Genomic DNA, 245,198 nt, shown 5'->3' with positions numbered 1-245,198 from the left:
GGGAAACATGGCGAAACCCTAGTCTCTATAAAAAATACAAAAATTAGCTGGGCATGGTGGCTCATGGCTATAGTCCCAGCTACTTGGGATGCTGAGGTGAGAGAATGGCTTGACCCTAGAAGGTGGAGGCTGCAGTGAGCTGTGATCATGTCACTGCACTCCAGCCTGGGTGACAGAGTGAGATCCTATCTCAAAAATAAATAGGCCGGGCGCGGTGGCTCAAGCCTGTAATCCCAGCACTTTGGGAGGCCGAGACGGGCGGATCACAAGGTCAGGAGATCGAGACCATCCTGGCTAACACGGTGAAACCCCGTCTCTACTAAAAAATACAAAAAACTAGCCGGGCGACGTGGCGGGCACCTGTAGTCCCAGCTACTCGGGAGGCTGAGGCAGGAGAATGGTGTAAACCCAGGAGGCGGAGCTTGCAGTGAGCTGACATCCGGCCACTGCACTCCAGCCTGGGCGGCAGAGCGAGACTCTGTCTCAAAAAATAAATAAATAAATAAATAAATAAATAAATAAATAAATAAATAAATAAAAAATAAATAAAATAAAATAAATAGAAGGCCGGACGGGTGGCTCACCCCTGTAATCCCAGCACTTTGGGAGGCCGAGGCGGGCAGATCACCTGAGGTCGGTAGTTTGAAACCAGCCTGACCAACATGGAGAAACCCCGTCTCTACTAAAAGTACAAAATTAGCCAGGCATGGTGGCACATGCCTGTAATCCCAGCTACTTGGGAGGCTGAGGCAGGAGAATCACTTGAACCCAGGAGGCGGAGGTTGCAGTGAGCAGAGATCGCAGCATTGTACTCCAGCCTGGGCAACAAGAGCGAAACTCCATCTCAAGAAGAAGAAGAAGGAGGAGGAGGAGGAGGAGGAGGAGGAGGAGGAGGAGGAGGAGGAGAAGAAGAAATAAAAAAGAAAGAAATTCAGAATCTCCAACCCCACCTCAGACCTACTGAGTCAAATTCGTATGTTAACAACATCCCGCCGTGAGTATATGCACTTTTCAGTTGAAGAGGGACTGGAAGGTCACCTTGGCTAACCTCATACCATTGATGGGGAGACCGAGGCAGAGGAAGTTGGAGGTCCCTCTGGGTCACAGAGCCACTAAGGATCCACTCAGGGCTTGGAATTAGGTCTCTGCAGAGGAGATGAGGAGGGAACGGGTTTCTTGTGGGTGGAGCCGAATGTATAGTCTTCAAGACCGGCCCCTTTCTCCACAGCTACACAAATGGTTAGATTTGCAGTCTGTGGAACGGGGGTGGGAGCGTGGGGGGAAATTGTAGGCAGCTCCAGCTCCATTCATTCAGCAGAATTTGTTGGACATCTGCCATGGGGCTGGGCACTGCTGTAGGCCCTGGGGACACATGAAGTGGGCAGTCTAGTGTGAAAACAGACAGAAATAAGTCAATATGTAAATGATCAAGGTCCACTCACCCGTTATCCAAGTTAGAATGAGAATAAAATGAGGTGATGGCTTAGGGCTGGTGCAGGGGAGGGAGGAGGCAGCCGGGGCTGTCTGAGAAATCGTGGTCTGGGAAGGTCTCTGGGGAGGAGACACTGGAGCTGAGGCCTAGGGAGGAGGACCCAGCCCTGGGAAGGGCTGAGGGGAAGTGCCCGGGGTAGGGAACAAGACAGGGGCAAAGGCCCTGAGGCAGAAAGAGGGGAGCCTGGAGGTGGAGGGAAAGCCAGGAGGCCAGAGAGGCTGGGGGTGAGGGAGGCAGAGGAGAGTGGCGGAGGTTCGGGCAGGAGTTATCTCAGTGGCTGCCTGGAGTATGGCTTAGTGGCAGTGTGGTGGGGCCATGGGGTGGTTCAAAGGAGGAAGGAAGCCTGAGTGGGTCTGGAAGTCTGGGGGTTTTCCTTGGGATTTTTACTGAGGTCTACACTTCCTACAGTGAAATGTGACAGCACATACTGGTGTGGCCTGCCCCAGGTAAGGGTGGAGCCCCTTCCTATCCCTCAGGTTCTCTCATACACCACCCACCCCACACCAGCCCACATCACCTCAACCCCCTCACCCCACTGCACCCCACCCCTCACCCCATGCCACCCCCTCACCCCACGCCACCACACCCCACCCCACCTCACCTCACACTCCACCCCACCCCACCCCACCTCACGCCCCACCCCACCTCACCTTACCCCACCTCACCTCACACCCCACCCCACTCCATCCCACTCCACCTCATGCCTCCCCCAACCCATCCCCCACCCCACCCCCTCCACCTCACCCCACCCCCACCCCACTCCACCTCACCCCACCCCCACTCCACCTCCTAACCCATCTCCCACCCCACCCCACTCCACCTCACCCCTCTCCCACCCCACTCCACCTCACCCCACCCCTCACCCCACCCCACTCCACCTCACCCCACCCCACTCCACCTCACCCCATCCCTCCTCACCTCTGGAGGCAACCACTGCTCCTATTCCCATGACCCTCAATTCACTCTGCCTGACTTTGAAGTCCATGTAAACGGACCCACTGCAGGGCATCTGGTCTGTGGCTCTGGCTTCTCTCAATAGGCTCCGTGTTTTGGAGACACAACCCTCTGCCCCCTTGGTTTGGAGCCTCTCATAGCCTGTTCCTTTTCACCTGTGCGTTGCAGTCCTTCCATCTGTTTTTCCATTCTCCTATTGACAGATACAACCAGGGCTGTTTCCATTTTGGACTGTATGAATACCACTGCCATTCACAAATCTTTGGGTGAACAAACATTTTCATTTCTCTCTGGTCAATTACCTGGGTGTGCAATTGCTGGCTCACAGTGTTGTGTTTAATCTTATAAGAAATTTATAACCTTATCAGAAACCGCCAGAGTAGCTGGGCGTGGTGGTGTGCCTATAACCCCTGTTACTTAGGAGGCTGAGGTGGGAGGATCACTGGAGCCCAGCAGTTCAAGGCCAGCTTGGGCAACACAGCATTTTTTAGAGATTTTGTCTCAGGAAAAAAAAGATAAAAGTAAAAGAAAAGAAATTACTAAATTGGTTGCTGCAATGGCTATACGCCATAGAGAGTCCCAGGAGTGGAGATGGGCTGTTGGGGAGGAGAGGAAGCCAGGGAGGAAGGTGTCCCCTGCAGTCAGCCAGAAGGGAGAGAACATGGCCTGGCCTGGGGTGGCTGTGAAGCTGGAGAGCATCTGTCTGCAGCGCTAGTGAATGACTAAATGTGCTGTGGGTCCCCAGTCCCCTGCAGGGCTGTCTCCAGCATTGACAACTTCCCTGTCTGTCCACCTCTGGGGCAGTTTTGCTGTGCCCACTGAGGGAGAAGAGGAAGTGAGCCCAGGCACTTGCCACCCACAGACCACATCCTGCAAGGGTTTCCTGGGGTCCACTGTGCTCCAGGCCCCATGCTGGGACTGCTTGGCATCCCCGCCTCCTGGGTGTTCTCTTTCTGAGGCTCCAAGTTTGGCAGAGACCCAGGATGCAAGAGGGCAATGGGCAAAGTGCTTGGCAGGAGGGAGCAGCAAGGGTGAAGTCCTGGAGGCAAGAAAGCCTGGAGCACACAGGTGGCAGGGGTAGGTGTGAGTCCTGCTTTCCAGAGTGCTAGACTGTGTGCCAGGGACCTGGCTAGATGCTTCACATCAATCATGTCCACTCACTCCACACAACAATCTGCAGCAGAGGGGTTATGATTAACAGGCTGTACAAATCAAGAAACCGAAGCACAGAGAGGTCACATTATTCACTCTAGGTCACACAGCCCATGAGGGATGGAACTGAGATTTGCATGCAGGCAAGAGGAGGGTGGTGGACAGGAAGCAGATCCCTGAAGGCCCAGATGCTCTGACAAGGTTCTGCAGCCACCTACACACCCAGGGACATGGACACACTGCAGTGTGCCCAGGAGATGCTGGCCAGGTCAGGGAGGCAGCCACTCAGCAGCCCTGCCACTGACCCTTGGTCTCTTCAGGGTTGCTTCCAGGGATGATGTTCTGAGAGGTGTAAGACGCCGACCAGACAATCCTCAATCTCCAGCAGGATCCCTGAGCTGGCCCTGTGGCCCAGGATGGGCTGCAGCTCCCACAGCATCGCAACAACTCTTGTTGGTGGCCTGATAGACGAGACAAACTCTTCCCTAACAAGGGACGAGAAGTTTTGTTCAAAGTCCTGGATCAATTTTATTTTACTATTGAGAGCTGCTAAAGAAAGTAATCATAAAGTAGCCTTTGAAAAAACTCATTCACTGCCTCTAAGTGGATAGCTGTAGACTACAGCACGAAAATTGGCCCTCCAGGAGCTCTGTCCAGCAATCGATTTTCATTCTTGAAATGAGAAGAATTAGTCCCAGTGGAATTTCAGCCTAGTCTATGGTTCTGAGGGGAACCTCTGCCTGCCTTTCCCTGACGCTCCCTCCTTGTTGCCAAAGCTTTTCATTTCCCTTGGTACTCACAGTTATCTTCGACAGGGGCAGGGTGCACAAAGTGCATCATGGATCTCAAATTCAGCTCCCTGCAAGGGCCGGTAGGTGACAGAAAGGAGCAAACTAGCTAGGAGGGAGCTGTGGCACCCTGGGGAGCTCATGTCCCCATGTGAGAGGGTGGCTAATGCCCCTCAGCTCTAGGACATTGTAGACAGGTGGGTAATGGGCCTGGGTGGCCCCATTCTGCCATATTTCAAGATAAACCAGGCATTCAGGTTTTGTTGTTGTTGTTATTGTTGTTTGGAGACAGGGTCTTACTCTCTCGCCTAGGCTGGAGTGCAGTGGTGTAATCATAGCTTACTGCAGCCTTGACCTCCTAGACTCAAGTGATCCTCCTGCCTCAGCCTCCTGAGTAGCTGGGACCACAGTCATTCACCACCATACCTGGCTAATGTCTTAAAAATTTTTCATAGGGATGGAATTTTACTTTGTTGCCCAGACTGGCTAGATTTTTTAAATGTGAAATCTTCCAAGTTTTTATTCATAAAAATTAACTCCAAACACATTAAAGCTCAGTGATGGCCAAAGAAGCGCATCTGGGAACTGGATTCGGTTTAAGGCCCCCAGTTTGAGACCTCTAATCTCCTCAGAATGGCTCGATGAGGCAGGGTGTATTTTATCTCATATTACAATGAGGAAACTGAGGCTCAGAGAGCAGGCCTGCAGGCCCAAGCCACACAGCTGGGAAGCCGCAGAGCCGAGGTGGAGCTAGGGTCTGTGGTCTCCCACACTGAGCTCTCTCCACCCTGTGCATGCCTCTAGCTTTGGCACTGGCTCCTCCTGGTCCCCGCTCTGGTCTGACCATCTCTTTTCCACCTCATCTGTCACCTCTCCCTGGGGCTGAGGTTGGGGATCTTCTTGCCTCCTCCTCCTCCTTTCTCTCTTTGGGGCTGGGTTTTTTGTCTGGCAATTGCCCACCCAGAATCCCCTCATTCAAGATTGTATGAGGCTCCACCTCTGGAGCCAGGTGGCCTAGGTTTGAATTCCAGCTCTATCTGCCAGCTGAGTGACCTTGGGGAAGTTACTTAACTTCTCTGTGGCTCAGTTTTACCTTCTATAAAACGGAAGAAATAATTGTACCAATCTCATAGGGGTGTTGTCAGGATGAAAAGGGTTAACTTATTAAAATGCACTTAACTGTGCAGGGTACATAATTAGGTGCCAAAGAAAAGCAAGTTAAAGCCGGGCATGGTGGCCTGTAATCTCAGCACTTTGGGAGGCTGAGGCGGGCGGATCACCTGAGGTTGGGAGTTTGAGACCAGCCTGACCAACATGGAGAAACCCCATCTCTACTAAAAATACAAAATTAGCCAGGCGTGGTGGCGCATGACTGTAATGCCAGCTACTTGGGAGGCTGAGGTAGGAGAATCGCTTGAACCCAGGAAGCGGAGGTTACAGTGAGCTGAGATTGCGCCATTGGACTCCAGCCTGAGCAACAAGAACGAAACTCCGTCTCAAAAGAAAAAGAAAAAGTACGTTAAAATAAATGCAGCAAACACTTATTGAGCACGTACTGCATGCCAGGCCTATGATAGACTCCAGGAGTCGATGGAGGCAAAAGGAACAGATCCCATCCCTCATGGAGCTGGTAACTGGATACATGGTTCACTCATGTGTCCTGTGCTGGCACTACCTGTACGAGGCTCTGCTGGCCTACCTGGAGGTCAAAGGATCCCATGGGCCTTTCCAAATTGCAGCTCTGAACACAACTCTTCCCTCCTCCCACAGCCACTGCCCTTGCTCACTCTCTCAGACCCTCAAGCTCAGCCCTGCCACCAACAACCTTGCTGTCAGGCCTTTGCACAGCAGGCACCTCTGCTAGAACTTGCTTCCTCTCCTGCCGGCTTCACTGCTTGTGGCTTAGTCAAAGCCTCCTCTTGGTTCAAACCTCAACCCCAGAGTCCCCTCCCCATGCCAGGACCTGCCCCTTTGCTTCAGCCTTTGTGCCCTGTGCGGCCACACATGCACAGGGCGTCTGAGGAGTTTTTGCTTGATGTCTGTTCCTGCAGCTCATGAGGGAACCTCACATCTGAAGCAGAGGGATATGGGAGACCCAGTCACTTATCTTCCTCAGCTTTCGTTTTCTCACCTATAAAAGGGTATGGTGATCCTGAACTCAAAGGAGAGTGCTCAGGTGGCCAGAAGCAGATGTCACGTGGGCCACTGGGACCCTAGAGGCACTGCTGGTCCCCAGGTGCTTCCTGGAGGAAGGGGCCACCTGGAGCCAGCAGAGAAGGGTGGGGAGGGCGCCAGAGGAAGACAAGGAAGGGCATATGCCCAGTGGTCCTCGTCTGGCTTGGCTGGAACTAGTATGAGGAGCACCCACCAGAAGGTCAGGTTGGAGTCCAACGGCAGGGGCCTCTAGGGAGACACAGTGTCACTTCAGGATGCTCCTTAGCATCCTAGGGCTGTACAGGGGGAGCGGCTGCAGAGCCCTTCCAGGCAGGGATCTTGGCTCAAGTGGGATGGCTCTTGGTCGGACCTGTGTGGTATTTCTTCTTCTTCTTTTTTTTTGAGACTCACTCTTGTCACCCAGGCTGTCTCGGCTCACTGCAACCTCCGCCTCCCGGGTTCAAGCGATTCTCCTGCCTCAGCCTCCTGAGTAGCTGGGATTATAGGGGCCCGGCACCACGCCCGGCTAATTTTTGTACTTTTAGTAGAAACGGAGTTTCGCCATGTTGGCCAGGCTGGTCTCGAACTCCTGACCTCAGGTGATCTGACCCCTCGACCTCCCAAAGTGCTGGGATTACAGGCGTGAGCCACCGCGCCTAGCCGGTATTTCTTCTTTTATTCTCAGTGTAAATGGTGGAAGGATAGGCTCTCTCCTCCCTGCCTCCCAGGTGCAGAGGGAGAGAGGGGGAACAGGGGAAAGCTGGGGTTGGGGGTTCTCACAGCGTTTCCCTCTCATGCTGCCAGGGCAGGACCGTGAAAAATGGTCCCTGAGGGCCCGTTCATTCAAATAAGGACAAGAATAATGGCACACTCCCCATCTCCATTTAAAAATAGTCACATTAGCTGACACTGGCTTGGCACTTCCTAGATGCCGGGTGTGTTCCGAGGTCTCTATGCTGTTAACCTTGGATCTTCATAACAGCCAGAGGAGACAAGCGCTACTATTTTTCCTTTCCGTTTTATAGATGAGGACACTGAGGCACAGAAATTGTGAGTCACTTGCCCAGGGTCACACAGCCATGGCAAGGCCAGGATTCTGGAGCTCTGTATCTGGCTTCACACCACAAGCTCAGGCCACCCTCCCGCCCCTGGCGAGAGCTCGGTGACCGTACCGACTATTGGGAGGGGTATACCGAGTCTCCCAGAACGTGGACGATCGCCCAGGGGAACGCAGTGGAGTGCAAGCCCAGTCTGGTTTGCACCTGGCTGCTCCAGGAGCCCTGAGCCTCATCCTAGGAGCCTGGAGGTGAGGCGAGCGGTGGAGTTTGGAGGCTGCTGTGAAGGAGGGGACTAGGTGGGTCGGGTCGGGTCTGTCCTACTCTTCTTTCGCAGGCAGGAGGCGCCCAGGGCGGACTGCCGCACCTGGCCACGAACGTTCGCCGCGCAGCCTGAGGGTGTGCGCGCGCGCTCGGCGAGCCCGGGTTCTTTGTGTGTCCGAGCCCATGCGCGCGTGCGTGTATGCGTGTGTGTGTGCATGTGTGTGTGTGTGTGAGCGCGTGTGTCCGCACTTGGGGAGGGGCTAGACGCCCAGGCCCCGCCCCGGCCCCGCCCCCGGCCCGGCCGAGCTGGTATTTTTCCACCCAGCAGGATGGGTGATGCTGAGAGCTGCCTGCTCAGACAACAGACACGCGAGGTCAGGAAGAAGCCGCTTATAAATTACCGCTTCCTTCGCGCCGCCGCCAACGCCGAGCCCGGAGGACCGCAAGCCCAGAGGCCGAGCTGCGCCGAGAGGGAGTGCGGAGCGTTCACCCCTCGGGTCAGAGAGCGAGCGGGCAGGCAGCCCCCGGCCGGCGGAACCCGGCGCAGCCGAGCAGAGCGCGGACGGCGCCGCAGCCACCCCAGGTACCTGAGGGACGGGGAGCCGGGCGCGCAGCCGGCGCTGCCCGCCGTCTACAGCCCCTCCCCATCCCCGCGTCGCCGCAGTCCCGGCCTCCTCCCCTCCGCGTGCGCCCATCCGGCGCCCCTTTCACCACCGCGGAAGGGACCGAGGGTCGCCTGCTCAGTCCCGCTGGCGGGCTGTTATTGTTTCCCAGGCGAAAGGGCTCTGGCTCCTGGTGCGGGCGGCAGGGGTGTGTGTGTGTGTTTGTGTGGTATGTCTGTGTGTCTTTCTCGGTCAGAATGCCTACATGTGCCTCCGTATCCCCGTGTCTATGTTTCTGAGGGTGGCTGTTTCACCGTGTCCCCAGCAGCGTGCACATGTGTGTGCCGGGGCATGTCTGCTATTCTCTGTGTGCTGGGCTGTGTGTGCGTGCGATAACTGAGTGTGCTGTCTTTGGATGTGTGCTCTTGTGTGTCCCCGTTTGTGTCTGCATGAATGTGTGTGGGGGGGCTGCGTCTTCCAGGCCCTGGCCGGGTGCACGTGCGTGTCCCTGAATGTGGTTGTGTCTCCAGGTCCCTGGTTGTGGGCCCTTATGTGTCCTCGGCTGTACCCAAGAGGGCGTCCCCGGTGCCTAGAGGGTCAAATGGCCAGAGCTGGTTCTCCAGGGCCGGCGCCGAGTAGGGAGAGGTGATAGAGCAGCATGGCTCCCTAGGTGCATGCACTCCATAGGTGGTGTGCAGGTGGCAGCGCCGGCGTCCAGCAGTCCAAGTGGTGGGACCACGGCCCGGAGGGGCAACCAAGGGGTAGTGGACAGCCGGCAGGGCCAGCAGGACACTTCCTCCTCCAGACTATTTCTCTTCCTTCTGTGGGTTCCTCTTTTGAGTAGGAGATTCTCGTCCCCCTCCCACTAGGGAAGCCACATAGAGAGAATTCCAGGGACCTCCTCCTACAGCCCCAAAGCTTCAGCCTGGACTTCATCCTAGACTGGAGAGGAGACCTGTGGGCAGCTCTCCCAGGCAGGGAGGTGTGTGCCGGGCAGGGCCACCGGCCTGGCTATTTTGGTTACTGTCGGGCCTCTGCCAGATCCCGGCATCCCCAGGACCAGCCCCAAAAGCTTGGGAGGCAGCCTGGGCCCCTGTTCCCTGCCTGGGGAAATAAATCAGCTCAGTAATTGCCCAGACACTTGAATGGAGGGTCTTCGGGCTGAGGTTTACTGGCGCATGGCTCCATTTGGACTTCAATAAATTGGCCCCCGCTTTGGCACAGCTGACGTTCAAGTAAATGTCACTGAGGAGATCTTTTTAAAATTTCTTTTTAATTTTTTGTTGGCTAGAAGGGAGGGGATCTTGTCCAGAGTCTCCTAGCCAGAAGGAGTTTATTTTTATGAGAGAGAGAGCGGGTGAGTGCTTAGCAACCACCTGCCTCCCTCTCGACCAGGGAGTCACCCAGGGAGTGTGGGGTGGGCATGAGGAGGTGGGGTGGGGGAGGAATTTCATCAAGATGGTGTTGAAGAGGATCTGAAGGGGGCCTAGCACAGCTAAGAACCCCCAACAGGGTGGGAGTGGTGGAATGGTGGGAGGTGTTAGGCCTGGCTCAGCCCCCAGTTGACCTTGGGCAATCCTTTTTCAGCCTCAGTTTCCTTACCTGTAAAATGGGTGGGGCAGACTGGTTATAGAGTAAACCAGGGTCCAGAGGTAGGAGCTTGTCCCCAGGGAACTGATTTAAGTCCTGTGCTTTGTTTTAATGGGCGGGTGACCTTGGTTGATTCCCTTCATTTCTTTGAGCCTCGGCTTGGCTGCCTGGGCAGCAAGGACGCCAGTGCTGGCCTCACTACGTCCTTGAGGGGATTGAGGGAGATGAGGTTGAATAAGCTTGTGGTAAGCTGTAAAGCCGGGCTCGGCTGTAGAGCTGCTGATTAGAGGGTGTCACGAGGTCCTGGGTCACTGTGGTGTATGGCAAGGGCCAAGGTGCATTCTGGAGGCTTTGTCCTTCGGGGACACCCTTGTACTAACCCATGGCTTAGCTCAATCATCCTCTCCTACCTCATTCCCGTCACCTCAACCTGTGGTGATTGGGCCACATCTGCTTTTCGGAGTCTGGAGGCCTGGTGAGCAGTACCCATTTTACAGATGGACAAACTGAGAGGCACCTAAGGGACTTTGCCTTGATTGGACAAAATTAAGTTTCAAAATGCTTTCCCTAGCTCAGCTGTGAGTTTCGGCCCCATGGGGCTTTGGTCATTGATATCCTGGGGAGTTGAAATTGAACCGGGGCCTGGGGAAAATGAGGGACAAAGGTGCCCCAGTCCTCAGGGCAGGAGAGTGAGCCTATGGGACCCATTTGCACCTTGCCTCTGTCCCTAGTTACTCGTTCTTCCTTCTGTGTGCCTTCCCCCGAGCCCTGCTACCCATCCTGCTGCAGGGGTCAGCCCTCCACAAGGCAATCCAGGCTCTGGGGACTGTGTTTTCTAACCTGAACTTGTCCGCCTGTCAGTTTGTCAAAGGATTTGGGAGCTGTACTTCTCTGAAAATCTTTCCAAAGGTCCTGAATGATAAGACACTTGTGAGTCATTGAACACATTCCCGTATATAGAAAAGAGCTGAGAAGTAAATTATAAGGGCTCCCCAGAATGCAGCTCAGCTGCAGCCAGAGGGGATCTGCCTGGAATTGGGGTTGGCCTGGAATCCCAGGGCCACCCTGGCAGGTACATGCTGATCCCCCACTTCTGCAGGAGGTCATGAGCAAGAGTCAGATTCTTTGGGGCTGCATCTCACTTTCCTGTGTTTGCCAACTTGGCCAGAGTGTTCGTTTGAATTTATGGGTTCTGGGCAGGAACTGTGGATCGGGAAATGCCTAAGGAAGCCTTCCAGTGAGAATGAGAGCACTTTTTTAATGTGCTTCATTTAGTTGGTTAATAGACCTTGGTTAAGGTCAGCTCTGGGCCGGCACTGGGTTCAGGGTAGAGTGTTGGCTTTCTAGGAGCTCCTGTCCCAGAGGTAGAAGCATGTGGTAGCTGCAATGGCCATTACCATCCATGGGGTACAGTGAAGAAGACCCAAGGAGCAGCTGAGTGTGCCAGTGAGGGTAGGGTAGTAGGCAGGAGGTACTTTTGCTTCCTAGAGGACACAGTATCGGAGTTACCATTATCTGTGGGTAGAGAAACAGGATGGGCTGGCATTCTCAACAGGGGGCAGAGCAGCTACAAGGGCACAGTGGCGTGAAATAGCCAAGCATGTGTGTAGAACAGGTTCCCCGGGTCCTAGCTGGAGAGAGGAATAGGAGCCAGATGGTAGGGGGGCGTTTTATTTTTTCACATGTAAAAATAGAGACAGGGTCTTACTATGTTGCCCAGGCTGGTCTCAAACTCCTGGGCTCAGGCAATCTTCTAGCCTCAGCCTCCCAAAGTGTTGATTATAGGTGTGAGCCACCATGCCCAGCCGGAGGGCCTCTAATGTTGTATAAGTGGACTTGGGCTTTCTCCTGAGGGCAGCAGGAGTCACACTGGGTTTAGGGATAGTCGGGGAGAAGCCAGTCAAGCCTGGAGCCCAGGAGACCCCTGATGGTGAGTAAGGAACAGAGCTGGGGTCCAGGAGACCGAGAGTCACTGAACCACTAAGCATTGTCTATACCAATGAGTCTTACCCTGAACTCCTTCTATAAACATGGGGGTGAAGGCCTGGACATGCTATTTAACTGGTACACAGGCCATTAACTTGCTGGCTTTGACCTCCCTGGAGCACACAGCCCTAGTGTCTCTAGGTGAGTTATGCCAGTCCTGGACGGGTCTGCGGAGTTTCCTTTCCTGTCTTACCTGGTCAGAGCCTTCATTTGGAAACCTGGGCAGAGGCTGATGCCAAGGGTGGGAGTTAGGGGTTACGACAGGGAAAGCAGAGAGAGTGAGGAATTGCTGTTCTGTTTCTAAAGCTCCAGCGTGGTGTGGCCAACCAACTTTCTCTTGGAAAAACCAACATACAAATAATAAACCACCTAAAACAAAAGAGTGGGCAGGGAATGATGGGGGAGGCAGGTGGGCTGCCCTAACTGTAGTCAGGTATCAGAATTGCCTGGGATACTTAAAAACAAACACACACATTCAGCCAGACTCCCAGGCCTAGCCTGGACATACTGAATCAGAACTTTCAGGAGGGTGGAGCCTGGGAATCTGTATTTTTAAAGTTTTTCGTGTGTGTGTGTGTATGTGTGTGTGTGTTTGACAGGGTCTCACTTTGTTGCCCAGGCTGGAGTGCAGTGATGCCATCAGGTTCACTGCAGCCTCAATCTCCTGGGCTCACGTGATCCTCCCACCTCAGCCTCCCAAGTAGCTGGGACTACAGGCATGCTCCACCACTCCGGGCTAATTTTTGTATTTTTTGTACAGATGAGGTTTCACCATGTTGCCTGGGCTGGTCTTGAACTCCTGGGCTCAAGTGATCCTCCCACCTCAAATGATTTTTTAAAAATATTTTTAAATTGAGTTATGATTTACATGCAGTAATATGCAAAGATTCTGTTACGGTTTGATGAGTTTTGACAAATGTATACACCTGTGTAACCACCACCCAAATCAAGATATAGAACATTTCCAGCACCTCAGAAAGTTGTCTTGTGCTCCTCACCTCACAAGACAGCCACTTTCTCCATTTTCTTTTTCTTTTTCTTTTTGAAACAGAGTCTTATTCTGTTTCTCAGGCTAGAGTGCAGTGGCATGATCTCTACTGCAGCCTCGACCTCCCCAGGCTCAGATGATCCTCCCACCTCACTTCCCGAGTAGTTGGGACTACAGGTGCACGCCACCACACCTGGCTAGTTTCTTTTATATTTCTTGTAGAGAGAGGGTTTTGCTGTGTTGCCAGGCTGCTGTCAAACTCCTAGGCTTAAACGATCCACCCATGCGGGCCTCCCAGAATCCCATGCTGGGATCACAAGCATGTACCACCATACCAGGCCCACTTTCTGATTTCTGTCACCATAAATTAGTTTTGCCAGTCTAAATCCTTATATAAATGGACTTATTTAGTGTGTACTCTTGTGTCCGCTTTTTTCTGCCTGACGTTGCTGGGATCCATCTGTGCTATTGAGTATATCAGGAGTTGATTTTTGTTTTTTTTATTGCTGAGTCATCTCCCATTGTATGGATGTTCCACAATGCGTTCATCCATGCTGTTGATGGACACTGTTTCCAGTTGGGGAGCGGCTATTTCTAATAAAGCTTCTATGTGCATATTTCTGTACGAGTCTTTATGGACATGTATTTTCCTTTCTGTAGGACTAGAGCTGCTGGGTTATAAGGTAGTAGATATGTGTTAACTTTTTGAGAAACTGGTAAACCATTCACTTTTAATTATAAAAGTAATACATCTCAAGCAATACAAAACTGCATAAACTAACAAGTGATCCTTTCAGATCATTAAAAGAAAGTACGATCTGATCTTCAGTCTGTCCACCTGCCTGATTAACAGTCTATCATATCTCTTTCTTTTTTTTTTTGAGATGGACTCTTGCTCTGTCACCCAGGCTGGAGTGCAGTGGCTTGACCTTGGCTGACTGCAACCTCTGCCTCCCAGGTTCAAGCGATTCTCCTGCCTCAGCCTCCTGAGTAGCTGGGACTACTGGCATGTGCCACTACACCTGGCTAATTTTTGTATTTTTAGTAGAGGCAGGGTTTCACCATGTTGGCCAGGCTGGTCTCTAACTCCCGACCTCAAGTGATCCGCCTACCTCAGCCTTCCAAAATGCTGGACAGTATATCATATCTCTTTCTTAATATAAGGCTATACATTTCCCTCTGCATACAGCTTAAACTATATCCAGGTGTCCATGTGGACATAGACTCCTTTTTGTTACTTACTGGATCAGCTTTCACTTGAGTTTTGATTTCCTATTTGATCCAGGCATTATTTGGGATCTGTTTAGAAGCTAGCTATAGGAATGTTTTTGTTTTTTTGTTTTCTTGGGTTTTTTTTGAGACGAAGTCTTTCTCTGTCACCCAGGCTGGAGTGCGGTGGTGCGATCTCGGCTCACTGCAAGCTCCGCCTCCCGGGTTCACGCCATTCTCCTGCCTCGGCCTCCTGAGTAGCCGGGACTTACAGGCACTCACCACCACGCCTGGCTAATTGTTTTTGTATTTTTAATAGAGACGGGGTTTCACCATGTTAGCCAGGATGGTCTCGATCTCCTGACCCCGTGATTTGCCCACCTCGGCTTCCCAAAGTACTGGGATTACAGGTGTAAGCCACTGCGCCCAGCCAGTTTTGTTGTTTTTTTTTTTGAGACGGAGTCTCGCTCTGCCGCCCAGGCTGGAGTGCTGTGGCCAGATCTCAGCTCACTGCAAGCTCCGCCTCCCGGGTTCACGCCATTCTCCTGCCTCAGCCTCCCGAGTAGCTGGGACTACAGGCGCCCACCACTTTAACAAACATGGCATGGTACTGTTCTGCCACTTGGTCTCTTCCAATAGCAGGCCATGTGGCCATGTCAGAACACACGGATCTGCCAGGCCATTCCAAACAGCCAGCCTGCATTTGGGAGCCACTGACTTCGCGTGTCCTGTCTGATCACCTCCAGTGCTGCCAAGTCAGTAAATGAAATACCCCCACCCAAGGACTTGCCCCAGAGGGTGCTGAGGTGCCAGCTGAGCCGATTCAGCATTCTGAGAAGGGAAGGAACCCATATTTATTGAGCATCCATGGTGCTTTGTCCCCCTTCCTATCTCAGAGATGAGTTCATCAGAAAAGTGGATGGCCCCAGCCCACACTCAGCTAGGAAAGGGTGGAAGGAGCGCTGGACCCAGAGTCCACCTGATGCCTCAGCCCATCCTCGTCCTGCTGGCCGCACAGCAAACTTTCATGAGTGCCTACTGTGTGCCAGGCACAGGACCAGGGCCAAGAGGGCAGGGAGGAATAAACAGCCCCTGTGCTCAAGGAGGGAGGGGAGATCTGTATCAGGAGGAGGTTAATGAACAATCTAAGATAGTTTATGCCAAGGCAGGCCAAGGATCCAGTGTGGGAATGCCACCTCAGGTCTCAGGGAGAGCAGCCCCAGAGTGTGGAGTGTGGGGGCTTTGGGGTTGTGTGATCATCCAGTTAACCTTCTCTGCCCACCCACTTTATGGATGAGGACACTGAGGTCCCAGGGAGGCACTTATCAACACAGGAAGATAAAGCCATCAAAAGAGCCATTGTTGGCCAGGCACACTGGCTCACACCTGTAATCCCAGCACTTTGGGAGGCCCAGGCAGGCGGATCACCAGGTCAGGAGTTCAAGACCAACCTGGACAACATGGTGAAACCCCATCTCTACTAAAAATACAAAAATCAGTCAGGTGCGGTGGTGGGCGCCTGTAATCCTAGCTGCTTGGGAGGCTGAGGCAGGAGAATCACTTGAACTTGGGAGGCAGAGGTTGCAGTGAGCCAAGACCTCCATCCTGGGTGACAGAGTGAGACTCCGTCTCAAAAAAAAAAAAAAAAAAAGAACTATTATTCACAGATGTGGCTCCCTGTGCGCCCCCCTCCCAGCTGCACCCATCATTCATTGCTTATGTGAAACTCCCCTTGACAGGGAGGGATTTAAGGAAAGGGTTAATGCCACTGACTCAAACCTTCGATGATATTTGTTCATGACTCTCAGATCCTGGGTTTGTCACAAGTAACGGGAAAGGGGGTGGGAGGGCAAAGCTGTATCAATTGCAAAGACTCCTTATGGTTTGGCTGCTCAGGAGACACCCCCAGAACCCAGGATGGAGTTCCTAGAAAGCTCAGGAAGGAGCATGGTGAGCAGCTCTGGCCACTGCATGGAATAGAACGTGGAAGGTAGGGAGATGGCTGGTGGTTGCCAGGAGAAGGGTTGGGCTGGCAATGGAAGGCTTCCTCCCTCAGTAGGTATCTGAGCAGGCCTGGGCTAGAAGGCAGAGGGCTGAGCCCTCCTGGTTCTGCTCACGTTGGGTCCTTCCCGACCCAGAAGCTCAGGACCACTCCTCTGCATGGTCCCTCCTCATGCTGGGAGGCCCTGAGAGGCCCTTCCTTTCCAGGACTTTTCTTTGCACATAAATGCCAAGTGACTCACTGCCATGTTCCAGTGGAAAGTCCTTAACCCAAGGCTGCCAGTTGCTTGGTTGGAGGTGGAGGAGTGTGGTTGGCCAGCGATTTCAGCAGAGTCATGCTTACTGGGTGAAGGGTGCCGGAAGGGGGAGGTCTTAAGGGACCTGCTGTCTTGCCCCAAGGCTAGTCAGCACCAAGAGGGAAGACTCAGGTCATGATTTCAAGGACATTCATTCCTTTGGAGATGACACCTGGTGTCTCCTCTGCAGGTGGACATCACACCAGCCCAAGACACCAGTCTCCTCACTAGCCTCTGTGCCTCCTGGATACCTCTCTGTACCATCCGGGGACCAGCTCTCTGCATGTCACTCTGTTGCTCAAAAGCCTTCAGTGGTGGCTCCCTAGTGCTTTGTGAAATCAAGTCCAACCTCCTTAGCCTGGCATTGGAGGCCCTTCACGATCTGGCTCTTGGCCAGTGTTCACGCTCACCTACCACAACTTCTTTCCTCGTTTGTAGTCTGGCTGGTTTCTGCTCCTAGCTAGACCAGGCGTCCAGCTCTCTCAGCCTTGCCCATGCTGGCCTCTCAGCTCACAAGGCCCTTCCTCCCATCACTCCTTATTCCTACTCTTAAGGGGCGAGCTTGGAGCTGCCTGCTGTAGGAAGCATTCCCTGAGCCTCTTAACAGTACCTGGCACATAGTAAGCACTCAAAAAAGATGACGTGAGTTAAAGTGGACTTCAGCTTACCCTGTTCTGAGCCCTGTGGTCCTTTCCTCTGACCTGAGCTCAGACCTTTATGGTCTTACCTTATACCTATGCACCTGACTGGGGACACATCAAGGGGAGGGATGGATGCTCCAGCATCCAGTCTAGGAGTGTGGCACACAGTGGTTGCTCAACATACAAATCAAGAGAGCTTGATTCCTTCTACTCTGAAATGGGAACATATGGTTTGAACATCTGGGTGGCTCCAGGCTTGGAAATTATATTCAACCATCACTATTCATCAATCCATCAATCCATCCATCCAACACATACTTAGTTGTTCCAGGTCCTGTCCTAGGCCCTGGGGATGTGACTGGTGAACAAGACAGACCAAACTGTACCCTTATGGAGCTGTCTGTCTGGCAAGGCTATGGATGTCAAACAAAAAATTACACATGCATGGCTAATGCCCTTTTAAAATAAAAGGCCCTACACCAGGCACTGCAACACCAGGCTTAGAATGCCCCTGTCCTCCGGCTTGCTATGTGACCTAAGTGGGTCCTTTCTCCTCTCTAGTCCTATAAGGGGTGGCCCAGATAGGTTTTGTGTTTAAGGGAAATACCTTCTGAATAAAGGGAGGAAAGACCATTCTATCCACTGTGGAAGCGCGTGTCACCACATGGGGTGCTCCTTTAAGGGACTCCTTTAAGGATGCAGTCGTCCTCTTGGCGGCTTTTCAAGATGTCCCAGCCCTGCCTCTGAAAGGAGGTGTCCCGATTTCGGGACAGGAGTTCCAGAGTTACTCTGAGCAGAGCTGTAGCAACAGGCTTTTAGTAAAGAACATTGCCTCGAGGAACAATAATGTGGATTCTTCTTCTACCACTGGTAGAAGAATATCGATTAGAACAGACTTTTAAAAAAAGAAAAGCAAAAGCTCGTCCAGGTGTGGTGGCTTACGCCTGTAATCCCAGTATTTTGGGAGACTGAGGCGGGTGGATTGCTTGAGTTCAGGAGTTTGAGACCAGCCTGGGCAACATGGCAAAACCCCATCTCTATAAAAAAGGCAAAAAGTTGCCGAGTGTGGTGGCACACACCTGTAGTCCCAGCTACTCGGGAGGATGAGCCTGGTAGACAGACGTTGCACTGAGCTGAGATTGTGCCACCGCATTCTAGCCTGGGTGACAACAGTGAGACAGCAGGCCTAAGTGAGGCATGGGGCCCTGAATTTCTAACCAACTCTCAGGCACTGTGGACGATGCTGGTCTGGGGACCACTCTGAGTCAAGGAGATAAACAATGCTGTTGTGTGCCTCCTGTGCATTAAAAGCCAGACCCTGTGCTTCGTGAACATCCTCTCCTTAATCCTCACCAAAGACACCATTATTCCCATTTTGCACATGAAGACCTGAGGCCCTGCTGAGGGCAGATAATTTGCCCAAGGTCATAGAGCTGGGAGCCTGCCGGCATTCACGCTGGGCCAGCGCCACCTTGGAAAGGATGCTGTTGGGGAAGCCTTTTACTACTGAACAGTGTCCTCGCTCCAAAAGCCACAGGAGGCTTTTCAAGGCAGCCAAGTCGGATGTAAATCAGGGGAGAACCCAGGGCTAGCCAGGCTGCTGACAGCAGGGCGGCCTGGGTCACTGTGTCCGGACAAGGCCCACAGCGGGATTTAGGGCTGGCATGCTGCCTGGGAGTGGGGGAGCCGTCAGGGATGCTCTGGGCGCCTGGAAGACCAGCCTGGAGCCTGCTAGAGCCCAAGGAGGCACTTTAGCCTCTGACAGCCTACCCCATTATTTAGATACATTCTAGGGAACATGGCTGGCTGGAAGGGGCAGCAGTGGGACCACAGGAGCTGGGACCTGCTGCTTCCGTTGTTTAAAGGCTGGCTCATCCCTGCAGCCATGCGGGCGTTCTCCGTAATCACGGTCTGCTTTGAGGACAGAGAGGTTGTGGTCTCCTGCTGGCTGGGGCTTTATTTTTGCACTAAGCACCTGTCCTCAGCAAACTGGGAAAGTAGAACACGTAGTGAGTCTGAGTCCTCAAAATGCTGTCCCTGGCCCAGCAGTATGGGCATCACGTGGGAGCCTGCAGAATGCAGAACCTCAGGCCCCACCCCAGACCTGCTCATTAAGACCTTGGGTGTGGGGCTCTGCAATCTGGGTTTTCAAGAGCCCTCCAGGCAATTCTGCTTTGTGTTTAACTTTGAGAAGGGCTGATGACCTCTCTGGCTGTGTGCCTGGGGCCAGGGGTGGGGCTGGGGGGAAGGGTCAGGCCTAACCCTTGCCTGTGATAACTAGAGTTCCAGGGCTGCGGGAACCTCAGGTGTTCTGTCATCCGCATTCTTCCTCTTTTTTATGATGGGAAGAGTGTGTCAGAGACGTGCATAAAATTACATAGCAAGTTCAAGGCAGTGTGTAGGTCTGGATTTTTATATTGCAAATGGCAGAAATCAGTTCAAACAGACTTTAGTTTTATTTTATTTATTTATTTATTTATTTATTTTGAGATGAGTCTTTCTCTGTCTCTCAGGCATGAGTCATCACACCCAGCCCAAACTGACATTAAAAATAAAAAAGAGCATTTACTGACTCTTTTAACTTAAAAGCCCGGGGCCATACTTCAGCCTGGGGCTGAATCCAGGTGCTGAAAGATGTCATCGGGACTCAGTTTCTTTCTCTTGGTTTCCTGGCTTTGTGTCTCTCTATACCTGCTTCATTCTCCATGGATGCCCTAGCTGCTCACCAGTGTAGTGCCGCCCCCTGCTCCAATGTAGACCTGTGCGGGTCTCCTGCTGGAACAGGTTTAGGCTGTCCCCCGAAGGGCATGGGTGCCAGCAGGCTAGATATATGGACTTTAGTGCTAGTCTTTTTTTTTTTTTTTTTTTTTTTTTTCAGGAGACAGGGTCTCACTCTGTCACCCCACCTGGACTACAGTGGTATGATCACTCCTCGCTGCAGCCTCAAACTTCTGGGCTCAAGCAGTCCCCACCTCAGCCTCCGAAGTAGGTGGGATTACAGGCATGTGCCACCATACCCAGCTAATTTTATATATTTTTTTTGTAGAGACAGGTCTCCCTGTGTTGTCCAGGCTGGTCTTGAACTCTTGGGCTTATGATGTTTCTGCCTCAGCCTCCAAGAGTGCTGGGATTGCAGGCATGAGCACACCTGGCCTTTAGTGCCATTTTTATCCTCCTCTCTGAGATGGGCTGGCCTCTTGTAATTGGTAAGGTTTTGCCTCAGGCAGAATTATACTCTCCTTCCTCTGATTCTCTTAACCTGTGTTTTAAACAGGCTGCCTTCATCTTTCACTTTATCCCACTTCCTTGTGTATAGTCTAGGATAGCAAGGTTTACGTTGCTCCTTCCACCACCCAAACCCACGGCAGACATCACTAATCCACCCCAGCCTTCACAGAACCCAGAATGAAGCCTTGGTGGGCTGTCATGTGCCCAACCTCTAGCCCGTGGTTCCAGGCTTCATGAGCTCAGGGACCTTGGCTCTGTCATCTACTGCTGAGCTTCATGTGCCCAGTGCAGTGTCTGGCACATGAAGTGCACCATAAGTTGTTGACTGACTGTTCCTACCCCATAGTGCCTCGGACCCAGTGGGTGCCAGTGTGAGCCTGTTGAATGTGGGGGCCCTAATGAAGCAATGAGGTCATCTAATTTGGGGGACAGGGAGCTCTGTAGGCTGCTGGGACTGGCATTTACTGACACTGGCAAGTGTGCCTCTGGGTCTGGGAAGGAGGCTGCCAGGGCAGGGCTGCAGCTACAGCAAGGAAAGGGGTCCTGGATTCCTCTGTCTGCCCTCCCAGACCCACCCTCTCACACCCTCTCCCCCACAGACACCCCCTGCTCATCTCTGCTAATCCTAGTTCAACAATTCATTGAAAATATCTCAGTTGAGAAGAAATCATTTCCTGACTTTGTACACTTAGATTCCAGGAATCCTAGAGAGCCTTCCAGCCTCAGGGCAAGGAGCTTTGCTGGTAGGAGGAGGTGATCTGCTCCCAATTGCCTATTTCCCAAACTGAGCTTCTACTGAAAAAACAACAGAACTAAAAAAAAAAAAGTCTTCCGGGTTAGTCATGTCTGGGACTGCTTGGCTCAGCAAAGCTCAGCAGATTTCCTGGGCACAGTAATTCTCGCCCCCAAACTGGTTGGTGAATGCCACATCCCCTAAGGATCTTCTCCGAGGCCCTTCACTCTGGCCCTGGTGTGTCCCTGCGCCCCTTGGGAATAGTCAGGCCATGTGACTGAGCTGGTGGGGCGCTCAGGAGTGTGGGCTTTCTGTGGCTAGGGCTGTGGAACAGCTTACCCATTTGCAGCTGAAATCTTGTCCCCCTCTGACCAAGGACAACATGCTGGTTCTTGCTGCTGACTGAGTTTCGGGTACCCTGCATCAAGAAGAGGGGCATGTGTGAGTGAGTGGGAGTGCCTGTGTGAGTGTGTGTCTCATGTGGGTCTGTGTGTGACTGTGAACGTGTGTGTGTCTGACACAGGCAAGTGTTGGGGCTGGGAGTCTGCATATGATTACACATGTGTCTGAGTGTGTGTCTGCATGTGAGCTTGTGCTGGCATGTGTGAGTCTGCGTGTGTGAGCCTCAGCATCCTGGCCTTTCATGGGGGTTGGTCAGCCCCTCCCCAGCACACACGTCTGGTGGTTACAAGTGGGTGAAAAATCGGGGGCCCTGTGCACCGTCTGCCTCTGACCAGATCTCTTTTTTCCGTCTTTGCTTCCTCTCGTTGCAGTAGATCCAGAGCCAGAACCACAGCCCTTCTGAGGAGCTCCCAAAGGTAAGTGACCTTGGACCTCCAGGTGGGATAGGTGTCTCACACATTGTGCGGTGACCCAAGGTGGGGGGCTCAGGAGCTCCGTGTCTCCCCCAGACTCTAGGAGGACAAGACAGGACCCCTGAGGCCCACAGACATTGTCCACACCTCACCTCCACGTGGCAGATCCCCTGGCCTGGGTTGGCCACTCTGTGCCTGCTTGGTCCCTAGCTAGTCTGTGCCAGAGAGGGCACAGGGAGGCCCTACAAATGGGCCAAGCACTGGTTTCGGAGACCCAGCCTGGGCCCTGTCCTGGCTCTGCTGCAGAGTAGCTTGGGCAAGTCTGCCATGGGGAGGAGGCCCTCACTGAGTTGATTCTGAAGATTGGGGGTCTGAGCTTGGCTCTGTCTCTGTTAAAGGTTTGTTGTTGAGACAGGGTCATACTCTGTCACCTAGGCTAGGGTGCAGTGGCGTCATCAGGGCTCACTGCAGCCTCGATCTCCCCAGGTTCAGGTGATCCTCCCACCTCAGCCTCCTTAGTAGCTGGCACTACAGGCGCGTGCCACCATGCCCAGCCTATTTTTGTATTTTTTTGTAGTAACGGGGTTTCACGGTGTTGCCCAGGGCACAGTGGCTCACGCCTGCAATCCCTGCACTTTGGGAGGCCAAAGCAGGAGGATCGCTTGAGGCCAGGAGCTTGAGACCAGCCTGGGCAACATAATGAGCCCCGTCTCAGCAAAAATTAAAAATAATATAAATAAAATTATAAGTAAACAAATAAGTAAAATGGAAAACCTTTGCTAAAGTTGCAAGAGTATTACAGTGGCCTCGCATTATGCCCTTCATTGAGATTTTCCCATGGGTAACATTTGCCACATTCGCTTCATCTCTTTCTCACTAATATGTGAAATAAAAATAGTCACGTGAACATTCTTCCATTTTTGCTGAATCATTGGGGAGTAAATTGCAGGCATGATGCCCCTTCACCTCAATCCTTCAGGTCTTTCATAAGAGCTAGGCCAGGCCGGGCGTGGTGGCTCATGCCTGTAATCCCAGCACTTTGGGAGGCCGAGGTGGGTGGATCACAAGGTCAGGAGATCGAGACCATCCTGGCTAACACGATGAAACCCCGTCTCTACTAAAAACAAAAAATTAGCCGGACGTGGTGGCGGGTGCCTCTAGTCCCATCTACTCGGGAGACTGAGGCAGGAGAATGGCGTGAACCCGGGAAGTGGAACTTGCAGTGAGCCGTGATCGTGCCATTGCACTCCAGCTCTGGGTGACAGAGCGAGACTCCATCTCAAAAAAAAAAAAAAAAAAAAAGAGCAAGGCCGTTCTCTTATATAACCCTAGCACAGTTATCTACCCCAGAACACTGATTTAACATGGATGTGATTCTGTTATCTGTGGATCTTAATGACACTGTGGATTTTAACGACATTGCAGTGTTTATAGCAGCTTTGTTTTTTAGTTCAGGATCATCATTATGTTTTTAAAAAGGGTTTAAGGGATGTCTTCTTCACTGATTTAAGACATTGCCTACTCTAGGGGCTTTCAAAGTCTTATTTAATCCTTGGCATTCATTAAATACATTTTACAGTGGGATGTGGCCTGTGTGCGCATGTACACACACACGCATGTGAAACTCAAGCCCTGAAACTGAAGTTTCTCAGACAATCCTCGTACTTGCCATCTGCTGTGCTCTGGTCTGCTCTGTCTCGTTTAGTAAAAAAGATGGCCTTGACCCCTTACATTGATGTCAAGACCCACTGTGGACTCTGCTTTGGAATTAGAAAACCCTGGCTTCTTGGGCAGAAATTTCTAAGGGGGAAGGTTAAGCTCCCACTGGTCCAGGGTTTAGATTGGTTGGAGTGGGGTCCCCTGTGAAGCCAGGACTAGACAAGCGTTTGTTTGTGGCCCAGAGCTCCTCAGCCTGCTGCTGCTAGCGGCTGGACCAAGTCCTTCCTTTTCATCAAGCCCCACTGGCGTAGAAGGCTTGGTCACAAGCAGCCCCACCCCATGGAGACGTATTCTTTGTGCTGTGACATTGGGCAGGAGTGTGTACCCAGCCAGCCGCTGGGCAGGCATGGAGGTGACCTACTCGACGTCAGCCTCCACACTCGTCATCATAATAATTATAGACGTCAATAATAATAATTGCTGCCACTTCCTGGACTCAGCAGGCTCATATGCTGCCAAGAGGTGTACTGTATTAACTCACGTATCCTCTGTCAACCCAAAGAAGTGGGTGTGCTCTTTACTCTTTTTGAAAAAATATGGCAAATTTATTGAGCACTTACTGCACATCAGGCACTGCTAAACACATCACAGACCCATTCACGGCCTCCTCAGAAGCCCTGTGAAGTGGGCGCTGATGTCATCTCTATTGTACAGATCAGAAAACTGAGGCTTGGAGGGATGAATTGATTGTTCCCAAGGCCACACAGCTAGGAAGGATTTGAACCTTATTGAGCTGACTCTAGCCCACTTCCCCAGGCTGGGAATGGCCTCTGGGTCCAGCCCCTTCCCCTTCCCCCAGGCCTTCCTCCTGGTTAATGAGTAGTCAAAGGCAGCTGGGAAATGAGGCTCCTGCTGCCGGGAGGCTGGAATGTGAGTTCTGCTTTCAGATAAAGAGTCTTGTGCAAGGGGTCCTGCCTGGGATGGGCTGTTATAGGCAATAAACAGAGGTTGCCAATGTTCCTCTTTTTGAGGCTTGCTGATGTATTTGCACTTGGGAGCTCATTTTATAGAAAAGCCTGAGAGGCAGGTTTGCCCTCAGACTTATCTGATGCCTCCTCCAAGCAGCCCTCTTGGCGTATGCTTTCTGAAAGGGCTCCTCGGCCCCCTGACATGGCAGGGGTGTCTAGAGGAACAGGGTGGAAGAACAGACCTTGTCACCTCTGAAGTCTGAGCACTGCTGGGTGTGCGCCCTCTTCACTGGGCACGTCACTTGAGGGCTCTGGCCTTCAGGTTCTCATCTGAGAAGGGGCATGATACGGACATGTGAATGTGTGTTGGTTGTTCAGCAGAGCCTGAACTATTAATGGACAAGCCCAAAAAAGTTTTGTTGACAGGGGGCAACCCGTGTGGTGGAGTCCATGGAGCTGGGGAGTCAGGCAGTCCCTAGTTCAAATCCTGGTTCCAGCCCCTGCCGGCTTCATGACCTGGAGGAGTCACTGAACTACCCGGAGCCTCAGCTACCCACCCCTGAAATGGAGCAATAGTGGCACCCAGGAAGGTTAGAAAGACAGTGATCCTGGGATTTTGAGGTGGGAGTAACCTCATCACTTTGTAAGCACAGTGAGGTTAAGTGCACAAAAGGCCTAGCACATCAGTGCCAAGCACCCCACATGCAATTTCTCATTTTATCCCCCAAGGTGAGCCCCCTAGAGCAATTCCCCACTCCCTCAGCTATGGGGCCAAGTCCAGAAATCAGATTCACCCTCCTGGTGCCTGGGCCAACTTAAGGAAGAGAAAAGATTCTTAACAGGGAGACCCTCTCTGGGCTTGTAGTGAGATCTCCCATGGGGTGTCTGCTGCCATGCCCCAAACCCATTGTAAACTGGTGCATGTAGGAGTGTTGGTATAACAGGCCCATGACTTCCGGTGTTGTCAGAAAAGGCCACCTCAGGCCTGTTCAACAAAAGTGTCAACCTCAACATTCGCTTCCTAGAAGGCCCAAGACCGTAATAAAATGATATTTATTGTTTACTCTGGTTATAAAAGTGATACATTTTTGAACGGGTGCAGTGGCTCATGCCTGTAATCCCAGCACTTTGGGAGGCTGAGGTGGGTGGATCACTTGAGGTCAGAAGTTCGAGACCAGCCTGGCCAACGTGGCAAAACCCCATCTCTGCCAAAAATACAAAAATTAGCCTTGCGTGGTGGTGCGTGCCTGTAGTTCCAGCTACTCTGGAGGATGAGATAAGAGAAAACAAGCTGCTGGATTTGGCCCAGTGACCAGTTTGCTGACCTTGTTGTAAGCCATGATTTGTTTGGATAAACCAGCGTTTATTTAATTAATCCCACAGTGATGGGAAATTGACTGATTACAGTTTCTCTTGTAAACCACTCTGCATTTTTTTTTTTTTTTGAGATAGAGTCTTGCTCTGTCACCCAGGCTGGAGAGCAGTGGTGTGATCATACCTCACTACAGCCTTGACCTTCCAAGCTGAAGCCTTCCTCCCACCTCAGCCTCCTGAATACCTGGGATTACATGCATGCCACCGTGCCTGGCTAATTATTTTTTGTAGAGACTGGGTCTCACTATGTTGCCCAGGCTGGTTTCAAACTTCTGGGCTTCAAGTGTTGCTCCTGACTTGGCCTTCCAAAGTTCTGGGATTACAGGCATGAGCCACCGCGCCCGGCCTCTATTTTCAATTGTTGTAAAAGACACATAACGTAAAACTGACCATCTTAACCCCTTGAAAGTGTACAATTCAGTTGTGGTAAGTAGATTTAAAGTGTTGTGCAGCCAATTTCCAGAACTTTTTTGTCTGGCAAAGCTGAAGCCAGTAAACGTCTTTTCAGTGGGCGTCTTTACACGTTGGTCTAAGCAAGAACTGGGCTTGCTGGTCGAATGGGGTGCACGTGTTTGAGATGCTGGGCACGTGTTGATGAATCATTGACCCCGAAGAGGTTGCCCTCATTTACACTCTGGCCTGATATCAGTGACAGCCCTGGGGCATCGAGATGGAGGGGTGGCACCTCCCTGGGGAGCTCCTGCCTTCAGGACTTTAGGAAACGGAATTTAAAACAATTCATCCCAGAGAAGCAGCTCCCAGTCTGCCAGCCTTTCTCATTTGGGGAAGATAAGAAAAACCTAGTAAAGCAAAAAATAGCTCTGAGTACTGGGCCAGACTCGCGGTTGAAAAACATACCCCATCCTCTAGAGAAGATGTGCTGTTAGGACCTGAGCTCAGGGTTCCCATGAGCCTGAGTGTGAATGTCATCCAGTTTCTACCCTGCTCTGTGACTCTGGGCACATCGTTCAACCTCTCCATGGGCTTCAGTGTCCTCTGTAAAATCGGTCTGATGTAGAAGCTCCCTTCTCTGGTTCTGAGGGTCAGGGAAGAAAAACTGTGAAAGTTAGCAGTTCTAACTGTGAACGTTAGCTCAGAATGGCACATAGCAGTTCTTCAATAAATGATAGTTATTGTTATTGCTAGTATTATTGTGATTATTTTTGGCACCTCTATCTCAGAGAAGTCTGAATATATGCATGGTAATCGCATCTGCAGCCCTCTGCAGTTTGCACACTTTTTCCAGCTTTGATACCTACATCATCTTGTAGGGATAGTTACTACTGCCCCCATTTACAGGTGAGAAAACTGGGGCTCAGGAAGGCAGTGAGAAACTGGAAGTCAGCCACGTGTCAGGACAGGAGCCTGGGTTTAGCCCGCGTCTTTGGCTTTGGTTTTGCACGCAGCTGCTGCTGGGAGATGGGACCAGGGCAGGCAGGTGCCTCCTCTCTGGCCTCAGCCTCTCGGGAAAGCTTGGGCCTCAGGTGGAGTGACGACACCTTGGGTGCATCTTCTTGTCTGGGCTCTTGGACCCAGCAGGGGTCCTGGGGGATTTCTTAAGGGAGGGGGCTTTTTCAGAAATGGACAGGGACTTTTGAGACCATGGCTGCCCACCTCAGTGAAGTCTGAGGGGAGTTTCTGGAAGGCATTTCCATCTGTCCATGTGTTCTAAGTCAGTGGACAATTAAGTCCAGAAACCTTCTGGACTTAAAAAGCAGACATGTCCAGGATCCCTGGGGCTGCAGACAGCCTCGGGGGTTTTGGGAGGCTGGCTCCTCAGGCACCCATGAAGGAAGGTGTCCTGGGGCCAGTATTCAGACCCAACTGCCCACAGGGACCCCCAGGGTGCCTTTATCTACTCATGTCTCCACCCACTTGCTAGCAGAGTGGCAGAATTGGGACAAGTCACTAACCCTCTGTGTGACCTCTGATTCGCCACGTGAAAATTAGTGAATAGAATAAATCATTTATTCCCAGGGTAGGTTCTTGGGGTGGCAGTGCCGAGCTTGGGTAACAGTCTCCACCCCTTCGATTTAGGAGCCGGTGCCTTGGTGCAGATCTCTCCCCCAAGCTGAGCGTACTCTAAGTCAGGCACAGAGCATGTGCAGCATAGGGCTGGTGTCCAGGCCCCACCCCAGCTTGGCTGCTTAGTGGCTCACCCTCTGGGGGCCTGCACGCAGGCCACCTTGGCTTCCTGTCGTTGCTTCTCACCCCCACCGTCCTCCCAGCCAGAGGTAGAGTTGCATCCCTGCTCTTCAGCCTCTCAATTCCTAGCCCCAGCTTAGCTCCCGCTTCCAAATCCCCATCCTCACTCCTCTTGCTCTGTGGGGTCCCACCTTGGCCATTGTGTTACATGCCTCCTACCTCCTTTGCTACCTCTGTCACAAGGAGGGGACTAGGTTCTCATTTGTATTTTCCAGGTTGAGTTTTCCTGAGAGCTTCTGCTAGTCTCACAGCCCCTCAAGTCTTTTCTGGGCATTCTGCCTGTCCCAGACAAGGGTCTGTCTCTTGTCCCTTAAGTTACTGGGGGCCCAGAGAGACCAGATTCTGATGAGGAATCCAAGACTGGGTCCACATCAATGAGAAGGAAACCAGGATTGATTGGCAATGTCTGTCAAGGGGGCAAGGTGGGAGGAGGTGGCATGTGTGTCATCCACGTGACACCCTTAGTAATGGGCATTTGCTTTGGAAAAACTGTAGAGGAGCCCAGAGGACTTCAAAAGGACTCTATAGCCAGCAAGCAAGATGTGTCTTCTGGATGGGAAGAAGGGGACAAAGTGCCTCCGGAAGGACAGACAGTGCCCAGGGGAGGGAGCCCTGCTGTGCCAGGCCTTCTCATGCCTCGGTGTGATCTCACACCTGGGATGAGTGTGAGACACTCACACATGAGTGTTGTGAGACAACATTCATTCACTTAGTAAATATTGAGCAACCACTATACACCAGGCACAGTGCAGTTGGTAAAGAGCCAGGAGGCTGGGCCTTATCTCAGGTGGGTAGAGGGAAGCTGTTTGTGACTGTGGGCTCATGAGCCTGTCTGCCTCCACCTTTTCATCCACTCTCCTCATAACAAGCCTCCTGAGGCTGAGGCTCAGAGAAGTGCAGTGACCTGCTCATGGTCACACAGCACCTTGAGACCTCAGGCCTCTGCTCCTCTCAGATCCACCCATCCTGTTGTGGTGCTGTCAAGAGAATAGTCTTTGATGCTCCTTCTTTGGGCAAGTCCATCTTCTGCCTGGGCCTCAGTTGCCCCATCTGTAAAATGGGCCCTATGATATCTACTGGGTTAGCAAGTGCATATAGGAGAAAGCAATTTGGTATTTTGAAAATACCAGATGTGCCTTATTAAGTAATATTGGTCACAATTCAGGGGTGGTTTATTCACATTTAACAATCCAGACATTCAGTGAAGTCTCTCACCCAAAAGAGACAAATCAGGGAGTGTGGCCTTCTGTGGGCCAAGCGATCCCTGGGCGGCCGAGTCTGGAAGCCTCATGGCTGCGTTCTGGACCTGCCAGATGATTCTGGGGAGAAAGGTTGTCCCAGCTTAAGATCATGGAGTCAAGACCTTTTGTTTCCCTTTGGCCTTTCTAGTCCATTTGAGAAAGTCACCTTTTCAAAGCGCTGCCAGCTCTGCTGAGTAGGGGAAAGGCCCCAGCAAGAGTGTTTGACGTCAGGGGAAGTTTGGGGAAAATCTCTAAGCATGTAAACATTGAGAATTGAAAGTCTGATCAGTCATCCAAACGTTATGTACTTTTGCTGTGGCTCAGGCCCCAGCTGGGGCTAGGGACCCAGAAATGAGCTGCCCTCTGTCCAGCCTTGGAACTTGTGTGGGAAGATGCTACAAATCAGGACCCTGTCAGGGGTGAGGAGGGTCTCAAAGGTGCTTTGGGCACGCAAAGTTACAAAAAAAAAGCTCCCAGAGGTCTTGAATATCAAAAATATGCCAGTTGGGCACCAGACAGTGAGGGCATTCCCAGTAGGGGAAACAGCCTGTGGAAAGGCCTGGTATAGAGTGGAAGCCTGGAGTGGCTTTCTAGAAGCTCTAAGGAGTGCAGCGTGGCTCGGGTGTCCTGCTCTGGGCAGTGGGGAGGGGAGACAAGCTGCCTGGGGTGGGGGTGGGGGTGGCTTGTGACCTCGGATCTGTTCAGAGTGGTTGGTCTTGATTCATTCTGGGGAACCAGCCAGAAACAGGAATCCTTATTTCATGGTTCCAGGTGCCCCTTAAAGGTAGTGCTTGTTGTTTTGAAAACTGGCTTCTGAACAGACAAATCCTGCCTTCACCCAAACACGGCTGCAGGAGAATCGCAGGCACAGCCACAAGTCCCCAGAGGAAACCCAGTCTAACGAGGTGTCTAACCCAGTTTGCTGACTCACGTGGTTTTGGGAGCCCATGAAGTGCATTGGGAGGGAGAGGACAGGGACGCAGCGCTGTCGAAGGAAGCTCCGTCGAAGCTGCCTGTTTGACACACAACACCGGCTGGAGATGCAGCTGGTATTTGCCCAGTGTGGCAGATCTGGAGCCCAGGGGTGTTTGTTTCTGCCTCTCTCTGCACTTAGCTGGATGCTAACAAGGGGTGGAGTCAAGGTCAAGTGTTGGTTGAACGAGGGCATGAAATGAAAGATGGCTAATCTTTCTTGGGCACAGAGTATCCTGTTTCTCCGGAGAGCAAATCCAATCGTGTATTCGAGGCACTTCCTTGCACCTTCCTTGTGTAATTCGCGATGACCCATTTTACAGATGATGCAACTGAGCCCCCCAGGGGGGTGACATTCCTGAGGTCACCAATTGCAGCTGGCAAGGGGTGCAGTATTAGGTTCCACCTAAAACCTTCTAGGTGATGCAGCACAGGCGAAGGGTGGAAGTAGGCAAAGCTTATTTGTTGAGTCCCGCAGGAGCTGCCTGCACTGGGAATACAGAGCCCAAGCAGCAGAGGCAGGGAGGGCCCCTCCTTTCCACCCACATTATCAGGAGGAATTATGTAGAACTCGGCCATCTGGGGGTCAGCAGGAACTGCTTGACCAAATAAATAGATGAGTCAATTAAAAAGGACAGATTTCTTGGCTATATATAGTTGTGGCCTAAATCTCAGGTATCCTTGCCCCCAAGGAGTAAAGGGAGCCGTTTTCAGATGGCCCAGGCTATGGACGAGAGAATAAGCTGATTACACCCTAGGCTGCAGTGGGTGAGACACTTTGCAGCAGTGAAAGGAAGCTCTAAGGAGGTGAGGGGTGGGTGGGGGACTCGGGGCAGGGAGGATGGAAGGCAACAATTGCATTTCCAAAAATGATGTGGGTTGGGAGACTACCCACGGTCCTTCCCCTCATCAATTTCGTTGAGATTAGTCACACCCCTGGATATCAGCCTCTTAATTTCTCTGGCCAGTCTGAATTTAAATGGCTAAACATTTCTTCCCTAGCCTGCAGGGTCAGTAGTTAGTAATCATGGCAGGTATGCAGGACTCTCACCAATTATGAGTGTAATTAAATGGGAAGATCCTTGCAAGCATTGAGCACTGGGCCTTGCGCAGCCAGGGCTGTTAGCCGCTGCTCTAGTGATTGAGGCCAGCTGCCACCTGGTCCGTGAAGATACTTTTGATCTGGGCTGATTCAAGAGACCTGGATTCTAATCCTTGAGTTAATTTGAAAACATAATTCCCTTGCCTCCTGCTGGTTTCAGTTTCCCCCTGTGTCAGGTTGAGGGGGAGAGACTTCTTGGTATCTAAGGTCACAACCAGGCGGTAGCCCAGAGCCCAGTGGTTACGGATCCAGACTCCAGTCCACCACTTCCTGGCTGTGCAACCTCGGTCAAGTCGCTTATTGATTCGGAGCTGTAGTTCCTCATCTCCATTTGGGGTAAGTCCCCCCAACCCATCTCAAAGGGTGGCTGGTTAAGGATTGGGTAAAATAATGTGTCCACCTGCTGATCCCTAAACCACACAGGCAAGCACGCAGCCCAGGGAGCTGGGACTGGCTATGAGGCTGGAGGATTTTGCATACATTTAAAGCATTTCCAGTGTGCTTTTAAGCCCCATTAGACTCTAAGATGCTACAAAGTCTCGCTACTTTCAGACTAATTAGGAGAAAAGTAAGCAGCTGTAATCAGTGAAAAATGATTTAAGGAAAGAAAAAAAATATTTAGCCTGATTAAAACGTTTCTATTAGCTAGAATTATGTAAAGTGCCCATCACAGTGCCAGATAGACAGTGTCAGCTGCAGTTATTATTTCAGCTATACAAGAACAGGTGGAATTAGGAGAACCAAGGGTTACTATGACAATAAGCTGAGACCCTCCTCATCCCTACCTGGGAGGAGGGCTGGCCCTGCCCTAGAGCTTCCTGTGGTCTTGGTGAGGAAGAAGAAACTTCTGGACCGGCTTCCCAGAGGAAGGTGCACCTGAGGATGAGCAGGAATGTGTCTTCCAGGGCCTGGGAATGGCAGGGCCTCCCAGAAACGGTGTGGCGATGGGGAGTTCTGAGATAAAGAAACCCCTCTCTGGCTTTCGTTCTGCTGTGGAGTGTTCTTATGTGGTGTACTTTCCTGGAAAACACAGCCGCCCAGCACCCTGCTCTGTGCTGGAAGGGGCATTGTGACCTCATGCTCAGATATTCCGAGGCACAGATAGCCTGGGTGCTGGGTGTCTTCCACACTCTCTCTGGCTGCTTCTGTGCCTCAGTCTCCCCTGCCACTAGTGAGTGAGTCATGCTTGCTTGTTCACCCCTGTCCCCATCTGCTCACAGAGCCTCTGCCCCTTTCCAGAACCACATTGGGTTCCCTTCTGTGACTCATGCCCTGTGAGGTCACCGGCAACTGCAGTCACCTGAGAAATGGGGTTCAGTGGACTGTGCCCACAGTAAGAGGGTTCAGGGAGCCAATATGGGAGCCCTTTGGTCACATTTAATTCCTGTCAACCTGGGTGGCCCTGCCAGAGCCCCCAGTAGGATAGAGGTCTTGCCCAGAGGCCTGCAGCTTGAAGGAGAGCATGGCTCCTCTCACTGAGGATACTTGCCCAGGTCGCCCCCCCACAGACCACACTGGGAGCCTCTGTTTTCTCACCTCAGCCCAAATCCTTGCTGCAGGCAGCCTCTCAGTACCTGAGCTGACACAAGGTGGGTTGCCAGGTGGACAGGGGTTGGCGGAACCCTCCCATGGGGCCAAGGACCTCCGTGGGATTTGGGGCTCTGTGTTTCCTAGGCCTGGGAGAGAGCCCCCAAACCAGCAGGGAGCCCTGCTGGTCCTAGGACATCCAGGCAGCAGGGGAGGGAACTGAACATCCAGACCAGACCTAGGACATGGGAGACCAAGGCTCTCGTCCAGGCTTAAGCAGCCCTTCTCCACTTGGGCCTCAGTTTCCCCACCTGTGAAGTGGAGACATTAGGCCAGATGATAGTGTTGAATTTCACAACCTACTCCAAATTCAAAAGCAAAATTTGGATTGAGAGATGGAGTAACCTGCCCTTAGACTGGCACACTTTTAATTTTACCACCGTATGGGGATTTTTTTTTTTTTGAGTGACCAACTGCTCTCACTATGATGTAAAAGGAGAAACCACATACCAAAAAGTAATAATACCCCAAAAAGTATAAGGCAGTAATGTTAGAAGGCAGGGATACCTCACACTGTGGGCTGGGGAAGGCTTCATTCCAGAGTGGCATAGCCCACAACCCGGCCTTGGATAGCCACAGAGTAGAAGCCCTTTGGCAAGACTTAAGAGCCAACCACAATAATTGCATCTGTCCTGAGTCCTGCTATAGGCAGGCAGCTCTTCCAGATTAGCTCCAGCATGAGTAGCTGTTCCCCTTCACACGTGGAGCTTTAATGTACACTTCTCCGGGCACCTGGCCCTGTCCTGAGCAATTACCCTGGTGTGGTTGCCATCCACTCTGTGAAGTCGATGCCATTATCAGCCATGTTTTACAGCTGAGGAAACTGAGGCACAGAGCATATGCTGCCCAGGGTTGCAGAGCTGGGGTTTGAGCCCCATCACCTTGGCTTCAGAGCTTCCTGGCTAGCCCTGCCTTCCTTCCCAGACCTCTGTCTGCTTACCGTATGTGAACTCTGGGCGTTAAGTTGTTGGGCTGACCTGTCATTCAATGATGCCTAAATGAGGGGTCCTCGGTGCTCAAGGACCTTCAGCCAGGAGCTGTGGGGTTTCAAAGCTGCCATGTCGAGGGGTCCCAGTATCTGATTTCTGCAGTTGCAGCCATCCTGGGGGCCACGCAAGGTGACATTCCTCTCCTGAAGGTTTTCTCTCCAACTGCCCAAGGTGTCCGCAGTGGCCAGCAGGTGACAAGAAGCTGCGTGGCCACCCTGCTCCAAGAAGCTGCCCTGCTGTTCCCTCCTGTGGGTTGTTGGGGCCACTCTGCAGATCCACAGCAAAGTCCTTTTCTACTCTCGAGTCTTGTTCCCAGCCCCTGTAACTTCCATTTCCCCAGCTTAGCAGGTGCCACCATCCCAAGGGCCAGAAGGGTACTCAGTACTTTGCATGGGGAACTGCAGGCCTTGATCTGGCCCCCCGCTCCTCCACTCTGCTTTCTGCCCTGAGATGCTCCCCTAACTGTATCCTAAGGGCCAGGGGAGGGAGGTGATGGCAGGTTTTCCCATCTGTGCTCAGATCCCCAGGGAGCCACCAACCCAGGGGACTCACATTGCTCAGTCAGCAAGAGTACGGATGGGGACCCCAGGATCCCCCAGTCACACCCATTGCAGAAGAGCAGGCTGGCCCCTGAAAGACCCAGGGAGAGACAGTTGGAATAGAAGGGAGGGGGCAGCTAGGAGGAGGCCCAGGTGTCAGGGTGACACCCTGAATCTCAGAACCGGGGTGTTATGGTGACACCTCGAATCTCAAAACCGGTCGGCTGGTGTTTGGGCCCTGGTCTTGGCTCTGTGAGATGATCTGTAAAGCACTCGGCGGGCATGGCCCCCAGAAGATGCTTAGCAGGGCCTCGGCTCAGAGTTCAGGCTGCCCATGGTTTTAGGAAGAATGCCGGTCAATTTTGTCATCATCCTGATAGCTTGAACTTTCTAAGTGCCTGCTGTATGCCAGGCACTTTTCTAAGCAGTCCATACATGTTTGGTTCTTTAATCTCTCAACAGCCTCACGACTTAGGTACTGTTATTGCCTCCATTCTATAGTTGAGGAACCTGAAGCACAGACAGGTTTATTTATGGTGTGCAACTTTCTCTCCTGGGGAGGGTGCCTTCACCGAGAGGGGGCTGTGTGTGCAGGTGTGTGGGAGGGACAGTTGGGACCCTGCGCCTCCAGGCTGATGAGTCTCCTGAGAGCAGGTCTCAACCACAGTCCAGAGTGGGGCAAGCCTCACCTTGCTCAAGCAGTGTCAGCAGAGCCTCCGGTGGCCTTTCCTGCCATTGGTCCCTATGCCTGGGGAGGTGGTGTTTAAGGGACAGGTGTTTCTGCTGTTGGGGAAGTCCCACCTGCTGCCTCCACTGGAGAAAGTGACCCGCCACTGCTGGGTGACAGCGAGGGGAGCCCCTAAGTCCCAGGCAATGTGCCTTGCAGCTCGTTCCTGTCCTTGGAGACACTGCCTGGGGCCTGCTCAGCTGAACTGTGCCCCTCGCCTGCTGCAGAGACAAGGCCAGGCTTCTTTTTCCCTCTCTACGCCGCACTCCCAGGAGTTGGGGTTGGTCTCCAAGGCTTCTCCCCTCAGTATCAAACATGCAGGCCCCACTCAGCTGCCCAGCTCCAGAAGCCCTTGGTACCCCCTGCCAGCCCTTGCCTTGATTTCTCAAACTCCCTTTCTCTTTAGCAAGTGGATAAAGGCATATTGGCTCTGTCCTGGGCCCACATCTGGGCTCTGCCACTCGCTACAGAGTAACCTTGGCCAGGTCATTCTCCTCTGAGCCTCGTTTTCCTTATTTGTATAATGAGGGCCAAGGTCTTCATCTGCCAGGGCCTGGTGAGGAGCAGCAGCAATAGGGAATAAGAGACCCTCTGGCAAACTCTCAAGTCCAGGACAAATGGCTCTTGGGATGATCCTGGACTTAGTGAGGCTGGCAGAAGTGAAACTCAGCCTAGCCCAGCCCCTAGATGCTCACGGTCTGGCAGATGAGACGTCTGTGCACACACGCATCACATGCACGCACTGTCACCGGCCAGCCTTAATCTCTTTCCTGAGCTGATTTTGTTTGATGTGTTGCCCAAGTGCCTCCCAGTTCATTAGCACCGCCATTCCCAACCTCACCTGATTTTAAGATTCACTTGGAAAGCTGGTTAAACAGGACAGATTCGTGCTCCCCCCCGCCTTGAAAATTCAGTCAGTAGGTCTGCATGGGCCCAGGGATCTGCATTTTTAGCCAGTGTCTCAGGCAGCTCTGATGTTCCCCGTGTGAGGATTCTGGTCATCCACTAGTCCCTCCTAAGATCCCAGAGGCTTCAGCAATGAATGACTTTACAGATTATGAGGCCCGTTTACAGGTCAAGAAACTGAGGTTTCCCAAGGAGAACGTCGAAGTTTATCCAAAGTTGCAAGTTCTGAATGAGAGTCCAGTGCCTGGTGAATGGTGGGGGTGATTTTTGCTGGAGGATGCTAAACGGAAGAGTCTTGGGCGGGGAGGAAGGGCTTTTGCGGGGAGGTGACACTTGGGCCAGGGTCTTCAAGGTGGGTGGGATGTACCTAAATGTGAGAGTACCCACAAACCAAGCAGACTTGAAAGGGGCAGTGCCGGAGAGACTCATGGTGGGCAAAAGGAGAAATAAGGTGGCAGAGATTGGGGGCAAGGCAGACCACTCTAGTGAGCCTGGGATTCTAAGAGGAGAAGTTTAGATTATTATCTAGGCAGCTGGGAGTCACTGAGAGTTCTTGAGCTGGGGGCTGACATGGCAGGCATTTGGGGTTTGCTAGAAACAAACCCAGCTAAGCAGGTGGGAGCAGAGGTCAGGGCATGCCTCCAAGGAGTTTCCAGTGGTTGGTGTGGCCTCTTGGGCCACACCACAAGTGACAGGCCATCAGAAGGTACACCATGTTCCCAGAACCCCCGAGCTTAAGCTAAATTGCAATGGAAGGTTGAGGGAGATGGCTACCACTGGGGGTTGCCCTGGGAGATGGCCTCTGCACATAGGAAGACCACAGTTGAGAAGTGTCAGTCCTCCCTGCAGCCTAGCCCCACCCGAGTGTGGATTTTAGTGCTGAGCTTTTCTTCTGGCTGAGCAATAACCGCTGTTAGGCACCATCTTGTAGTGCTGGAAGTTGCTGCCAGTGCTGCATCAACAGTTGCTAACCTGATAGAATTAGATATGAGCCTCATCCACCCAGGTTTGGAATAAGAGTTTACGTTCAGCCTCTGGCATCCACTGTGTCCCACCAGGTTGGGGTTGTCGGGAATGTCCCGCCCTCCACCACATCTTTCAGGCCTCAGTTTCCCCTCTGTGAAATGAGTTCCCTCCAGCTCTGATGGGGCTGTCTGTGGAGGAGGCTAGAGACTATAGCTTTGTTTTGTCATTGATCTCCTGTGTGGCCTGGGCCTCAGTTTCCTCATTTGTAAAATGGGCTTGGATGTGGACGTGCCAAGACCTCTGAAGCCCCACTGTGAGTCTTTAATTTTGTGTGGGATCCCAGGGTCCCCTGGCACTTGGCAAACCTTTAGGGGCAGGAAAAATTAACTTGAAAGTCATTATGGGAAGATGCTCAGGAATGCACGTATCATTTTAATGAAAAGTGATTTCCTAAAGATTTGGGGTTCATTTGTAGAGTTTTGACCATTTGATGGGAAACTGTGCTCAGATGTTGGGAGCACATCCTGGTCCACCCTTCCCCACTGTCCACAGCCCCCAGCATCTGTTATTGCAGTTTGCTCTGTCGCCCTCGTAGAGGAGCCCTCAGAATGCCTGACGTGGAAGGCTGTTTGTCCCTACACGGAGTGTCCCTGGAGCCCTGAGCCCTAAACATTCCGTCTGAAAAATCCTCATCGTGCTGGGCCTTGTATTAATACCGGATGTCAGGAAGCAGGCCCCGGGTGACTGGGGAGTAACAGACAGTGACAGTACGGGCTGGGAATGCAGGGACAGAGCTGTCCTGAAGGCTGTCCCATCAAGGCTGTGAAGGGTGTCCGCTCATTAGGCAGGGGAAGAGTGTAGCGGGCTGAGGGCACAGCACAAGCCAAGGTGTTGGGGCTTGAGAAGGCACAGCGTGTGCTTCAGCAACCCCTGGGGGTCTTGGGCTGGTTCTGGATGGTGGAGGGGGCCTAGGAATCGGCTTCCAGATAAGTAGAGCAGGCCCCTGTGCTCCAGAACACAGCGGGCACCAGTGACCGACAGTGCTAGTTCCCCACCCTGTCTTGCTAAATCCCAGGCTGTTTGGTTCCTCTAGCACCACACTCTGGTCGAGTTGAATTTCTGAGTCCGAGTGAGGTGGGGCGGAGGTAGGAAGGAAGAAGAAAGTCTACCCTCGTCGGGGAGAAAAACATGTTTAAAAGAGGAACAAGGAGGGGGAGGTTGTTTGCAAACATTTAATGACGTAGGAGTTTCACATACTGTAGGTGGGATATTGTGCCCATTTTAGAGAGGGTAACACTGAGACTGAAGAGAGAAGGTGACTTGCCCAAGGCTGTACAGCAGAGCGCCCTGGCTGGTTTCCATGGCACTGTGGCATCCGGCAGAGCCCTGGTGACAGAGTTGGGGGTGGTCCGGCTCCTGCACGCGCACCCTTAGCTGACTCTGTCAATGGGGCCTGTATCCTTCCAGTTTCTATAGAGCAAGGGAGAGGCTGCCCTCTGTCTGCTTTTCATAGCCAACAAGGAGCAGGGCTTTAAGGTTCTTACAGCTTAAAAGGAGAAGGTCAAGGAAATGCCAACCAACCTTTCTCTTTTCTTTAGTTTCTTTTTTGTGTCCTCCAGAAATAATCCTGGGCTCTGCAGAGCCTGTTTCAGGCTCATGGTCTACCCTACCCTGCCCCCATTTCCGGCAAAACCAGGCTGAGGGCTGGGCTGCTAGCGAAACTGACAGCAAGAGTGACAGCCCTGTAATGTCGCTGGTGAGTCAGTGCCAGGAGGTGGCTGCCTGCTGACTCACCCACTCCTTCCGCAGGCTCCAGGGGCCCCTGCAGCAGCCTGACTCTAGCCAGCCCTGAGCCATGGGGGAAGGAGATGGAAAAGGGGCTTGGCTCCCTCCGACCCTTCACCCAGCCCCTGCACCCTGGAGCAGGGCTGCAGGCAGTGTGGCAGCTGTGCTGTTATTGGCCTAAACACATAGCAACAGGAAAACAACCCCAAAACTCCAGCCTCAAGAGCAAGTCCAACAGTGCACAACTTGACAGGTCAGGAGCCAGGCTTTGCAGAAGCCCCATGTACGCAGAATCTACAGATGGGTCCACTCTTGGCTCTGCCTCTGGCCATGGAAACAGGCCTCCAGGTACCCAAGGTAGGCATTTCGTGGCCCTCCCTGAGCTCCTCTTCCTCCTCCAGCCCAGCTGTGGGTACCAAGTGCCCTGGAAGTCTACTGAGTGGTGTCCAGGGTCCCCTCAGACAGTATCTCAGGGACTTGACCTTCCTCTGTGCGTCCAGGCTGTTAGGCCCAGCTCTCGGGGGCTCTTTGACCAGAGACGTCTTTGAAGCCTACCCTTGACCAGACACGGAACCTCCTCCTTCCTCTGAACTTGTAGAATAGTTTTTGCTTCTTTAACAAAACGATCCCCCCGCTCCTTCTGTAGTCGTTAGTACTGTGAAGGTGGGAAGATAACCCAGTACCCCTGTGGTGGCCCTGGGCCAGGCATGTAACAGGTGCTCCATCAGCCAGAGCTCTTGTTCCCTTCCGCCACCTCCCCCAGGGAGAATTGCCTCAGGTAAGCGAGCGCCTGCTCAGAGTAGAGTGGGCAGATGACTTCCCAAGAGCACATCACAGCAAAGGGTGACCCTGTTCCTTTCAAAGCATGGCTTCACCCATGGAGCCGGCAGGGTTTGGGCTTCCTGCACGAGAATGTTGTGTTTGTGCCACCAGCCTCAGGTGTTAGGTCCTTGGCCAAGGGGAAGACATTCCGGCCACCCACCCAACAGGTTCTCAGCTTATGGTGAGGAACTCAGGCGGCCGAGATGTGGGGTTAAGGACTCCACAGGCCCCACCAGAAAGTGTTAGCTGGGCACAGTAGCTCACATCTGTAATCTCAGCACTTTGGGAGGCCGAGGCGTACGGATCACTTGAGGTCAGGAGTTTGAGACTGTCCTGGCCAACATGGTGAAACCCCGTCTCTACTAAAAATACTAAATAATTAGCCGGGTGTGGTGGCACACATCTGTAATCCCAACTATTCAGGAGGCTGAGAAACGAGAATCCCTTGAACCCAGGTGGTGGAGGTTGCAGTGAGCCGAGATTGCACCCTGCACTCCAGCCTGGGCAACAGAGCTAGACTCTGTCTCCAAAAAAAAAAAAAAAAAAAAAGTCACAAGTGCCTGCAGGGAAAATTCCAACGTGGCCCTTAAGTTTCCTTTCAGAGTAGAAGGGAAGAGTTGGCCAGGTGGTCAGGGACAAGCCAGGGCTTTTAGCCAAAAGCATTGAGCCCCCACTGGGGCAGCACAAAACTTGGGATAAATCCAAGTTCTAACTCTGGCCTTGGGGGCCCCGTCCCCTCTTCCTCTCTGCCTGCTGGCTGTCTGTGTCTTCACTATGTGTACCATGGCCCTCTTTACACCTGCTGTTCCCTGCTCTTAGAATACCGTTCCCCCAGTTCTTTGCCATGCAAGTCTCAGCTTCAGTGTGGTTAAAAGCTTGTTCCCTAAAGCTGAGCTTCTGGATTTGAATCCCAGCTGTATGACCTTGGGCAAGTGGCTTCACTTCCCTGGGCCTCTTTCCATCATCCCAGCTGCCGAGGAGTAAGTGAGTGAGTTGGTGCCTGGAAATGGCTTGGCACAGGACCTGCCTACAGTGAGTCCTCAGTGAGCTGCTGCTGTTATGAAATGTCACCTCCACAGAGGGGACTGCTTTGTTGCCTTCTGTGTGCTGGGCACTGTCGTAAATATTTGTTCATTTATGTGTTTAGTGTCTATCTCCCCTTCTTTAGGTCAGCTTGGTAAGGCTCAACCACTGTCTCCAGTTCCTAGGACAGTGCCTGGCACATAGTAGGGCAAGCCACTGCTTGCCAAAGCCACTCGAACCCTTGTTCTAACCCTGGACCTCTGAGCTGAAGAGGGGAAGTGACTTGGCCTGCATGACCCAGCTTTCTGACCTCGCCCACTGCCCTTTCCCCAACTTAGCTGCTTGGGCTGTGCTGTGGGGCACCTCTGTTTGGAGTATGGTGTGTGCCCCAAACACCTTCATCCGGGGCAGCGCCAGCCACCCTGCCTCATCCCGGCCCTTCCCAGGCCATTCTGCCACTGGGAGCCTGCCATGCCTCCACCCCTCCCCCTGCAGCTGGCACGGTGGCACTCTCATTGCTGCCTCTCCTCTGCTGCCAGACTGTGGTTCTCTGAGGCTTTGGGCCAGGTCCTGCCACTTCCAAGGAGATGATAAAACAGTTTGGACCCAGTCCCCAGACCTTGTGTTCACCTGCCAATGTTTTTATGAGGGGAAGGTGACAAGTTGGCTGTCGATTGAACTCATACCATACCTCACCACCCCCAGTGTTGTTCCAGAGGCTTGTTCTTTGCAAAACCTGCTCACTGTCATCCACTCTCCCCCAGCAAACCACAGACTAAGAAGAACTACCTGGTCTGGCTGGTCCCCATCAAGAGGTCACCTTGCCCCAGGGTGGCACCAAGGTCATGGAGTTGGGATGTGGGTGCAAATCCTGGCCCACTATCCTGTAGCTATGGGACCTGGGACAAGGCTTCCCCTTCTCTGAGCCTCAGCCTCCTGATCTGTGAAAGGCAAGGCTGATGAGGCTGGGGGTGAGGTAGAGGCTTCTCTGCAGGTTGAGGGCAGAGTGTGATCTAGGCAGGAGGCTTCTAGCGGAGGTCGGGAGTCTCTGAGGGTAGACCTGTACTTTGTTGGGGTGGAGGTTGCAGTTAAATCAGGAGAGGGGAGGACCTCACCCGAGGATGCTGAACCCCAGGTAGATAACAAGCCCCTGTCCCAGAGACGGCATGCCGAAACAATTTCCTCAACAGAATTCACTTTCACTACGACCAGAATATTTTTGCTCATTGTTTCGACTTTGTTCCGGGCAAAACAATGCCTGGCTTCCTGGATGACCTCACCGGGACAAGCCATTGGGGCTGTAGGCCAGCCTGGTCAGCATCTCCGCACGAGCCCATTCTTCCCTTTGCCACAGCCACCTTAGGTGACCTGGGGGCAATCGTGTGACCAAAGAGGACAAACTGGCCACAGGCTGAGTCTGGTCCCCCTCTGCATTTGTGTTTGACCCAGGTGGTGGTTTAGAAACTGAAAAATGTGTGCGTGCATACAACCCAGATTTCAACATCTCTCGAGAAGTTGGAGGATCCAGCCCTAGTGGGCCCCAGTCCCAAAGGCACCTGCAGTAGGGGGAGCTGAGGAGAGCTGCCTGTGAGAGTCCAGACTCCTCCTGTCCCCTGGTTCCCACTCTTCCCTGCAGCCTCCCCACCCCAGTGGACTCCTGTCCTTTGCCTGCCAGGCTTCTGGAGGCTTTGGAGCTTGCCACGCTTGAGTTAACCTTTCCTTGGGAGCAGATAACCAACAGATACAGACCACATGATACAATTAAATGATTCAGTCTCTTAAAGGTATACTTTTAAAATATATATAAAAGAGAAAAAAAAAGCCTTTGATTAATTTCCACTTAAAACAGCTACTCCACTTAGAGTGGTGGAAAGCACTTCTACTTTATTATTATTTTTTTCATGTCTTTAGAAACAGGGTCTTGCTCTGTCACCCAGCCTGGAGTGCAGTGGCACGATCACAACTCACTGCAGCCTCCAACTCCCAGGTGCAAGTGATCCTCCTACCGCAGCCTCCTGAGTAGCTGGGACTGCAGGTGCACATGACCACACCTGGCTAATTTTTTTTAACTTTTTGTACAGACAGGCTCCCACTGTGTTGCCCAGGCTTATCTGGAACTCCTGGCCTCAAGCCATCCTTTCACTTCAGCCTTCCAGAGTGTTGGGATTAAAGGTGTGAGCCACCACGCCCACCCAGGAATAGCACTCTTAATAACAACTCCCTTTTTTTTTTTTTTTTTGGTGCTTAATTGTTAAACACTAGGGCCAAGGAGGGTGCCCTTGGCAGGCATCACTGATGGATCCTGGCCATCCTGCTCGCTGAGCCTTTACCTAGCCCAGAATCTATGGAGACAGTGGTCCAGGGAGCCCCATCAGAGCTCCTTGTTTGCTAGAGGAGGGCTCCAGTCCAGCACGCCATCTGTCCTGCCTGAGTCTGTGCTGTTTCATCAGCTGGCCTGGCCCAGCCCTGTGGCCCTTGGCACTGACTGCTCCCCAGGCCCTGTCCAGCCTCCTGAGCCCCGTCTCCATCATGTGGCCCTTCACTTCCCTGTTTGCCCTTGCCTAGTTCCCCAATTTGTCAGCCGGCTTGCAGCTGGCTCTTTAAAGACACGAGAACCCGTTTCATTTTGTAAAGCAGGTGACCCATAGCAGCTGCAGTGGTTGAGAACATGGACTTCAGAGGCCAAGACAGACCTGGGGGGCATTTGGAGCTCAAGTGGCCTTTTCCTCACTGTGTGACTGTGGACAAGTGACTTCACATCTCTGTGCCTCATCAGCACAGGAAGGATGGTAGCAGCACCCACTGAGGGGATTAGCTAAGAAAATGAAAATGTGCTTGTAGTCAGTGCTCTTTTTAAAAAGATACATATTCTGCTTGTATATATGGTCAGTGCTTAATAAACACAAGCTCTCTTTTTCTTAAAAGTAACTTTTTTTTTTTTTTTTGAGACGGTCTCGCTCTGTCACCCAGGCTGGAGTGCAGTGGAGCAATCATGGCCCACTGCAGCCTTGACCTCCGAGGCTCAAGTGATCCTCCCACCTCAGCCTCCCGAGTAGCTGGGACTACAGGCACGTGCCACCACACCCAGCTAATTTTTTGTAGTTTTTGTAAAGATGGGGTTTTGCCATATTGCCCAGGCTGGAAGTTTTAAAATTGATAAGTAAAAATTGTATATATTTATGGTATATAACATGATGTTTCATATCTGCATATGTTGTAGAATGACTAGATCAAGCCAATTAACTTACGTATCACCTCACTTACTAAGCATTTTTTTGTGTGTAGTGAGAATACTTAAAATCTACTCTCAACAGTTTTCAAGTATACAATATGCTATTAATTTTAATCACCATGACACCTTGACATACATAATAGATCTATTGAACTTACTCCTCGTGCATAACTGAAATGTTGTGTTTTTTGACCAGCAATTCCCCAATGCCTCCAACCATCCACTTTTTCTTTTTTATTTATATTTTATTTTATTTTATTTTATTTATTTTATTTTATTTTATTTTATTTTATTTTATTTTATTTTATTTTATTTTAATTGAGATGGAGTCTTGCTCTGTCACCACCAGCCTTAAAAAGTGCAGTCATGCGATCTCGGCTCACTGCAGTGTCAGCCTCCCGGATTCCAGCAATTATTCTGCCTCAGCCTCTCGAGTAGCTGGGATTACAGGCATGCATCACCACACCTGGCTAATTTGTTTTGTTTTGTTTTGTTTTGTTTTGTTTTGTTTTGTATTTTTAGTAGAGATGGGTTTTACCATGTTGGCCAAGCTGGTCTTGAACTCCTGACCTCAAGTGATCCGCCCACGTTGACCTCCCAAAGTGCTGGAATTACAGGCGTGAGCCACCACACCTGGCCCACTTTTTCTTTTGTTAAAACAAACACAGGGTATAATGCTTGCCACAAAGTATAATAGAATTGCAATGTGACTGGCAGTTTTTTTGTTTTTTTTTTAAGCTACTATTTATTGATCAATTGGTATGTGCTAGACTCTGTGCTGAATAACATTAGGCATTATCCTACTTAGTCCCTGGTCTTGTTTTTACCCTCATTTTTTACTGGTGAGGCAGCTGAGGCACAGAGAGGTTGTTACTTGCTCTGGGTCACACAGCTTAGTCATGGCCTCAGCCCAGAATCTGGCTCTGGAATGGGCAGAAAAGTGAGGAAAGAAGAGAGACGCCTGCTGTGGAAAGGGCAGGGCAAGGGGTCCAGCCAGGCACTTGATTCCATAGCAAGCCTAATGCACGGGGAGTTGTTTAGGCCTCAGATTTTCCCACCTGTAGAATGGCTGTCATCCAGGTCTCCTCCTGCCCCTGTTCTGGGACTCTAGGAGCTGCTTGCCCAACCCACAGATTAGCTTGCTTAAGCCCCAGAGGTTTGTGAGAAACCTGAACCAGAGATCTTTCTTAAAGGCCAGCTATGTGCTTGGCAGTTTGGGGTGGGAGAAGCAGGCTAAATAGGAAAGAGACAAGGACCTGGCCTCTTGCTAAAAGCATGGCAGAAGCTCCTGAGTTATGCCATTGTTTAAATCATTATTCTCCACCAGAAAGAGACGTGTAGGACACTGGTTGTTAAATTGAGAAGTTCAGCGTCTGCAGGATGGCAGGGCAGGTGCAGAGAACTCTCAAGCCTCTGGGAAGGTTGCCTAGGAAAAAAGAGGCAAGGGCTTGGCTTCCCCCAGAGCCTTGGACTGAGGTGGTAGATGCTGGGGGAGGCAGCATCTGCAACTCAACCCAGAGCCCAGCTGGCTGGTGTTCAGGGCACTGGGAGGGAGACAGAGCAAGATGTAGGGATCCCCATTTGCAAGCAGTGCAGAGACCTCCTCTTTCTAAGTTTTGCTTTGCTCAGTGCCGGAGGCCCAGGTGGCCAGGTGGGAACTCTGGCCTTGAGGCTCTCTCTCCTTTCTACCCGTGTGTGTAGCCTCAGCCAGGCTGCTTACTTCCCTGCGTGAGCCTCAGCTTCCTTTATCTATAAACTACCAAAGTCTCTTCCACAATAAGAGTGTTGGAGAATAGGAAACTGTGTTTATAAACAGCTCAGCCCAGAATAAGTCCTCACAAATCTTAATATTAAACCGGGAGAGAGCAAAGGGAAATTTCATCAAGCTGTGGCATCGCTGGCACAGGGCTGCATCTGGCTGCGTGTATGCCAAATCTGACCAGGTGATCTGCAGTTGGTTTCAGGCATGGCTGGCTCTGGCTGTCACCTCTGGAACACAGAGACAAGGAGAATATTTAGTTGGGCACAGGGGGAGGCTTCATCCCAGAGCTACTGTATCAGTCAATTCTAATCACTTGTAGCTATAATAACCAAAGAGGAAGCTCTTAAAATGGGGAATTATGTATCTCGGCTGCTGCAAAATAGCCCTGGGCCTGGTGCCAAGGAAAACAGCCCTTGTCGGCGGGTGCAGGGATGCCTGTGGAGGAAGACTCGCTCCTGAGCACTCACCGCGCAGTGGGGAGGCCAGTTGTGTGTGTGTGGATGCTGGGGTGACTGGCCTAATTGCAAGTTTGCAGAGGTGCATGGAGATACTCCGGGGACTCCCTGGAGGGTGTCATCTGAGGTCAGACAGAGCCGCAGAGGGACAGTGGAGGCTGAGCTCCTAAGGGCTTGGATACATCATGGTCACTGTTACTCCCAGCTGAGTGACCTCAGGGCGTCTCTTGTCATCTTTGGGCCTTGCTGATCTCACCCTGGGGAGGATGAAGGCTTTATATGCCCCAAGGCCAGGGGTGGACTGGATAGTAGTGATAGCAGTAATAAGAGGAGATAGTCACAAGTCATAATAGTAGCTGCTGTGTGTGGAGTGTGTGCCATATCCTGTTTTAAGTACCTTCTGTGTACCCCTCATTTAACCCTCAAAACACTCCCACAGGGAGAGAGCAGTTACCCCATTTTACAGATGAGGACACTGAAGACTAGTGAGGTTGAGTGACTTGCCTGAGGTCACCTGTTTGGGAAGTGGCTTTCAGCTTCTGGGTTGAGGCTTATACTCCAGTCCCCATAGGGGCCAGGATGCCTGGAGCAGCTCCCTGCCAGCTCCAACATTTCCTGTGGCTCCAACAGCCAGTGGGAAGGTTCAGAGGGGACTGAGCCTGGGCAGTAGGAGGGACTAAAGCAGTTCTGTGTGGCCCATGTCCCAAAGAGAAGGGGAGAGGGAAGATGGGGCAGAGCGTCGGCAGGGGTGTGTGCTGGGACCTAGCGGGCCATGGTGAGGAGCCTGTTTTCTTCCAGGGGTGATCAAAGGGTTGGGGGGCATGAGGACCTGATTCTGCTTTTTAATCTGCCTTTAGCTGCTGCATTGAGAATAGATCGGGGCGGGCAGAGTAGCAGCAGGGAGACCTGTGAGAAGGCTGCCACAGATGCCAGTGCAAGGACTGAGGGGCCTGTAGCTCATGGTTGCCATGGCGACCAAGAGATGTGGGTGGATGCCAGGAATGTACAGGCGGGTCTTGCTGGAATGGGCTTCTTCAGGAGCAGGGCTGCTGGCTGTGTGTTCTTCAAGGCAGGTGGACCTGTGACTGCAGCCCCTATAGGTGGAGAGGTGGGTGCACCTTAGAAATGAGGAGTAGGGAGACCCCCACCATGCCAGGCACGTGACAGGTCCCCCACTCTGCCCTGTTCAAAACCCCCATCCCCATCCGGGCTCAGCCCCAGGTGGTGGGACAATGGGGTCCTGAGTGTGGAAGGGGGTGGAGGCTTCATTTTGTAGGAAACCAGAGCCTAGAGCAAAGGGACTTGGGAAACCCCAGTTGCTCCTGTTCCATGTTTCTAGAGGGTTCTCTGACTGTTAGTGTGGCAAGTGGGTCTGTGTGCCCAGAGGGCAGAGCCAGGACTCTCAGGGTAGCCACAGTGAAGCAGACCCCAGCTCCTAGCGGGGATGGGCTTGGCCCATCCCAGCTGCCAATGAAGTCATGAGCTTCTGGGTGAGGAGGCTCCAGGGTCATTTCCTGAGAAACACCTTCACTTGGAGGGAGTTGAGTCTCACATCCTCCAATTATGCGCCCACCGAGCCAGCCCACAATGGGCTGCCCTGATAACCATCGGGGGGCTGTGCGAGTCAATGCTGGAACAATGCTGGCCGGTAGGACTATTTTTACAGTAGCCATTGGCCTGTCGAACCCCGCGCCCGGCCCCGAGGGAGCAGGGCAGAGAAAGGCAGCACGGATGCTCTGGCAGACAGAGGAAGGGCTCCATGAGCTGCCCGGAGGCTTCAGGAAGCCTTTCTTGGTCTGTTGGCCGCCAGATAGTGAAACAATTGGGGTCCCCCACCCCAAGCCAGGGAGAGGAAGGAGGTGTGGGGGAAATGGGGGTTTTGTTGTGCTTTTGTGCCTCTGTTCCTCGAGCACAGCCCCCGTGGGCCCAGCATCTGGGGCCAAGCCAGCACATCCCCTCTCCACACCCCAAGTCCTTAGGCAGCTTCTGCCTCACCCTGCCTGCAAGGCTCTGAGGCCAAGTGACTCGCCTGGTCACAGGATTGGTAAAGACAGGGTTTGCAGTTGTCACCAGCTGTCTATGGATGCCACTCTGGGATCCACCTACCCAGCAGCTCTTGCCTGACACTCTACTGTGTGCCAGGCATGGTGCCTGGCTCTGGGACACAGTTGTGAGCAAGGCAGGTGCAGTCCTTTTCCCCAGAAGCCTCTATTCAAGTTGAGATAGACGACAGGGAAGCAAGGAATTGAACAGGATACTTTCAGGTAGTGTTTGGTTCTCTGATGAGAAGACAAACTCAGATGCCCACTTGAGCTAGCCAGGCAAGTGTGTCCTGAGCCAGGTGGTGAGCTGGCCAGGATGTGGCTGTGTAACAAGGTGGTCACATCTGCTCCAGTCAGCGATCACCATGAGGAGTATGAGCTCGCTGTGGTCCAACCTTCCAATTTTTCAAGAGAACTTAGAATTCTTGACTTTTCTCTGAAATCTGATTATTTCAGTGTTGGCCACCAGTTTGATCATGAAGACAAACAAGTTGTGTCCTGGACTGCTTGGCTCTGAGTCAGCCACTTCTGCTGTCATCCTTTTTATTCTGCAGATGGGGAAACTGAGGCTCAGAGAGGGGCACATAGGCCCAGTAGCTCTGGTTTTCACAGCTCATCCATTTCCTGTGTCCCTCTGTTAAGTTGTTGTTTTGTGGGTCAGCTCTTGAAGGCAGGGGACCCAGCCTTGAGCTGTTTCCTCACACTGTGGACTAGGACTCAGATGCTCTTGGTAACCCTTGTCCATTCTCAGAGAGCCAGGGGTGTCCACCTTCTGCACAGACGGCCGCCCTGGATGTGACTGTGGCCCTCGGGGCTGAGCTGCCAGGGTGAGTGAGCACTTGGGGACCTTAGGAAGTATAGAAAGAAGAGGCTCTGGCCTGGCTGGTGGCAGACGTCCCTCTAGACTGGGGGCCAAGCACAAGTGGGCTGAGGGTAACCATGAACAGCTCGGGGGGCTTAGAGATTTCGCCTTCTCTGGGGCCTCCCATTAGCCAAACCCAACAGGGAGCCGGAGAGCAAGGGAACCTGGCTTATAGGATGTACAGGGTCAGCCCCTGGAATCAGAGCAAGCCAGAGGACGGTTGGAGAAGGGTGGACAAGTGGGGATTAACAAGCACTCTTGCATAATCCTCACCAGTGCAAATCCCTTATTTTTTTCGGCTACAGATGTGACTGGTTAATAAATTGCAAATCTATTTCATAAACATCCATTCTCAATACTTGGGTGGCAACCCATTCTCAAATATTGTTTCCATTCCAGCCTGAAACCCCATTCCTCGTTCATTTCCGTCTATCCGTTTTTTTAACTTACAGTTATAAATGGTCATCTCTGTGGGCTGGACACTGTGTTAAGGCATTTGTGAAATAGGAACCTCCATTTTTTTAAATACAAATCCAAATTTAGAAAATAGTATCTGTTAATTTCTACAAACTGCTTGCAGGCTGTTATTTGGCAGATGACTGGAACCGCCTGGGTGTGTTGTGTTTTGTGAAACACAATGCTAGGGCCGGGGTGCAGGTTGAAGTATGACACTCAGATGACAAACATGGGGGCCCCTGGTGCTTCTCTTCAGCAGGTGCCCGGGGAATGGAACCTGCCGATTTTGTGGGTTGCAAGTGTCCATAGCCTGAATCTTGAGGTCCCTGGTCCATGAAGGGGTCTGAATGACTCCCGATGTTGCTGTCAGAGCATTGGACAGACAGGGATGCCAGGCCGCTTGTTACAGGCCTGGGCAGGTGGGAGCCGGCTGGTGGATGAGGAAGCAGAGATTGTGTCTGAGACACACAGGCGGTCCCTCATCAGCTGCAGGATGCTTCTCTTTTGTCCCCCATAGAAAGCAAGGAGATGGCCACCAAGGAGAAGCTGCAGTGTCTGAAAGATTTCCACAAGGACATCCTGAAGCCCTCACCGGGGAAGAGCCCAGGCACGCGGCCTGAGGACGAGGCTGAGGGAAAACCTCCGCAGAGGGAGAAGTGGTCTAGCAAGATCGACTTTGTGCTCTCTGTGGCTGGCGGCTTCGTGGGCTTGGGCAACGTCTGGCGCTTCCCGTACCTCTGCTACAAGAATGGTGGAGGTGAGCGTGGGCCGGGCCACAGGGAAGCCCCTCCAGAACAAAGCGGCCTTGGAGCTGGAGGCTGGGACCGGAGTGTGGGTGGCCTTTCTGTGCCCTGCTTTCCCTGGCCCCCCCTTGACCTCTATGAGGTCAGCCTGCCATGCCCCTGCCAACCCCATCCTTAGAGACAGGCGGTAAGCCCGACTGAGAATCAGGGTGCTGTTCTGCGTTACCTTGAGCAAGTGCCTCACCCTCTCTGATCCTCCAGTTTACCATCTCCAAAGAGGCAGGACAAGGCCAGGCTCGTGTCTCCCAAGCCCCAGACGTTCACGCACCTCCTTATCTGTCCCCCATGTCTACTTGCCTCTGACTGTTTCTTTCTCTTTCCTTTAACATTCATGTTTGCTTTTCTAACTTTACCAAATGTACTCCAGAAAGCAAACTCTGTTTCCTGCTGTAAATGGAAAACTGGTACCATTTGTCATGTTCCAAAGGTATCCAGGAATAAAAAGTACAGTGAAGATATTTTTTAAATGTGATGACTGCGCTTGGTTGGGTTGATGAGTTGGTTGGTTTGGGTTTTTGGATTTTGGTTTGCTTTTGTTGTTGTGTTTTTGCCTGCTGAAGGCTCTGAGCAGGAACCCTCTGACAGGTCTTCTGTGACGGGGTTGTGTTGAGGTCAGGTAGCACCTACTGATGCTTTCTTGCTGGTGCCATGACGAGCTTGAAGAGAACTGGATAGGGAGGAACTGCTCACTGCTGGTGACTGCTTGCTGTCAAAGGCTTGTGTGTCAGCGGAGATGGGCATGCCTTGTGCTGCCCACATTAGTAGAACCACCTTTTGGGGAATTCTCCCTTAGAGCCTGGTTTCTTAACCTTTTGTAGGTCTCAGGCCCCTTTGGGACTCTGATGAGTGTCCTAGACGCTCCCCAGAACAAAGCACATACACTAGACCCAAGTTGCCCACAGTTTCAAAGGGTTTATGGACCCGCTGAAGCCATTAGTGGACACCAGGTAGGATCCCCTGCCCCGATGCTTTGCCCCCCCGATTCTTCCCCTTGGTCCCACCCCCACCGGAGATGCCTACCCTCTGCCCCTTACCACCACACCCTTGCTAGCTGGTGCTTCTCTGCCTCCTGTCCTGGGCAGGCCTGGGGAGGGTAGGTGAAGGCCCCAACAAAGACGCGACATTTGAGTGGGTCTTAGAGGCCAAGCAGTCCTTGTTCAGAGGGACAGATGTGGAGGAGACAGGCAGGCAGTAGGCATAGCTGACATGAAGGTTCCGAGGCTTGAAGTCCCTGATAGATTTGATGGTGAGAGGGAGGGCACACTGGAAAGGTGAAACCAGCTGGCCAGGTGGGCAGGGCCTGGAGCATTTCCCACCAGGTCCAAGAGTTTGGCCTTGAGCCTCATGCCCCTCATGCATTCTCTCTGGTTCCATTCGCTGGGAGGGCTTGGGAGCCTTCTGCATCAGCACTGCCATGGCCACAGTCTCACCCTTGCCCATTCTGCTCTCTGTAGGTGCGTTTCTCATACCGTATTTTATTTTCCTGTTTGGGAGCGGCCTGCCTGTGTTTTTCTTGGAGATCATCATAGGCCAGTATACCTCTGAAGGGGGCATCACCTGCTGGGAAAAGATCTGCCCCTTGTTCTCTGGTGAGTATGGGACAGAGGCCACTTGGGGCCTGGTGCTCATCAGTTCCACACATTTTTATTGAGCACTTATTGTCTGCCAGGTCCATTGGATCCTCATGCACATCACTTAGCTCTGTGCCTGACAGAAGATAGCAGCCAGTACAGTACCAGTGTAATGCAGATGCTGCTGCCTGGGAGTACAGGGAAAGGAGATGTGGCAAGTGCCTAGCATGCAGTAGCTACTCAGTCAGGCCCAGCATGCCCACTTCCCTAGGTTGTTGCATAGAGAAGCCGGCAGCTGCTCTGTTCACAGTAGCAAAGACATGGAATCAGCCTAGGTGCCCATCAGTGGTGGACTGGATAAAGAAAATGTGGTGCATATATACCATGGAAGACTATGCAGCCATAAAGAATAGCAATATGGCCTTTGCAGCAACATGGATACAGCTGAAGGTTGTTATCCTAAGTGAACTGATGCAGAAACAGAAAATCAAATACCACGTATTCTTGCTTATAAGTGGAAACTCAACCTTGGGTATACAGGGACATAAAGATGGGAGCAGCCGGGCACGGTGGCTCAAGCCTGTAATCCCAGCACTTTGGGAGGCCGAGACGGGCGGATCACAAGGTCAGGAGATCGATACCATCCTGGCTAACACGGTGAAACCCCGTCTCTACTAAAAAATACAAAAAACTAGCTGGGCGAGGTGGCGGGTGCCTGTAGTCCCAGCTACTCGGGAGGTTGAGGCAGGAGAATGGCGTAAACCTGGGAGGCGGAGCTTGCAGTGAGCTGAGATCCGGCCACTGCACTCCAGCCTGGGCGACAGAGCGAGACTCCGTCTCAAAAAAAAAAAAAAAAAAAAAGATGGGAGCAATAGACACTGGGGACTCCAAAAGGGGTGGGGAACAAGGGCTGAGAAACTACCTATTGCATACTATGTTCACTATTTGGGTGACAGGAATAGATGGAAGTGCAAACCTCAGTTTCATGCAATATACTCCTGTCACAAACCTGCACCTGTACCCCCTGAATCTAAACAAGAAAAAAAGAGAAGCCTGTAGCTGCTTGGCAGTAGAGTGCAGCAGATAAGCATTGAGGTTCAATGCTTTCTGTCTGGGTTGAGGTCCCATTAACTCCCCTTGATGGTTTTGTGACTTTGAGAAGGTCACTTTGTACTTCAATTTTCTCATCTGTGAAATAGAAATATAGTTGTATGCTTACTTCACAGGGTTGCTATGAAGACAAAATGACATAGCCACATAGAAGTGCTTTGTACACAGTCAGCATCAAATGAATGGTGGCTTCATTAGTCCCATGTTTAGTACTTAGTATGCATACAAAATAATCCCTGTTATGATTTAATTGGCAGAGATGGGAACATATGTGAGTCTCTTTATTCAGTCATCCACATAAATCCATTTATCCTTAAGCCTTTCTTCCATTAAACCACTCAGTAATTAGACTATCCATCCATTTTCCATTCATCTACCCATCTATTCATCCTTCCATTAATCTACTCAACCTTCTAACCAACCACTATCCATACATCCATCTAACAAACTGATTACGCAACAAATGAGTATCTATCCATCAATCCAACACTCATCAATGTAGCTATTTATCTATTCATCTGGCCATTCATTCAATCATTCAACTGTTCATCTGTTCATTCATCCATCTATTTGTCTCATCCATTCAGCTATACATCCATCCATCCATCCAAACATCCAACCATCCAATCAACCATCCTCTTTATTATCTATCTTTTCATCCATCCGTTTGTCTATCCATCTAGCCATCCATTCATTGTTTTATCCCCCCACCCCCTGCCATCCATCCCATTTATCTAACCATCTGTTGTTTCACCTTTCCATTCCCCCAGCCATCCATTCACCCTATAAATATTTGGTGGTCACTGTTGAAGGGCCTCTTGTGGCCTGGGGCCTGGGGATACCATGGCCTTCCAGTTGAGTATGTGGCCATGGTGGGTCTGGCCTCCCTTGTGATGTTTACTCATCTCATTTGCCCAACCTGCAGGTATCGGCTATGCCTCCATTGTAATTGTGTCCCTCCTGAATGTCTACTACATCGTCATCCTGGCCTGGGCCACATACTACCTGTTCCAGTCCTTCCAGAAGGAGCTGCCATGGGCACACTGCAACCACAGCTGGAACACACCTCACTGCATGGAGGACACCATGCGCAAGAACAAGAGTGTCTGGATCACCATCAGCTCCACCAACTTCACCTCCCCTGTCATCGAGTTCTGGGAGTAAGGCCACCTCATTGAAGCAAGGGGGAGGACATGGGTGGGGCAGAGAGGATGGCCCACTTCCTTATCTCCTCCCCTGGGATGCAGGAGCCACTGTCTTTAGGGGATTGGAAGGAGGGTGCAGATCTGGAGAGAAATTTATGCTTTTGACCATAGACAGACCTGGAATCCCAGTTCTGCCACTTACTGGCTGTTTGACCTGAGGCAAGTCACTCCTCCTTTCTGAGCCTCAGTTTCTTTACCTGTCAGAGAAAAAGAATGACTCATAACTACCCTGATGGGATCCCTGTGAGGCAGGTATGCATACTTATATTGTCTAAAAATGACACAGTTTTCTTAATGTATTTTAGAAAAAATATATTCTCTGTTATTGCACAGAGAAAGATGCATATATGAAGCTGAAGTAGTTAAGTGAAAAGTGAGTAAGTAGGTAGAGTGAAAAAGATGCATCAGTTAGCTTTTGCTGCATAACAGCCATCCCCAAACTTGGCGGCTTTAAACAACAACCATTTATTTAGCTCTTGATTGTTCTGCTTGTTGTCAGTTTGAGCTGAGCTTGGCTGGGCAGTTCTTCCAGTCTTGGGCTCCTTCATGTGTCTGCAGGCAACTGTAGGTCCTCTGGGTAGCTTTTCTGGGGTTTGGCTGGCTGGTGGCTGAGGTGGGAGGGGCAACTGGTCCGTGTGGTTTCATCACCCAGCAGGCTAGTCTGGGCTTGTCACCAGCCACTAAGCAAGCACTCTAGGAACAAGAAACGGTCAGTCCCGAAACCCAAGTGCTTTTCAAACCTCTGTCTGTATCATTTTTGTTCACGTCCCCTTGGCCAAAGAAAGCCACAAGACAAACCCAGATTCAAGAGGTGGAGGAAATAAATTCTGTCTCTTCATGAGAGGAGTGAAGAACGGTAGTCAGTAACTACAGGGAGGATACAGAGGACAAACATTAGAAAGGCAGGATGTGGAGTCCTGATTTTGGGGAACTCTTGAGTGAGCTGATGTGTGGAGAAAGTCTTCTAACATAGTGCTTAGAGGCTGATCAAAAATAGGCTAGTGCATCATTTCCCTCTTCTTCATAAGCCAGCCTTGGAGCTTAGCACTCAAGTGCAGCCCCTTGACCCTGGAAATAAGTGAGATGAGGCCTTGCGTGAAGGTTGTGAGTCAGGGCAGGGGTGCTGTTAAGGAAGATGGTGGTTCTGAATCATCACGAGATGACAGTCCCTGTCTTTTATGTGTAGTTTTGCCATTTTCAAGGTGTCTACCCACCTCTTAGGAGCTGGCCCAGGAATGGGCCAGAGAAGAGGGAGCGGCCTGCCGACTGGCCCCAGCCATGCTTTGGGGTTGGGGCTGGGACATCCTTGGCAAAGAAGGGCTTGGTTGCCCTCACTGGTATGGAATCCTTACTTGGGCGGTCTATGTCACTGCTGCTGCTCCAGGCCTTCAGTGTGTGCTCAGGGCAGGTCCTTAGGCCCGCTGTCACTGGGGGTTCCTGTTGTTTGTATATTTTCCACCTACAAACAAAAGGGACACTGGAAGCACAATCATTGCCCCTCGGTTCCCCGCCCCCTGGGGAGCTGAGTTCACAGACAAAGAAAGGCTGGCACTTCCTGTTTCTCACTTGAATGGGGCCCAAGGCACAGCCTTGGCCTTTCTCTGCTGTTCTTGGCGTAGCCTGAAAACCGGGCCTGCCCTGCTCCTGGACACTGGCACTCAGCCAGTTACTAGGGCGTTTGCTGGGACCTCCTTGCCTCAGACATTGACTGGCCTGCCTGTGTTTGAACCCTCACTCTGCCACTTCTAGCTTGGGCAGGTGTGTCCCACTCTCTGGGCCATGGTATCCTCACCTGCGCCTGGGGAGATGGCAGTGCTGCCCTCCCAAGGTTGTAGGATGACCCTGACTGCATGAGATCCTGGGTGACCAACCCTGAGAATCCATTCTTATTATTATTACTATTATTTTGTTTTTGAGACAGAGTCTCGCTCTGTTGCCAGGCTGGAGTGCAGTGGCGTGACCTCGGCTCACTGCAAACTTTGACTCCCTGGTTCAAGTGATTCTCCTGCGTCAGCCTCCTGAGTAGCTGGGATTACAGGAATGCGCCACCATGTCTGGCTAATTTTTGTATTTTTAGTAGAGATGGGGTTTCACCATGTTGGCCAGGATGGTCTCAATCTCTTGACCTCATGATCTGCCTGCCTCAGCCTCCCAAAGTGCTGGGATTACAGGCGTGAGCCACCGTGCCTGGCCAGAATCCCTTATTACTTATCAGGTGCCCTCATAGTGCATAAAACTACCCTCAGGGCAGTTTCTTTAAGTGTTATGAACTTAAATAATCACCCCCTATTGTAAAGGGGCCATCCTCTTCTGGACTCTGCTTGTCTCACTGTTGTCTGGGACCCAGGGGCCTTAGAGAAGGAACACATGGGAGCAATGTGAGGTCCTCAGGATGGCCAGTTCTCACTCACACCTTCCAGAGGGACTGGGCCCTTGGGGGTATTCTGGGACCCTTGCCTTACAGAATCTCCGTTCTGAGCACCCCAGCTCCATTTTCTGGCCTGGAAGACACTGAGACAGTATTTATCTTTGGAGAGTATCTGGTTCTGCAGCCACCTTCCCAAGCTTCTGCATGATCCAGATAGATTTGCTCTGTCCAAAGAGCCCCGGCTGCCAGCTTGGTACTCGTCTCCTGCTCCGGCTCTCACACCTCTCCTACCCCTGCACCCCCAGCCCCAGATTCCAGCAGAGCTTTGTGAGACCACCTGAACATTCGCAAATAACTTGCCCTCTTTCTAGAACCCTGGGGAAGATTGAGGGCCATGGAGCAAGAGCCTGGAAAGCAGGCTTAGGCAAGATCAGCGCTGCCTCCTGTGACCTGCCTTCACAGCACAGGCCGAGGCCAGAGAGCTACACCAGGGAACAGCTGAGTTCCAGCCCTGAGCTGGGTCCCATGGGCAGGAAAGACCTGGCCTCCTGCCTTCAAGAGCCTTCTCTTTTCTTGGCATGTAATGGTGGAAAGGCAAGAGAACCAGTGGGGAATAGGTGACTCCCGTGAGCATAGTACTAGGAACTTGCCCCTGTCATTTCATGCAGTCTCTGCAGAGGCTTTCTAAGTGGGGGAAATATGTAGGCATCATCCAGAACTCTTCTTCCTACCTCAAATCCCACATCCAATTCACACATCCTCTTGGCTCCCCCTTCAGAGTATACCTAGAATCTGAGCACTGTCGCAACGCACTGTCACCCCCTTGGGACCCCCATCACTCTCCTGGACACCAGCACTGGCCTCTTGGATCTCTCTGTGCCTTATCCTTGCACCTCCGTAACCAATTCTGAATCCAACCTGTTATTTTGCAGCTCAGAACCCTCTCATGGCTTTTCCCATGCTATGATCTCACCCTGACAGAAAGGACTGAGACTATTTCAACACAGCAAGTGCCCACTGGGTGCTGAATCTCCTCGTTAGTTCCATGTCTGCATTCACCTGTGTGGAGCAGCAAATCACTACCTCTCTCTGGCTCACTTCCCCGTCCGCAGATGGAGGAGCATGTGAGCTGGGCTTTGATGGATGAGTAGAAGCTCACTAGGCAGAAAAGGAGAGTGACAAGACAGTTTAGGTAGGAGGAACAGCCCATGCAGAGTCAGCGTGCTGAAAGCACATAAGTATTTGGGATGGTTCGGCTAGAGCATAGGATGCACGGGTGAGGGACAGGTAGGGCCAGGGAGAAGGGTCAAAACCTTGGATGTTAGGCGGGTACATTTGAACTTCGTTCTCTTGGAGGAGAAACCATGGAAGGTATATGAGAAGGGAGGTGGTGTGACTGAATTGAATGTGATTTTTGTGATTCCTTAGGGAACACACTGGTGGGAAAGAGAGGCTGGATGTATATGGGGCCTCAGAGGCCTCAGCCTTCAGCAGGTCTGGGTTCCCTTTGGGGTGAAACTTATCTGAATCCCCCTGAAGATAGCCACCAACCCTGCAGCGTCTGGCTCTGAGGTTTCTCTCAAGTGAATCTTGTCGGAGATTTTTGCGCGTTGCTGTCTGGGAGCCAGTTGGGCGGCAGAGCAGCGAGGATACCCTCGAAGGTTGGTCTTGGTGGCCCTCAAGCTAAAGCCCAGCCCCAGCCATTGCTTCCTTTCACTTCTCTTACGTGCGTCAGATGCATAGGTCCCTGGCCCGTCCTTTCCTTCAGCAGGTGCTGCTGGCAGGTGCTCAGGAGTCTCTGGAAGTCAGGGGTACGAGGCACCGGGGGAGCGGAGCTATCTCCTGGCTTCTGGTCAGGGAAGGTCCCTATTGACCCTCCCTGCCACAGCCCCTCCTCCCTCTGTTTTCACAGAGGAGAAAGCAGAGCAGCAATGGGTGACATTCCCCTTTCCTTGTCAGGAGAGACACAACCCAACTCTGGCTCCCACACATCCCAGCTGCACGACCTTAAGGCAGTGACCTCACCTCTCCACGCCCTCTTCACTTCTCTGTAAACAGAAGTAGCGTGGTCCCAATGACTCACAGCCTGGCTTGAGCGTTATGGAGCTAAGACCAGGGATGCACTTTGCAGGGGGCCATGGGACACTGACGATGCAAGAATGGCAGTGCCCTGCCCGAGGTCACACACGCAGCTAGAAGGAGCAAAGCTTCCAGCCCTGGCATTCAGCACTGCATCCTGCCTCCAGCTAACCTTTTGTCCGTGTTCCTACCAGCCACCAGCCCAGAGCCCAGGCCAGGCCTGGGAGCCCAAGTCCATGGTCACAGGTCACATTGTGCCACGTGTGTGTCTCCCCACTCCCAGGTTACTTGTGGGGTCTTCTCTCAGCCTGAACCCCTATGCCCACCCTGTGTGCAGTGCTAAGCCATCATTCTCAGTAGGAGCCAATGAGCTGCACTTTCCCAGATCCTCATGAGAAGCCACCGGGGCCCCAGAGACAGTCATTTCACGCTGGCTTTATAATTGAGCGCCGAGTTGCTCTGGGATGGGGAAGCAGAGCTTTTGTCCCCCTGCTGCTCCTTGCTGTCTGGGGTCACCTCTGTCCCAAGGTTGCCCTGGAGGACAGGCAGAGCCAGACCTGGCCAGATGCCCTCCATCAGGCTGGAGCCGTGCCTTCCTCCTAGGCTCCTCCAGAGCCCCCTGGGAGCTCGGCACGTATCATTAGACTTTATTAGAATCAAAGAAATGAGTCATATTTGCAAACAAGGCCTGCTCAGCCAATCTTCCCCTGCAGCTGTCGGAAGGAGGAGGCGGTGGAGAAAGGCTACACGGCCCCATGCTCTGGGCGGACGGGCCTTTTTATAATTGTTGCCTCTGCCAGTCTCCAGGGGAGAACCATGGCCAATAAATGGCTGGCCTGCAGTCAAAAGGAAACGATTTGGCCTGCTAGGAGGACGTATTTACATCTCTGAGTGCCGGCTGGACGGCAGCAGGGCGGCCGACTCAAAACAGACGTCCAGGCAATTCTTTTTTGGATCCCACCCTGGAGTGAATCATTACTATTCTTGGACAAGAATGCAGCTTACCTCGGAGTCTCCTCCCTCTGCATGAGAGACATGAGGAAGCTGGGGATGCTGGGGCCCTTGCCAAGGCCAGCACCAGGCCCAGCACATGAGGTGCCTGGTCCCCAGGGTGGCATCAGGAAAAGGGAACCAGATCCAGGGTTGATTTCTATCTGAGTGATTTCGGGTGCATTCCTGAACCTGTCTGAGCCTTAGTTTCCCCATCAACCAAATGGGTATAATTAATTTATTCAACTAATGTCCGCTGAACACCTATTACATGCCAAGCACTGTTCAGTGATCAAGGCAGACATAGACCCTGCCTTCTTGGGACTGACATTTTAATGGGACAGACAGACATTAAATAGATAGCATATATAATATTATAGTATAAAAGCAATAAGTGATCAGAAACAGGCCCTGGGCAGGGGAAGAAGAGTGACCAGGGATACTTTTTACAGAGGGTGGCCAGGAGCAGCTGCCCTGGGGATATTGCCTTTGGACAGAGACCTAAAGGAAAGGGACGAGGGAGCTTTGGAACAAGTGACCGAGAGAAGCAGTTAGGTCCAAGGCCTTAAGGCAGGATCGCATTTGACCTGTTCAGGGAATGTCCCAGACAGCAGTTAGGGTCTGAGTCTGAATGGCAAGGTCAGGCGAGCTGTGTTGGCTGCGGAGTGGGAGCCTCAGGAGGATGTGGAGCAGAGGAGGGATGTGGCCTGCCATAGGTATTAATAGATTCCCTCTGACTTGTGGGGACAGGAGTGGAGGGAGGATGAAGAGGCTGCTGGAAATCATCCTGGGGGTGTCAGGGGCCTGGACAGGGGCAGAGACAGTGTGCTGGGAGAGCTGTGTTAACACTGTAGGGAGCCTGTGCAGCTTCCTCCTGGGGTACTTAGGAGGCACAGGTGAGTGGCAGTGCACCATGGCGTTCCCCCGGCATGGCACTCTACAGTTTACTGAGCACGCCCTCACCACTGGGTAGGGATTGGCTGGATCCTGATCGACTGCTTTCTGGCTGGGAAGACTCTGGAAGTCAGACACGGAAGGGACTGTGGAGGGGCCCGCCCGAGATTCAGCCGGCATGGCTGCCCAAGATATCTTTGGAAAGAATGTCAGTTGCTCTGGCCCTGAGCCTGTGTCAGGCTATGTTGTGACAAATCCTGATTGATGAGATACATTGGTTTCAGTCCTGGTACATTCACATGGCCCGTTATAAAGCTTTTCAAGAATTTAAAATAACTTTTATAAAGGTGATATGTGCACATTAAAAACATTGAAGTAGTGCAAAAATACATTGCAAAGTGCATCCCCCTCCCCCACACAGGCAGCAACTGCCACCAGCTTCTTGTGTGTCCTGCCAAAAATAGTATGTGTGTATTCAAGTACAAATGTGTCTCTGTCTCCCTCCCTCTTTACACAGTAGGGAGCATGTCTCATGCACTGTTCTTCACCTTGCTTCCCTTCCTGCATTTTGTCTCCAGGTCCTAGCTCCTTAGTAGGACGCAGAACTTTCCCATTGTTTTACACCGAGCATTGTGTTCCAGTGTGTGCCTGCTTCACAGTTTACAAGCTCCTCTTAATGGAATTTGAGTCGTTTCCAACCTTTCACTCTATAGACAGCACTGCTTGGGGTGGGTACGGTGTCTCTGGCCACCCATGCAGGTGTAACTATAGAAGATAATCCTGGGAATGGAATTGCCTGGTCAAAGCAAACATCCCTGGATGCCACCATGAGATCCTGCAAAGGGACTACCACCAGCAATGGAGAAGCAGGTGGAGGACTCATTTTCTTTGTTGTAGACTGCATAGCTGGTCAGCTGCCCCGAGCAAGCCAGTGTGGCAGCCTCCCATCAGTATTGGGCACCACTGGTTTGCCCAGCATGGTGGTGGGAGAAAGGCAGATGCTGTTGGGTCAGCTGGCCACAGGCTGGGTATGGTCACAATCGGGGCTCCAGGGTATTAAGCTTCTCAGCCAGCTCGTCCTGAAGAATCAAAGGAAAGGCTGTCTTGTGACTGGACATCTCATCAGCATATAAAGCCCTTGTCCTTGGGATGTTCAGGGTCTGGTGGGCAAGACAGACGTTTCCCCAGCGTGGGACAGGACAGCGGAAGACAGACAGGGGCTCTACAGTGAGTCTTCTAGAACCTCAGGGAGGCTTCATTGAGACCGAGGAGAGTGCACCTGGAGGGCCTGGGAGACGGTGGAAAGGTGCTCTTCCTCCTCTCCTGGTGCTGCCCATTCACAAGGAAGTCTTGGGCCACTGCCCAGCCTGCCCTGGCTTTCATTGAAGGTGCTGAGCCCTGCAGAATGAGGAAAGGCTTTTTGTTTTAAAGCCATAGCAGGCGCCAGATCCACATGCTTGGCAGGGCCCCAGCTGGGATGCGGTTGGCTGCCAGCCTGCCCTATAGAGATGCCCCCTGCCCCAAGGTGCCAGGTGATCCCAGCATATAGTAGGGGACTGAAGAGATTGTTTTTAAAATTTAGGCTCTGTTTTCTCTTAAAATCACATCAACAGTGTAGTGGAGTAGAGAGAGCACTGCTTTTGGAGTCACACAGGAGTGGGCTTGGGGTGGCAGCTCTGTGTCACCTGCTGGCTCTGTGACCATGGGCAAGTGGACCCTCCAAGCCTTGATTTTCCCCATCTGTAAAATGGGGTGAATGGCCTCTACTCCTTGGATCAGATGAGATAAACTGAAAAGGCCTTGGAAAGCAGTTGGTTGCTGGTGACTTTTATTTAGTCCGTCAGCATTATCAGAATGACATTATCAGGTGCCAGGGGGAGCCCACTGATGTCACTGTGACCAGCAAGAAAAGGGCAAAGAAAAGCTGTCCCTTTTTATGGCTGTTAGTGGGAGTATTTCACAGATTGGTCCTACAGTGACATGTGAACTTGCTGTCCTCCCAGTTGAGTCCGCTCATTCACTTATTCACTCAACATGTCTTTATTGAGCTTCTCCAATGGGCCAGGTGCTGTTCTAGGTGCTGGGAACACAGCAGTGAACTAAAGAAAGGCCTTACTTGAATGCCAGTTGAGAAGGGGAATATTGGATTTATTCAAAGTCCTTATGTTGAAGCTTCTCTAGAAAAAAAAAAAAAAATGATAAAGGTAGGCCCAGTGTGTGTTGTGAGAACCAGAGCCCTGACTGTGGGGGTAATCCCACGGACTGGCTGAAAGCTTGGGATGTTCCAGAATACTTTCCCAAGAGCATCCTGGGTGGGAGCTGTTATTCCCATTTTACAAAAGGGGAAACTGAGGCAAAGGGTCACACTTCACTCCCTGTCCCTCCTGCATGGGAGTGTGACCTTCAGGCAGGGAGCTGACTCCCATTAGAAGGAAACTCAGCTTCTTCCAGGGGTTCGCAAACACCCTGGAGTGTGGTGTGGCCAGCAGCCTGTGCTGGACAGGTAACCTGGGAGGCCCAGTGGGCGGGGCCGATGTCCCTATGCTCAGTGTAGCTGTCCTCGATCACTGTTGCAGCAGCCAGAGCTCTGGGACCATGGATGCCACTTCTGGCATCAAGTTTCATGGCCTGGGCTGTCAGTACCCTGCACCACCCTGGCCTGCTTTCAGGTGCTGTTGTCCACAAGAATGTCTGTGAGTAGGTGCTTGTGTGCCTGTTTAGCAGACAGCAGGAATCAGCTTGGATTGGCGGGAAGCTTAGGTCTGGACTCCAAAGACCCATGCTCTGCTGTGTCATCCTGGGCAGGGTCGGTGGCTGTCCGGTGCCAGTTATCCTTCAAACCGTTTACCTGCCTCTCTCTGAGATCCTCAAAACCCTGGCAGGCCAGGGGAGGAAACCAGCGCTGCTTAGGTGCTGGCTGTGTGCCTGAAGCTTCCCTGGGCATCTGAACACCACAGTTACATCTGCAAAGGTTTATCAAGTGCTAGCTGCATCCCGGACCGTGAATTTAGGATCTTGTGTGACTTATATTTTAGTGAGAGATCCAGGTTACACAGGGGTGAATAAAATAATAAGGGAGAATGTTGGGGGAGGGCAACATTTTATAGATGAGGAGCCGGAGGTCTGGTAAAGTTGGCTAACTTCCTTCTGTCAGTGACGGAACGAACAGTAGAGCTGAGAATTGAACCTAGTGTTTGGCGCACTGAAGAAGGTTCTGCTGAAGTCCCAGCAGAAAATCAGTGCCCATTTCACAGATAAGGAAACTGAGGCTCAGGGGTTCCTTAACTTGCCTGAGGCCAGACTGAGTTGAACCTGGTTTTGCCTGAATCTGGAGTCTGAGTCCATCCTTTTCTTTGCAACAACTCTGTCTCAAGACAAATGGGGATTCCTGGGTTTGGAAAGGTGAGGTGACATGTACATGCAGCACCTCAGATGGGATTTGACCCCCAGCCTGTTAATGTCTGGGCCTTGGCTCTCTCTACCCCGGGGCCAGTCCCCTTACTGACTTCTGGCTCTGTATTTGCTTCAAGGCGCAACGTGCTGAGCTTGTCCCCTGGAATCGACCACCCAGGCTCTCTGAAATGGGACCTCGCTCTCTGCCTTCTTTTAGTCTGGCTAGTGTGTTTCTTCTGCATCTGGAAGGGCGTCAGGTCCACTGGGAAGGTAAGTTGGACTTCTGTCCCTCCCCTGACTCCTGGAGAGCTGTGCCAGGCTGGCCCTCTCCCCCACTTCCTGCCTGCAATGAGCCACGCCCCAGGAGGGAGGTGGCCGGTGGTGGTGTGCCGATAAGCCAGCCCTCTGGAAAAAAGTGAAACCCAGGTGTGTAGTGTTTGTCCGTTTCATGGTGTCAGTGCTCCCACCATACCTGCTTTCAAGCTGCTGACGGTTTAAAGACCAGCTCACAGAATTCCTGAATACTGAAGAGTCAGGCTCTCTGGAGCCTACACAAGCTAGCCCCACCCACCACACCTTTCTCATCTCAAGGTATTGGCAGTCAATGCAGATGGTAGCAGATAACTAGTGTTGGACTTCTAATAAATAGGTTAGCTGGTAACAGGAGGTTAGCCAGCAACCGTAGTAAGAGCCATTAGCCACAGCATGGACCCTCACTTTGCAGAGGGGGCCACAAGCATTCCCATTAGCATTGCGGGGAGCTTCGTGGCCCTGCCCCAAACCTACAAACTCAGACTGTGTTGTAACATTACCCCCAGATAATCCAAATGCACTTTATGGATTGAGAGGCACTGGCTTAGATTTTAGCTGCTAAATCAGATTAACGGAGTTATCTTATAACTAACATTTCAGCCGGCACCTCCAATGTTAGTTGTTCAGGAAAGTGTTAGCTTATTATTAAATCATCCACTCATGGCCAAGATGTTAGCTGTTAACCAAAGTATTATTCATAACTGGAGTGTTTGCTGCTGATTAATATGTCACATAGTGACTAGGATGTTAGTGATTAACACATGTAAAATGTTAGCTTGTAATTTTAAGGTTTTAGGTATAACTGATAGATTAGCAATAGCTTGTAATTTTAAGGGTTTAGGTATAACTGATAGATTAGCAATAGTGAAAATGTTAACCAATAACTGAAACATTACCTGTTACTAACTAGAGCCGAACTGTTCCCTAATAACCTAGACACTGGCTGTTGTCATGGCTGTGCTGATGCCAAAGGCTGGTGCAGGGGTCTGTTGCGATCACAGGTGTAAGCCTGAACCCAGGGCCCTAAGCTATCAAGAACAAAGGCATTTGCTCATCTGCCTTTAGATGGTGCCCTCTCAACGCTTTCCCCAGTGACTCACATCCCAAAAAAGGGAACATCTCTTTAAGATCAAAAAAACCCCAAAAGTCAAAGGAGTGTCTTAAGGTGGCATTCCAGGCGGAGCTGTGGGCAGTGACCTTAGCTGCCCCAGCCACAAAGTGGCACTGAGGGTTGAGGAATGTGCTCTGCCTGGATAAAGAGCCCCCAAAGAGGCGAAATCCCAGATCTGTAGAGATCCAAGTAATTACTCCAGTCACTTACCCTTGCAAGACGTGGGACTCCAGGGTTGCAAGAGGTAGAATGATGGTGATCCTGTGCACCCCCCTCCAACACACACAGTGCCCTCTGCTTGTTTCTTGGGGCAGAACCACCCTGCCATCCTGAAGCCCGGGGTGGAAAGGAAGCAGTCCAGGCCTTGGACACCTGCCCCTGCACACCAGTGAGCACGGTCCTGCCCGGAACAGGCAGGAGCAGGGGACATGGGTATTTCCTGCACCTCCTTGGAGAGCACCCTCACTGTGCTACCCCGGTGCTCCATCTTACAAACACACCATTTTATTCCTTTCTTTAAACAATGAGAAAATTCAGGCTTAGGGAGGTCAAGTGACTTATCCAAGGTCACTTCCTCCTCTCTGAGCCTCAGTTTCCTCCTCTATAAAATAAGTGATAGTAAGGGTTAAAATGGGGTGTGTTAAACACCTGGCACAATGCTTGGCACAGACGGTTCTGTAAATGCTAATTTCCTTCTTTTTTTTTTTTTTTTTTTTTTTTTTTTTTAATTTGAGGCAGGGTCTGCCTCTGTTGCCCAGGCTGAAATGCAGCGGCTTGATCTCAGCTCACTTTCTGGGCTCAAGCCATCCTCAAACCATCCTCCCACCTCAGCCTCTTGAGTAGCTGAGACCACGGGCGCACGCCACCATGCCCTTCTTCACTCTTGCCTCACTTTCCTCACACAGAAGTGAGGAAGTTTCTGTGAGCACTGGTCCTCAGCAGTGCTGGAGACATCATCACTTACTTATGCACTAGTATTTTTTGAGCCTCTACCATGTGCCAGGTGCTTTGTAGAAACAGCACTGGGGGACATGCAGTGGTTCACAAAACAGACAAAAATTCCTGTGCTCCAGGAGCTGATGGCCTGGCAGGAAGAGTCAGGTTGTAACAAGATGAATGCGAAAAATGTATAGGAGTCAAATGGGGATGCGAGCTATGGGAAAAGGTCAAACAGAGGAGAATGGGGAGTGTTGGGAGCAATTTTAAATAGGGTGGCCAGGCAAGGCCTACCAAGAAAGTGACTCTAGGCAAGGATGTGAAGGAAGTGAAGGGCTGAGCCAGGTGAGTATATGGAGGGGAAAATCTCCAGGTAGAAGGGACAGCCTGTGCAAAGGCCCTGAGGTGTGTTTGACCCAGACCCTTGAGGAGCACCCAGTCTGATGGAGGAGGCTGATGTCTGCCAGGGACAGTGAGCAACTTTTGAGCCATAATGCAGAACACAGGAGAGTAGTGTCAAAGCCAGAAGAGAGGGTACCAGGCTGCAGCTGTGGCCGAGCAAAGACTTGACCTTCCCGGGGTCCTCCCATGTCATCCTTAGCAACAACCTCCTTCGTGGGGTAGCTCTAGGCCTCCCAGGGGTGGGCGTGATTCCCAGAACAATAGCAGAGCCTGGGCCAGGCCAGAGAAGCCAAGACAAACACAGTCAGCCTCTGTGGACTTCCTCAAGCCCCATGGCTGAGAGGCTGACTGCTCGCTGGCCATGGCTTCCAGCCCTGGCCACAGACCAGGTTTGTGGTTGACGTGGTGGGGGCTGGGCCCACAGGCAGCAGACGGACCTCATCCTGCCAAGGCCCTGCTCTCGTGTCTAGTCCAGCAAGGAGGAGTAGGAGGGTAATGGAGGGAGAGCCCCAGCCCGAAAGGCTCAGGATCTGAGTTCAAATCACTTTGCCTCTCTAGGTTGCAGTTTCCTTTTTTGTAATTTTCGCTATTCCAGAGGTTCAAAACTAGGCTGCCATTAGTCCATTCAACAAATGGTGATAATGGTGGCGAAAGCGCAGTAGCCCGTGAGTGCCGGGTAGCATTCTCAGTGCTGCTGGGTAGCTCATTGAATCCTCCTCATGTTTTGGAGTATGTGTGGTTATTAGTCCCATTTTACAGATGGGGAAACTCAGGTTCAGAGAGGCTTATTACCTTGCCCAGCATCACACAGCTTGTCAGTGGCTCTGTGGGGATTTGGACCCAGGCAGCCCCACTCCCGACATGGGTGCCCCACACTCTTCCACCTCCTGTGCCCACCCCCGTGCCAGCCTGAGGATGCAGTAAGTAGGGCATGTGCCAGGCATGTCCCTGCTGTCACAGAGTGGGGTCTGGGAAGGGGGCAGAGATCCAGACACGCACATAGGAAGTGCAAGCCCTGCAGATGCATGGAGAGGAAGCCCTGGAGTGAGCACGGATGTTCACTGAGGCTGGGGCTCTTCGCTGTTGGCCTCTGAAACAGCTCTTTTTTGCCTGGTTAAAAGCAAAGCAGGCGAAGTCAGAGCCACATCCTTTTAGCTCTGGGTCCCCCAAACTGCATGACTTTGGACAAGGCCCTTTCACTTTCTCAGCCTCACCTTCCCCTTATGTGAAATGAGTTAGTGAAGCCCCTCACCAACAGCCCGGGCGCTGAGGACCCTCGGGGCCTGCCTAGGATCTCTGGGATCAATAGCGAGCCCTGCTGCCCAGACCCTTACCTCCCAAAGGATGCCTAGCTCCCCCTGCTGCTGCTGCCCAGATCTTACCTCCCAAAGATGCCCGGCTCCCCCTGCTGCTCAGCCACCCTCTTTTCTACTGCCCAGAGGGGATGGAGAAAAGTTGTCCTTGCAAGTTTTCCCGGACAACTGGGCCACAGGGCTTTTGGGTCTAGGGCTCAGAGGAGCCACGAAGGTTCACCAGCAAGAGTGGAAAAATACCATGTCCCACGGCAAGGCCTGCTGGGCCACCACTAGAGGCCCCTGGCAGCGGCTGGCACCAGCCTCTCCCTTGGGGATCCCGGGGAAGCCACGGAAAAGTTGAAAGCATGGCTCTCAGGGGCTTGTCCTCGGAGCATCAGATTCTGCAAAGCAAGAGTGGCTTTCAAACCTGCTGCTGTAAACCAAAACCTATCTGAGTCAGGGGGCTCAATCAGCTTAGAGGTTTATTTTGCCAAGTTTGAAGATGCGCCCAGGAAAAAGAGACACGAGCCACAGTCGGGTCTGTGGCCTGCACTTTCTCCAAAGAGGGTTTTGAGAACCTCAGTATATAAAGGGGAGGCCCAGAGAAGTAGCTCACACCTGTAATCCCAGCACTTGGGGGGCAGAGGAGGGCAGATTGCTTAAGTTCAGGAGTTCAAGACCAACCTGGTCAACATGGCGAAACCCTGTCTCTACTAAAATGTAGCTGGGCATGGTGGCGCGTACCTGTAGTCCCAGCTACTCAGGAGGCTGAGGTAGGAGGATCTCTTAGGCCCGGGAAGTTGACACTGCAGTGAGCTTTGATTGCGCCATTGCACTCTAGCGTGGGCAACAGAGACCGTGTCTCAAATAAAAAAATGTAAGGGGAAACAGCAGGAGGGGACAGAGGAATAGGTAATTCAGGTAGTTATGCATGGTGTCTCTCAGCAAATCTGCATTTTCCATAGGGTAGAGAACACACACATTTTCCATAGGGTAGGGTGCACACACGGTGGAGGAAGGAGACACATGCCTGGACGTGTGGGCAGATGGCTAATTTCTTGTCGCTTTGTCCCGTACCTGTGAAGGTGAGCTGTGAGTTTACATTGTCAGGGTGAGGGAGGCTGCCTGGGGAGATATGTGGCCTGTATCTCACAGCTCTCTTCTGAAGAACAGAAGGCAGGCCGGTTTTGTGTGTGTGTGACTCAGTTCCCAAGCTTAACTTTTTCCTTCTGCATAGTGAGTTTGGGGTCCTGAGATTTTATTTTCCCTTCACATGGCTGAGGTGGTGTGACCAGGATTTGGGGAGGAACAATGACACACATCCCAAAGGTGTGGGGACCTGACACCAGCTGGCCTGGATCCATCCCGCATCCGCCACCACTAACTCTGTGATTCCAGGCAGGTGCCCCCACCTCTCTGGGCAGTCTCCTCATCTAGAAAATGCAGGTGAGGCTGGTGCCTGGCTCTTCTCAGTTGTCTGAGGATTAAATTAGTTGAAACTCATGAAGCTCTTAGCTGAGTGCCCGGTACAAAATCTGCACTGCGTAAGTGCTTGTTAAATAAACTAACTACGGGAAAACAAGAAAAGCCACCTCCACACCCGTCCCTGACACAAAGCCCTCTGGCCACAGAGGCTTTGGCCCAGTGGAGGCCTGGCTGGCTTTGAAGTGGCCGCCTCTGGAGACCCCTGCAGGGCTGCTGTCAGCAGCTATTGTTCGCCAGCCCGGGTGTGGCCCACAAAGGGCCCCAGAGGTGGGAACTGGTTGGGGCGCCTGGCCGCCTGGCCGCCTGTCCTCAGGAAGGGAGAGGCAGGCTGGTTTTCTTTTTTCACTTCTTCCCCCTTCTGTGGCTTCCTGATGTGCCCCAGCCCTCCACGTCTGCCTTCCCATCCTTGGGAAATCATGTGGGCTCCTGGCCTCAGGGAGAAGAGATGACGGTGGCTGGAGAAACTGAGGCCTGGAGGAACAAAGGACGCCTGGGGGCAGAGGCAGGAGTAGGGCCCACCCTCTCAGTGTTGGAGGGCTGTCCTGACAGTGCTGGCCAAGGAGGCTTCTTGAATGCTCACAGCAGGCCAGGGGCCAGCAAGCAAGGTCAGCGTTCCCGTATCCTCAGTGGACAGATGGGGAAGCTGAGGCCCACCCAGGTCACTAGCAAGGGGTGGCAGAGGCAGCATACAACCCCTGGTAGAGGTGGCTCCCCAGCTGACCCACAGCCTCTCTACCCCTCAACCTAGAGTGGCAGAGTAGGAGGCAACCTCAGAGCTCCTGCAGTCCCAACCCTTTACTTCCAGGTGGGGAAACAGAGTCTAGAGGGGACAGCGGCTTCCTGGAGGTCTCATGGCAAGCCAGCCTCTAAGCTTGGATTCAGATCTGCGGGCCTCCCTCCTGGCTGCCCTCTGCTCTTGGGGAGAGTCAGTAAACTGCCAGTTGTGGGAGGCTTTTTGCCAGTCTCCTATGTGTGGGCTGTGGGGCAGGTCCCCGTTCTGCTGCTTAAGGCCATGTGACCCTGGGCAAGTGATGGACTCTCTCTGGGCCTCAGTTTTCTTGTTGCAAAATGGAGATAGTAATAAAACTTACCTCAGAGGGTTAGGGCAGGAGCCAGTGAGAATAGACGTCACAGCATTTGGAACAGTGCTAGGTATACAGTAAGTGCTCAATAAACACTGCCTGGGGGTTATTGGGCTGAGGGCAGCTGAGCTAAGCAGGCCCTGAAAGCTTCCTTTTTGCCCTTTTCTGAAGTCCCTTTCTCATTGTTTCTACTCAAAGGGATCATGGCCACGAGAATGTGCTCTGTCGAGGGTCCTGGTGCCATCTAGGTGAGGTTTTGGGCTCTGTCACTATCTGTCAGTGTTTGTTACATACCTGGGCCCCAGCAGTGCCCTGGCACTGCACCCTCAACTCCATGGGCACATTCCTCCTTTTCTCGTCATCTCAATTTCCTCTCCTGTAAAATGGGCGCATTGACCGTGCGGTGTTTCCTCCCAGGTCCCCGATCCCCAGATGTGGCCCAGGGCTCTGCCAGCCAGTCTCAGTGTTTCTAGGTGGCCACCATGAGCTTTCTGCATGTCGAAGTAAAATACTTCATGCCTTTCTGCTCAGAGGTTAGCCCTCCACAGGCTCTGGGTTCAAATCCTGGACTCCGTTGATGCCCTGGGCAAGTCCTTAAAGCCCACCCAGCCTCAGTTTCTCCACTGTAAACCACTGTCCTGGGGGGCGTGGTGAGGATGAAGTGGGCTTGTGCCTGGGATGTTTCTACTCAGCCAGTGCCCGGCCTGAAACGCTAGGATCTCACCGTCCATTCAGCCAGGCACCTTTGAGCTCCTCCCAGGCATAAACCCTGTCTGGAAACTCCTTGTGTTGAATAAGATGGGAAAATCCATCCATGAGAACTGATGCCACAAACAGTGCTTGCAGGACAGGAAGAGAAGGTCCTTGGGAGGAGATGGCCATATCATTTCTAGTCCCTACCTCACACCTGATCTTGGCCTGTCTGGAACATGCAGTGTGACCCAGGGAAGGCCATGGGTCTCCCAGAGGCCCGGTGAAGTAGGGAGCCTTTCCCGTTCCCAGTTAAGGGCCATTGAGAGGCCTCATTTTCTTCCCTGAAGGTCCCGTCCTTCCAGCAAAATCAGTGCCAACAACAGGCCCCCTTTCTAGAGCACCTACTGAGTGGCAGTGTTACAAGCATCATCCCATTGAATCCTCACTTCACCCCTTGGTGAGGGGCTTCTATTACTCTTATCTGAATTCTACTCATGAGGAAACAGGTCCAGAGAGGTTAAGCAATGTGCCTAAGATCACACAGCAAATGAGGGGACAGAGCTGGGATTTGAATCCATGCTTATCTGATCCCTAACCATAGGAATCATACCAACATTGTGGTTAGTTGTTAACTAATATGACCTGCATGTCATCGGCACATGCCATGGTTGGCAACCAATGGGCTGAGCCTTCTACACGTGCACTTGATAGCTAACTCTCTGATTTTGCATTTTCCACCTCTACACCCTGGAATGTCAGTTCCACAAAGGCAGGGATTTGTTTTCTGTCTTATCCACCACTGTATTTTGTGCTTAGATGGTGCCTGGGACAAACTGTTTATAGGATGTTTTTCATTTAATCTCAGTAAATCTGTGAGGTGGGCCAGTGCAGTGGCTCACGCCTATAATCCCAGCACTTTGGGAGGTTGAGGCAAGTGGATCATTTGAGGCCAGGAGTTTGAGACCAGCCTGGCCAACCCAGTAAAATCCCATCTCTACTAAAAATACAAAATTAGCTGGGCATGGTGGCGGGCACCTGTAATCCCAACTACTCGAGAGGTTGAGCCAGGAGAATCACTTGAACCCGGGAGGCGGAGGTTGCAGTGAGCCAAGATCGTGCCATTGCACTGCAGCCTGGGTGACAGAGCGAGGCTCCGTCTCAAATTAAAAAAAAAAAAAAAGAAAAGAAAAGAAAAGAAAAGAAATCTGTGAGGTAGGTACCTGTATATACCCAGATTACAGATGAGGCAGCTGAGTCCCAGAGTGGTTAAGCAATGTGCCAAAGACCGCACAGCAAGTGAGACAGCAAACTTGGCTCCAGAACCCCTGATCCTGACCAGTGCTCCCCTCTGCCTCTCTGAGAGGACACTCAGACTTAGCAGCAGCAAGTGATGCCCATGGCCCCCTGAATCCCTCTCTCCCTCGCAGGTCGTCTACTTCACAGCCACTTTTCCATTCGCCATGCTCCTGGTGCTGCTGGTCCGAGGGCTGACGCTGCCGGGCGCGGGCGCAGGCATCAAGTTCTATCTGTATCCCGACATCACCCGCCTCGAGGACCCACAGGTACTGCGGAGCTGGGACACAATGTCCTCCTTCCCACCCAGGGCTGGGCCAGCACAGGACAGGGCAGGGGCAGAGGCCGCTGGCAGCACATCTTCCGTGGTTCTTCGGTGCACAGGTCTAACTGGGCCACCGCCCCCCGGTACTTTTCCACTGGGCCTGTGATGGGTGTGCCTGTCCCCAGTGCTGAGGGACCTTTGTAGCTGTGTGCATCTGTTTTCATGTCAAGGACGTCTGAGGCTGGCCACTTAGAGAGGCTGCTTTAGACCCTGCACCAGGTAAGGAGGATAAATCTTCTGATGAGCAAATCTCCCCTTGGACCCAGATTCTGCCCACTGCAGCCACAAGGGCTGCTGCATCCTGGGATGGGAGAGCCGGGGCCTGGAGCGCTGCAGGCGATGGCCTTGGAGGGTCAAGGGGCAGATACCAAAAGCCCACCTTCTGGCACTCAGCCTTGTGACCTCAGGGAGGTAGCAGAATCCCTGGGAGATTTTCTGGGTTTGTTTGAGGACCTGAATCCCCAGGGCCTTCCGGTTGCTTCCCAAGGGCCTGTGCTCTCCTTCCCCACCGCCCTTCCCCCTGGACAGGACACAGGTGGGAGAGGGGTTGGCCGGCCTCAGAGGACAGCTGGGAAGGTGGCTGCCTGACCCTCTGGAGCTGCCTGGTGAAGATTCTGGAGAGCAGCTTTGGCTGCGTAGTCCCTTGGGACCTCCTTCCGCATTCTAACTTGAGGGTCTGCAAACAGTAACAATAATGGTCGTGGCAGCAACCTTGACTTACGGGCTTGCCGTGTAACTGGCACTGGGCTGAATCGCCACTCTTTGAACCTGGGAAATAGCTCTATGGGGTAGGGCAATGGAGCCCATTTTATAGATGTGCAAACTGAGGCTGCAGGAGTGATACTTGTCCACTGTCATTCCAGGGTTGGCATCCAGATCCATCTGCTTCTGAAACCTCTTAACCCTGATGCTAGGTCGCTGGGAGGTGGGGTGTTTGATTTCTGGGCTCCTTGCAGCTCAGTATTGCCATGAAAGTCACCTTGGATTCGAGCATAAATGTTCCATTTGCATGTGCAAGGTCCCGTCACCAGCCCATCGCCGAGTGGACATAACTCTCGCTGCCTCCTCCAGGAAGCCAGCTCTAACAGCCCTCCTCTCTCTCCTTGCCACCTCCCTTCCCCTCATAGGTGTGGATTGACGCTGGGACTCAGATATTCTTCTCTTACGCCATCTGCCTGGGGGCTATGACCTCACTGGGGAGCTACAATAAGTACAAGTACAACTCGTACAGGCAAGTGTTGCGCCGGCGGGCCTGGTGGACTTTAGAAATGATGATGATGATGTTTAAAGAAAAAGAGAAGTAGGGAGCGTGGCTTCCTTGTGTTGTGAATTAACTTGCTCCCTGACATATGTGTAACTTAGGGACTGTATGCTGCTGGGATGCCTGAACAGTGGTACCAGTTTTGTGTCTGGCTTCGCAATTTTTTCCATCCTGGGCTTCATGGCACAAGAGCAAGGGGTGGACATTGCTGATGTGGCTGAGTCAGGTACGGTGGTATCGGTGGCAGTGGTGGTGGGCACTGCCACCTAGTGTGTAAGCCGAGTACTGCAGGCATGAAGCCAGACCCCAGGGGGCTTTGAGGGGGGACGAGCCTGGTTTCTAAAATGGACCCCCCCCACCAAGATGTCCCCCAAATATCAAAGAGTACAAAAGCCAAATTTTAAACATTTTTATTGCAATTTGGCCTGAGGGGTGGCAAAAGCATGGGGGGTGGTTAAGTTGGGGAATTTTTAGCTACCTTAGCGTGGTCTTCCCGCCTCCCGTCCTTCCCCAGCAAACTCCTGGTTTCCACAACAGAAACCACTTTCCTAACTCAGGCCCAAGTCAGCCACCAATCGGCATTCCATCACCACCTTCTCAGCCTTGGTTTCTGTATTTTGCACTTTGCTCCCAGCGCGCTCCCTCTAAGCAGATGCATTCATCCATTCCACCGATTTCTCGTGAACGAGTCCACACTCTGTGTCAGGCACCACCGTAGGCATTGGGTGCAGTGTGTGGGGGGAGGGGGTAGATGAGGGGACGACCTACTGGGACAGTGGCAGATCTAACTGGGGGTGGGTTGTAAGTACAATGTCACCCCTTGGGGTGTGGGCCCTGTTGACCAGGCGCTGTTCCTCGGGCTACCTGGAGTCATAGGCATGGAGGATGCCAGTGTCTTAGAATCACGGACCCTGCACAGACGGGGACCTTAGGAATCTGGGATCCCAGAGTTCCAGCAAGGTGCTTCTGGAACCTGAAAATCATGGGGCCTTCAGTTGCTAGAATCTGCAGTCTCTCAGGTACCTCAATTCTGGGCCTCGGCCATGGCTGCTTGAGGTCCTGGGCCTGTAGCTTTAATTGCAGTGGCTTGGGTTATGGGATTCCCTCAGGCTCCCAGGATCCTCAAAGTCCACCTTTCTGGCCTCTCCACCCTTCCCCGGCCCTGCACAGTTCACTTTGTGGATGGTCATCAGTTGGTTTTGTTATTTTACATGCTGAGCCCCTAGCCCCACCCCATCCATGTCCTAATTTCTTACAACCACCCTGGGGCTACCTGGAGGTGGCAAGGGTCCTGGGCTGAGGCTCCTTCCAAGCCAATGGGAGAGCGTAAGGGTTATTAACTTCAGGGACCACCATAGACTAGGGCCAGACACAGCCAGAGGCCCTGCCATTCCACTGCCCTTGACCTCCTGTGCCATCTGTATTTGGAACATGAGGCAATGTCCCAGTCCCTGAGTCCTAGAGCCCTAGCATTGGAGGGTCAGAAGGTGCCTCAGCATCATGTGTCCAGATGTTCCCTTCTCAGATGAGGAGACCAGCAGCCTGAGAGCAAGGGCTTTGCTTGGGATAGGTGGGGCTACAACAGGGCTTTCTGAACATCCTGTCCACTATTTCTCCACTTGTCACATGCTGGACAGGCCTTCTGACACAAGGATATCCCCCTCCTGGCACCCAGCCCACCCTGGACTCATGCAACAACCTCTGGCCCTTCCAGTGTGAGAATTTGTCTGGGCCTCTGTGACCTCCCAGAGCCCCTGGCCCCTCCTCACTGTCTTCTTTGCTTGGCAGAGACGCACACTGCCCAGCCCCATCCTTAGACCCCTGACAACACTGCAGGACCACCTTAGCAAATCCACATGTCACCCCCACACACCTCTCCACTGTCCCTGCTTCCAAAGTGGACCCTCAGATGTACTGTTCCCTCCACCCAGCCCAAAGAGCCCCCAAAAGCAGGCCAGAGACTGAGGACGCCGAATGTAACTCCAGAAGTCCCCACACCCCTTTGGGAGTTTGGCAGTTAAGAGTTGTGAGGGGGAGCCAGGGATGATTTATACCTCCTCTGCAGATGGCTTGCTTTCAGCTGAGGGCTCGCAAACCAATTGCAATTGAGTGGGAATCTCCAGGAGTATGGAGTGAATTTGGCAATGGGAGATACAGATAGATACATACAATATATCTTCCTCCATGGACAACGAAGTATTTTCATAGACACATATATTGTCAATCTCAGTTGTTTTTTCCCGTCCACTTCAAACACCTTGTCATTTATTCCCCACGGTGATGTCTGAACAGCCGGCACATCAAGGGTGATTATTTCTCTAATAAGCTTTTAACAAGCACCATATTGAGCGAAGTGCATTTGAACAAGATAATTATTTAGCCTAACGGAGTGCAAACAAGACGTGGCATGGCACATTGTCTGCTAGCAGAGAGGCATCCAGAGGTTCTCGGAGTGGCTAGATTATGTCTCCTGGACTTCTCTCTCTTGAGTTCACCATGCACTTTTAGAGAAAGACGCTCAGGCCCTCTCCCAGAGGCTGGCTTGAGAAAGGCAAAACTAAAATACAGAAACGAGCGAATTGAGAATCTTCACAACGTCCTTGGTGGGTTGGGGGTGGTGGGAACCCATTTTGCATCTGTCTCGCAGCTGGCTGGACTCGATTCCTCATTCGGTGTGGACCAGTCAGGGCCAGCGCTGACGTTCTGTGGGGACCAGCAGGGCCCCAGCCTTGGTGGAAACGCTGCGGCTTTTGACTCCAACTTCAACTTTGATTCAAAAGTCATCTCACCAGGTCCTGGGGGCCATATTTTTCTGAACCTGGCCCTGGTTCCTTTGGGCATGTTCTGAGCAACTTTGGGCTTGGTAAACCCCCACTCCTGGTGGGGGTGTCCAGCATCTCAGTGACCAACCACTCTGTTGCTGCCCAAGGATATATTTTGGTCAGGTTTTCTCCGGATTGTAGAAGGACGCACCCTTCCCTGCCACACTGGGGGTGTTAACACCGTATAATGTGGTTTCTGGTTCCAATTTATTATGAAGTTGGGTTTTGCTTTTTGTTTTTCATTCTTGAGCCATTCATCTGGTTTCTAATCCCTGCTGAACAGCTCCTGCTCTCTGGCCTTTTTCTTTCCTGCTTCTTGACTTTTTTTTTTTTTTTTTTTTTTTTTTTTGGAGATTTTACTTTCTTTTGCTGCCCTCGCTTCTCAGACCCACAGGTCTCAGTTAACAACTAAATTCTTTCTGCTGGCATCCGCTTTCAGGCAGGCTGGAGACAGGAGGAGACATTTCTGTCTGTCTCCCGAATGTCTTCCATCAGAGACGTCCCCTGAGCTGACAGCCCCCATCTCCCCAGCTCTCCCTCAGGTTCTATCCAAGTCCCCTCTTTTGAAACCCAGAGCCCTTTTGTAGTGACATGGTATCTACCTCTGAGACTCTAAACACAGGAAGGCTCCTTGTGAGTCATTTATGGCCACCTGCCCCTCACTTTTCAGGTGGGGAAACTGAGGCCCTGAGAGAGTATGGGGTGATTCCGAAAGGAAATTGGAGGAGGATGACTTGGATGCAGGCCTCAGGGCTTGCAGGCCTGGGACCTTGCCCCTGCACCCACGTTCCCTCAGCTTTGGGCCCTGGTTGGCCCAACCTTGACCTTGTGGGCTCGGCTCTGACCTTGCCAGGGGGAGCCCTGCAAATGCACCCCTGAAGAGACATGCCCCCTATTGGGCATGGTTTTGTTTTCTTTCCACTCCTATGGTGTTTTAGCCATGAACTCAAAAATAGAAACCTTCCCTTTGCAAAGGAGACTGTGGGCAGTCAGGTCACCAGCACTCTCCCCCGCCTCCTTCCAGCAAAGGCTGTCCACTCGATGGCTTTGCTTCGGGGTGGGGGATCCTCCCTTTCCTTTGTCTCTGCAGACTGAGCCCCGGGCTCAGTCTTCGTCCTACCCCAAATAACCACGCCCCAATGGATGCTGGTTTGTGAGGAGGCCACGTGTGCTGCATAGGAGACAGATGCTAAAACCGGGCCCCTCCTGAGCCCCAGCGTGTCCCACCCAAAAGTGAGACAGGCCTGGTCTCTTTCCCCAGGCCAGAGTTCAGACCTGGCTCCCTACTGTATTTGGGTCTGAGTGTCTTTGTGTGAGCCCAGGGTTCCCAGTGGCTTGGTGGCTGATGTCTCGTCCCCTGTGCCCCTCCCCATTTTCTTTCCTTTCTAGGTCCTGGCCTGGCCTTCATTGCCTACCCAAAAGCTGTGACAATGATGCCGCTGCCCACGTTTTGGTCCATTCTTTTTTTTATTATGCTTCTCTTGCTTGGACTGGATAGCCAGGTGCGTATAAGTCCCAGGATGGCCCTGGGGCGACTGCTCCTGTAGGGAGCCTAACTCTGGGAAAGCCTCCTTATTCCACCTGGGAGGTGGTCAACCCCCTTCCCCACTCCAGTCAGACTTCCAGTGCTTCAGCTGTGAGGGTTCCACCAGGACACCAGGAATAGAAAAGGCTCTGGGTCCCCAGAAAGTGCATTTGAACAAGATAATTATTTAGCCTAATGGAGTGCACACAAGACGTGGCATGGCACATTGTCTGCTGGCAGAGGGGCATCCAGAGGTTCTTGGAGTGGGTGGGTTATGACAGGGACAACCAGGGTTTGTGGTTACTGTCAAGCCACAAATGATGAATTGGAGGTCACAACTCAATAAGTCATGATGGCGCTCCAGTGGAGTGTCGGCGGGGCACGGGAGGGCGCGGCAGACGGGCGGTTCGGAGAAGGGACCCACATTTCTGTGTGAGCTGGTTATTGTCGGGGCCATCATAATCAGTTACAAGTGCCCAGGAGAAGCCTACTCCACACTCAGGATTCTGTGTTCCCTGGAGCGTGCGAGAGGCCAGGCATTGGCTCCCTCCCATGCTTCATACACCACACAGGCCGGGAGCCTCGCTCAAACCCGCCCTGACCTCTGACTGTCCTGGCTTCTGCCCTCCTGAGGCAGGACTCTTGTCTCCACTGAGGTTCTTTCTTGCACTTCTAAACCCCACATCCCACCCCTTCAGGGCCTCCACTAGAGGGTGACTCATGGCCAGGGAATGCCAGTGAGAGCCGCTGAGTGGCTGCGTCTGGCTGTAGAGTAGCCAGTGCCTGGTGCAGAGTAGTCAGCAGTGCTCGAAGGACAATTCACTTGAGCTCCTGGGCCCCTTTCCCTGGAAATAGGTGTATTTTTGACAGGGTCTTGTTGAAACAACAGTTCAGAGCACAGACATGACTCCAGGAGTAGGGACTGATGGCATGTGGGACAGGCTGGTTGTGTTCCCAGGCCAGGATGAGTCCCTCAGGCAGCACCACGCAGGTGGGCCGCTGAGAAGCAGATAGGATGTAGACTGTGTAGTCTGGGTCTGGAGGTCTGAATGCCTCTTGGGAAGCCTTTGAGCAACTGAGAACCCCTGAGAGGTTGGAGCCTGCACCCAGGGCGGGAGAGCCCTTTGTCGCCCTCCCCGCGGGCCGCAGTCTTCAAAGTCAGTGTCCCAAGTGGGTCCTCAGAACCTGGTAGGGGAAAAGTCTCTGAAGGTCAAGCAGAGGAGGGTGAGTCCAGAGAGAGGAGGCGGCCAGCCAGCAAGGTCAAGAACAGAGCGGGGGATTTGGCAGAGAAGGGGGCAGGATTAGCAGAGAAGACGGAATGAAAACATCAGGGAGACGGAAAACAAAATACTTCTGCAGTTGTTGATGGACTTGAGCTGAATAAACAAGCAGGAGGACTCCATTAATCATTCCTAGTTAATGAGTTTGGCCTTCAGAGGCCCCAAGCAAATGGCTTTTGTAACTTCTTCCAAAGCTCTAAGTGAAAGAAAAAAAACAAAAACAGAGGTTAATAAATGACACGGCATGACATCTTCATGGGCCCAAAATAGGCCACTTGGGCTTTGGAAATGGCTCCCTGAGCAGGTGGAGATGGTCACTCATTAGATTTTCTCCCCAGGAGGTGGGACCTGGTGGAGGACACGCATCTCTCAGGGAGGCCCCATGCCGGTGGCACACGGAGAGAATCTGGTGGGTTCTCACAGCCACTCCTCCTACTTTGCAGAGCAAGGAACTTAAGGCTCAGAGCAGTTAGATGACCTGCCAGGGACAAGAGTAGAAATTGAACCTGAGTCACTGGTCTCCCAGGCCCCATGTCCCAGGGAACCAGGATGGGAATTTGATGGCACAGATTGGGCTTCCTCCTTTGCATCTGTTTGCTTTGTGAACTTGGGGAAATGGGGAAGCTTTTGCAGATGCCAGCAGTGTGCCTCACCGTGACAGGATCACAGCCCTGCCATGAGAGGTGTTCACTGGGTGCCAGGCCTCGTGGCAGGCTTCTGTGTGCATGTGTGTTTGGGGTGATACACACATTTACCATCTGAACCAGGTTTAAGTGCACAGCTCAGTGGCATTCGTACCTTCAAACATTGTGCATCACCACCACCCATCTCCAGAACTTTTTCCTCTTCTCAAATGGAACCTCTGTCCCCATTCAACACTGCCTCCCCAGTTTGCCCTCCTGCCAGCCCTGCACCTGGCTTTTTATACATGAACTCTTTAAGCTGCAGTGTTGCGATGCTTGGGTACTATTTTTACCCTTCTTATAGCTGAGGAAACTGAGGCTTAGAGAGACCAAGAACTTAGCCAAGGCTCCACACAGCTAGTTAAGGGCTTGGTGCTGGGTCTCCCTGTCCCCAGAAACTGTCTCTTACCTGCTAGTTTGTCCCAATTGGCCTTCCCCTTGAATTTCCCCAAAATAACTTCCTCCTGTTGGAAGTATGGAGATCTACAGCCAACAGGCAGAGGCCTCCCATTGATGTTACTGCGTCCTGGGCAGGGGAGCAGGGAGTGTGACCCTGGCTCATCGGGGGTTCCTACCATTGGCGGGAGAGTCCGTCTGGCCTAAGAGCCATCATACTGCTGTGCATTTCTTAGTGAGACGGGTAGAGGAGTCAGCCGTGTGGAGACAGATGTCTGTTGCCATCCAGACTACCCAAGAGGGACATGGTTTTTTGTTTGTTTGTTTTGAGATGGAGCTTTGCTCTGTCGCCCAGGTTGGAGTGCAGTGGTGCAATCTTGGCTCACTGCAACCTCTGCCTCCTGGGTTCAAGTGATTCTCCTGCCTCAGCCTCCCAAGTAGCTGGGATTACAGGTGTGTGCCACCACACTTGGCTAATTTTTGTATTTTCAGTAGAGACAGGGTTTTGTCATGTTGGCCAGGCTGGACTCGAACTCCTGACCTCAGGTGATCTGCCTGCCTCGGCCTCCCAAAGTGCTGGGATTATAGGCATGAGCCACCCTACCCAGCCTGGACATGGTTTTTCAACAAATTGTGAGAGGAGATGAGAGTTGGAACCCACTCCTCCTGCACCCAAAGAGCTCACCCAGCCTGCTGACATGGGTGAACGGTTTTACTCTAATAATTGCAAGTCTTTCTCAACATCCCTGCTAAGTGGGCAAGATCCTCCCATTTCACAGAGAGGAAAGTGAGGCTCAGAGAAGCCCATCACACAGCTCTTAAGCGAGGGAGGGCCGAAGAGGCCGCTGGAGTATAGCAGTGTTCTCCGGAAGCACGAAGGAACTGAGAAATGGGGGTTTGTGCTGGTCTTGGCCCTGATTCACAGTGACACTGGACCTTCCTGTCTCTGATTTCCCCATCTCAAAAAAAAAGGAAAGAACCTTTATTTTTAACTCCTTTTGAAGCTTAGCGTTTGAGCTGCAGGTTTGCTCTAATTCAGTGGCAATTCAGGTTTAAAACCCCTTCGGCAGACACATGAGTCAGAGGTCAAAAAAGCAGCCCCTTCTCTCGGCCCCTCTCGAGAGCCTCCTGCTCCTCTTTTCCCTTATTCCTGGTGGCAGTCTGATCTCTCCAGCCCCTGTCAGCACATGGAAGGGATTTCTCCTCATTTGTGTTTCTTCCCTGGATTTTCCTGCAATGCGTCCCAAAGGAGGAAGGGGTTAGATTTGTCTGGTAGGAATGCTGGGGAAACGTCCTTCCCAAAAGCCTCGTTCACATGAAAGAACGTCTGGGTCCAGGTTGGATTAGCTCTTCGACTTTTGAAGGAATCAGATAGGCCTTGGAGGGTATGTTCGTTGGCAGGGAAGTTTGGGTGTAGCCATCCAAATTCAAAGTGCTGCTGTGTGCTCTTTAACCCCAAAGCTTCTCTTCTAAGACTGTGCTACGTGCACAATGCCTGCGCACAGGAGGAGGGGAAGAGTTGAGTCTGGAGACCATCAGCTAGGCATGAGATCGATGGTGATGCCTACCCAAGGGTGGAGTTTTATCCATTTAAAAATGAGGCAGCTTTCTGTGTAATGATATGGAGCAACCCCCAAGATAAATGGTTAGGCACAGAGATGGAAAGGTTTAGAAAGACTGAGAATCCCCCTGGAATGTTACCTACGGAGGGGCCTTTTCCAACCAGCTTCTTTTCCTTTGGGAGCCCAGGGATGGGTTCCTGGAGTCCCAGGCAGCAGGTGGTTCCACAGCATGTGTGCACACATGCAAAGTCCTCTCATGGGTCTGTGATCCCCAAAGGATTGAAAGCCACTGTGTGAATCTGACCTGAACTGCCTGCCATTCAACTGATGGGGAAACTGAGGCTCAGACTTCCCCTGAGCTGCCAGGCAAGTTGGTGCTAAGGTCCACCCATTCATCACATTTGCTGAGCAGCCAATGTGTCTGGCCAAGCTCAGCATTCGAGGCCCAAAAGTGAGTGTGATACCACCCTTATCTTCCAAGAGGATGGAGATCAATGAGGGAGGTTGTCATGGCAACACATTCATGCCCCTGAATGTGCCAGGAGAGAGGGTCAGCATTGGCTTCAGAGGCGCAGTTGTTCTCAAGCTGAGCTTTGGAGGATGGGGAAAGGCATTCTGGCAGCAGGAACAGCCTAAGCGAAGATGCAGAGGTGTGGAATATTTGGCCAGCTGGGTGTGGACCACCGCATGTTACATTGTCTGGCTCCGAGGAGTGGCAGGTGGGACTCCCCAGGCACAACCGGGGAAGTCAGGCTCCCACACTTGAACTTGATCTCACAGGCCAATTCTGGACACAAGGATGGTCTCATCTGCTCCTGCACTGTGTGTGCCTGGGCCCTTCCCTCTGAGCAGTAGGCAAGGGTGGCCTGAGCGTCGGCCGTTCACCAGCTCTCTCTCTTCCCCTCCTCAGTTTGTTGAAGTCGAAGGACAGATCACATCCTTGGTTGATCTTTACCCATCCTTCCTAAGGAAGGGTTATCGTCGGGAAATCTTCATCGCCTTCGTGTGTAGCATCAGCTACCTGCTGGGGCTGACGATGGTGACGGAGGTAGGTGGCTCTCTCACCTGCGTTTCGGGCTTGGTGCTCCAATGCCCTCCTCAAGGCCATAGTGGAGGCAGCAGCTGGGTGAGAGGGCCAGGCAGGGGCTTCATCTCCTAGCCCCACCCAATTCAGGGGTCCTGCTTGGGCCAATACTGGGGGCAGCATGAGGGGGCTCAGGAGCCCACAGCTGACCCAAACTACCCAATTATTTTGCCTGTTGCTGTGGCCACACTGTGACCACCCGCTGCCCTCTGTCCTGATAGGCCTGGGAAGAGGATCTTCAGGTGAAATCCATTTCACAACTCTGTTCACCCCTGACTGTGTGCCCTTCTCGGGCCTGGGGGTGGGGTGGAGACATTCTCAAGGGTAAATGCAGGCCTCCCAGGAAATACCGCAGCGCCATGTAGAGGTGCACGGCCTTGCAGGTCACCTGCCATAGGGCCAAGGCCAGGGGTGTGTGGGTGGGGGTGCATACACTATTCAGAGGGTAGGCAGGGGCTAGGAGGAGGGGCGATTTCAGATGCAGACAAGGGAAGCAAAGAGCAGAAGGGAACAGGAACATCTAAGACGTGTCTAGCAAGAGACAAGCCAGATGAGATAAAGATTGTACTAAGAATGGAAGCCCAGCATCCAGCCAGGGCACGCTGTCCCCTGCATGCCCCCCACCATCTCCCCTGTTCCCCAGGAATGGGTCCCACTTAACAATTCTCCGAAAACCCAATTCAGGGCTTCACTTCACCATTTTTCCTTACCAGAAGTAAAAGTGTTTTTCTGGAGGTGTTTGTAAGAACCCCCACCCCAGAAGTCAGATTGCAGGGCCACTCACTGAGCAGCGGAGTGACCCTGGAGTCTTCTCTGTCAGCTGCACTTGGTGTGAAGCACCTCCTTGGGAGGCAGGCTCCCGTGGACCCATCATTTTGCTTTCATTTATCTGTATGTGTGTTTTTAATTACCTTTGGCAAACATGAAGTTGAGCATCTTTTTGTATATTTATCTGGTCGTCAGAGTCTTTGCCCATTTTTCTCTTGGGTTTTCTTGTGTTATTGATATGCCAGAGCTCTTTGTATATGAAAGAAATGGGAGACCAGGTAGGAAATCGACCTTCTGTGGTTTTTTCTTCACAGGGTGGCATGTATGTGTTTCAGCTCTTTGACTACTATGCAGCTAGCGGTGTATGCCTTTTGTGGGTTGCATTCTTTGAATGTTTTGTTATTGCCTGGATATATGGTGAGTACAGATTTTTTCATGTCCTTTCTCAAGGTTCTCCTTTGGGCTTCTCTACTTAGAAGCTTCAGAAGCAGAGAATCCTAAGGGAATTCAATTTGAGTTGAACAGTAGGCCCTCCCTACCTAGACTACACAAATAATCTCCCTGTAGCCACACTGAAGATCCTCCTGGTGCTAAAGGTGCGAGGTGTGACTGGATGTTTTCACAAATTCAGAACTTGGTTGTGCAGGACCTGGAATGTTCCCTTTTTACCTCCTTGAGGCCTTGGGTTTGCGTTTGGGCTGTGCCTAAGATTGCACACCTAGGGTTTGGGGTGTGCCTCAGATTGCCAGAAGAATACAAGATGCAGAATTACATTTGAATTTTGTGTAAATGTCTGTTTCTGCCACACTTGGATATCCATGATGTGGAGATGCAGAGGCCTGGATCAGGTCCCAGAGACCCTCCCGTCATGGCCCCTGAGCCGCTGCTGGCCTTGAACACTGTGTCAGCAAATGTCCCCCTCTGTCTCTTGCAGGAGGTGATAACCTTTATGACGGTATTGAGGACATGATTGGCTATCGGCCCGGGCCCTGGATGAAGTACAGCTGGGCTGTGATCACTCCAGTTCTCTGTGTTGTGAGTTCCATTTCTGTGGCTCTAGCTGGTGGCCTCTTCTCTCCAGGGCTTGACATTTTCACCTGCTAAACCATCTTTCATGCAGCATCTGTTCAGCATGGGCTTGTAATAAACCCAGCTTCAGCGCTGCCTGCGAGAGGGGAGGAAGGCTGCTCCAGGGGGTTAGCTTGAGTTTTGAAGGATAAGTAGGAATTTGTCAGGAGGAGAAAACAGGAAGGATATTTCTGGCAGAGGAGCCAGCCTGTGCAGGGCCAAGGCATCCTAAAAGAGGACAGTGTATCTGGAGCATGTTGAGAAATTGAGAGGATCCAGAATTGAAAGCACATTCTTTCCCCAAACCTTCCAGAGCTCATGAGCTCAGTTTGGGTCACTGGGGAAGTAGAGGGGCCTTTGGGATATCTAGTAGAGAGGTCAGAGACATTGGAAACAGGGTGTTTCCATGGAGAGGTGGGGGTAGTAGCTTAGAGAGGGGAAGTCCTGGGTTCTCCCAAGGATAGGAAAGCTTTGGACTCACCCAGGCCCAAGGGCATCAGTGTGCCATGTTGTTCTTCCCACAAGGATGCTCTCGCCTGCCATGTTGGAGTTGGCCTTGGCACCTGCCCATGCAGTCTGCTTCATGGTCCCACTCCAAGGTGCCAGTGAATGGGAATTCCTCCATGGCAAAGCCATCAGGGTTTGCAATCAGTTGTGACCATTGGAGCTTATTGCCAGGGAGACAACATCCGTCGTGCCATTCACAACTCCACTATGGGGAGCACAAATGGCCCAATATTCCTTGGATTTAGGGGCCAGGTGCTGAGGACAAATAGGCCCTCCCCTCCGTGACCTGCTGTCAGGCCAGACTAAGTCAATGTTGCTGTTAACTCATGATATGACCTCAAGCAAGTCACTTCCCTCTGTGGGCCTCAGTTTCCCCACTTATAAAACCAGGAGACTGTGAAGGAGGACCCCGGTGGCAGCTGACGACCTTAGACTGTTACTGTTATTTAATATGCATGAAGCCTTTTCCTCTGAAGTGCGGACTTTCCTCCCACAAAAATAAGTAATGGTAAGAGCCAGTAACCACAACAGTTGGCGAGTTTATCATTGGAGATGAGTTTAGTTGACCCACCTGTGTTCTCATCCTGGTTTAATGTTTGCTTGTGTACAGCTCTTCTCACCACTCTGACCCTCGGTTTCCTTATCTCCCTCCCCGAGGAGCTGGATATGTCAGAGATAGGCTGCATTCCCAGGTGGTGAGATGAGGTCCCCCTCATGGAGAGGAATGGGAAACAGGCAGGCACTGGCTGCAAGCTCCTCCTGCTTAGGAGGGCCCAGGGCAGCATCTCTTGGGACTCACTCATCTGAGCCACAGCCCTACACATAAGGACGGGAACAACAGCAGGGCCAGACGAGCAGTAGGTGCCCAGTAAAAGATGCCTGCAGGCTGGTGCTTTCCCTTGGCCCATCACTGACTCTGCTTTAGAAAGATGCATCTTTCTGTCAAATCCCAGTTAGTAGGTGTTGAAGAGTTCGGCCATTTTCATATTGTGGACCAATCTGAGGCCACCCTGGGCTCTCCTTAGAGATGCTCTCATTCTGACTAGAAGCAGAAGCCCCGGGAGCCCCCAGCCAGCCTTAGGTGCTCTTCTCACAGGGAAAGGTGGGCTTTGCTCCCTTTGGAGGCACAGGGCTGACCCCACCCCACCATTCATGCATACTGATGGCCACTGGCCATTAGTATGGAGCTGGGGCTGGGCTGTGGACACCGAACAGGGCAAGGCCCAGGTGCCCAGGCCCCTGCTGCCTGTGGCTCAGAGATTGAGATGGAGGGTGGCAGTCAGGGAAAAAAGGCTTTCATCTACGCTGCTAGCACTTACGGTGCACCTGCTATATGTACCTGGAGCTGCACTGGGTGTTAAAGAAATAGGACAAGACACACACGTGCCTACTCTCAGACTCGCAGTCTGGCAGAACATGTGTGCCCAAGAGATGGTTACAGCCACTCGCTTTCTGGAAGGAGAGATCTGGGTGGTGCCTGGGCAAGTAAGGCAGGCCCAGTGGAGCCAAGTTAGGATGAGAAGAAGAGGGGGAAAGAGGGCCAGGCAGAGGAAACAGCCTGTGCCAAGACCCAGAGATCAGTGGCAGAGGAGCTAGAAGGAATTCTTCAGGGTGACTGGAGTGTGGACATGGAGGGAGAGCTGAGGCAGCTGAGGGAGGGAGGGGCGCAGCTTCTGCTGACACTCCCGGCCGCACTGAGTCTGGACTGCATCTGCTGGCACTGGGAGCCACAGAAGGGTTTTGAGCAGGCAAATGACTCTGTTTTCACTGGGGGGGATCCTTATGGCAGCAGAGAGGGGTAGGAGACCTAAGCCAGTCCTTTCCCAAGGAGAGAGACCCTTCCCTCGGGTTGAGACCAGTCCTGGTCCCAGAAGCCCCCGACCCCCCAATGCCCAGGACCCCTCTCCTGACTGCCCCCATCTCTCTGCAGGGATGTTTCATCTTCTCGCTCGTCAAGTATGTACCCTTGACCTACAACAAAACATACGTGTACCCCAACTGGGCCATTGGGCTGGGCTGGAGCCTGGCCCTTTCCTCCATGCTCTGTGTTCCCTTGGTCATCATCATCCGCCTCTGCCAGACCGAGGGGCCGTTCCTTGTGGTGAGTGCTTGGGCCCAGGGCCAGGGGAGGTGGGAGGCGCGAGGCCAAAGGTGATTGTTGCTGGTTTGCTGCGTGATCTCAGGCGAGTCACCTGCCCTCTCTGAGCCATAGTTCCCTCACCCATCCAGTGGTTCAGCTTGTGGGCAGGAGAGTGCATTGTGGGAAGACGGGAAGCAAGTACAGTTCACATGGGGGAAGGCTTTATGGAGGCATTGGAAGCCGGGCTATGGGGCGAGGAGGAACTTGCCAGGTGGAGAATGTGAGAGGGAAGGTGTTCCTGGTGTTGGCAGGGTGGGGGTGGGCAGTGAGGCTGGAGAGGTGACTGTAGCTTTGGATGCCAAGCTAAGAGCTAGGGCTTTATCCTGGGACTAGTGGGGCCATGTTCCTGAAGCGGTGGGACAAAGACAGGAACCTGGGGAGGAAGCCTGAGCCCCACCCAGATGCCTTCTCTTATTGAGGAGCCAAATTTAGGATCATCCCAGCCCATGCTGGGGTCTTCTCCGGATCTGTGGCGGCAGCCAGACCTCTGCCTTTGTGCCTGCTGGGGCCTCCCCTGGCCCCACCTACCTTCAGCGTCCTCTCAGAAATTCCTCCAACAGCCCTGGAGATCCCAGGCCCTGGCAAAGGCCCCACTCTTTCCAAGAAATTCTTTTCTCAGAATCTCCCTTAACCTTTTGAGCTTGGGCTGACTCCAAGAGTGCGCTGTTTTGTTCAGGGCTGTTTTTATTGTTATTCTCTTTTAAAAATCTGGAGCCAGGATGTCCTGGGGCCCTGGCTCCCTGCTGGGCTGGGTCCTGTTTCCTCCTGGGCAGGGGAATGGCCTGGAGGTGGTGCTGGTGGCAGGGGAGGGAGGGGAGACTGAGGAAGCTGGCAGGGCAGGAAGAAATCCTTGAAACTGGGGAGGCCCCTGGGGTTTTCCTGGAGCTTTTGACCCATTCTATTTTTTCAGAGGACAGAGGGCAGGACCCCAACCAGTCTTTAGCCAGAACACTGAATGGCTCTATGAGCTGTTAACAGACTGAAATACTGGGCCTGGGGACAGACAGGGAAGAGTGACTGTCCTGAGCCCTCCAGGTGACCCCTCAATACTCCAGGCCAACCCAACCAGAATTTCCAGAATGTCCTTACTATCCAGAAGCCAAAGGGTTCATTAGGGCACAGCAAGGGGTCTCTAAAGGTTCTGATTGGTCTAGGGGTCTCTGTTCTGATTGGTGAGTACCCACAGCAATTACGTACCATTGGTTCAGGGGGACATCCAACAGGTCACTAACTTAGTGTCCTTCAAAGCCTCATTTTAAAATATTGGTCCAGCCCACATTTAGAAGTTTGGGTGGAGTGGAGTTGGCATGGGGGAAAGAGGTTGGGGAGTTGGTGAGGGCAGGCTTCACCCCACACTGGTACCATCCTCCTGTGCCAATCTGAGTTCACCAAAGGCCCCTCTGAAGGCAGTTGAGCCACCATCAGTCTATCTTTCTTTATGTGCCCCTCAGGGGCTCCCACCTGCACAAGTTGAGGCATCCTGCCAGCCATGAGCTTCTCTCTGAGCCAGTTTCTGGCAAACCCAGATCTCTGTCCCAGGATGGTTCCAGCTCTGCCTGAGCCTCCTGTGTAGGCAAAGCCCCAAGTGGCTGCCTGGGGATTTGACTTTCCTCCACCCTCCCATGCACAGCCAATTGTATGGATGTGGAGAGGCAAAGTGATGGGGGGAGAGCTGGCAGGTGGCTCAGGTGAGGGAAGCCACGGGGGTAGGGCTGGAAGCAAACTAGAGAAGGTGCTGTATGGAGGGGACCTGGGCCTGGAGTTGCCAGATCTTGCAGCTTTTCAAGAAAAGATGGAAAACTGAATTTAAAAAATAATAATAATAATAGAGACAGGGTCTTACTGCTTTGCCCAGGCTGGAGTGCAGTGGCATAATCACAGCCTCAAACTCCTGGGCTCAAGTGATCCTCTTTCCTCAGCCTCCGGAGTAACTTGGACTACAGGCACGTACCACCATGCCTGGCTAATTTTTTTTTAAGAGTTAGGGTCTCACTGTATTGCCCAGGCTGCTTTTAAATCCTGACCTTGAGCGATCCTCCTGTTTCCCAAAGTGCTGGGATTACTGAAAACTGGGTTTTTAAATGAAATACCGTAGCTTTTAATAAGCAGCTTTTAAAAGTTTGTAACATACCTAGGTTGAATGTAAATGCCTAGAAAGAGGGCTGGTTTTGTTTGCTGGTTTGTTTGTTTCGTTTGTTTCAACTGCCGGCCTATTCAAGTCTCTGAGTGGACAGTTGACAAGAGGTGGACTCGGGGTGGGAGTCTGGTTGAGTCCCAGTTCTGACATGGATTTTCTGAGTATCCTTGGAGAGGGACACTCAGCCAACTGTAAGGACAAAACACCCTGCTCAGGAGTGATCTAGAATTCCCATTCAGCTCCTGTCTCTTTGAAGGGCAGCTCAAATGCAAGCGAGGTTCTCCAAGCCCTTAAGACGTAAACCCTGCTGGGAGGACTGGATGCCTTCACGGAACTAGGGAAGACCTGTCTCTGCAAGAAGGCAGGAAGTGTAGCTTATGGGAGGCTGAGGAGTTTGGAGTTTCTCCTTGGGGAAGGTGGGAGCCATGGAGGCTTAAGACAGTTGTCCAACTCAGGGCATACAAATGACAGGAACTCAACTGCTGCTTTGCAAGGCAGAGGAATCAGGGGGAGAGAATCACAGGGAGGCATATTTTAGTTCCATAGAAGAGAAAAGCATGTGAAGGTTGAGTCCCCCGTCCCTATAGGAATGTAAGCAGGGGTTTGGCCAAGGAAGGAAACTACCAACAGGAGTTCTGCCTTGAGTTAGGGCCTAGCAGGACCTTAGGAGCGCCTTAGTTCAATTCCATTATTTCCAAAAAGAACAAAAACAGGAGATCAGAGAGGGTGTGAGTTTGCCCAAGACAAACAGCATATCAGCCAATTCAGGAGGAGGCAGATGGCCCCGGCGAAGGGGAGACCAGGCCACCTCACCTTTCCCCCCTCACTCCTGTCATCCTTCTCCAGAGAGTCAAGTACCTGCTGACCCCAAGGGAACCCAACCGCTGGGCTGTGGAGCGTGAGGGAGCCACACCCTACAACTCTCGCACCGTCATGAACGGCGCTCTCGTGAAACCGACCCATATCATTGTGGAGACCATGATGTGAGCTCTCTCGGGTCGACGGGGCCGGCCGCTTTCCTGCTGTTTACTAACATTAGATTCTCATAGGACCAGGTTTACAGAGCTTTATATTTGCACTAGGATTTTTTTTTTTTTTTGTAATTGTCACAGAAAATGTAATTGTGGGTATGTGTGTGTGTGTGTGTGTATCGTGTGTGTGTGTTTTGTTTTGATTTGGGGGATATTTTGTACAAAAAGAAAACCCACGGGAAGATGTCCGTGGAGAGCCAGAGCTTTCATACTGAATTAGATGTATTTTATGGGAATTTGGTAAATTTTTCTTTGTATTTTTTTTTACATATAAGTATATATACACTTAAAGATTGTCATACACTTTTACCACTTGAATTGATCTTCTTGCCAGCAATAGATCTCATTTTCAAAAGCAATTCTTCGGTGCTGTGTAGCTGGCAGAAAATTCTGTCCAGTAAACGCAGGATGGAATTTTCCTGGGACTCTACACCCATCTTAAGGTGGTATACCTTCCAAATCCTGGTTCAGATGGAAGAAATAGCAGGAGAGAGGACCCACTAGCTGGCAGACCCAGAGGTAAGGAGAAAGGAGGACTGTGAGGAGATACCTCATTAAACGTAGCTTAGCAAAGAGAGATGCCAAAGGAATGAACCAATCCTTCACATAAAGGAGACTGGCCGAAGCTAAATGAGGAGGCCCTATAGCAGAAGTCTGATTCTAAGAGCAGTAGAAACTTATACCAGAAGCAAAAGCCCACTTTTAATTTTGAGATGGTGAGTGGATAGTCAGTAGACCATCAACGCCCATTGGCCAGAGAGGGAGCTGCTAGAGATCCAAGAAGGCTGACAGGAATGAGGCTCACAACTCAGCCTCACAAGAGGTGGTGAAGGCACAGGAGGCCACAGTCCTTCCTGGGGCATTCCAGGCAGAGAGGGACTAGAGGCTCTCCGGCAGGAGCTGGGGTCTCAGGGCTCAGATGAGTCTGTTGCATTTGAACGGGGTCATAACAGGTTCTGGTCATTCCCCAGGCAACATCTCAGCCTCTCTTAAAGTTGCCTGCAGGAATGAAGCATGACACACCTGTTGAGGGACTAGGGGAGTGGTGGGGAGGTGAGTGGATCAGAGGATATAGGCCCCAGGCATGCAGGTGGGCCCGGTGTCGGGGAGGGGTGCTTTCTTTCCTCATCTCCCCACTCCCCGCTCTCAGCCTGGGAGACTCCTGCCAAGTCCTCATTAAAGATGCTACCCCAGGCTGCCCTGGCACCTAACAAGGCACACCAAGAGCAGCTTTCGAGTCTGGATCCTCCACTGGGGGAAGTGCTCCCAGTTCAGAACAAGGGCAGCCCGTGGTGCTGACCTAGAATATAACAAAGCTCTTCACTTCAAAACCCCTGCAATAGCTGGTGTCAGACATTTACCACCTGGGGACCCAAAAGAGAAGGCCTAGGAGAGTTTTCTAGAAGGTTAGGATTGTCAGGGTCCTGGCCCCCAGAACTGGCTTGACCAAGGGCCTTATGTGGAGCAGAGGTTGTCTCTGAACCAGGAGAGAAGGTACTATACCTTTCAAATCCCGTGGGCAGACACACCCCACCCAGCCCCTATCTGGACCTAAACTGTGCCATTTGAACAGTCACTTCCAAGCTCAGTCTAAATGAAACCGAAACATGACCACGCACATAGGCAGTGACTGACTGCCTCGAGGGGTGCAGACCAGAGAGTTTTCACAGCAGGGGCTCTTGGAACCCTGGAAACCCCCTTCTTAAATTTGGGAGGAGGAGTAAGCCTTTGGTGCCCCCCTCCCAAGGGGCAATTCTGAACCCCATCTTTGGCAGGCATACATATTTCACTGTTTCCAAAGCTATCTACTCTGCCAAACAACACCCAGTCCTATTCCAAACTCTCAACGATTTTAACTTGTTCCTATTTTTCTATGTATTTATGGTTGCAGTTGTGTCTGATTTGATTTTACTGTTTTTCCCCTGATTTTATGGAGTAGCATTGTGATCTGTTTTCCTTTGTCTTATATAACTTTCGTAAACTAACCACTGTCAATGATTGAGGGCAGGTGGCACGTGAGGAAGAGGGGGCTTGGCACGCAGTGGCTACCCGGGCATTTGTGGTCATTTCAGTCTCCATCTCCCCAGCAGGGGCTCCCTGGGTGAAAGGCCACAGTATTTTGGGTTGGTAGGCAAATTGTAACATTCTGGACATGGCCTGAGGAAGGCCTCTTCTTATAAGATTCCCAGACCAAATTCTAGACCAAAGACACATGCAGACCAAGTCCCCAGGCCCCGCCTGGAAGGAAGGCCGGCCACCTTCCCCAAGCCGTTCCTCGACCCTCCCCAAGGCACCTGTCTCCAATCAGAGCCCTCTCGCCCAGCCCTGGCTCTGTGTGCAGAGCGTAGCTCTGTGAGTACCTGTGTAATAATGCTTAACCTTCATGTCTCCGTCTAAACGAAACTTTCTGTGAGAGCTCATGACTCTGGTCCACCTGTCTATAGAGAATGGGCAAAGTCCTTCACCTGCTTTCTGCTTGGGATGGATCAGAAATGCTGGTGCTCGCACATAGCCCAGCCAGCCAGATCTGGAAAGGAAACGAGAGGGTTGTTTAAAGCAACTTTTTAAGATGAAGTGGGAGATGCCGCGTTGAGATGGGCCATGCTAGGGCCACAGTGGAGATTTCCTGATGGTCAGGGAGAGAAGGGCCTCCAGGGTCCCCTAACCCAATGCCCTTGATGTAAATGAGGTAACTGAGGCCCAGGGAGGAACTGTGAGCCAGGAATGGATTTTCTTGAAACAGCTCTAGCTGCAGGTTCTCCGAGGTAGGTGCAGGGAATGGTGAATGTATGACCAGGGCCGCATCCAGCAACATCCTCAAGGTCTTCCTGACAACCAAAGATAAGCCTTTATGGAAAAGGAAATGCCCTCCCCTCCATGTTCAGGGATGAGGGGAGCAGCAGCACCCACAATCCCACATCCTCGCAGAACTGGACCCATACTGTGGCTTGGTGAGCTGGGTGACTCCGGCCTCGCCTGCACACCCCAGCCCTGCACGGGGCCCTCCTTCTTCCCAGCAGCCCTTGGTGAGCTAGGAATTGAGATCCCTGTTTGTGCAAGAGGGAACTGAGGTGCAGAGAAGCCAGAGGTGTGCCAGATCCTTAGGCAGGATTTAGATGAAGTCGCCCTGGCTCCAGACTGACCCCAAGGCTCTGCAGGGAGTTTCCAGGCAGCAGGAAGTGGCCTTGGATGCTCTCCTTCCAGGACAGCATAACCCCTGGGCCATGTGCAGCTCCTTCACTGCCCCCCGGATCCCCAGCACACCCCCAAAGACAGTGGGGAAACACAAGGGGAGAGCACAGCATGGCCCCCCAGCCCAGTTCAGGGCACTCTTACATATCGCCCAGGTACCACCACACAATGGTCCCCCACCCAGCCAGCATCTCCCAGCACAGCCCCTCTCCCTGGGGAAATGCTATGGGTAGCCAGTCTAAAGGCAGAGGCACCTAACTGCTCCCCCCACCCCACCCCACCCAAGACTCAGACACAAGGACCCTAGAGAAAATCCTTCAAGGTGGCCTGAGGTCCCATCCATCCCTCAGACCCATGTGGTCCCAGGCCAGGCTGTCTGTGTAGATGCAGTAAATACCACTGTGTGCAAAAATCAAAGTACAAAACCACAAGACTAAACAAAACAAACCCAGAGAGCAAAACTTGTAGAGGTGGGCAGTCCAGAAAGCAGGGGGAAGCGCTCCCCCTTTCCTTCTTTCCCTGACCCTCAGAATATATATCATTGTAATAGGAAGCATTTTTTCATTGTTCTCTTGTGGGTGTCACTACAGACATGTTCTGGCATGTTCTCCGAGGGATGGAGCATCCTGTTATATATTTGACTTCAAATTGAAATGTTGGCTTCATTTTTTTTTTTTTTTTACCCAATTAATCTCCCAATCCCTAGCAACTGTGACTCTGTATTTAGCACAAGAGAAAACTGAGAACGTGGGTCTTGCCTCCTTCCAGAAATATGTCTGGCTCATCAGGACATTTTTTTAAAACTTCAAAATATTTTTAAGGTATTTTAAACTTTTATATAAAAAAAAAAATCAACCAACAAGAGACTCTTCTGAGGAGGAACATTTGTATTTGAACAAGATCCTTGGTGTGTAGTTCAGTCTTGCAGTATACAAGCTTTTGTGTATAAATGTTTTATGATTCCCTGTATTTGCAGGGGTTTTCTTCTCTTTTGCTTTTTAGATAAATATGTATATCGATATTTTAAATTCATCTTTGCTTTTTTTAGAGGAGTTTGTAATCACCTTATAACACAAAAATAAACATTTCCTTTTTAACATCCAACATGTGTGGCTTGTGTTGTGTGTTAAAAAACACTTTACATTTTATGAAGGGCTTCCCGTCCAATCCGAGGACGCTCCTCAAAGGTAGGTATTATCCCAGGTTAGAGGTTCCGACATGGAAGCTCACAAAGGAAGCAGCTTTCTCACTCGGGGTACACAGCAAGTCCATGAAAGAACCTGATTTCGCACCCGGGCCCACGAGCTCTTGGCTCTACTGGTTCTACTGATTCTACCTGCTACATGCCCAGCCCTGTACAACTGGGAGATCTGGCAGCAGTCACCTGACCCTCAGTTTCCCCATCTGGACTAAACCATTGTTCCCATCAAGGCCACCGGGATGATTGGAGGTGATGCTGTTAGCCTTAGGTGCTCACCTGCTGCGGCTTTCAGTCCCTCCTTTTTAGCCTTGGGCTGCCCTGTCGGAAGTGCAGAAAGCAGGTGGTGGGTGGCGGGTGGGGGAAGCATAGAGGAGAAGCAAACCTGATTGCCCTTCTCCCACTTCCCCACCACCAGGTCCAGGCACTCATTAATACCCAGTTAAGGCTCTCTGGGGTCAGAACGGGTCCATGTTCGGGGCAGCCTTCCTGCCAACAGCACCCCCACCCTTTGGGATGGACAAACTCGGGAGTCAGTTGAGTCCTTTGCCCAACTAACCAGACAAAATTCTCAGTAACTCATTTATAGACAATGTTAGAATAAAAGACCACCCTACCCCCATTTTCTGGCTCTTTATGACAGCCTCTGCCTCCCTCCCTCCCTCTCTCTATGTGTCCTGGCCATGTGGCTTGTGTTCAAGCCCTGGTTCCATCCCTTACTACCTGTGTGGCCTTGGGCAAGTTACTCAACCTCTTTGTGCCTGTTTCCTCATCTGTAATGACGGGACAAGAATAGAGTCCACCTCCGAAGGCTGTTGGGAGGAACCAGCAAATTCTTGCAAAGGGCTTAGAGCAGTGCCTGCCGCCTGCCTTGGCCGTTCCCCTGCCCACACTGCTCCCAAGACAGGATACTCGCTTCCTGGAAAAAAGCTCTTCCTCTGCTCACAGAACTGTGGCCTCCCCAGTGGGGCCTGGCCCTGGCCTCTGGGTCCCAGACCCCACAGCTCACCTGCCCTAGACACTGGACACTCCAGGAGAGCAGCCAGACCCAGGTTGCCCTCCTGCCAATACCTTCCCAACCTGGGCTAAAGAGACTCCATACGCAGGCACCACTGTTTGCCTCTGGCTTTCCGCTGCACAGAGAATCAAATCTATTCCCCCTGATCCCTGCTACCTCCAACCTAGTCTCCAGCCTCATTCCCCTCCCAGGCCTTCTTTCTCTTCCTTGAAACCATCAAACTCGTTCCTATCTCAGGGCCTTCACATTGGCTGTGTCCGCTTCCTGAGACACTCTTCCTCCAGGTCTCCACGGAGGCTGGCGCCTGTCATCAGGTCTCATTGCAAATGTCGCCTCTTGAGAGAAACTCCTCCTAACATTGTGAGCTAAAGCCCCTCACCCTGGTGCCTCTATCCCATTACTCCTTTTTGTTTTCCTTGTTGCCCTTGATGCCTTTTGAAATAATTATTTATTTGCTTACTTGTTGATTGTCTTCCTGCCACCAGAATGTGCAGACATGACCTAAATCTGTCTGATTCATGTTGCCCAGGGGCTGGATGATGGAAGCAAATGGCAAACTTTTTGAATTAATGAATCATCAAAATCAGGTGAGATGTCACCAGACCCATACAGAAGCTGACTTGCCAACCCATGATTTTGTTAAAAAAGCAAACTTCTACTCTAGGTGGATTTAAATAATTTTATTAAAAAAAAATCATCCCCATAGCACTTACCCCAAGCCACTGCAACCCCTGGTGGGACAAAGACTTAGATGAGGGCCCCAAACAGACCATAAGCGGCCTTTGCAATACAGCCCCTTGGCGTTTGTGCTTCCCAAGAGCCCTAAGAAAACCCGATGTAGAAAAATACTTTACAAGGAATATGTTCTCATCTCAGCCAGAGAAAAATACAGCTTTGGGGAAGGGGGTGGTGGAAGGGGACATGTCACAGGGGCTGTTCCCAAAATGCATAGGCAGGCAGGGCGCTCACTGGGGAAAGGTGTCAGGAAATGTCAAGTCGGGGATGAACCATCCCCACGAGAAGCCAGAAGAAATATTGCATATGAGGAGGCCGGCGTGGCTGGAGGCCCAGCGCGGGCCTGATTGCATACGTTTGGGAGAATGGCAGAGGCCTCAGCCCGAGGAGGCAGAGGGGGTACTGGTTAGAGTCAGGTGCATCTTCCCTCGCCTGGAGTCCTGGAGTCAGTGCAGTTTTCCCAAGCCGAGAGGCCCTGAGAGTGTGTCCTGTCCAGCCCTACTGCTTAGCAGAGGTCCAGAGACACTGAGCCACCTGTCCAAGGTCACACAGCTATGGCTGCTTGCGTCCAGAAGCCACACCTCTGCTGTGCTGTCCCTCCCCCGCAAAGTGAGGGCTCTTGGCTTTTGCTTGGTGCCCTGTGACAGGTAGGCAGTGCCCTTTCCCCCTGGGCTAAGTACACAGGAATCCAAGATAGCAGAGGTGCTGAGCACCCCAGGCACAAGCATGCAGGGCCCTCAGGGAGGGCAACAAGGGGCAGGGCCTGGGGAAGTGGAGGGGAGGGGTAAGGGAGGCAGGCCCCAGGGAGACAGCGTGAGCAGTTCCCCAAGGGGGCCTTGGTGGGTCGGTAGACACGGCTCTGTCCCTGACCAGGAAGCCTGTGTCTGCTCAGACTGTCCACCTGTGATCATCCAGCTCAGACTGTCCACCTGTGATCATCCAGATGGGCTGGGGGTCCAACCCAGACAGGGTCGCACAGCAAACAGGTAACAGACCCAGGGTGAAAAGAATAGACCTCTTGACTCCCCATCTGTTCTCTGAAATGGAAGAGCACTTTTCTGGCCTCCAGGATCCCAGGTTGGAGACAGGTGGAGGTGGGAGTGGGTGCCCCATTTTCCAGAGACCCCTGTGAGAGCTGGGCCAGGCAAAGCACATCTCCAGCCCTGGCTACACCCGCCTGCCCACTCCACCCCAGGCACCACTTGCTAGACCAGCCAGGGAGGCCCACACCCTTCTCAAAATGAAGAGGGTCTCTGATTTGTGGACACTGAGGACAATTATTTTAAGGGATGCTGGTGCTTCCAGATTTCAAGTGGGAATAGACTTCTTTGAATAAGCACTTTGGACACCCTCCACTGGGCAAGTGTCCCATCTTTTCCTCTGGCCCATCTCTCTCCCATCTCCCTCCCTCTTTCTCCTCTTCCTCCACTGATCTGGCTGTAAAGACAGCGCTGCGCCTTACAGGTCCTGTGTCCATCACTTTTCAATCTTCATTGGATGACAGGCGAATGGAAGCTCCAGGGTCTTTTGTCCCAAAAATGACCCCTCCCACAAGGAGGGGCTTGGGCTGAGTGGGCGTGCAGATGGGTCAGTGGCCACACGGCCTACAGAAGCAGCAGGAGGACTGAGAGCCCAAGGCCTATAGAGTCTGCCCAATGGGCCCAGAACCACAGTCTCAAGTGCCAGAAGCTTCAGACTGAGATGCTGAAATGAAAGAATCACCCACTTTCGGAATCAAAGGGCCAACACTTCCTGGGATCCCAGATGCCCCAACTTAAGAGTCTCATAAGTGGGGACCAGATTCTGGGAATCTGAGAATCTCAGGACTAGCAAGCCCCAAACCCCCATTCTGGAGAAGCGAAGGAGCTGGGCTCCCATCTGAAGCAGTATCCTTCCTGGTGGCTGAGTCTCTAGAGGAAGTGGCTCCCCACCAGGAAGCCAACCCCCCGAGCGCGTGTGCACGCATCATGGGAATGCCTCATGCCCCAATGCATGACTGCGCTGGGGTATCCAGCTCCTGCCTGCTCACCTCCTGTGACCGAGAACTCACTCCTCCTTGCAGCTCATTCCAGCTCCATGGCTCTGCTGGGAGGAAGTGCTCCCTACGTCTTCGACCTCTCCAAGGAGGCCCCACAGGGACCTGGGATAGCCACCAGGCCTCTCTCCTCTCGGCTGAGCAGCCTGTGCCAACCCTTCTTAAGGGAGGCTCCTCTGGGCATCTTGGAGACCCAACTTGGTGAGAGACCCCAGCTGTCACTCCAACTTGGGCAGGCCTCCCTGCCTGGTACCCCAGTCACCACAGACCTGGGGAATAGAGACCAAGCATCACCCCAGGCTCAGGGTCTGCCAGACCAACAGATGAATGAGTGGGTGGCCGCTTCTCCAGCCCAGCTACGTGTCTGGGATCCAGGATCTGCCTGGGTGGCCCCTTAGGAGTTCGGCCCACATGCTGACTTCAGAGCATCCGGGGACTGCTGGGGCCTGGCGCTCGGGGGGCCCGGCTGCTGTGTGCCAGTGGGTTGCGGCTGATGACCAGCTCCAGGACATTGCCCGCCTCGGCCAGAAGCGGCACCGCCAGGCAGCAGTCGAAGTCCCGTGTACGGACGTGGTTGACCTGCATGGGGCACAACCAAGGGAACAGAGCCGAGGTGTCAGCCCTGTGGGGCTGAAGGGAGCAAGAGGCATGTGATGTCCTAAAGGTGGGCCCTGCCCCAGCCTTGACACAAGCCCTGACATCTCCAGCACCACACACACAGGAACATTCTTCCTCTCTCTCTCAGTCATTCTGTTAGGTTTCATCAAAGAGAAAGTCCTAGGAAGGGGCGGGTATACCCTTCATACCCCTCTAACTCCTGTTTTTCTCCCTTTCTCACATGAAAGAGCAGACCACACACTCAGAGAGCCTCCTGCCTAGAACTGTGTGATGTGACATTGTCTTCTTTCTATTTTATTTGCATTTTACACCCACTTTCTATTTCAAAGCAGGGGGTGCTAGATTTGCACTCCTAATGGAGACAAAAAGTTTCCTTTCAAAGTCAATGCAAATTGAAAAAGTGCCATCAATTTAGAGAAAACATGAATTAGTAAATTTCATATAAATATGGCAAAAACCACACTGAGGAAGCAAAAATAGCCAGGGCATGAGAAGGGGCAGCACGGGGTGCCCAGCACAGGATGCCCCACGCTTCCCAGGCTCCCTCGCGGTTAGGAAGGTCACATGAGGGGTTTGGTCCATCAGCTGTGAAGCAAGGTGACGAGTGTTGCTTCTGGGTGAAGGCAGAAAAATATCTGTGTGTGACTTTCCAGTCTGTTTCCTCTGCTGTGGAGTCTGAAGAGGCCACGTGTCTTAGAGAGTCAGTTCCAAGATGGGCAGATGCTCCATCAGCCCTGGGAGAGGAAGGTCCCCACTGGCCCACAGTGGGCATGGGGTGTAAGAAAAAAGGTCTGTGTGTGCTCAGCCTCTGAGCCTCAGGGTGCTGGGGCCCGCATCGCAACTTAGGCTAACCTGACTCAGACGACTTGCATTGTCCTGCCCTCTTCACAGGTGATAGATGCAGGCTCTTTCCCCACCCTCAGGCTAGGAAACAATGCCACCCCCACTATGCAGCCCCTGCCCCAGCGTTACCTGCAGGACCCTGTCGAAGGGCCGGAGGCCCCCGCGGTGGGCTGGCCCATCAGGGCGCACAGTGTGGACATAGACGCCTTTTTCCAGGAGGCCATCTGAGACGCTGAAACCAAAGTCATTCCGCATGGGGTCCTTGTGCAGGGTCACCTGGAAGCAGGAGGAGGAGGTTCCTGGAACTCTGACCTTTGACCCCAGCCTCTCACAGTAGCCCAGATCCCTTGGTCTGGCATTCAGCGCCTCTGGTCAACCACACCCCCCAGGCTGCAGTGCCCCAGCCTCCTGCCCCTTGGCCTTCACCCACCCCCAACCCCTCCTCCTCTCTCCCACAGCAGATGCTCCAAGCCACAACACTCAAGTACAAGGGAGCCCTTAGGAGTGACTTCCTTTCAGCCCTTTCTCAGTCCTTTGGCTCCATCAGGGAGGAGGCCTGCCCAGGGCACTGTTACCTTCCCTGACTCATTCCCATTTACCAAAGAGCTGCTCAGAGCTTCTGAGGGCCATTGGCTAGGGATTGTCCTCATCTTTTTGTTTTTCTCTTTTTTTGAGATGGAGTTTCACTCTGTCACCCAGGCTGGAGTGCAATGGCGTGATCTCAGTTCACTGCAACCTCCTTCTACGGGGTTCAAGCGATTCTCCTGCCTCAGCCTCCCGAATAGCTGGGACTACAGACGTGCGCCACCATGCCCAGCTAATTTTTGTATTTTTAGTAGAGATGGGGTTTCACCATGTTAGCCAGGATGGTTTTGATCTCCTGACCTTGTGATCCACCCACCTTGGCCTCCCAAAGTGCTGGGATTACAGGCATGGGCCACCAAGTCTGGCTTGTATCTTATTTTTACATAATGACCTATAGATGGCACAAGACACTGGCTTCTCATTGTGTGAGATACATAGAAGTCACACACACGTAGAAGGGTTTATATGTTATGTGTAAATATGTGTGTATGAGATACAAAACAACTTAAGGCCAGGCACAGTGGCTCACACATGTAATCTCAGCACTTTCAGAGGCTGAAGTGGGCAGGTTATTTGAACCCAGGAGTTTGAGACCAGCCTGGGCAACATGGTGAAACCCTGTCTCTAAAAAAATACAAAAATTAGCCAAGTGTAGTGGTGCATGCCTGTGGTCCCAGCTTCTTGGGGGCCTGAGGTGGGAAGATCACTTGAACCCAGGAGGTCAAGGCTGCAGTGAGCCTTGATCGAGCAACTGCACTCCAGCCTGGGCAACAGAGCCAGACCCTGTCTCAAAAAAATAAATACATACATAAAATAATTTAAGTGGGGGAAAAACAAGCACATCTACTTAAAGAAAAATAATAATAGCCAGTGTGAATCACAGGTGTGCATGTGTATGAGTGTGTGTGTCACCCAAATGATGAGCATTTTGGAAAACTCAACCCGGTTTTGTGGTGGAGGAGAATAAAGCCCCGAGAGGGGCAGAGCCACTCTGGAGTCCCATGACGGTGCTCATGGCATCAGGACACAGGTCCAGGTCTCCTGTGCTCACCCCCAGTGCCTACCTTGTGCATCTCCAAGGGTGTAGGCAGTAGCAGCTCCTCCATCTCTGCAGGAGAGGCTCGTACCTCCCGTCCCCTCTGCCAAGGCTGGTGGCCAGGCCTGCCCTCGAGGGCTGCCCTCTGCACGGTGCCTGTCATGATGGATGCCTGCAGGAACATGGCCCTTCTTTCAGATGCTTGTTGGCTTGTCCCATCAGGCAGTCAGTGTCCACTGACACCTACTATGTGCCAGTCACAAAGGTGACAATGGTGAACAGGACAGAAGTGGTCCCTGTCCACTGGGGCTGGGTCCAACAGTGGTGGAGTGGGAAGTCATGAACCAATCACACTAACAATGAGAATAATAATCACTGGCACTTAGTCATTCGTGCCTACCCACTGCTAGGTCAGTTCTCAGCACTTTACACCTATAACTCCTTTTATTCTCCACAGTACAATGATGCAAGTAAATACCATTTTTTTCCACTTTACAGATGAGGAAACTGCTTATTTCCTTAGCGATATAAAAAAGATTTGAAACCAGAGTCTAGTTCCAAAGTCAAGACTCTTTTTTTTTGTTTTGAGACAAAGTTTTGCTCTTATTGCCCAGGCTGGAGTGCAATGGCACGATCTTGGCTCACCTCAACCTCCGCCTCACAGGTTCAAGCGATTCTCCTGCTTCATCCTCCTGAATAGCTGGAATTGCAGGCATGTGCCACCATGCCCAGCTAATTTTGTATTTTCTTTTTTAGTAGAAACAGGGTTTCTCCATGTTGATCAGGCTGGTCTCGAACTCCCGACTTCAGGTTATCCGTCCGCCTCAACCTCCCAAAATGCTGGGATTACAGGCATGAGCCACCACACCCAGCCCCAAAGTCAGAACTCTTAACCACTCTGCTACATTGCTAATTGCCAACATAAATAAGATAAAATCATGCACTGCAGTAAGTGTTACAGAGGTGAGGCACTCGGGAAGTGAGAGCCTGGGACAGGTGGCCCTGGTCCTGTGAGGGGTGGGGAAGCATCCAGAGCTGAAATTGAAAGGACAAGGAAGAAGAGGCCCAGGGAAGAGTCCCTGGCAGAGGAAACAGTATGTGCAAAGCCCTGCGGTGGAGGGATCTGGAAGCAAACCTGGCGGCTGGTGACTGAGGGCCCAGTCCTGCGGCACCCTCTAGACCACAGTAAGAAATGTGAACTTCATTCCAGGAGCAGCAGGGAGCCCCTGAAGGACTGAAGCCAGGCAGAGAAGGTGACATAAACAATGTGTGGATCTAGAAGCATCTTCCGACTGCCACATGAAGACTGGGCTGCAGGAGCGGGAGTGGAGGCTGGGAGGGAGACCTGTTCGGGGCCATGTAGTTGTCCAAAGACAAGACAGTGGTGGTCTGGACAAGGATGGTGCCAGTGGGGAAGGAGAGAAGGTGTGGAGTTAGAACGGGCTCAGGGAGGGAGGGCTGAGCAATCGGGAATGCCAAGCTTTAAGTTGCCAGCTGGAGGCCTGAGTGTGAAGCCCGGAGGGAAACAGCTTCACACTCAGGCTGGGAAATCCAGAGATGGAGGTGGGGGTGCTGGAGCTGCTGGGAGGGGATGATGGACTTCTTACTGCGACATCGTACAGTCTTACAGGCAAACAATTGTCTCCCGAGCCTAGAAACGTCTCTCCTTCTGCCTATCACAGTATCCGAGTTCCTACTATTAGTGCACAGTTCTTTTTTTTTTTTTTTTTTTTTCACATATTATATGATTTTATTTATGTAAAAGTTCAGAATAAGGAAATCTGCAGACACAGAAACTAAATTAGTAGTTGCCTGGGGCTAAGGGTAGGGTGTGGAGATGAATGGAGAGTGACTACTAATGAATATAAGATTTCTTTTTTCTTTTTATTTTTTGAGACATAGTCTTGTTCTGTTGCCCAAGCTGAAGTGAGGTGGCGCAATAGTGCACAGTTCTATCTGACCATTTGGGGTGCGGGGGGTTGGTCTTTTAGGGATCCCCTAAGGGAAGGTAGATTATGATTAAAATGTTTTACGTTGGTCGTGGTGACTCATGCATGTAATCCCAGCACTTTGGGAGGCGGAGGCAGGAGGATTGTTTGAGCCTAGGAGTTCGAGACCAACCTGGGCAAACATAGCCAGACAACCTCTCTACAAAAACTACAATTATTAGCCAGGCATGGTGATGCATGTCTGTGGTCCCAGCTACTAGGGAGGCTGAGGTAGGAGGATCTGCTGAACCTGGGAGGTGAAGGTTGCAGTGAGCTGAGACCATGCCACCGCACTCCAGCCTGGGCAACAGAGCAAGATCCTATTGCTAAAAAATAAAAACTCTTTTAGGGCCAAACTGTTGGGTTGGAGTGGGGAGGAAGATAGGAAAACAGGGGTGGATATTGAATGAGGAGGCAGGAAAGCACCTTTTTCACATCTTAGAAATGATCTTCACCTGCCTGGGAGCCAGCATCCAAAAGGAAATATATGAGACTCCTCATTTCGGGATAATAGAGTTATTAAAACACAGAATCAGGGAGTCCAGGCATCGCAGGGTCTCGGACCCCTAAAATTGTAGAATTCAAGGACTTCCAGTTAAAATGCAGACTGAGCTGATACAGGAAGTTCACACCTCCCTTCAAACACGTAGAGATTATAGATTTCAATTTGTTAAATAAACACTTTCAAAGCAAGAAAGAAAAATTCAGAGACAGGCATTAGCAGGAGTGGAACCGTCTGGCTTATGGAAGTTAGTGGCCCATGGAAGGTAACAATGAAACATACAGGTCTGGAGCTGGGATACTGTTCAGGGAAAAGAGAGTGTTGTCTCAAAGCAGGAAACGATACCATTCTAGAAAGTGAGTGCTGTCTCATTGCTGGATAGTGACTGGAAAATGTCTGCCCACAGGGGCACAAGAAGGGAACCACCAAGACTTGAACAGGCAGGAGGGGGGGATCACTTGTGACAAACTAGAACCCTTAGTGTGACCTCTGCATGAGGGTGGGGCCAGAATCTGCCTTCCACAATAGTGCAGAAACACTGAGCAGAGGAATTACTGTCAAAACCAGTCTGGAGTTGGTGAAGTTCAAGGGCCACAGCCGAGACAAAGTGAGGAGTGATCTCACCGAAGCGTCAACAACGCGGAGCACACACAGCAAGGCAGGCGCCTGGGAAGGGACCGCGGCTGGAAGCCATGCAGTGACGAGATGGAAAAGCCCACCTGCCCACAGACAAAACAAGTAGGCGAATCCATACCCAGGAAACTAAAAATAATAGTGAAATAAAAAGAAACTTGAGAACTGGCACAGCGGCTCACACCTGTAATCCCAGAACTTTGGGAGGCCAAGGCCGGCCGATCACCTGAGATCAGGAGTTCAAGACTAACCTGGGCAACATGGCGAAACCCTGTCTCTACCAAAAAAAAAAAAAAAAAAAATTAGCCAAGCATGATGGCACATTCCTGTAGTCCCCAGCTACTTGGGTGGCTGAGGCAGGAGAATTGCTTGAACCCAAGAGGTGGAGGTTGTAGTGAGCTGATCCGAGATCATGCCACTGACTGTACTCCAGCCTGAGTGACAGAGTGAAACTCTATCTCAAAAAAAAAAAAAAAAGAAAAAAGAAACGAAGTAAGTCTGTTTACAGGGATGTCCAAACTATTGGTTTCCCTGGGCCACGTGGGATAATTGTCTTGGGCCACACATAAAATACACTGACATTAACAATAGCTGATGAGGAAAAAAAAAATCGCAAACAAAAATCTCATAATGTTTTAAGAAAGTTTATGAATTTGTGTAAAATTCAAAGCTATCCTGGGCTACATGCAGCCCATGGGCCATAGGTTAGATAAGCTTGGTTTAAGATGTGTAGAAAAATAAGAAAAAAAGCAAAAGCCATTAAAAAAAAAAAAGACTATGAAGATTAAAAAAAATTGTAGGAATAAAAGATGTAGAAGTTGAAACACAGTATCTAAGAAACGGGTTACACAGTAGAATAAATACAGCCAAGGAGAGAACTAGTGAACTGGAAGACAGATTAAGGAAAGCAGCTAGTACACAGTGCAGAGAAAATATGAAAGAAAAGTTAAGAGACATGGAGGGTAGAATGCATGGAGGACAAGTGTCCAACATACCTTAACAGAAGGAGACAATAAGAAGGAGGCAATATTGTAAATACTGTGACTAGGAATTTTCCAGCACAGAAGGCAAACATGAGTCCTCGGACTGAAAAAGCATACTGAGTCTATAGTAAGACAAATAAATTCTTACTGAGACACATCAGAGCGAGAGAACCAGCCATCACAGAGAAAGAAATCCTCAAATCTCCTGGAAAGAAAAGACACAGGACTTTCAAAGGAACAACAGTGAACCTAACAGCAGTAACAATCATTACCAGAAGACAGCAGGATAATATCTTCAAAGCCCTGAGTAAATGTTTAATTTCATAGTCAACTAAACTATCATTTAAGAGCAGGGGTGAAATAAAGACATTTATAAACTTCTAAATTGATTGGAAAAAATAAAAAAGAAATAAAGACATTTTCAGAACACAGAGCCTAAAGCAGTTTACCACCTAAAGTCCCTCAGTGAAAGACTATCTTAAAGGATGAGCTCAGAAAAAAAGGGGTATGCAAGAAGCAAAGGTGATAACAGAAATTGGTCAAATATTCTGACAAAACCCCACGTTCATGAATTTTGAGCAATTTATAAACAAGTTGGGATGTGAGAGGAGGTAGTTTGGAGAGAAGTGAAAGAATTCTATAGTGCCTGTCTTATTCAAGAGGAGGACAAAGGTATTGCTTAGACTTGTTAGAAAAACCAAATTAAGAAAATGTATTGAAAATGTAAGGTAAGGCCATGGCCTTCCCTTCAGTGGTCTATCCTCATAATTATTTAGCCATAAAAGGGGATGAATTACTGACACATGCCACAACATCAAGCTCAGTGAAAAAACCCAGACACAAATAGTCAAATACACACGCCACTTTTATGAAACATCCAGAATAGGCTAATCCATAGAGACAGAGGAGATAGCGATTGCCAGGGGATGGGAAGAGGGAGGGATTGGAAGGTAGAAGTTTTCATTTTGGGGTGTTACACGTGTTCTGGAATTAGATAGTGCTGATGATTACACAACATCGTGAATATAACAAGTCACTAAACTGTATACTTTAAACTGGTTAAAATTGCAAATTTTATATGTTAATTTTATCTTGATAAACAGAAAGTTTACATTAGTATCATTTAAAAGGCACTGGACTAAAATTAAGAGAGACTTAAGAGACATAATAACCAAGCTCCAAGCATGGATTAGACATGGGTTTGGACAAACCAGGTGTAAAGGGCAATTTGGGTCCAACTGAGGAAATCCGAATCTGGTCTTGGTATTAGGAAATATTAAAATATATTGAAATGGAAAAATGAAGTAGCTAGCTAAAAAAGCAGTCTACAAAACAGTACATATGTCATGATTTCATTATCTTAAAAATACATGTAAACTCATTAACACAGTAATAGTGGTGATCTGTGGGTGGTGGGAATGTTGTGTCCTTATGTTTTATTTTTACTTATTTTTTCATTACTTATTTTGATTCGACTTTGTGTATCCAATTTTGCACCACTCACACATATCACTTAGGTAATAATAAAAGGTTTCAATGTAAAAACTGAATGTTGAAAGTAGAACAAATGAATTAAAGATAATCACTACAAGAATACAAATAAAATTTAAAATCTCCAAATTGGAGATTGTGGAGAGAGCGAGCAGTAATGAAAAATGTATCAATAGAAAAAAGGAAAGATGGACGATCAGAAGAAGTATAAAGAAAAGAGGATAAATAGGAAGTATAAATTATATACTAGAATTAAGTTTAATTATATATTTTTTCAGGTGTACCTCTGATTGAAAGGTTTAATTATATTAGTAGTCACAACAAACATAAATAGACTAAATTCATCTTTAATAAAAAGAGAACCCGCTATGTATAGTATACAACAGAGACACATTTAAAACAATGATACAGTAAATTTAAAAACAAGCAAATTGGCCAGGCACAGTGGCTCACCCCTGTAATCCCAGCACTTTGGGAAGCTGAGGCAGGTGGACCACTTGAGGCCAGAAGTTCAAGACCAATCTGGCCAACACAGTGAAAACCCATCTTTATTAAAAATAGAAAAAATTGGCTGGGCATGGTGGCACATACCTTTAATCCCAGTTACTCGGGAGGCTGAGGCATGAGAATCACTTGAACCCAGGAGGTGGAGACTGCAGTGAGCCAAGATTGCACCACTGTACTCCAGCCTGGGCGACAGAGTGAGACTCTGTCTAAAAAAAAAAAAAAAAAAAAAGAGAGAGAGAGAGAGAAAATAAGCAAATTGGGCCCGGCGCAGTGGCTCAAGCCTGTAATCCCAGCACTTTGGGAGGCCGAGACGGGCGGATCACGAGGTCAGGAGATCGAGACCATCCTGGATAACATGGTGAAACCCCGTCTCTACTAAAAATACAAAAAACTAGCCGGGCGAGGTGGCCGGTGCCTGTAGTCCCAGCTACTCAGGAGGCTGAGGCAGGAGAATGGCGTGAACCCGGGAGGCGGAGCTTGCAGTGAGCCGAGATTGCGCCACTGCACTCAAGTCTGGGCGACAGAGCGAGACTCCGCCTCAAAAAAAAAAAAAAAAAGAAAAGAAAGTAAGCAAATTGGAAAAAAAGACAGGCAAATAATCACCAAAATTAATTTAATGAAACGATATTATTATGAGACAAAACAGAATTTAATTTAAGGTGGAAAGTGCATTAGCAAAATTTGGGATGCAGCCAAAGCAATGGTTACAGGTAAATTCATAACTTTAAAAAATACATTATTCAAAAACAAGAAAGACTGAAAATTAAGGCACTAAGAAACCATGAAAAGGATCATGACTTAAACATAAATAAAGTAGAAGGAAGAGAATATCAAAGCTAAACAAACAAATGAATAAAATAGAAAATAATAAAGCCAAAAACTTGTTCTTTGAGAAACCTGGTAATTGGCAAGACTAATGGAAAGAAAAAAAACGACCCCAGTCGACAATATTAGGAGTAAAAAGGGGCAAAAGCACAGATAAAATAGAGATTTAAATAAAATAAAATTGCTCTCAGAGTGGAAGCTTGGGATGTGACTTAGCAAGATCCTCTCTGGATCCTCCTGGACAGCTTGTTCTATTCATTGAACAATATTGACCTTACACAAAGCCACATTCACCTCTGGTTTCCCACAGCCCCTTATCTTCTGTGTCGTCACTGATGTCAACACTCACACACTTCCACAGGGCGTGCCCACAACCACATTCATGTATCACACGCACATACACAGATACTAAAACTGCCCCTGTGCAACTACATGTGCACACTCACACATGTTCTGAAATACACTCTGCAAGTGTGCATTCATGAGCATGTTCACATGCATGCATACACATACGCTCCCAATGTACACATGATGATGTCATACATATTTCATGTCCACACAGATAACATGTAGTACCACGGTGCTCTCAATCACACTTGCACATGAGTCCATGCACAGACTGTAAATACGTGAAGACACCTTTTCCCAGAGGGTGCCCAGGTGACTGCATACATACACGTTACACATGAGCATGATACCATCAACATGCCTGCCTCCCATTGCACACACACCAGAGTAAACAGCCCCGGGTGCCCCTTGAAGGCCTGCAGGGCAGGCGGCCATACCTCCAGTTCCCTCAGCAGCTCTGACTGACCACATGACTCCAGGTCTTCGAGAGCTTCTCCAAACGTACGCCAGAAGCCCTCCTCTCGGGCAGGGCCAGGGGCTGGGCTGTAACGTAGGAACCAGAGAGTGTCAACTCCTGGCAGGCGGGTGGGCGGGCTGGGGCCTGAGGAGTCTTCGGGGCCCCAGGGCCCAGCGTTGGGCTCGAGGGGCCATAGGGTGGGTAGGCGGGCAGGCAGGCGAGCGTCCTCGGTGGCAGTTCTGGGGCCCCGGGGCAGTGGTTGGTGACACAGAATAGGGGAAAGACGCAGTTAGGGGTGACCAGGACTGTCGGTGGCCAGTTAGAACAAGGGCAGATGAGACGGGGTGGAGAGCGGTGACACAGGATGCCTAGGAAGAGAGACAGAGGACAAACAGACGAACAGACAGAGAGGAGATCCATGGTGTAGACCCAGAGGACGGCCCCTGGCCCCACCCAGACACACGGCACCGTGGGACAGTGACAGGGACAGAGCTGGAGCCAGCAAGGACACAGATGGATGGAGGGGATGATATATCTGTGCTGAGGAAGGGTCGAGACCACCCATAACGTCCATCGCAGGTTGTATGAGTCTGTTATCAGTTCCAACAGACTCTCAGAAAATTCACAATTCACATTTTTCACGCTTCACAAAGTCACTTGCCAATTGCAAAGACTTTGATGGTTACGAGGCATGCTGCGATTTACAAAGCACTTGCACTTTTTTTTTTTTTTTTTTGAGACAGAGTTTTGCTCTGTTGCTGAGGCTGGAGTGCAGTGGCGCGATCTCAGCTCACTGCAAGCTCCGCCTCCCAGGTTCTCACCATTCTCCTGCCTCAGCCTCCCGAGTAGCTGGGACCGCAGGCACACACCACCATGCCTGGCCAACTTTTTGTATTTTTAGTAGAGGCGGGGTCCATCATGTTATCCAGGATGGTCTCGATCTCCCGACCTCGTGATTCGCCCGCCTCGGCCTCCCAAAGTGCTGGGATTACAGGCGTGAGCCACTGTGCCCGGCCAGCACTTACTCTTTTACAAAGGCTTTGCTCTCTTAGGGAGCTTAGGAATGAGGATGTGTTGCCTCCTTCCCTTTCCATGTTACAGATGAAAAGACAGAGGCTGAAGGACACTTATTCCATTCAAGTCAATTTCACAAACATTTCCTGAGCTAAGTCCTCTGCTGGGCACAGGGATATAGAGGAGAATAAAGGTGGCCCCTGTTCTTACACAGCTGGAGATTCATTTGCAAAATATGTCTGAGCACCTACTAGGGGCCACACATGGAGCTGGGGTGCCATGCAGTAGAGATGACAGCCAAGTAATTAGCCAGATAGACACAAGGTGGTTTGGCTACCAGGAGACTTGTAAGAGCAGCTGTGGGTACCAGGAGGGAGGGAGGAATCCCTTCTGCCTGAGAAAGACAGGGAAGCTTCCCAGAGGCAGGAGAATTTGAGCTGAGTTTTGAGGGATGAGTAGGGATTTTCCAGGAGAGACCAGGGAAAGGCATCAAGGCAGAAGGAACCGCCTGATCAAAAGCACCATGATGGGAAGGTGGCCTGGGCCAGATGAGGAACAGCATTTCTCCACAGCCTGCTCTCTGCAGGAGCCTTCTCCAGTGGCTGAGCCACTCAGAGCCACTCAGCACAGCCCAGGTCTGGTGCCGGCGGGCTGAGGGCCCTTGCAGGAGGCCATCAGGCCACCTGGGGTAAGTCAGGTGGGCCTGGGTTCAAGTTCTGAGTCTGCTGCTGCTCTTCTGAGAACAGGAGATGACCAAAGTTGGGAAGGGCAAACCAGGCTGCTCTCCACCTCCATACCTTCGTCCCTGCCATGCCCTCCACCAATCCACCCTTCCCTCTGTCTCAGCCTGGCTGAGGTGGCTCTGCTCATCACTTCTTTCTCAGGAGGCACCCCTCCTCAGGAGCCCACCAAGACTCTCCATTCCCCCACCACTTTGGCACGGGCACCCTCACCCACCCCAGCCAAGATATGACTCCCTCCTCCTTCACGGTGCTCCCACCACAGACCTCGTTGGCGGCTCCCAATCCTCCTCCTCCTCCTCCTCCTCTGGAAAGCTCTCATCAGCTGGGGTCAGGGTATAGCTCGTCCTCCGGGGCTCAGTGGTGGGGGGGCTGCTCCTCAGCCGGCCAGGCCTCCACTCCTGGGGGGTCACACCCCGGGCTGCTGCCTGTGGTGTACAGGACCCTGGTGGTGGAGAGAGGGCCTCTGTGTTCTTTGCGGCCTTACTTGTCCTCCTGCCTGCCCCATTTCCAGCTGTGCTGAGTTACCCTGGGGAGGTCTTTGCTCCTCTCTGGGCCTGCGTCTACGCAGGCCTCTGAGGGCCTCTGCCTCCCAGAATCTCCCTGGAGCTCCTGGTCATCCAGAAGTTAATGCCCGGGGCTCTGCGACTCTGTCTCAACTCCATCGGCCTGGGCTTGGCCATCACCCTGCCAGGGAAGGAGGCTGAACATGTGGCTCCCCCTCCACTTCCTGCCTTTGGGAGCTCTGAAGGTCCAGCCCCAGGGAGTGAACTGAGAGATGCTGACAGAGAGCTGGAGATGGGGAAGCTGAGGCCCAGGGAGGGCAGGTGTCCACAGGCAAGAATGGGCTGGCAGCCACCTACGGCCCATAGAGGCCTCACCCCCCACCCCCAGTCCTCTGAGTTGGACCATGGGGAGTTCCAGTGGCTCTGGGTCATTGAGGCCAGCTGGTCACCCACCAGACTCAGATGCCTCCCTGAGGCCACCTCCGGGTCTCAACATGCATTGGTTGGGGAGGGAGCCCCAGAGGTGTCTGCCCCACATCGTGTCTTGTAGGCTGGGGTGGGAGGGGGCTTTTGGCCTCCCTATTTTCAACTGGATGGAATGAACATTGTTGAGCACCTACTGTGTGCCAGACATTGGGCTAGGAAGGAAGGAAACAGTAGAAGAAATACCAACTTTGTCCATAACTTCACAACAGGGAAAGCTAAGCAGCCAGCATGGGACCCATGGTTCTAAATCAAGAGATACGGCTGCAGCCCATACTCCCAGGAGCAAGGGGCCCTGAGAGCAGCTTATGGAGCCAAATCAGGTCTTCCTTCAGGAGGGGCCCCTGAAGGATGCCAGGAGAGGAGAACAGGAGGGAGGAACAGGCAAAGGAATAGTCCTGCACAGGCCCAGCAGCTGGGGTGGCCTAGAGAGAGCGTGTCACTTGTCCAAGAGCCCCAAGGTGTTACCTGGGCCCCCAAAGCCACCCTCAGTGGCCGAGCTGTCCCAAGACTCCACAGCACTGTCCACACTGGGCACAGCCGGTGAGAAGCGGGCTGTTGGCAGTCCTCCTTTCAGGGCCTCTGCTGGGTCCTCATCAGCATCGCTGGTCTCACTGAGGCTGCCTGACTTGTGGGGTAGGAGGGGTCCTGGGAGGAGAAGGAGGTATCACTTCTGACTTCAGAGACATTCACAGTGAGCCTCAGTTTCTGCATTTCAGCCTGGTCTGCAAACTCACAGGCAGTAAGCCCTTTTGAGCTGACATATGGCTGTGGCACACTAATAAGCAAACCTGTTTCACAGATGGGAAAATTGAGGCTTGGGGAAGCTGAGCAGCATGTTGGAGATCACGCAGTGAGCACCAGTGGAGCCTGGATTAGCTCAGGCCCCTTCCACTGCCTATGGTGGCCTTTCTACCACGGCATGGGGACATATTTAGGGGCAACTGAGGAATGCATGAGTTATGGCCATGAAGCATACACACGTGAGCACCTTAAGGGGCAGGAAGTAATGAAGAACAGGGCTCGGACCCAGATTCTGCCCCACGTCAGCTGTGTGGCCTTGGGCTCATCACTCCCCTCTCTGAGTCTTATCTCCTTTGCCGTCGCAGGCCCGCCTCCACAGGGCTGCACTGAGGACTCTGTGAGGGTGTGCAGGCAAAGCCTGGCACAGAGGGATTGCCCTTCCTAAACCTGCTGGGTGGCTCCCAGGGCATGAAGCGAATCTCACGGTCTAGTTGCTTCTTGATCTTCAGTGTGACGGTCTCTCCAGCCACCTGCAGGAGGTGGATGGCCTCGCTCAGCGGCCGGCCCTTGAGGCTAACGCTGTTGATGGCCAGAATGCGGTCCCCCACGTGGATGGCACCAGTCCTGAGGAGTGGATGCAGGGCAGAGAAAGGGAGTTAGAGACGCAGGGCCTCAGAGTGGTGGTCTACCCTCAGGGAACCCAAGAGAGTCACAAAGCAGAAGTCTGGCTGACCCCAGTTAAACCCAGCTGCCAAAAACAAAACAAAAGCCGCAAGTATGATCTTGGATCACATTAATAGAGATATAAAGTCTAGAACCTGGGAGGGGATTGTCCCACCTGACTGTAAAATTAGGTTCTGGAACCAGTGTCCAGCACAGGTTTTGAGAATGGTTTGAATCCCACATACTAGCTGCCAAATACTTGCTATGTGATCTTGGGCCAATTTCTTAAACCCCCAAGTTTCAGTTTTTTCATCTGTAAAATGGGGGTGGTAATACTAATTTTATTATCAAATCATAACTGAGGAGTGAATGAATGGAATGGATTCCTACTTCCCTCCAGCAGACAACCTTGGTAGCCATTGCCCCTTCCTGGGCCTCAGTTTTCCCACCTGGAGAATGGGCATAATCACCAGCACCCAGCAGACCTCACAGTAGGGCATGAAGTGCTGGCGAGGCCAGGCAGCAGCACGGGCTGTGGCCCAGTGGTTTTCTACCTGGACACCCATTACAATGACCTGAGGAGCTTTTTGAAAATACAGGTGCCTGGGCCCCACATCTGACCAATTAAATAGTATCTGTGGGGGTGGGGCAGGAAGGTGATTCTGAGGAGCAGCCAGCGCTGAGCAGGGAAGAAGCTGTAGCAGGCGCTCAGAGTGACCTGAGCCAGGTAGAGGAAAAGGAGGCAGAGGACTAGGTCGGGGATCTTGAACCCCTGGGGCTGTAGATGTCACCCCAGACGGGAGTTCCTGGAGAGTCATGCTTGGGTGTTGCCTTGCACTTCCCTGGGGACGAGGGCAGTGAGCGAGGCAGGGAATGGTGGGTTCAGGGAGGGGACCAGAGCTGTGGTGTCCAGTATGGAAGCCACCAGCCACAGGTGGCTGCTGAGCCCCTCAAATATGACTGCCCTAATTGAGATGTGCTGAAAGCAGAAGATTAACACCAGATATGGAAGATGCAACATTAAAAAGAATATAAAACATGTTCTTAATGGTTTTTATGTTGATTATATGTTGAACTAAATATTTAAGATGAATTTCATTTCTTTTTGCTTTGCAAATGTGGCTACTAGACAGTGTCTGATTAAATTTGTGGTTCAAATTATATTGCAGTTGGACAGCACTGAGCTACATCAGCCCGGCAAAGGCAGGAGGGTTGTCTGTACAGCCCCAGCATCCAGGACAGAGGGGCCAGGCACACAGTAGGTGCCCAGCACATGCTGGAATTGATGAAGACATTGGGGTCAGAAGGGTCCCACACCGGCCTCTGCAGTCTGCCAGGTGTCCAGCAGGGGGTGCTCCAGGAGCAGGGTCCAAGCCCCAGAATCCCTCCCATCCTCTCCCCACCCAGCGAGCCACCGCCCCTCCTGCGCGGTGCCCTCCTCTGGGACGCCTCCTGCCCCTGCAGCCCGCACCAGGCTCTCCTTTCACAGCCCGCTCGTCGCTGTGCTGGGAGCTCATCGCTTCCTTGCCTGCCGGATTCATCCTTGCCCAGCTAGGGGGAGAAGGCTCGATCTCACCCACACTGGGGGTCAGGTTCCATCTCTGACCTCCACCTCACCCTGGGACAGGGCTCCATTCTTACAGCTCCCTCAGCTGCCACAGTTTCAGAGTCTAGGGGCAGCAGGGACAGTCCCCCAATGCCTCAGGAAAGCCCTAGGCAGTGCTGGGACCAGGGTACTGGGGCACTGCCCCATCCTATTCCGCACACAGCAGGCGCTCCAACTAGCCTTGCAGGGCTGACCTTCCAGACACAGGTAGGGAGGGAGCAGGAAGATGCACACACCTTGGCCCAGTGCTTACCTGGGGCCAGGAGGTCTGCTGGGGTGTAGGCCTCTGCCCTGGCAGGCAGGGGCTGACACTCATTTTACAAATGCAGACCTGAGTCTCAGAGAGGGCAAGTGACTGGCCCGATGTCACCCACAGTGTCAATGTTGGAACAGAGGTCAGAATCTTGCTTGGCTTTGCCGTAGCCCCAGCTCTTGCTTCCTGTGTTCCCTGAGCCCACCATGTGTCCCCACAGAGCCCCAGCTCACCTCTCAGCCAGGCCACGCTTGGTGAGGCCTGAGATGACAATGGGGTCAAAAGGTTCCTCCGTGCCGGAAATGGTGATGCCCAGGGGGCCCCCATAGCGCTTCAGCTCCACTGTGTAGCTGACAGCACCCGTGGTCTCCAGCTCATCTGTAAGCACAGGGACCCATGAGGAGGAGGCCCCCGAGGGGCAGGACCAGGAGCTGGGGGTACCCCCAGCTCCCTAAAGCCTTGGTCTCACTCACTCATACTTAGTTATTCATTCATTCACCCAGTCACTCACGCTCTGATCTCATGTAGCACAACCTGGGGACCCTGAGGCCATCTTCTGCCCAAATACCAGTAAAGAAAAGAAACATCACACCTCACCCACAATAATGACAACATTGATGACAAGAAACAATGGCCTCTTTTCCTCCAGCAGCCAGCAGGAAGCGAAGGGAACCCCGATCACCTTTTTTTTTTTTTTTTTCCTTTTGAGACAGAGTCTTGCTCTGCTGCCCAGGCTGGAGTGCAGTGGCGTGATCTCAGTTTACTGCTGTACCTCTGCTTCCAGGGTTCAAGTGATCCTCCCACCTCAGCCTCCCAAGTATCTGGGAGTACAAGCATGCATCACCCAGCTAATTTTTGTATTTTTTATAGAGATGGGGTTTTGCCATGTTGCCCAGGCTGGTCTCAAACTCCTGGGCTTAAGTGATCTACCCACCTTGGCCTCCCAAAGCGAGGGGTGTACAGGTATGAGCCATTGCACCTGGCCCAACTTTTCTTTACAAAAAGAAAAGAAATCTACCTCCTACAGTAAGCTTTCACAGAGTTAGAGTTGGTGACTTGAAGACTGCCCCTTTGAATCAGGGATTCGCTTTCCAGTTGGCACAGTTCTCACCCGTCCCTTTTGCCTCTCCAATCCATATAGCTTTTCTCACTCATTTGTGTCACTATCTGGCTTCAGTGGGGCCTGAGTCTGTAGTCCTTGCTTATCCACTCACAGCCTGCCACTCAAAAGGGCAGCCTTGCTCTTCCCTTGCCCTACCTACTCATCTGTCCACCAGCTGCACCCAGTAGGTCTCCTCTGCCAGGCTTGGTGCTAGACATGGAGGCTACAGGAGTGTCTCAAACTCCTGTCCATCTCACAGAGGCTCTGGAGGGCTCCAGACGCCGGGGACAGTGAGAAGTCTGTGGTGTTGCCCCCTCCTTCATTTGTTCAAAATTCCAGTCAGCCTTCAGCAGCACCCACCACCCTCCCTTCCTTGGCCAGAGGGAGCCCTGAATTGCAAGCTGAGAGCCCACTGGTCAAACGGTGGGCCTCTGGAAGCAGGAGGGCAGTGTGAGGGCCATACCAGAGTTGTCCTCATCCTTCCGGATCTTCAGCTTCACCAGGTCCTCGCACTGCCGCAGGATTTGCACAGCGTCCTCCATGGGGCAGTTGTCCAGGCGGATATTGTCGATGGCCAGCAGCTTGTCGCCTGGCTCCAGGGTGCCCGTCCTGCATGAGTAGCGGGGAGAGGGGGTGGAAGGAGCTTGGTGCATGCAGGTGCCATACTCACTACTGTTGGCTACTTCCCCTCCTGTGCCCCAGTGCCCCTACCTGTGTGCCACACTGCCTTTCTTGATGTCGGAGATGATGAGGGGTTCCCCTCGCTTCCTGCTAGCCGCTGGAGGAAAAGAGGCCGTGAATCTGACCTTGGTGGCCTCAGCCTGGGGCGGGGTGGCGAGGCCCAGGGGTCTGAGTGTGGACTCGGAGTCACTGGTCCTACTCACATTCTGATCCCACTGCTTCCTGGCTGGGTGACTGTGAGCAAATCAGCTCACCTCCCTGTGCCTCAGTTTCCCCCCTGTAAAATGGGGGTGGCACCGCAGACCTCATGGGGATGTGGTGAGAGTAAATCAGATAACACAGGCACAAGATATAGCATGGCCCTTCCAATGCCAGCTCTTCTTTCCTCCTGCTCCGCCCATCCCCCAGCAAAGTGCGAGCTCTTTGTGGAGAGGGGCTGTCTGCTTGGTGCCTGTGTTCCCAGCACCGGGCTCAGGGCCAGCACCCAGGCTCTATTGTGTGCTCAGGGAGGGGAACACAGAAGTGGACAAAACAGACAGCAATCTCTCCCTGCCCTCCTGGAGCTGGCACTCCAGTGGTGGTCACAATCAACAACATTTAAACGTTGATGAAGTGAGCTGCAGAGAAACCTGAGAAACGGGCCTGTGTCGAGGGCAGTAAATGTTCAGTCAGGTGGTCGGGGAAGGACTTGTCAAGTGACATTTGGGCAAAGACCTGAAGGAGGTAGGGAAGAGGCCAGAGGAACAGTCTCAGATGCAAAGGCCGAGAGGCAGGAAGGGGCAGGTACGGCAGGGAGCAGCCAGGCCGGCTGCAGCTGGAGGGCTTGAGTTGGGGAGAGTCAGGAGATGAGGTCAGAGGTCATGGGGTCCAGAGCACAGAGGGCCTCACTGGGGTCTGAGGCCTTCAGCTTTTACTCAGAATAAGTTGGGAGCCACGGGAGGGCTTTCCCATGCTCACCCATTGTACGTTTTTCTTCTGCACTCCTCATTTTCATTCCTTTGACAAACATGAATTAAGCACCTACTGTGTTCCAGGCCTTTGCTGGGCTCTGGGAACACAGAAGTAGGCAGAAAACCAAACCCAGCCTGCATATTTGTCATCTTCCAAAGTTCTCTCACCATGGGCCCCTCACAAGCCCCCCGGGAGACCCACGAGGCCAGGGGACTCCCATGGTGCAGAACGGGAAGCTGAGGCTTTGGGAAGCTGGGGTCTTGCTGAGAACACGCAGCTGGGTCCCAGGGAAGCCAGCCTCCCCACACCCCCAAGCCTTTTCCTCGGGCCCTGCAGGGTGTCACGCCATGGAAATGCTGGTCCGAGCTTGGCGAGCTCTTTCTCCCCAGCAGGTGAGCTGGCTCCCGGCCAGGTGGCGGGGCAGACTCACAGCTGATGACGATACCCAGCTCCACACCACGCTTCTTGGGCAGCTTCACATGGAACGTGCCACTGCTTGGGATGACAGACTCTGGAGTGGATGGACATAGACCGGCGTGAGGACCAGAGGAGGAGCCTCATGAACCCCAGCCCCATGCCCATTCTGGCTGTGCTGGGAGGGACCCCAAAAGTCACAGTCCTAATCCCATCCTCCTGCTTCTTCCCAACAGAGGAGGAAACTGAGGCAGAGTGACCTGACAGATTTGCTCAAAACTGACTCACTCTAGTCAGACCCACCAGAGTCAGGGCTGGAACCAGGCCTCATGCCTGTCAACTGGTGTGGTGGGCGAGAAGGGAGCTCCCCACAGCCTAACAACCCGGTGTGAATCTAGCACATATTTCCTGAGCACCTACTATGTGCCAGGCCGTGGCTGGGTATTTTCACGTCTTCATTTCTCTTGGGCGTATGTCTTACCCAACCTGAGTACCACCCCTATAGTGAAAAGATCCTATCCACTATTTACAGATGGGGAGACAGAGTGGAGGGACTCTTCTATCCAAAGCCACACAGTGTCGAGATCACAGAAGCAGAATTCTGACCCAAACTGTTGTTCGAGGTTCTTTGCCTAATCCATGCCGAGAAGGAACCTGGAGTATTTTCAGCTCCCCAGCCCCATCCCCACTCGGTCCTGCCCCTCTGCAAAAGTTGCCTCGTGTGGAAACTTCTCCCTCCCGTGCCAAGGCCTCCCTTCCCAACACAAGCTGCAAAGCCCCTGGGAGAAAGGCACTGAGCACAGAGGGGGATAGGGTGGAGCGTTTGCACCCACAAGGCAGGATAAAGAGAGGAGGGGTGCAGGGCCCTGAAATACGAGGAGGAAGCTCAAGCCACTCACTCACCCGCCACATCGAACTCCACCTCTAGCACGACCTTGTGAGCCAGCGCGGCATCCCGAAGGAGCTGGTTGGCTTCCTCCATAGTCCCATCCTCAGTGGCGATGCCATTGATGGACAGGACACGGTCCCCTATCTGCAGCAGCCCACACCTGAACCCAGAGGGCCCAGCAGAGAGAAGAGGCTCTGTGACAGGTCCATTGGGAGAGAAGAATGCCATGCAGGGCAGGACTGAACCTGGGCCCCACCTCCTGGCCTGGGGTGACTCTCAGCTCTGCCCTGGCCCACCTGTGTATCCTCAGGAATCTGGCTAAGGGCTGGACCTTGCTGGACCTCAGTTTTTCTGTTTGTCCAATGGGAATGACGCCATGAGCCTTACAAGATGTATATACAGAGGACTGTGCCTTCAGGCAGACAGGGGTTCAAGCCCTGGGATTCCATGGGTAAGCTACGTAATCCTGGGCAAGTGAGTTAGCTTCTGTGAGCCGCGGTTTTCTCATCTGTAAAATGGGGCTGGTGCTGGGGCTGATGCGACCGTTAAGTGATGTGCTTGTGAAGCTAGGACTTGGTGCTGTGACTCAGTTTCTCTCAGTTGGAGAGTGGCAGGCTCAGTAGGGAGGGGGCAGGAGGCTCACCTCTCAGCCGGGCTGTCAGGCTCGATGAAGCACACGAGGGGTGGGGAGGACAGGGTCTCCGTGGCGAAGATGCCGCCCTGGAGCTGGAGGCCAAAGCCGCTGAGGGGGTCTCCGCAGAGCACGACCTCCGTGGTCTCCGTGTGCACAATCTGCCCGCCCGGCCCCACTGTACTGGAGGCCAGCGACACTGTAGGACAGGTGGGCCCAGCACTCAGGTGAGTCGCCCCACCGAGGTCTTCCTGCCAGGGCCTGCCCATCCCGGGGCCCAAGGCACTGGAGCCAGAGCACAAGGAAGTGGGAACCCTGACTCAATCCAGGCCCAGGCAGATCACAGCCCACTCTGAGCCTTGGCTTCTTCATCTGAACAATGGGATTGTGATTCCCACCTTGTGGGGTGCAGCAAGGACTAGGGAAGATAGTGGCTAGGACTGACTGTCATGCTGTAAAACAGGTTCTGGGGGTAGTGTAATTTTATTATATTATTGTGCTGTGATCTACTGTAGTATCTATTATATTATGTCACTCTGCTTTTTGGGAAGAGCTTTATTGAGATATAATTTACATACCACAGTAGTCACCTATTTAATGTGTACAATTCAATGGTTTTTAGTGTATTCACGGTTATGCAAACATCACCACAACACATCTGAGAGCATTTCATCAACTTCAAAAGAAACCCTGTTCCCTTCGGCCATCCCCGAAGATCTCCCTATGTCCCCCAGCCCTAGGCAACCACGAACCTACTTTCATCTCTGGATTTGCCTGTTCTGGGCACTTTATACAAACAGAATCATGCACCGTGTGGCCTTTGTGACTAGCTGCTTTCATTTGGCATAATGTTTTCAAGTTCATCCATGCTTTGCAGGTATCAGAATTGCATTCCTTTTTGTGGCTGAATAATATTCCATTGTATGGATACACCACATTTTGTTTATCCATTCATCCATTGGTGGATACTGCATTCCTTCCAGCATTTGGCTACAGGGAATAATGCTACTATGAACATTCATGTATAAATTTTTAGATGGAGATGACACGTGTTTTCATTTCTTTTGGGCATATACCTAGGAGTGGAATTGCTGGGTGACATGGCAACTCTATGTTTAAGTATTTGATGCATAAAGTTATTTAATAAATATTGTTTTACCTTCCATATGTGAAATATATTTGCATCATTAATATGAATCTTGGAAGTCATTTATTATTTATTAAACAAAATTTATTTAGTATTTCATTTTATTACTAATTATATTATTGTCATATATTATTAAATTATACTGTATATTATACATTACAAAATGTGTAATATTTTATGTTTTTAGGTATATTGTGTTTTTATGTGTATTTATTTATTTATTTTAAAACAAGGTCTCACTGTGTCGCCCAGGGTGGCTCACCAGCAGCACCATCTCGGCTCACTGCAACCTCTGCCTCCCAGGTTCAAGCGATTTTCCCACCTCCAGAGTAGCTGGGATTACAGGCGTGCACCACCATACCCGGCTAATTTGTTGTATTTTTGGTAGAGATAGAGTTTTGCCATGTTGGTCAGGCTTGTCTCGAACTCCTGGCCTCAAGTGATCTACCCACCTTGGCCTCCCAAAGTGTGGGGATTACAGGCATGAGCCACCGTGCCCGGCCTATTTTTTCCTTTTCACTACTATATCCCCAATGATAAAAATGGTACGTAAGAGGTCAAATTTTTTGGTTAAATTAATTAATAAATTATTATCAATAGCAATAATGATAGTACTTTCTTAGTTACACATCTCAGGAAGGAGACAGGTAGAGGAGTCACAAGAGCCTGCAGTCTCCACATCCCCCGCCTGTGAGCAGCACTTCTGCATCTTTTCACCTACATATTCCCCACTTTCGTGGCCAGGAAAGATGGTTGGTAGAGGTATATTTTGTCTCTGATCTGATTCTGAAATCTCTTTCCCATTTCCCCTTGGCTGCCAGGAAGTATAGAACCATATTTAGCTTTTTTCAGACACCAGGTGACCTGTACTCATCTCTTCTTTCACCTGGTTCTATCTCAAATGGCCAAGTTTGATCTTCTGTCCTTCCTGGAGGCCACTGTAGCTCATGTGGCAGGAGGCTGAGAACCCTTTGTGCATCAACAAAGGAAGACTCTTCCCAAGAAGGGTTTTGAAATTTTAGGCATTATTGTGTTTTGCCACTTCCACATGGCTCCTGCCTTATCATTCACTACTATTTGTCTTCTATTGATTTACTTTTCTTAATATGTAAATATCTTCATTTCAAAAGGGAAATTTTGAATAATAAATAAGCAAAGAAGTAAGACTGGAAATTATTACATTCTGGACAGCTAGTCTCAGGCCATGTCTTTCTCTTAGGGGAAATTAACAAACAGCAGCGAGGTGGTAAGGATATAGTAATGCAGCACTGAGACTTTATCCATGAATGAATCAGGACTGAATGGCAAAAAATGTGAAATCTTCGCGCAAACCTGAAAAGACTTCCTTTCCTCAAGGACTTTATCACCAAGTCCTAGGAATTTTTATAATAAAAATACAAGAATAAGAGTGTACAAAGTAACTGGCACCCCTCAGTGGTCCTCTTGTGCAGTGCACAACCTGCCCAGCCATCCATGACAGCCTGGTGTTCCAGTCATGTTATTTAACATTCCCACACATACACCTGGAGCTCTGCCCAAAATACCTCCCCTTGCCCCGACATACACCCTCTGGCAAGCCTCACTCTCAGACATACAGGCAGCCCAAGGAGGAGGGAAGAGACCACGGCTTACACGAGCTCTTGTGTTCCCTTCTTCGCTGCCTCCTCCGCCCCATTGTAGTTCGAGGACTCATGGGCTGGGATCCACGGGGAAGGGTGCTGGGGTTGTTGCAGGAAAAGGCGTGGTTCAAGGTCGGCGAGGAAAAGGGAGTTGAAGACAAGGCTGGGGAGATGAGAGCACAGCCCCGTGAACCCCAGCCGAGGCTCTCCACCCCGCCACACAGTGGGTGCTGGGAAGCCACCCAACCACAGGGAGAGATGGGGATGCCTTCCCCCTTCACATCAGTTACTCATTGTGTGACCTCAGGCAAGTCTCTTTCCTCTCTGGGCCTCAAAGATTGTAGGGTTTCCATAGACCCTGTGAAACTCACTACTAGGGACAAGGGCCAATCTCGCCACTGGAATGCTAGATGACAATGGGGCAGGTCACCTAATATCTTTTTTTTTTTTTTTTTTTAGTTGAGGTCTTGCTCTGTCACCCAGGCTGAAGTGCAGTGGTGTGATCTTGACTCACTGCAGCCTCAACCTCCCAGGCTGAAGCGCAGTGGTGTGATCTTGACTCACTGCAGCCTCAACCTCCCAGGCTGAAGCGATCCTCCAGCCTCAGCCTCCTGAGTGGCTGGGACAACAGGCGTGCATCAACACACCTAGCTCCCTAATCTCTGAGTCTGAGTTTCCTTCCCTTAGACAACAGGCATCACCCCGTCCCTAGGAAAGGCTACAAGACTGGCCGAGCTACAGCAGGGCAGGCACATTACATCGACTTTGGTCCTGGCCAGCAGGTGTGGCCCAGGTGGGCATCCTGCAGTGGCCGGGCCGGGGGCTGTGGCAGGAGGGCACGCAGGGGTCCCAGCGGTGCAGCTGCTCACTCCTCTGCACTTTCACTGTAGCCAGCGGAGAAAGAGGAAAGAGAGGTGCAGGCGTTAGTGGCTGAGGGCACTATGAAGCCAGGAAAGCAGGAACCAGAAGATCCTCGCGCTTCCCCTGAGCCAGGCAAGGCATTTAGTAATCTGCTCACATGTCCCAGACGCCTACGATGTGCTGGGCACTGTGTTCAGAGTGCAGCTGCCGCCACGTGGCAGCCCGAGAGGCAGGGACAGGAGAGGGAAAGGAGGCCAGGCCGAGGCCCACTGCTGGGAGGTTATGGAGCAGGGATTTGAACACAGGCATCCTGCCCTGGAGCCAGAGAGGTTTATGGCTATGAGTGCTGCCCATGAGGTTTCTCCAAGAAAGAACTGGTGAGGAGTGCAGCTGGCAGACAGTGTCCAGCTGCAGCACTCTGGGGATATGCAGTGGCTCTGCAGCCCAGGCAGCCTCGGCCAGTGGCTGAGCACCAGGGGCACTAGGGCCTGGCTATTTCTGCCCCACGCTGGACTCTCCAGGACAGCCTTTGCTCCAGGGCTCCCTGCTGGGTTGGCCAAGGCTGAAGTGCACCACAGGCTGAGGCTGCTCCCCGTTCCCAGGCTGCAACCCTTCCCAGCCTTATCCACAGTGAATTCTTTGCACTTCTGCTCCAAGTTCCCAGGGAATACCCCCACCCCGACCCCCTAGGAGACCCTGCTTCCTCCACCTGATCCTCCAAACTGGCCACCATACAACACCTCTTCCCAGACTGCCCCAGGCCAGCTCTCCTCTTGCACTGATGGAGAGGTGAGGACTCAACTGTCTCAGCCAATTGATTCTGTCTCCTTGAGCCACATCTCCACAGACCCCTCCCCAGGGCTTGGCCCACTCTGGAGCCAGTTGCCTGGGTGAAATCCCAGCTCTGTCACTGACCAACTGCGGGACCTGGAGGAGTCACTTGGCCTGTCTGTGCCTCAGTGTTATATCTGTAAAATGGGACCAAGAGAGTGGCCACCTCCTAGGGTAATGGGGAGGATTAGAATGAGTTAATATAACGTGCTTGGAGCAGTGCCTGGCACTTAGTAGAAGCTCAGTTAATGAGAGCCAAGGGGTTATAAGCAGATGTGTAGCCTTGCAATGCTACCTCAGCTTTCCCTGTAAAGTGGGAGGACAGAGAGGGGTCATGAGGAAGAAATGAGGCATGCAGGCCGCAGCACCAAACCTGGCACGCAGCAGATGCTCGATAAATGGTACGAGAATGAATGACACTGTTCCAAGCCCTAATGTCGCCCTGATCAGCCCCTGGACTGTGGTTCAGTGCGGCTTTTTCAGAAGCTGGCAGAGACCATAGGGAAGGACTCTCCCCAAGGACTGTCCTCCCAAGCAGATGTGGGGGATTCCGTTCTCTTCCAGAAGATGGGGTTTGCAAAGGGTGGGGTGGACAGACGCCTTCCTCACCCTCCAGCTCTGCCCTTAGGGCTAGGATGTATACGCCTGGGCGGTGCTCTGTCCTTTATCTCCTTCAGCCTCCCCTGTGTCTGTGCATTAGCGGTCCTCCCTCCTTTTTACGGATGAGGTGACTGGGACCCAGAGAGGGAAAGGCACTTGTCCAGCTGCTGGGAGCAAAGATGGGACTTGCACTCAAGGCCCAAGGTTTGGTCTGCTGGAGGTGCTTTCCTGCCCTGAGCTGAAAGCTGCCCCTCTGTGGCCACCCTCCACTCTGCCCCTGGCCCCAGCTGTGCCCTCTGGACCCTCAGACCAGCCACTTCCTCTGCTCTTGGAAATGCCCAGCACGCAGCTCCCTGCTCATAGCTGGGAGACCCTGACAGTTCACAGGAGAAACTCCAGGCCCTCTCTACCTTCCCAGCTGCCTCCTCTGGACCTGCTGAGGGTCCCTGAGAAGAGCCCAGGATCTAAGCTCTGAGTAGCAGAGAGCACAGGACTGTTCCCTCCGTCATTCTAGCCCTTATACTCCTATTAATGCAACCTGTGATGAAACCAGCTTTGGGGACATCTATGCCAGCAGGCTCGATTCAAACCCTTAAGTTGTTTCTCTGCCCCACCCTCCTAACGTCAGTGGCTGCTCTTGAGAGTTTTGAGCTTCCCTGTGCAAATGAAGATTTGTCCTAGTACATTTTAGGCTGCTCCTCCCAGCCTGCCCAGGGCTCTGGTCCCGGGCCTCTCAGGCCTCATGACTGCCCAGGTTTGGGCCCTGAGATCTGCTGAGGGGACCCACCTGCCTCTGAGGGCCTCAGTGGCCGCTGACTCTGGGGCACAGGCAGGATCTCCAGCCGCACCTTCTCCGACACGCTGGCCAGGAGCTTGGTGGCCTCAAGCAGCGAGCAGTGTTCCGTGCTGGTGCCATCGATGGACAGGATGTGGTCTCCAGGGTGCAGGGCTCCGCTCCTGGTCGAGCAGGGGAGCAAAGGTGGAGGCCAGTCCAGGCCAGACAAAGTTCTGGGCCGCCTCTCCCCTGTACACACCTCCATGGTGGCAGTACCCAAGGTGTGCCTTACCTGTCCACCACGCTGGCTGGCTTGATGCGGTCAATGGTGATGACCGACTTGTTCCGGCGGGAGGTGGTGGTGAGCGAGATCCCCAGGGCAGACCCTGGTGTCTTGACTATTTCCACCATCAAGGGTCCTGAAGCATTAGCCACCGTGTCTGGCATGACGGAGAAAAAAAGTCTGAAACGCAAATATCGAGCACTTTCCTCCCCAGCCTCACTCTACTATCTTGATTTAACCCTTGTGCCTGGAAGAAACTGTTAAACCCATTTGATTAACGTAATTTTTTAATTATTTTTTTCTTTGTTCTTTTATCTTCTACCAAGTGTTATATCAATTTGACAGACAAGATAGCAGTGGAGGAGGGGTAGGAGCTCAGGTCTGAGGGGCTGTGATCCCAGGGCTTTGTTGGGTGATATGAATTTGCCTGAGTTTATTAAGAGCCTGTGGTATACCAGCACTAAACTGTAACGTTCACTACAATCCATCCCCATCTCAGAAAATGGCACCTCCATTAACACACCCAGTGGCTGGAAATCGAAACTTTGGCCGCATCCTTAGCTCCTGCCCTCGCCCCTACCTCCCATGTCCAAATCTCAGCAGATCAGGCCAGCTGGACCATCATCATATTCCTGAATCCCACATCTTCTCCCTCCTTAGCCTCCAGCCTGGTTCAGTCTGTTAGCTCTCGCTTGGACAGCTGCTACCGCTTCCTATGGCCTCCCGGCTTTCACCTCACCCCGCTCTGCCCTCACCTCCTTTCACTCACCTGTGCCAACCACGGCAGCCTCCTCACTGTGACCAACCATGCCGGCCATGCTCCTGCCTCAGGGCCTTTGCACTTACTGTTCCACCCTCCTGGAATGCTGTTCCTGGACATTCCCTGCCTCATCCATTCCCTCACTCCCCTAGTTAGAGAGCATCCCCCAGCCTGTCCCATCTCTCTCCCCTGCCTCTTTTCTTTTTTCTGCAGCACTTATTGCCAACTGACATGCACCATATCTTATCTGTTCTGGATATTGTCCTCTCCCCACCAGAATGCCAGCTCCGTGAGAACAGAGACCTCAACTCTGTTGTTCTAGACTGGATCCCCAGCGCATCAACCGATGCCTAGCACATATTATTTATTGCCCAGAGAGGCTGTGACTGTCCCAAGGTCATGCAGCCTTTGCAGTGGTAAAGATCCATGGCCACTGTCGCCTCCCCCCATCCCGGGCCTCCTCCTGCCTCAACCCATACACTCAGGCCCCCAACTCACCAGGGGTGGCCACATCATACTCCACCTGAAAGAGTGCCTCGTGGCTGCACTGCCGCAGGGTGGCCAGGGCGGTGGCATGGCTGGCCCCGTGCAGCGGGATTCCATCGACGCTGAGCAGCCTGTCGCCCACCTTCAGGGAGCCCTCCCTGCAGGGAAGGGCCGGTCACCAGCCTGGCCCGGCAGCAGCACTGGGCACAGCCTGTCTGGGAGGGCGCTGGGAAGGGGGGCGTGGAGGATGAAGGAAGCAGAGAGTGGGTGGAGGAGGAAGGGGAGGAGGGGACGGGTGAAGGGGCGCATGAGTGAGTGAAGGAATGAGCCACCCCAGGGGTGGGGAGCTGCATAAAGCAAGGGGGGGATGAAGACAGGATGGGGCGGCTCTGCCACCTGCCACTCCTCTGGGTGTGTAGTAATTCACAGACTCAGCGCAGAACCCTGAAATGTCTGAGCTGGGGGTGCCCTTCAAGTGCTGCCCCAACTCTTGCCTCAGGGACAAATGAGAGCACCAGGGCCCAGAGAGGGTGTGAGCTGTGCCCATGCCACACAGCATTGGGGGCTAGTCTGAGCCATCCTGGTCCCTTCCCATTGCTCCACCCTCATCCTGGTTTCTCAGCAGTGATTCTGGCCTGATGACAACCCTCGCCTGGGAAATAATTCAGCAGGGGCCAGGGGAGGGGCCCTAGCAGCGTTCACCTCAGTTTGGGTCACATCCCCAGCCTGGAACGCCTCTCCCAACAGGTGGTCAAAGCTATTCTGGGGGGTTCTATGAATAGCTCATCACAGGGCCCTGTCCCAAGGACAGATTTAGATTTCTGACAAGGCCGTTCCAGGCTTCTCTTAAAATGGCCAGGAATCTCCCACTGGGGAGGCCAGGGGATCAGGAACTGGGAACTGGACATGTTCTTTCCCCACATTCTCTCCTCCTGGCCCTTCCGGGCTGGGCCCAGGCGGGGCCGAGCTGGGTCGATCAGCCAGGACCCAGGAGACTGAGTCACAGACGGCTACAGCAGTGGCCAATCAGCGTGCCTCCAAATCTCTCATAGCAACTCTTAGGGACCATTCCATAGACGGGGAAACTAAGGAGCAGGAAAGGGAAGAAGGACACCAAGGCTGCCCCTCTCCAGACACCCCAGCCCCCGAGACAGCAGGATGTTGGGGAAGAAAGGGGTCGAGGTTTCCTTCATTTGGGGTTACATCCCGGCTCCACCAGCAACTCCCTGAATCACACTAGGCAGGGAGTGCTCCCTCAGGGCCTCAGTCTCTTCATCTGGGGAACGGGCATGGTGACTACACTCCACCCTCTTCGCACGGGAGTTGGGGCAAGTCAGTGCAGTGTGTGGATTTCTTCTGCCTCGGCTCACCTGTCGGCAGGGCCACCGGGCCGCACGTAGGTCAGGACAAGCGGGCGGGACTTGTGCCCATCTTCATGGGCACCTCCTGGACAGAATTTGACAAGAAGCAGGAATCATTCACCCACCCCTTCCGATCCAGAGGCCCCCACACAGCCCCTGAGCAGGCTCCTTCAGCAAAACCTGTTTGAGGACCTTGTCCTTGCTATTCATGGACCCTCTTAGGAGACACCAACAATAACTACTCCCTCCCAAGAGATGGTGCGAGGGATGGGCAACATGACCAAAGTCCTCTCTCTGTCAAATGGCTTGCCTCCCTTCTGTGACCTCACCTTATTTCCCCTTTTCCCTGATCTCTAGGAAGCTCCAAACTTTGTTCTCAATCTCTGTAGCAGCTTTCACCATCATTTTCCAGTACAACTGTCTCCTCTCACTCTCCTCAGCCAAGCATACTTCATTGCTTGGCAAATTTTTCCATTGAATACTTACCTTAACGGTCCTGTGTTCCTTAAAGTCAGAACTGAGATATACATAAATTACATTCAAAGCAAAACAGTGCACACATGGAATTAGTATTAGCCTCTTTCTTGCTGCCCCAATACCAAGGGCAATTCTTTCACTGACCTCTAAGGACAAAGCCAAAGCTATTGCCCTCCTTGTAGAGGGAGACGTCCACTGTCTTTGAAATGATCCTTGGGTTATTCTCAGGAGCTGGGGAGAAATGGAGGACTCCTTTGAGTCCCTCACTTGCATCTTCAGGCCAGCAGACGTGCCCAAAGCTCATTCCAGGAGGACTGGGTGATCAGTCACAGAGATTACAGAGAGGGTAAACCCTTGCCCATTTTACAGGTCGAATAAGTGAGGCTTAGGGGGATCCTCTCCCCTAATCCCACTTAGCCCACCACTGACAGAGAGGAAAGGGCCTGCCCATGCTCACAGAGATGACGGCAGAACTCAGGCTTGAGTCCATGGCTGGTAGGCTCAGGCCAGGGTTGAATTCCAGACAGTTACTCAAACTTCATGACTTTAGACCAGCTTTGAAAATCTCAAGCTAGGTGAAACCCTACACCTGCTGCTACTTAGTGCAGGGGAGTGGAGTGTGGGTGTGGTAGGCCAGGGAACAACTTATTCAGCTAATGCTTCCAAAACCTTCCCCGCTAAAGGAAAAGCATCTGGAAACTAAATATGTAAAATGACATTGGCTGTAGAGTCCCACCGCCTCCTAGTGACAGCATACTGCGGTCGTAGGCACAGCCCCTAGGTGAGGTATGGATGCTTGTGGCCAGTTTCCAGGTTCCACCCACTCCATCTGGTATGATCCCCACCACCCAGGCCCTGGTGGGGAGGTAGCCATGTCCACCCGCGACCGAGGCAGTGGAGAAAGTTCCCCGTCCAAGGGCACCCACCAGGCGGGGGCAGCTCATACTCCACCTCCAGCACCACGCGCTCGCCCACATTCTTGAGCAGGGTGATGATCTCATCGTGGCGGAGCCTGGTCAGGTGGATCCCATTCACAGACCGAATATAGTCACCAACGTTCAGCAGATCACTCCTGGAGCAGGAAGGCCAGGGCACGCATGGTAATAGGTGCTGGCCCATGCAGTCCTGGCATTCACACCCACCCTCCTCTGGAATCTTTATGATCACTGGATCATCATTTCACAAACGGGGAAGCTGAGGCTCAGAGAGGTCAGACACTTGTCCAAGGTCACATAGCGAGTAAAAGAGTGCAGAGCCTGATGCCCAGGTCCCAGGCTTTCCCTCTACACTGGTCTGCCTGCTTTTCCTTGTGCAGGGGTGTCTCAGAAGAGCCTGCAGTGGCCAGATCATCACATCCTTTGCTATTCCCTAACGCTCCTCCTGGCTTTTCGCCACCAACCTTCCTTCTGTTCAATTGGACATTTATCTGTACCTGTCTTGTGCGAGGCCCAGGGATGCAGTGACTGAGAGGCTAACTCCCAGGCCTCCTGGTCCAAGGGAGCCACAGGGGCAAATGATAGGAGAAATCAGGACAATGTGTGCAGAAATGTGCATGTGGGGCTTTAGGAACAGAGCAGCGCAGCTGCCTTGGCCTGGGGTCAGGGAGGGCTTCCTGGAAGCAGTGACCTCTGTGCTGAGTATGGAGGGGTAAAGAGGAGTGTGCCAGAAGGATGCTGTGGGGAACAGGCTTTTGGACATAGAAGACTGCATATGCAAGGGCCTGGAGGGCAGATATGGCCTGGCGACTGTGGGGTGCTATGGCCAAGCCCCTGGTGTAAAAGAAAAGAGAAGCCAGGGTCTAGAATTACAGCCTCCATTGGAGGCCTTCCCTCTGCAGACACCAAGCTGATGGGTGCTCCTGGAAATAGCTGCTTGATTGCTTTGCCTAAGGCCCTCAGTACATTTTCCACTGACCCTGGGCTCCCATCATTGCCTCTGCACCCACCTCCCGCTGCCATGCCAAGCCCACTTCTCACCTGGCCGCAAGTCCCCCAGGTCTCAAGTTGGAGACCCTGGGCTTTCCATCCTTGTCGGTGCCACCTGAGATAGTCAGGCCCAGCGTGCTGCCTTCCTTCTTGATCAACTCCACCACAGTAATCCCTTGGAACTCCTCTGCCGACAGATGGGGATGGGGGCTTGAGCGGGCAGCTGGGGCTACCCCAGGCCCCCAGGTCCAAGACAAGTGAGGCAAGCACCTGGTTAGTAGGGCACTCTGCTGCAGAGACCTGGGTGATGATCATCTCCTTTTTACAGAGGAGAATCAGACAGGTTAACTGGCTGGTCTAAGGTCACAGAGCAAGTTAGTGGCAAAGCTGTTGCCGTCTGACCCCCACCTAGGGCTCTCTGTGCCTTCAGGGCAGAAAAAGAGGGAATGAGGGAAGCCTCATTACCTGGAATGCTCTGTCTGCGACATGCCAGGGAAACGTCAGCCCCTTCTGTGTCCTTGCCTCCTTTGGAATAGGGCCCATCGTCTGCAGGGGAGAAAGAGGGAAAGGACCGAGTTCCACTTTCATTTCCATTCCTGCAGACCTCCTCTGCTTTGGTTATTTTCCACTCCGTGGACGTGGCCTGTGAGATGGGTTCCCTCCTGCCACCAGCTCCACCGATTCTCTGCTGTAGAATCCTCACGGCTTCTCCTCCCAAAGAAAGCCTGGCCCCTGCTCTTGGGGCTGAATAACATTCTCTGAGCACTACACTACACATTGGGAGCTTCACAGCCATTCTGTGGTTCACTGTCTCAACAACCCTGTGAATGGTGTTACCATGGATCAGATTATTCCACTGTACAGATAAGGAAGCTGAGGCTCAGAGAAGGCCAACTCATGCCCATTGTCACACAGCTGGAGAGTTGTGCAATCTGCATTAGAATCCAGTTCTGCTGACTCTACTACCCAGGGCTGTGCTTACATACCTGCTGGGATGGGGAGCTCTCTCTCTCACATGCAGGCACCGCAGCTCATGTGAGACAGCTCTGACAGAGAGGAAACTCAATCTTGGGTGGACCTGATTAATGCTTCCGCATGAGGACCGCACTTTAGAGTTTACGAATTACATTCTCAGGTGTTCTAGGCAGCCTAAGTCTGTCCTTCTTCACTCTAATTCGAGAAAGTGCTCCCTCGTGTTTCTTCAAATATTGTTTCCATCAGCTCTCTCTCTTTTGAAAAGCTTAATAGATGTACTTCAGGACTTCCCATTTTATTCTCCATGACCCACATCCACCCTTCTCTCATACTTTCCATGTCTTCTTTATCTCTCTAAGATACATCTAATCTGCAATGAAATCTGTCTTTTTTGCTTCTTTTAAGTTAGTAGAAAATCTTTCATACATTTCAAACATAAAGAAGGTAGGACAGTATGATGTGGAGATTCTCAAAATGTGGTCCCCAGGTCCACGGCACCAGGGAACTTGTCAGAAATGTAAATTCTTGGCTGGCCACAGTGGCTCATGCCTGTAATCTCAACACTTTGGGAGGCTGAGGCAGGTGGATCACTTGAACCCAGGGGTTCAAGACCAGCCTTGGCAACATAGTAATACCCCATCTCTACAAAAAATGCAAAAATTGGCCGGGCATGGTGGTGCGTGCCTGCAGACCCAGCTACTTGGGAGGCTGAGGTGGGGGTATCACTTGAGTTTGGGAGGTTGAGACTACAGTGAGCTGTGATTGTGCCACTGCATTCCAGTGACAGAGTGAGACCCTCACTCTGTCTCAAAAAGAGAGAAAGACAGAGACAGAAGAGAAGGAAGGGAAGGGGAGGGAAGGGGAGGGGGGGGAGGGGAGGGGAGGGGAGGGGAGGGAGGAGGGAAGGGAAGGGAAGGGAAGGGAAGGGAAGGGAAGGGAAGGGAAGGGAAGGGAAGGGAAGGGAAGGGAAGAGAAGGGAAGAGAAGGGAAGAGAAGGGAAGAGAAGGGAAGGCAAGGCATTTCCTTTCCAAGGCATTGCCTTTCCTAGGCATTTAAAGTGTGTTAAAGCTACAGAAATTGGATTGTTTTTCAAATGTCATTTTCTAATTACTTGAAAGGAAAGGAAAGGAAAGGAAAGGAAAGGAAAGGAAAGGAAAGGAAAGGAAAGGAAAGGAAAGGGAAGGAAAGAAAGGAAAGGAAGAAGGATAGGAAAGGAAAGAAAGGAAAGGAAGAAGGAAAGGAAAGGAAAGGAAAGGAAGAAAGGAAGAAGGAAAGGAAACGAAGAAGGAAAGGAAAGGAAGAAGGAAAGCAAGGGGAGGGGAGGGAGGGGAGGGAAGAGGGAGGGAAGGAGGAAGGAAAGGGAAGTAAGAAAGGAAAATTCTTGGCCCCAACTAGGACCTGAAAAAGCAAACACTCTGGGGGTGGGCTCCAGGAATCTGTAAGTGTGTATATTAGTATATTAGTCTAACTTATATTTTTCTCCACTTTTTAACATTTAGACTGGGGGACGGTGGCTCACATCCATAATCCCAGCACTTTGGTAGGTCGAAGTGGGCGGATTACCTGAGGTCAGGAGTTCGAGACCAACCTGGCCAACATGGCAAAACCCCATCTCTACTGAAATTACAAAAATTAGCGGGGCATGGTGGCGGACGCCTGTAATCCCAGCTACTTGGGAGGCTGAGGCAGGAGAATCACTTGAACCCGGGAGGCGGAGGTTACAGTGAGCTGAGACCGTGCCACATCACTCCAATTTGGGTGACAGAGTGAGATTTCATCTCAAAAAATAAAAAATAAAAATAAATAAAAATTTAAATATAGTAAAATTTACTCTTTGTGGCGAGCATGTTGAGGCACTTTGGAAAATGTCTCCTGACCACCACCACAACCAAGTTTTAGAACATTTCTATTGGCCCCCGAAATTCTCCCTTGATGTTCCACTGTAGTCAGTCCCTGAGCCATCCTTTGTTTCCCACAAGCACTTATCTGTTTTCAGTCTCTATCATTTTGTCTTCTCCAAAATGTCATGTAAGTGGAATCACTCAGTACGTATGCTTTTGAGTCTAGTTTCTTAAATTTAGCATAATCATTTGAGATTCAGCCATAGTGTCGTGTGTATCAGAAGTTTGCGTCTTTTTATGGACAACTTGGGTTGCATCGAATGGATGTACCAGTTGTTTAGTTATTGATCTGTTGAAAGACATTGCTGTTGTTTCCAGTTTTTGGTGATTTTGAATAAAGCCTTAATAAACATTTGCATACAGGTTTTCGTTTGAACATAAGCTTCTGTTTCATCCAGGAATGGCATCGCTAGGTGGTATGGCAAGAATATGGTTAAATTTATAAGAAACTGCCAAACTGTTTCAAAGTGGCTGTGCCATTTTGCGCCCTATCAACAATGTAAAAGAATTTCAATTGCTCTACATCCTCATCAGCACTTGGTAATATCAGTTAGGGTTTAAACAAAAAAATTTAGGCTGGGCACATTGGCTCATACCTGTAACCCCAAAACTTTGGGAGGCCAGGGTAGGAGGATCACTTGAGCCCAGGAATTCAAGACCAGCCTGGGCAACACGGCAAAACCCTGTCTCCCCAGTTAAAAAAAAAAAAATTAGTCATGCTAATACATGTGCAGAGGTATCTTACTGTGATTTTAATTTGCATTTGTCTAATGACTAATGAGGTTGGGCACTTTTTTTTAACTTGCCATTCATCTATGTCTTCTTTGGGGAAGTGCCAAAGCTTTTGCCCATTTTTAAGTTGGGTTGTTTGTTTCCTTGTTACTGAGTTTTCATGTATTCTGGATACAAATCTTCTGTCAGATGTAATAACGTGTGCTTCGAAAAGCCTTCTGGGTGACTGTGTCACACTAAAGTTTGAAAAACACTTGTATAATGAATTGGATTTACATAATGGGTAGTTTTAACAATCATTAACACTTTGCCATATTTAGTCCATTTATTTTTATCTATGCTGAAATATTTTAGAACAAATCCTGGGCATAATGCAATTTCACCTTTAAATATATCAATACGCATTTCTAAATAGGAATCTATTTCTTATATAACAAAAGTACTATATCCCACCTTACAAAGTAATACCATAATTATTAGTCTAATACTCATTCCAAATTTTAATTCCAACAGTACATTTATGGCTCTTGAAAGCTTTGATGATTTTTCTTATATATTTGTTCCGTTTTTATATTTGGTTCTTTTTCTGTTGCTCCTTATGTTTCTAATAATTTTAAATCTTTTGAACATTCATCCTATTATTCTATTTTTCCACTATCTCAAACTCTTGGGAGGTATTTCTTCTGCCTGGGTGTCTGATGACTCTCCCTTACAGTAGACTGTTCCCTCGTGTGGTTGGTAATTGTTGGATTGTGAGCTCATCTTTAGTGGGGCTTCAACTGTGGGAATTCTATTCAGCCTGGTTGTAGGGCTCCAGAGTCCAGAGAGAATTTTCCATTCCTTCCCCTGGGGGCTTGCCAAGGTATCATTACCCTGATACCAATGATTATGGGTATTTACAACCCTCATTAGAATTTACAATACCCCCATGATATTCTAAATACCAATCTTGGCTCAAAGATTCCAGAACCATGGTGGTATTAAAAATTCTAACGTTCACCAGAAACAAGGGGCACACCTTAGATCACAAATCCTCAAAGGAGACCACTGGAGGCTGAGTTGAGATAGATAAGCTTTTGTTTTAGCTCCCTGATAGATGGGTGAATATTTTCCAAGTCCCCTCTTTTACTGAGGGTAGACCTCTTCAATGGTCCTGGCTTTATGCTGGGGTCTCAGTACCAACTTGGGAAAGTACAAGGTATCTTTTCCTGTAGCTCTGAGCCATTAAAACCCAAGCCTTCAGCTGCCAGACCAGAGGCACAAACATCCCCCCCCATTCCTGCTGCTACCCCAGTAGAGAAGCCCCAGCATCACCTGCACTCATCCTGCTCGTTTTCCATTTCTCCTCATTTTTTAAGTGGAAATGCACTGAATTTATAGGCCCATTTGTGGAGAATTGATGTCTTTTTCTTTGGGAGACAATATTGAATCTTCCAGTCAATGATCACAGTATATTCCTCCATTCATTTTTGTCTTTAATTTCTCCTAAGAACACTGTGTACTTGTATGAGAAAAAGTCTTACACCACTTTCATTAAATGTATTCCTAGGCACCTAAAGTGTGTTAAAGCTACGGAAACTAGATTGTTTTTCAAATTTCATTTTCTAATTATTTGTCCCTGGTGTATAAATATACAGTTCATTTTATATTCTGAGCTTAAAAAATGTATTTTTAATTCTCGTGGGTATGTAGTAGGTGTATATATTTATGGGGTAGATGAGATATTTTGATACAGGTATGCACTGCATAATAATCATGTCAAAGTAAATGGGGTATTTATCACCTCAAGCATTTATCCTTTGTGTTACAAACAATCCAATTAAACCCTTTTAGTTATTTTTAAATGTACAATTACATTATTATTGACTATCATCACCCTAGTGTGCTATCAAATACTAGGTCTTATTCATTCTATTTTTTTTGTAAAAATATGGAACACTTCACAAATCTATGTGTCATTCTTGCATAGAGGCCATGCTAATCTTCTCTGTATCATTCCAATTTTAGTATCTGTGCTGCCTAAGCGACCACATATTCTGAACTTTTAAATTCATGTATTAATTCTAAGTTTAGCCATACATTATTTTGGATTTTCTATATACATAATTATATCATCTGTGAAAATGACAGTTTGATTTCTTACTTTCTAAACTTTATGCCTTTCATTTTTCTTATTTGCCCTATTGGACTGGCCAGACTTTCCTTACAAAGTTGATGGGCTGATTACACAGACCATCCTTATCTGTTTGATAGTCTCATTCACTTCATTTCTGATGCCCAAGGTTTTCCTTACTTTCCCGTGACTGCACCTGAGCATTTCAAAGGAGTTGGAAGCTGGAAGGTTGTCTGGTCACCTGCTGGGCCCCAGCCTCCCTGCAGCAACCCTCGTTTTGCACATACCTCATTTTGCGGGGCTCTGTCTGAGTTAAGGGCGGGGTTCAGCCTGATGGGACGTTCTGGTTTCTCCTCTATGTGCTGACAGACAGGGGAAGGAAACTCACAGATCCTGCAGCAGCCATGTCCTGTGCACACCACCACATTATCTCATTCCACCTCATTCAGTTCTCACCGTGGTCTTGGGAGGAGGAGGTAGGTGCTGCGATCACACCCATTTGACAGATGAGGAAACAGGCTCAGAAAAGGGAGGTCTTTGGCCAAAGCAGCGTCTACCAAGAGCTGGAACCAGACCCCAGCCCTGTTTGCGTATTCTACCCTGTGCTCGAGGCCCCATCGACCGGGTTATTTTTTTCACATTCCTCATCTAAGTCTCCTTTCTCAGTACTGGGCTGACACGGGCAAGAGCAGGTGCCAAAAAGAGAAGGGACGCACCATCAAGCTGGTGGGCTCCCTGCGCTGTCTCAGGGCTCAGCCCTCCCAGGCACCTTCTGCTCCTTCCTCAGGCCTCGCCTGAGCCCGCACATGCCCCCGCCTGCCCTTGAAGAAGGGCTCTCCTGCCACCCCAACCTCTGCGGCTCCAGCTTAGCCTAGTGTTAGCAGAAGAGGCTAGGGGGTCAGCCAGGCCTGAGTAGAGATCCTAGCTCTGCCATTCGCCAGCTGTGGGAACTTCGCTCTCCTCCACCTCACACCCATGGAAAGTGAGACCTGACCCAGCGGCCCACGCCCCCTCCCATCCTCAGCGGCAGCCGGAGAAAGGACGGGAGAAGGTTCAGTCTCCGCAGGTGGCAGAGCCACTTCCCCTACTCTGGTGCAGCCAGGTCTTTTTCATGGAGGGTCTGATTAGGGTTCAGCCAGGGTTGGCTGGGTCAGTCAGGGTATGAGTGGCCTGAGTCAAGGTCAGGACTCAGCCTGGGCCAGGGTGGGGGCTCAGCCAGAACCGGGAACAGGGCTCAGTCTACGGGAGGTTTCTCAGCCTCAGCACTATGGGTGTGTTTTTGCCAGATGATTCCTTGCGGTGGGGGCTTCTCTTCTGCATTGCAGGAAGCTGAGCAGCATCCCTGGCCTCTAACCACCAGATAGATGCCAGGAGCATCTGTGACCAACAAAAATGACTCCAAACATTGCCAAATGTTCTCTAGGGGAACCATATCGCCCCCAATTGAGAACCATTGCTCTATAGTCAGAAGGGGACTCAACCTGGGTCAGGGGCGGGGCTCAACCTGAGTTAGGGTAGGGTCTCGACCTGGGTCTGGGGCAGGCTCAGCCTGAATTAAGGGCGGGGCTGAGCCTGAGTTAAGGGCGGGGCTCAGCTGGATTTAAGGGCTGGGCTCAGCCTGAGTTAAGGGCGAGGCTCAGCCTGAGTCAAGGGCGGGCCTCAGCCGGAGTCAGACGCGCGGCTCAACCTGGTTCCTGGCCGGATCCTGCTGAGTTGAGGGCGGGGCTCAGCCTGAGTCAGTGTTGCTCCTCAACTTGGGCCTACGGAAGCCTGAGAGCGTTCCTACCTGGAGCTGTAACCACTGAGAAAGGTCCCAGTCGCCAACTACCGTGCTCCGCCAGACCAGGGCTGGGCTCTCTTTGCTTGTCAGCAGCTAATAACAAATCAAATAGCAGTTAAGCCAGGAATCATTTCAAGGTCCCCTGGGGTTGGGTCCTCAGCAGCTCCGCTCATCCCCCTTCCACCTATAGTTCACATCAGCCGCCACGAATTCAGGCAACACCCCATTAAGTATAATGCCTCCCATTACGGTTTCCTAATACACACTTCATTTAGATTCAACAAGATGTTTCTGAGCTAATAAAATCAAAAAGACTGGGTTCTATCAACTGTGTGACAGTGAATGTCTCTGGTATTTCATGAGGGCAATTCTGGAATTAAAATATGTCTTATCCTGTGCAGATGAGATTCTGTCCCTGGAAAATCCCTCTCTCTCTCCAGCTGTCTTGGGAAGACCAGAGATAAGCTTGCTAGCTCCAGGTTTATGAATCCTAAGAGGAAAGTAGGGGAGAGAGAAGGATTAGCTCTTAAGGAAAGGATAAGGAAGCCAAAGTCCAAGTTCACCAAATTCAGAGCAGTGGAATCCCAGAGTGGATGTGGAGCTGTGAGCTCTAATTGTAAAAACAAGTCGGAAATTCAGATGGAGGAACAATGGCACCCCCAAAAGCTGGATGCTGAAGCACAGGGTGCCCAATGTTGGTTGGCGAAGGAGAGGACTCATGCCCTGGGTCTCTGTGGTGCCCTCCAAGTTTGTCTCTGACACTGCCTCTCTTCCCCTTTCCTCAGCCCAATATTCAGATTTTGCTCCAGTGCACTACCAGGTGCCAAACTGGATTACAATGATACCTTAGGGACAGCAGAGGTGCAAGAGTCTGCTGGTCTCGACACTGAGTGGCCGCAACCCCCTTCCTGCTACAATTTTTGGCTGGTTTGGGGTTCAGGCTGTGAGCCATCTCTTTTCCCAGCTGTCAGAGACTTGACTGTGTGCTGCAAAACAAATCATACTACTGTGTGCAAAGAGTCAGTGGGCAGCAGGCGAGGCGAGAGACTTCCCTAGGGAATGCATGTGCATCTCAGGGTGTGCCCTTGGTGGCCTCTTGTGGAAGTCAAGAAGTCATTCTTGATAGGTGAGTTGCCAGATAAGAGGCTTCTGAACAGCCAAGATCCCCTGGCATAATCAGAAAGGTGCCCAGAAGGAATGCTGCAGTGATTGCTGATGCCTGTTCAGAGGGGACACAGGGCTTCCCTTTCACGAACATCCTCAGATGGTGGGGAACTGAGGCAGCATCCAAACCAAGAATCAACATAGGGTTAGAATTACCAATTGGCTGCATGACTCGAGCCTCCATTTCCCCCTCTGTAAAATGGGGGTGTCTCTCCCATGGCTGACTCCAGCTGGCCAGAGCTTGAGAAGTTGATTTCTTTATTTATAGAAAACCCCTTGGGGGTTCAGACCCTAGACCCCTTCCTCAGAGAACATGCTTGCTCTCTCCCACTCTCTCTTTTTTGTTCCAGGACCTGGTAATTATATGCTTAGAGATGAAGGCTTTTCAAAAACATCTTTCCCACCAATTTTCAGCTGGAAACGTGCATAAAAAACAGAGATATTTTTATCCATGTTTTTTTTTCCCCAGTCTCCTCCTTCCAGCAATGGGCAATTATGAGCTTTTTGCCTTCAGTCAATCGTCCTGTAGGAACTCGCTTCGGAGGAAAATTCATTTCCGCAGTGGTGCCAGCCAGTCCCAGTGAATGTGGGGTGTGCAAGTCAGGGGAGGAGGAACAGAGGGAGAAACGTGCTTGGAGCTCAGACCTGTACACCTGGTACTCAGGCCCACGCTGCAGCCAGGGTGGGTGGGTGGGTGGGCTTCTTTTTTATTTTATTTCTCTTGAAATCATGGCTAATTTGCCTTCATTATCTCCCTCTCTCTGGGGCCGCAGGGGACTATTGAGCTTTGACAAAGGAAAAAGGAAGTCAACTCCTTGCCAGGCTGCCTTCGCCAGGGTCCTGCCTAAGTGGGGTGGCTGGAAAGAAGCGCGGGGGAGTGGGCGGGACTATAAAGTCAGCCGGCTTTGACTGCTGCCCTGTTCTGTGAGCCTCCTGGAGGGAGGACACAGCACCTGAAAAGGGACCACTGAGAAAACAGAGGCCCAGAGGCTCCACTTGGGGCAAACAGGGCATGATCTGCAGGGACAGTGGGCTGTCAGCCAGGACCACGTCAGCGCACTGGGACCCTGGGGGCCGAAGAGGACATGGGCGCTAAGCACTCCACCAAGTGACGGTCCAGCCTTGCCCCACTGTGGAAGGGATTGTTGATATGGTGGGAAGGGAGGCATGGGCTTTGGAGTCAGTCCAACTTGGGACTCTGATTCTAAATCGGCTGCCAACTGGCTAACGGATCTGGGACAAGTCACTTCTCTCAGAGCCTCAGACTTCTCCTCTGCAAAACGGGGGTACTGGTGCCCACCCATGGGTTGCTGGGAGGAACTGTGCACAGAAACCATAAAACATGGCAGTTCCCTTCCTGCCTGCTTCCTTCACCTTGTTGAAAGGTTTTCCTAGATCAATCATGATGACAGCTCCTAGTGATTAAGTGCCGGTTTCTGTGCTTCCTAAGCATGATCTCATTTAATCCTCACCACCTTTGAGGTGGTGTAATCATGATTCTCATTTTACAGATAAGGAAACTGAGGCACAGAGAGGTTAAGTGATATCCCATGATAAAGGGCAGGGCCAGGGTTTGAAGTCAGGCCTACTGAGGCACAGAGAGGTCAAGGGAACTGCTCAGGGGCACAGAGCTTCTAAGTGGCAGAGCCAGGATCTGGCTTCCCTTCTGGCTCCCTAAGGGGTCTGGCCCCACCCTCTGGGCGCCTTCCTGCCTACTCCCCCATCCTGCCTACATCCCCTTCCAGGCCTGGAAGGTGCTGTGATGCCTGCAGCCCTAGGGCTGTTCAGCTCCAGGCAGAGCCCCAGCTCCTTTGGGCCTTCCTCCCTGCCACTGAGGGCTGGAACAGGCCAAGAGCTCAATGGAGATGCCTCAAAGCCAGTTACAGGCTGACCTCTGAATGACAGTTCCAATCCCCACGGCTGACAAGCCTCCCAGGAAGCCCAGCTTCCATGGGGAGAGCAGCATAGAAAGATCAGATAAGCTCGGCAGAAGCACGTTTTTAAGGGAGACAAAAAGAAATGCATCAATAGATTTAAAAATTTGAAGCCTCATTCATTTGTTGCCAAGGATTGTAAGGAAAAAAACCAGAACTTTAATAAGTAGCACCCAGTGTTGGGCCCTTCCCTGGGCCAGGCCTACTCTAAGCACTTTATGGATGCTAAGTCAGTTAATTGTCCTAAGAACCACAGGAGGGAGGCTCACCGATTGATCCCAAGTTACAGATAGGGAGCCTGAGGCCCAGAGAAGCCACTGAGTTGGTGAGCTACAGAGGCACCTGGAACCCAGGGCTCCCTGACCTCACAACAGACCATGTCCTGAACCCTCAGCTCTGCTCTTTCCCTCCAAACAGGAGGGCAACAGACTTCAAATGAGAAGCATCAGGGCACTGGGAAGGCAACAGGTCCGGTACCCCAAGAGCCCCGAGTTAGGGTTCAGGCACTCACAGGCTGGGTGCATCAGGGCTAGCAGGACCCGTGGCATCACCTGGAGAGGCCACCACCCCCACCATCCTCCTCCACACAGGGGACTTCACCTCCTGATGCTCGCCCTGGCCAGCTCCACTCCAGCACACTGTGCATTTTCTCACTTAATCCTCATAACCACACTGCCATTTGGGCACTGTTATTCTCCCCATTTTACAGCTGGGAAAACTGAGGCATGGAGATGCCAAGTGACTTATTCCTGGTTACACAGCCAGAAGTGACAAAGCTGAGATTTGACCCTATGGAGTCACCCCACCTTGGCAACTGCACTATAAATGGAGGTGAAACCTTCCTGGCCTGGGCACATCTGTCCTTTCCACCCGAGGCCCACCAGACTCACACCCCCCTAGGGCCTTTGCACCGGCTGTTCCCTCTGCCCACAAAACTCTTCCCCAGACATCCACAAAACTCCCCTCTTAGCTCCTTCAGGAACTTGTAGAAATGTCACCTCCTCAGGGAGGCCTTCCCCATCCTGCTGTTTGAACTTACACATGCACCCTGTACCTCCAACTCCTCTCCGCTCCCTCCCTGCTTCATGTTCCTCTGGGCAATCAACACCATCTAACTATGACTATTTTTACTTGGATGTCAGCTCCAGGGGGCCGGGCTTCTGTCTGTCTGCTCACTGCTGCATGCAGCACAGACAGTATTGTCTGGCATGTAGTACGTGCTCAGCAAATATTTTTTAAATGCAATTCCCATTTACAGATTAAGAGAATGAGAATCAAAGAGGTGGAATGAGTTTCTCAAGGTCAGAGACCAGGAAGAGACAGAGTCAGGATGCAAACTCAGGCGAAGGATTGCCCCATGGCCACGGCCCCTGCTGTGGAGTAGGAGGCCAGGCCTGCCCGAGGAGTCTCAGAGCCAAGCGGTAGGCCTGGTGAGGACCCCTCAGAGGACTGGGCAGCCCAGGGCACAGCAGGGGGACCTTCACACATGCACACCCACACCCACTGAGACTTCCCTGCCCCCAGCATGCAGCAAGCGCCTGCTCAGACCTAGCAGGCCCGGAACAAACATGTCTTTGTGGCTGCGGAGTCAGAGCAGGCCTCCTGTCCTTGAGGCAGGAGCGTGAACATGGAGAGGGACTTCCTGCCAAAATCTGTGTTCAGGCCTACTGTGTGCCCCAGCCCTAGCCAACTGAGTTAGGTCACGATCCCTTCCTGCCAGAGCTCTGGGGTTAGCGAAAGGAAAACAAGAGTGAGACTGGACATGCCCAGGGTGTGGGGCCTGAGAAGGGACCCACCCAGAGTCCATCAGGAGCAGAGAAAGGGCACAGGGCTGCCTGGTCCACAGAGCCCAGCTCCAATCCTGGTGCTCACTGAGGCACACTGCCAGTGGGCTGACTTCTCAGGGCTGCAGTCTTCTCTGCCAAATGTGGAGGTGTATGGAGTGGCCACCTGTTGGCTGCCTTCACCAGCTCCAGGGGAGGCCACATGACCAGGCCTGGCCAATCAGAGGCTCAGTGATCCGTCAGAGGTGGGCATGTGATACAAGTTGGACCAATGAGAGTTGTTTCTGGGGCATTTGCTGGAACTACTGGAAATAGGCTCTCTTTCCTTAGGGATGGCTGAGCTGGTTGACCTTAAGTTTGAAGGTGCCAAGAACCCTCAAGGAAAGGAAACAGTCTGCCTGGAAATGAAGCTCACTAAAGTGAAGCAGAGCAAGCTACGAAGAGACCCAGAGTCCTAATGATATTAATTCAGCATCTGGATCCCACTGTGCCTGAAGCTCCATCTTTACACTTTTTGAAGGAAGAGCCTTGGTGCTGATGCAAACTGAAGCAAGTGTGATCGTGAGGTTCTGTGATCTGGGGAGGAGACCTAGGATGGGGGCCACAGTGGTGAGGGTAAAGGTCAAGTAAGTCATCAGAGAGAGAAAATGTCAGAGAGATCACAAAGGGCCTTGAATGCCGGGCTCAGGAGCTGAGCAGATTTGAGTTTTGGCAAGCTTCCTCCCATGGCAGCAAAGGGGTGGAGGCCAGGAGGCCAGGGAGGAGACTAGGCAAAGGCCCAGGTAGTTGATGCTGAGCCTGGGCCAAGGTGGAGGTCATAGGCTCATGAGGAGGGGGAGACACCTCCCTGGCGGTGCCCCAGGTAAGGTCTCCAGGGCACTGCTGCCTTTGTGGCCCTGACCACAGCAGACCAAGGTGACCCCACTCACCTGGGACTTGGGTTGAAAGAACAGATGTGCCCAGGCCAAGAAGGCAGAGCCTCTGTTTACAGTGCAGTTGTCAAGGAGGGGTGGGCCCATCGGGTCAAATCCCAGCTTTGTCACTTCTGGCTATACAACCTTGAACAAGTCACTTAGCATCTCTCTGCCTCAGTTTTCCCAACTGTAAAATGGGGAGAATAACAGTACCCAAGTCGCAGTGTGGTTATGAGGATTAAATGAGAAAATGTACAGAAAGCTTAGAAAAGAGCCTGGCCCAGAGGAAGCTCTCGACAACAGCCAGCTATTATGATTATTAGTGTTGTTTTTTCTGGGTCGCTAAGGCTAGGTCCAGAGGTGACCTGGCTCTGCTCCTTGCCATGGGAAGGGAGGTGGGAATCCAAGTCCACTGGGCCCTCAGAAGCAGGGTTGGGGGCTCTACTGTAAGTCATCTGGATGTCAATCCCAGCTCGGCCGCTGCCCTCCCTGAGCCTTGGTTTCCTCCTCTATCCACTGGGATCACAGTCCCTGCCCTTGGAGCTGTTGTGCAAAGATATGTTAAGAACGTGGGAAGAAACCAGTGAGGCAACCCCAGGGCAGTGAATGCAGTACGTTCTGGTCCGGGCCGCAAGCCTCCTCTTTGGGGGAATAAGGTGAGCCCAGGCTGAGGCTGGAGAGACAGATGGAAAAATCATGCCTGCCCCTCTCTGGGTCCCAGCCCCAGCACACCCAGGAATGTGGCAGCTGTAATCCCCCATCCCACACATTCCCAGAGTCCCAGGGTCTCACCAGCCAGACCCCCAAGCCAGAGTTTCTTCTGCTGAGGTCCAGCCTCCTGCCCACCTGTGCTGGCACAGGAACTCCTCACCAACACCTTGCCTGTGGGCCTTGGGCTCTCACCCCTCTGAGTCGGACACTCACTCCCACCAGGCAGCTGTGCAGATCCTGAGATTGGGCAAAAGGCTTTGCTCACACCCGGATGGGACCAGCCTTCCTCCTACAGGGCTGAGCGCTGCCCTCGGAACCACGAGACCCGCCTGTTCTGCCTGCCTGTGCCGGACAGCCCTGGGGGAGGCTGAGCTATCCTGCTGCAGGACAGTGGCCAGGGTCAGACAGACAGCCCTAGCAAGTGTCCTGCCCCACCCTCCCCAAGCCCTGGGTTTCCAGGGAGTGGCAGTCCCGGGTCTCAGCCATCCAGTCCCCTCTCTCTGGGCAGCAGCTCCAGAGGGACCTATGTGTTCAGCCCCATCACTCTGCCCACAGACCCCCCATTACATACCCGCCTCTCCAGGGGTCTCCCGGCTGAGCCCACACAGCATGTTCGCTATTGTCTCCCCTGCTGCCCACCAACTCCCTCGGGAGCCACGCTGCTCGGCCCTCCCTTCCCTCCCCAGGGAGGGGCTGTGGGAGGGAAGCTCACAGCTCCCACTGGCTGGGCACCGAGTCCACCCACTGCAGCGGGCGGCTCTCTGCTTAAAGGGGACATGGCTGTTGTCAAGGCTGGCTCCAGGACAGGGTCCAACACGCCCCACCCCTGCAGCCTGGGTCTGGACAGGGCGTCTTTGAAGGTGGCATGCCTGGGGCTTCCTCCAGGGCTCTCAGGCAGAGAGAGAGCCTGCTCCTAACTTGCCCGGGACTTTGGCAAATGACTGCCCCCCAGGCATCAGTTTTTTCATCTGGAGACAGGGAACAGTGCTTTTCAAACTTTTTTTTCTTTTTTTCTACATAGCAGATTCCAAGGGAATTTGCACAGAACCCCCGGACATAAGCTAGATGAAGCACAGACTCTTTGCATGAACAATGCCAGGGCGTCTCTGCAGTTCTCAGCTTAGAAACCCTTGAGCTCAGAGACCCTCCAGGGCCCTCTCACCAATGTTCCAACTACCTCTCCTAGGTCTCAGTTTTCTCTTAGGTAAGATGAACCCAGTAGCCTGCCACATGGAGTGGCCACCCAGCTTTTTGTGAAGACCAAGTGAGTTGGGTGGAGGATCTGCCCGCCTCTGGGCTTGATAGGCAGGGCCAGCTGGTCACAGGCTCTAGCCACACCTGGCAGGCTCTGCCCCCTCCCAGACTCAGCTGGGCCTTAGCCTTGCACACTCCTGGGATTCCTCCACGTTGGTTCAGGACTGACCAGGCTGATCCTAATGGACACCTGAGGCTCCTCCTCTACCTGTCTGTGAGAAGGGGTGGCAGGCTGCACCCAATTTCCCCTGCTCTCCATCCCACCAGTGTATGCTGCCACCAACTGAGGGTCAGGCACCAAGAAGGGTGGGGTGATGGTGACACAGGGCACTGAATGGTGGGTGTCAACAACCTGTACAACTGCACAGTGCATTTGGCAAGGCAGAACCAGACAGACAAGGCCTGGCTCCCATGGAGTTCCTGGCCACATGGGAACACAGGAGCCTCATATTTCTTCCATGTGTCCTGCAGCTAGTGGGAGAGGGCTGCCCGGTAGTTAGGGACCCGAGGCTTCTTGTGGGCTCCCTCCAGAACAGTGATCCAGCATGGAATTTAGCCACAATTCCTGGGCCACCCCACACTGGCTCCTGCCAGTCCAACACTAGTGGCACCTTTAGAATAATCCAGGTTCTAAATCCGGGGCGGGGCTACTTGTGCCTTTGTATCTGCAAACTCAAGACCCTACCCTGTCGCCCACTTCCCATGATGCCTTCTTCTTTGGGCAACTTGAGATCTGTTTCTAGGGGAAGGGTCCAGGCGCCAGGCAAGTTTCCCTTGACCAGCAGTGATGCCAAGGTCTCCGCCACAGTGGGGGTAGTGAGGGTCAGGTTGCAGAGGGAAGACCTGAATTTAGTGGACATTTGCTGAATGACTCAAATCATGCAGGGAAGGGGGTACACACACTCAGTGTGACCACCGGTACCCTGGCAGTGGTCAGAGAGAGGCTCGCCATGAAGACCCTGACCTTCACCAGGGCACAGAGGCCACTTTGGAGCAGTCTTAGCTTCAACCAGGCAGGAAGGGATGCATGTGAACTGCTCTAACAGACCCTCACCCCACTGGCCTCCATTCCCTCCATCTATAGCCTCTTCAGTCAGGGAGGACAGGCACGTGGCACCCAGGCCATTGCAGTTAGATCTGCCCCTTCTTTCTCCCTCTTTCTCTCTCTCTCTCTTTGTCTCTCTCTCTCTTTTTTATTTTTCGAGACAGCATTTCACTCTGTCACCTGGGCTGGAGTGCAGTGGTACAATTTCCACTTACTGCAACACACTGGCTGGGCTCAGATGATCCTGCCACTTCAGCCTCCCTGGTAGCTGGGACTACAGGCAGATGCCATCATGCCTGGCTTACTTTTACATTTTTTGTAGTGATGAGGTTTTCGCCATGTTGCCCAGGCTGGTCTCAAACTCCTGTATTTGCTCCTTCTTAAAAATAAAAAAAAGAAAATTTGCTCCCCATACAGATGCATTTAAATGAGTGATTAAGATTGGTGATTGGAAGCCTTGCCACGTTTCTCTGCTCCTTCTCTTAAAAAAAAAGTTGCTCTCCATACAGATGCATTTAAATGAGTGATTAAGATTGGCAATTGGAAGCCTTGCCACGTTTCTGTCTCTCTCACTGCTCCTTTGGAGTTTACTTTTGTGGACCCCCAAGCTCCTGGAAAGGTCATGCCGTGGATTATGGGAGAGCTTCTGTGTGGCGTTTCTATGAGTGCCTGCCATGCTATGCACTGTAGGACCAAGACAAGGAGGCAGATGGGAAACAGCATCTCCCCTTTGCCCTCTGTCCTCGACGACCTACTGAGCACGTTTTCATGTGATTTTATCCAAATGCATGTTCAGAAGCAATTATTGGTCCATTTTGGAATAAGACAGAATTTAAATAAATAACTTGGCACAGAGAGGTTAAGCAACTTGCCCAAGGTCACCCAGCTGGTAAGGATGGAGCCAAGTTTCACACTCAGGAGGCCTGGCCCCCGCACTGCTATTCTTAATGGCACTGCTATGGGTCTCAGGATTTCAGGGATTTGTAAAAGCATCTGGGAGTGCAGAGGAAGAGGAATTAGCTCTGTCTGAGAGTCCACTGAGAAGGGTTTTTTTGAACTGACTTTGAAGGATGGGAAGGAGTTTGTCGACGAAGGAAAAAGCCATTGCATGTGTGTGAATCCATGGCCGAAATCCCACATGACTAAGTGAGGAGACAAAGAAGGAAACAGAGATACAGCCAGGCCAGGGGTGGTCTCGCTCCTCCAAGTGCGGTCTGAGGACCAGCAGCATCTGCATCACCCGGAGCTTGTCAGATACACAGATACTCAGGCCCCACCCAGGCCTGCCAAATCAAAAGCTGCATATTAAGAGGGTCCTCAGGTGATGCATATGAAGTTTGAGAAGCGCTGTATTAAGGAGTTTGTCTTTCATCCTGCAGGAAATGGAGAGCTAAGGATGGCTGTAGTGAGCGGGGCGAGACAGCTTTGCAAGAATCTCATACACGGAGTGCAGGCTGAGAGTAGGTGAGAGAAGGATTTCCGTCTGGGAGGCGGCCTAGGAATGAGCAGCAAGGGCTCCTTCTAGGACATGAGAGGAGGCAAAGCTGCTGCTTGATCACCCTCCAAAGACAATCCTTCTTGTCCAGTGCTGCCAACTTCAGGGAAGCAGAGGAAAAGGGGAACAGATTGCCTGGGCATGCAAGGTGGCTGGAAGCCAGGCCTGCCAAGCACCCAGGCCACCAGGGGCTCCTGAGGACAGCATCTGACTGCTTCATGTTTCAAATGCTGTGGGTGACACGTGAGGGGGACTGAGCAGCCCAGGGGAGATGGCAGGGCCACTGAGCTGGCAGGTAGCCCCTCTTTGGTCAGGAGGGGCCTGACACGTCCATGTCCCCAGGTTTGTGAGACAATTGGAAGATGGATTCCTGTGTGATCGGGGCACTTGTCCAGACCTCTCTGGACCTCAGCTTTCTTGGCTGTAGAATGAGAATAATAAAAACACCCACCCGCTAGGGTTGGGAAGACCACGTATTAATGAAACAGGAAGCGTTCATCTACTCACTTGCCTGCCAAGAGTCTCAAACTAACGCCGCCAAACAGGCCAGAAACAGAATTTCAAGGGAGCTAAGCACACAAGTCAGACATGCCCAGGTTCGAATCCCAGCTCCACCACCCACAAGCTGTGTGACCCTGGGCAAGTCACATCTGTCTGAGATTCACTTTGCCCCTTGTGAGGAATGAGGGTCAGAGAGCTTGGCAGAGTTTTGCAAACTCACGGCCACCATATGCTCTTCCCAGCGGAGGCCCAGGCCTGCAGGGCCCTCACGTTGTCTCTCAGTGGGGCACCACTGGCACTAGAGTTGGGGCATTCTGCTGCGTGGGGCTGCCTCTCACCCTGCGGGTTCCTAGCATCCCTAGCCCCTCCCACCCAGAGGCTAGCGGCCACTGTGGTTGAGAACCAAGCCCATGCTGCACAGATGGGAAAACTGAGACCCAGAGAGGGCCTTGTCAGGGGTGCCCCACCAGCACAGCGAGAGCCTGGACCCAGGCCTCTGTCCTTCATCTCAGACTCCAGGGCTGAGTCCGTCATAACACAGGCGAGCCTTGTCCTGAGCCCACCAGGGGCCCTGAGTGACAGCCGGAAATGAAGTCTGGGAGGCAGCGATGACAATTCAAGGACAAGAGAGATAAATCTTTATTGCTGTGGGCTGTCAGTTGCTTCTTCCTCCGACCCTCCTCCCTCCACCCCAGGGGCCAGGCCAGGACAATTGCTCCCTCCCTGCCTGGTCCTCTCAGAACCTGCTTCTTGTTGTTAAACATTTCAGCCAGGTAGATATTATTGTACCCATTTTATAGATGGGGAAACTGAGGCTCAGTCTGGGATTCCACGAGCCACAGGAGAGGGGCACTAGGTGACCCCCTCTTAGGGAGTGCTGTTTGGTCTTGTCCCCACGCTGTCTAAGGTATCCCACATCTCCCCAGCCCTCATGGCCCCTCACCTGACTTCAGGGAAGGCTGGAAGGAGCTTCAGGGGTAGTGTCACCCAGTGGGCTGCCTGAAGCTGTGGGCCTCAGACCCACAGAGCCTGCCAGCCTACAGGAAAACACGCAAGGCCACAGGCCAAGGAGGCTCTGACAGCCGCAAGAGCAAAGCATGGCAGCCGTGTGGACAGACCCAGGAGAGGGGGTTTCCAGAATGTTGAGAAGAGCCACTGTCAACATAATTGGAACAGAGACTCCATGCACCAGGCCTTGTGACCAGCATTTTGCACACATTTTCTCATTTCATCCCAGGAATATCTCCACTTCAGAGATGAAGAACCCAGGGCCCGGAAAGGTGGTCACTTGCCCTTAGGCAAAATATCAGGGGGAGCCAGGGTTTGAACCGAGGCCTGCCTGATGGCAACCCCACCTAGTGGCCCCGAGAAATACATACACCGAACCACTCTCCACAGCCCAGGCATGTGAACAGAGTCAGGAAGCCCAACGCAGCCAGCCAGATACAAACACATGTTCAGAGGAGCTGGGAACCCCTGACTGGGCAGGGTCAAGTCACCAGCAGGCCAGGGGCCTGGCCACGGATGGGACAGCTCCCAGGGGCTCCCTCTTGGGTTCCATGCTTCCCTTGACACCCACAATAGCTTCCCTCCTGGAGGAGAGGACATGGGAGTACAACTGTACAGTGGGCCTCTCTGAGCCTCAGGTTTCTCCTCTAAAATGTGGATGATGAAGTTGTCTGTACTAACAAGGTCTTTGTTGAGAAGCTCAGTGAATGAGCAAAACACCTAGAAAACTGTAGCATGTGGGCACAGGGAGATGGCCAGCATGATCATGGCCCTGCCGTGTCTCTCTGGTCACTCATTCGCTCAGAGAATATTTACTAAGCACCTACTACCTTCCAGAGGTCAGCTGGGCCAGAGGTTTCAGCAGTGAACAGAGCAAGCAGACCCTCCCTTTTTAGAGCTTCTGGTCTAGGGAGGACCAGAGATCCAGCAAGAAAAACAGACAGACAGAAGGCATTTGAGATGGTCCTGAGAGCTGTGATAGACATAGCGACGATGTTGGCACAGAGAATACAAGGCAGGTGGTCAGGGAGAGCCTCTCAGAGTAGGCAACTTTTAAGTTGAGCCCCAGGTCTCCTTCACCAGCATCTTCACACCCCATAGGGACCTGTGGGTTGGGTAGAGGGAGGGGACTGCTCTGCAGTAACTGCCCGGAGCTGGATGAGAAGGCACAAAGGGAGGAGGAAGTTCCAGGTAGGCCGACCAAGCTTGGGTGCCAGGAGCAGCTGAGGGGCAGGTGCAGCTGAGGCACAGAGACAAGGTCAGCAGGGGCCGGGGAGAGGAGTTGGGATTCTGTTGAGTGTGAGGGGAGGGTTTTTGGCAGGGTCGTGGTGTGACCTAACTTCTGTTTTGCAATGGCAACTACCGGGAGTGGGCTGCAAGGGTCAGGATGGCACAGGGTGAGGGGTCTGGGGGAGGAAATGGGCCAGGCACTTCAGAGGCAGGAGATCTGGAATCCAGGTCCCTTCTGCTCTGAGCCTCATTTCCTCTTCGGGTAAGCATCAAAGCTCCTCTAATGACAGCCAACAGGGCACGTTTGAGGAACTGCCAGGTGGAAGCGGTCAGAAAGCATGGAGTCAGGATGTATCTTGATGCAAAACAGGAAGAAAAAGAAAAATGGGCACCAGCTATAAACTGGTGAGGCACAGAGCGTGGAGGGCAAACGGCCCCAAGTTCATGCAGAGGTGTCCCAACTAACTGTCACCAGAGAAGTGAAAACAGAAACAGCGAGCTCTCACTTGACTCTCCTCAAAATGGCACATGCTAGAAATGCAGACAAAACCAAGTGCTGGTGAAGATGTGGGGAGATGGAAATGGAAAGTCACAGCACTGCTGGTGGGGGGTAAACTGAGGCAGCCACAGTGGCAGCACCTGGCAGTGTTAGGAGAAATTCCATGTCTAGCCACCTGTGTCCCAGCATCCTCACTCCTGGAAGTTATTGCAGAGTAATCCTACCCCCTACCCAGGTCCCTAAGGGGCGTGAACTCTTGAGAATGTTGGTAAAGGTGACCTGGGACTCCATCCTAGGGTAGGGGACAGTTAACGTGGTGACTGCACACTGTGGAGTGTGACACAGCAGTTAGAAGTGCAGCCACAGGAATGGCTCTTAGAAAACCTGGTGTCACATTAAAGAAAGAAAGGAGGGGAGAAAGGGAGGCAGGAAAGATGGAAAGGAAGGAAAGAAGAGAGACAGAATGAGATCTACCCTGTGGTATCAGTTATGTATTGAAATGTGGTGTCATTATGTATTGAAAGCAGACACATAAAGCACTATCTATGCGGCAAGGGCACACACAGACTGAAATACCTATTTCACCTATTTCAAGTGCAAGTTTAGAGGGAAGTAATTTGGGGTGGCAATAGGGCATGAAGGAGAGGAAATAAGATAATACAGAGCCAGATCTGGCACTGGGATGGCCCAGAACAATGTGTGCTTTGAACTGAGAAATTTAGCTCGACCTTTGGAACTTGGAGTTAAAAAATTAAAAATAAATAGGTGCCTCAGATGGCATGTTAGAAGTTGAAACTCTCTCCTGAGGATGCTGCTGGAAGAGTTTGGAGGGAGAGAGGGATAGGGTCAGCGAAGTGTCTTAGAAAACTGACTTGAATGGGTGCTCAAAATGCTCCTGGGTGAGGGGTTGGGCCTTGCTGTCTGTCCACCCTCCCCATCCTCCTCCCCTCAGGGGCTACTCTGACTGTCCACCTGCCCTCTCTCTGCCTTCCTAACAGAAAGCAAAACACGGAAATAAATGGACAAAGCTATTGGGGCTCAGCTCCAAGAAAAAGCGGCATTAAGCATCTAATCTCAGGATGGCAGTGGCCCCTCCCTGCCCTGTCCTAGAGAAAGTCCCGCACTGGGACTCAAGAGACCCAAGTTCGAAGTCCAGCCACTGCTCACACAGGGCCTACTGTGGGCCAAGAACATTACACATGTTGAAATGTCAGCATCTCTTATAGAAAGAACTACATCCAAAGAGGATCTGCTACAAACCCACCCAGAACAAAGGTGGCCACAGAGTCAGGGATGCTCAGAGGAGGAGTCCAGAAAAGCTACTGGGTGGAGGTGGTGTCTGAGCCAAGCCTTGAGGGACAAAGAAACTCAACACTCAAAGATAAGGTGGGCAGGGACTTCCAGGGAGAGGGCACAGCCTGGGCAGAGGGTGGGAAGTGGGAAGGAAAGGTACCATCAAAAGGGTCCCCAAAGAGCCGGTAGCTGGCTAGGCACCCAGGGCCGGATTCTGCAGACACAGTTCTGAGGAGAAGAGAGGGCACTGAATCAGGGCATTCCTGGCACTGTGACGGGCCATGTGGATGACATTTAGGAAGGAGCAGGCTCTCTGGAGGCCCCTCCGGTGAAGACACAGAGAGCTTATGCAGCTGTACACAGGCCAAGCCGTCAGGAGCAGTGCATGGGCCTCCGCACCCTGGAGTTGATGCAGCGACTCCCCCTTGTGGCTGGTAATCAAGGCATGAGGGTAGTGGATGAGGCTTCGGGAGGGGTGGGCACAGCTGTCATCCTGTGCCGTAACCAGCTTTGGTCTCAGGGTCAGCCTGTGGCTAACACTGTGCCTGGAGTCCCACCACCCACCCATGGATCAAGCATGACCCTCCGTCCATATGCAAATACCCTAGAGAGAAGGAAAGGGCCAGCATTTGCTGAGCGCCTACTGGATACGCAGCACTTTATGTACACTGTCTCATAGAGTCTTTCAAGAGTCCTGTGGGATAGACATTGCTATTCCCATTCTACAGTGCAAAACCGAGGTCAAGAGAGGGGAAGGGGCTTCGTTAAGGCGGCCCAACTAGGATGGGCAGAGGGCCAGACCGTGAGAACCAGGTGCTCCCTCCTCGAGCCCTTTGTACAGACTCTTCCCTTTGCCTGGAATGTTCTTCCTCATTTTCATCCTTAGAGTCCAGTCTAATACCTCCACCCAGAGGCCCACCCTGGCCACGCGGGGTGTGTCTCCTTTACCTCCCTCAGCCGTTCCTCCAATGCCTTTCCTCTCAGCCCTTCCTCCACCTTTTCTTTTCCACTAAATGGGAGATCCACAGCTGTCTTGCTCACTGATTTCAACCCCATGCCCAGGGCAGGGTTGTGCACACAGTAAGTGCTACACAGGTGTTTGCAGAATGAGTGAATGAGAAATATATGATGAATGTACATAATCTCTGAATTGCCATATTGGAAAGAAACCAACAATTCATCCCTTCTAACATGCAGGAATCCTCTCTGCTGTTTAGTACAGCTTGTATACCCCCATAAATGGGAGCTCACCACCTCTGAGCAGCCCACCCTATTCCTGAACAGTTGTAAGGGGTGAGAGTCACTCTGTTATCCCAGCTGTAGCCTGCCTCCCTATGGCTCCCCCTGGTCCCACACCATGGCCTCTGAGCCCTGGCAGGAGAGGCCACATCTCAGTCTGGATGTGGCTTCAGTGGGGACCCAGTGTGTGGCTGAACACGGTGGTGACCATTCACCCCGTTATTCTGGGGCCACCTCCTGGGGGCTCCTCCAACCAGGAAGAACAAACCATTCTCCCAGATGCCAAAACATCTGACCATGCTGGACAGACATCTTTTATGTCCAAGTGGGGAAACTGAGGCTCAGAGAAAATGGGAACATAAGCCTCTAATAATGACAATCCTGGCTGGCCCCCACCTGGCACCCTACAGATTTCATACTACTTCTCGCCTCTAGGGGCGTTTACTTCAGTCCCATGAGGCTGGGCTCATCAGTCGTTTCATTTTACAGACAAGAAACTGGAGCCCAGAGACAGCTCAGTTCTCCGGCTCCAAAGCCTTAAATCACAGTTCAGTTCACACACATTCTCAAAGGGCTTGGTGGACGTGGTGATTACCAGATTCTGTGTCCTCATGGTAGACTTGAATATTGAAAGAGAATCCTGGAGCTGTGAACCCACGGTGGACCCTCGGGCAGGGTGAGAACATGGGAAGCACCATCCAAGGACCCCAGGCTGCCCAGCTGAGAATATGCCAGAGAGATCGGCAGGGGTGTGGGGGTGGGAGCCCCGCAGGGTTTGGAGGTGGGCCCTGGCAGAGACCATGTGTTTGAGGGCAGGGTTTGACCCTGGGATTTCCAGGCCAGTGCCTGCTGCCTGGCAGCTGAGCCCCCTATGCCCCAAACCGACCAGCCCTCTCCATCCTCCCTGCCTCCCATTCCCAGCACCAAGTAGCAGAGCCTATTCCCACCTTTGAGCCTTTTTATCACCATCCTCCAGGAATGCCCTCTTCCTAATCCCTGTCTGCCAGGCCAAGTCCTACAAGCCCTCCAAGACTGCTGCCTCAGGAAGCCCTCCCACTGACTGGGGCCTCATCTAGGGCTCCGAGCCCTCGGCACCTCTCAGTCCCACTGTGTGTCAACTCACTGGCCATCCCACACTCTTCCTTGCCCATCTACCCCTAGAAGAAGACACCAGCATGGTGATGAAGTGTGAGGAGCATTCTAGTATGCCACCCTCCCCGCAGCAGCACTGCTGGGGCCTCAGAGGGGTCCTGAGTTCAAGTCCTGGATCTACCTCCACCTCTGACAGACTGGATGACCTTGGGCAAAACCAGCCTCCATCTCCCCATGTATAAAATGGGAGTACATGCGTGGCCGCAGGAGAAGTAGGGCTTGCAGTCTTTGGGGGCTGCTTCAGCCCTGGCCTCAGTCAGCCTAGAACCCCTCCACCTCCATCCCCAGCTTGAATTCCAAATGACCCTCGGCTACTTACAAACCCCAAACAAACCTTCCTCAACAAACCCACTCTGCACATGGGCACTGAGACACAGCACGGAGCAAGGATCTTACCCAAGGTCATCCTACAGGGACCCCAGCAGCCCCAATTATGTGGCTGTTAGGGACTGCTGGCCATGTGCCCTGTTTCGCCCGCCCACCTGCCCACCACATCTGCTTATGAGTCACCACTACCTCGACCAAGATAGCAAAATGTGGGAATCAGAGAGCCAAGGTTGGCCCAAGGGGAGTGAGTGGGCGGGAAGGGGGAGGCTGCAAGGCTTCCAGGCCCAGGAGAGCAGGGGCCCAGAAGGGACACTGACGCCAGGAGGAACACGGACCTGCCAAGGACCCATGAAGAGTCGCGATCAGCCTCAGTCCCTTGGCTGATGGAGGTGCTTTCTGTTGCATCTGACCATCTCCCCACTGGGTGGGGAGACAGGGTTGGGAGCCTTCACAATGATCCAGACAATTAAGACAGGCAGATGGTTCTGCTGGACTGAACATTCAAGCCGACAGACGGAGACAATGCCGGGACCTGAGTTGACGAGATCAGCATGCGTTCCAGAGGGAGACACGCGCAAGCAAGGCCAATGTGCAGTTGGGACATTCTGGGAGGGGCTTGGCACGTCTGTCTGCTCTGCCTGGCTCAGACCTCTCCAGGCCCTGGGCTCCACTCTGGGCTCTGCTCTGCAAGAGGGACACAGAGAGGATGAGGTATGGACAGAGGTGGCAGCCAGGCGGAGAGGGCAGAGACTGTGTCCTGTGGAGAGCGGGGCTCACTCAGCCTAGAGCAGGGAGAGGCATCACTTTTTCGGCAGGGCTGTCCCGGGACAGGAGAAGCAGAGAGAAGGCAGAGGACTTGGGGGAGCCTGGGGAAAGCAGAGCAGTGGCCACATGTTGAGAATACAACCGAGGGGTCCCTTGCACCCAGCAGGGGAGGCTGAATAAGCTGACCGTGAAGGAACGCCCCCGGGGTGAAATGTTTGGAAGTCCGGCAGCCTGGGTAGGCTCATGCTCCGGTACTTCTTTCCTAGGTGTGTGACCTTGGAAAGTAACTTCGTCTTTAAGCCTCAGTTTCCTCAGCTGCAAATGGGGTGATTTAGTTCATAACCCACAGGCCTGTTGCAAGGGTGAGAAAGTACACGGGAAGTGCCTGGCACACAGCAAGTGCTCAATAAACGTTTGGGAAACAAAGAACAGGTCTAGAGGTTCACTCCAGACTGCCGGGATTCTGGACGAGAGTTTATCCCTGTCTTCTTGATTCAAAAAAAAAAAAAAATCACCTGGTATCCGAGCCAGCATAGCTGATCTGAAATTCTGGTGCCCGCAGGCATGGAGGAAGGCAGAGGCTCAGGAGTGGGGCACTGGAGAGAGAGTGCTCATTTCCACGCTGGGAGTCAGATTTGAGGCCCTGATGTGGCTGCCAGGAGAAATGCCAGGAGCCGGATGTGGTGGCGTGTGGGAGGCCAAGGGGAGCCTCATTAAGGAGCGGAAGGAGGGAGTGAATAATTCATCACAGACCTGCACCACAGAGTGGGCACGGGCAGACAAAGCTCAGGAGGGCAAGGACAGGGGTTTATGTCTGTCTTGTTCCCTGTTGTACCCCAAGGGCCTAGAACAATACCTATGACATAATAGGTGCTCAATAAATATTTGTTGAATGAATAAGTGACACAGGCTATTCTCCTGCCTCTACATCCATCAGTTCTGTCCACCCTACAGTCCTGGCTCCTCACCTCCTGCCTGGGCCCCACCCAAGCCTCCTTCCTCCAACCCCACCTTGGTCTGCAAAGCACAGCCAGTGCCTATTCTTTTCTTTCTATTTATTTATTTATTTAGGCACAATCTCAGCTCACTGCAACCACTGCCTCCCAGGTTCAAGCAATTCTCTTGCCTCAGCCTCCCAGGTAGCTGGAATTTACAGGCATGCACCACCACGCATGACTAATTTTTGTATTTTAAGTAGTGATGGGGTTTTACCATGTTAGCCAGGCTGGTCTTGAACTCCTGGCCTCAAGTGATCTGCCCACCTCAGTCTCCCAAAGTTCTGGGATTACAGGCATGAGCCACTGCGCCTGGCCACCTCCAGGCATTTTCATGAGCTGCTCCCCCACTTATCTACCTGGCAAACTCTTACTCATCCTTAAATACCCAGCTCTGGGAGTCTCTTTTGACCTCTCTCAAGCAAAGTCATTGCTTCCTTCTAGAGGCAATAACTACACCCTTGAGTGTCAGTTTGGAGGACACAGGAGGGGTCTCACATGACCATGTGGCTCAGGGACCTCCGCCCAAGTATTCAGAGTGAGAAAATGGGGCCTTACCCAGAGAAGATGAGCAACAGGACGGCTCATTAAAATCATATAGGCTGGAAACGGATAAACGTGTCGCCAGGCATTTTTTGAAAAAAAATACTTTGAAGAAGAAGACAGAAGAAACACCTTGCGCTCTCCCATATCTCCTGGATTCTTCTCCCTTGAGGTTTCGCTTTCGTGAATGTGCAGGCTCACTTCATGGGCAAAGCAAGTTCCTTGTGCCTCCCTCAGTGCCCTCCGTGAAGGAGTGGAGAGGGGTCGGGCAGGAGCCTGGCTCAAGTCTGCACACAGTGTGTCCTCAATCAACCAGGCTGAGCCCTCCTTTTTCCTTTGCTTATTTTCTATTAAGAGCTATGCTGGCCCCAGATGTGACTGCCCTGGGGACAGTGGTGTGTACATGGGGAGAGGAAGTAAGTGGTTGGGTCACTAAGGGGAAGATGGAATTAAAAATTCCAGGAGTTTACTGTATGTCCCAAACTTCCTCAGTTGGCACTGCAATCTCAGAAGGGCAGTTTCTCTTGGGCTCACTTGACCAGGGAAGGAAACTGAGGTTGAGTAGCCGTCCAAGGCCCCACAGGGAGTAAGAGCCAGGACAAGATTTGAACCCTGGTCTGTCTGGGCCAATGTAAGCATTTCTTGCATCTCCAAGATGCAGAGCCTGATCCACAGCATTTAGTAGGCTGCTCTCCAAATCTTGGGGAAGCTCAAATCTGGAGCCAACCCAGGATTTCATCTGTCCCTCCAGCCTGGGAGGATCCCACTGGGCTCTTAGGGTCTGTGGACCTGAACAGAGGACAGCAGCCTCAATGGGGGAGGGAGTGTCTCCTGCAGGGGTGGTCTCAGCACAGGAGTCTCTGGCCAGACCCAAGGAGAGGCCTGCTCCTGATGTTCTCCAGGCACCAACTGCTCTGCCTCTGTGGACCGGGCTTCCAGGGACCTCTAGGATGTCAGGCCACCAGCTGCCCTGAGGCCACTGCAGGACCTAGAGCCCTCTGCTGCCGCACAGACACCTACCCCATCCCCGACACCTCCCTGAGGAAGACGCTCTCTGTGTAGACCTCAGAGTCTGGAAAATGCTCAGTTACAAGCTCACTGGCTGGAGAGAGCCTCCGTATGTCAACTGTGTGGCCTTAGGCAAGTTACTTAACCTCTCTGTGCCTCAATTTCCTCCTGTGCACAATCAGAATGAGGATGGGACCAGCCTTGCAGGGCTACTGTGAGGAATGAATGAGTGAATGCACTGCTTGGCACACAGTGGCGCTGAGTGAATGTCTGTCACTGCTGTTCCTGTTGACAGTAAGATGATTCTTGGTCCTAAGCCTGAAGCATAGAGATTGTGAATTCACCACCTCCCTCCTCCCCGTGCTATAGATGGAGAAATGGCAGCATAGGTGAATCCTGGGGTCACACAGCCTGGGGGGCTTAACTCCAGCTCCTCCCCACCCCCAGTTCAATCTTGGTCCCACCCTAAGCCCCCTCCTAGCACTCTGAGGAGCTGAGCATGTGTCCAGTCATGGGAACCCGCACAGGCTGGGGCTCAGCATAGAGAGTCTTGCCCAGAGGCAGGCCGCCTTCACCTAGGTCCCCCTGTTCCAACTCTCCACGTTCAGCTCCTCGCTCCCTCCCACTCCTGCTCCCCCACACACAGCGCCCCTGCTAGGTGACCCCGGCCCATCTGGACAGCCTCACGACCTCAACAGGAAGGAGAGAAAAGGCTGCTGGGGACATGCCCTGGGAAGGGGTGGGGGCGATGAAGGAGACACACAGGAAAGTCCAGAGAGACCCAAGGAGAGACAGTGACAGTGGAAGAGGAACAGAGAAGAGCAAGACAGAGACAGACAGAGTGGGAGAGAGAAGGCAGAGCAGAGGCGGGGGCAGAGAACTGGGTGAGGGAGGGCAGACAGCAGGAGAGAGAGACACAGAGAGACCCAGAGGCCAGGCAGAGAGACAGTGGGAGAGAGAAGAGAGAGAGAGACAGAGAGACAGTGGGAGAGAGAGGAAGAGACCCAGAGAAAGCAGAGAGACCGAGACAGAGAGATGGAGGAGAGAGAGAAGGAATCAGAGCGGTGGAGAGACGGGGAAGGGAACTGGAGTGGTCTGGGGCAGAGATACAGAGGGAGAGAGAGAGATGCAGCACAGAAACCCAAAAGGCTCCTCGAGAGAGAGGGGGAGGGAGAGCAGGGGTGATTGAGGACAGGCGGGGAGCCCAGGAAGTCCCTCTGGGCCCCTCGCCGTCCACCCAGACTCACCGGCACCTTTGAGCCGCCGCCTCACCACGCCCAGCCGCCACTTGAGTGACACCGCCAGCATTGTGCCCTCCTGCCCTCTGGCAGAGCCCTGTGCAGCCTGCCCCAGCCTCCCACGCCTGGAGTCGGCGCTCCTGTGCCTGCTCCAGAGCTGCCTGCGCTAACTGGCACAGGCTGGGCGCTCCCTTCCTCCGCCCTCCGGGAGTTGCTAAAATAGATAATCCTCCCCGGAGCCAGCGGTGGCATTGGTGGCGGCAAGGCCCTTCCTCCACAGCAGCCCGGCCTGGGGAGTACAGCGCCGGATGTTCTAGCCTCTGCAGCAAACCTTCATCAGGCCCCACCCTCAAGTCCTCTTCCCGCCAAAGTGCTCACCTGGCCCACCCCACCTTTTGCTGAAATCTACCAATCCCCTCCTCCCCTCTTCCCCGGGCTGGCTGTTTGATACCTGAAGGCCTCTGCACCTGCAAGGCCCTCCCTCTAGAATGCCCTTCCCCTCTAGTGGGGCTCCACGTATCCTCTCTGCCTGGGAATGTTTGCTCCCTTCAGGGCACCCCACCTGCTGGATCTCAACACATTTCATGCTAGGTTGAGATTATCTACCTGACCCCAAGAAGAAGGAGTTCTGAGACAAGGACAAGAGTCCACTTGTCCTGTGTCCCCAGCAGACAACACCGCACTGGGCATGTGACTGGGGCCACCAGAGTAGAACGAGGAGACTCAGGCCCCTCCTCTTAACTCCTAACACCTACAACTGTAACACATAACATGGGGATACTGGAAGAAGCCGCTCAAACTGCTGGTTGGGTGGAGTTTTGGGGACTATGTGTGAGTACTCAGAAAACACATCCAGCATCCCTTCTTGTCGTACACATGGCTAGCCTCCCCTCTCATCCCACATCCTGACCCCTGAGTTTGGCAGGGCAGTGTTGCCCTAGGGGAGACTGAGGCAGATGGGCAGTGACTTGCTCATGGTCACAGAGCACATACGTTGCAGAGGTGGCTCTAGAACCCCAGGTTCCTACCCTCTCTCTACCAAGGCAGGTGTTCATGCTTTCTCCATCCTTTCCCCAAACCATGAAAGCCCCTCTGATGAATCAGGTTACAGACCACACTCATAGGAAGGGCAAGACACCCGCTCGGGAATCATGGCTGCCACAGAAATCAGACTTCGTGTGTGAACCAGCAGTGAGGGCCTCCCTTGAGAAGGTCAGAGGGTTCCCCCACATGCAGAACTCCTGCCAATCCCCATCACTTCACAGCAATCCTATCTCTGGAATCCTTTGGCCCAGCATTCACCAGCACACAGGATTAGGATGGATGGAACACAGGGCAGTTCTGGATACACAGATTCAACCAGTAATAAAAATGAATTACACAGCGAGGAAGTGATTCCCTTTTCAGCAATCTCCCGTCCCTTCAGATTCCATGCAGGAGGCTCCTTTCGGCTCTACCGCACTACCTCCCTGAAACTTGCAGACAAGTAATTTTAAACAAAGAGAGAGCAGGCCCCCAGGCTCAGAACCTCCACAGCACATGGATTCCAGCCCAAAGCATCAGGAGGCACTACTGGCAGAAGGTGAGGCTCAGGGAGGCTCTGTTGGGGCAACTCAGCTAGGTTGGAGGTCCTGGGCTCCTTTACACAGACTCTGCTGAGGGATTCTGTCTTCATCCTAAAGGTATGGGTGGTAGAGGCCTCTCAGGGCTAGCCGAGGAAGCAGGAAGTGGGCACTTGAATGGCATTACTCAGCTCCTTCTCGAGACCTGAGGACAGTATGAGTGCTACCCCACTGCCATAGCCCCTGTCCCATCCCCACCGTAAGCCTCTCCTCTGCAGATGGGAGACGTAAGCCTCTAGAGGAGCAGCAAAGCTGTGGTTCAGCTGTGCAAACAGAGAGGAAGGGAAGGGAGCAGAGTACACATGCCTTTAGGGATGGGCAGATCTGAGTTCAAATCCCCTCAGTGTGCCTTAGTTTCCTCATCTGACAGATGGGGCTAACAGTTCCTGCCTCCAGTATGGCAGGGCTACACGAGATCACAAGCATAGAGCACTTGGCGGAGCCTGGCACACAGTAGGTGATAGATAAATAAATACTATGTAGCCGTTATTAACGTTGTGGTTATTCTGCGTGGAGCTCAACCCCTGTGTGTGAATGGGGATGCGAGGCCCAGTGAGGTGAAGGCAGGAAAGTCAGGAATCTGATGCATGCCGTGAACTACCACATCAAATCCTCAGAGCGCATGAGGTCCTAGGAACATAGCGATTTTACAAGCAAGGAAACTGAAGCTCAGAGAGGTATGGTACTCCACCAGAGTCACACAGCATGCAAGCGGCAAAACAGGTCTCAGGTCCCAGCCACCAGATTAGGCCGCTGCCACATCTAGGCCCAGGAAGCACCCATTATACAACCACTACTGTGGGCCAGGCTGTAGGCCGAGACCCCCACGCTGGCTTAGCCCAGGGAGGGGAGGCTGCACTGCCTGGGGTTGTGCACACTGTTAAGTGGCAGAGCACGGTCAGGAGCTCTGGCCATGGATGAGGCCGCTTCTCACCTCCATCAGTGCCTTTGGTAGGAAGAGAAATGGCCCAGGTGGTCTGCAGTGCCAGCTGAAATTGACGTGTGGAAAGCACAGCAATAAATAAGTAATAAGTAAATAAGGAGGCCGAGGCTCCCAGGGTGTGGGAGAGGCAGAGTTCTGACCTGGTGGGGCTTCCTGTCACCAGTTAACCCTGAAGGGTGCCCTGTAAGTGTCCCAGGCCTTACAGGTGAGGACACCCCCAGGACCACATCCAGACCTGCATAGAGAAGTGAGTCTGCCAGCTTGAGGCCCAGCTCTGGGTCTCTGTCCCCTACACACCCACCCCAGGAACCTCACAGGCCTCAGGGCCCACTGCAGGAGTATACATTTATGTGCAAAACTGACTACGGAGCCCAGCCTGAAAACTCCCTGACTATGTGGCCTTAGGCCACTTCCCTTCCCTGGGGCCCCTTAGCTCTTCAGCTGCAAGAGGGAGATGATAACCTCGCCCTGCCTGCCACCTACAGCTGTCCTGGGTCAAATGAAGAACGGGAGCTCTGAGGGCAGGGTGATCTGTCCATTACGCCTGGCACTGACTTGGAGGGGATAAAATACTTGTTAGGTGCAATCTCAGGAGTGTTTAACAGTGTGGGCTGTGGAGCCAGCCTGCCTGGGTTCAAATCCCAGCTCCACCACCTTCCAGCTGTGCAACAAGACTGTGTCACTTACCTGCCTGAGCCTCAGTTTCCACACCTGTAAAGTGGAGATGATAATAGGATATGCCTTCCTGTATGCTGTGAGAGTGAAAGGGGATCAAATGAACATGAAGCTCCTCACACACACTCATTAAAAGCACAGAGCATTATTCTTAAGTTTGGTGTTGCAGAGTTTCCAAGTGAAGCTGGAATTCAGGTAGACCTCGGGGAGTCAAGTCAACCAAGGGCCAATTCCTTGGTTGAAGTGGAATTCGGGTAGACCCTGGTAGGTCTGATAAATTAGTAGTGCAGGTGAGCCAAGGTGTGTGCTGAGAAAGAATTTATCTTTTAAAAAAAAAAAGGAGCCAAGAGAGATGTTGTGATCCAGGAGTTTCTGATGGTAGCATCCCAGCCTTATGTTGGGCCCAAGAGAAGACAACTGTGGGAGGGAGTGGTCGGTGTGTTTCCCCATCTCGCCCCAAGCTCAGGGCATCATGTGTCACCTCTGTCTTGGGGGTGCAGTATCCACCAGAAGTCACTAGGGCTCAACCTGTTCAGAGCTAATTTGGGAGATGGCTCCGTCGATCCCAAAAGATCCAGGTCCCACTGAGGAGCTGCCTGGCTGCAGAAGAAGCAGAACTGAGGAAGACATGGTCCCTGTCCTCTAAAAACTCCTGGCAGAGGCAGATGCTGCTTCTCCCTGAGCCTCAGTTTCCCCACCTGAACGCTGAGGTCAAGAATCCGCACCTCGCAGTGCTGCAGGAAAAGAAATAATGATTCCACATAACTCCCAGTCCCATCCCTGTGTCAGTAGAGGCTGGGGAGAACTTGAGGCCAGTTATGATTTGATGATTTATGCTAGGCATCTGAGGATGGGCTTGGTGGCTCAGGCCCATAATTCCAGCCCTTTGGGAGGCCAAGCTGGGATAATCACTTCAGGCCAGGAGTTCAAGACCAGCCTGGGTAACATAGTGAGACTCTGTCTCTATAAAAAAATTGTTTTAATTAGCCTGGCATGGTGGTGAATGCCTACAGTCCCAGCCACTCACGAGGCTGAGGCAGGAGGATCACTTGAGCCCAGGAGTTTGAGGCTGCAGTGAACTATGATCGTAGCACTGCATTCCAGCCTGAGTGACAGAGAGAGATCCTGTTTAAAAAAACTCAGCAACAACCAAACAAAAACAAAAAGCATCTGTATGTATACAGTATACAGTCAATACGCTTCTCTCCCCATGTGCAGTCCAGCTTCTTCAGACTGCTTCCCCTTTTCTTCCAGCAATGTCACCCCCATTTCCCTTGGGGAGCTGCTCCTTCCCTGCACCCAGGGGAGGAGCTTTGTCCTTCAGCTCCAGGAGGGCCTTGCCCCAAAGCAGACCAGGTAGCCTATCCCAACCGCCAGCCAAGGCAAGCAGCTCAGGGATGGGCACATGACCCAAGGCAACCCAATGAGATGCTGTTCTGGGGCTTTTGATGAAGCCACTAGGAAAGGGAATCTCCTGGAGGTGTGGAGAAGCCATGTCAGTCTGAGGCTGCTGGCGGCCACTGTGGCACCAAAAGAGAAGGAGAGAAAGACAAATCCAATCCTGATGATGATGGCATCTCAGCACCTGGAACCCACCATGCCTGAAGCTGGGTATCCCTTTTGAACTTAAGCCAATACATTCCCTTCTTTGCTTAAGCCAGTTTGGGTTTGGTTTTTGGTAACTTGGGCCCAAAAGAATTCTGACTAATCCAGTGTCTTCCTCATCTCAGAGTCCCAGATTCCAGCACACAGCAGGGACACAGCAAGAGCTCAGTGAATAAGAAATGGAACACGGAATAATATGCTCCCCAAACTCTGCCCTCAGCAGAGGACCCCTGGGCCCTCAACTTTAGTCAAAGGAAGCCACAGCTGGATATGAATTCCTTTGGGTACAGGGGCCCCAGCTGAGCAGTTCGACTGGAAGATGAGGACAACAGCAGAGGGAGGCTTGGGGTCCTAGGTTCCAGCCATCTGAAGCTTGCTCATTACCTGAGCCACCTACCAGGCTCCCCTGTGCTCCCCAGATTTTTGCAGGCTCCTTCTGCAGACAGCAGCCCCAGGGAATTGTGAGGGAGCAGAGGCCCCCTTAGAGGAGATGAATCCATGGATGCTTCAGGCTGAGTCATCAAGGAAACAGCAAGGGCAGATCAGCCCAGCTGGGAGCCGAGAGTCTGCGTTCAGGCCCCAGCCAGTGTGCACTACTGTGTGGCCTCGAGCAAGTCCCTGCTGTTCTCTGGCCTCCATGGGCTGTACTCCATGGTGCCCCCTAAGTTCATCCTCCCTATAGCATTCTCACTTTATTGATCCCAAGGCCCAAAGAGGTTCCCCCTGTTGCCTAAGGTCACACAGCCACTAAGGCGGCCAAGCCAGGATTCAAACACAGGACTATCTGGCTCTCCTCAAAACTGAGGCTGCACAGAGCCCAGGAGATAGGTTAAAGAATGGAAAAGATCACAGAGGGATCCAGGCCAGCCTCCACCAACGCTGCTTTTTCCATTCCTGCCTCAGCTTCACAAAACCCCAGAGGCATGGGGTTGCTGCCACCCCCACCTGCTTCCCGAAACAAATTAGCATCTCATCAGAGATGCCTTTAATCTTCTGGGCCTTTTCTTCCCCACGGGCCAAGCGGTGACATTTCTTCTGCCCAGCTCTACTGATCTAAATAAGACCAAGGCCGCTGAGGCTGGCTCTGTGGGTGGAAGAGAGGGGGCTGGGGGAAGACCCTCTTGACCGCTTATCCAGGCTGGGGGAGGGAGAGGATGTGGGCAGATGCAGGTCATCCGTGCATCTCTCCATCCATTTGTTCATTCAGCAGATGTTTATTCAGCACCATCTGTGTGCCAAGCGTGGAGGTACAGCCACCAAGGCTTCAAGGTGCTAATATTCTAGTGAGGAAGACAGGATAAATGATAGATGTAACAGACAAGTAAAGGATGCAACATGTTGTGAGGTGAAAGCTGCAAGAAATAAACAGAGCAAGTGAGGAGTACTGGAGTACAGAGATTGATGTTGCCAATTACAAAGGGGCTATTATCCCCAGAACCCAGATTCTGGATTCTAAAGTCCTTTGCCCAGCAAAAGGAACCCCAGGACTCCTGAAAGCAATGGATGATTCCAGGGCTGAGTCAGGAAAAATACAAGATGAGCCTTTCTTATAGTCTCAGAAAGTAAGGAAGTGCTCAAGGTCTGAGTGGGGAAAGTTGGGAGAACACAGAAGCCAGCTGGAGGGGTCTCCCACCGGCCAAATTTGGGACAACTTGTACATCAGAAAAGAATCATGACTACAAAACTGTAGAGATCCATGTGTTCCTATTGATTTTGAAAAGAAAAACAAAACAAAAAAACCTGGCTGGTTGCTTTGGGGGTGGTTAAGATATCACATTTTTCTGTGAACAGATACATGAAGTTAAAGAATGAAGCACCTTTCCTGTGTTTCCTGTATACGCAGTGTTTTAGGAGGCCCTAATAAGGGAAAGGCAACCTTCAGAGAAGAACCACAGTAGGTAAGTGCTAAAGAAATGACAGAATTGGAAAACCACCTTTTTGCAATCCTAGTGAAATAAAGGATCCGGCACTGACTCTGTGACAGAGGGATGAGGCAGACGGTCCTCGGACTCCTGGACAGGTCTCAGCATCACCCAGAGTGGAACTACGTGGCATTACGGGCCCCAGATGGGATGTGTAAGGACGCCCACAGCATACCCTGACATGGATTCTTTCCTGCAAAATTGGACCTGAATCAAATCCAGCTTTAGCCTCAAATAACAGTTGGGAGAAAGTACAATAGGGCCGAAGAATGAATTAAATGATACCACGAGAACATTCCACAGGCAAAAAGGCCTGGGTTCTCCAACAAATAATGAGAGTGGGGGGAAAAAAAAAAAAGAGGGAAAAGGGACTGTTACAGATTAAAAGAGACATTAAGAGACTGATCAACCAAATGCGACAAGGGACCTTACTTGAATCCTGATTTGAATAAACCGATCATGAAAAGACATTTTGGAGACAACCAGGGAAAATGGCACGAAGACTGGGTACGAGATGATATGAAGAAATTACGGTTAATTCCGTTGGGTTGCTACTGTTGTAATTAGAGTTGAGAAAAAGTCTTTATCTGTGGATATACAGACGAAACAAAAAAAAAGGTCTGATTTGCCCTTAAAATGCCTCAGGGGTATTCCTGTGTTATATGTGCTATTTGGAAGTAAATGAAAATTTAAAATATAAAATAAAAATTAAAAGAGGGAGTCATAAAAGGCCTCACTAAAAAGGTGACATTTAGAGAAAGGGTTAAAAGAGGGAGGGTGCTGTGGTGGGCGGGGGCTTGCGGGAGAGTGTGCTCCTGAGGGAGGGGGAGCAGCGCGGGCCTGGAGGGCCCCAGTAAGGGCAGGCAATGCAGGGTCTCCTGAGGATCTGGCTTCTCCTCTGAGGATGTGGGAGCTTTGCCTGGGGCTTTAACACCATCCCTCTGGCTGCTGGAGGGAGAAGGCAGGGAGGAGGGGTGGAGGGGAAGGGCAAAGGCAGGCAGAGCAGGGAGGAACCCTGCACGGTGCAGGAGAGTGGTGATGGCCACTGGACCGAAGTGGGGGCAGAGGAGGGAGGAGAGGAGTGGACTCAGGCTTACTGTGCAGTCGAGCTGCCTTGGTGATGGCCACTGGACCGAAGTGGGGGCAGAGGAGAGAGGAGAGGAGTGGACTCAGGCTTACTGTGCAGCTGAGCTGCCTTCCTCTGCCAGAGCTCAGCATTTCCAGAGCAGCCACTCCTCTGTCTGGCTTAGCAGTATGAGCTCTGGGGTCAAACATACTAGGCCTCAGTTTCCCCATCGATAATATAAAGGGTGATTATGAAGCACTCAGACAATCAATCAGATGCTCTATGGAGACAAAGCAAATGAGAACGTCCTGCAAACTGATCAGGATTGGGCATGTGTCACCAAGAGGGAAGCCACCTTTACTGGGCACCTACTGTGTACCAAGCACAGAACTCAGGGCTCCGCAGTCATCAAGCCTCGCTTATCATAAGGTGATGTCACCTGGCTGCTATCATTACAGGTGAGCTTAAAAGAACTAGTGCTGAATCAGAAATGTGGGGGGTGGCATCCAGGCAGTGGCCACTTTTTAAACTTCCCCAGTGATTCCACTGAACACTGGGATGGAGAGTCACTGTCACCTTGCTGCCCTATGATGAAGATGGGAACACTGCCATTCAGAGAAAGAAAGCAGCTGCTTCTCTTCACATGGTGTCCAAGCGGCAGAGGAAGGATTTCCAACAAACCCCTCCACCCCTACCCATCTCCTGCCCTCCACCCTCACCAGACCCGCTCTGAGGCTCAGGAAGTAGAGGAAGCAGCCCCAAGGGAGGCTAAAACCCTGCCAGGGGAAGCAGCTCATCCATCTGATGGCTCCTAGACAATCCCGAGCCAAGAAAGAAAATGCCACCAAGCGTCTTCAGTATGGGCTAGGGCGGCTGGCCGACAGGTGCACCCACAGGGCCACCTGCCAAGAAACAGGTGGCATGCCTGTTAATATTCCTGGCACTGCCTTTAAAGAGCAATAATTAGGAGCAAAAGCCTGGGCAGGCACCATTAACAAGTACGCAGATTAAATCATGGGCCGTGTGGGTGGAGGTGTCAGAAATGTTGCCACTACGGTCCTCGTGTGCCATGGGGCAGCAGCTCCCCGGAGCTCCTCCTCAAGCCAGGGCACGGCAGTGCCAGCCGCCTCCTCCACTCTGATCCCAGGCTGCCTCCCCACACCTGCCATGTCTCAGGGAGAGGACGGCCTGCTGAGGGGGTTCAGAGTCAGACAGTGCTGGATTCAAATTCCATGTTGCTTGTCCATTCCTAAAGTCAGTAAGTATGGCATCACCCAGGCACCTGGCAGTGTGACAGTTTTATGAAAATGACACAAGTCTGGGGCCTGCAAGGGCTCCGTGCATGGGACCTGTCTTAAAATTATGTACCAGGCATTTCTCTTGCAGAGCTTCAGTTTCCTCATCTGAAAAATGGGGAAAGGGGACAAAGATGAATCACGTTAATGATCACTCTGTGGCAATGGCAGACACTGTTTCCAGCCCCGAATGCACATTAATCTTCTCCAACACCCCATCACATGGGGCCTGATTATGCTTACTTCATGAATGGGGCGATCAGGCAGGGGGCCAAGGTCACGCAGCTTGGAGCCGAGTGGGAGTCTGAATCAGGCGCTGGCCAGGCCCACCCTGGGACCCACCCTGCTACTCCAAGCACAGACGCACCTCTTGCTCAGCTCCATGTGAGCAGGTGGGTGCTGTGGTTCAATACAGAAAACACGGCACACCAAGCGCAAGGGGTACAGCACAGCCCACGGCCGCACACCCGAGCTCCAGTGACCCTGGATCTCTGTGCCAGGAGGTCTGCCCAGCATTTCTGGGGGTTGGGAGGCCTCTTCCGGGTCAGAAGTGGGAGGTGGGATCAGGTTCCCGCTCATCCCTGGGCACCAGCCAGTGACACCCTCATCTGGGAAACAAGGCAAGAATTAAGGGAAAGGGGCAAAGGCTGGGTCTGCCCTTGGGGAGACAGTGTTACTTGAGGGTTTCTCGTCCCCTCTGGCAGGTGGGTTAATTGAGAAGGTAAAAAACAAGCTCAAGGTCACAGAGTCCATTGAAAGGAGAGTCAAGGCTTGAACCCCAGTGCTGGGCTCCCAGTCGGGGCTGCTGTTTCCGCTTAGCAGATGTGCCTTTTGGGCCAGTGGCTGGAGTGGAGCTGGACTCCCACACTGACAGGGCTTCTCAGGCCCTCACACACACAGGAAAAGGCCTCCAGCATCCAAATGGCAACAAGCACCAACCTGCAGGGCTGGGCAGGACCCTGCCTCCTCTCTCCCTACCTCCCCACCAGATTCCACACCCCAAGTCCCGAAGGCCCGGAGAGGTGGGAGAGCAGGGTTGTGCCACAGGATGAGAAGGGGCTGTGTAAAATTTACCCACTCTGGGCCTTGGCATCCTCAGCATTGCCAGCAGCACAGCACTGCCTTGGGAAAGTGGGTGTGACAGACTCTTGCAGGGAGCTGCGTCCCAGCATCACCCTTCCTGCAGGCAGTCTGCAGGTCTGTACCTCCCACCTGACCCATAGAAAACTGGAAGCCCACACAGAGGGGCTCTGGAGCTTGTCCCAGCCACCTCGTCACCAGCACAGCCCCCATCCTGCCATGCGTCTCACCCCCAAAACTGCCAGGCTCAAGCACAGAGAAAGGAGGGTGCCCGAGGTGACACAGCTCATTCACAGCTTGCTAGTGCAAGGGCCATCGCTGGGTGCTGCTTCCTGTGGGTCACAGCATGGAGGCTTCTAGCCCCAGATGAAGAAAGGGAGGCGCGCCCCAGATGAAGAAAGGGAGGCGCATCCCAGAGGTGCCCTGAGGCTCTCAGACAGCCCAGCCTTGTTGCAGGATGGCCAATATCTGTGTGATTTTTTTCCAGGTCAGGAGGGTCAATGATCTGGACAAAGTTGGATGACTCTGGCCATTCAAACGAGCCACTGTAATGTGGGAATCGGAGTCTAGCAGGAAACTGGATGACAGACTACGAGAGCCACAGGGCTCTTAGACAAGATCACAGAGCCACATGACCACAGGGGACTGGGTGACAGCCCACAAGGCCACAGAGCTCCCGGGGGTGGGGACGCAGGGCCACACAACACAGGGGACTGGGTGACAGCCCACAAGGCCACACAAAATTGAAACCCTGGAGCCACAGAATGTTAGTTTCAGGAAGCCCCAGATGGTGGCTCAAGAACTGCAGGGCATTAAGCTCATGGATCCATACCCACCACACTGGGGTCTGGCCACAGGCCATTAGAACCGCAGCAGAGAATGCCAGAACTACAGGCAGAAGCCACAGCGGCAAGTGCAGCCAAACCACAGGTTATCAGAGTCAGGGAGGGGACAGAACAAGGCGATCAACATCACTGGGCCTCAGACCATTCAGTGTTCAAAGCGATAGTATAAGTCCTCCGTGTTGCTCACCAAGCAAGCCGTGACCCCCCAAAAGCTCCTTTTCATAGCTCCTGACCCCTCCAGTCTTGCCCTTAACCCTGAAAAACTCCCCTTTCCATGGCTTCCAGTGAGAGATGCAGTCACATGGCCACTGTGTGACGTGGGATGACTCTCTGCCTACTCTGAGCCTCAGTTTCCCCACTGTAAAATTAGAAGTTAGCCCTCTCTGAGGTCCTTTCTGATTATTGGAGGTGGGGTCCAATAATCAAAGGAAGGGTCAACCTCACCTCCAATAATCTGTGAAAGGATCACATCACTTCTCTCCCTCTCTACAATCTTCTGTGGCTCCCAAAGGACTCATTTGAATGAATGAATGAATGAATGAATGTCAACTGCCCAACCTTGAGGCATCTTTTTGCTCTTTGCCCTCAGTCCTGCCCCTTGAAGCCAGATGGAGCATTCAAGAATTCCCCTCAATTTCCCTTTCAGTTTGGGGCAGATTCTTATGCAACTCACTCAGCAGTGAGGGCAAGGCTAGGACTCAAACCCAGGACCCTTGATTCCAAACACCCTTCTAATCTGTTCCTGAGCATTGGAAAAAATACCTACAAGGAAGAAGAGAGCAGGCCCCTAAAAGAAATCTCGGTTATAAGTCATTCCAAGCCCCCTGCCTCTGCAGCATGGGATCCCGCTCAGTGAGGCCAACCATCCCTCATGCCCTCCATGGGGACCCTGCATGACTCTGGGCTGCAGTGTCACATGGCATCCCAGGAGACATGGCATCCCAGGAGTCAGGAGAGACAGCACGAGATTCAGGATGATGCCACCACTCCAGGGATAAGGAAAACCAGGGGTGATAACAAGGTCACAACACACACTGGGGACTCTTCTAGTCCTCAAACAAAGATTTTCTTAAGGCTCTGGCAGTGGGAGCATTGAGAGAAACAGTAATGATGATGACAGCAGTATAATCCAGTAGCGTTTATTCCCAGGCCCAAAGCATTCGATTGTGCCCATCATTCATTCACTTGCTCATGTGCTGGGCAGCTGTAACGCACTAGCAGTGAATAAGGCTTCTAGCACTTACATTCTACACAGAGAGACAGACAAAGACATGATAAATATGTAATACAATACTGGTTGAAATAAGTGCTTTGAAGAAAAATGAAGTGGCGTGAGACGGTTATGAGGTAGTAGGAGGTCTCTGTGATCAAGTCTTCACACAAATGAAGGGAATGGGGGACCCAGCCATGCCCAACTATGCAGATTGCTGAGCCAGGCAAAGAACACAGCCCATGCAAAGGCCCTGGGGCAGGACCATGTCTGGTGTGTCTGAGGTCCAGCAAGGAGGCCAAAGCTGGAGCTGAGTGATGGAGGAAGTAGCAGAAAGGATGTCAGGGGGGTCCCAGGGGCAGACCACCAAGGGCCAGGTTGGCTGCAGTGACAACTCTGGTCTTCCTCAGAGGGAGGTGGGAGCCATGGGAGGGTGTTGAAGAGAGGAAGGAGTGATCTGACCTAGGTTTTAACAGTATCCCTGTGGCTGCAGGAGAGGGACAGACTGAGGAGGGAGTGAGGGTGGTATGGGAAGACCAGTGAAGAGGCTGCTGCAACCATGCAACTAATAGATGCTGGGACGCAGACCAAGGCCGTGAGAGGCAGCCAGTCATGGACATGTTTTAAAGAAAAGTAGTGACTCATTACAGACACACACAGCCCTGTGAGGCCAGGAGAAGTATGTCCACTTCACAGAGGAGGAACCTGAGGCTCAGAGATGTTAAGTCACCTGCCCAGTGTCACACAGCAAGGGAGTGTCAGAGTTGGGATTAAAACCCAGGCCATCTGGTTCCAAGGCCCGTGCTCTCTCATTCTGTCATGAGTGTCTCCTTGGGACTCATACCTGACTAATGTGGCACAAGGTCTGGGGTCTGAGATTGGAAGTGGACCATCCCCACCCCCATTGCTAGTGCCAGGATCAGCTACAAAGCAAAACTGGGAAGGGGTCCAGAAGTATGCCTGTGTGGGAGGGAGAGAGAGATGGGATGGGGCCCCTGCATAGCTTGGGACAGGTGAGAACAAGGGAGGAAGTAGGTAGGGATGTATTCCAGCTTTCTAGGCCTGGATGTGGAGCGTGAGGTCAGCATACTATGAGCACTCAGCAAACAACCCACATGGGCAGGCCGTGTAGTCAGACAACCGAGGCTCTAACCCCAGTTCTGCCCTTCACCAGCTGTGTGGCCTCCAGCGCATCACTTACCCTCTCCATGTCTTGGCTTCCTCACCTGCTCACTGGGGCTGTTGTGGGGGTAATGCAGGGAAAATGCTGGCCGGGCAGCTAGCAGAGTAATCAATCCAGCTGACAGGCAGCAGCTGGGCTATCAGGATTACGGGGAGGGGCTGCAGTGACAGCCTTCCCCACTCTGCCCAGATGCCCTGCCTTGTGGGGCTTTGCCTCCCACCCACTTTCCATCTTCTGCAATGTACTCAGGGCCTCCTTTCTGTCCCTGATTCAGGAGTGACAGCCAAGACTGAGTTGTGCCTGCTTGCCTGGAATTACGACTTCTGGGGAAGAAAACGATTAACATGGTTGCAGAAGGCTGGATTCTTAGAATCGGGCTGTGTCAGAGAAAGCTTCTGGTCAAAACTACAACCCACCCATTTTACAGATAGGGAAACTGAGGCCAGAAGAGAGGGTACATTTTCTAAGTCACTGGATCCCTAGGGTCTGGTGCCTAGTCCGCTGCCCTGGGGGAGTCCCAGGGAGGTCTAGGGGATATAGGCAGGGCAATGGGCTTGGCCAATCCAGATGGCCAGGGCCCTGCTAGGCCACGCATTAAAGTTCTGGTTGCTGGATTGTGGGAGATCCAGGGGCCCTGGGGGAGAGACCAGGAGACATTGGGTGAGGAGACCTTGGGGAACCAGTTGTTTCCCAGCCAGTGTGGGGGTGCTGCAGTATTTTAACACCAGCCATGCACACACCAGCGCCGCTTCCTCCACCACATCCCTCTTGCTGCGATAGGTGCAGCTCCTTCCAGCCTCAGCCTCCGTGCTGCACCCTTTATATGCGTTTTCCTCCACAGCCTCACAAGCACCCTGTGAGGCTGCATTTTTAACTTCAAGGACCACCACTTGCCGCGGGGAAGTGACCTGCCGTGGTCCCACAGCTGGTTTGTGGCAGAGGCAGAAGTCAAGCCAGGCCCTGTTCTAAGCACTTTATGTATATGAACTTATTTAACTCTCACAAAAACCTTTGCACAAGGACTATAATTATCCCAATTTGACAGTGGAGGAAACTGAGGCTCAGAGAGGCGACATGGCTTGCTCAAGGTCACCCACTTGGCTAGTGGCAGAGCTGGGATTTGAACCCAGGCTGTCTGGCCCCAGACACCAAGCAAAGGAAGAGGGGTTTGTGGCAATGGGGTGAAGGTGAGAGGAAGGATGGGGGAGACATGCCCCAGTGGAGGAAGGACTTTTGAGAACAGGGGTGTCCAACGTTCAATCGCATGTGTGATGAAATTCCCTTTGTCACCTCCTTCCTGCCAGCATCACAGAGTTGTTCCTCTTTGGTCTTCAGAGCAGGTGTGTCCCAGGCTGACCCCAGATAGCATCGTGCCTACAGAGACAGCCCACCTGGGATGGGGACATGACCCTTACACTGAAGCAGCAGAACGTCAGAGCCAGGGGGCCGAGAGGGGAGCAGCCCTGGGCACAGTGGAGGGTGTCTGGGCCAGTTGGGACCAGGACCAGGGGTGCTGAGGCCATCAGAGCCTCAGTCAGATTAAAAGCAGAGCTACGCAAAGTGCAGCTGCAGGCCCCGTCCTGTCTTTGAACTATTTGTTGCTGGACAGTGATTGTTACTCTTGGAAACAAACATTTCAGAAGCAATGGTTAGAAACTATTACAGCAATTTCACACATTGCCACAATATCCAAGTGCCTGATCAGTGGCTTATAGTTTTCGTTTCTTTGTGTTTTAATTTCATTTTTCAACAACTCATTGTTAGTGTATTTTTCTCAAATGTATCAGTCTCCAGTGGCTTGAAAATAAAAAGAAAACACTGGCCTTCCCCAGATAGCCAAGAGGCACTGCTTTTACCGGAGCTACCCAGTGGTGAGAAGCTGGCACTCGACCTGAGGTACAATTCAACCTAAAATAAAGCTGTAAGGTAGAAGTTCTGCTTTTGAAATGAACAAAACTTTCATGTGAGCTGAAAGAGATGTAACTTTTTTTAGGTCAGGGTTTCTCAGCCTCCGGCAGGATTGACATTTTGGGCCAGACAAATTATTTGTGGTGGCGGGGAGCTGTCCTGTGCGCTACAGGATGTTTGACAGCATCCCTGTCCCCTGCCACTGGATGCCAGTGGCACACACCCTCTCCCCACTTGTGATGATCCAAAATGTCTCCAGATATTGCCAAATGTCCCCTGGGGAAAAAATATCACTCCTGTTGAGAATGGCTGGTTTGGATGCTCTGCTTTTCTGTATGTGAAAAAGAATGTGTCTAGGAGAGTGTCTGTACATGCAGGTGTGTGTCTGTGTGGGCCTGGGCATGTGTGTGCTTTATTCCAGGCCCATCTTCCTCATTGCCTGGCCCCATAGGCATCTGTGTTTGCAATCCTGGTGTCACCCATTACTCTCAAGTAGCGCCCGTCAGATCTTCCCTCCCTACAGGCTGTCACTGAGGCACAGTCTATGAAGGTTGCAGTGGAAACCAGGGGACCCTCGGAGCCACTGTCTTCACTGGGTGAAGCTGCTCTCCAATGCCTCCCACCCCCCCTCAGATCCCTACCCACACCACACCTCCCAAGACACTGAGGCACAGACAAGATCTCAGCAGTTGGACAGAAACCAATGCTCCTGCCAGAGAAGGGCTTCAGGCCTGAAGAACAACAGCCTGAGGTTAAGTAAAGGGGTCATCGAGAACCAGGGGTAAGTAAGAAGCTGAACTGTCACCTGGCAGGGGAGCTGGTGGAACAGAGGCTTGCGGTGGGGAATTTGGGGGAGTGCAGCTTGTTCAATCTGCACGTCTGTGCCCCAGCTCTGATTCAGGGGACTCTGACTCAGAACAACCTGGGCAGGGTCCCAGGGTCTGTATTTTTAAAGCTCACCAGGTGGTGTTGATACACAGCAAGAGTTGAGAATCCCCTGGGAAGCTTGATAGAACTATAAATTCATGGCAAAAGCAAAGGAAGGAGTCTGACAGTACCAAGCACTGCTGAGGATGTGGAGCAACTGGAACTCTCAGACACTGCTGGTGGTGATGTCAAGTGGTACAGCTACTGTGGAAAGGTGCTTGACAGTATCCATTAAAATTTCAAGATATGTATATTCTAAAATATATCTCAATAAAGCTGTTAAATATATGCATATCCTATGGGCTGGTGCCAATTCCACTTGACGGTATATATGCAACAGAAATGTATGCATTTAGGTATCAGAGGCATGTTTAGGCACCAGAGTATTCACAGCAGCATTTTCCATGAAAGTCAAAAATTGAAACAAACTAAAAGTCCAACCACAGTAGAAGAGATCAATAACAATGGTGGCACATCCACACAATGGAACTGTTTTTTACTAAAACGCTCCCAGTCCATTTATTGGCCACATGAGGTGGTCGTCAAGAGACAAGTTAGAAGATTCTCACAGGAAGTAGTATAATAAATGCCTGGCAGCACGAGGGGTTCAACAGACGTGAACAAGGCACAAGAGGTCTGTCTTCAGGAAACAGGCCAGTCCCCACATGGAGCAGGTGACTCCTGTAAGCCTGTGAGGCTCAGGGTTGTCGTGTCTGGCTCTGGCCTGCTGGAGCGCATGGTCCCTGGAGCCCATAGCCAGCTTGGTGGAGCTCAGCGTCCAGTTCGTACTTCTCAAAGAACTTGTCAGTGAAGGGGATGCAGGTGAGGAACTCACACCGCTCACAGCGGACAGGATAGAAGTAGAAGAGGACCACCAGGCCAGCCAGGAAGCCCAGGAAGACCACCTGAAAGATGATGATCTGGCAGCATTTCTGGTACAGATTGAACTTGCCAAAGCTGATGTAGGGCTAGAAGGCGAAGGAGAGGAAGAGGCCACTGATGAACCCCGAGGTGTGGGCAAAGTTGTCGATCCAGGGCAGCAGCCCAAAGGTGAAGAGGAAGAGCACCACAGCCAGCAGCTTGAAGAAGGCATGCCAGGGCCACTCCAGGATCTGCCAGCTCTGGAAGAGCTCCACGAAGAGTCAGGCCAGGATGCCAAACTGGGAGCCAGCCGGAATCACCACTTCTTGGGACAGCAGGAAGATGGCACTGGCCAGGTTGCCAGTGACACCACTCAGCAGCTAGATGATGGCTATGTGGTGTCACCCTGCCAGCTTCTCCAGGTCCTACAGGACTGTCATTTGGAAGCACATGGACACCAGGCAGTGCAGGATCCTGGTGTGCAGGAAGAGGGACAGCCACAGGCGGTAGAACTGGTCAGGCACCTCAGGGTTGAGGAAAGGCAGGAGCCCACACACATCATCCATGCAGTGCACCTGAGAGCAGAGCGTGGCCTCCTCATGGAAATAGCCCATCATGAAGTCGCAGTACTCCCGAGAGGTGATCACATACTTGCCCTTGGTGCCAACGCAGCAGGACCACCCTGTGATGACACCGTCCATGTGAAGAAGGTTGGTGTGGTTCCTGGCGCTGTTTTTGGTGCAGATCGGCCACTTGGTGATGTCTTCTGGCCATTCATGGGGGTCTTCCCGGGAGGGCTCATCACATACCCTGGGATCCTGGTGGCAGACAGAGCCAAACTGTCTCTTGTGGCTGGCAAGCTCTGGGGCGCTGGGATGGATGGGCCACGTCACCCACACTGTCAGCGTGGACGAGCACTCCTCCTCCGAGGTCTGCAGGCAGCCCGACCTGTCATTGTGCACGCAGCAGGCCAACTGCTTCTCACACTCGGGCCCGCACCCTGAGCAAATGAAGCTGTGCACCTGTGGATCCTGGCACACGCAGGGCGAAAACTTGGCGCCCAGGTGGATGAGGGCCTCCGAGCTGGGCCCGATCCAGAAATTATCCTGCTGCATGTACTTGATGTTCTCATAGACCCCATGGTTCCATAGCACCGAGTCCACCATTTCATGTTGCGAGAAGCCCACGGGCATGATGCCATAGATGCACCCGGCTAGAACGGTGACAAGCGAGTGCATGAAGGTGAGCCAGTAGGTGAAGAAGGGCCTGTGGTTGTCCATGTCCTCAATCTGTCGCCTGACGGAACTGTCGATGTGCTTGTGGTAGGTGCGGCTGGTGAGCTGTCCCACCATGCTCAGCCCATACAGCCGCTTCTCCCGGGCGAAGAACTTGCACACTGGCACAGCGATGCGCTGGCCCTGCCGTGGCCCCACGGTGCTCACCACCTCCTGTCGGAGCCGCACTTTGGGCTGGGAGGCTGTAGCGCCCTCCTGCTTCCGCTAGCCTCGCTCCAGAAGCAGCATAAGTGGCTGTGCTCAAGCTCACTGCGGTCCAGGGCCCTGCTTGTGAGGTCCTCCTGCTCCGGTGCCTTCTCCCAGTCCTGGAGTGCTGCCTCCGATGGGGACTCAAAAACTTCGTCCAGGTATGTGGACAGCTCTTCATGAAGGATACCTTCCTGGGCAAAGAAGGATATGTCCAGCTCATCAGGGAAATCAGTCGTGTCCTCTGCCAGAAAGCTGGTTGGAGTGAAGTTTCAACGCTATGCCTGGCACAAGGTGCCGTCCCTAATGCCTTTCATCAGTGCTACAGCTGCCCGGAAGCTCATCTTGACCACTGACTCTCGCTTCCCACAACGGAAGTTTACATAACAATGAAAAAGAATGCGCAACATACAACAAAACGGATAAATATCAAAAACATCATGCTGAATGAAAAGGACTGGACAGTGAAAAATATACACTGTATTATTCCATTGATAAAAAATTCAAGAACAGGTGAAAACAAACTTCCCTGTGCAGTGATACACATAAGGTGATAACACCATAAAGAACAGCCAGAGAATGATTTTCAAAAAAGGTCAGGAGGGTGGGTACCTCTGGGGGAGCAGAAGGGGGATACGATTTGAGATGAGCCCATGTGGCAGGGTGGGGGGATCTTCTAAGGGGATAGCAATGTTCTGTTTCTCAACCAGGGTGGTTATGAGGGTGTTTACTTTTCATTACTCTCTACGCTGCACCTCTGTGTTAAACTCACACGTATATTTTATAATTTTAAGTAAAAGAGGAGAAAAAAGATGCATCTGTGCCACTGCCTGCAATGCTGATTCCTTATGTTTGGGCTGGGGCCTGGGATGAGCGTTCTGAATATGCCCACACCACCCCCACGTGATTTCAGTTCACAAGGTTCTGGGGCCACACTGGGGCCTAAGACGTCTGCTGAGCACACATGGGGTGAGGAATCCAGAAGCCAGCCTCAAATGGGTGGGTCCCACCTCTCTACCCATTGCTGGTTTTGAGTGGTGTGTGGTACCTGAGGTGGGGACCCAGCAAGCCCCCAGCAGAGCAGCCGGCCCACAGGCCACCCTCAGTTGATGCCAGTCCTCTACAGAATTGTCCTGTGGGATATTCGTTTTAATAGGAGCATGCTGGGCTTACAGAGGGACTCCAGACAGAAGGGTGGGAGTTCGTCACCAGTCACTGGAATCCCACAGCTGAGGCTGGCAGCCTGGAGAACCCACCCTGAAGGTTGGGCCCTTTAACAAAAGGGTGGGGAGGAAGCAACTGAGGGGCTGTCATCAGGGAGGCAGCTGGCATCTGCTGGGGCATCTGCTGAGGCCCGCCCTGTCTCCCCAGAGCTTGAGGGGCATGCCAGCAGGCGGGCAGGAGAAAAGGGGAGCTTCAAGCCCATGCTCTGTGTTAGAAGTCACAGAAGATGGCAGCTGCGTGGAGGCTGTGCCCTCTTATCAGCCAGGACAGGCTTGGGCAGGTGAGTCTTGACCCCACCCCATCACCACCTAAGGTGGTGATTTGTTAATCACCTGCTAAGTGCAGGCAGCCATGGCCAGTGCTGGAAATGGGAGGACCCACCCTGTGGGGCTCAGGACTGCTGTGTTATAAAAGGCAGTGAGTGGATCGCGGGTGTGGTGAGAGGGTGTAGCAGGGAGCAGCTCCAGGAGGCTGGGGGCAAGGTCTGGAGATCCGTGGGAATTGGCCACACCAGGAACCCCAGGTAGATAGAAGAGTCTGGGCAGGGCGTGGGGTGGGCTGACAGTGAGCACAGGCTGAGCCTTCCACGCAGCAGGTGTGGCTCTCAAAGCTTTCCTGCATTCACTCCGTCCATCCTCAGGACGGCACTGGGATGCAGGCGCTGTGAGTCCCATTCTACAGATGGAGAACTGGGCCGCAGAGAGGTTAAGAAACCTGCACAAGGTTACACAGCTCATCAGCAACTGAGGCTGGATTGGAACCCACTTCATTACGCAGCCTCACATTCGGCTTGTTTTTCCCCAAGAATGGAAAGACCAGTGAGCAAGGAAGGCAGGGAGAGGCGAGGGTGAGAGGCCTGGTGCTGGGCCACGCTGAGCCGGAGGACCATGGGAAGACTTTGAACTTGATCCTTACAGCAGTGGGGAGCCACTGACCATAGAGAGGAAGTAATGATATCAGATACGTATTTTACAGGTGCTCTCCTGCCATGTACAGCCTGACCGTGAGGCAACACCGGCCAGTCAACAAACATGGCCTCACTGGTGCAACATTTGCCAAGAATCTTGTGGGCACCATCTTCTCTTCAGGCCGTAGGTTCCATTTTGACCCCACTGTTAGCAAGGACATCTCAAATACCAACGTACGAATTTTACCGACTTTGATGACTGTAAGGAAGCCCTGTCCTGCACAAACCCCATCAACCACTTGAACTATTGATTCATCCTCTAAAAAGCACAGTTAGGCTACTTTCAAGTTTTTCCACTTTCAGTCTTGCTTTGTTGAGATAGGTTTCATGAAGTCTTTCCTAATTAAAGTTTGTAATGAGGATTTGATTCGCCAATCCATTTCTTTGCTCGTAGCTCCTATACCAGTTGTAGACAACTTCTACCACTGTGGAGTTCCTTTTTTGCCCATTATTTCCTTCGGCTCCAATTCTCTCCCGTCAGATTTTGGCAGAATTTAATGTTGGCATGGAGATTAGATTCGTCTGTCAATTTTTAGATCAATAACTATTTTTACTGTGCACAGTTTTAGTTGATGCCAGTTTTATTTTGTGTTGATTATTTTTACTAGTGATGTTCATGATGAATTGGATAAGAGACAAATGGTACATGTTTCTTTCTTAGGAAACTGATGAGAAATCGAAAAATGTGAGTCAGAAAAAGAAAAGAAGACAGACAACCAAGAGAAAGAGATCCAGCAAAAGACAGAGGCTGATAGAGAGGCAGAGACAGGAAGACACAGAGACAAAGCAGAGAGAGACACACGCAGTGATGATTTGGCTCCTGGCCACTCAGTGGAGTCAAATGACAGTGTCCATTCTAGTGTGCCCCATTGCCCTGCTTCCTCTACAATCAAAAGCTGGACATTCCCACCTCCAGGCAGTTGCCTCAACCTGGAAGGTCCTTTCCTTCTGGACTCAGCTCAGGGTTGCTCATTCAATTGCTCAGAACAGCTTTATCAAAATAAGATAAAAGGTCACCCAGATGGTGTCCCAGCAGACATGACCTCTGGGAAGATACTGACCAACAGACAACACCCCAGGCCCAAGTAAAACCAACTCATCCCTTGGTCTAAGTCAAGTTGCTCACATGTACCCTAGGTGCATGTGCGGGTGGGGGTCCCACTTGTGAAGTATCTAGCAGGGCACTGGCACACAGTGGATGCTTAAATAGTGCCCCTCTGCCCTGATGTCATCATGGTCCCTACCTCAATGGGCTGGCTAAGGATGATGCAAACCCTCTCAGATCTGGCTTCGCTTGCAACAGAACAGTGGCCTCATCCTTGCCCAGGGCCTGTGGGGTGAAGAGGATGTGAGCTTAAGGTCTCCCTGGTTCAGCCTTCAAGCTGGTGAGGGGTCCTCCTTTGCAGGACAGACCTAGACTCTGAGATTGAGCAGAGGCAGACTCTCATTGGCCTTCTCTTCCTGCCATCTCCACGGTGTGGAGCTCCACGTTAAGAAAGCCTCTGAGGCTGAGCCTTCGGGAAGGACTGTGGTGATCGATGAGCACTGTCATCGACAAGGGCCAGGGGAGCTTGTCTTGTGTTTCCTGCATCTTTAGTTGCTGCACTGCAAAGACCAAGAGCACAGAGACCTGGGTCTGAGCCTTAGCTACACCACCTCCAGCTAGTGACCGTGGGCAAGTCATGTCACCTCTCTGAGCCTCAGTTCTTCATCTGGGAAATAGGGATAATACCATGATTTATCTCATAGGGTTGTCATGAGGACTAAGAGAAGTGACACATACGTGGGTGCTAATAAGAATTTATGAAGGGGCTGGGCACCATGGCTCACACCTGTAATCCTAGCATGTTGGGAGGCCAAGGTGGGAGGATCGCTTGAGGTCAGGAGTTCAAGACCAGCCTGGCCAACATGGTGAAACACCGTCTCTACTAAAAATACAAAAATCAGCCAGGCGTAGTGGCAGGCACCTATAATTCCAGCTACTCGGGAAGCTGAAACAGGAGAATCACTTGAGCCCGGGAGGCAGAGGTTGCAGTGAGCTGAGATCGTGCCACTGCATTCCAGCCTGGGCGACAGAGCAAGACTCCGTCTCAGAAAAAAAAAGAAGAAGAAAAAAAAAAAGAATTTATGAAGGAATGGGTTTTTCCTCCCTTATTTGTCAGGTGAGTCAACAGTGAGGTAGAAGAGCTGTGGTCTGAGCTGGATTATTTTCACATGTAGTGACCCATGCCAGCTGTTTTCTCTCTCTCTGGCCCTCAATTTCCTCTCCAATAAAGTGAACCTAACAGTTTCTTGTAAAAAGCTAAATACACACTTAGCATGCAACCCAGCAATCCCACTGCTAGGTATTTAGCCAAGAGAAAGGAAACACATATTCACACGACACTTGCATATCCGTGTTTAGGGCAGCTTTATCCACAGCATCCCAAACTAGAACCCACACAAATGCCCACGAACAAGTGGATGGATGAACGCTCTGAGGTACACCCACTCCCTGGAAGAACAAGGCACTGACACGTGCAACCACATGGGTGCGTCTCAAAACAGGCTGAGCCAAAGAGGCCGGAGACAAAAGATATCCATGCTGTGATTCAGTTTATACGAAACTCTTAAACACAAATCAAATACATACCAACAGGAAGATCAGTGGTAGCCTAGGTCTGGTGGGAATGTTCTAATTGTACCTTGATTGGGTTGGTGGCTACACAAATGTATACATTTGCCAAAAAGTACTAAACTGTACACTAAAAATGAGTGTGTTTTATTGTATATACATTAGACTTCAACAAAGTTAATTTTTTTTAAATGTCCCTGAGACAACCTTCTTGCAAACTTTTCACGGCTCGTATGTGATCGGATGGGAGGATGGGCATGTAGGAACTTTGTCAGGCGGGAAAGCACTTCACAGGTGGGAGGCATTGTGGTAACTTCTATGGTTGGTACTGAAAACAGCAACTACAGCCCAACAACGCAGGTTCTACTGAGAGTCTCCCACCAAGGTGAGAATGCCACAGCCCTGGAGTCAGGCCCAATCAGGCTGGCGTTCAGTCTCCCACCTTCACAACCCGCTCTGCCACCTGCCTGGGGCAAAGTGGCCTTCCTCCCCGAGCCTCTGTTTCTGAAATATTCCCCTCAGCTTGGCTCTGGGCTGAACACAAGGTATGCCATCAACCCTTATCAAATGTTGATTTCTCCAGTATCGCATTGACTGTGAGACCAGGGCAGAGAGGAGCAGCCTCCCCAGGGCTCACAGCTCTGCAGCAGCAGAAGCAGACAGAACCTCACATCCTTCCATGCCATTCCTGGACTGGCCTCTGGGCTGTACCCGATGCCACACGGGGTGGGGTGGTGGGGTGAGGCTGTCCATCACACGGGTAACAGGTTCCCTCTGTGGCTCTCGTGACAGTGTCTGGCAGCCTCTCCTTTCAGCATAGAGGCTGATGGCTAAGTCACTGCATGCCAGGGTACTCAGAGAACTACTGTGTCCAACACAGGACTTCATGTTGGTCCGTATGGGGCAGGGGCTGGGTCTGGTCACCTCCACACTCCAGCACCTAGAGCAGGTGCTAAGCCAACACTCATTTACAAGTGGTCCATGGAGACCACATTGTGCCAAGTCCTGGTGGCCCCAGAAGGTTCTCCTCCCTCTCCCTCTGCTAAGACCCCATGGCCTCTCCTGCCTTCCCTGAGTGGTTTCTCCCAGCCTCAGGTGGGAAAGGGACCACACATCTTTAAATTGCCTCCTGGTGTTGGATAAGCACCTTTGCTTCCCCATAATGGTTCGTTTATGTGTCAACTTGGCCAGGCTGGGCTGGACGTGATGGTGCACACCTGTAATCCCAGCACTTTAGGAAGCCAAGGCGGGAGGATCACCTGAACTCAGGAGTTCCAGACCAGCCCTGGGCAACATAGTGAGACCTTGTCTCTACAAAAACTAAAAAAAAAATTAGCCGAGTGTGGTGGCCTATGCCTGTAATTCCAACTTGAGAGACTGAGGCAGGAGGATCACTTGAGCCCGGGAGTTTGAGGCTGCAGTGAGCTGAGATTGCACCGCTGTACTCCATGCACTCCAGCCTGGGCCACAGAATGAGATCCTTTCTCAAAAACAAACAAACAAACAAACAAGAAACCCCAAAACCCACAACTTGCCCAGGCTTTAGTGCCCAGTTGTTTGGTCAAACAGTCTGGTTGTGGCTGTGAAGGTATTTTTTAGATGTGATTACATTTAAATCAACAGACTTTTGAGTAAAGCATTTTACCCTCCACAATGTGGGTGGGCCTGACGCAACCAGTAGTGAAATTAAGAGCAAAGACTGAGATTCTCTGAAGAAGAAGGAATTGTTTTCAAGGCTGCAACATAGAGACCCTGCCTGAGCCTGCCTGGGCTGCCCTGCAGATTACTGACTGCCAGCTCCACAACTGCATGAGCCAATTCCTTTAAATCAACCTCTCTCTCTCTCTCTCTCTCTCTCTCTCTCTCTCTCTCTCTCTCTCTCTCTCTCTCTCTCTCTCTCTGGATAGACATGATAGATGGATGGATAGATAGATGATAGATAGATGGACGGGCGGATGGGTGGATAGATAGATGTTCAGATGAGTGGATGGATCTATTGGTTCTCTTTCTCTGGAGAACTCTAACTAATACACTCTTGGAGCCCCACCCTCCTCATCCAAATGAACTGAGGCTCCCACAGTGGATATCAGCTGTTTCTGCCCATCCAGCATTCAGACCTCCTTTTGGTAACAGCACCCTGATTTTGCTCTGAGGAGACCCCTCCCCCATCCCCTGTCCGTGTGATTTCCTGGCTTATGGATAAGTTGGGTAAGAGCAGCAGGTAAGACTGACTGTAGAGGGGGGTCTCCCTCCCACACCCCCGTCCATGTGGTTCACAGGGCTGACATTGCTTCCAAGATAGGCATAAGCCAGGTTTATCCAATCGGAACAGTCCTTTCTCCAGGCCACAGTGACTGGCTGAGAGGCCAGCACGTGACCTCACACTGTCCAATGGGAGACAGCCCCAGGACTTTTGCTGGAGCCATCTGCATGTTCTTTGTCCACTGGAAGGTAGAAAAGCCAATAGCCCAGAGAAAGAGAGAAGTGAAGGATGGGAAGACCAAGCTCTGATGTTGTCCCTTGAGCCCGTGGATACAGCCCTTCCTGAAGCCGATATGAGCATTGAAGTTCTCTTTCTCACTTGGGCGAGTTGGGGTTGGGTTTCTACCACTTAAAACCTAACACTGCCTGCCTGCTACTGCCTTCTTGGAAAGGCGTGAGAAGGAACAGGTAGTCGTGGCTCAGCTGATAGAGTTTGGCCTGGCCTCTGTTTTGGATGCTGGTGTTTGCAAGCTTGGAAGCAAAGCGGAGGAGTGGGGCAACAGAGGAAAGACTGTGAGACAGGGGAGAAGTAATGGGAAAAGGAATTCAGCCGCAGTGCTGCCAGGGAGACAGGCTAGGGGAGACAAGAGAGATAGCGGTCAGGGAGCGTGATGCGTTGCTCCTCGTATCTCAGGAACTCCTCAGGAAAGCCACAGTTATACTCCCGCTGCAGGGTATGAGAGTCTCACAGTTCCACTTCCACACAAATGTTCAAACACTTGGAATTGTCAAAGTTTCTAATGTCAGCCCTCCTGGCAGGTATCCCACTGTGGTTTTAATTTCCATTTTCCTCACGTGAGAAGCTATTGAGCACCTTTTCATGCATTTACTGGCTGCTTCGATCACTGCTCAAGTCACTAGCCCAATTTTCTATTGAGTTGTCTGTCTTCTTCTATAAGTGTTAAATACAGCTGCAAGGTAGGCACAGGGTGAGACCGGAGGCCACCCACAAGATTTAGGCACATCTGGATGGATCTAAAGGGGGTCTTTGCACAAATCACCAAGTCTTTCTAGCTTGGATGTTTTAGGAATCTGTGACCCTCACTCTTAGATTACAGGAAGGATTAAAGCAGGAGGTCTGGAGAAGAGAGGAAGTGAGGGCCAACAGATATCTGCTTCGTGTCCAGAGCCACTTCACCTCACTGTGCCGCAGCCACCCTTGTCTTCCCTGAACATGTCAAGCTTGTTTGCGCCTCAGGACCTTTGTATTTGTGCATACAGTTCCTTGCAGGGCTGGTTCCTTCTCATCATTCAGAAAGTCTTCCCCAAGCATCTCAGCTGAGAAGGAGTCTCCCTCCCTCTCTATCCCCTGATTCTGCTTCATTTATTTTCACTCCATGACCTAATTAGTGTGTACATCTATTTGTTGACATGTGCTTGACTGACTTGCCCATTAGAATTGAAGATCCATCAGGGCAAGGTCCTAGTCTCTGTTGTGTTCACCACTGTGTCCTGAGGGCCTAAGGCAGTGCCTGGCACATAGTAGCTGCCCAGTAAACATTTGTTGAGTGAATGAGTGAACAAGTCTTAACAACCCTGTTAGGTAGACGCTGACTATGTATTCATTTCCCAGATGAAGACACTGAGACTCAGAGCAAGTGACTGAGCAGGAGTGGAACCCAGGTCTTCCTGACTCCATAGGTTGCCCTCGCTCCCCTGCCCCTCTCCAGCTTTCTTTCGGCTCTGGGGGTGGCAGTTCCATGAATTCTTACCCTGTCTTATAACCGTTTCCTGGCTCGTGGATGAGCTGGGTAAGAGCAGCAGAAGAGACTGACTGCAGTGGCGGTGGGGGGGGATTTGGGGGGCTGGGAGCCCTGTGATGAGGCCAGTGCATGAACCAGATGCAGGGCAAGTTTACAAACCTAGGCCCACCTCAGTGGTGAAACCATCACGAGAGATGTCTCAAGAGGTGTCCTGAAAGCCTCCTAGTCCAACCCCCAGCCAGAACAGGAACCCTTTTGACAGCAACCTTGATCAGGGCCCACCACCTCCCAGGGCAGTCCAGTCCAGTCTTGCCCAGCTCCAAGGGGAGCACAAGTTACTGGCGCCTTCTTTGACCAGAGCTCAGCTGGGAAGCCAGGAGGCTGGGAGGCTAGGAGGCTGGGAGGCCAGGAGGGAAAGCCCAGCACCTCCTAACTGGGAATTCTGAGCACTGCTGGATGTGTGGCAAGAAATTAGGTTAAAGGAAGAATAATCAGCTCATTAACCCCCTTGCCAGACTCCACATGCTCACAGAGGCCTGCTTCTAAGCTACGCTGCTGTCACTGCCTGCCGGGATCCGGGTGGAGTGGTAAAAGTGAGATATTTTATTTATGTGTCATGCATATTTATTAGGAAGAGGTAAATAAATTAGCTGCCTGCCATCTGCAACCACCAGTGTACGCCAAGTTCCTTCCCTCCTCTTCCACCTTGGGAGGGGCCACACCAGCAAAGCCCAAAACTTGTGAAAAGGAGGGGCTCCTTTCTAGTCAGATTTCCTCCATAGTTTCAGCAGTCCTAGAATTAGAATTTTTCCAAGAGGAAATGGATGCCAGTGCTATCCTAGGCCACTTGCCAATATCTGATCTTCCCAGCAACCCTGAAAGGTGGGTTGCCATCCGCATTTTATAGACAAAGACACTCTGGTTCAGAGAGGTCAGGTCACTTGCCCAGGGTCACACAGCAGGTGAGGGGAGTAGCTCAGCTCAAGTCACGGAGGCCCAGGGACTTCTGTGACAAGCCAGAGAGAAAAGCTGGACCAGCAGGTGACTGCATTCTTGCTCTGGCATTAGTTTCTGTGGGGTCCAGGCTGGTCCCATAACTCTCTTGGCCCTTCTGTGTTGAAAGGGAAAATAAAACACAACAGAACAGAATCCACGTGGGGCTGTGTGGAGAATCAGGTCACCATTCATCCAAATCCTGAGTGTCATTCAAGCCCACTGTGGAGGCTCCTGACTCTGCGAAGGGGCCACATGACCCCATGACCCCTTGCTGCGTGACTCTGTGTGTATCAGTGGACCTCTTGGAGCCTCAGTTTCCTCCTTTGTAACATGGAAAAACAACTTTCGGGGAAGAGGTGCTGGCTACAAGGAAGAGGATTTCGCTGTGTGGAAATCCTTGTAAAACACATGTCCAGTGGGAGGTGGGCAGCAGGCTGGGACCACGGACTATGGGCAGAGGAGGGGCTCCAGGATGCCCAATGGTGCTGCAGAGCCCAGAGAGGGGCCATGACTTGCCCAGGCTCACACAGCAATTAGAGCTGTTGGGAGCTCTAGAACACCTGCCTCTCAGACTGCAGAGGAGGATCCCAGATCAGTGAGCCTAGATCTGAATCTCTTATGAAGCACCCATCCATCTCCTCTGGAATCACTCCTGCCCGCAGCCCATAGTGAGGCAGCCCACTCCTGCCTCCTGCCTCACTGCCTCACTCCTGCCTCACTGCCTCACTCCTGCCTCACTGCCTCACTGCCTCTGCCTCCCTACAGGGTCTTTTCATTAAATGAAGTGCAGAATCCAATGCAATTGCTGTTGATTTTCCCCAAGAGGCCACCTGCCACCTCTTTCCAGGATGCCTGTGGGGCCAGGACTGAGGCAAGGCACTCACACACCCCCAAACAAATATTATGGAGTTGTGTTGTTGTTGTTGTTGTTGTTGTTGTTGTTATTGTTTGAGACAGAGTCTCGCTCTATTGCCGAGGCTGGAGTGCAGTGGCACGATCTCAGCTCACTGCAACCTCCGCCTCCTGGGTTCAAACGATTCTCCTGTCTCCCGAGTAGCTGGGACTACAGACGCCCGCCACCATGCCCAGCTAATTTTTGTATTTTTAGTAGAGACAGGTTTCACCATACTGACCAGGCTGGTCTGAAACTCCTGATCTCGTGATCCACCTGCCTCGGCTTCCCAAAGTGCTGGGATTACAGGCATGAGCCACCACCACCACGCCCGGCCATATTATGGAGATTTCAACAAAAAATATTTTTAAAGGTGTGTGATTTAATATCTTTGAACCTGATGTTAGTGAGCCCCCATGGGGCCCACACAGCCTCCCTATAGCTCTGGGAGGTAGAATTGGCCCATTTCACACATAAAGGACAGTTCAGAGCAGACACAGGCCAACTTGGGCCCCCACTTCTGGGACCGAGGCAGCTGGAGGGGAAAGGGACTGCAGCTGTGCAGAGCCACCTTGTCCTAGGGTGACTATCAGAGGAAACAGGCATGAGCTGCAAGGAGGAGGCAGGCTAGGCTTGAAGGAGACCAGAGAGAGCAAACCTCAGCCCCCCAGCTTCCTTCAGGAGGCATATACACAGCTAGCTCAACCAAGCACCCACTGCATACCAGGCACTGTCACACTGGCTCATTTAATTCTCACCACCTCTCCAGCAGAAAGGTACCATTTTTATTCCATTTTACAGATGAGGAAATGGAGGGTCCCTTCAGCCTAAAGACGACAGAGTCGGGGGGACAGCAGATGTAAGGTCTCAGGAATGAGGAATCAGAACCCACATCAGCGCCCCCCACTTCCCCACCCCCATATGCCCCCACCCCCATACGCCCCCACCCCCCGCTTAAAGCACTACAAAGGTTTCCCATGATGCTCAGAAGAAACCCATATTTCTTCCATCGGCCTGGCACCCCTGCTGAGCCCTCTGCCCTTACCCCATTTCACTCTTCGGCTTTCTCACGGTATGGCAACCACACTGGCCTCCGTTCTTCAAACACACCAGGCGCACTCTTGCCCCAGGGCCTTTGCTCCTGTGGTCCCCTCCACCTGAACCACTCTTCTTCCAGGTCTTCCCTTGGCTGGGCCCCACACAAATGTCACCTCCTCTAGAAGGCCCTCCCTGACTACCCCATCAACTTCTACCATTCATCCCCTTGCCCTGTCCTCCAAACAGCACTTCTTCCCCCAGTGAACTCTTATTTGTCCCGTTTCTGGTCCATCTTCTCTGCTCCACAAGGACAAACACTCAGTCTTATTCACTACTGTACCCCAGCACTTAGTGACTGGCATGTGTGAGTTAAACAGTTGTAGAATGAATGAAAGAAGAAACAAGGAATCCACCTGCAGGGCTGGGTGCCAGGGCCAGGAGGCAGGCAGGAGAGGCAGCAAATGCTTAGGTTCAGGCAATGGTGACAACAGCCCTGCCCTCCCCCTGAATACCAGTTTCCTGAATCAAAGGTCCTGGGGTTAGGGGCACTTCCCAGAGGAAGCGGGAGGCCTCATGGAATGTGGAGAGGGCTAAATGGCCTAGAACATGAGGAATAGCCATACTCCAGGAGATTATGTGGCCCTTAAAAATGACAAGTGTAAGAAATAACATCTGCGGGGGGAAAGCCTACATGAATTGCATGATAGGCTGACGGCAGCCCCAGGAAAGGTGAGTCTTACTGCAACCTTATTTAAAAAGCCCAGTGCTCACTGGGCGCAGTGGCTCATGCCTGTAATCCCAGCACTTTGGGAGGCCGAGGCGGGCGGATCACAAGCTCAGGAGATCGAGACCATCCTGGCTAACACAGTGAAACCCCGTCTCTACTAAAAATACAAAAAAATTAGCCGGGCGTGGTGGCGGGCGCCTGTAGTCCCAGCTACTCAGGAGGCTGAGGCAGGAGAATGGCGTAAACCCGGGAGGTGGGGCTTGCAGTGAGCCGAGATTGCGCCACTGCACTCCAGCCTGGGCGACAGAGGAGACTCCGTCTCAAAAAAAAAGAAAAACAAAAAGCCCAGTGCTGAGACAACCTTGATGTCCAACCATGGGGGAGCAAGTAAATAAACCATGCCTGGAATGACCACTCCAGGACACATGCTGCAACTCAGGGGCTTTTAATAATCCAGGGAAATACTGATCCTGTAAAGGCAGGTGAAGAAAAAACAAAACATAAAATAATGTGTGTGGTATGACAGCAACAAAAAATAAATGATAGTTAAAAGACTGAAAGGAAATATACCAGAGTGGCCCTGGGGAGGGGGCAGGTGGAGGATGATTTTCATTTTCTTCTTGGTCTTTATTTTCAAAATAGTCTATATTTAACAACAATTACATGCTTAATCTGAGAAAAAGTCATTTCATTTTAAGAGGATTTATTTTCTTAAAGATTGCCAGAAGCCAGAGAAATGTGTCCATATCAGTTCTGTATGGAGAAGGGGGTCCATTGCACGGCAATTGTCTTTGTTTATTGATGTTGCTGTGCTTGATTATTAAAACTAGTTTAAATGTCCAACAAACATCTTATGTGGTTTTATAAAATTAGAAATGTAGAAAAAGGAGAAACCATGAAACTGGCCAACAGGAGGGTCGAGAGTCCAATCCTAGCTCAGGCACTAAGTTAAGCAAAACCCTTCTCTTTTAGGCTGAGGTGGGTGGATCACCTGAGGTCAGGAGTTTGAGACCAGCCTGGCCAACACAGTGGCATAGTGAAACCCTGTCTCTACTAAAAATACAAAAATTAGCCAGGCATGGTGGCGGGCGCCTATAGTCCCAGCTACTAGGGAGGCTGAGGCAGGAGAATTGCTTGAACCTGGGAGGCGGAGGTTGCAGTGAGCCGAGATTGTGCCACTGCACTCCAGCGTGGGTGACAGAGTGAGATGCCATCTCCAAAAAAACCCAAAACAAAACAAACAAACAAACCTTCTTTTTTCTGGGCCTCAATCTTTTCGCCTGCAAAATGGGGTTAACCATCCCTGCCTCCCATTGTTTGGTAGGATTGCGGCTTCTACAGAAAGAGCTGTGCCTGTGCCCAGCACATGGTAGGTGCTCAGCAAATGCCAGGTGCTCTTTGCCCTCCAAGACCCCAGCTCAGGGTCCTTCCAACTACTATACTCCCAACAGGTAGGCAGGGCTCCTCCTCAAACCTTTTCCTTTCTTTTTTTTTTTGAGACGGAGTCTCGCTCTGTCCCCCGGGCTGGAGTGCAGTGGCCGGATCTCAGCTCACTGCAAGCTCTGCCTCCCGGGTTTACACCATTCTCCTGCCTCAGCCTCCCGAGTAGCTGGGACTACAGGCGCCCGCCATCTCGCTCGGCTAGTTTTTTGTATTTTTTAGTAGAGACGGGGTTTCACAGTGTTAGCCAGGATGGTCTCGATCTCCTGACCTCGTGATCCGCCCGTCTTGGCCTCCCAAAGTGCTGGGATTACAGGCTTGAGCCACCGCGCCCGGCCAAACCTTTTCAATCTTGCACTCCGTCTGTAAAAAATGTGCATTCTTCTGCAGTGACATATCCATATTACTCATAAAGTATCCGTGTATTACTATATTTGTATATCATGCACATTATACAACATACGCAAAAAGAGAAACAAATTAAACTGTGAGAGAAAATAAATGTAAATGGAAGCTCTCCATATTTGTTCCCAACCTCCTCCTCAGGAGACTCTCCTGGGCATGGCTCCTGCACCCACTTGGGAGACCGCTAGCTGTGTCTGTGAGTTCCTGGAGGGCAGAGTTCACCGAGGTCTTAGTCACTGCTCTGTTCCCAAAAAACTGTTGGCACTCAGTCAAGAGTTATTTAGTGAGCTCTGTGGCTCAGCCTGGTTTGTATCAGAAGAAACAAAAGAACAGCAAAAAGCAAGTCACTCAAGCCAGAGTCTGACTCCTTGGGTGTGAGGAACGCTGGCCTCCCCTGGGACCCTGGGCCACCCTCTTTCCTTCCCTGGACACTGTCTCCCTACCTATTACCCAGGAGAGCCAAACAGAGAGGTCTCTGAGAACAGGTCCTTTCTGCTCAAGCCCCTCCCCACTCACCCAAGGTAGGTGGCCTCTCCTGGGACCCTGGAGACCACTGATGTGCACCCTCCTGGGGCCCAGCCTCACTGTAAAATACAGCTGCACCCACCCGCCTGCCCTCCGGGACTCCTGCTGGCCCAGAGCCAGCTGCCTACAAACCCCCAGATATAAATCTTGAGGCTCAGTTCCGTCAGCACAGAAGGCAAGCAGTGAATTTAAGGCTCCAGGGTCTCCAGCAGGAAAGCTTCCTGGGATAATTCATTTTTCACCCTAGAATAAATTACCGTCCCTGGATGACAGAGGGGAAGCATTTGCTCATTTGGTTGAAAAGTGGTTGTTTGAAGGGCCCCCCCACTCCTCCCACACAGGGGATTCCCCAGCAAGCTTCTAGTTGGCTCCCAGTTTCTAGGACTATCCATCCAGGGACCTCCAAGACACGGGCCTCATGACAGACCCCTCACACCCAGCCCCCCAAAACCTGCCTCCATCCCTCTCCTCCAGGCTGTGGTCTCTACCCCACTGAGCAGAGGCCTGGGGCTAAACAGAAGCCGCCTGCTCACTCGGGGCCTTGAACAAGCTAAGCCATCTCAAGTCTTTATCCGTTTTGCAAACTCACAGAAATCCTAAGTGGGAGCATAAACTGGAACGGCCTTCTTGGGGAGCCATGCAGCACTGGGTGCGGGACACGTCCTATTTCTTTAGTTGGAGGATGGGTGCACTGGGGATGTCTTTATGTTGCTCTTTAAAAAATACGAAGGTACCCATCACTCTTCATTGTGTACAATATACCTTGTGATAAAACAGCAAAGTGTAGAAGAGCATGATAGTACACAACTCTTTGTGTAAAAAGGAAGAAATGTATTCACAGTTGCTTCTATAGGCATAGAAGAAATTTCTAGAAGGACAGTCTAGAAATGGATGATAGTGGTTGCCTACCATGGGAGAGGGCGGGACTAGGCAGATGGAAGACAGGGGTTGGAGAAAGGTTCTTCACGGATGTGTTTTGAGGTTTTTTTACCTGCACAATGTGACTGAGTTCTCAGGCCAATCCCCTATAGACAGTCGGTTTATTCCTTTTTAAATTTTTATTAACACTGCAACAAACGCCCTTATTCATATAGTGTGTCTGTGATAGGTTTTTCTCTAGAGTGGATACTTGGAGAAGGAGTGGCTGGGTCAAAGAGTGTCAGCACTTGCCATATCGACAGGTAACTGTCAAACTACCCTCCATGAGAGCTCTACCCACTTATTGTAGATGTCAGCCTCTACTTCCCCCACAATCCCACCAACACCACAGACTACACTTTTTTTTTTTTTTGAGACGGAGTCTCGCTCTGTTGCCCAGGCTGGAGTGCAGTGGCACGATCTCGGCTCACTGCAAGCTCCGCCTCCCGGGTTTATGCCATTCTCCTGCCTCAGCCTCCTGAGTAGCTGGACTACAGGCATGAACCACCACACCTGGCGACTTTTTGTATTTTTTGTAGAGATGAGGTCTTACTGTGTTACTCAGGCTGGTCTCAAACTCCTAGGTTCATGTGATCCTCCTGCCTCACCTCCCAAAGTGGTGGGATTACAGGGGTGAGCCACCACACCCAGCTAAACACCATGAATTTTTAAATTTCCCATTAAAATTGATATTGCATGTGGCTTTTATGAGTGTTTTCCTAATGCTAACAGGATAATCTCCGAGAAGGTGAGGCTGGCCTTCTTTCAGCCCTTTCTGGCCGTCTGTGTTTCCTCTTCTAATCACTGCCTGCTCAGGCCTGTTCCCAAGCTCCTGAATGCTTACTTTTCTTACTGATTTGCAGATCTGTGTGTACTCAGAATATCATTCTTTATCTGGGATGTAGGTTGTAAATACCACTCCTCCTCATCTGTGTCTTGTCTTTAAAACTTCTGAATGATTTCTTTTGTTATACAAAACATTTTACTTTTTATTTTCCAATTTTTCAATCCTTTTCTTCATCACATCTGCATTTGGACTTCTTCTCTCATCTGATAAGGCTGATGCCTGGACTTGTGGGGTTATTACAAGGAGTAGAGAGAGAATGAATGAAGCTCCTAGAAATGCTGAGCAAATGTTCCTAACATAGCAAGGATGGTCATTTCAGGGGTCACCCAGCCTCCACTTGCTTCTCTCCTTTTAATAGCCAGCAGGAGCTTTCTGAAGATGTCACTTTTGCTTGAAAACCTTTCAACTCCCTAATGAGGATGAAGCTCAAATTCATCTAGCGAGTGAGTTCAAAGTCTCAAACACAAAGGCCTCTACCAGCTGAGCAGGTGATTAAGTGTATAAAGGGGCTGGGTGGAGAGTATGACAATGTGCCCCTGGGGGGAAAGCAAAAATGCAAACCCAGGGTTGCCTGATCTTCCAAAGAAAGCACTAAATCTATATTTTTGCATGCGAACGTCCTCCCCCGTTGAAAACTTACTGGTAACTGATTATTTTTTAAGCCACTGTTGGAGTCAAACAAGACCCACCTGTGAGCCAGATGTGGCTATTTCTGCCCTCAACAATCCGGCTCCAACCACCTCTGCAGAGTTGTCCCTCCACATGTGCACCTCACACAGCTGACAGGCCAGTCACACGGTTCAGATGTGGGCACAGCACACTTCTCCCCACTCTGTGCTTTTGCACATGCTGACCTCTCTGCCTTAAATTCCTTTCCCTGCTCTTTCCTTCTGGCCAACTCTCACTTGCTCTTGAAAACCCAGGTCAAATATCAACTCCAATTCCCCAGCCCCAGACAGAATTCCACGCTCCTTCCCTGAGTGCTCCATCACTCCCGTGATATTAATACTCCCTGTATGATCTTGAGCATCATACTTCCAGAGGAAGCTGCCTGGGGACACAGAAAGAGCCTTGGCTTGACAGAAAGACATTCCTGAGCTGAAATTCCCGCTCTGCCACTTCCCAGCAGCGCATCTTTGGGCAAGTGACTTAACCTCTCTGTGCTTCAGGTTCTCAATTGTGAGATGGAAATAATCAGACCTATGCTAAGTCAGGTTTCTGGAAAGATAAATGAAATTATGTAAAAGAAGTATCTAGAATGCAATAGGGGCTTAATAATGGTTTATGCAATGAAAGAACAAATGGAATAAAGAATGAGTATTTCCTCAGAGTTCTATAGACTCAGCACATGGAAAAGTTAGCTAACTTTCTAGAAGGCAGCCTGGGGTATTAGCCAAACTGTGCCTCTTGCCTTCTTTTCCAACCTCCTGATTTCAGAGAAAGCTGTGGGCCCTCTATCTCCCAGTGCCATGCACCCTGAGGACCCTCTGGGGGTACAGCCATTCAAGGGCAAGGACTACACAGGCGTGAGTCCCAGTAGGTAAACTGAGGCAGACCAGATGTCAAGAAAAGGAGAGAGAAGATGTGAGCACCTGGTGCCCAGCAGGCACATCAAGAGGAAGGGAAGAAGCAGCAGCCTCTCGGGCCTCTGTATCCACATCTGTCTGCTCTGTGAGATCTGGGACTTTGTCTATCTACTTCAGCTCTGTATTCTCATGTCTGGCACATAGTAGATACCAAAAAAAGTCTGCTGATTGAATGGATGACTTTAAATAATGTGAATAAGGCTGCTCAGTAAAATGTAAATGGCCATGCGAATGCATCCAGCAGCTCCACATAGAGGGACATCTCTGCCATCTCCACACTCAGGCCTGTCCTAGCTGCTCCCAGGCTAGGTCCCTGAGCTTAGCTCAGAGTTGGGGTAGGGGAACTTTCAGAGAAAGGGTGACAGACAGGACCATGCAGAAGTAGGTGAGAGGCTGATGATCCATGGGGTCTTCCAGGGCTCAGAGGCTCCAAAGCTCCCACCCTGGGAGGTGCTGTCCAAGTTTAAAGAGCCCCGAGGCTGAGTCTCCTGCCAGCAGACCTGCATGGACAGGCTCTGGATCTCCAGCTGATAAAGGAGAGGGGGAAGGAGAGAGGGTGGGAGGTCATCAGGCCCTGGGAAGCCCCTTCAAACAGTTGACCCCACACACTCCACTGAAGAAACTGGGCTCAGAAAGGCGAGAACTTGCCCAAGGTCACCCTCCAGGATGTGAACCCATGTTTAGCTCTTCTCACGGTTTGGGCTCTTTTCACGAAATCCAGCTGGCTAGATATTTGGAGCCCCAATTCCCAGCACCGGCGGGGGTGTTCGACGTCAGATGTGAAGCTCTGGGTTTCCAGGCACCCAACAAGCCACTCTTCCCCTGACTCCTCATGGTAGCCTAGCACAAGAATAGGCTGCTGCCTCCATTTCCCCATCTGCAGTCTAGTGTCTTGCTTGACCCTGTTCTTTGGAATTCTGGCCCCAAAACCCCATGACCCTGGTTCTTGGCCAGGATCCTCCTCCAGAGCAATAGCATGGAGCCACAATGCTGCTGCTGTCTGACTAGCTTCCTCTTCCCAGACTGAGGACTTGGAGCCACAATACTACCACCATCTGACTCGTGCCCTTCTCCCAGAACAAGGACATGGAGCCACAATGCTGCCGCCATCTAACTTGAGTATTACCTGCTCCACTGGTCGCACCCCTGCCTGGTACACCCATAGGCCAGGACCAGCCTGGTGTCGCCACATACATGTGGACACTGCTGGGGACTAATGTCATCCCCAACCCAGCCCAGCCTGGCCTGGATTTCCCCAGCTGCTGGGGTCTCAGCCCAGCACAGCTCAGGTGCCAAGTTCCTGACACTCGTCTGCCCCTCAGTCCAACCTGGGGAGCACAGTATTTGTCTCTGCTTTTGGCTTAGATCTTGAGAGAATATTATTTATATTACGGAGAAAAAAAATTCCTGAGATAAATACTTGCTCCAAAAGCCACTCCGACTTTCCTCTGACTCAGTGTCTTGTCTGGTTTCTCAGACACAGGCCTAAGGGCCTCCCCACTGGGCCACAAACATGACTGATCCTCATGGCTCCCACTTCCGGCAACTCAAGAATCAGACGAGAACAACTTACCACCATTTGCTATGTGCATCACCAAGCCTCGTTCAGTCCTGGCTAGTGGACAGAAAGCATCACACAAACCAATGACACAGTCACCATATGGGTCCAGGGCTCCTACAGTTCTCCCAAGATGACCCTGAACATGGGTTTTGTGTGACAAACCAGCAATGATGCCACCCCATGGTTCACAAGGCGCAGGCCAGCCTCCCTTCTCACAGCTCGGGTGCGCTGCAGGTTGGCAACATCCCCCGTGCTCTGGAGGCTAAAGGCATCGAAGTTTCTCGAGAGGGATGCTGCCAGCATTTGGGGTGGAGAGTTCTTTGGGCAGGACTGTCCTGGATATGCCAGAGATGTAACATCTTACGAGGTGGGCAGATCACGAGGTCAGGAGATCGAGACCATCCTGGCTAACACGGTGAAACCCCGTCTCTACTAAAAATACAAAAAATTAGCCAGGCACGGTGGCGGGCGCCTGTAGTCTCAGCTACCCAGGAGACTGAGGCAGGAGAATGGTGTGAACCCGGGAGGCGGAGCTTGCAGTGAGCCGAGATCGCACCACTGCACTCCAGCCTGGGCGACAGAGCAAGATTCTGTCTCAAAAAAAAAAAAAAAAAATTACCGAGGCCCCGAAAGGTCAGGCAGTCACCACGGGAATCACTCATAGTGTTGGGAAGGACCACAGACTGACCCCGGCTCAGGCACTGTCTGAGACACCCAGCCAGCCGTGGTGTGGCCATAAGGGTGCTACAGTCACAGAGCAAGTGGGGTGGGGACACACACAAGTAGGGAGAGGCTGCCTGGCTCCACAGGTTGCCCCTTGCAGACCAACAGCTCTGGCCAAGCCATTTTCCCTAAGCCTCAGCATCCCTGTCATGGGGCCACAGGGAGGGCCAGATGTGAACAGGGGCAGCCCAGGGCCTGGCTCGCAAAGTTTGCTTCCTCCCCCTTCTCTTCTTTATTTCATTCACCACTCACCTAGTGAGCACCTACTGCATGCTGGCTTCTGAGCTGGGTACTTCAGACTCACAGAGGAATGGGATGGAGTCCCTGCCCCCATGAGGCTCTACATCCAGTAAGGGAGATACAAGCACATGCTTTTGTTCCAACAAAGTCAGAGGGGCTAATTCTGCCATGTTGGCGGGGACAACAGGAAGCTGCACCCACAGGCCTGGCCTTGGGGTCAGAACTGGAGGAAACCACCACTTATAGGGTGAAGAAGAGGACAGGAGAGGCACTCCAGGCAGGGGCAGCTGCCTGAGAAAGGCTCTGAGTAGGAAGAAGCAAGCCATCTGGCAGGGTAAGAAGGGAAGAAAGGTTACTGCAGCCAATCAGGGCTTTGAGTATCAGAGGCATCAAAGTAAGGACTCCTGGGCTAAATCCAGCTCAAAAGGGAGTGCGTTTGACCCTTGTGGTTTTTTGTTTAGGTTGGTAGTTAACATTTTAAAATTGGGAGAGACAATATGTTAAACTCTAGACTTTTAGCTTCTCTACAAAAGTCAGAAACTCTGGTGATTGAACCAGGAACCCATAAGGCCCACATTCTCTGGTCCAACACTGTCCCCAGGCCCATCTCACTCCCTCACGTCACAAAGACCTGTTGAGCAGCTACTGTGCACCATGCAATATACTAATCACCGGGAATATAGTAGAGAGCAAAATAGACACAAGCACAGTCCTCAAAGCACTTACTAGAGGGAGAGAAAGGTGATACACGAACACTTAACATAAAACCTAGCAAGTGCAAAGGGCTGGCAGGAATAGGAAACTCACAGGACCAAAGGACTGCTATATTATGTGAGATGGTTAGGGAAGGCTTCTCTGAGGAGGGGACAGTTGTATAGATTTTTTTTTTTTTTTTTTTTTTTTTGAGACAGGATCTCACTCTGTCCCCAAGGCTGGAGTGCAGTGACACAATCATGACTCACTGCAGCCTCAACCTCCCAGGCCCAAGTAATCCTCTTACCTCAGCCTCCTGAGCAGCTGGGACTACAGGCACACGCCAACATACTCAGCTGATTTTTTAAATTTTTTTGTAGAAATGAGGTCTTGCCATGTTCCCCAGGCTGGTCTCAAACTCCTGAGCTCAAGCAATTCTACCTGCCTTGGCCTCCCAAGTGCTAGGATTTTAGGAGCAGCCACTGTGCCCAGCCAGTTGCATAGATCTAAATGAAGTGAGTTAGTGAACCAGTGGAAGATCAATCCAGCAAAAGGAACAGCAAGTGCAAAGGCACTGGGGTCCCCTTCACTCACCTTTTGGGTGAAGGCATTTAAGTGTGAGACCTTACTGTAAATAATGGAGCATAATAAGCAATGTGTAGGCAGGTGAAAATCACCTTCCAGTATGTGTTTCAGATAAAACATCTCTGATAAGTGGTAGAAGAGACATGAGAAATAGGGAGCTGGGTGGAAGACATACGATAATTTTTTCCAATGAGGAAAAACTCCCCATTAGGATGGCAGGGAAGAGGCAGAGAAGGCTCATGCGTGGCATGCTAAAACCTGAGCCAAGGACAGAGAAGCCAAGAATGTGAGGGGGAATCCTCGTTTCCTTCCTCACCAACTGTGTCATCTGCCAACCCCTGAAAAGTGGAGGCAGGGCAGGGGGAAGAGAGACCGAGAAGGCTAAATCTTCTGCAGCCCTGAGGCTGTTTTTTGTGTGTGTTTGTTTTTTTTTTAATTATTTTCCAAGTCTACCCAGGCTGCTGCCTTCGAAAGCCAACTGCAAAGAAATCACTTTGATGGGTTTTGTGTTTCCCCACCACCTTTCTAAGCCAAATTACAGTGTAGATTCCTTGTCCTTTTACTCACAAAGCAAAATAAAGAGATGATTTTAAAGGAGAGGGTAAGAAAAACAAGTCTACAATCTATATCACTGTTCTCGGCTGGGGTGGGGGTTGGGGGGGGGCAATTCTGCATGCTGACATCATGGTCCATGGCATGGGAAATGACTTCCGCCATTCAAAGCTTTATTTGCATTTTTTGGAGGTACAAGGAGACATTTAAAATCAGCTCCGGTGTTGACACTGCAGTTATTAAACCCAAACAAAAGATTCCTTCCAAAGTCTAACTAGTTCTCTGTAAATTTATCTGGGTCCCCACTACCTGATTTAAGGCAATGAGCAGATGTTTCACAGCAGGAAGTTCATTAGCTCCAGATGCCGCTTTGTTCAGGATGTGTGCATGCACCCACTCACTGGCAACCACACACAAACACAAACACGCACACACAAACACACACAGGACCTGGGGCAATGAACATTCATGGCCCCTCTTCCAGCATTTGGCATGACCGCATGGACCATTTGTAACCTCTGCCTGCGGTTATGACAGGGAAATGAGCAGCAGGAATGAGGAGCCAATCAAAAGCCGCCCTATCGTCTTCCTGTTGTCTCCTAGGTAACCAGCATAGGGACACATCAGCTAGCTGGGTACCACAGGGGGAGACACACACACACACAGCCATTCTCCCTTAGCAGTCCGTAACTGCAGAAACGCTGGATGTGTCTATCAGCACCCTGGACAGATCCCCCCCACCCTCCCCAAAGACTTCAAACCCTTTGGTTAACGTTGACAGCCTTATCTCCCACAGCTTTCTCACCTCCACCCGCTTCCTTACTCATGCCATTTCTCTGCCTGGGATGCCACTGCCTACTACCATCTCTATCACTTAAAACCTTGGTCATTTTCGGAGCTGGCCCAAGCTCTTGGTCTCCCAAGAGCTCCCTTGGAGCCCCTCCTTCAAGAGCTCCCATCACAATAAGATCCACACTCCTTTACATGGCAGTCAAGGCCCTACACTGATCTGACTGTTCATGATCTGGTTCCTCCAATCTTATCATTCTCTCCCTCAATTCTTTTTTCTATTCCTCCAACAGGTCAAACTGTCCTCCCCACACAACCCCTTGAAAACCAGGGCTTCTCTTTATATTTGCTGTTCCCTCCGCCTGCATTGCTTTTCCTTCTGCTCTTTGTGTGGCTGAGCCTTCTCACTCTTTAGTGCCAGCTCAAAGTCACCTTCCAGGGATGCCCCCCTGACCATCCTAGACCATCCTGTCTGTAGAAGCCCCCTCCCCCACGACTCTCTTCTACATCACCCTGTATTCCTGTGTTGTCTTCATATCATTGATGACTCTCTGAAACTCTCCCACTCACATTTATTTGCTCACTTGTTCTTTGTCTCCCCCTCTAGAATATAAACTCTGTTCCACAGGGTCTTTGTCTTGTTCACGGCTTTATCCCCCAATACCCAGAACAAGGCCCAGTAAATATTTGTTGCATGAATAAAAAGTTGTCTCCTTCTTGCTGCATCTATGTTTCCCCCATCTCTCTAATAAGAGGGTTGGATCTGATGACTTCTATAACACTTCTGGCTAACATTCCAAGGGTCTATTAGAGACAGAAAGGACCAGCATAAGGAGGGAAATTAATCAGGCCACACCACAGGAAGAATCTGCCGGTGGAAATCTGACCTTCTCAACTGGGTCGCAGCGCCTTCCTCCTCTGAGCAGTCTCCCTGATAGGAATTTGCTGCGGCCCTCAACTCCACACTCCCCAAGCACTGAGCACCTTGAACTTTTGTTATCTGAGGGACTGGGGGCAACTTGAGGCTAAGGACTGGCTTTTATTTTTCTGATTGTGTGCAGAGACCAGCTAGAGCCTGGGGAGGGGAAGTTGGAAAGGGGTCCTCTGGAAGCATTTGCTGCAATAAAAGAAAGAAAATGTCAAGGGGGAGGTTCATTGAAGCACAAGTCTCTCTCTCTCTCTCTCTCTCTCTCTCTCTCTCTCTCTCTCTCTCTCTCTCTCTCTCTATCTCGTGTGTGTGTGCGTGTCTGTCAGCTCCAGCTGGTCTCTGCACAATCAGAAAAATAAAAGCCAGTCCTTAGCCTCAAGTTATCCCCAATCCCTCAAAAACAAAAGTTCAAGGTGCCCAGTGCTTGGGAAGCATGGAGTCACACACACACGCAGTCACACACACACACAGACACACATATACACACAACTCAAAAACGTCATAAAGCAAGAATCACAAAGTATCCCAATCCCAGCAGCTACATATGTCTCTCTTCAAGGAAGATGACTGCTGTTTAAGATTCTAAACCCTGTGTGAGTGATTCTGACACGTGTGCTATGTAAGTCTGTGGTGTGTGTAACCACACTCTTGTCCAATCTCACTAGGCAAGAGTAGGCCATGAATTCAAGTAGCCACATGGTAGACACAAACCTACTGGATCCCCCCAAACCCTAGCACTGGAACATCTCAAGCTGGCCACTTGTGACTCAGAAATCCACCCTGAGCCCTGAGTTCTCCTCTGACCAACGTGCCCAACAATACATCGGATCATTTCTCCAAATCTGAAGTTAAATCAGATATAATAATCAAGAAAGGGAGAAGAGAATTGGCATTTCTTAAGCACCTATTATGTGTTGGGTCCTGTGCTAGGATATATGAGCATCAACTCTTTCTGACCACCCCGCAAGGCTGCCCCTCCAACTTCACAGATGAAAGAACTGAAGCTCAGAAAAATAAAGTAGTTTCCCCAAGGTCACATAGTAATCAGAGGGACTTAAGAAGGACATGAGTCTGGTTTTCAAGCCCACTCCTCTTTGTTGAGGCCTTAAATTATACAACCTGGTAGGCAGATGAGCTGGTCTTGTTCCAAACATCCCTCCCGCTGGCTGGGGCTCCTCTCCGAGAGATGCCGGGGGGATGGCCCTGTCCCTGTATCTATCCCTGTCACTCCTGGGCCTGGCTGACCTCTCCCCACAACCTCTTGTCAAGCAGGACTCACATCTCCAAACCTCTCATTTGAGACCTGGCCCACGGGGACTAATTTTCTTATGGCCCAGGGAAAGCCAGAGACTTTGCCTTTTTAAAATAGTAATTTCTTGCGGGCGTGGGTGGATACACCAGCCACCCTCTGATTTAGTGCGGAGCTCAAGGATCAATCCCAACTCAGATTTTCCAAGGAAAACTCAAATGTGGGGCACCTCCTGGCATTGAGGAAGGCATTGGCCTTCTCTCAAGAGATGTGTTCAGTGCTGGGCAAAGCCATTGTTGGTGTCACAAGACTCTCATGCCTCATACATGTCACACACGTGCCCTGTACACACCCACATGCATCTCAAACACGCCACCCACATGTCTCCATGCACTCTGCACACACCATCCACTTGCCTCACCTATCTCTCTCTCTCTCTCTCACACACACACACGCACACACGCGCGCGCGCACACGCACACACACACACACACACACACACGAGGCGAGGGGAGTCAGGAGCAAGAGAGCTATAGCCTCACTCTCAGGACATTACAGCCCCCACTTCCAAGCCTGTTCTGGACTGTGTGCTTTGCCGGGGCCCCTCATTTCATCCTTCCTAGGTCCCCAACAGGACAGGTTGCCCCCTCACCCCTTTAAAAAGGCAGAAAGTGAGCCTGAGAGAGGCTTGTCCAAGATCACAGGGCATGCTCAGACGAAAGTTGGTGGTGGGCACCTGGCTCTGCGAGATTTCTTTCTTAATTAGCTCTGCTCCTTGGGGGCGGTTCCATTGAGTAGGGGCATTCCCCCAAGACACCACGACCCTCCAAGACACCGCCCCCCTCCTTATTGGCAGCCCTTCTCCCCTGCCTCCTTCTTCAATCTCAGGGAAGGAAACCTAGGCACCCTCTCTACCCTGAGTTGCTGCTCCATCCGCACCAACTCAGGTCAGAGGAGGAGTGGAGGGTCTGTTCCCTCACTGGGCACACCTATAGGCCCACCAGGGCCTGAGGCACTGGCTAAGGCTTAATGGCTGTCTAAGCAAGACCCTCCACGGGCTCTGCCTGCAGCCCCTCACAACCCAGGACCTCAGTGGGGCCGAGATGACAGATCCTACTTGGCCCTGGGACAGGACAGGAGGGGCAGGGACCAGCTCTCTCCGTCTTCCTCCACCCTCCCCCAAGTCCCACACAGGAGCTCTGGGCCTGGGCTGGAAATAGGAACTTTCCCACTAGACTGAGAGAGGCCCAACCTGGGGGGCAGACTGGAAGAAGAGGGGGGCTGGAAACTACCAAAAGCTTGCGGGTCACATAGATTTTGGTTCCCGGGCAGCTCTACCACCTGCTGGCTGTGTGACCTTGGGCAAGGGGCTTTACCTCTTTGAGGGTCAGTGTCCTTACCTGTAAAGTGAAAGAAAAATAGCGCCCTCCTAAGGGGGTGATTGTGAAGGTCAAAGGTAGGGCGATGTGCACAGTCTGAGGGGCCTCTAAGTCAGCCATTATGCCCCCCAAAGTGAGCAGGGAGTGGGCAGCCACCACTGTGACCTCACCCCGCCCCTGACTCCCAGTTCTGGGAATTCTTCATTAGCACCAAATCCAAACTTTTCCTCAGCAGTGGCAGGACCCCGGCGCGGGTCCTCCTTCCTCCTCCCGTCCCCTCGCGGTCAGACAACAGGTACGCGGGGAGCAGCCCGGGCGGCCCCGCGCAGCGGTTGAGCCGCAGCGCTGCGGCAGGGGCAGGCCCGGGCAGGGGGGCAGTGCGGCTAGTCAGCCCCCTCCCCTGCCTCCTCGCAACTTTGAGTAACTGTGGACTCCGGTGTCGGCTTGGGGGTGGCCCCGGGCGTGCAAAGGAAAGTTGGGCGCGAGGGACCGCAGCCTCGGGGGCCAAAGGACCCCCACCGTGAGCGCGGGCACATCCCGACACCCGGCGGGCTGGCTGGAGGGAGCAGGTGAGGCACGTGGCCGCCTCGCCCAGCCAGGGCTCGCTCCAGGAACCCGACCCGCCGGCCGGGCCGGTGGGTGCCCCCTCGAGGGCTCACACCCTTCGCTCCAGCCCCCGGTGGGCGTCCTGCCCCGCGTCCCACACTCGCGCGCCCCGTGGGCCCCACTGCTGGCTTTCCCGGACCAAGCTCCGCTCCGCAGCGCACGTCCTGCGGTGATCCTCCAGGCTCCCCGCTTTGGGGCGCCCCCCTCCAGCTCTTCGGGTGCCGGCACCCGTCTTCCCCTCCCGCGGGGACCCTCCCCGGCGCCCCCCGCGTGTACGCCCCGGGCCAGCTCAGCTCTGGGTCCGCCCTCTGCACCCCGCGCCGCGCCCGCGCTCACCAGCCGGGCAGCGGCCGCGTCCTACCTTCGTCCGGCAGCCGCTGCAGGCAGAGCGCGAGGTTCCTCCGCCAGCCCCGCATCCCCGCGGCCGCCCTGCGGCCCGGCCCGGCCTCGCCAGCCCGGCCCCGGCCCCGCCCCCGCCCCCGCCGGGCAGGGCGGCGCAGCGCAGCGCTGGGGAGGGCCGCGGGCCCAGGGCGCCGCGGGCATGGGCGGCCGCCGAGGGTGGGGGTGCCAGGGCGGCCGCCAGGCGCTCCGCTCCGGCTCCCGAGCCCGCGGCTGAGCAGCGACGCTCTTCGAGCGCGCGCTTTCCCGGGCGCTGGGGGCGGGGTGGCGGCGGGGGCGGGCGCGGCGAGGACGGCTGGAGGGGAGCCCGAAGGCGCCCCAGCCGTCTCGCACCCTCGCTGACATCCAGCGGGCCGCCTCACACACCGTCCTCAGTCTCCCCCACCCCAGGGCTCTCCAACTCACACCCAAATGACTCTAATCACCACGAATTAGTGAATGAATGAATGTGTGAATAAGTGAGTGAATGAATCAGTGCGTGAGTGAGTGAATACACAGGTGTGTGGATGAGTGCATAAGTTAGTGAATGAGCGAATGAATGAAGGAAGGAATGTACGAGTGAGTGGATCAAGGCCTGAATAAATGTGTCAATAAGTGAATGAGTGAGTGAATGAATGAATGAGTTAGTGACTTTATCAATGAGCAAATTAATAAGTGAGTAAATGGGTGAAGGAAAATGTAAATAAGTTACCGAAAAACATCAATGAATTGAGTAAGTGCCCCTTGGTCTCAGGCTTGTAAAAGGCAAAAGTGGTCTAAGACCTCCAGAGGAGCTCTCAGCTCTGTCCTGGGAAGTAGGCCTCAGGGTTGCATCTTGTTGATGAGGCCTAAGAGGCCCAGAGAGGGCACGTCTTGTGTTTGGACACACAGCAAAGGCTGAAGTGGTGGAGATAATAATGGTTCCCTCCACCAGGCGGAGGCAACTGAGCTCATCTGATCTCAGAGGCATCTGGGGATGAACCACCTAGGGATGGAGCAGAAACACCTGTCTTCAGAAGTCAGATTTGCTTTCTCCAAGGGAATGAGTAGAGAAAAGATGTGTGTGCATGCACACTCACACACACACACACACAAAAATCCAGCCAATGGAGTACTACACAGCCCTGAAAAGGAAGAGGGCCTTCTTTGTGTCCCAGTGGGGAGCCATTTCTGAGGTGCATTGTTAAGTGAGAAAGGCAAAGTGAAGGACAGTATTTGTAAGGTGCAGAAAGGAGGGAAAGCTGCATTCATATTTGCTTAGATCTGTGGGGAACTATCTCTAATGGAAACATTGGCCCCCTCTAAAAGAGGACTCATGAGGCCGGGGGCAGGTAAGAGAGGCCCACTTTTCATTGAATCCCCCTTTGTGCCTCTTGAAATTTTGGACCCTAGAAATGTATTATCTACACACAAAAAAGTTGAAATTTTAAAATAGACAAATTCTTACAATATTTAAAGTGTTTATACCTCAGTAAAGGCTGCCTCCTCCCACACAGTCAAATCAGCCTATATGCCAGGATGCTCTCTCTCCCTGCTCTGGCTCAGAGAGGAAGAGGGTCTTGCTGGTCAACAGCACAGTGAAATATGACCCCGGTGGTCAGTGCAGAGCCCATGGTAACCCCTGTGAGAGTTGGGAGGAGCAAGCAGCCTCTGCTTGAACCCTGGGTTTGCCAGGTTTAAATTGTCTGTCTCTGGTCAAATCACCTTGTCTCTTTGAACCTCAGACCCCTACCTGCAAACTAGGAATCATCATAATGCTCTAATAGGGCCGAGCAGAGCTGGCCCATCGGCTTCTGTTCCAAAAGAGAGTTCAGTGGTGGAATCCCAGGCATCTTCATAAGATCAGTGAAGCCATCCGAACTTTGGGTAGCAGAAGTTCCACTTTTGTGAGGAAGGGAATGATCTTAGGTCCCCAATAATCCTGCAAGGTTGATATAATTATCCCCATTTCACAAATGAAGACACTTGGCCTCAGACAGTTTAAATGTCTTGCCCAAGGTCACACCACCAGGAGTAGCAGAATGGGCATTTGAACCCAGATCTGCCTAGCTCCACAGCATCCCCAGACAGCGCTACTCACAAAGTCCATCGATATGCTTGTCTCTTACTTATGTTCCTAAGACCCTCGATGGGTCACATTGCAGCCCTGTATTCATCCTGAATTATTAACCACTTTAGTAAGTAGGGTGCAAGGCCAGGAGGTTGGGTAAGGGAAGGGCAGATCAGCATGCAGGCCTGAGTCTGAGGAGTGCTGACTCCAGAGCTTGTCTTAATGGCTGTGAGATCTCTCTGACAAGGAAGTGAGCCTCCCTAGGCAGCAGCATTGTGAATCACTCCTGTCTGCGCTTAGATTGATGGCCTCCACAGCGAGGATGCCCGCTGCTCTGAGGATGACGGAGCTGGAACTGCTAATGGGAGAGGCGAAGATGCCAGTGCCAGGAAAGGAGGCCCCAGCAAAGTAGACCAGTTAGGAGGGCAGGGTGCTGGCCTAGGAACTCCCCGTGAGAAGAGGCAGGGGTCCTGTTAACACTATACAACAGGCCCCTCTAAACATAAGTGCCATAGAACAATCACTTTATTACGGTCGTGAGTTCTAGGGGTAAGAATTGGGCACAGAAGGCAGAAAGAATATGTCTCAGCTCCACATGGTCTAGGGCCTCAGCTAGGAAGACTCAAAGGGTGGAGTGGGGTAGAGTTGGGGCTGACCCAATAGCAGGGGGCTGCAATTATCTGGAGGGTCTTCACTCACTGGTGCCTGGCATCTGAGCTGGAATGACTCAAAGACTGGACTCAGCTGGAACAGTTGCCCCAGTGCCTACCACAGTGTCTCCATATGGCCTGGGCTTTCTCATAGCATGGTGGCCTCGGGGCAGTTAAACTTCTTACATGGGGTTGAGCTCTAAGGACGAGTGTTCCAGCTCTACAAGGTGAAAGCTGCCTCCCCTTGGATGACCTAGCCTCAGAAATCGTGTCCCAGCACTTCCCGCCATCCTGTATCCATCAAAGCAGTCATAAGCCGCCTAGATTCCAGGGGAGGGGGTGCAGACCCCACCTCTCATGGGAGGAGTGACAAAGAATTTGCAGCTTTCTAGAAACCCATGAAAGGAAAGAGAGGAAGAGTAACAGAGGATGTCTGAGGAGGAAGAGTAACAGAGGATGTCCTATGAATAGAGGAAGTAGTAACAGAAAATGCAACAGGGCTGAGGAGGAGTCAGAGAGGAAATTAGTTACCAGGAGGAGGGATAGAAGAAGTAGTAGTAGGAAGAGGAGTGATACTAGGAAAGGTACTGTTCAGAATAGTGATAAGAAAAAGAATGGTGACATGAATAGGAAGACCTGCAGTAGGAAGGGGAGGAATAAAGGAGGAGACAAAGCCATCAGGTAGGGAGAGTAAAGGGAGAAGGTGCAAACAGAAGCCCAGTGTTTGAGGGAATCATATAATAAAAATAGTAACTAGAATGGCAGCAAGAGCAGGGGACAAAGGGAAAAGGTAGTGGTGATGGAGCCATAACAGGAAGATGTAATCAGAAGAATAGAAACAGGGGAGAAGCTGGAGGGAGAGCATCAGGAAAAAGAGCTAATCCATGCTGGGTTTAACACCTAGGTGATGGGTTAATAGGTGCAGCAAACCACCATAGCACACATGTACCTATGTAACAAACCTGCACATCCTGCACATGTACCCTGGAACTTAAAAAAGAAAAAAAAAAAAAAAGAAAGAAATAGGAGGAGAAATCACAGGAAACTGGCTATCTGATTTCAAATCCCCTCCAAACTGTGTGGCCTCTGGTGAGTTCCTGAACTATTCCTCAGTTTTCTTATCTGTGAAATGGGGATGGCGATACTAAAAATACCTCCCTGATAAGGTTATTGTACAGATTAAATGGGCCAATACATGTAAAGCTCTTGGTGCCTGACTCATGGGAATTGCTATGTAAGTGTTTGCCACTATTATTAGTTGTATTAATATCGTGGAAATGGGAGAGGCACCTGAGGAACCACAGCTGCAGGGGAAGCAGTGCCAGCTGATCCGAAGGCCTCCTTGGCTGCTGTTGTCTTGGTGGTGCCCAGGGCATGTTCCCCACTGCACCCCACAGCCTCTGAGTGAGTCTCAGCATGACCTTGTGCAGGAGGCTGGGTGAGGACTGTAAGACCTGTCACAGGCAGGAACCAAGCTCATCCAAGGTTATTCACCAAGAGGTGGGAGGAGCTCAGCCCCAGCCTGGCCTCCAGGCCACCAGCCAGGGCTCCCTGGGGAGTGGAGGGACAGGGCTGGTGCACTTCCCAGGAACTTGCCAGCCTTTGGAGCGGTCCGGGCACAACTTGGTCTGGTGAGGGAGGAAATGCTGAGCCAAACCACTGGGGTGCAGGAAGGAACTATTACTAGTTATCTTTCTTTTTATTATCTAAAATTATAAAGAAAGGAAGCTTTACTGGTATTTAATATATGGATTGACAATGGTACATATGTTCAGTTTACAAGTACATACACATTTCAGGGGCATATGTTCCCAAATAATTTTATCAATAGGAGTGAGAGATCACAAAAGTTCTGAGGTCCCTGTGCAAGGGTAATTGCCCCGGTGCCAGTGGGCTCTCCAGGGGATATTCGCATGCAATTACGCACTGACAATCACTCTGCAATTACTGCAGGACCCAGCAAAGCTTCAGAAAAGCCTTCATGTTCTGGTTTAAGCTCCTGTACCAGGCCTCACACCTCGCTTCTCTATTCAAGCTGTAAGTCCAGGACTGGCTTCCCCATTACCCTGAGCTTTCACTTTGCTCCTTCCCTGATGATTGCTATCAGGCAACCCATATCCTATATTTTTATATGTCCTTCCTCTTCCAAAAAAGATCATCCACATATTTTCAGCTGGTCTACCTGGAGACTATGCTGAGCATTAGAAAGAGCAAAAGCTTCAGTCACCCAGTCGTGGATCCAAATCCTAGCTCCCAGCTCCACTGTTCCATTCATTCACTCGCTGGATATTTGTTGAACATCTGCTACATGGGAGGCACTGTACTTTGTGTTGAGTACATCAGTGATTTGGATGAAAATCCTTGCTGTCACAGAGCTCACATCCTAAGGGAACAGTTTATTTGCTATATGACCTCAGGCAAGTCATTGCACCTCTCCAAGCCTCAGTTTATCCATCTTTAAAGTGGGGCTTGTAACCCCCAACCTTGCAGTGTGGCTAAGATACAAGAAGGTAAGGGGTCTGGGACGTTCGATGGAAGGCATCCCAGGCACCTAGAGCTGGAAGGAACCTCGTTCCAAGATTATTCTGCAGCTGTTGCCAAATGCAGACGAGACAGGGGCTACAACATGGTTCATCCAAGGCCACTCAGTGAGGTGGGGTAGAGCAAGAAAGGGGACCCAGGTGCCCTCTCCTGTCCTGCTTCCCTTGAGTCTGATGCTCTCTGTGTGGTCCAGTCAGGGCTGAGAAGTGAAAGGAAATAGAGGCTGCCCTTCACCTCCCCTCCAGCTCCTGAAGCTGGAAGCTACCTCCTCTCCTCTCACATCACTACCAGGCAATCATGGGGAAAGCATAGCCTGACTCCCCTTTGGAAACAGCAGCCTCTAGTGTCTGGGCCAGAACAAGGACTCAGGAGGAGCCCCACGCAGCCCAGCTTTTGAGTCGGATGGAAATTACTATTCTCCAAATACCAGTTCAGCCACAGTTATTCAGGGAAGAGGCTCAGCACAGATTGGGGAGGGTGAGGAGGAGGATGCGGGGGCCAGAATTAGCTTCTCTGTTGTCAGCCTCTGCAGTTTAGCTCTGACAGCAAACCTGCACATTTTACTCAGCAAAACAAAAGCCTGATCCCTGCCTGGCCCTCTTGTTGGAAGTCCATGCAGTGGACCTGCTCTCAGAGATCTCACCCCTCCTCAGGCTGCAGGGCCTCACCCAGCCGTGATTTCATTTAACCCACAGAATACTTTACGCCGAGGAGTCCTGGCATATCTCCTTTTCTCTATCTTGGGACATTTGTAGAGCTGTTTTTTGCCCCTCTAGATGGGGCATCAGAAAACTGCTTTCCTGACCTTAATCCATCTCAGTGCCCATGAGGGTGGGCAAAACATCTCCAGAGAAATGTCTAAATAAACAGATTTCATACTTGAGAGGAGACCAGAAATGCCTAAAACCATCTCTGTTTATTCTCTCACATTTGCGAGGTTTGTTTGTTTGTTTTAAAGGCAATCATGGTCTTTTCTTTGAAAACCATAAAAGAAGAATGTTACTAGCTCCATTTCACAGATGGCAAAACTGAGGCTAACCATGGGAAGTGACTTGTTGGAGGCTCTGTGGTTAAGAAAGAAGATGTGTATCGCTCTCTTTTTTTTCTTTTTTTCTTAGACAGAGTTTCACTCTTGTTGCCCAGGCTATAGTGCAGTGGTGTGATCTCAGCTTACTGCAACCTCCACTTCCCAGGTTCAAGTGATTCTCCTGCCTCAACCTCCCAAGTAGCTGGGATTACAGGCATGCAACACCACGCCTGGCTAATTTTTTGTAGTTTTAAGTAGAGACAGGGTTTCACTGTATTGGCCAGACTGGTCTCGAACTCCTGACCTCAGGTGATCCACCTGCAGGAACCAGAGAGAGTGGCTGCCAGGCTTGACTCTGATACTTCCTAGTTGTCTGGCTTTGAGTGAGTTTCCTGACTTCCTTATGCCTTGGTGGTCTCATGTGTAAGATGGGAACCTACCTCCCTAGCTCTGGGGCTGCCATGAAGATGAAATGAGCCAATGTGAGCAAACTGCTTGGCACAAAGCCTGACACAGTAAGTGTTGCCTAAATGTCCACTTTTAAAAATTATTTTTATGACTTACATCACATAACCAAGCTTGTTTTGTTTCCTCCTTTGTTTTACCTCTATTGTCTCACATGGATTTTTATAGACTTTATCTAGAAAGAGTTTGGTGTTTTAAAATCTAAGTTTTCAGCTTAGTAATTTTTAAAATTAAAGTATGATTTACATAAAGTAAAATTCACTCTCTTTAGTGCACAGTTCTGTGAGTTCTGACAAATGTATACATTGGTGTAGTCACCACACCATCTAGATATAGAACTGTTTGACTGCTCCTAAAATTTCCCCAAGCCCCTTTGTAGTCAACGTCTCCTCTCACCCCCAGCTCCTGGCAACTACTAATCTGTTTACTGGTTCCATAGTCATGTCTTTCCCAGAATGGAATCATACAGTATGGAGCCTTTTGAGTGGGGCTTATTTTACTTAGCATAATGCATTTGTGATTCATCCACGTTATTATAGATGAAAGTAGTTTATTCCTTCTGCTATGGTTTGAATATTTGTCCCTTCCAAAATTCATGTTGAAATTAATCCCCAATGTGACAGTGTTGAGAGATGGGGTCCTTAAGAGGTGATTGGGTCATAAGGGCTCCGTCCTCATGAGTGGATTAATCCATCCATGGATTAATGAGTTAACGGCTTAGTGGGTTATCATAGGGTTGTGACTGGGAGCTTTACAGGAAGAGGAAGACAGACCTGAGCCAGCATGCTCGGCCCCCTTCCCATGTGATGGCTTGCACCACCTTGGGACTCTGCAAAGAGTCCTTACCAGCAAGAAGGCCCTCACCAGATGCAGCTGCTCATCCTTGGACTTCACAGCCTCCAGAACTGGAAGAAATAAATTTCTTTTCTTTATACATTACCTAGTTTCAGGTATTTGGTTATAAGCAACAGAAAGCAGACTAATATACCTTCTAATTGCTAAGTTGTATTCCATTATATGGATGTACCACAGTTTGTTTGTCCATTCACCAACTGAATGACAGTTTTGGTTATTTCCAGTTTTTAGTGATTAGGAAACAGAAAGAAATAACTGCATCCCCAAGGATATTACTGAACAATTGAATTAAAACCCAGAAAACTCTCCATCTCAGCTGCTATAAACATTTATGTACAGTTTTTTTGTGTGGCTGTGGCAGGGCAGATGAGCCACATATTGGGGCTTAGTCTGGGAAACTTCTTGGCTTCATTCAGGAAATAATTCAAGAGCAAGCTGGTGGTAGAAGAAAACAGCTTTATTGAGGCAGCATTTTTACAGCTCCATGAGAGTAGCAGCTCAGGGGCAATTCTACCCACTTTTAATTACATGCAAATTAATAAGCAGATTATTCAGAATTTTCTAGAAAAGGGGTGGTAACTTCTGGGTTGCTGTCATGGAAAGGGGCAGTACCTTCTGGGTACAGCCATGTTAATGGTAAACTGACATGGCACTGGGTATGTCTTATGGAGAGGTGCTTTTTCACCTTTTCCCTGTTTTAGCCAATCTTCAGTCTGGTCTGGAGTAAAGTCCTGCCTCCTGCCTCATGACCATAAGATTTCATTTCTCTTGTAGAGATAACTCAGAGTGGAATTGATAGATCATATGATAAATGAAGTTTAGCTTTATAAGAAACTGCCAAACTATCTTCCAAAGTAGCTGTACCACTTTGCATTCCCAGGAGCAATGTATGAGAGTTCCAGTGGTTGGCACCTGGAATCTCAGCACTTTGGGAGGCTGAGGCAGGAGGATCACTTGAGCCCAGGAGTTTGAGACCAGCCTGGGCAACATAGCGAGACCCCATCTCTATGACAAACAAACAAACAAACAAACCAAAAAACTATACTAGAGTTCTAGTTGTTCCACATCCTCATCAATACTTGGTATTTTTAGGGTTTTTTTCTTTTTTAAAAAAGCTACTTGAGGCCAGGTGCGGTGGCTCATGCCTGTAATCCCAACACTTTGGGAGACCAAAGTGGGTGGATTACCTGAGGTCAGGAGATCGAGACCATCCTGGCCAACATGGTGAAACCCCATCTCTACTAAAAATACAAAAATTATCTGGGCATGGTGGCGGGTACCTGCAGTCCCAGCTACTCGGGAGGCTGAGGCAGTAGAATTGCTTGAACTCGAAAGGTGGAGGTTGCAGTGAGCTGAGATTGTGCCACTGCACTCCAGCCTGGTGACAGAGTGAGACTCTGTCTCAAAAAAAAAAAAAAAAAAAAAAAAAAAAGCTACTTGAATATGTGTGTAGTAGTATCTCGTTGTAGTTTACATTTGCATTTCTCCAAGCTTGTTTTTTATTTCCTTCACATTTCAGTAGTGCTTTCTCTATTCCTCCTTTTTCCTTACTGGCAGGGTGTGGCTTATTCAGGTGCTTACCCCATATCTGAGTGATGCAGGAATAGGTGATCTTTTCTGTGTCTCCAAGGATCAAATTAGATTGATCCATATCAGTTACGGGAACCCCATAATGGTTCATGATTGGTTAGAGTGGGCTTGTGGTTCAAGTCTGTCCAACAAAACTTGAGGGGACGTCAATTTGGGGAATTCAGGGAAAGGTGTCCTTATCCTGCCTGACCATGAGTTGACATGTTATGCCTGGAACTGTGGCATTCACCTTGTCAAAGAGAGTAAGAGACTGTGAGAGTAAAGTAGACATTTCTGGAGACTGCAAGGTAGAGAGAAGGAAAGAACTGGGTTCTCAAGGGTATTACAGAACAACTGAATCAAAACTACCCATCTCAGACTTCCTTTACTGTTTAACGTTATTGTTTAAACCAGTTTCAGACAGTTTTTTTGTTAATTGTTGTCTAAAACATCTTGACCGTGTAACCCAGGAGGAAAAGTGGCATACTTGTTCTATGGAGCCCAAGAAGACAAAATTAGAACCCACAATGGTGCCAGTATATTGTGATTAAGAGCACAAATATTCAGTTCCTTGTACAACTGGCCTTACCTCTCAAAGTCTCAGCTGGCTTATCTGTAAAGTGAGTAAAATAATAATACCTACCTTAGATGATTGTTGGGAAGATTTGAGATTCTACACAGTTTGGCTGGCACTTCATAAGTTTTTAAATTGGTATCTATAATCATTATTATAAAGCATTATTTGGAGGCCGAGGCAGCTGGATCACTTGAGGTCAGGAGTTCGAGACCACCCTGGCCAGTATGGTGAAACCCCATCTCTACTAAAAATACAAAAATTAGCTGGGAGTGGTGGCACACACCTGTAATCTCAGCTACTCAGGAGAATGAGGCAGGAGAATCACTTGAATCTGGGAGACAGAGGTTGCAGTGAGCTGAGATTGTGCCACTGCACTCCAGCCTGGGTGACAGAGTGAGACTCTGTCTCGTAATAATAAATACATAAATAAAATAAAATACAGTATTATTTATTCAACTTTGGTAATGTCCCCATCAGTCCCTAGTGTAGTTTTAGGATTTGTGGTTCATATGGGCTTTGAGAGCTCCTCATTTTAGATATAGCCAAAGGGCTGTGCTCCTGGCTGTGATAAAGTAGTTGGTACCCACCAGCCTGCTACCAACTACTTTATCATAGCCAGATGTAGTGTACATATATACACACCATTGTGTGTGTGTGTGTGTGTGTGTGTGTGTGTGTGTGTGTGTATCAGGGGCCTGCAAAGGCATTCAGGACTTGAGGGATCAAGATCCCAGATAGAGAGAAGTTCATTGAGATGAATTTCTCTTGGGGCATTTGCCAATTCTTGGCACAGGGTGAAAGATTGAGAAGCCAAATAAGCTCTAGGTAGTTTCATGGGGCTGAAGAGATCAAATTTGAAGTTTGGGATCACCAAGCCATCAGGACAGGGATCCTGGAGAGAAAGGAGACACAGAAGTAAGCCCGACCCTCAGTACCAGTTTTTCCTTCTAGGCATTTGCCATTTCTTAAGCTCTGTAGAAGAGGAGACTGGGAAGTTAAGGAGAAAGCAATGGAAAAGCAGAGTGGGGTATTCTTCAGTCTCACAGCACTTATGAGAAAAAACTGGAGTTCAGAGCCCAGCAGGAAGGAGAGGCCCTAGTAAATAGCCCAGGCTTTCAGTTGAGACCACTGGATGGCTATAACTGGATGGGTGAAACAGAGGTAGAACAAGACTTACAAAAGTTGCAACCCAGACTTGAATCAGCTCAGTCCGTGATAGATTTAGGTGATATGTTCTTACTTTATCTACTGTCACAGGAAAGAGCAACCTTCTCTGGGGGAAGGTCACATCATGAAGATCCTCTTCAATTTTTCATGCACAATATCTGGCATTAAATTTTTAAAAAACCTTTTTTTCCAGACACACCAATAAATAGAAACAAAATGAAAAAAAAAAAAAAAAAGCCAGTAGAAATAGGCTCAAAGGTGACCCAGATATTAGTATGATCAGGCATGGACTTTAAATAACTGTGAATGGTATATTCAAGAAAATGAGACGAAATAGAGGATTTCTTCAGAGAACTAGGATCTTTAAGAAATAATCAGTTGGATGTTAAAGAACTGAGAGACACAATAATTGAAACCAATAACTCACTAGATGGGTTTACAAACAACTGGACACACCTAAAGACGATTAGTGGATTGAAAGATGGGTCACTATGCAGAAAAATATCTCCAGAATGAAAAGCAAAAAGAAAGCTGGGCTCAGTGGCTCACACCTGGTAATCTTACCACTTTGGGAGCCTGAGGCAAGAGGATGGCTTGAGCCCAGGAATTCAAGGCTGCAGTGAGCTATGATCACGCTACTGCACTCCGTCCTGGGTGACAGAGCAAGATCCTGTCTCAAAAAAAAAAAAAAAAAAAAAAAAAAAGCAAAAGTAATGGAAAATAAAGGAAAGAGATATATGGTACATAGTGAAAAGGTCTAACGTACACATAACTGGAGGCCCAATGGGAAGAACAAATAAAATGCACAATCAATATTTCTGATAATAATCAATAATTTTCTAAAATTGATAAAAAGACATCAAATCACAGTTCCAATGAGCACTACAAGCCCTAAGCAAGATAAATATATGACAAACCACACCTAAGCATATACAAGGAAAGGTGCTAAAATTCAAAGGCAAAAAAGTAGAGCAATCAGAGGAAAAAAGACACATCATCTTCGAAGGGTCAGTAATAACACTGGCAGCTAACTTCTTCATAGAAATGCTAGAAGTAGAAGACAGTAGAACAACCTCAAATATGGAAAGGAAACAACTACCAATCTCAAATTCTGTACTCAGAGAAAATATTCTTTATAAATGAAGACAAAATAAAGACACAGACAACTAAGAGAATTTTTACCAACTGACTCACACTGAAAGAAATACTATAGGGAGTTCTCCAAGTGGAAGGTAAAATAGTCCCAGATGGAAATATGAACATGCAGAAAGGAAAGAAGGGTAAATTTGGATTAAATTGAAATAAACTTGACTGTAAAAAAAAAAACAGCTATAATAATGTCTTCTGTGGTTTAAAATACATGTAGAATTAAAATGCATGAGAACAATGGGAGAAGTGTAAATGGAGTTAAAATAGTCTGAGATCTCAGCATTGTCTCTAATGTGACAAAAGTACAAATTTGCATTGGACTTTAAAAGATGCATGTTATAATATTGAGGGTTAACCACTAAGTAAATTGTCAAATAATGTATAACTAACAAACATGGGGGAAATGAAATACAGCCACCCAGGAATCTGGTGGGGGGCAGTGGAATTAGTGCCAATATCTCCCCAAAGATAACCAAAATCTGCAGATGTTCAAGTCCCTGATATGAAATAGCCATAGCATTTGCATATAACCTGTGTGCATCCTCCCGTATATGTTAAATCACTTTCAGATTACATATGATACCTAACAGAATGTGACCGCTATGCAAATAGTTATAGTACCGTATTGTTTAGGGAATAATGACAAGAAAAAAGTCTGTACATGTTCGGTATAGAGGCAATTTTTAAAAATACTTTTGATCCGCAGTTGGTTGAATCCACAATGCAGAACCCACGGATATGAAAAGCCAGCTCTAATAAAAAGTATTTCTTGATTAATCCAAGATAAGGAATGAAAAAAGAGGAAACAAAACAGGTAGGGCAGATAGAAAACAAACAGTAAGATGGTGAATATACAATAGAATCAATTAGATAAACATTTTTTAGAGCACTTATTAAGCGCAAGGGACTGTGTTCCGTGAGAGATACACCAATAATTAAGGCACAGCCCCTTCCACTGCACGATTTAGTAAAGACTTAAAGGAGAAAGAAAAATCTGGTAGCATCCTGTTGAAATTCAAGTAAGGTTTCATGTTGAAGGTGGTATTTAAGCTGAGCCTTTAGGGATGGGCAAGATTTTCACAGGAGGTAGAGTTGGCCTGTTAGGAGGACATATGAAGCACGGCCCAGAGGGCAGGGGCAGGAAGGGGCCCTGGGGAACCAGAGGGAGAACAGTTTGGAAAGAGCAGGATATTTGCACACACAGATCACGGAAGACAGAGTAATGAAGACCCAGTGAGCCTGATAAGGAGCATACCTTATCTGCCAGCCAAAGGAGTAGGGACCACATCTCCAAATCATGAAAATAGGAGCAGTGGAGTTCATCTATTCAACCCTCCCATTTTACAGATGAGTAAACTGGAATTTGTAAACAAAAAGAAAATTGTTTAATATTAGCATAATATAGACTGATCTGGACTTTAGAGACCTCACCCTGTGGCCTTTGGGAAGATGGATGGGAGGGAGCAAGGCTAGTGGCAGGAAGACCAGTGCAGGGACTAGTGTGATGATCCCCGTGATGACAAGGAGGCCTGTACTGGAGCAGTGACCACGGAGACAGCTGAAGAGGAGGCACATGTGGGTGACATTGTGTGATGTGACCATGTTCAAGTGAAAAAACTGGCTGAAAACCTGTGGTAGCTATCAACTGAAGAATGAAAAGCTTCAAAAATTTGGAAAGGAGAGCTTTATTTCTCATAAACGGTTGCAGCCTGCAGGTGGCCATTCTGACAGGCTGGGAAGCATAGCTTCTGGCCAGAAGCCGGAAACAGACACTTTGAGATCAGAAGAATAAGACAGGGATTTATGCTGAATAGGGTGGCTGAATATGCATACTCAACAAGCCATAGGAGGAGCCATGAATAGTTACAAAGAAGAAACACACCCATGCACAGTAGAGACCCTTCATGGGTCGTAGGTACAAAAAAGGGTGGTATTAGCACAATCCCAGGGTGGGGTTTTCAGCCTTCTGATGTCAAAAGGTGAAGAAGATAGAGGACACAAAAACCCTCCCTGACCAGCTTCCATATTGTGGCCAGAACCACTGTGTGGTCGGTGGTCTCTTATCCGGAAAGGATGCTGGCCGATTATGTGTCAAAACTGCAAAAGTGAAGGGCAGCTTTAGGCAACTGGCTGCAATCAGTGGTGTGACAAGTCTTTTGAAAGGGCTGGTTTCTGTACAGCCCTCAGGGAAGAAAGCGTCACAGCAGTTAGCAAGGGAGGGAGTAGAATGAGGCGGGTCTGACCTCCCATCACATTGCAGTCAGGAACTCAATTTTTTTGGAGTCCCCTTAACCAAGAGGGGGCTCATTCAGTTGGTTGGGAGTTTAGGATTTTATTTTCACTTCCCACAGCCATAGACCCTTCCACCCGGCACGGTCATGAAGAGGCTGAGGCCCAGGCCTAAATCACACCATGTGGAAGTGTGACTCAACACTCAGGAGACAGCATCACAAACCTTTAGGGGAAAGGAACTAGCATTTATCAAACCCCTGTTTTTTGCCAGGCTCAGCACCATGGCTAAGCATTATCTCATTTAATGCTTTCAATAACCCTCAGAGGAAGGACTTACGCTTTTTTGCTTTAGAGGTGGGGAAATTGAGTCTCAGGTGGGATGACTTTCACAAGGTCACATAGTGTGTATGGCAGAGGTGGAACCCAAACTTTAAGTACAAAGTTTGCATTCTTTCCACATCATCAGTCAGGACTTGAGGGTCACAAATGACTTAACCCCAAGTGTGGGTTAAGTGTATGAGTCATAGTAATGTTAGCCACTGGGTCAAACAGATTCCCACATGTATAATAACTCAAATACAATAGATGTTTATTTCTCACTCATATAAAGTCCAAAATCACCCCCCCATGCAGGGATTCAGGTCTCCAGCTCCCCCAATCTTGTGACCCACTGTTTCAACATGATCACACACAAGAAGCTGATAGAAGGGGAAACAGGAGACAGGATGGGGTTTGGGAGGGTTTCAGGGTCAAAGCCTGGAAGTGCCTTACATCACATAAAAGACATATATTTAAAATGCATTGTCTTAGATTAGGTTCCCTGGAGGCAAAGCCTTAGAGAGAGACTCGTACTCAAGTGTTTATTGAGGGAGAGCTCTTGGGAGAAACCCGTAAACTCTCCCCTACTCCTCCCGGTGTCTTTGCAGGTAAAGGAGGAGAAACCAAGCACGGACGCAGTTTCAGGAAAAGTCCAGCCTCGCCAGACCGCATGGGAGCTCTGGAACAAGAACCATACCAGAGAGGTTTTTCCACCATCCCATGGGAAAAGCACAACTTCCCAGACATCCTCCTGGGAGGCTCCTGTCAGCTGAGGGCCACTTGTAGGAGAAAGGTGCTGCTGCGAGATGTTCACAGCCAACACTCCCAGCAGTGGGGAGATGGGTGCAGGATCTGACATGGGGATCTGGGTGGGGCACCAACGGTATCCACTAATTGCAACAGAGAGAAACAGCAGGTTCTATAGAGGAGAGGGCATGACCAGGGTTGTGAAATGTAGGGGGAGGGGCTTCCAAGATGGGGACATTAAAAATTGATTTGGCACCTACTATGTGCCAAGCACTTTCCTCAGACCTGAGATGCTTTTCTCCCTGGGGCAGCCTGGTCACACTGTATGCTAATGAGCAGACTGTCAGTCATCTGATCATTAACAAATGATCCTAAGTCCACTTCAGTCTTTAACAGTGCCCTATTATCTAGCTCCATGCTGTGTGCCAGGCTGCAGGTGCCAGGATGTCTTAGATGAAGTCCCTGCTTCCAAGGTGTGGGAGGCCAGCAATGGGCAGGAAGAGGCAGGTAGGTGGGCCAACTTGAGACAGGACTGGCAGGAAAATGCTCCAACGATGTTCCTAACACCTGTCACTGGGCTGGTGCAGAAGAGTTGCTCAGTGTTTGCTGGATGAAGGAGAAGAATGTCCTCCCTAAAGCTTCTCAGGTCCCCAAAGGCCTAGCCTGGTTCCCAGCATACAGTAAGGTGCTCATGAAAAATGTGTGGAATGGATGTCCGTAGGGCTTGACTGGGGCTCAGAAATGACTGTACTTCCTAGTCACTCTAGAAGGTGGAGCTGGGGACTGTGTCTCTATGGACTCCCGAGCTGCCATCCCGTATGTGGGTCCCCATCTCCCTGGACAGGCCAGACCCACGTTGTTTTTCCCCTCTCCCCTACTCCTCCCGGTGTCTTTGCAGAAACAAGATATTAAGTACCTTGAGTGCTGGAATGAGAAACATGTACTTTAGTTCTTCTTCCACAATGACCAGCTTCTATGTGACAGGATGGGGCAAAAGGGTGAACTAGATGTACAAAGTCTTACCCCCATGGGGCTTACATTCTAGTGGGAAGCAGGGAAGAAAATGGGGGAAAAGCTTAAAACTATCTGGGATAGCTGATCCCAGACCACATGAACAAACAGGTGGTGAGGAGAAAACAAAAAGGGGATGTGGCAGAGACGAAGTAGAATTGACTTCAGGAAGGCTTCACTGAGGAGGTGGCATTTCAGCAGATTTAAGTGGAGTGGGGAGGCGATCATGAGAGAGGTAAGAAGAGAGTGTCTAGTCCCAGTGAATGTTCAAGGACAGGGGCCCTAAGAGAGAAGTCATCTTAGCTCATTACTAAGTGAGGACCCTGTGGCTGGAAGATTGAGCAGGAATTAGACAGTGGTGAGAAGTGAAGTTGGGAAAAAAGGCAGGGCCTGATCCCAAGGGCCTTCTAGGTCCCAGTTAGAAGTTGGAGTTTCATTCCAAGGGCAACAGAAAGCCATGGAAGGATTTTAAGCAGTATTTTAATCTGCCATAGTCAGATTTACATTTCTAGAAGTTGCCTTGGATTCTGGGTGGGGAATAGCCTGTAAGCAGGGGATGAAAGTGGGGTGGAAGTCAGAGGTTGGGTGAGATCTAGAGTTGAGCTGGGGGTGGCATGGAGTGAGGCAGTGGCTTCGGAATGCAGAGCAGGTGGGGGAGATTACACCCAATGGTCCTCATTCTCCACCCCCTGCAGCCTCCTCCTTGCCATTTAACTCTGCAGCATCCCCACTCCATGCCCGGTTTGGCCTCATGATTTGCTTGATCCATAAAATGCCAGCAGGTGTGACATCAGCAGAGACTGAGATGGGCCTGTGCTCTTGGGGACAGCCTGGCTCTTGTGCCTCCTGGCCATGGGGCTAGTCTGGTGAAGAAGAAGAGACATGTAGAGTTGCCCCAGGCCAAGGCCAACCTAGATCAGCCCACAGCCAGACAAACTGAAGACACATGTGTGAGCCCCACAGAGATGAGCAGAGCTGCCTAGCTGACCCCAGACACACGAACACATGCATATTGTTGCATACACTAAGGGTTTTAGTTGCTTGTTACACAGCAGCCTTGTCATGCCAGATAACCGATGCAGAAGGAAACAGACACACATGGATGGTCTGCACGTGAGAGCAAGACCACAGGAGGAGTCAAGGAGAACTCCCAGGTTTCTGGGTGATCGGGGCACCCTACATCAGATGATGAAGGGTCAGGAGGATAGCAAGGGAACAGGTTTGGTGGAGAAAATCAAGAGTCCTCTTTTATCTGAAGGATAGCAGGGAGCCATTGAGGGCTCTTGAAGCAGGAAATTGACCTGGTCAACATCACAGTGATGAAAGGGGGTCTTGAACTGAATGCTCTCATCACCAAATGTGTTTCCTGCCTGGGGCTTTAACAGAAGGTTGAACTTACACAAATGTCTTTTGTCCATTCTATTCCCAGAGAAAAACAGACTTCGTTTTCCCCTTTTCCAGTTGCTAGGACACTAATCTGCCTGAGAAAGGCGTGGGAACATCTGGTTGGCGGGAACCTGCTTCTGGGAATTTCTTGTGTATCTGCGATTCTATTGATTCTCCTGTCACTCCTGATGGCCAAGGCTCTCCAGCCGGGGAGGAGGTAGGTCCTGGCTGGTCACGTGGGCAGCTGTGCAGGAGAGTTGGCAGGGAGGGGAAGGACACACCGTTAGTGAGCACCAACTAAATGCCAGGCCTGTGCTCAACACAGATGCATGGGCTCCCTCATCAACCCCAGAGGGGCCAGTGCTCAGAGCGTAAAGGAACTGCCTGAGCCTTATCCTGTTTCTTTCTTCCAAATAAAGATACTAGATTTGGTCTGATATTATCTGCCCCCCTCCTTTGGACACAAGCTCCATGCCACTGATTATTTTGTTTGGTTCACTCCTGTACCTCTGTTGCATAGAAAAAAGTCTGACACATAGAAGTAGTACATAACATTTATGGAGTATTTGCTAGGTGCATGGCACTTTATGAGTTCTTTAGATACTACTAATGCCTTTAAACTTCAGAATGACCCTAAGAAGTGGGTATTGATTTTGTTCCCATTTTATAGATGAGGAAACTGAGGCACAAGGGGATGAAATAACTTATCCCAGGAAGAAACAGAACTGGGAATCCCAGGCAGTTTGACCCCAGAACCTATACTCAGAGAGATAACCACTCAAAGATCATGTGTTGAATGAACTAATGACCTTGCCCTGGATCCCACAGGGAAATGGGGTTTCAGACCCTGACAGTGCTGACTCCAAAGCTGATGTTCTTTGAATTCCAATTTGAAATCAAATCAGTAGATCTGGTGTGGTGGCTCACACCTATAATCCCAGCACTTTGGAAGGCAGAGGCGGGCAGATCACTGAGATCAGGAATTTCAGAACGGCCTGGTCAATATGGTGAAATTCCATCTCTACTAAAAATACAAAAATTAGCTGGGCGTGGTGGTGCACACCTGTAATCCCAGTTACTTGAGAGGCTGAGGCAGGAGAATCGGTAGAACCCAGGAGGCAGAGGTTGCAGTGAGCCAAGATTGTGCCATTGCACTCCAGCCTGGGCAACAAGAGTGAAACTCCATCTCAAATAAATAAATAAATAAATAAATAAATAAATAAATAAATAAATATAAAATCAGCAGTTCTCCCTCACGGACCTCCTGTCTCCCTCCCTCACACACACCACCACCAAGCCTCATCCGCCTGCATCTTCTTGAGGTGTAGGGGCCCAGGAGTGGGGGGGATAGGGTTCCCCACTGAGGAGGGAGGACCTCAGGTGGGCTGTGCTCAGAAGCACCCAAGTGTGGGATCCCGTGCTTCCCTCAGCACCTTGCCAGGCTCCAGGCTCCGCTGGAGTAGACGAATAGGAGTGAACACACAAAGGGAGTCCAATGTAGCTGAGAACAACCCAGGGCAAAGCTGGCATCCTCCTGCTGCCCCTGAGCAATGGTCCTCACTGGGGGCTGACAAGGACAGCCAGGGCGCCGTAGGCCCAGTCCCTTGCCGGGACCCCACCGACATTGCTCATTATGGTCCCTCATTCTCCCTTCCTCAGGTGGGAAACTGTTCAATATTCTGAGGTTCAGGTCACCTAGTTCTTCATCTGTTCTTTCCAAATCTATTAATTAGAACGTCAACCTATGCTCTGGCTCAGGGATTGGATTCCAAAAACCAAAAGGCCAGGCGCAGGAAAATCTTGGTCTTGGAATCCAAAGTTCCGGCATTTGAAACTAAAACATCTTGGCTTTTGAAACTCGAAGATTTCTGCCCCCCTTCCCCCAATGTTTCTGCCTTTCATTCTTTCCCTGAAACAATGAATGCCACTAGGAGATGGGGAGAGAAAGCAAAGGATTCAAGGAAAGGGCAGGTGTATGTGTGTGTCTGTGTGTGTGTGCGTGTACATGCACACACATGCATGTGCACTCACACATGTGGGGGAGGGAGGCCGTCAACAAATATTTGCGGATAAAGGGTTAAGAAACCCTTTCTCCTCTTAAGAACAAATTTAACCTTGGATTAACTTACCAGCTCTGTCAATCCTAGCAACCATATAAAGGTTGAATGTCAGCTGCGTTGCCAGGCAACACTGTTTATATAAAATGACCCTTGATTGGTGAATTAGACCTGGACTGGGAGGACCACGAAAGAATGACAAGTGTCTGATGGAGACGTCATAACGCTTGGCTTTCCCATGTGCAGGGACTCTTGTAAATGGTTATGTCCCTTGCAGGCACCTGGGGGCCTTGCACATGGAGCTGTTGTTATAAGGAGCGTTAGCTCCTATGGGCATGAGTCTTTAGCCCCACATTGCAGTGAGAGTGTGGCTCTCATCTCCTGGACTTCAGTGGTCATCTGGTGACCAAATATCATCAGCTCCCTGACTACTGCGAAGACTCTGGGATGGGAAGGGCCTGGTGCCACCCTCAGGGAGGTTGCTTTCTGGACTGTGTCCTGAGTGACAAGTGTGTCCTATGGTCAGGTGTGATCATTCATTTTCTAGTTGAATGCAAAGAAACCCCCTGGCGGCATTCCCCATTAGCTTACTTCTTTGTTTCAATTACTGCCAGGGAGGCTTTACCTGGAGCAACCTTTACAAAAGGGAGGAAGGCAAGTGCCTACTGCATGATCAGGGCTTCTGCATGCTGCACAGAGCCCACACCATCCTAAGCACTCTCTTCAGGTAGAATAACCAGGTCCATTTAACAGATGAAGAGACTGAGGCTCCCAGAGGTAGACACTTGCTGAAGGTCACACAGCAAGCTGGTGGCAGAGCCTGGATTTGAACCTGAGTTGGTCTGGAAGACTTATATTCAAGTAATGGCTCTGCCAGCTATGAGCTTGGAGACCCGTGTGCTGCTCCAAACCTCACTTCCTTCCCTAAAATAAATGAAAGAATTCACACTACCACACACAGAGGTTGTGCGGCTCGAGATAGTCTGCTTTCAGAAGCCAGGCACTACAGTGCAGCAGAATCCAAAATCTCCCCCTCCCCAACCCTGTCTGCTGCCAACCCACCCCAGGGGCTGTACTAGCTGACAAGTTTCTAGTTGCCATCAGCTATGTGGCAGATGTCCCCAGTTTGGCAGAACAGCATTTCCTTGGCACAGACTGTCCCAGGGCACAGCTGGGACAGAGGTTCTGGCTATGTCAGTGTCCAAATCTGATTTAAAATGGGTAGGCCGATTGCCAGCATTCCAGATCGTCCCTAGTAAATGTGAGTAAACAGAGCTGTTGTTAAAGCAGTTGGAGTGAGTCCACTCATTCAATAAATATTTCATGAACACCTACTTTGTGTCAGGCATCGTGGATACTGTTATCTGTGAGCACACATAATCTCTGCTCTTAGGGTTTCAATCTCAATGGAGACAGACACTAATCAAGGAACCACTCAAATTACTATATAGTTTTTAAAAGCCAGTAAATATTACGCATGCAAATTACAGGGTGCTATGAAACCCTGTAATAGGAGGTCTGTTGTAAACTGCTGTTGTATTGCCCACTCAGCCTCATGACCTCATCTTCTTAATTTTCCTTCAGGGACATACTTTTTCCTTCCATCAGCCCATGTAACTCAGGTGGGGAGGAGTTTATTTAGGGTGGGTACATGACCCTGCCTGATGGGAACACTCCATTCCCTGACCACTCCAATGACTGGTCAAAGATATGCATGTGACCTAAGTTGGTCCAATGAGATTCAACTCTGAGACTTTTGCAGGGACAGCTGGAAGAGGGTTGTTCTCTCTCAGCTGGGGTTTCTAAGCTGGAAGCTCAAATATCTGGAGCTTACATAGGAGCCCCAGGGGAGAGCTTGCTTAAGCCTGGAACCTCACAGAGCAAAGGTGAGAGATTTGTCATTAGGCAGCTTCTGGCAATGTCATTTGAGACCCTAGATCTAGCTATACCTGAAGCCAGATACTAGCTGGGCTTTTACATTATCTGAACCAACAGTCACCCTTTTGACTTAAGTCACTTTAAGTTTGTTTTTCCACCACTTGCAAATGAGAGCTCTGCCTGATACAGGGCTAAAGAGTTTTGGAAAGCTTCCCCGAGAAGTGACATTCATGCTGAGTGCTGAAGGACAAGTAAGAGTAAACTAGGCAAAGAAGCCAAGTCTGAAGCCAGCAGTTTTGGGGCTTAAAAACCTTGAGAAATTTGGGAAAGGGAAGGGGCCTTCATCCTGTGTGGACAGAAAAAGAATTAATGAAGGGAGATCACCAGGGAGAAAAGGCAAGTTACAAATCACACTTCACCCTTAAATCATTTGTTGTTTTTCATTTCAATAAGCATGGAAATTTTCATCCCTGTTCACTTTTGATAAGACCTATATTATAATGAGCTCCCTTTGCAGACAGAAGATGCCCTTCCCTGCACCAGCCATTCCCAAGGGGGTGAGGCCTGAGCCTGCCTTCAAAAGCACCTCTGCTTCTGGCTTTGGGGTACTTTTAAAAGAAAGGAAGAAGGCAGAGGGAGGAAAAGAGGGAGGGAGGGAGGAGAAATAAGAAAGCAAGAAAGAACAATTAAAGCAAAAAGCAATAGCAGACTGTAAATGGGACCTACTTTTAAATACAAACAACCATTTCATAATTTACTAGTTTTATGACATTGTGTAATTTTGTGTCTCAGATTTTCTTAAATTTTAAGCGTTCATCTTTTTCATTACAAAAGTAATATAACCACATTTTGGAATGTGTAGAAGAGAAACAATAACTCTTTTTAATTTCCTTGTTTCAACCCAGCCAAAGTTAGTTTTTCTGGCATTTTTCTTCTTTTTGTTTGGCTAGTTCCATGCAATGTACAGAGCAGAACTACTTTTCAAGCTTCAATATGCATATGGGTCACTTGGAGATTTGTTAAAATGCAGATTCTGGCTCAGTAGGTCCGGGGTGTGGCCCAGGATTCTGCATTTCTAATAATCTTCCCAGTGGTGGCAGTGCCGGTCCCAGACCACACATTGTGTCAGGGGGAGCTGAGGTCAACTCCAGGCTGTGTGGCCTCAGGCAATCCACTCAGCATTTTTGTCCCAGTCCCTGAGTTCCGGTTTTTAGGGGTCTCCTGTTGACCCCTGAACTGGATGAAGGGGATAGAGAGTCAGATGTCTAAGGCACCAATGGCTAAGCGCTGCTAAAATGTCCCTGGGAGAACCATGTGGGTTTGAAAGGATAGCTTTGAGAAGGTACTGAGGTAGGGGTGAGCCCCTTGAGGAGGTTGTTCCACAGGGGGCTCCACAGAGGGTGGGCCCCAGTGACCTTTTTTTTGGGGGGGGGACGGAGTCTCGCTCTGTCGCCAGATTGGAGTGCAGTGACGTCATCTCAGTTCACTGCAACCTCTGCCTCCCGGGTTCAAGCGATTCTCCCGTCTCAGCCTCCCGAGTAGCTACAGGCGCCTGCCACCATGCCCAGCTAATTTTAGTATTTTAGTAGAGCCGGGGTTTTCCATGTTGGCCAGGATGGTCTTGATCCCTCTTTTTTTTTTTTTTTTTTTTTTTTTTGAGACGGAGTCTCCCTCTGTCGCCCAGTGGCCGGATCTCAGCTCACTGCAAGCTCCGCCTCCCGGGTTTACGCCATTCTCCTGCCTCAGGCTCCCAAGTAGCTGGGACTACAGGCGCCGGCCACCTTGCCCAGCTAGTTTTTTTGGTATTTTTTAGTAGAGACGGGGTTTCACTGGGTTAGCTAGGATGGTCTCTATCTCCTGACCTCGTGATCCGCCCGTCTCGGCCTCCCAAAGTGCTGGGATTGCAGGCTTGAGCCACCGCGCCCGGCTTTTTTTTTTTTTTTTTTTTTTTTTTTTTTGAGATGGAGTCTGGCTCTGTCCCCCAGACTGGAGTGCAGTGGTGCAATCTCGGCTCACTGCAAGTTCTGCCTCCCAGGTTCACGCCATTCTCTTGCCTCAGTCTCCTGAGTAGGTGGGACTACAGGTGCCCACAACGACGCCCAGCTAATTTTTTGTATTTTTAGTAGAGACGGGGTTGGACCATGTTAGCCAGGATGGTCTCGATCTCCTGACCTCGTGATCCTCCCACCTCAGCCTCCCAAAGTGTTGGGACTATAGACTAATCCCACCGCGTCCGGCAGGTCTTGATCTCTTGACCTTGTAATCCGCCCACCTCAGCCTCCCAAAGTGCTGGGATTGCAAGCATGAGCCACCACATCTGGCCGGCCCCAGCAACTTCTTTTTTTTTAATTTAATTTAATTTATTTATTTATTGAGACTGAATCTTGCTCTGTCACCCAGGCTGGAGTGCAATGACGTGATCTTGGCTCACTGCAACCTCCGCCTCCTGGGTTCAAGCGATTCTCCTGCCTCAGCCTCCTGAGTAGCTGGGACTACAGGTGCGTGCCACCACGCCCAGCTAATTTTTTGTATTTTTAGTAGAGACGGGGTTTCACTGTGTTAACCAGGATGGTCTGGATCTCCTGACCTCGTGATCCGCCCGCCTCGGCCTCCCAAAGTACTGGGATTACAAGCATAAGCCCCCCGCGCCCTGCCGGCCTTAGTAACTTCTAAGGGAGTGGTGAGGTAACTGCAGGGCTGCCTTACAGGGATGGGCGTGGGGTGCAAGATTGGCAGCTGAGTGCAATTGTTCAGGCAGTGGAGCAGAGGCTGAAGCTGCCACTCACATCTTCCTCTCTCCTTCCTTAGACAACACCACTCCTCTTCCACATGAATGCTAAACACATATTTAATTAGATTTGGCTGTGTAGGTGGGCCAGATGATTAGCTTGTCCAGGTTACCTCAGACATCAGCTTTGCCACGTGTTCACAGAACGCGTTCCCAGCTGAAATCTTAGGATATTAAGTCCTTAAGATGTCTGCTTGCAGGCAATGGGGAGATACTTTCTGCAGGAGACATTCATTAAGTCTCCATGGCCCCAGCAAGGTCTGACTCACCCTCTCTTCTGCTTACCACACACAGGCATCTGCCCTCCCCCAACTCCCACCCTCCCACCCACCGCCTCCAAACCTCCAACCCCCGCCCAAGCCTCCCACAGGAGAGAAGCCTCCTAGCCTAGCATTCAAGCGCCACGATCTGGCCCCTGCTCACACCTCTGCCTCATCTTCGGTACACCAGCCACACAGAAGCACTCCCAGTTTCCACCTCCACGCCTTTGTGTGCGATTTCCTCTGCCTCAAATGCCCTTCCCTGCTTTGGTCACCAAAAAAACACTTTTATTCATCCCTCTAAGCCTAAAATCAGAGGCTCCCTTTCTCAGAAGGCTTCTCAGTTCCCTTCATGGCAGTGCTAACCTCCTCCCTGTGCCTTCTTTGTGATTTGCACAGACCTTACAGAAGGCATGAACTCTTGGCAGCAAATGGCTTAGGGGAAAGAAAAGGAGGAGGAGGATTCACAGGCTCATGTAGTAGAAAAGTTCAGGTGTTAGACACAGGCTTCCAAGGCAGCTGAGGCAAAGGGTGAAACCGTGCTCCTGGGCCCCTGCCTCTAGCTCTCTATTGATCTCACCTTCCTCTGCTCTCAAGCAGCCCCCAGGAGCCCCTGCCTTTACCCTGCTTGCTTTAAGTTCAACAGACAGCTTCCCTCTCCCGGTAGCCGCACAAGGTCCCAGAATGGATTCTTATCGATCCAGCGTGGGTCACGTGCTGGTTCTTGAACCAATCACTCTGGCCAAGGGATCAACAGCTCTGATTGGCCCAGACTGAGTCACATGGCCACTCATGCGGAGCCAGAAGGTCTGGAGTGGGCAGGAGCGGATTCTGGAGGGAAATGAGGGTCCCAGAACCAGAGGCCCTGTGGGGATCCCGCAGCCAAACCCCACAAGTGCCCACCACAGACATCTCTTAGTGCTGTTTTCACAGTGTACCATGATTTATGTCTCTCCTCCAGGTAGGTAGGGTACCAGCATTCTAATTTATAACTCCAGAACATCATTCCAGCCCAGGGGAAGAGGAGTTTACCAAAGGATCATTAAATTGTACTTTTTAGGCATTTAGTTGCTATGTGACCTACATAGCAAGTAAATCAGAACAGAGTCTGACAAGGATTTTTGTGACATGTATATTAAGGTAATACTTCTTGACATCTTTAAAACCATAAATTGAGGTTTTTCTCAGTGTCCATATTTGGACACAGGGTGAGTCCATGTGTCTCTCCTTGAATCCTCACGACAGAGGGGGAGGAGGACTTCCTCCTTGACAAGTGACAAAACTAAGCCCAGAGTCCTTAAGTAGCTTATCTGAGGTGACACTGCTGGTGAGCGGAATTGCTAGAGGTTCATCCCAGGCTGCTGCCTCAGAACCTGTGCACTCTCCACTGCCCCTGTGCAGAGAGGGTGGCATACCTGGACTTTCTGGTGGTTTGCTGAATGAGTTCTCAATTCAGTGGGGCAGGGAGGGGAGTATCTCAAAAGCACTTCTATGGTTTGTTGAAAATACTCCTCTGTCTTGGTTCAGGCTCCCTCAGAGGCAGATCCTGAGGCAGGGATGCAAGTGCAGGCATTTTCCTTGGGAGGGGAGGCAGGGTGCACTGCTAAGAGAGGGCCTAGTGAGACAGGGAGGGGAAGACAGCTCACCAAGAGAGTTCAGGCACCAGCCACCTCCATGGGCAACTGAAGCGGAATGCCATGGAGATGTGCTGAGAGCCAGGGAGGACCAGAGCTCACAGTGTTGTATCTGAGGGGAAAGGAAGCGGGCATGTTTATTCCCCACTATCTTCAGCCATTGGTCAGGGCTGCTCCCAGGGGCAGGAAGTTGCTGACCCATCCAGCTGCAAGAAGAAGGCCTCCGGCACTGCCAGATGGATAGGGCAGTGTGGCCTGAAGAGGCTGGGGCCTCCCGCAGAGCACAGAGGCTGCCAGAAGCCTTTTCCTCCCAAGCTAAGAATCACTCTTCATAGAAAACAGGCCCAAATACTGGAAATCAGGGCATCACAGACCCTTACTGCTAGAGCGTCTCAGGCACCTGATCTGCAAAGCCTGGGGTGGCCCCTGGCAGATGTGGCTGGTTGGCCCCGTTCTTGCAGGATTGTTTCTTCTCTTTGCTTTTCCCTTCGCCCTTCTTGCTGTTTTCCTCAATTTTTATGAGTATTGCACAAAGATGCTCATAAAGAATATACTGGGGGCTCAAAATGCAGCATCTGTGGTTCGGTAAACAACACAAGGTAATTACTTTCCATTTCTTCTAAGAAAATTATAAAATATCTCAGACACACAAAGAGGAGAAACAGTAATGCAATGAATGAATACCCATGCACCTACCCCCAAGCCGAAGAACTAGGCCATTGAAAGCTGATTCCATCACTTCAGGAACCCCCAGCCCCCAAGAGAGCATGAGACACAGAGGCTGGAGCCTAAGGACTCTGCTCTGCCCCTCGCAGCTATGGGCCTTGCAGAGTTCACTGCTTTGAGCCTCAGTGTCCTTATCTATGAAATGGTAATGCTAGTACCTACCTCCAGGAGGAAAGTGAAGAAATCTGTGAACTGATAAAAAAGTTTAAGTAGCTGGTGCCTTTTCTTTGGGTCTCCCTGTGTCAGAGTCCCTCTGCAATGTGGCCTGGAAGCTATTCCCATTAAAGAGTCTGTTTCCCATCACTTGAATGCAAGCGGACTTCCTGACTTGACTCGGCCAGGGGAATGTGGCAGGGGCGACTGTGTGCCAGTTCTGAGCCCAGGCCTGACAGGAGCTTGTGTGCTTCCTCTTGCTCTCATGCCGTGAGAACAAACCTGATCTAGGCTGGCTGTGGTGGCTCACACCTGTAATCCCAGCACTTTGGGAGTCCGAGACAGGCAGATCACTTGAGGCTAGGAGTTCAAGACCAGCCTGGCCAACATAGCAAAACTCCATCTCAACTAAAAAATACAAAAATTCAGCTGGGTGCAGTGGCTCACACCTGTAATCCCAGCACTTTCGGAGGCCGAGGCGGGTGGATCACGAGGTCAGAAGATCGAGACCATCCTGGCTAACATGGTGAAACCCCGTCTCTACTAAAAACACAAAAAATTAGCTGGGCGTGGTGGTGGGTGCCTGTAATCCCAGCTACTCAGGAGGCTGAGACAGGAGAATGGCGTGAACCCAGGAGGCAGAACTTGCAGTGAGCCGAGATCACGCTGCTGCACACTAGCCTGGAGGACAGAGTGAGACTCTGTCACAAAAAAAAAAAAAAAAAAAAAAAAAAAAAAAAAAAAAAAAAATTCACTGGGCCTGGTGGCATATGCTTGTAATCCCAGCTAGTCGGGAGGCTGAGACAGAGAATTGCTTAAACCCAGGAGGCAGAGGTGGCAGTGAGCTGGTATCACGTCACTGCACTCCAGCCTGGGTGACAGAGGGAGACTATCTCAAAAACAAACAAACACCTGATCTAGCCTGCTGCAGGGCCAACATTTTCACTGAGTTTCCTGATAAACTCAAAAGGACCTCTCCATCTCTTTTCCTTTTTACATGACTGCAATCTTTGCTGAGGAAGTTTCCACGACAATAGAGGTCTCAGCAAAAACGGGCAACAGTAAGGCTGGCCACTTCTCAGTGACTGTCAGCAAACACAGATACAAGGATACTCATGTCCTTCCACCCCAGCAGGGATCCTGTGGGTGAGCTCGTCAGCGCCAGGGAGCGTGTCTGTTACAGCAGCAGTATTAATGTATTTGCTTACACAGGTATCCCCATTGCTTGCGGGGAAAAAAAGATGTGCATGAACTTCGTGTCAGTGAATGCTGCCTCCTGACACATTTTTCTTGTTACATCTCTTTTCCCTGTCACAGTCATTTTTGGTCACATTTTTATCCTGTTACAGTAACATACAAATATCCTGACATTTCTTCAGAGATCTTTGGAAGTCCTATTTCCTCCTGACTGCCAAGAAAAAAAGGACAATGAGACCTTATATCGTAAGTCATCCTAAGTCACACCACCCCCGCCCATCAAGAACTACTTCAGAACAGAAACTTGTCAGTTAGCTACTGCTGTGTAACAAACACTACAAACTCAATGCCTAAAACAGTAAATGTTGCTTATAAGACTACAGATCTACAGATCAGCCGGGTGATTCCCCTGGTCTCAGGTAGGATCGCTCACATGTCTGAGGTGAGCTGAGAGTCAGGTAGGCAGCCCTGCCGATCTGTCCTAGGCTCTCTCCCTTGTTTGGGGGTCAGATGGCTGCTTCAGGCTGGTGCAGGTTGTATGCCGGGACTCCTGGGCTCTCCTTCATGTGGTTCAGCACCCTCCAGTAGGCTACAGAGAGGATTTGTTCTCATGGCATGAGAGCGAGAGGAAGCACGTGAGCACTTTCAGGCCTGGGCTTAGAACTGGTGTACAGTCACCCCTGCCACATTCTCCTGGCAAGTCAAGTCAGGAAGTCAGCTCGCATTCAAGTGACAGGGAAATAGACTCCCCTTTATATGGGAGGAGCTGCAAGGTCATATTGCAGAGAGATGCAGACACAGAGAGGCCATTAATACAATCAATCTTTTACAAAAGGGAAGCATTCTGGAATGGTTGGCCTGTCTCATCTGCCACTACCCACAGCTAAGGCCTGTGGTCTTCAAACTGGCAAGGTTCAGTCTTGCTCTAGAGTGGAAGGGAGGAAGAAAAGAGGAAGGGAGGATTGGGATGTGGGCAACCCTCTGTTCCCTCCCTGTCTACTTACACCTGAGGGGCTGGGGAGGATTTTCTGGAATACTGTGTGCTCCATGCATCCAACTTGGAGCTCCTAATACTTAATAAGTCCCCAAGATAGTCCTGTGAGTTGGCTTATTAGGGCATTACTATTACATAAACTAGCCACTAATTGTTAAATGTATTTACCCAAGTCTCTGAGCCACAAGATAAACACTCATGTTCTGGTGGCATCACTGCCTTGACAATCAGGCTCATTTAATCCAGAGCTCCTTGCAATAACTGCATGTTGAAGGGGTGCTCCTTGTGTGAATTTGGGGGACTCTATGAGAGAGATTCCAAGGAGGCTGTCCCCCAGTCACACCACCCACCAGCCTGAACTTCAGAGCCTCCTCTATGCTCGCTGAGGCCTTGTTGCCTGGCTGGCCCCTCGACCACCCTCACTTGTCTCCCCTGTACTGGTCACTCATCTGCCTGCTCGAGAGAGACCACAGCCTTAAGAGTTAGATTTGGCTAAGGATCTGAGCTCCACCACTCTGCTGAGTTGGTCTGGGACATTTAAAAAATCTTCTCTGGAACTGCATTTCCTCATCCACAAAGTGGATGTAGAAGATCAACATTGCTGTGGAAGTTTACTCAGAGTAAAAACCAAAGTCCTTACAAAGCTCTTAAAGGCAAAATAACCTGGCCTCTGTTCCCCCTCTGAACTCATCCTCTATTCACCTCCCCTCACTCATTTCCCTCCAGCAACATGGGCCTCCCCACTCTTCCAGGCACTCTGCTGCCTCGAGGCATTCACATATGCTGTTCCTTCTGCTGCAACGCTCTTCCCTCAGACATCATGCGGCTCCCTCCCTCATCTCCTGCAGGTCTTTGCTGAAATTCACCTTCTGCCTATCTGCCAGGACTGTCTAAATGCAGCCGCCCTCCACAACACCCCCACCTTCCTTCCCTGCTTGGCTTTCTCCTTATTTCTCAACACGGTCTAACTTACTGTGCAGTTCATCAAATTCAGATGTCACCAGTAGCAAGATGAGCTATTAGTTTATGCACCATGAAGAAAGAAAAACATGCCAATTAAACGGCAGAACAAGACTAAGATACCATTGATGTAGGACACACTCTGATTTCAGAAATGTTAAATGTCAGGGGGAAATCAGCATCATAGAATCGCTGAAGTCTAGTGTATTTTACTTATTTATGTTGTTTATTTTCTGTTTCCCCACTAGAATGGCAGCTCCATGAGGGCAGGGTCTTTACCTGGTTTGCTCACTGCTCAGTGCCTAGGACAGTTCCTTGCATATAGGACGTACTTTTTAAACACGGTTGAGCATTGAAAGATTTATCTCTGCCCCTAAAAGAAAGTCCAAGACCTGGGACTTCCTTAATACTGTCCAAGTGGGCTATGTGAATATTCGACCCAAGATGGGGCAAGAACTTTCCTGGCACCAGAGCAGTAGCCAGCACACAGTAAATGCTCAATAAATATTCATTCATAATAGTCTGAGATGCTGTCTTGGATCCAAAACTCAAGACTGACGTAGGGCTGCTAGAACACCTGAGAGCAAAGGGTTTGCCTCTGACGGGGCTGTGCTAGGGTCACTGCTACACATGGATGGCACCCCCAGGCCTGTGGGGCACACTGCTTGTGTGGTGGAACCTGGCCACCCTTGCTTCATGCTTCCATGCCTTGGTGGCTGGACCCAGTGGGAAAGAGGATGTGGACGATGTGTCACCATGGGACAATGTGAGCATGGCAGTTCCCAGGAGCTGTCAGGGGCTGGAGAGTGGTAACTTGTCCCATCTTCACATTCACAGGGGTCCTCACACATTCACAGGTGATGTTCCTGAGATGGGGGTTACATTTTATGTGAATTTGAGGCAGTGTTGTGTTAAAATATTAATGAAGTCTCATTCTAAATACAAAACTGGAAATAATATAAATCTTCCTACCCACTATCTCCCGCCCCGCACACACACACTAAGCAGTGGCAGGAAATTCAGTTGTCTGATAGCACTTTCATAGTGGGCAGGTTGGGTCTGTGAGTCCCATTGCACTGTTGCCACACGGTGGCGCCACACTGGCAGTAAGCAGAAGTGTCCATGTTGGTCTTGAATTATGAGTTTTGAGTTATGCAAGGTCTTCAGGAACACATCCCTCACATACACCTTCTTGTGCCTTGGGGTTATGTTGTTAAAAGTCTTCATTAATTCACTTGAACTGTTTAAAAATATGCCACTTTGTGACATTATTTCTCCATGATTTATGATATCAGGAGCCCTCCCAATATGAAAGTGGCCTGGTGTCTCTCGCCTCTGAGTTGACCCAGCACCCCTTCTTGATGGAGCCTTCTCTGTGAACCCCCTCTCTACGAGACAGTCACCATCTCCTGCCTCCACCCATCCCCATGGACTTCCCCACATACGGTCATGAATCAAATACTCCCAGCACCCAGCGTAGCAAGGTCTTATGCTGGGAACTGGACGTTGGAGATGAACCAGACAGGGCTTCCCAGCACCTAGGAGCCATGGGTCCCCAGGGGAAGCATCAAACAGGAGTCAGGGGAGGTCTCCTGGAGGACATGATGCCTGAACTGAGTCTTGACATTCTTTGGGTTGAGAGTGTGGATGTGAACACAAAATTATCAATTACCCACTTAGGTGCTTGTCTCGTTTGCTAGACCACGATCTCCTTGAAGTAGGTAAACACATGGAATTTATCTGTTTCCTGCCTTTCTGCTTAACATTGGAAATGGCCAAGTAAGTTAAGTATGGTAAAGGGCTTAGAACCATGCCTCATGTGTAGTAAAGATTATGTAAGTGCCAGCTGTTATTCTTGTTGTCACTGCTGCTATTGCTTTTATAATTAGCCAGAATCAATGTATATGGAATAACTCAGGAAATGAAAGAGTGAGGGATGTGGTGGAAAGAGCCTCAGACCAGAGATCAAAAGCTTCGACTTGAGTCCAGGCTTTGCCCCTAGTTAGCTGAGATCCTCAGTTCAACTTTTATAAAGTGGGGATAATTAAACCATTCAGGCCCAGGTGTTATAATGGTTAGAGGAAATTACAAAGCACATGTATGAAGCAACAAGCATATGGTAGATGCTCGGTGTGAATTCTGTTTACCTTTCTTGTCTTATGGTGCTGAGACACTTAGCACAGGACTGTGTGCATGTATGTACTCAATAAATATTTGTTAATGAATTGATAAGTAATATTCTCATTGTTTAAAGAATATTAGTCATGGGACATGTTCACTGTCTCAGACAAACTCTTAGCCAGGAATGGGAAATATATGCTGTATGAACCTCTGCTCCCCACTCACTCACCCAAGGCAGACATTACTAATCAATGATGGCACTCTATGTTAGTCAGGACTCTTTTTGTTGGAAATGACCAACCAGCTTGAGCAAAAAGGGGTTTGTTATATAGATAATGGAGTAACTCAAAAAACCAAAGAAGAAGTGGCAGGCAGCAGCGCAGCCCCTGGGCCCTCCTGGGAACCTCACTGGACCCCTCTCTCCCCTCTTCGTTTCTCCTCTAGGTATCTGTATGTTTGCAAGCATTCTTTCAGGCAGGGCTCCTGGGGACGGCAGCTGGTAGCTCTGAAGTTACCTCCTTCCCAGTTCATGATTCAGAGGTAAGATGGACAGTATGCTTCCCTTCCCCATCCTGAAAACTTCAGGGGAGGCTTCTGATTGGCCTGCTGGGGTCATATATTCAGTGGAAGGGGGGCTCTTTGTTACCAGGACTGGCAGCCCAGAGAACCACATGAAGTCAGAGAGGAGCCATTTTCCAGAATAAAGGAGAAAGAGAAGCTGGAAAGACACCAGTGATGAAGGTTCACTCCTGACCACAGAGCTGGGATAGCGCCTCAGAATCCTTCTCAACACAGTGCCCAATCAGAATCAGCACTCAAGACAAAATCTACTTGAGATTTAGACCAAGCCTACATACAGGGAGGTTCATGGCATTGTATGAACCTGCAGAGGATTCTATTGGAAACTAGCTGAGCCTGGGTTTGAATCTGAGCTGTCAGGCCAGCGGGCAAGTTGCTGCACCTCTCCAAGCCTCAGTTTCCTCATCTGGTACAATGGGCTGAATGCTTGTGTTCCCCCACAAATTCATATGCTGAAATCCTAATCCCCAATGTGATGGCATTAGGAGGTGGGGCCCTTGGGAGGTGATTAAGGTCACCTAATTAGGATAGAATCCTCACGGAAGGGATTAGTGCCTTATAAAAAGATACAACAGAGCTTACCTTTTTTCTTTGTTCTATGCCATGTGAGGACACAATAATAAGATGCCCATCTGCAAATCAGGAAGGAGGACCTCTCCAGACACTGAATCTGCTGCTGCCTTGATCTTGGACTTCCCAGCCTCCAGAACTCTAAAACATAAATGTGTGTTATTTAAGCCAGCCAGTCTATGATAGTTGGTTACATCAGCTTGAGCGGGCTAAGACCTCTGGTAAGTGAGTATAATAATGCCAAACTCAGAGGTTCTGTAAGGGTAGATGAGACACTCTGTGTAAACTTCAGCACAATCCCTGGAAGATAGTCAACATTCAATAAATGTTACCTCTTTTCTGAGTGTGGGTTCCCTGAGAGGCAGATTCTGAGACTAAGATTTCCATGCAAGTGGTTTAGTCGGTAGGTAATCCAGAAGCCAAGAAAAACACACAGGGAAGTGAGAGAGAGCAATGATGGTACTAATGAGCAAGTTACCACTGTGGGCAACTGAGGTTCAATCCTGCTGGAGACCTTTGAGTGGTTGTTGTTCCCCAACCCCCATCCCACGAGGGGTGAGGGAGCTGGGGTATTTATGCACCAGCTGCCATTGATTACTAGTTGAGGGCTGCTCCTGGGCATTCACTCCCAGGCATTTCCAGCTTGCCCTTTGCCTGGGCTGAGCTTACTCCTGCAGCCAGAGAACCGCTGCAGGCAGAGTCACAGACTTCTTATTGTTTGTAATAAGAAGTCACCAGCAGGAGGGCACTGACAGTGGCAGCATCACTTCAGATATTATCAAGGGAATCCATAAGCCTTACAGCACAGCACACACAGAGGGATGATCTTACCAAAGTGTTTCTTCTAGGGGAGCTGGAGTTAAATGGCATGGTCCTTCTTCAGTCCACAGATCCTGGTACCCCGTTTGTCCTCTGAGTTCCTGACCTCAGTTTTTATCTGTCACATGCAAGTTTTTTTCCTGGCACTAGAGTATGCCATTCTTCACCTCTGATCTAGGCAGAGCTCTAGCTCCCTGGAGAGCAGGAGCTTTCTTCACTGGGCAAGCTGGAGGCTGACTACTTCCCCAATACTGAGGCAAACCCAGAAGAGTGCTGACTTCTGGAGCGTCCATGCTGAGCTCTTGGAGGCCAAGTGCTGGGCATTCAACCAATGCATAAACAGGGCATTTGTACAACAAATAAGGTCAGTCATAGATCCCACACACCCCTTATATTCTTACCCAGCCATTCATTTCTGGGCTGCCTTCTTCTAACCAACCTTCATCCACATGAACTAGGTGCTGCCTGGCTTCTTCCAGATCCTCCCAGGACATCTAGTTTTTTTCTTTAATATAGTATGTATTTAGAGACATTTCATATAAAATAAAAGTCATGATTTTAAAGTGTAAACTTCAGTGGTTTTTCGTGCATTCACTATGTTGTGCAGCCATTACCACTATCTAATTCCAGAACATTTCCATCTTCCCCAAAGAAATCCCATACCCTTTAGCAGTTAGTCCCAAATTCTCCTCTCCCATTTCCTGCAAATCACTAATCTACTTTGTGTCTCTATGAATTTGTCTGTTCTGGATATTTTATATATGGAATCATATAACAAGTGGCCTTTTGTAACTGGCTTCTGTCACTTAGTGCAGTGTTTTCAAGGTTTATCCATTTTGTAGCATGACTGGTAAGGACTTCATTCATTTTTGACAATGAACAATATTGCATTGTATGAATACACCACACTTTCTTCATCCATTCATTCATCGATGGACACTTGGGTTGTTTCCACCCTTTGGCTATTATGCATAATGCTCTATGAATATTCATCCACTGTACAAGATTTTGTGCAAATATGTTTTCAGTTTGCTGTGGTTTAAATGTGTCCCCAAAGGGTCATGTCTTGGAAACTTAATTTCCAATGCAACAGTGTTGGGAGATGGAACCTAATGGGAGGTGTTTAGGTTCTGAGGGCCCTGCCCTCATGAATGGATTAATATTGTTACTGTGGGAGTGGGTTAGTTTTTGCAGGAGTAGATTTGTTATAAAAGCGAGTTCAGCCCACTCTTGCCCTGTCTTACTTTCTCTTGCCCATGTGTTGCCTTCCACTATGTTATGATGCAACAAGAAGGCCCTCACCAGATACAGGTGCTCAGTCTTGGACTTTCCAGCCTTCAGAACTGTGGGCCAAGTAAGTTTCTGTTCCTTATAAATTACCCAGTCTGTGCTATTGTTGTAGCAGCACAAAATGGACTAAGACACAGATCTCTAGACTATCTAGGTTGGAGTGGAATTGCTGGCTCATATAGTTATTCTATGTTTAACTGTTTGAAGAACTGCCACACTGTTTTCCAAAGTAACTCCACCATTTTACATTCCCACCAGCAATGTATGAGAGTTTCAATTTCTTCACATTATTGCCAATATTTATTCTGTGTTTTTGAGGTAACTCCACCATTTTACATTCCCACCAGCAATGTATGAGAGTTTCAATTTCTTCACATTATTGCCAATATTTATTCTCTGTTTTTGAGGTTTTTTCCATTCTAGCCATCCTAGTGGGTGTGAAGTGATATCTCATTGTGGTTTTGATTTGCATTTCCCTGATGGTTAATGATGTTGAGCATCTTTTCACAGAGCATCTAGTTTTGATCACCACCCAATATGAAGGGAAACTCTTAGTCTTGGGCTTCAGTTTTTAGCATCTGTCAGACTCAAGCTTTGCCACTCCTTGGCCATAAGCAGTTCCCTTAATCTGCTCTCAAACCGAGCCCAACCCTCAACTTCCTGGGAGCTTTGACCTTCTGGTCAAATCAATGCCTTCTCTTAGTCAGGATTCTTTTGGTTGAAAGTGTTAGAAACCCAACTCACACTGGTTTGAACACAAAAGGGGATTTATTGCCTCGAGCACCTAATAAATCCCAGGGTAATAATAGCTTCAGGCATGCCTGGATGTAGGTACCCAATGGATGTCATCAGAAGCTTTCTCTTGCTCCCAGTCTGAGCTCTACTTTCTTTTAGGTCAGCTTTATTCTGTGATGGGCTCTTTCCTCTTATGGTAAGAAGACTTTTGGAAGCCCCAGTCTCACCTCTTTGCAGTTAGCAACATCAGTGAAAAGAAGCCTTCTCTTGCTCAAAAGCTCCAGCTAAGTTCCCAGGATTGTCCCTAACTGGACTAACTTGAGTCATGTGCCCATCTTAAACTAATGACAGTGGTTATGGCAATGGAATTTGCTGAGTGGCTAGGCCTGGGTCAAATCTGCAACCTTAGAGCTAAATGTGGGGTCAACTCCTTCTAAACCATGTAATCTGAGAGTGAGAAAGTTACGGCTTCCCATAATAAATTGGGGTGCTACTGCCAGAAGGGAGAATGGATACTGGACAGATAGAAACTTCAGGTCTCCACTGGCCCTTTAGACCTGGCATCAAGGGCCTTGTTCCTATTTCTGTGTCCCAGCAAGATACTCACTGTCTTG

The 245,198-nt window shown here is 51.1% G+C and overlaps 2 protein-coding genes, 1 non-coding gene and 1 pseudogene across 9 annotated transcripts; 1 reads left to right on the top strand and 3 right to left on the bottom strand.

The window, feature by feature from the left end:
• Positions 1–8,174: 8,174 nt before the first annotated feature.
• SLC6A6 (solute carrier family 6 member 6) lies at positions 8,175–95,529 on the top strand. 3 transcript variants are annotated; one of them, XM_010384481.2, is made up of 15 exons: positions 8,175–8,442; positions 21,910–21,951; positions 50,140–50,379; positions 51,880–52,014; positions 54,032–54,266; positions 64,173–64,305; positions 72,779–72,913; positions 74,097–74,200; positions 74,332–74,456; positions 78,442–78,554; positions 83,409–83,546; positions 84,665–84,767; positions 85,285–85,385; positions 87,856–88,026; positions 91,049–95,529. In XM_010384481.2, exons 3-15 carry the CDS (start codon positions 50,151–50,153, stop codon positions 91,187–91,189), a joined length of 1,863 nt encoding a protein of 620 aa, XP_010382783.1. In that variant the 5' UTR covers positions 8,175–8,442; positions 21,910–21,951; positions 50,140–50,150; the 3' UTR covers positions 91,190–95,529. The 3 variants fall into 3 exon arrangements, with proteins under 3 accessions (XP_010382783.1, XP_010382784.1, XP_030773461.1); XM_010384482.2 differs by having other exon boundaries at positions 21,907–21,951; XM_030917601.1 differs by having other exon boundaries at positions 21,907–21,951; positions 50,115–50,379.
• A 1,777-nt stretch (positions 95,530–97,306) lies between these two features.
• GRIP2 (glutamate receptor interacting protein 2) lies at positions 97,307–146,706 on the bottom strand. 5 transcript variants are annotated; one of them, XR_004052907.1, is made up of 25 exons: positions 146,609–146,706; positions 132,495–132,575; positions 132,081–132,216; positions 131,031–131,176; positions 130,249–130,335; positions 129,637–129,712; positions 128,279–128,424; positions 127,030–127,177; positions 126,750–126,919; positions 124,429–124,554; positions 123,684–123,833; positions 120,917–121,103; positions 120,288–120,433; positions 119,401–119,481; positions 118,050–118,116; positions 117,802–117,947; positions 116,470–116,614; positions 114,199–114,338; positions 113,439–113,618; positions 112,249–112,426; positions 110,208–110,313; positions 102,522–102,665; positions 101,002–101,148; positions 99,406–99,990; positions 97,307–99,080 (listed from the first exon to the last, which is right to left on the bottom strand). XR_004052907.1 is itself a non-coding variant. In XM_030915477.1 (24 exons), exons 1-24 carry the CDS (start codon positions 146,646–146,648, stop codon positions 99,832–99,834), a joined length of 3,132 nt encoding a protein of 1,043 aa, XP_030771337.1. In that variant the 5' UTR covers positions 146,649–146,706; the 3' UTR covers positions 97,307–99,831. The 5 variants fall into 5 exon arrangements, 3 of the variants coding, with proteins under 3 accessions (XP_030771337.1, XP_030772268.1, XP_030771839.1); XM_030915477.1 differs by having other exon boundaries at positions 97,307–99,990; XM_030916408.1 differs by lacking the exon at positions 102,522–102,665 and having other exon boundaries at positions 97,307–99,990.
• Positions 137,562–137,668, bottom strand: LOC115900827. Its single transcript, XR_004060477.1, has one exon. It is a non-coding gene; the product is annotated as a U6 spliceosomal RNA (small nuclear RNA).
• Positions 146,707–178,515: 31,809 nt separating the features above from the next.
• LOC104676646 lies at positions 178,516–200,619 on the bottom strand (annotated as a pseudogene).
• Between the last annotated feature and the right edge of the window lie 44,579 nt (positions 200,620–245,198).

Source organism: Rhinopithecus roxellana, chromosome 1 (assembly GCF_007565055.1).
Source record: "Rhinopithecus roxellana isolate Shanxi Qingling chromosome 1, ASM756505v1, whole genome shotgun sequence".
Lineage (NCBI taxonomy): Eukaryota > Metazoa > Chordata > Mammalia > Primates > Cercopithecidae > Rhinopithecus > Rhinopithecus roxellana.
This window is presented reverse-complemented; position numbering and strand designations above follow the sequence as displayed.

What these genes read in the sequence shown, in the direction of transcription:
- SLC6A6 (XM_010384481.2), top strand. Translation starts at nt 50,151, where the DNA reads ATGGCCACCAAGGAGAAGCTGCAGTGTCTGAAAGATTTCCACAAGGAC. An exon ending in TGCTGATGTGGCTGAGTCAG is followed by an intron (nt 74,457 to 78,441) that starts GTACGGTGGTAT and finishes TTTCCTTTCTAG; the next exon opens with GTCCTGGCCTGGCCTTCATT. An exon ending in CCGAGGGGCCGTTCCTTGTG is followed by an intron (nt 88,027 to 91,048) that starts GTGAGTGCTTGG and finishes ATCCTTCTCCAG; the next exon opens with AGAGTCAAGTACCTGCTGAC.
- GRIP2 (XM_030915477.1), bottom strand. Translation starts at nt 146,648, where the DNA reads ATGCTGTGTGGGCTCAGCCGGGAGACCCCTGGAGAGGCGG. An exon ending in TCGCAGACAGAGCATTCCAG is followed by an intron (nt 132,217 to 132,494) that starts GTAATGAGGCTT and finishes ATCTGTCGGCAG; the next exon opens with AGGAGTTCCAAGGGATTACT. An exon ending in GATTGGGAGCCGCCAACGAG is followed by an intron (nt 110,314 to 112,248) that starts GTCTGTGGTGGG and finishes CCTACGTTACAG; the next exon opens with CCCAGCCCCTGGCCCTGCCC.